This window comes from Carcharodon carcharias, chromosome 11 (genome assembly GCF_017639515.1).
Source record: "Carcharodon carcharias isolate sCarCar2 chromosome 11, sCarCar2.pri, whole genome shotgun sequence".
Classification (NCBI taxonomy): Eukaryota; Metazoa; Chordata; class Chondrichthyes; order Lamniformes; family Lamnidae; genus Carcharodon; species Carcharodon carcharias.
This window is the reverse complement of record NC_054477.1, coordinates 49,630,079-49,918,436: the sequence shown is the minus strand read 5'-3', so window position 1 is coordinate 49,918,436 and position 288,358 is coordinate 49,630,079.

Here is a 288,358-nt window from a genome sequence, read left to right as displayed (position 1 = left end):
GAGAGATTGGGAATCACTGTGAGATTTACAATCACTGCAGGCAGGTACAGACAGAGATTGGGAATCATTGAGAGAACTACAGTGGCTGCAACAGATACTGAGAGAGATTGGGAATCACACTGCGATATAGAATCACTGTGACAGATACTGAGAGAAATGCAGAATCATTGAGAGATAGAGAGATATATACAATCATTGTGACAGATACATAGAGAGATTGGGAATCACTGAGATATATACAATCACTGAGAAAGATACTGAGAGATATTGGGAATCGCTGAGAAATACACTATCAATATGACAGATACTGAGAGAGACTGGGAAACACTTAGTGATATACAAACACTGTGACAGATATTGAGAGAGATTGCTAATCACTGAGGGATGTAGAATCACTGTGACAGATACTGCGAGAGATTGGGAATCACTGAGAAATATACAAAAACTCTGACAGATACTGAGAGAGATTGGGAATCACTGAGAGATGTACAATCACTGTGACAGATCCTGAGAGAGATTAGGAATCACTGAGAGTTAGACAATTACTCTGACAGATACTGAGAGAGATTGGGAATCACTAAGAGATTTATAATCACTGCAGGCAGATACAGACAGAGATTTGGAATCATTGAGAGATGTACAAAGGCTGCAACAGATAATGAGAGAGATTGGGAATCACACTGGGATATAGAATCACTGTGACAGATACTGAGTGAAATGCGGAATCATTGAGAGATAGAGAGATATATACAATCATTGTGACAGATACATAGAGAGATTGGGAATCACTGAGAGATATACAATCACTATGACAGATACTGAGAGAGACTGGGAAGCATTTAGTGATATACAAACGCTGTGACAGATACTGAGAAGAATTGGGTATCACTGAGGGATGTAGAATCACTGTGACAGATACTGCAAGACACTGGGTATCACTGAGATATATGCGATCACTGTGACAGGTATTGACAGAGATTGGGAATTGCTGAGAGATATACAATTACTTTGACAGATACTGAGAGAGATTGTGAATCAATGAGAGATGTGCAACCACTTTGAGATATACTGAGAGAAATTGGGAATCACTGAGAGATATACAATCACTGTGACAGATACTGAGAGAGATTGGGAATCAGTGAGAGATATACAATCACTTTGAGATATACTGAGAGAAATTGGGAATCGCTGAGAGATATACAATCACTGTGACAGATACTGAGAGAAATTGGGAATGACTGAGAGATATACAATTGCTGTGACAGATACTGAGAGAGATTTGGAATCACTGAGAGATATACAATTACTCTGACAGATGCTGAGAGAGATTGTGAATCGGGAGAGATATACAATCACTGCAGGCAGATACAGACAGAGATTGGGAATCACTGAGATATATACAATAACTGAGAAAGATACTGAGAGAGATTAGGAATCGCTGAGAAATACACTATCAATATGAAAGATACTGAGAGAGACTGGGAAGCACTTAGTGATATACAAACACTGTGACAGATATTGAGAGAGATTGGCAATCACTGAGGGATGTAGAATCACTGTGACAGATACTGCGAGTGATTGGGTATCACTGAGGAATATACAATTCCTGTGACAGATACTGAGAGAGATTAGGAATCACTGAGAGATGTATAATCACTGTGACAGATCCTGAGAGAGATTAGGAATCACTGAGAGATAGACAATTTCTCTGACACATACTGAGAGAGATTGGGAATCACTGTGAGATTTACAATCACTGCAGGCAGATACAGACAGAGATTGGGAATCATTGAGAGAAATACAATGGCTGCAATAGATACTGAGAGAGATTGGGAATCACACTGGGATATAGAATCACTGTGACAGATACTGAGAGAAATGCGGAATCATTGAGAGATAGAGAGATATATACAATCATTGTGACAGATACATAGAGAGATTGGGAATCACTGAGATATATACAATCACTGAGACAGATACCGATAGAGATTAGGAATCACTGAGAAATATACAATCAAAATGACAGATACTGAGAGAGACTGGGAAACACTTAGTGATATACAAACACTGTGACAGATACTGAGAGAGATTGGGAATCACTGAGGGATGTAGAATCACTGTGACAGATATTGCGAGAGATTGGGAATCACTGAGAAATATACAGAAACTCTGACAGATACTGAGAGAGATTGGGAATCACTGAGAGATGTACAATCACTGTGACAGATCCTGAGAGAGATTAGGAATCACTGAGAGTTAGACAATTACTCTGACAGATACTGAGAGAGATTGGGAATCACTAAGAGATTTATAATCACTGCAGGCAGATACAGACAGAGATTTGGAATCATTGAGAGATGTACAAAGGCTGCAACAGATACTGAGAGAGATTGGGAATCACACTGGGATATAGAATCACTGTGACAGATACTGAGTGAAATGCGTAATCATTGAGAGATAGAGAGATATATACAATCATTGTGACAGATACATAGAGAGATTGGGAATCACTGAGAGATATACAATCACTATAACAGATACTGAGAGAGACTGGGAAGCATTTAGTGATATACAAACGCTGTGACAGATACTGAGAAGAATTGGGTATCACTGAGGGATGTAGAATCACTGTGACAGATACTGCAAGAGACTGGGTATCACTGAGATATATGCGATCACTGTGACAGGTATTGAGAGAGATTGGGAATTGCTGAGAGATATACAATTACTTTGACAGATACTGAGAGAGATTGGGAATCAATGAGAGATGTGCAACCACTTTGAGATATACTGAGAGAAATTGGGAATCACTGAGAGATATACAATCACTGTGACAGATACTGAGAGAGATTGGGAATCAGTGAGAGATATACAATCACTTTGAGATATACTGAGAGAAATTGGGAATCGCTGAGAGATATACAATCACTGTGACAGATACTGAGAGAAATTGGGAATGACTGAGAGATATACAATTGCTGTGACAGATACTGAGAGAGATTTGGAATCACTGAGAGATATACAATTACTCTGACAGATGCTGAGAGAGATTGTGAATTGGGAGAGATATACAATCACTGCAGGCAGATACAGACAGAGATTGGGAATCATTGAGAGATGTACAATGGCTGCGACAGATACTGAGAGAGATTGGGAATCACACTGCGATATAGAATCACTGTGACAGATACTGAGAGAGATTGGGAATCACTGAGAGATGTACAATCACTGTGACAGATCCTGAGAGAGATTAGGAATCACTGAGAGTTAGACAATTACTCTGACGGATACTGAGAGAGATTGGGAAACACTGAGAGATTTATAATCACTGCCAGCAGATACAGACAGAGATTGGGAATCATTGAGAGATGTACAATGGCTGCAACAGATAATGAGAGAGATTGGGAATCACACTGGGATATAGAATCAATGTGGCAGATAATGAGAGAAATGCGGAATCATTGAGAGATAGAGAGATATATACAATCATTGTGACAGATACATAGAGAGATTGGGAATCACTGAGAGATATACAATCACTGTGACAGATACTGAGAGAGACTGGGAAGCATTTAGTGATATACAAACACTGTGACAGATACTAAGAGAGATTGGGAATCACTGAGGGATGTAGAATCACTGTGACAGATACTGCGAGAGTTTCGGTATCATTGAGATATATGCGATCACTGTGACAGGTACTGAGAGAGATTGGGAATTGCTGAGAGATATACAATTACTTCGACAGATACTGAGAGAGATTGGGAATCAATGAGAGATACACAATCATTGTGACAGATACTGGGAGAGATTGGGTATCCCTGCGAATTATGGAATCACCGAGACTGATACTGCCAGAGATTGGGAATCACTGAGAAATGTACTATCTGTGTGACAGATACTGAGAGAGTTTGGGAATCACTGAGGGATGTCGAATCACTTTGACAGATAATGAGATAGATAGGGTGTCACTGAGACATGTACAATAACTGTGACTGATGCAGAGAGAAATTGGGAGCCACTGAGACTTTTACAATCACTGTGATAGATACTGAGAGAGATTGGGTATCCCTGAGAAATATGCAATCACCGTGACTGATACTGCCAGAGATTGGGAATCACTGAGAAATATTCTATCTGTGTTACAGGCAGTGAGAGAGATTGGGAATCAATGAGAGATATACAACCACTTTGAGATATACTGAGAGAAATTGGGAATCACTGAGAGATACACAATCACTGTGACAGATACTGAGAGAAATTGGGAATGACCGAGAGATATACAATCGCTGTGACAGATTTTGAGAGAGATTTGGAATCACTGAGAGATATACAATTACTCTGACAGATACTGAGAGAGATTGTGAATCAGGGAGAGATATACAATCACTGCAGGCTGATAGAGACAGAGATTGGGAATCATTGAGAGATGTACAATGGCTGCGACAGATACTGAGAGAGATTGGGAATCACACTGCGATATACAATCACTGTGACAGATACTGAGAGAAATGCGGAATCATTGAGACATAGAGAGATATATGCAATCATTGTGACAGATACATACAGAGATTGGGAAGCACTGAGATATATAGAATCACTGAGACAGATACTGAGAGAGTTTAGGTATCACTGAGAAATATACAATCACTAGGACAGATACTGAGAGAGACTGGGAAACACTTAGTGATATGCAAACACTATGACAGATACTGAGAGAGAGTTTGGGAATCACTGAGGGATGTAGAATCACTGTGACAGATACTGCGAGAGATTGGGAATCACTGAGAAATATACAAAAACTCTGACAGATACTGAGAGAGATTGGGAATCACTGAGAGATGTACAATCACTGTGAAAGATCCTGAGAGAGATTAGGAATCACTGAGAGATAGACAATTACTCTGACAGATACTGAGAGAGATTGGGAATCACTGCAAGATTTACAATCACTGCAGGCAGATACAGACAGAGATTTGGAATCATTGAGAGATGTACAAAGGCTGCAACAGATACTGAGAGAGATTGGGAATCACACTGGGATATAGAATCACTGTGACAGATACCGAGAGAAATGCAGAATCATTGAGGGATAGAGAGATATATACAATCATTGTGACAGATACATTGAGAGATTGGGAATCACTGAGAGATATACAATCACTATGACAGATACGGAGAGAGACTGGGAAGTATTTCGTGATATACAAACACTGTGACAGATACTGAGAGAGATTGGGTATCACTGAGGGATGTAGAATCACTGTGACAGATACTGCGAGAGATTGGGAATCATTGAGATATATGCGATCACTGTGAAGGTACTGAGAGATATTGGGAATTGCTGAGAGATATACAATTACATTGACAGATACTGAGAGAGATTGTGAATCAATGAGAGATGTGCAACCACTTTGAGATATACTGAGAGAAATTGGGAATCACTGAAAGATATACAATCACTGTGACAGATACTGAGAGAGATTGGGAATCAGTGAGAGATATACAACCACTTTGAGATATACTGAGAGAAATTGGGAATCACTGAGAGATATACAATCACTGTGACAGATACTGAGAGAAATTGGGAATGACCGAGAGATATACAATTGCTGTGACAGATACTGAGAGAGATTTGGAATCACTGAGAGATATACAATTACTATGACAGATACTGAGAGAGATTGTGAATCAGGGAGAGATATACAATCACTGCAGGCAGATACAGACAGAGTTTGGGAATCATTGAGAGATGTACAATGGCTGCGACAGATACTGAGAGAGATTGGGAATCAAACTGCGATATACAATCACTGTGACAGATGCTGAGAGAAATGCGGAATCATTGAGAGATAGAGAGATATATACAATAATTGTGAGAGATACATAGAGAGATTAGGAATCACTGAGAAATATACAATCACTAGGACAGATACTGAGAGAGACTGGGAAACACTTAGTGATATAAAACAACTGTGACAGATATTGAGAGAGATTGGGAATCACTGAGGGATGTAGAATCACTGTGACAGATACTGCGATAGATTGGGAATCACTGAGAAATATACAAAAACTCTGACAGATACTGAGAGAGATTGGGAATCACTGAGAGATGTACAATCACTGTGACAGATCCTGAGAGAGATTAGGAATCACTGAGAGATAGACAATTTCTCTGACACATACTGAGAGAGATTGGGAATCACTGTGAGATTTACAATCACTGCAGGCAGGTACAGACAGAGATTGGGAATCATTGAGAGATGTACAAGGGCTGCGACAGATACTGAGAGAGATTGGGAATCACACTGGGGTATAGAATCACTGTGACAGATACTGAGAGAAATGCAGAATCATTGAGAGATAGAGAGATATATACAATCATTGTGACAGATACATAGAGAGATTGGGAATCACTGAGATATATACAATCACTGAGAAAGATACTGAGAGAGATTAGGAATCGCTGAGAAATACACTATCAATATGAAAGATACTGAGAGAGACTGGGAAGCACTTAGTGATATACAAACACTGTGACAGATATTGAGAGAGATTGGCAATCACTGAGGGATGTAGAATCACTGTGACAGATACTGCGAGTGATTGGGTATCACTGAGGAATATACAATTCCTGTGACAGATACTGAGAGAGATTAGGAATCACTGAGAGATGTATAATCACTGTGACAGATCCTGAGAGAGATTAGGAATCACTGAGAGATAGACAATTTCTCTGACACATACTGAGAGAGATTGGGAATCACTGTGAGATTTACAATCACTGCAGGCAGATACAGACAGAGATTGGGAATCATTGAGAGAAATACAATGGCTGCAATAGATACTGAGAGAGATTGGGAATCACACTGGGATATAGAATCACTGTGACAGATACTGAGAGAAATGCGGAATCATTGAGAGATAGAGAGATATATACAATCATTGTGACAGATACATAGAGAGATTGGGAATCACTGAGATATATACAATCACTGAGACAGATACCGATAGAGATTAGGAATCACTGAGAAATATACAATCAAAATGACAGATACTGAGAGAGACTGGGAAACACTTAGTGATATACAAACACTGTGACAGATACTGAGAGAGATTGGGAATCACTGAGGGATGTAGAATCACTGTGACAGATATTGCGAGAGATTGGGAATCACTGAGAAATATACAGAAACTCTGACAGATACTGAGAGAGATTGGGAATCACTGAGAGATGTACAATCACTGTGACAGATCCTGAGAGAGATTAGGAATCACTGAGAGTTAGACAATTACTCTGACAGATACTGAGAGAGATTGGGAATCACTAAGAGATTTATAATCACTGCAGGCAGATACAGACAGAGATTTGGAATCATTGAGAGATGTACAAAGGCTGCAACAGATACTGAGAGAGATTGGGAATCACACTGGGATATAGAATCACTGTGACAGATACTGAGTGAAATGCGTAATCATTGAGAGATAGAGAGATATATACAATCATTGTGACAGATACATAGAGAGATTGGGAATCACTGAGAGATATACAATCACTATAACAGATACTGAGAGAGACTGGGAAGCATTTAGTGATATACAAACGCTGTGACAGATACTGAGAAGAATTGGGTATCACTGAGGGATGTAGAATCACTGTGACAGATACTGCAAGAGACTGGGTATCACTGAGATATATGCGATCACTGTGACAGGTATTGAGAGAGATTGGGAATTGCTGAGAGATATACAATTACTTTGACAGATACTGAGAGAGATTGGGAATCAATGAGAGATGTGCAACCACTTTGAGATATACTGAGAGAAATTGGGAATCACTGAGAGATATACAATCACTGTGACAGATACTGAGAGAGATTGGGAATCAGTGAGAGATATACAATCACTTTGAGATATACTGAGAGAAATTGGGAATCGCTGAGAGATATACAATCACTGTGACAGATACTGAGAGAAATTGGGAATGACCGAGAGATATACAATTGCTGTGACAGATACTGAGAGAGATTTGGAATCACTGAGAGATATACAATTACTATGACAGATACTGAGAGAGATTGTGAATCAGGGAGAGATATACAATCACTGCAGGCAGATACAGACAGAGTTTGGGAATCATTGAGAGATGTACAATGGCTGCGACAGATACTGAGAGAGATTGGGAATCAAACTGCGATATACAATCACTGTGACAGATGCTGAGAGAAATGCGGAATCATTGAGAGATAGAGAGATATATACAATCATTGTGACAGATACATAGAGAGATTGGGAATCACTGAGATATATACAATCACTGAGACAGATACTGAGAGTGATTAGGAATCGCTGAGAAATATACAATCACTATGACAGATACTGAGAGAGACTGGGAAGCACTTAGTGATATACAAACACTGTGACAGATATTGAGAGAGATTGGCAATCACTGAGGGATGTAGAATCAATGTGACAGATACTGCGAGAGATTGGGAATCACTGAGGAATATACAATTAATGTGACAGATACTGAGAGAGATTGGGAATCACTGAGAGATGTATAATCACTGTGACAGATCCTGAGAGAGATTAGGAATCACTGAGAGATAGACAATTTCTCTGACACATACTGAGAGAGATTGGGAATAACTGTGAAATTTACAATCACTGCAGGCAGATACAGACAGAGATTGGGAATCATTGAGAGAAGTACAGTGGCTGCAACAGATACTGAGAAAGATTGGGAATCACACTGGGATATAGAATCACTGTGACAGATACTGAGAGAAATGCGGAATCATTGAGAGATAGAGAGATATATACAATCATTGTGACAGATACATAGAGAGATTGGGAATCACTGAGATATATACAATCACTGTGACAGATACTGAGAGAGACTGGGAAGCATTTAGTGATATACAAACACTGTGATAAATACTAAGAGAGATTGGGAATCACTGAGGGATGTAGAATCACTGTGACAGATACTGCGAGAGTTTGGGAATCATTGAGATATATGCGATCAATGTGACAGGTACTGAGAGAGATTGGGAATTGCTGAGAGATATACAATTACTTTGACAGATACTGAGAGAGTTTGGGAATCAATGAGAGATGTACAACCACTTTGAGATATACTGAGAGAAATTTGGAATCACTGAGAGATATACAATCACTGTGACAGATACTGAGAGAGATTTGGAATCACTGAGATATATCCAATTACTCTGACAGATACTGAGAGAGATTGTGAATCTGGGAGAGATATACAATCACTGCAGGCAGATACAGACATAGATGGGGAATCATTGAGAGATGTACAATGGCTGCGACAGATACTGAGAGAGATTGGGAATCACACTGCGATATACAATCACTGTGACAGTTGCTGAGAGAAATGCGGAATCATTGAGAGATAGAGAGATATATACAATCATTGTGAGAGATACATAGAGAGATTAGGAATCACTGAGAAATATACAATCACTAGGACAGATACTGAGAGAGACTGGGAAACACTTAGTGATATAAAAACACTGTGACAGATATTGAGAGAGATTGGGAATCACTGAGGAATGTAGAATCACTGTGACAGATACTGCGAGAGATTGGGAATCACTGAGAAATATACAAAAACTCTGACAGATACTGAGAGAGATTGGGAATCACTGAGAGATGTACAATCACTGTGACAGATCCTGAGAGAGATTAGGAATCACTGAGAGATAGACAATTTCTCTGACACATACTGAGAGAGATTGGGAATCACTCTGAGATTTACAATCACTGCAGGCAGGTACAGACAGAGATTGGGAATCATTGAGAGAACTACAGTGGCTGCAACAGATACTGAGAGAGATTGGGAATCACACTGCGATATAGAATCACTGTGACAGATACTGAGAGAAATGCAGAATCATTGAGAGATAGAGAGATATATACAATCATTGTGACAGATACATAGAGAGATTGGGAATCACTGAGATATATACAATCACTGAGAAAGATACTGAGAGATATTGGGAATCGCTGAGAAATACACTATCAATATGACAGATACTGAGAGAGACTGGGAAACACTTAGTGATATACAAACACTGTGACAGATATTGAGAGAGATTGCTAATCACTGAGGGATGTAGAATCACTGTGACAGATACTGCGAGAGATTGGGAATCACTGAGAAATATACAAAAACTCTGACAGATACTGAGAGAGATTGGGAATCACTGAGAGATGTACAATCACTGTGACAGATCCTGAGAGAGATTAGGAATCACTGAGAGTTAGACAATTACTCTGACAGATACTGAGAGAGATTGGGAATCACTAAGAGATTTATAATCACTGCAGGCAGATACAGACAGAGATTTGGAATCATTGAGAGATGTACAAAGGCTGCAACAGATAATGAGAGAGATTGGGAATCACACTGGGATATAGAATCACTGTGACAGATACTGAGTGAAATGCGGAATCATTGAGAGATAGAGAGATATATACAATCATTGTGACAGATACATAGAGAGATTGGGAATCACTGAGAGATATACAATCACTATGACAGATACTGAGAGAGACTGGGAAGCATTTAGTGATATACAAACGCTGTGACAGATACTGAGAAGAATTGGGTATCACTGAGGGATGTAGAATCACTGTGACAGATACTGCAAGACACTGGGTATCACTGAGATATATGCGATCACTGTGACAGGTATTGACAGAGATTGGGAATTGCTGAGAGATATACAATTACTTTGACAGATACTGAGAGAGATTGGGAATCAATGAGAGATGTGCAACCACTTTGAGATATACTGAGAGAAATTGGGAATCACTGAGAGATATGCAATCACTGTGACAGATACTGAGAGAGATTGGGAATCAGTGAGAGATATACAATCACTTTGAGATATACTGAGAGAAATTGGGAATCGCTGAGAGATATACAATCACTGTGACAGATACTGAGAGAAATTGGGAATGACTGAGAGATATACAATTGCTGTGACAGATACTGAGAGAGATTTGGAATCACTGAGAGATATACAATTACTCTGACAGATGCTGAGAGAGATTGTGAATCGGGAGAGATATACAATCACTGCAGGCAGATACAGACAGAGATTGGGAATCACTGAGATATATACAATAACTGAGAAAGATACTGAGAGAGATTAGGAATCGCTGAGAAATACACTATCAATATGAAAGATACTGAGAGAGACTGGGAAGCACTTAGTGATATACAAACACTGTGACAGATATTGAGAGAGATTGGCAATCACTGAGGGATGTAGAATCACTGTGACAGATACTGCGAGTGATTGGGTATCACTGAGGAATATACAATTCCTGTGACAGATACTGAGAGAGATTAGGAATCACTGAGAGATGTATAATCACTGTGACAGATCCTGAGAGAGATTAGGAATCACTGAGAGATAGACAATTTCTCTGACACATACTGAGAGAGATTGGGAATCACTGTGAGATTTACAATCACTGCAGGCAGATACAGACAGAGATTGGGAATCATTGAGAGAAATACAATGGCTGCAATAGATACTGAGAGAGATTGGGAATCACACTGGGATATAGAATCACTGTGACAGATACTGAGAGAAATGCGGAATCATTGAGAGATAGAGAGATATATACAATCATTGTGACAGATACATAGAGAGATTGGGAATCACTGAGATATATACAATCACTGAGACAGATACCGATAGAGATTAGGAATCACTGAGAAATATACAATCAAAATGACAGATACTGAGAGAGACTGGGAAACACTTAGTGATATACAAACACTGTGACAGATACTGAGAGAGATTGGGAATCACTGAGGGATGTAGAATCACTGTGACAGATATTGCGAGAGATTGGGAATCACTGAGAAATATACAGAAACTCTGACAGATACTGAGAGAGATTGGGAATCACTGAGAGATGTACAATCACTGTGACAGATCCTGAGAGAGATTAGGAATCACTGAGAGTTAGACAATTACTCTGACAGATACTGAGAGAGATTGGGAATCACTAAGAGATTTATAATCACTGCAGGCAGATACAGACAGAGATTTGGAATCATTGAGAGATGTACAAAGGCTGCAACAGATACTGAGAGAGATTGGGAATCACACTGGGATATAGAATCACTGTGACAGATACTGAGTGAAATGCGTAATCATTGAGAGATAGAGAGATATATACAATCATTGTGACAGATACATAGAGAGATTGGGAATCACTGAGAGATATACAATCACTATAACAGATACTGAGAGAGACTGGGAAGCATTTAGTGATATACAAACGCTGTGACAGATACTGAGAAGAATTGGGTATCACTGAGGGATGTAGAATCACTGTGACAGATACTGCAAGAGACTGGGTATCACTGAGATATATGCGATCACTGTGACAGGTATTGAGAGAGATTGGGAATTGCTGAGAGATATACAATTACTTTGACAGATACTGAGAGAGATTGGGAATCAATGAGAGATGTGCAACCACTTTGAGATATACTGAGAGAAATTGGGAATCACTGAGAGATATACAATCACTGTGACAGATACTGAGAGAGATTGGGAATCAGTGAGAGATATACAATCACTTTGAGATATACTGAGAGAAATTGGGAATCGCTGAGAGATATACAATCACTGTGACAGATACTGAGAGAAATTGGGAATGACTGAGAGATATACAATTGCTGTGACAGATACTGAGAGAGATTTGGAATCACTGAGAGATATACAATTACTCTGACAGATGCTGAGAGAGATTGTGAATTGGGAGAGATATACAATCACTGCAGGCAGATACAGACAGAGATTGGGAATCATTGAGAGATGTACAATGGCTGCGACAGATACTGAGAGAGATTGGGAATCACACTGCGATATAGAATCACTGTGACAGATACTGAGAGAGATTGGGAATCACTGAGAGATGTACAATCACTGTGACAGATCCTGAGAGAGATTAGGAATCACTGAGAGTTAGACAATTACTCTGACGGATACTGAGAGAGATTGGGAAACACTGAGAGATTTATAATCACTGCCAGCAGATACAGACAGAGATTGGGAATCATTGAGAGATGTACAATGGCTGCAACAGATAATGAGAGAGATTGGGAATCACACTGGGATATAGAATCAATGTGGCAGATAATGAGAGAAATGCGGAATCATTGAGAGATAGAGAGATATATACAATCATTGTGACAGATACATAGAGAGATTGGGAATCACTGAGAGATATACAATCACTGTGACAGATACTGAGAGAGACTGGGAAGCATTTAGTGATATACAAACACTGTGACAGATACTAAGAGAGATTGGGAATCACTGAGGGATGTAGAATCACTGTGACAGATACTGCGAGAGTTTCGGTATCATTGAGATATATGCGATCACTGTGACAGGTACTGAGAGAGATTGGGAATTGCTGAGAGATATACAATTACTTTTACAGATACTGAGAGAGATTGGGAATCAATGAGAGATGTGCAACCACTTTGAGATACACTGAGAGAAATTGGGAATCACTGAGAGATATACAATCACTGTGACAGATACTGAGAGAGATTGGGAATCAATGAGAGATACACAATCATTGTGACAGATACTGGGAGAGATTGGGTATCCCTGCGAATTATGGAATCACCGAGACTGATACTGCCAGAGATTGGGAATCACTGAGAAATGTACTATCTGTGTGACAGATACTGAGAGAGTTTGGGAATCACTGAGGGATGTCGAATCACTTTGACAGATAATGAGATAGATAGGGTGTCACTGAGACATGTACAATAACTGTGACTGATGCAGAGAGAAATTGGGAGCCACTGAGACTTTTACAATCACTGTGATAGATACTGAGAGAGATTGGGTATCCCTGAGAAATATGCAATCACCGTGACTGATACTGCCAGAGATTGGGAATCACTGAGAAATATTCTATCTGTGTTACAGGCAGTGAGAGAGATTGGGAATCAATGAGAGATATACAACCACTTTGAGATATACTGAGAGAAATTGGGAATCACTGAGAGATACACAATCACTGTGACAGATACTGAGAGAAATTGGGAATGACCGAGAGATATACAATCGCTGTGACAGATTTTGAGAGAGATTTGGAATCACTGAGAGATATACAATTACTCTGACAGATACTGAGAGAGATTGTGAATCAGGGAGAGATATACAATCACTGCAGGCTGATAGAGACAGAGATTGGGAATCATTGAGAGATGTACAATGGCTGCGACAGATACTGAGAGAGATTGGGAATCACACTGCGATATACAATCACTGTGACAGATACTGAGAGAAATGCGGAATCATTGAGACATAGAGAGATATATGCAATCATTGTGACAGATACATACAGAGATTGGGAAACACTGAGATATATAGAATCACTGAGACAGATACTGAGAGAGTTTAGGTATCACTGAGAAATATACAATCACTAGGACAGATACTGAGAGAGACTGGGAAGCACTTAGTGATATGCAAACACTATGACAGATACTGAGAGAGAGTTTGGGAATCACTGAGGGATGTAGAATCACTGTGACAGATACTGCGAGAGATTGGGAATCACTGAGAAATATACAAAAACTCTGACAGATACTGAGAGAGATTGGGAATCACTGAGAGATGTACAATCACTGTGAAAGATCCTGAGAGAGATTAGGAATCACTGAGAGATAGACAATTACTCTGACAGATACTGAGAGAGATTGGGAATCACTGCAAGATTTACAATCACTGCAGGCAGATACAGACAGAGATTTGGAATCATTGAGAGATGTACAAAGGCTGCAACAGATACTGAGAGAGATTGGGAATCACACTGGGATATAGAATCACTGTGACAGATACCGAGAGAAATGCAGAATCATTGAGGGATAGAGAGATATATACAATCATTGTGACAGATACATTGAGAGATTGGGAATCACTGAGAGATATACAATCACTATGACAGATACGGAGAGAGACTGGGAAGTATTTCGTGATATACAAACACTGTGACAGATACTGAAAGAGATTGGGTATCACTGAGGGATGTAGAATCACTGTGACAGATACTGCGAGAGATTGGGAATCATTGAGATATATGCGATCACTGTGAAGGTACTGAGAGATATTGGGAATTGCTGAGAGATATACAATTACATTGACAGATACTGAGAGAGATTGGGAATCACTGAGCGATGTACAATCACTGTGACAGATCCTGAGAGAGATTAGGAATCACTGAGAGATAGACAATTTCTCTGACACATACTGAGAGAGATTGGGAATCACTGTGAGATTTACAATCACTGCAGGCAGGTACAGACAGAGATTGGGAATCATTGAGAGATGTACAAGGGCTGCGACAGATACTGAGAGAGATTGGGAATCACACTGGGGTATAGAATCACTGTGACAGATACTGAGAGAAATGCGGAATCATTGAGAGATAGAGAGATATATACAATCATTGTGACAGATACATAGAGAGATTGGGAATCACTGAGATATATACAATCACTGAGACAGATACTGAGAGAGATTAGGAATCACTGAGAAATATACAATCACTAGGACAGATACTGAGAGAGACTGGGAAACACCTAGTGATATACAAACACTGTGACAGATACTGAGAGAGATTGGGAATCACTGAGGGATGTAGAATCACTGTGACAGATATTGCGAGAGATTGGGAATCACTGAGAAATATACAAAAACTCTGACAGATACTGAGAGAGATTGGGAATCACTGAGAGATGTACAATCACTGTGACAGATCCTGAGAGAGATTAGGAATCACTGAGAGTTAGACAATTACTCTGACAGATACTGAGAGAGATTGGGAATCACTAAGAGATTTATAATCACTGCAGGCAGATACAGACAGAGATTTGGAATCATTGAGAGATGTACAAAGGCTGCAACAGATACTGAGAGAGATTGGGAATCACACTGGGATATAGAATCACTGTGACAGATACTGAGTGAAATGCGTAATCATTGAGAGATAGAGAGATATATACAATCATTGTGACAGATACATAGAGAGATTGGGAATCACTGAGAGATATACAATCACTATAACAGATACTGAGAGAGACTGGGAAGCATTTAGTGATATACAAACGCTGTGACAGATACTGAGAAGAATTGGGTATCACTGAGGGATGTAGAATCACTGTGACAGATACTGCAAGAGACTGGGTATCACTGAGATATATGCGATCACTGTGACAGGTATTGAGAGAGATTGGGAATTGCTGAGAGATATACAATTACTTTGACAGATACTGAGAGAGATTGGGAATCAATGAGAGATGTGCAACCACTTTGAGATATACTGAGAGAAATTGGGAATCACTGAGAGATATACAATCACTGTGACAGATACTGAGAGAGATTGGGAATCAGTGAGAGATATACAATCACTTTGAGATATACTGAGAGAAATTGGGAATCGCTGAGAGATATACAATCACTGTGACAGATACTGAGAGGAATTGGGAATGACTGAGAGATATACAATTGCTGTGACAGATACTGAGAGATATTTGGAATCACTGAGATATATACAATTACTCTGACAGATGCTGAGAGAGATTGTGAATCGGGAGAGATATACAATCACTGCAGGCAGATACAGACAGAGATTGGGAATCATTGAGAGATGTACAATGGCTGCGACAGATACTGAGAGAGATTGGGAATCAAACTGCGATATAGAATCACTGTGACAGATAATGAGAGAGATTGGGAATCACTGAGAGATGTACAATCACTGTGACAGATACTGAGAGAGATTGGGAATCACTGAGGGATGTAGAATCACTGTGACAGATATTGCGAGAGATTGGGAATCACTGAGAAATATACAAAAACTCTGACAGATACTGAGAGAGATTGGGAATCACTGAGAGATGTACAATCACTGTGACAGATCCTGAGAGAGATTAGGAATCACTGAGAGTTAGACAATTACTCTGACAGATACTGAGAGAGATTGGGAATCACTAAGAGATTTATAATCACTGCAGGCAGATACAGACAGAGATTTGTAATCATTGAGAGATGTACAAATGCTGCAACAGATACTGAGAGAGATTGGGAATCACACTGGGATATAGAATCACTGTGACAGATACTGAGTGAAATGCGTAATCATTGAGAGATAGAGAGATATATACAATCATTGTGACAGATACATAGAGAGATTGGGAATCACTGAGAGATATACAATCACTATAACAGATACTGAGAGAGACTGGGAAGCATTTAGTGATATACAAACGCTGTGACAGATACTGAGAAGAATTGGGTATCACTGAGGGATGTAGAATCACTGTGACAGATACTGCAAGAGACTGGGTATCACTGAGATATATGCGATCACTGTGACAGGTATTGAGAGAGATTGGGAATTGCTGAGAGATATACAATTACTTTGACAGATACTGAGAGAGATTGGGAATCAATGAGAGATGTGCAACCACTTTGAGATATACTGAGAGAAATTGGGAATCACTGAGAGATATACAATCACTGTGACAGATACTGAGAGAGATTGGGAATCAGTGAGAGATATACAATCACTTTGAGATATACTGAGAGAAATTGGGAATCGCTGAGAGATATACAATCACTGTGACAGATACTGAGAGGAATTGGGAATGACTGAGAGATATACAATTGCTGTGACAGATACTGAGAGATATTTGGAATCACTGAGATATATACAATTACTCTGACAGATGCTGAGAGAGATTGTGAATCGGGAGAGATATACAATCACTGCAGGCAGATACAGACAGAGATTGGGAATCATTGAGAGATGTACAATGGCTGCGACAGATACTGAGAGAGATTGGGAATCAAACTGCGATATAGAATCACTGTGACAGATAATGAGAGAGATTGGGAATCACTGAGAGATGTACAATCACTGTGACAGATTCTGAGAGAGATTAGGAATCACTGAGAGTTAGACAATTACTCTGACAGATACTGAGAGAGATTGGGAAACACTGAGAGATTTATAATCACTGCCAGCAGATACAGACAGAGATTGGGAATCATTGAGAAATGTACAATGGCTGCAACAGATAATGAGAGAGATTGGGAATCACACTGGGATATAGAATCAATGTGGCAGATAATGAGAGAAATGCGGAATCATTGAGAGATAGAGAGATATATACAATCATTGTGACAGATACATAGAGAGATTGGGAATCACTGAGAGATATACAATCACTGTGACAGATACTGAGAGAGACTGGGAAGCATTTAGTGATATACAAACACTGTGACAGATACTAAGAGAGATTGGGAATCACTGAGGGATGTAGAATCACTGTGACAGATACTGCGAGAGTTTCGGTATCATTGAGATATATGCGATCACTGTGACAGGTACTGAGAGAGATTGGGAATTGCTGAGAGATATACAATTACTTCGACAGATACTGAGAGAGATTGGGAATCAATGAGAGATACACAATCATTGTGACAGATACTGGGAGAGATTGGGTATCCCTGCGAATTATGGAATCACCGAGACTGATACTGCCAGAGATTGGGAATCACTGAGAAATGTACTATCTGTGTGACAGATACTGAGAGAGTTTGGGAATCACTGAGGGATGTCGAATCACTTTGACAGATAATGAGATAGATAGGGTGTCACTGAGACATGTACAATAACTGTGACTGATGCAGAGAGAAATTGGGAGCCACTGAGACTTTTACAATCACTGTGATAGATACTGAGAGAGATTGGGTATCCCTGAGAAATATGCAATCACCGTGACTGATACTGCCAGAGATTGGGAATCACTGAGAAATATTCTATCTGTGTTACAGGCAGTGAGAGAGATTGGGAATCAATGTAGATATACAACCACTTTGAGATATACTGAGAGAAATTGGGAATCACTGAGAGATACACAATCACTGTGACAGATACTGAGAGAAATTGGGAATGACCGAGAGATATACAATCGCTGTGACAGATTTTGAGAGAGATTTGGAATCACTGAGAGATATACAATTACTCTGACAGATACTGAGAGAGATTGTGAATCAGGGAGAGATATACAATCACTGCAGGCTGATAGAGACAGAGATTGGGAATCATTGAGAGATGTACAATGGCTGCGACAGATACTGAGAGAGATTGGGAATCACACTGCGATATACAATCACTGTGACAGATACTGAGAGAAATGCGGAATCATTGAGACATAGAGAGATATATGCAATCATTGTGACAGATACATACAGAGATTGGGAAGCACTGAGATATATAGAATCACTGAGACAGATACTGAGAGAGTTTAGGTATCACTGAGAAATATACAATCACTAGGACAGATACTGAGAGAGACTGGGAAACACTTAGTGATATGCAAACACTATGACAGATACTGAGAGAGAGTTTGGGAATCACTGAGGGATGTAGAATCACTGTGACAGATACTGCGAGAGATTGGGAATCACTGAGAAATATACAAAAACTCTGACAGATACTGAGAGAGATTGGGAATCACTGAGAGATGTACAATCACTGTGAAAGATCCTGAGAGAGATTAGGAATCACTGAGAGATAGACAATTACTCTGACAGATACTGAGAGAGATTGGGAATCACTGCAAGATTTACAATCACTGCAGGCAGATACAGACAGAGATTTGGAATCATTGAGAGATGTACAAAGGCTGCAACAGATACTGAGAGAGATTGGGAATCACACTGGGATATAGAATCACTGTGACAGATACCGAGAGAAATGCAGAATCATTGAGGGATAGAGAGATATATACAATCATTGTGACAGATACATAGAGAGATTGGGAATCACTGAGAGATATACAATCACTATGACAGATACGGAGAGAGACTGGGAAGTATTTCGTGATATACAAACACTGTGACAGATACTGAGAGAGATTGGGTATCACTGAGGGATGTAGAATCACTGTGACAGATACTGCGAGAGATTGGGAATCATTGAGATATATGCGATCACTGTGAAGGTACTGAGAGATATTGGGAATTGCTGAGAGATATACAATTACATTGACAGATACTGAGAGAGATTGTGAATCAATGAGAGATGTGCAACCACTTTGAGATATACTGAGAGAAATTGGGAATCACTGAGAGATATACAATCACTGTGACAGATACTGAGAGAGATTGGGAATCAGTGAGAGGTATACAACCACTTTGAGATATACTGAGAGAAATTGGGAATCACTGAGAGATATACAATCACTGTGACAGATACTGAGAGAAATTGGGAATGACCGAGAGATATACAATTGCTGTGACAGATACTGAGAGAGATTTGGAATCACTGAGAGATATACAATTACTATGACAGATACTGAGAGAGATTGTGAATCAGGGAGAGATATACAATCACTGCAGGCAGATACAGACAGAGTTTGGGAATCATTGAGAGATGTACAATGGCTGCGACAGATACTGAGAGAGATTGGGAATCAAACTGCGATATACAATCACTGTGACAGATGCTGAGAGAAATGCGGAATCATTGAGAGATAGAGAGATATATACAATAATTGTGAGAGATACATAGAGAGATTAGGAATCACTGAGAAATATACAATCACTAGGACAGATACTGAGAGAGACTGGGAAACACTTAGTGATATAAAACAACTGTGACAGATATTGAGAGAGATTGGGAATCACTGAGGGATGTAGAATCACTGTGACAGATACTGCGATAGATTGGGAATCACTGAGAAATATACAAAAACTCTGACAGATACTGAGAGAGATTGGGAATCACTGAGAGATGTACAATCACTGTGACAGATCCTGAGAGAGATTAGGAATCACTGAGAGATAGACAATTTCTCTGACACATACTGAGAGAGATTGGGAATCACTGTGAGATTTACAATCACTGCAGGCAGGTACAGACAGAGATTGGGAATCATTGAGAGATGTACAAGGGCTGCGACAGATACTGAGAGAGATTGGGAATCACACTGGGGTATAGAATCACTGTGACAGATACTGAGAGAAATGCGGAATCATTGAGAGATAGAGAGATATATACAATCATTGTGACAGATACATAGAGAGATTGGGAATCACTGAGATATATACAATCACTGAGAAAGATACTGAGAGAGATTAGGAATCGCTGAGAAATACACTATCAATATGAAAGATACTGAGAGAGACTGGGAAGCACTTAGTGATATACAAACACTGTGACAGATATTGAGAGAGATTGGCAATCACTGAGGGATGTAGAATCACTGTGACAGATACTGCGAGTGATTGGGTATCACTGAGGAATATACAATTCCTGTGACAGATACTGAGAGAGATTAGGAATCACTGAGAGATGTATAATCACTGTGACAGATCCTGAGAGAGATTAGGAATCACTGAGAGATAGACAATTTCTCTGACACATACTGAGAGAGATTGGGAATCACTGTGAGATTTACAATCACTGCAGGCAGATACAGACAGAGATTGGGAATCATTGAGAGAAATACAATGGCTGCAATAGATACTGAGAGAGATTGGGAATCACACTGGGATATAGAATCACTGTGACAGATACTGAGAGAAATGCGGAATCATTGAGAGATAGAGAGATATATACAATCATTGTGACAGATACATAGAGAGATTGGGAATCACTGAGATATATACAATCACTGTGACAGATACCGATAGAGATTAGGAATCACTGAGAAATATACAATCAAAATGACAGATACTGAGAGAGACTGGGAAACACTTAGTGATATACAAACACTGTGACAGATACTGAGAGAGATTGGGAATCACTGAGGGATGTAGAATCACTGTGACAGATATTGCGAGAGATTGGGAATCACTGAGAAATATACAGAAACTCTGACAGATACTGAGAGAGATTGGGAATCACTGAGAGATGTACAATCACTGTGACAGATCCTGAGAGAGATTAGGAATCACTGAGAGTTAGACAATTACTCTGACAGATACTGAGAGAGATTGGGAATCACTAAGAGATTTATAATCACTGCAGGCAGATACAGACAGAGATTTGGAATCATTGAGAGATGTACAAAGGCTGCAACAGATACTGAGAGAGATTGGGAATCACACTGGGATATAGAATCACTGTGACAGATACTGAGTGAAATGCGTAATCATTGAGAGATAGAGAGATATATACAATCATTGTGACAGATACATAGAGAGATTGGGAATCACTGAGAGATATACAATCACTATAACAGATACTGAGAGAGACTGGGAAGCATTTAGTGATATACAAACGCTGTGACAGATACTGAGAAGAATTGGGTATCACTGAGGGATGTAGAATCACTGTGACAGATACTGCAAGAGACTGGGTATCACTGAGATATATGCGATCACTGTGACAGGTATTGAGAGATATTGGGAATTGCTGAGAGATATACAATTACATTGACAGATACTGAGAGAGATTGTGAATCAATGAGAGATGTGCAACCACTTTGAGATATACTGAGAGAAATTGGGAATCACTGAGAGATATACAATCACTGTGACAGATACTGAGAGAGATTGGGAATCAGTGAGAGATATACAACCACTTTGAGATATACTGAGAGAAATTGGGAATCACTGAGAGATATACAATCACTGTGACAGATACTGAGAGAAATTGGGAATGACCGAGAGATATACAATTGCTGTGACAGATACTGAGAGAGATTTGGAATCACTGAGAGATATACAATTACTATGACAGATACTGAGAGAGATTGTGAATCAGGGAGAGATATACAATCACTGCAGGCAGATACAGACAGAGTTTGGGAATCATTGAGAGATGTACAATGGCTGCGACAGATACTGAGAGAGATTGGGAATCAAACTGCGATATACAATCACTGTGACAGATGCTGAGAGAAATGTGGAATCATTGAGAGATAGAGAGATATATACAATAATTGTGAGAGATACATAGAGAGATTAGGAATCACTGAGAAATATACAATCACTAGGACAGATACTGAGAGAGACTGGGAAACACTTAGTGATATAAAACAACTGTGACAGATATTGAGAGAGATTGGGAATCACTGAGGGATGTAGAATCACTGTGACAGATACTGCGATAGATTGGGAATCACTGAGAAATATACAAAAACTCTGACAGATACTGAGAGAGATTGGGAATCACTGAGAGATGTACAATCACTGTGACAATCCTGAGAGAGATTAGGAATCACTGAGAGATAGACAATTTCTCTGACACATACTGAGAGAGATTGGGAATCACTGTGAGATTTACAATCACTGCAGGCAGGTACAGACAGAGATTGGGAATCATTGAGAGATGTACAAGGGCTGTGACAGATACTGAGAGAGATTGGGAATCACACTGGGGTATAGAATCACTGTGACAGATACTGAGAGAAATGCGGAATCATTGAGAGATAGAGAGATATATACAATCATTGTGACAGATACATAGAGAGATTGGGAATCACTGAGATATATACAATCACTGAGAAAGATACTGAGAGAGATTAGGAATCGCTGAGAAATACACTATCAATATGAAAGATACTGAGAGAGACTGGGAAGCACTTAGTGATATACAAACACTGTGACAGATATTGAGAGAGATTGGCAATCACTGAGGGATGTAGAATCACTGTGACAGATACTGCGAGTGATTGGGTATCACTGAGGAATATACAATTCCTGTGACAGATACTGAGAGAGATTAGGAATCACTGAGAGATGTATAATCACTGTGACAGATCCTGAGAGAGATTAGGAATCACTGAGAGATAGACAATTTCTCTGACACATACTGAGAGAGATTGGGAATCACTGTGAGATTTACAATCACTGCAGGCAGATACAGACAGAGATTGGGAATCATTGAGAGAAATACAATGGCTGCAATAGATACTGAGAGAGATTGGGAATCACACTGGGATATAGAATCACTGTGACAGATACTGAGAGAAATGCGGAATCATTGAGAGATAGAGAGATATATACAATCATTGTGACAGATACATAGAGAGATTGGGAATCACTGAGATATATACAATCACTGAGACAGATACCGATAGAGATTAGGAATCACTGAGAAATATACAATCAAAATGACAGATACTGAGAGAGACTGGGAAACACTTAGTGATATACAAACACTGTGACAGATACTGAGAGAGATTGGGAATCACTGAGGGATGTAGAATCACTGTGACAGATATTGCGAGAGATTGGGAATCACTGAGAAATATACAGAAACTCTGACAGATACTGAGAGAGATTGGGAATCACTGAGAGATGTACAATCACTGTGACAGATCCTGAGAGAGATTAGGAATCACTGAGAGTTAGACAATTACTCTGACAGATACTGAGAGAGATTGGGAATCACTAAGAGATTTATAATCACTGCAGGCAGATACAGACAGAGATTTGGAATCATTGAGAGATGTACAAAGGCTGCAACAGATACTGAGAGAGATTGGGAATCACACTGGGATATAGAATCACTGTGACAGATACTGAGTGAAATGCGTAATCATTGAGAGATAGAGAGATATATACAATCATTGTGACAGATACATAGAGAGATTGGGAATCACTGAGAGATATACAATCACTATAACAGATACTGAGAGAGACTGGGAAGCATTTAGTGATATACAAACGCTGTGACAGATACTGAGAAGAATTGGGTATCACTGAGGGATGTAGAATCACTGTGACAGATACTGCAAGAGACTGGGTATCACTGAGATATATGCGATCACTGTGACAGGTATTGAGAGAGATTGGGAATTGCTGAGAGATATACAATTACTTTGACAGATACTGAGAGAGATTGGGAATCAATGAGAGATGTGCAACCACTTTGAGATATACTGAGAGAAATTGGGAATCACTGAGAGATATACAATCACTGTGACAGATACTGAGAGAGATTGGGAATCAGTGAGAGATATACAATCACTTTGAGATATACTGAGAGAAATTGGGAATCGCTGAGAGATATACAATCACTGTGACAGATACTGAGAGAAATTGGGAATGACCGAGAGATATACAATTGCTGTGACAGATACTGAGAGAGATTTGGAATCACTGAGAGATATACAATTACTATGACAGATACTGAGAGAGATTGTGAATCAGGGAGAGATATACAATCACTGCAGGCAGATACAGACAGAGTTTGGGAATCATTGAGAGATGTACAATGGCTGCGACAGATACTGAGAGAGATTGGGAATCAAACTGCGATATACAATCACTGTGACAGATGCTGAGAGAAATGCGGAATCATTGAGAGATAGAGAGATATATACAATCATTGTGACAGATACATAGAGAGATTGGGAATCACTGAGATATATACAATCACTGAGACAGATACTGAGAGTGATTAGGAATCGCTGAGAAATATACAATCACTATGACAGATACTGAGAGAGACTGGGAAGCACTTAGTGATATACAAACACTGTGACAGATATTGAGAGAGATTGGCAATCACTGAGGGATGTAGAATCACTGTGACAGATACTGCGAGAGATTGGGAATCACTGAGGAATATACAATTAATGTGACAGATACTGAGAGAGATTGGGAATCACTGAGAGATGTATAATCACTGTGACAGATCCTGAGAGAGATTAGGAATCACTGAGAGATAGACAATTTCTCTGACACATACTGAGAGAGATTGGGAATAACTGTGAAATTTACAATCACTGCAGGCAGATACAGACAGAGATTGGGAATCATTGAGAGAAGTACAGTGGCTGCAACAGATACTGAGAAAGATTGGGAATCACACTGGGATATAGAATCACTGTGACAGATACTGAGAGAAATGCGGAATCATTGAGAGATAGAGAGATATATACAATCATTGTGACAGATACATAGAGAGATTGGGAATCACTGAGATATATACAATCACTGTGACAGATACTGAGAGAGACTGGGAAGCATTTAGTGATATACAAACACTGTGATAAATACTAAGAGAGATTGGGAATCACTGAGGGATGTAGAATCACTGTGACAGATACTGCGAGAGTTTGGGAATCATTGAGATATATGCGATCAATGTGACAGGTACTGAGAGAGATTGGGAATTGCTGAGAGATATACAATTACTTTGACAGATACTGAGAGAGTTTGGGAATCAATGAGAGATGTACAACCACTTTGAGATATACTGAGAGAAATTTGGAATCACTGAGAGATATACAATCACTGTGACAGATACTGAGAGAGATTTGGAATCACTGAGATATATCCAATTACTCTGACAGATACTGAGAGAGATTGTGAATCTGGGAGAGATATACAATCACTGCAGGCAGATACAGACATAGATGGGGAATCATTGAGAGATGTACAATGGCTGCGACAGATACTGAGAGAGATTGGGAATCACACTGCGATATACAATCACTGTGACAGTTGCTGAGAGAAATGCGGAATCATTGAGAGATAGAGAGATATATACAATCATTGTGAGAGATACATAGAGAGATTAGGAATCACTGAGAAATATACAATCACTAGGACAGATACTGAGAGAGACTGGGAAACACTTAGTGATATAAAAACACTGTGACAGATATTGAGAGAGATTGGGAATCACTGAGGAATGTAGAATCACTGTGACAGATACTGCGAGAGATTGGGAATCACTGAGAAATATACAAAAACTCTGACAGATACTGAGAGAGATTGGGAATCACTGAGAGATGTACAATCACTGTGACAGATCCTGAGAGAGATTAGGAATCACTGAGAGATAGACAATTTCTCTGACACATACTGAGAGAGATTGGGAATCACTGTGAGATTTACAATCACTGCAGGCAGGTACAGACAGAGATTGGGAATCATTGAGAGAACTACAGTGGCTGCAACAGATACTGAGAGAGATTGGGAATCACACTGCGATATAGAATCACTGTGACAGATACTGAGAGAAATGCAGAATCATTGAGAGATAGAGAGATATATACAATCATTGTGACAGATACATAGAGAGATTGGGAATCACTGAGATATATACAATCACTGAGAAAGATACTGAGAGATATTGGGAATCGCTGAGAAATACACTATCAATATGACAGATACTGAGAGAGACTGGGAAACACTTAGTGATATACAAACACTGTGACAGATATTGAGAGAGATTGGGAATCACTGAGGGATGAAGAATCACTGTGACAGATACTGCGAGAGATTGGGAATCACTGAGAAATATACAAAAACTCTGACAGATACTGAGAGAGATTGGGAATCACTGAGAGATGTACAATCACTGTGACAGATCCTGAGAGAGATTAGGAATCACTGAGAGTTAGACAATTACTCTGACAGATACTGAGAGAGATTGGGAATCACTAAGAGATTTATAATCACTGCAGGCAGATACAGACAGAGATTTGGAATCATTGAGAGATGTACAAAGGCTGCAACAGATAATGAGAGAGATTGGGAATCACACTGGGATATAGAATCACTGTGACAGATACTGAGTGAAATGCGGAATCATTGAGAGATAGAGAGATATATACAATCATTGTGACAGATACATAGAGAGATTGGGAATCACTGAGAGATATACAATCACTATGACAGATACTGAGAGAGACTGGGAAGCATTTAGTGATATACAAACGCTGTGACAGATACTGAGAAGAATTGGGTATCACTGAGGGATGTAGAATCACTGTGACAGATACTGCAAGACACTGGGTATCACTGAGATATATGCGATCACTGTGACAGGTATTGACAGAGATTGGGAATTGCTGAGAGATATACAATTACTTTGACAGATACTGAGAGAGATTGGGAATCAATGAGAGATGTGCAACCACTTTGAGATATACTGAGAGAAATTGGGAATCACTGAGAGATATACAATCACTGTGACAGATACTGAGAGAGATTGGGAATCAGTGAGAGATATACAATCACTTTGAGATATACTGAGAGAAATTGGGAATCGCTGAGAGATATACAATCACTGTGACAGATACTGAGAGAAATTGGGAATGACTGAGAGATATACAATTGCTGTGACAGATACTGAGAGAGATTTGGAATCACTGAGAGATATACAATTACTCTGACAGATGCTGAGAGAGATTGTGAATCGGGAGAGATATACAATCACTGCAGGCAGATACAGACAGAGATTGGGAATCATTGAGAGATGTACAATAGCTGCGACAGATCCTGAGAGAGATTGGGAATCACACTGCGATATACAATCACTGTGACAGATACTGAGAGAGATTGGGAATCACTGAGAGATGTACAATCACTGTGACAGATCCTGAGAGAGATTAGGAATCACTGAGAGTTAGACAATTAATCTGACAGATACTGAGAGAGATTGGGAAACACTGAGAGATTTATAATCACTGCCAGCAGATACAGACAGAGATTGGGAATCATTGAGAGATGTACAATGGCTGCAACAGATAATGAGAGAGATTGGGAATCACACTGGGATATAGAATCAATGTGGCAGATAATGAGAGAAATGCGGAATCATTGAGAGATAGAGAGATATATACAATCATTGTGACAGATACATAGAGAGATTGGGAATCACTGAGAGATATACAATCACTGTGACAGATACTGAGAGAGACTGGGAAGCATTTAGTGATATACAAACACTGTGACACATACTAAGAGAGATTGGGAATCACTGAGGGATGTCGAATCACTTTGACAGATAATGAGAGAGATAGGGTGTCACTGAGACATGTACAATAACTGTGACAGATGCAGAGAGAAATTGGGAGCCACTGAGACTTTTACAATCACTGTGATAGATACTGAGAGAGATTGGGTATCCCTGAGAAATATGCAATCACCGTGACTGATACTGCCAGAGATTGGGAATCACTGAGAAATATTCTATCTGTGTTACAGGCACTGAGAGAGATTGGGAATCAATGAGAGATATACAACCACTTTGTGATATACTGATAGAAATTGGGAATCACTGAGAGATACACAATCACTGTGACAGATACTGAGAGAAATTGGGAATGACCGAGAGATATACAATCGCTGTGACAGATTTTGAGAGAGATTTGGAATCACTGAGAGATATACAATTACTCTGACAGATACTGAGAGAGATTGTGAATCAGGGAGAGATATACAATCACTGCAGGCTGATAGAGACAGAGATTGGGAATCATTGAGAGATGTACAATGGCTGCGACAGATACTGAGAGAGATTGGGAATCACACTGTGATATACAATCACTGTGACAGATACTGAGAGAAATGCGGAATCATTGAGACATAGAGAGATATATGCAATCATTGTGACAGATACATACAGAGATTGGGAAGCACTGAGATATATACAATCACTGAGACAGATACTGAGAGAGTTTAGATATCACTGAGAAATATACAATCACTAGGACAGATACTGAGAGAGACTGGGCAACACTTAGTGATATGCAAACACTATGACAGATACTGAGAGAGATTGGGAATCACTGAGGGATGTAGAATCACTGTGACAGATACTGCGAGAGATTGGGAATCACTGAGAAATATACAAAAACTCTGATAGATACTGAGAGAGATTGGGAATCACTGAGAGATGTACAATCACTGTGAAAGATCCTGAGAGAGATTAGGAATCACTGAGAGATAGACAATTACTCTGACAGATACTGAGATAGATTGGGAATCACTGAAAGATTCACAATCACTGCAGGCAGATACAGACAGAGATTTGCAATCATTGAGAGATGTACAAAGGCTGCAACAGATACTGAGAGAGATTGGGAATCACACAGGGATATAGAATCACTGTGACAGATACTGAGAGAAATGCAGAATCATTGAGGGATAGAGAGATATATACAATCATTGTGACAGATACATAGAGAGATTGGGAATCACTGAGAGATATACAATCAATATGACAGATACTGAGAGAGACTGGGAAGCATTTAGTGATATGCAAACTCTGTGACAGATACTGAGAGAGATTGGGTATCACTGAGGGATGTAGAATCACTGTGACAGATACTGCGAGAGATTGGGAATCATTGAGATATATGCGATCACTGTGACAGGTACTGAGAGAGATTGGGAATTGCTGAGAGATATACAATTACTTTGACAGATACTGAGAGAGATTGGGAATCAATGAGAGATGTGCAACCACTTTGAGATATACTGAGAGAAATTGGGAATCACTGAGAGATATACAATCACTGTGACAGATACTGAGAGAGATTGGGAATCACTGAGAGATATACAATTACTATGACAGATACTGAGAGAGATTGTGAATCAGGGAGAGATATACAATCACTGCAGGCAGATACAGACAGATGTTGGGAATCATTGAGAGATGTACAATGGCTGCGACAGATACTGAGAGAGATTGGGAATGAAACTGCGATATACAATCACTGTGACAGATGCTGAGAGAAATGCGGAATCATTGAGAGATAGAGAGATATATACAATCATTGTGACAGATACATAGAGAGATTGGGAATCGCTGAGAAATATACAATCACTATGACAGATACTGAGATAGACTGGGAAGCACTTAGTGATATACAAACACTGTGACAGATATTGAGAGAGATTGGCAATCACTGAGGGATGCAGAATCACTGTGACAGATACTGCGATAGATTGGGAATCACTGAGGAATATACAATTAATGTGACAGATACTGAGTGAGATTGGGAATCACTGAGAGATGTACAATCACTGTGAAAGATCCTGAGAGAGATTAGGAATCACTGAGAGATAGACAATTTCTTTGACACATACTGAGAGAGATTGGGAATCACTGTGAGATTTACAATCACTGCAGGCAGATACAGACAGAGATTGGGAATCATTGGGAGAAGTACAGTGGCTGCAACAGATACTGAGAGAGATTGGGAATCACTCTGGGATATAGAATCACTGTGACAGATACTGAGAGAAATTCGGAATCATTGAGAGATAGAGAGATATATACAATCATTGTGACAGATACATCGAGAGATTGGGAATCACTGAGATATATACAATCACTGAGACAGATACTGAGAGAGATTTGGAATCACTGAGAAATATACAATCACTAGGACAGATACTGAGAGAGACTGGGAAACACTTAGTGATATACAAACACTGTGACAGATATTGAGAGAGAATGGGAATCACTGAGGGATGTAGAATCACTGTGACAGATGCTGCAAGAGATTGGGAATCACTGAGAAATATACAAAAACTCTGACAGATACGGAGAGTGATTGGGAATCACTGAGAGATGTACAATCACCGTGACAGATCCTGAGAGAGATTAGGAATCACTGAGAGTTAGACAATTACTCTGACAGATACTGAGAGAGATTGGGAATCACTGAGAGATTTATAATCACTGCTGGCAGATACAGACAGAGAATGGAATCATTGAGAGACGTCCAATGGCTGCAACAGATAATGAGAGAGATTGGGAATCACACTGGGATATAGAATCAATGTGACAGATACTGAGAGAAATGCGGAATCATTGAGAGATAGAGAGATATGTACAATCATTGTGACAGATACAAAGAGAGATTGGGAATCACTGAGAGATATACAATCACTGTGACAGATACTGAGAGAGACTGGGAAGCATTTAGTGATATACAAACACTGTGACAGCTACTAAGAGAGATTGGGAATCACTGAGGGATGTAGAATCACTGTGACAGATACTGCGAGAGTTTGGGAATCATTGAGATATATGCGATCACTGTAACAGGTACTGAGAGAGATTGGGAATTGCTGAGAGATATACAATTACTTTGACAGATACTGAGAGAGATTGGGAATCAATGAGAGATGTACAACCACTTTGAGATATACTGAGAGAAATTGGGAATCACTGAGAGATATACAATCACTGTGACAGATACTGAGAGAGATTGGGAATCAGTGAGAGATACACAATCATTGTGACAGATACTGGGAGAGATTGGGTATCCCTGAGAATTATGGAATCACCGAGACTGATACTGCCAGAGATTGGGAATCACTGAGAAATGTACTATCTGTGTGACAGATACTGAGAGAGTTTGGGAATCACTGAGGGATGTCGAATCACTGTGACAGATAATGAGAGAGATAGGTATTCACTGAGACTTGTACAATAACTGTGACAGATGCAGAGAGATTGGGAGCCACTGAGACTTTTACAATCACTGTGATAGATACTGAGAGAGATTGGGTATCTCTGAGAAATATGCAATCACCGTGACTGATACTGCCAGAGATTGGGAATCACTGAGAAATATTCTATCTTTGTTACAGGTACTGAGAGAGATTGGGAATCAATGAGAGATATACAACCAGTTTGAGATATACTGAGAGAAATTGGGAATCACTGAGAGATACACAATCACTGTGACAGATACTGAGAGAAATTGGGAATGACCGAGAGATATACAATCGCTGTGACAGATTTTGAGAGAGATTTGGAATCACTGAGAGATATACAATTACTCTGACAGATACTGAGAGAGATTGTGAATCAGGGAGAGATATACAATCACTGCAGGCAGATACAGACAGAGATTGGGAATCATTGAGAGATGTACAATGGCTGCGACAGATACTGAGAGAGATTGGGAATCACGCTGCGATATACAATCACTGTGACAGATACTGAGAGAAATGCGGAATCATTGAGACATAGAGAGATATATGCAATCATTGTGACAGATACATACAGAGATTGGGAAGCACTGAGATATATACAATCACTGTGACAGATACTGAGAGAAATGCAGAATCATTGAGAGATAGAGAGATATATACAATCATTGTGACAGATACATAGAGAGATTGGGAATCACTGAGAGATATACAATCAATATGACAGATACTGAGAGAGACTGGGAAGCATTTAGTGATATGCAAACTCTGTGACAGATACTGAGAGAGATTGGGTATCACTGAGGGATGTAGAATCACTGTGACAGATACTGCGAGAGATTGGGAATCATTGAGATATATGCGATCACTGTGACAGGTACTGAGAGAGATTGGGAATTGCTGAGAGATATACAATTACTTTGACAGATACTGAGAGAGATTGGGAATCAATGAGAGATGTGCAACCACTTTGAGATATACTGAGAGAAATTGGGAATCACTGAGAGATATACAATCACTGTGACAGATACTGAGAGAGATTGGGAATCACTGAGAGATATACAACCACTTTGAGATATACTGAGAGAAATTGGGAATCACTGAGAGATATACAATCACTGTGACAGATACTGAGAGAAATTGGGAATGACCGAGAGATATACAATTGCTGTGACAGATACTGAGAGAGATTTGGAATCACTGAGAGATATACAATTACTATGACAGATACTGAGAGAGATTGTGAATCAGGGAGAGATATACAATCACTGCAGGCAGATACAGACAGAGTTTGGGAATCATTGAGAGATGTACAATGGCTGCGACAGATACTGAGAGAGATTGGGAATCAAACTGCGATATACAATCACTGTGACAGATGCTGAGAGAAATGCGGAATCATTGAGAGATAGAGAGATATATACAATAATTGTGAGAGATACATAGAGAGATTAGGAATCACTGAGAAATATACAATCACTAGGACAGATACTGAGAGAGACTGGGAAACACTTAGTGATATAAAACAACTGTGACAGATATTGAGAGAGATTGGGAAACACTGAGGGATGTAGAATCACTGTGACAGATACTGCGATAGATTGGGAATCACTGAGAAATATACAAAAACTCTGACAGATACTGAGAGAGATTGGGAATCACTGAGAGATGTACAATCACTGTGACAATCCTGAGAGAGATTAGGAATCACTGAGAGATAGACAATTTCTCTGACACATACTGAGAGAGATTGGGAATCACTGTGAGATTTACAATCACTGCAGGCAGGTACAGACAGAGATTGGGAATCATTGAGAGATGTACAAGGGCTGTGACAGATACTGAGAGAGATTGGGAATCACACTGGGGTATAGAATCACTGTGACAGATACTGAGAGAAATGCGGAATCATTGAGAGATAGAGAGATATATACAATCATTGTGACAGATACATAGAGAGATTGGGAATCACTGAGATATATACAATCACTGAGAAAGATACTGAGAGAGATTAGGAATCGCTGAGAAATACACTATCAATATGAAAGATACTGAGAGAGACTGGGAAGCACTTAGTGATATACAAACACTGTGACAGATATTGAGAGAGATTGGCAATCACTGAGGGATGTAGAATCACTGTGACAGATACTGCGAGTGATTGGGTATCACTGAGGAATATACAATTCCTGTGACAGATACTGAGAGAGATTAGGAATCACTGAGAGATGTATAATCACTGTGACAGATCCTGAGAGAGATTAGGAATCACTGAGAGATAGACAATTTCTCTGACACATACTGAGAGAGATTGGGAATCACTGTGAGATTTACAATCACTGCAGGCAGATACAGACAGAGATTGGGAATCATTGAGAGAAATACAATGGCTGCAATAGATACTGAGAGAGATTGGGAATCACACTGGGATATAGAATCACTGTGACAGATACTGAGAGAAATGCGGAATCATTGAGAGATAGAGAGATATATACAATCATTGTGACAGATACATAGAGAGATTGGGAATCACTGAGATATATACAATCACTGAGACAGATACCGATAGAGATTAGGAATCACTGAGAAATATACAATCAAAATGACAGATACTGAGAGAGACTGGGAAACACTTAGTGATATACAAACACTGTGACAGATACTGAGAGAGATTGGGAATCACTGAGGGATGTAGAATCACTGTGACAGATATTGCGAGAGATTGGGAATCACTGAGAAATATACAGAAACTCTGACAGATACTGAGAGAGATTGGGAATCACTGAGAGATGTACAATCACTGTGACAGATCCTGAGAGAGATTAGGAATCACTGAGAGTTAGACAATTACTCTGACAGATACTGAGAGAGATTGGGAATCACTAAGAGATTTATAATCACTGCAGGCAGATACAGACAGAGATTTGGAATCATTGAGAGATGTACAAAGGCTGCAACAGATACTGAGAGAGATTGGGAATCACACTGGGATATAGAATCACTGTGACAGATACTGAGTGAAATGCGTAATCATTGAGAGATAGAGAGATATATACAATCATTGTGACAGATACATAGAGAGATTGGGAATCACTGAGAGATATACAATCACTATAACAGATACTGAGAGAGACTGGGAAGCATTTAGTGATATACAAACGCTGTGACAGATACTGAGAAGAATTGGGTATCACTGAGGGATGTAGAATCACTGTGACAGATACTGCAAGAGACTGGGTATCACTGAGATATATGCGATCACTGTGACAGGTATTGAGAGAGATTGGGAATTGCTGAGAGATATACAATTACTTTGACAGATACTGAGAGAGATTGGGAATCAATGAGAGATGTGCAACCACTTTGAGATATACTGAGAGAAATTGGGAATCACTGAGAGATATACAATCACTGTGACAGATACTGAGAGAGATTGGGAATCAGTGAGAGATATACAATCACTTTGAGATATACTGAGAGAAATTGGGAATCGCTGAGAGATATACAATCACTGTGACAGATACTGAGAGAAATTGGGAATGACCGAGAGATATACAATTGCTGTGACAGATACTGAGAGAGATTTGGAATCACTGAGAGATATACAATTACTATGACAGATACTGAGAGAGATTGTGAATCAGGGAGAGATATACAATCACTGCAGGCAGATACAGACAGAGTTTGGGAATCATTGAGAGATGTACAATGGCTGCGACAGATACTGAGAGAGATTGGGAATCAAACTGCGATATACAATCACTGTGACAGATGCTGAGAGAAATGCGGAATCATTGAGAGATAGAGAGATATATACAATCATTGTGACAGATACATAGAGAGATTGGGAATCACTGAGATATATACAATCACTGAGACAGATACTGAGAGTGATTAGGAATCGCTGAGAAATATACAATCACTATGACAGATACTGAGAGAGACTGGGAAGCACTTAGTGATATACAAACACTGTGACAGATATTGAGAGAGATTGGCAATCACTGAGGGATGTAGAATCACTGTAACAGATACTGCGAGAGATTGGGAATCACTGAGGAATATACAATTAATGTGACAGATACTGAGAGAGATTGGGAATCACTGAGAGATGTATAATCACTGTGACAGATCCTGAGAGAGATTAGGAATCACTGAGAGATAGACAATTTCTCTGACACATACTGAGAGAGATTGGGAATAACTGTGAAATTTACAATCACTGCAGGCAGATACAGACAGAGATTGGGAATCATTGAGAGAAGTACAGTGGCTGCAACAGATACTGAGAAAGATTGGGAATCACACTGGGATATAGAATCACTGTGACAGATACTGAGAGAAATGCGGAATCATTGAGAGATAGAGAGATATATACAATCATTGTGACAGATACATAGAGAGATTGGGAATCACTGAGATATATACAATCACTGTGACAGATACTGAGAGAGACTGGGAAGCATTTAGTGATATACAAACACTGTGATAAATACTAAGAGAGATTGGGAATCACTGAGGGATGTAGAATCACTGTGACAGATACTGCGAGAGTTTGGGAATCATTGAGATATATGCGATCAATGTGACAGGTACTGAGAGAGATTGGGAATTGCTGAGAGATATACAATTACTTTGACAGATACTGAGAGAGTTTGGGAATCAATGAGAGATGTACAACCACTTTGAGATATACTGAGAGAAATTTGGAATCACTGAGAGATATACAATCACTGTGACAGATACTGAGAGAGATTTGGAATCACTGAGATATATCCAATTACTCTGACAGATACTGAGAGAGATTGTGAATCTGGGAGAGATATACAATCACTGCAGGCAGATACAGACATAGATGGGGAATCATTGAGAGATGTACAATGGCTGCGACAGATACTGAGAGAGATTGGGAATCACACTGCGATATACAATCACTGTGACAGTTGCTGAGAGAAATGCGGAATCATTGAGAGATAGAGAGATATATACAATCATTGTGAGAGATACATAGAGAGATTAGGAATCACTGAGAAATATACAATCACTAGGACAGATACTGAGAGAGACTGGGAAACACTTAGTGATATAAAAACACTGTGACAGATATTGAGAGAGATTGGGAATCACTGAGGAATGTAGAATCACTGTGACAGATACTGCGAGAGATTGGGAATCACTGAGAAATATACAAAAACTCTGACAGATACTGAGAGAGATTGGGAATCACTGAGAGATGTACAATCACTGTGACAGATCCTGAGAGAGATTAGGAATCACTGAGAGATAGACAATTTCTCTGACACATACTGAGAGAGATTGGGAATCACTGTGAGATTTACAATCACTGCAGGCAGGTACAGACAGAGATTGGGAATCATTGAGAGAACTACAGTGGCTGCAACAGATACTGAGAGAGATTGGGAATCACACTGCGATATAGAATCACTGTGACAGATACTGAGAGAAATGCAGAATCATTGAGAGATAGAGAGATATATACAATCATTGTGACAGATACATAGAGAGATTGGGAATCACTGAGATATATACAATCACTGAGAAAGATACTGAGAGATATTGGGAATCGCTGAGAAATACACTATCAATATGACAGATACTGAGAGAGACTGGGAAACACTTAGTGATATACAAACACTGTGACAGATATTGAGAGAGATTGGGAATCACTGAGGGATGAAGAATCACTGTGACAGATACTGCGAGAGATTGGGAATCACTGAGAAATATACAAAAACTCTGACAGATACTGAGAGAGATTGGGAATCACTGAGAGATGTACAATCACTGTGACAGATCCTGAGAGAGATTAGGAATCACTGAGAGTTAGACAATTACTCTGACAGATACTGAGAGAGATTGGGAATCACTAAGAGATTTATAATCACTGCAGGCAGATACAGACAGAGATTTGGAATCATTGAGAGATGTACAAAGGCTGCAACAGATAATGAGAGAGATTGGGAATCACACTGGGATATAGAATCACTGTGACAGATACTGAGTGAAATGCGGAATCATTGAGAGATAGAGAGATATATACAATCATTGTGACAGATACATAGAGAGATTGGGAATCACTGAGAGATATACAATCACTATGACAGATACTGAGAGAGACTGGGAAGCATTTAGTGATATACAAACGCTGTGACAGATACTGAGAAGAATTGGGTATCACTGAGGGATGTAGAATCACTGTGACAGATACTGCAAGACACTGGGTATCACTGAGATATATGCGATCACTGTGACAGGTATTGACAGAGATTGGGAATTGCTGAGAGATATACAATTACTTTGACAGATACTGAGAGAGATTGGGAATCAATGAGAGATGTGCAACCACTTTGAGATATACTGAGAGAAATTGGGAATCACTGAGAGATATACAATCACTGTGACAGATACTGAGAGAGATTGGGAATCAGTGAGAGATATACAATCACTTTGAGATATACTGAGAGAAATTGGGAATCGCTGAGAGATATACAATCACTGTGACAGATACTGAGAGAAATTGGGAATGACTGAGAGATATACAATTGCTGTGACAGATACTGAGAGAGATTTGGAATCACTGAGAGATATACAATTACTCTGACAGATGCTGAGAGAGATTGTGAATCGGGAGAGATATACAATCACTGCAGGCAGATACAGACAGAGATTGGGAATCATTGAGAGATGTACAATAGCTGCGACAGATCCTGAGAGAGATTGGGAATCACACTGCGATATACAATCACTGTGACAGATACTGAGAGAGATTGGGAATCACTGAGAGATGTACAATCACTGTGACAGATCCTGAGAGAGATTAGGAATCACTGAGAGTTAGACAATTAATCTGACAGATACTGAGAGAGATTGGGAAACACTGAGAGATTTATAATCACTGCCAGCAGATACAGACAGAGATTGGGAATCATTGAGAGATGTACAATGGCTGCAACAGATAATGAGAGAGATTGGGAATCACACTGGGATATAGAATCAATGTGGCAGATAATGAGAGAAATGCGGAATCATTGAGAGATAGAGAGATATATACAATCATTGTGACAGATACATAGAGAGATTGGGAATCACTGAGAGATATACAATCACTGTGACAGATACTGAGAGAGACTGGGAAGCATTTAGTGATATACAAACACTGTGACACATACTAAGAGAGATTGGGAATCACTGAGGGATGTCGAATCACTTTGACAGATAATGAGAGAGATAGGGTGTCACTGAGACATGTACAATAACTGTGACAGATGCAGAGAGAAATTGGGAGCCACTGAGACTTTTACAATCACTGTGATAGATACTGAGAGAGATTGGGTATCCCTGAGAAATATGCAATCACCGTGACTGATACTGCCAGAGATTGGGAATCACTGAGAAATATTCTATCTGTGTTACAGGCACTGAGAGAGATTGGGAATCAATGAGAGATATACAACCACTTTGTGATATACTGATAGAAATTGGGAATCACTGAGAGATACACAATCACTGTGACAGATACTGAGAGAAATTGGGAATGACCGAGAGATATACAATCGCTGTGACAGATTTTGAGAGAGATTTGGAATCACTGAGAGATATACAATTACTCTGACAGATACTGAGAGAGATTGTGAATCAGGGAGAGATATACAATCACTGCAGGCTGATAGAGACAGAGATTGGGAATCATTGAGAGATGTACAATGGCTGCGACAGATACTGAGAGAGATTGGGAATCACACTGTGATATACAATCACTGTGACAGATACTGAGAGAAATGCGGAATCATTGAGACATAGAGAGATATATGCAATCATTGTGACAGATACATACAGAGATTGGGAAGCACTGAGATATATACAATCACTGAGACAGATACTGAGAGAGTTTAGATATCACTGAGAAATATACAATCACTAGGACAGATACTGAGAGAGACTGGGCAACACTTAGTGATATGCAAACACTATGACAGATACTGAGAGAGATTGGGAATCACTGAGGGATGTAGAATCACTGTGACAGATACTGCGAGAGATTGGGAATCACTGAGAAATATACAAAAACTCTGATAGATACTGAGAGAGATTGGGAATCACTGAGAGATGTACAATCACTGTGAAAGATCCTGAGAGAGATTAGGAATCACTGAGAGATAGACAATTACTCTGACAGATACTGAGATAGATTGGGAATCACTGAAAGATTCACAATCACTGCAGGCAGATACAGACAGAGATTTGCAATCATTGAGAGATGTACAAAGGCTGCAACAGATACTGAGAGAGATTGGGAATCACACTGGGATATAGAATCACTGTGACAGATACTGAGAGAAATGCAGAATCATTGAGGGATAGAGAGATATATACAATCATTGTGACAGATACATAGAGAGATTGGGAATCACTGAGAGATATACAATCAATATGACAGATACTGAGAGAGACTGGGAAGCATTTAGTGATATGCAAACTCTGTGACAGATACTGAGAGAGATTGGGTATCACTGAGGGATGTAGAATCACTGTGACAGATACTGCGAGAGATTGGGAATCATTGAGATATATGCGATCACTGTGACAGGTACTGAGAGAGATTGGGAATTGCTGAGAGATATACAATTACTTTGACAGATACTGAGAGAGATTGGGAATCAATGAGAGATGTGCAACCACTTTGAGATATACTGAGAGAAATTGGGAATCACTGAGAGATATACAATCACTGTGACAGATACTGAGAGAGATTGGGAATCACTGAGAGATATACAATTACTATGACAGATACTGAGAGAGATTGTGAATCAGGGAGAGATATACAATCACTGCAGGCAGATACAGACAGATGTTGGGAATCATTGAGAGATGTACAATGGCTGCGACAGATACTGAGAGAGATTGGGAATGAAACTGCGATATACAATCACTGTGACAGATGCTGAGAGAAATGCGGAATCATTGAGAGATAGAGAGATATATACAATCATTGTGACAGATACATAGAGAGATTGGGAATCGCTGAGAAATATACAATCACTATGACAGATACTGAGATAGACTGGGAAGCACTTAGTGATATACAAACACTGTGACAGATATTGAGAGAGATTGGCAATCACTGAGGGATGCAGAATCACTGTGACAGATACTGCGATAGATTGGGAATCACTGAGGAATATACAATTAATGTGACAGATACTGAGTGAGATTGGGAATCACTGAGAGATGTACAATCACTGTGAAAGATCCTGAGAGAGATTAGGAATCACTGAGAGATAGACAATTTCTTTGACACATACTGAGAGAGATTGGGAATCACTGTGAGATTTACAATCACTGCAGGCAGATACAGACAGAGATTGGGAATCATTGGGAGAAGTACAGTGGCTGCAACAGATACTGAGAGAGATTGGGAATCACTCTGGGATATAGAATCACTGTGACAGATACTGAGAGAAATTCGGAATCATTGAGAGATAGAGAGATATATACAATCATTGTGACAGATACATCGAGAGATTGGGAATCACTGAGATATATACAATCACTGAGACAGATACTGAGAGAGATTTGGAATCACTGAGAAATATACAATCACTAGGACAGATACTGAGAGAGACTGGGAAACACTTAGTGATATACAAACACTGTGACAGATATTGAGAGAGAATGGGAATCACTGAGGGATGTAGAATCACTGTGACAGATGCTGCAAGAGATTGGGAATCACTGAGAAATATACAAAAACTCTGACAGATACGGAGAGTGATTGGGAATCACTGAGAGATGTACAATCACCGTGACAGATCCTGAGAGAGATTAGGAATCACTGAGAGTTAGACAATTACTCTGACAGATACTGAGAGAGATTGGGAATCACTGAGAGATTTATAATCACTGCTGGCAGATACAGACAGAGAATGGAATCATTGAGAGACGTCCAATGGCTGCAACAGATAATGAGAGAGATTGGGAATCACACTGGGATATAGAATCAATGTGACAGATACTGAGAGAAATGCGGAATCATTGAGAGATAGAGAGATATGTACAATCATTGTGACAGATACAAAGAGAGATTGGGAATCACTGAGAGATATACAATCACTGTGACAGATACTGAGAGAGACTGGGAAGCATTTAGTGATATACAAACACTGTGACAGCTACTAAGAGAGATTGGGAATCACTGAGGGATGTAGAATCACTGTGACAGATACTGCGAGAGTTTGGGAATCATTGAGATATATGCGATCACTGTAACAGGTACTGAGAGAGATTGGGAATTGCTGAGAGATATACAATTACTTTGACAGATACTGAGAGAGATTGGGAATCAATGAGAGATGTACAACCACTTTGAGATATACTGAGAGAAATTGGGAATCACTGAGAGATATACAATCACTGTGACAGATACTGAGAGAGATTGGGAATCAGTGAGAGATACACAATCATTGTGACAGATACTGGGAGAGATTGGGTATCCCTGAGAATTATGGAATCACCGAGACTGATACTGCCAGAGATTGGGAATCACTGAGAAATGTACTATCTGTGTGACAGATACTGAGAGAGTTTGGGAATCACTGAGGGATGTCGAATCACTGTGACAGATAATGAGAGAGATAGGTATTCACTGAGACTTGTACAATAACTGTGACAGATGCAGAGAGATTGGGAGCCACTGAGACTTTTACAATCACTGTGATAGATACTGAGAGAGATTGGGTATCTCTGAGAAATATGCAATCACCGTGACTGATACTGCCAGAGATTGGGAATCACTGAGAAATATTCTATCTTTGTTACAGGTACTGAGAGAGATTGGGAATCAATGAGAGATATACAACCAGTTTGAGATATACTGAGAGAAATTGGGAATCACTGAGAGATACACAATCACTGTGACAGATACTGAGAGAAATTGGGAATGACCGAGAGATATACAATCGCTGTGACAGATTTTGAGAGAGATTTGGAATCACTGAGAGATATACAATTACTCTGACAGATACTGAGAGAGATTGTGAATCAGGGAGAGATATACAATCACTGCAGGCAGATACAGACAGAGATTGGGAATCATTGAGAGATGTACAATGGCTGCGACAGATACTGAGAGAGATTGGGAATCACGCTGCGATATACAATCACTGTGACAGATACTGAGAGAAATGCGGAATCATTGAGACATAGAGAGATATATGCAATCATTGTGACAGATACATACAGAGATTGGGAAGCACTGAGATATATACAATCACTGTGACAGATACTGAGAGAAATGCAGAATCATTGAGAGATAGAGAGATATATACAATCATTGTGACAGATACATAGAGAGATTGGGAATCACTGAGAGATATACAATCAATATGACAGATACTGAGAGAGACTGGGAAGCATTTAGTGATATGCAAACTCTGTGACAGATACTGAGAGAGATTGGGTATCACTGAGGGATGTAGAATCACTGTGACAGATACTGCGAGAGATTGGGAATCATTGAGATATATGCGATCACTGTGACAGGTACTGAGAGAGATTGGGAATTGCTGAGAGATATACAATTACTTTGACAGATACTGAGAGAGATTGGGAATCAATGAGAGATGTGCAACCACTTTGAGATATACTGAGAGAAATTGGGAATCACTGAGAGATATACAATCACTGTGACAGATACTGAGAGAGATTGGGAATCACTGAGAGATATACAATTACTATGACAGATACTGAGAGAGATTGTGAATCAGGGAGAGATATACAATCACTGCAGGCAGATACAGACAGATGTTGGGAATCATTGAGAGATGTACAATGGCTGCGACAGATACTGAGAGAGATTGGGAATGAAACTGCGATATACAATCACTGTGACAGATGCTGAGAGAAATGCGGAATCATTGAGAGATAGAGAGATATATACAATCATTGTGACAGATACATAGAGAGATTGGGAATCGCTGAGAAATATACAATCACTATGACAGATACTGAGATAGACTGGGAAGCACTTAGTGATATACAAACACTGTGACAGATATTGAGAGAGATTGGCAATCACTGAGGGATGCAGAATCACTGTGACAGATACTGCGATAGATTGGGAATCACTGAGGAATATACAATTAATGTGACAGATACTGAGTGAGATTGGGAATCACTGAGAGATGTACAATCACTGTGAAAGATCCTGAGAGAGATTAGGAATCACTGAGAGATAGACAATTTCTTTGACACATACTGAGAGAGATTGGGAATCACTGTGAGATTTACAATCACTGCAGGCAGATACAGACAGAGATTGGGAATCATTGGGAGAAGTACAGTGGCTGCAACAGATACTGAGAGAGATTGGGAATCACACTGGGATATAGAATCACTGTGACAGATACTGAGAGAAATTCGGAATCATTGAGAGATAGAGAGATATATACAATCATTGTGACAGATACATCGAGAGATTGGGAATCACTGAGATATATACAATCACTGAGACAGATACTGAGAGAGATTTGGAATCACTGAGAAATATACAATCACTAGGACAGATACTGAGAGAGACTGGGAAACACTTAGTGATATACAAACACTGTGACAGATATTGAGAGAGATTGGGAATCACTGTGGGATGTAGAATCACTGTGACAGATGCTGCAAGAGATTGGGAATCACTGAGAAATATACAAAAACTCTGACAGATACGGAGAGTGATTGGGAATCACTGAGAGATGTACAATCACTGTGACAGATCCTGAGAGAGATTAGGAATCACTGAGAGTTAGACAATTACTCTGACAGATACTGAGAGAGATTGGGAATCACTGAGAGATTTATAATCACTGCTGGCAGATACAGACAGAGAATGGAATCATTGAGAGACGTGCAATGGCTGCAACAGATAATGAGAGATATTGGGAATCACACTGGAATATAGAATCAATGTGACAGATACTGAGAGAAATGCGGAATCATTGAGAGATAGAGAGATATGTACAATCATTGTGACAGATACAAAGAGAGATTGGGAATCACTGAGAGATATACAATCACTGTGACAGATACTGAGAGAGACTGGGAAGCATTTAGTGATATACAAACACTGTGACAGCTACTAAGAGAGATTGGGAATCACTGAGGGATGTAGAATCACTGTGACAGATACTGCGAGAGTTTGGGAATCATTGAGATATATGCGATCACTGTAACAGGTACTGAGAGAGATTGTGAATTGCTGAGAGATATACAATTACTTTGACAGATACTGAGAGAGATTGGGAATCAATGAGAGATGTACAACCACTTTGAGATATACTGAGAGAAATTGGGAATCACAGAGATATACAATCACTGTGACAGATACTGAGAGAGATTGGGAATCAGTGAGAGATACACAATCATTGTGACAGATACTGGGAGAGATTGGGTATCCCTGAGAATTATGGAATCACCGAGACTGATACTGCCAGAGATTGGGAATCACTGAGAAATGTACTATCTGTGTGACAGATACTGAGAGAGTTTGGGAATCACTGAGGGATGTCGAATCACTGTGGCAGATAATGAGAGAGATAGGTATTCACTGAGACTTGTACAATAACTGTGACAGATGCAGAGAGATTGGGAGCCACTGAGACTTTTACAATCACTGTGATAGATACTGAGAGAGATTGGGTATCTCTGAGAAATATGCAATCACCGTGACTGATACTGCCAGAGATTGGGAATCACTGAGAAATATTCTATCTTTGTTACAGGTACTGAGAGAGATTGGGAATCAATGAGAGATATACAACCAGTTTGAGATATACTGAGAGAAATTGGGAATCACTGAGAGATACACAATCACTGTGACAGATACTGAGAGAAATTGGGAATGACCGAGAGATATACAATCGCTGTGACAGATTTTGAGAGAGATTTGGAATCACTGAGAGATATACAATTACTCTGACAGATACTGAGAGAGATTGTGAATCAGGGAGAGATATACAATCACTGCAGGCAGATACAGACAGAGATTGGGAATCATTGAGAGATGTACAATGGCTGCGACAGATACTGAGAGAGATTGGGAATCACGCTGCGATATACAATCACTGTGACAGATACTGAGAGAAATGCGGAATCATTGAGACATAGAGAGATATATGCAATCATTGTGACAGATACATACAGAGATTGGGAAGCACTGAGATATGTACAATCACTGAGACAGATACTGAGAGAGTTTAGGTATCACTGAGAAATATACAATCACTAGGACAGATACTGAGAGAGACTGGGAAGCACTTAGTGATATGCAAACACTATGACAGATACTGAGAGAGATTGGGAATCACTGAGAGATGTACAATCACTGTGAAAGATCCTGGGAGAGATTAGGAATCACTGAGAGGTAGACAATTACTCTGACAGATACTGAGAGAGATTGGGAATCACTGCAAGATTTACAATCACTGCAGGCAGATACAGACAGAGATTTGGAATCATTGAGAGATGTACAAAGGCTGCAACAGATACTGAGAGAGAGTGGGAAACACACTGGGATATAGAATCACTGTGACAGATACCGAGAGAAATGCAGAATCATTGAGGGATAGAGAGATATATACAATCATTGTGACAGATACATAGAGAGATTGGGAATCACTGAGAGATATACAATCACTATGACAGATACTGAGAGAGACTGGGAAGTATTTCGTGATATACAAACACTGTGACAGATACTGAGAGAGATTGGGTATCACTGAGGGATGTAGAATCACTGTGACAGATACTGCGAGAGATTGGGAATCATTGAGATATATGCGATCACTGTGACAGGTACTGAGAGAGATTGGGAATTGGTGAGAGATATACAATTACTTTGGCAGATACTGAGAGAGATTGGGAATCAATGAGAGATGTGCAACCACTTTGAGATATACTGAGAGAAATTGGGAATCACTGAGAGATATACAATCACTGTGACAGATACTGAGAGAGATTGGGAATCAGGGAGAGATATACAATCACTGCAGGCAGATACAGACAGAGGTTGGGAATCATTGAGAGATGTACAATGGCTGCGACAGATACTGAGAGACATTGGGAATGAAACTGCGATATACAATCACTGTGACAGATGCTGAGAGAAATGCGGAATCATTGAGAGATAGAGAGATATATACAATCATTGTGACAGATACATAGAGAGATTGGGAATCGCTGAGAAATATACAATCACTATGACAGATACTGAGATAGACTGGGAAGCACTTAGTGATATACAAACACTGTGACAGATATTGAGAGAGATTGGCAATCACTGAGGGATGCAGAATCACTGTGACAGATACTGCGAGAGATTGGGAATCACTGAGGAATATACAATTAATGTGACAGATACTGAGTGAGATTGGGAATCACTGAGAGATGTACAATCACTGTGAAAGATCCTGAGAGAGATTAGGAATCACTGAGAGATAGACAATTTCTTTGACACATACTGAGAGAGATTGGGAATCACTGTGAGATTTACAATCACTGCAGGCAGATACAGACAGAGATTGGGAATCATTGGGAGAAGTACAGTGGCTGCAACAGATACTGAGAGAGATTGGGAATCACACTGGGATATAGAATCACTGTGACAGATACTGAGAGAAATGCGGAATCATTGAGAGATAGAGAGATATATACAATCATTGTGACAGATACATCGAGAGATTGGGAATCACTGAGATATATACAATCACTGAGACAGATACTGAGAGAGATTTGGAATCACTGAGAAATATACAATCACTAGGACAGATACTGAGAGAGACTGGGAAACACTTAGTGATATACAAACACTGTGACAGATATTGAGAGAGATTGGGAATCAATGAGGGATGTAGAATCACTATGACAGATGCTGCAAGAGATTGGGAATCACTGAGAAATATACAAAAACTCTGACAGATACGGAGAGTGATTGGGAATCACTGAGAGATGTACAATCACTGTGACAGATCCTGAGAGAGATTAGGAATCACTGAGAGTTAGACAATTACTCTGACAGATACTGAGAGAGATTGGGAATCACTGAGAGATTTATAATCACTGCTGGCAGATACAGACAGAGAATGGAATCATTGAGAGACGTCCAATGGCTGCAACAGATAATGAGAGAGATTGGGAATCACACTGGGATATAGAATCAATGTGACAGATACTGAGAGAAATGCGGAATCATTGAGAGATAGAGAGATATGTACAATCATTGTGACAGATACAAAGAGAGATTGGGAATCACTGAGAGATATACAATCACTGTGACAGATACTGAGAGAGACTGGGAAGCATTTAGTGATATACAAACACTGTGACAGCTACTAAGAGAGATTGGGAATCACTGAGGGATGTAGAATCACTGTGACAGATACTGCGAGAGTTTGGGAATCATTGAGATATATGCGATCACTGTAACAGGTACTGAGAGAGATTGGGAATTGCTGAGAGATATACAATTACTTTGACAGATACTGAGAGAGATTGGGAATCAATGAGAGATGTACAACCACTTTGAGATATACTGAGAGAAATTGGGAATCACTGAGAGATATACAATCACTGTGACAGATACTGAGAGAGATTGGGAATCAGTGAGAGATACACAATCATTGTGACAGATACTGGGAGAGATTGGGTATCCCTGAGAATTATGGAATCACCGAGACTGATACTGCCAGAGATTGGGATTAACTGAGAAATGTACTATCTGTGTGACAGATACTGAGAGAGTTTGGGAATCACTGAGGGATGTCGAATCACTGTGACAGATAATGAGAGAGATAGGTATTCACTGAGACTTGTACAATAACTGTGACAGATGCAGAGAGATTGGGAGCCACTGAGACTTTTACAATCACTGTGATAGATACTGAGAGAGATTGGGTATCCCTGAGAAATATGCAATCACCGTGACTGATACTGCCAGAGATTGGGAATCACTGAGAAATATTCTATCTTTGTTACAGGTACTGAGAGAGATTGGGAATCAATGAGAGATATACAACCAGTTTGAGATATACTGAGAGAAATTGGGAATCACTGAGAGATACACAATCACTGTGACAGATACTGAGAGAAATTGGGAATGACCGAGAGATATACAATCGCTGTGACAGATTTTGAGAGAGATTTGGAATCACTGAGAGATATACAATTACTCTGACAGATACTGAGAGAGATTGTGAATCAGGGAGAGATATACAATCACTGCAGGCAGATACAGACAGAGATTGGGAATCATTGAGAGATGTACAATGGCTGCGACAGATACTGAGAGAGATTGGGAATCACGCTGCGATATACAATCACTGTGACAGATACTGAGAGAAATGCGGAATCATTGAGACATAGAGAGATATATGCAATCATTGTGACAGATACATACAGAGATTGGGAAGCATTGAGATATATACAATCACTGAGACAGATACTGAGAGAGTTTAGGTATCACTGAGAAATATACAATCACTAGGACAGATACTGAGAGAGACTGGGAAGCACTTAGTGATATGCAAACACTATGACAGATACTGAGAGAGATTGGGAATCACTGAGAGATGTACAATCACTGTGAAAGATCCTGAGAGAGATTAGGAATCACTGAGAGGTAGACAATTACTCTGACAGATACTGAGAGAGTTTGGGAATCACTGCAAGGTTTACAATCACTGCAGGCAGATACAGACAGAGATTTGGAATCATTGAGAGATGTACAAAGGCTGCAACAGATACTGAGAGAGATTGGGAATCACACTGGGATATAGAATCACTGTGACAGATACCGAGAGAAATGCAGAATCATTGAGGGATAGAGAGATATATACAATCATTGTGACAGATACATAGAGAGATTGGGAATAACTGAGAGATATACAATCACTATGACAGATACTGAGAGAGACTGGGAAGTATTTCGTGATATACAAACACTGTGACAGATACTGAGAGAGATTGGGTATCACTGAGGGATGTAGAATCACTGTGACAGATACTGCGAGAGATTGGGAATCATTGAGATATATGCGATCACTGTGACAGGTACTGAGAGATATTGGGAATTGCTGAGAGATATACAATTACATTGACAGATACTGAGAGAGATTGGGAATCAATGAGAGATGTGCAACCACTTTGAGATATACTGAGAGAAATTGGGAATCACTGAGAGATATACAATCACTGTGACAGATACTGAGAGAGATTGGGAATCAGTGAGAGAATTACAACCACTTTGAGATATACTGAGAAAAATTGGGAATCACTGAGAGATATGCAATCACTGTGACAGATACTGAGAGAAATTTGGAATGACCGAGAGATATACAATTGCTGTGACAGATACTGAGAGAGATTTGGAATCACTGAGAGATATACAATTACTATGACAGATACTGAGAGAGATTGTGAATCAGGGAGAGATATACAATCACTGCAGGCAGATACAGACAGAGTTTGGGAATCATTGAGAGATGTACAATGGCTGCGACAGATACTGAGAGAGATTGGGAATCAAACTGCGATATACAATCACTGTGACAGATGCTGAGAGAAATGCGGAATCATTGAGAGATAGAGAGATATATACAATCATTGTGACAGATACATAGAGAGATTGGGAATCACTGAGATATATAGAATCACTGAGACAGATACTGAGAGTGATTAGGAATCGCTGAGAAATATACAATGACTATGACAGATACTGAGAGAGACTGGGAAGCACTTAGTGATATACAAACACTGTGACAGATATTGAGAGAGATTGGCAATCACTGAGGGATGTAGAATCACTGTGACAGATACTGCGAGAGATTGGGAATCACTGACGAATATACAATTAATGTGACAGATACTGAGAGAGATTGGGAATCACTGAGAGATGTATAATCACTGTGACAGATCCTGAGAGAGATTAGGAATCACTGAGATATAGACAATTTCTCTGACACATATTGAGAGAGATTGGGAATCACTGTGAAATTTACAATCACTGCAGGCAGATACAGACAGAGATTGGGAATCATTGAGAGAAGTACAGTGGCTGCAACAGATACTGAGAGAGATTGGGAATCACAGTGGGATATAGAATCATTGTGACAGATACTGAGAGAAATGCGGAATCATTGAGAGATAGAGAGATATATACAATCATTGTGACAGATACATAGAGAGATTGGGAATCACTGAGATATATACAATCACTGTGACAGATACTGAGAGAGACTGGGAAGCATTTAGTGATATACAAACACTGTGATAGATACTAAGAGAGATTGGGAATCACTGAGGGATGTAGAATCACTGTGACAGATACTGCGAGAGTTTGGGAATCATTGAGATATATGCGATCACTGTGACAGGTACTGAGAGAGATTGGGAATTGCTGAGAGATATACAATTACTTTGACAGATACTGAGAGAGATTGGGAATCAATGAGAGATGTACAACCACTTTGAGATATACTGAGAGAAATTGGGAATCACTGAGAGATATACAATCACTGTGACAGATACTGAGAGAGATTGGGAATCAGTGAGAGATACACAATCATTGTGACAGATACTGGGAGAGATTGGGTATCCCTGAGAATTATGGAATCACCGAGACTGATACTGACAGAGATTGGGAATCACTGAGAAATGTACTATCTGTGTGACAGATACTGAGAGAGTTTGGGAATCACTGAGGGATGTCGAATCACTGTGACAGATAATGGGAGAGATAGGGTGCCACTGAGACATGTACAATAACTGTGACAGATGCAGAGAGAGATTGGGAGCCACTGAGACTTTTACAATCACTGTGATAGATACTGATAGAGATTGGGTATCCCTGAGAAATATGCAATCACCGTGACTGATACTGCCAGAGATTGGGAATCACTGAGAAATATTCTATCTGTGTTACAGGTACTGAGAGAGATTGGGAATCAATGAGAGATATACAACCAGTTTGAGATATACTGAGAGAAATTGGGAATCACTGAGAGATATACAATCACTGTGACAGATACTGAGAGAAATTGGGAATGACCGAGAGATATACAATCACTGTGACAGATACTGAGAGAGATTTGGAATCACTGAGAGATATACAATTACTCTGACAGATACTGAGGGAGATTGTGAATCAGGGAGAGATATACAATCACTGCAGGCAGATACAGGCAGAGATTGGGAATCATTGAGAAATGTACAATGGCTGCGACAAATAGTGAGAGAGATTGGGAATCCCACTGCGATATACAATCACTGTGACAGATACTGAGAGAAATGCGGAATCATTGAGACATAGAGAGATATATGCAATCATTGTGACAGCTACATAGAGAGATTGGGAAGCACTGAGATATATAGAATCACTGAGACAGATACTGAGAGAGTTTAGGTATCACTGAGAAATATACAATCACTAGGACAGATACTGAGAGAGACTGGGAAGCACTTAGTGATATGCAAACACGATGACAGATACTGAGAGAGATTGGGAATCACTGAGAGATGTAGAATCACTGTGACAGATACTGCGAGAGATTGGGAATCACTGAGAAATATACAAAAACTCTGATAGATACTGAGAGAGATTGGGAATCACTGAGAGATGTACAATCACTGTGAAAGATCCTGAGAGAGATTAGGAATCACTGAGAGATAGACAATTACTCTGACAGATACTGAGATATTTTGGGAATCACTGAAAGATTCACAATCACTGCAGGCAGATACAGACAGAGATTTGGAATCATTGAGAGATGTACAAAGGCTGCAACAGATACTGAGAGAGATTGGGAATCACACTGGGATATAGAATCACTGTGACAGATACTGAGAGAAATGCAGAATCATTGAGAGATAGAGAGATATATACAATCATTGTGACAGATACATAGAGAGATTGGGAATCACTGAGAGATATACAATCAATATGACAGATACTGAGAGAGACTGGGAAGCATTTAGTGATATGCAAACTCTGTGACAGATACTGAGAGAGATTGGGTATCACTGAGGGATGTAGAATCACTGTGACAGATACTGCGAGAGATTGGGAATCATTGAGATATATGCGATCACTGTGACAGGTACTGAGAGAGATTGGGAATTGCTGAGAGATATACAATTACTTTGACAGATACTGAGAGAGATTGGGAATCAATGAGAGATGTGCAACCACTTTGAGATATACTGAGAGAAATTGGGAATCACTGAGAGATATACAATCACTGTGACAGATACTGAGAGAGATTGGGAATCAGGGAGAGATAGACAATCACTGCAGGCAGATACAGACAGAGGTTGGGAATCATTGAGAGATGTACAATGGCTGCGACAGATACTGAGAGAGATTGGGAATGAAACTGTGATATACAATCACTGTGACAGATGCTGAGAGAAATGCGGAATCATTGAGAGATAGAGAGATATATACAATCATTGTGACAGATACATAGAGAGATTGAGAATCTCTGAGAAATATACAATCACTATGACAGATACTGAGATAGACTGGGAATCACTTAGTGATATACAAACACTGTGACAGATATTGAGAGAGATTGGCAATCACTGAGGGATGCAGAATCACTGTGACAGATACTGCGAGAGATTGGGAATCACTGAGATATATACAATCACTGAGACAGATACTGAGAGAGTTTTGGAATCACTGAGAAATATACAATCACTAGGACAGATACTGAGAGAGACTGGGAAACACTTAGTGATATACAAACACTGTGACAGATATTGAGAGAGATTGGGAATCACTGAGGGATGTAGAATCACTGTGACAGATGCTGCAAGAGATTGGGAATCACTGAGAAATATACAAAAACTCTGACAGATACTGAGAGTGATTGGCAATCACTGAGGGATGTAGAATCACTGTGACAGATACTGAGAGAAATTGGGAATGACCGAGAGATATACAATTGCTGTGACAGATACTGAGAGAGATTTGGAATCACTGAGAGATATAAAATTACTATGACAGATACTGAGAGAGATTGTGAATCAGGGAGAGATATACAATCACTGCAGGCAGATACAGACAGAGTTTGGGAATCATTGAGAGATGTACAATGGCTGCGACAGATACTGAGAGAGATTGGGAATCAAACTGCGATATACAATCACTGTGACAGATGCTGAGAGAAATGCGGAATCATTGAGAGATAGAGAGATATATACAATCATTGTGACAGATACATAGAGAGATTGGGAATCACTGAGATATATAGAATCACTGAGACAGATACTGAGAGTGATGAGGAATCGCTGAGAAATATACAATGACTATGACAGATACTGAGAGAGACTGGGAAGCACTTAGTGATATACAAACACTGTGACAGATATTGAGAGAGATTGGCAATCACTGAGGGATGTAGAATCACTGTGACAGATACTGCGAGAGATTGGGAATCACTGAGGAATATACAATTAATGTGACAGATACTGAGAGAGATTGGGAATCACTGAGAGATGGCCAATTTCTCTGACACATACTGAGAGAGATTGGGAATCACTGTGAAATTTACAATCACTGCAGGCAGATACAGACAGAGATTGGGAATCATTGAGAGAAGTACAGTGGCTGCAACAGATACTGAGAGAGATTGGGAATCACACTGGGATATAGAATCACTATGACAGATACTGAGAGAAATGCGGAATCATTGAGAGCTAGAGAGATTTATACAATCATTGTGACAGATACATAGAGAGATTGGGAATCACTGAGATATATACAATCACTGTGACAGATACTGAGAGAGACTGGGAAGCATTTAGTGATATACAAACACTGTGATAGATACTAAGAGAGATTGGGAATCACTGTGGGATGTAGAATCACTGTGACAGATACTGCGAGAGTTTGGGAATCATTGAGATATATGCGATCACTGTGACAGGTACTGAGAGAGATTGGGAATTGCTGAGAGATATACAATTACTTTGACAGATACTGAGAGAGATTGGGAATCAATGAGAGATGTACAACCACTTTGAGATATACTGAGAGAAATTGGGAATCACTGAGAGATATACAATCACTGTGACAGATACTGAGAGAGATTGGGAATCAGTGAGAGATACACAATCATTGTGACAGATACTGGGAGAGATTGGGTATCCCTGAGAATTATGGATTCACCGAGATTGATACTGACAGAGATTGGGAATCACTGAGAAATGTACTATCTGTGTGACAGATACTGAGAGAGTTTGGGAATCACTGAGGGATGTCGAATCACTGTGACAGATAATGAGAGAGATAGGGTGCCACTGAGACATTTACAATAACTGTGACAGATGCAGAGAGAGATTGGGAGCCACTGAGACTTTTACAATCACTGTGATAGATACTGAGAGAGATTGGGTATCCCTGAGAAATATGCAATCACCGTGACTGATACTGCCAGAGATTGGGAATCACTGAGAAATATTCTATCGGTGTTACAGGTACTGAGAGAGATTGGGAATCAATGAGAGATATACAACCACTTTGAGATATACTGAGAGAAATTGGGAATCACTGAGAGATATACAATCACTGTGACAGATACTGAGAGAAATTGGGAATGACCGAGAGATATACAATCGCTGTGACAGATACTGAGAGAGATTTGGAATCACAGAGAGATATACAATTACTCTGACAGATACTGTGAGAGATTGTGAATCAGGGAGAGATATACAATCACTGCAGGCAGATACAGGCAGAGATTGGGAAACATTGAGAAATGTACAATGGCTGCGACAAATAGTGAGAGAGATTGGGAATCACCCTGCGATATACAATCACTGTGACAGATACTGAGAGAAATGCGGAATCATTGAGACATAGAGAGATATATGCAATCATTGTGACAGATACATAGAGAGATTGGGAAGCACTGAGATATATACAATCACTGAGACAGATACTGAGAGAGTTTAAGTATCACTGAGAAATATACAATCACTAGGACAGATACTGAGAGAGACTGGGAAACACTTAGTGATATGCAAACACTATGACAGATACTGAGAGAGATTGGGAATCACTGAGGGATGTAGAATCACTGTGACAGATACTGCGAGAGATTGGGAATCACTGAGAAATATACAAAAACTCTGACAGATACTGAGAGAGATTGGGAATCACTGAGAGATGTACAATCACTGTGATAGATCCTGAGAGAGATTAGGAATCACTGAGAGATAGACAATTACTCTGACAGATACTGAGAGAGATTGGGAATCACTCAAAGATTCACAATCACTGCAGGAAGATACAGACAGAGATTTGGAATCATTGAGAGATGTACAAAGGCTGCAACAGATACTGAGAGAGATTGGGAATCACACTGGGATATAGAATCACTGTGACAGATACTGAGAGAAATGCAGAATCATTGAGAGATAGAGAGATATATACAATCATTGTGACAGATACATAGAGAGATTGGGAATCACTGAGAGATATACAATCAATATGACAGATACTGAGAGAGACTGGGAAGCATTTAGTGATATGCAAACACTGTGACAGATACTGAGAGAGATTGGGTATCACTGAGGGATGTAGAATCACTGTGACAGATACTGCGAGAGATTGGGAATCATTGAGATATATGCGATCACTGTGACAGGTACTGAGAGAAATTGGGAATTGCTGAGAGATATACAATTACTTTGACAGATACTGAGAGAGATTGTGAATCAGGGAGAGATATACAATCACTGCAGGCAGATACAGACAGAGATTGGGAATCATTGAGAGATGTACAATGGCTGCGACAGATACTGAGAGAGATTGGGAATCAAACTGCGATATACAATCACTGTGACAGATGCTGAGAGAAATGCGGAATCATTGAGAGATAGAGAGATATATACAATCATTGTGACAGATACATAGAGAGATTGGGAATCACTGAGATATATACAATCACTGAGACAGATACTGAGAGTGAGTAGGAATCGCTGAGAAATATACAATCACTATGACAGATACTGAGATAGACTGGGAAGCACTTAGTGATATACAAACACTGTGACAGATATTGAGAGAGATTGGCAATCACTGAGGGCTGTAGAATCACTGTGACAGATACTGCGAGAGATTGGGAATCACTGAGGAATATACAATTAATGTGACAGATACTGAGAGAAATTGGGAATCACTGAGAGATGTACAATCACTGTGAAAGATCCCGAGAGAGATTCGGAATCACTGAGAGATAGACAATTTCTCTGACACATACTGAGAGAGATTGGGAATCACTTGAGATTTACAATCTCTGCAGGCAGATACAGACAGAGATTGGGAATCATTGAGAGATGTACAATGGCTGCAACAGATACTGAGAGAGATTGGGAATCACACTGCGATATACAATCACTGTGACAGATGCTGAGAGAAATGCAGAATCATTGAGATTTAGAGAGATATATACAATCATTGTGACAGATACATAGAGAGATTGGGAATCACTGAGATATATACAATCACTGAGACAGATACTGAGAGAGATTAGGAATCACTGAGAAATATACAATCACTAGGACAGATACTGAGAGAGACTGGGAAACACTTAGTGATATACAAACACTGTGACAGATACTGAGAGAGTTTGGGAATCACTGAGGGATGTAGAATTACTGTGACAGATACTGCGAGAGATTGGGAATCACTGAGAAATATACAAAAACTCTGACAGATACTGAGAGAGATTGGGAATCACTGAGAGATGTACAATCACTGTGACAGATCCTGAGAGAGATTAGGAATCACTGAGAGTTAGACAATTAATCTGACAGATACTGAGAGAGATTGGGAATCACTGAGAGATTTATAATCACTGCCGGCAGATACAGACAGAGATTGGGAATCATTGAGAGATGTCCAATGGCTGCAACAGATAATGAGAGAGATTGGGATTCACACTGGGATATTGAATCAATGTGACAGATACTGAGAGAAATGCAGAATCATTGAGAGATAGAGAGATATATACAATCACTGTGACAGATACTGAGAGAGACTGGGAAGCATTTAGTGATATACAAACACTGTGACAGATACTAAGAGAGATTGGGAATCACTGAGGGATGTAGAATCACTGTGACAGATACTGAGAGAGATTGGGAATCATTGAGATTTATGCGATCACTGTGACAGGTACTGAGAGAGATTGGGAATTGCTGAGAGATATACAATTACTTTGACAGATACTGAGAGAGATTGGGAATCAATGAGAGATGTACAACCACTTTGAGATATACTGAGAGAAATTGGAATCACTGAGAGATATACAATCACTGTGACAGATACTGAGAGAGATTGGGAATCAGTGAGAGATACACAATCATTGTGACAGATACTGGGAGAGATTGGGTATCCCTGAGAATTATGGAATCACCGAGACTGATACTGCCAGAGATTGGGAATCACTGAGAAATGTACTATCTGTGTGACAGATACTGAGAGAGTTTGGGAATCACTGAGGGATGTCGAATCACTGTGACAGATAATGAGAGAGATAGGGTGTCACTGAGACATGTACAATCACTGTGATAGATACTGAGAGAGATTGGGTATCCCTGAGAAATATGCAATCACCGTGACTGATACTGTCAGAGATTGGGAATCACTGAGAAATATTCTATCTGTGTTACAGGTACGGAGAGAGATTGGGAATCAATGAGAGATATACAACCACTTTGAGATATACTGAGAGAAATTGGGAATCACTGAGAGATACACAATCAGTGTGACAGATACTGAGAGAAATTGGGAATGACCGAGAGATATACAATCGCTTTGACAGATACTGAGAGAGATTTGGAATCACTGAGAGATATACAATTACTCTGACAGATTCTGAGAGACATTGTGAATCAGGGAGAGATATACAATCACTGCAGGCAGATACACACAGAGATTGGGAATCATTGAGAGATGTACAATGGCTGTGACAGATACTGAGAGAGATTGGGAATCACACTGCGATATACAATCACTGTGACAGATACTGAGAGAAATGCGGAATCATTGAGACATAGAGAGATATATGCAATCATTGTGACAGATACATACAGAGATTGGGAAGCACTGAGATATATACAATCACTGAGACAGATACTGAGAGAGTTTAGGTATCACTGAGAAATATACAATCATTAGGACTGATACTGAGAGAGACTGGGAAACACTTAGTGATATGCAAACACTATGACAGATACTGAGAGAGATTGGGAATCACTGAGGGATGTAGAATCACTGTGACAGATACTGCGAGAGATTGGGAATCACTGAGAAATATACAAAAACTCTGACAGATACTGAGAGAGATTGGGAATCACTGAGAGATGTACAATCACTGTGAAAGATCCTGAGAGAGATTAGGAATTACTGAGAGATACACGATTACTCTGACAGATACTGAGAGTGATTGGGAATCACTGAAAGATTTACAATCACTGCAGGCAGATACAGACAGAGATTTGGAATCATTGAGAGATGTACAAAGGCTGCAACAGATACTGAGAGAGATTGGCAATCACACTGGGATATAGAATCACTGTGACAGATACTGAGAGAAATGCAGAATCATTGAGAGATAGAGAGATATATACAATCATTGTGACAGATACATAGAGAGATTGGGAATCACTGAGATATATACATTCACTGAGACAGATACTGAGAGAGATTAGGAATCACTGAGAAATATACAATCACTAGGACAGATACTGAGAGAGACTGGGAAACACTTAGTTGTATACAAACACTGTGACAGATACTGAGAGAGATGGATAATTACTGAGACATGTAAATCACTGTGACAGATAGTGAGAGAGATTGTGAACCACTGAGTGATATGCAATCAATTTGACAGATACTGAGAGAGATTGTGAAACACCGTGTGATAAACAATCAGTGTGAGACGTACTGAGAGAAATTGGGAATTACTTAGTGAAATACAATCTCTGTGACAAATAGGGAGAGAGATTGGGAATGACTGAAAGCGAGTCAATCACTGTGACAGATACTGGGAGAGATTGAGAATCACTGAGAGATATACAATCGCTGTGAAAGATACTGAGAGAGATTGGGAATCACTGAGAGATATAGAAACACTGTGACGGATGATGAGAGCGATTGGGAATTACTGAGAGATATACAATCACTGTGAGAGTAACTGAGAGAGAATGGGAAATACTAAGAGATATACAATCACTGTGACAGATATTGAGAGAGAATAATAATTATTGGGACATGTAAAATCACTGTGAAAGATACTGAGAGAGATTGGGAATCACTTAGAAATATGCTATCTCTGTGAACGCTACTGAGAGAAATTGTGAATCAGTGAGAGATATACATTCACTGTGAGTGTAACTGAGAGAGAATGGGAATCACTAAGAGATATACAATCACTGTGGCAGATATTGAGAGAGATTGAGAATCAGTGAGTGATAGACATCAATATGACAGAAACTGAGAGAGATTGGGAATCACTGAGAAATATACTATCTCTGTGAGAGATACTGAGAGAGATGGATAATTACTGAGTCATGTAAAATCACAGTGACAGATACTGAGAGAGATTGGGAACCACTGAGAGAAATGCTATCGCTGTGACAGATACTGAGAGAGATTGGGAAACACAGTGTGATACACAATCACTTTGAGACATACTGAGAGAATTTGGGAATTACTTAGTGAAATACAATCACTGTGACAAATAGGGAGAGTGATTGGGAATGACTGAAAGTGATACAATCAGTTTGACAGATGCTGCGTGAGATTGGGAATCACTGACAGGTATACAATCACTGTGAGAGATACTGAGAGAGAAATGGGAATCAATGAGAGATATACAGTCACTGCGACAGATAATGAGAGTGATTGGGAATCACTGATATATATACAATCACTGTGACAGATACTGACAGAGATTGGGAATCAATGAGGGATATACAATCACTGTGATAGATACTGAGAGAGATTGGGAATCACTGAAAAATATACAATCACTGTGACTGATACTGAGAGAGATTGGGAATCAATGAGAGATATACAATCACTGTGACAGATACTGAGAGAAATTGGGAATGACCGAGAGATATACAATTGCTGTGACAGATACTGAGAGAGATTTGGAATCACTGAGAGATATACAATTACTTTGAGATATACTGAGAGAAATTGGGAATCGCTGAGAGATATACAATCACTTTGATAGATACTGAGAGAGATTGGGAATCACTGTGAGATTTACAATCACTGCAGGCAGATACAGACAGAGATTGGGAATCATTGAGAGATGTACAATGGCTGCAAGAGATACTGAGAGAGATTGGGAATCACACTGCGATATACAATCACTGTGACAGATGCTGAGAGAAATGCGGAATCATTGAGATTTAGAGAGATATATACAATCATTGTGACAGATACATAGAGAGATTGGGAATCACTGAGATATATACAATCACTGAGACAGATACTGAGAGTGAGTAGGAATCGCTGAGAAATATACAATCACTATGACAGATACTGAGATAGACTGGGAAGCACTTAGTGATATACAAACACTGTGACAGATATTGAGAGAGATTGACAATCACTGAGGGATGTAGAATCACTGTGACAGATACTGCGAGAGATTGGGAATCACTGAGGAATATACAATTACTATGACAGATACTGAGAGATATTGGGAATCACTGAGAGCTGTATAATCACTGTGACAGATCCTGAGAGAGATTAGGAATCACTGAGAGATAGACAATTTCTCTGACACATACTGAGAGAGATTGGGAATCACTGTGAGATTTACAATCACTGCAGGCAGATACAGACAGAGATTGGGAATCATTGAGAGATTTACAATGGCTGCAACAGATACTGAGAGAGATTGGGAATCACACTGCGATATACAATCACTGTGACAGATGCTGAGAGAAATGCGGAATCATTGAGATTTAGAGAGATATATACAATCATTGTGACAGATACATAGAGAGATTGGGAATCACTGAGATATATACAATCACTGAGACAGATACTGAGAGAGATTAGGAATCACTGAGAAATATACAATCACTAGGACAGATACTGAGAGAGACTGGGAAACACTTAGTTGTATACAAACACTGTGACAGATACTGAGAGAGATGGATAATTACTGAGACATGTAAAATCACTGTGACAGATAGTGAGAGAGATTGTGAACCACTGAGTGATATGCAATCAATTTGACAGATACTGAGAGAGATTGTGAAACACCGTGTGATAAACAATCACTGTGAGACGTACTGAGAGAAATTGGGAATTACTTAGTGAAATACAATCACTGTGACAAATCGGGAGAGAGATTGGGAATGACTGAAAGCGAGTCAATCACTGTGACAGATACTGGGAGAGATTGAGAATCACTGAGAGATATACAATCGCTGTGAAAGATACTGAGAGAGATTGGGAATCACTGAGAGATATAGAAACACTGTGACAGATGATGAGAGCGATTGGGAATTACTGAGAGATATACAATCACTGTGAGAGTAACTGAGAGAGAATGGGAAATACTAAGAGATATACAATCACTGTGACAGATATTGAGAGAGAATAATAATTATTGGGACATGTAAAATCACTGTGAAAGATACTGAGAGAGATTGGGAATCACTTAGAAATATGCTATCTCTGTGACCGCTACTGAGAGAAATTGTGAATCATTGAGAGATATACATTCACTGTGAGTGTAACTGAGAGAGAATGGGAATCACTAAGAGATATACAATCACTGTGGCAGATATTGAGAGAGATTGAGAATCAGTGAGTGATAGACATCAATGTGACAGAAACTGAGAGAGATTGGGAATCACTGAGAAATATACTATCTCTGTGAGAGATACTGAGAGAGATGGATAATTACTGAGTCATGTAAAATCACAGTGACAGATTCTGAGAGAGATTGGGAACCACTGAGAGAAATGCTATCGCTGTGACAGATACTGAGAGAGATTGGGAAACACAGTGTGATACACAATCACTTTGAGACATACTGAGAGAATTTGGGAATTACTTAGTGAAATACAATCACTGTGACAAATAGGGAGAGTGATAGGGAATGACTGAAAGTGATACAATCAGTTTGACAGATGCGGCGTGAGATTGGGAATCACTGACAGGTATACAATCACTGTGAGAGATACTGAGAGAGAAATGGGAATCAATGAGAGATATACAATCACTGTGATAGATACTGAGAGAGATTGGGAATCACTGAAAAATATACAATCACTGTGACTGATACTGAGAGAGATTGGGAATCAATGAGAGATATACAATCACTGTGACAGATACTGAGAGAAATTGGGAATGACCGAGAGATATACAAATGCTGTGACAGATACTGAGAGAGATTTGGAATCACTGAGAGATATACAATTACTCTGACAGATACTGAGAGAGATTGTGAATCAGGGAGAGATATACAATCACTGCAGGCAGATACAGACAGAGATTGGGAATCATTGAGAGATGTACAATGGCTGCGACAGATACTGAGAGAGATTGGGAATCACACTGGGATATAGAATCACTGTGACAGATACTGAGAGAAATGCGGAATCATTGAGAGATAGAGAGATATATACAATCATTGTGACAGATACATAGAGAGATTGGGAATCACTGAGATATATACATTCACTGAGACAGATACTGAGAGATATTAGGAATCACTGAGAAATATACAATCACTAGGACAGATACTGAGAGAGACTGGGAAACACTTAGTGATATACAAACACTGTGACAGATATATAGAGAGATTGGGAATCACTGAGGGATGTAGAATCACTGTGACAGATACTGCGAGAGATTGGGAATCACTGAGAAATATACAAAAACTCTGACAGATACTGAGAGAGATTGGGAATCACTGAGAGATGTACAATCACTGTGACAGATCCTGAGAGAGATTAGGAATCACTGAGAGTTAGACAATTACTCTGACAGATACTGAGAGAGATTGGGAATCACTAAGAGATTTATAATCACTGCCGGCAGATACAGACAGAGATTGGGAATCATTGAGAGATGTCCAATGGCTGCAACAGATAATGAGAGAGATTGGGAATCGCACTGGGATATAGAATCAATGTGACAGATCCTGAGAGAAATGCGGAATCATTGAGAGATAGAGAGATATATACAATCATTGTGACAGATACATAGAGAGGTTAGGAATCACTGAGAGATATACAATCACTGTGACAGATACTGAGAGAGACTGGGAAGCATTTAGTGATATACAAACTCTGTGACAGATACTAAGAGAGATTGGGAATCACTGAGGGATGTAGAATCACTCTGACAGATACTGCGAGAGTTTGGGAATCATTGAGATATATGCGATCACTGTGACAGGTACTGAGAGAGATTGGGAATTGCTGAGAGATATACAATTACTTTGACAGATACTGAGAGAGATTGGGAATCAATGAGAGATGTACAACCACTTTGAGATATACTGAGAGAAATTGGGAATCACTGAGAGATATACAATCACTGTGACAGATACTGAGAGAGATTGGGAATCAGTGAGAGATACACAATCATTGTGACGGATACTGGGAGAGATTGGGTATCCCTGAGAATTATGGAATCACTGAGACTGATACTGCCAGAGATTGGGAATCACTGAGAAATGTACTATCTGTGTGACAGATACTGAGAGAGTTTGGGAATCACTGAGGAATGTCGAATCACTGTGACAGATAATGAGAGAGATAGGGTGTCACTGAGACATGTACAATAACTCTGACAGATGCAGAGAGAGATTGGGAGCCACTGAGACTTTTACAATCACTGTGATAGATACTGAGAGAGATTGTGTATCCCTGAGATATATGCAATCACCGTAACTGATTCTGCCAGAGATTGGGAATCACTGAGAAATATTCTATCTGTGTTACAGGTACTGAGAGAGATTGGGAATCAATGAGAGATATACAACCAGTTTGAGATATACTGAGAGAAATTGGAAATCACTGAGAGATATACAATCACTGTGACAGATACTGAGAGAAATTGGGAATGACCGAGAGATATACAATCGCTGTGACAGATACTGAGAGAGATTTGGAATCACTGAGAGATATACAATTACTCTGACAGATACTGAGAGAGATTGTGAATCAGGGAGAGATATACCATCACAGCAGGCAGATACAGGCAGAGATTGGGAATCATTGAGAAATGTACAATGGCTGCGACAGATACTGAGAGAGATTGGGAATCACACTGCGATATACAATCACTGTGACAGATACTGAGAGAAATGCAGAATCATTGAGACATAGAGAGATATATGCAATCATTGTGACAGATACATACAGAGATTGGGAAGCACTGAGATATATACAATCACTGAGACAGATACTGAGAGAGTTTAGGTATCACTGAGAAATATACAATCACTAGGACAGATACTGAGAGAGACTGGGAAACACTTAGTGATATGCAAACACTATGACAGATACTGAGAGAGATTGGGAATCACTGAGGGATGTAGAATCACTGTGACAGATACTGCGAGAGATTGGGAATCACTGAGAAATATACAAAAACTCTGACAGATACTGAGAGAGATTGGGAATCACTGAGAGATGTACAATCACTGTGAAAGATCCTGAGAGAGATTAGGAATCACTGAGAGATAGACAATTACTCTGACAGATACTGAGAGAGATTGGGAATCACTGAAAGATTAACAATCACTGCAGGCAGATACAGACAGAGATTTGGACTCATTGAGAGATGTACAAAGGCTGCAACAGATACTGAGAGAGATTGGGAATCACACTGGGATATAGAATCACTTTGACAGATACTGAGAGAAATGCGGAATCATTGAGATATAGAGAGATATATACAATCATTGTGACAGATACATAGAGAGATTGGGAATCACTGAGAGATATACAATCACTATGACAGATACTGAGAGAGACTGGGAAGCATTTAGTGTTATGCAAACACTGTGACAGATACTGAGAGAGATTGGGTATCACTGAGGGATGTAGAATCACTGTGACAGATGCTGCGAGAGATTGGGAATCATTGAGATATATGCGATCACTGTGACAGGTACTGAGAGAGATTGGGAATTGGTGAGAGATATACAATTACTTTGACAGATACTGAGAGAGATTGGGAATCAATGAGAGATGTGCAACCACTTTGAGATATACTGAGAGAAATTGGGAATCACTGAGAGATATACAATCACTGTGACAGATACTGAGAGAGATTGGGAATCAGTGAGAGATATACAACCACTTTGAGATATACTGAGAGAAATTGGGAATCACTGAGAGATATACAATCACTGTGACAGATACTGAGAGAAATTGGGAATGACCGAGAGATATACAATTGCTGTGACAGATACTGAGAGAGATTTGGAATCACTGAGAGATATACAATTACTCTGACAGATACTGAGAGAGATTGTGAATCAGGGAGAGATATACAATCACTGCAGGCAGATACAGACAGAGACTGGGATTCATTGAGAGTTGTACAATGGCTGCAACAGATACTGAGAGAAATTGGGAATCACACTGCGATATACAATCACTGTGACAGATGCTGAGAGAAATGCGGAATCATTGAGAGTTAGAGAGATATATACAAACACTGTGACAGATATTGAGAGAGATTGGCATTCACTGAGGGATGTAGAATCACTGTGACAGATACTGCGAGAGATTGGGAATCACTGAGGAATATAAAATTACTGTGACAGATACTGAGAGAGATTGGGAATCACTGAGAGATGTATAAGCACTGTGAGAGATCCTGAGAGAGATTAGGAATCACTGAGAGATAGACAATTTCTCTGACACATACTGAGAGAGATTGGGAATCACTGTGAGATTTACAATCACTGCAGGCAGATACAGACAGAGATTGGGAATCATTGAGAGAAGTACAGTGGCTGCCACAGATACTGAGAGAGATCGGGAATCACACTGGGATATAGAATCACTGTGACAGATACTGAGAGAAATGCGGAATCATTGAGAGATAGAGAGATATATACAATCATTGTGACAGATACATAGAGAGATTGGGAATCACTGAGATATATACAATCACTGAGACAGATACTGAGAGAGATTAGGAATCACTGAGGAATATACAATCACTAGGACAGATACTGAGAGAGACTGGGAAACACTTAGTGATATACAAACACTGTGACAGATATATAGAGAGATTGGGAATCACTGAGGGATGTAGAATCATTGTGACAGATACTGCAAGAGATTGGGAATCACTGAGAAATATACAAAAACTCTGACAGATACTGAGAGAGATTGGGAATCACTGAGAGATGTACAATCACTGTGACAGATCCTGAGAGAGATTAGGAATCACTGAGAGTTAGACAATTACTCTGACAGATACTGAGAGAGATTGGGAATCACTAAGAGATTTATAATCACTGCCGGCAGATACAGACAGAGATTGGGAATCATTGAGAGATGTCCAATGGCTGCAACAGATAATGAGAGAGATTGGGAATCGCACTGGGATATAGAATCAATGTGACAGATCCTGAGAGAAATGCGGAATCATTGAGAGATAGAGAGATATATACAATCATTGTGACAGATACATAGAGAGATTGGGATTCACTGAGAGATATACAATCACTGTGACAGATACTGAGAGAGTCTGGGAAGCATTTAGTGATATACAAACACTGTGACAGATACTAAGAGAGATTGGGAATCACTGAGGGATGTAGAATCACTGTGACAGATACTGCGAGAGATTGGGAATCATTGAGATATATGCGATCACTGTGACAGGTACTTAGAGAGGTTGGGAATTGCTGAGAGATATACAATTACATTGACAGATACTGAGAGAGTTTGGGAATCAATGAGAGATGTACAACCACTTTGAGATATACTGAGAGAAATTGGGAATCACTGAGAGATATACAATCACTGTGACAGATACTGAGAGAGATTGGGTATCCCTGAGAAATATGCAATCACCGTGACTGATACTGCCAGAGATTGGGAATCACTGAGAAATATTCTATCTGTGTTACAGGTACTGAGAGAGATTGGGAATCAATGAGAGATATACAACCAGTTTGAGATATACTGAGAGAAATTGGGAATCACTGAGAGATACACAATCACTGTGACAGATACTGAGAGAAATTGGGAATGACCGAGAGATATACAATCGTTGTGACAGATACTGAGAGAGATTTGGAATCACTGAGAGATATACAATTACTCTGACAGATACTGAGAGAGATTGTGAATCAGGGAGAGATATACAATCACTGCAGGCAGATACAGACAGAGATTGGGAATCATTGAGAGATGTACAATGGCTGCGACAGATACTGAGAGAGATTGGGAATCACACTGCGATATACAATCACTGTGACAGATACTGAGAGAAATGCGGAATCATTGAGACATAGAGAGATATATGCAATCATTGTGACAGATACATACAGAGATTGGGAAGCACTGAGATATATACAATCACTGAGACAGATACTGAGAGAGTTTAGGTATCACTGAGAAGTATACAATCATTAGGACCGATACTGAGAGAGACTGGGAAACACTTAGTGATATGCAAACACTATGACAGATACTGAGAGAGATTGGGAATCACTGAGGGATGTAGAATCACTGTGACAGATACTGCGAGAGATTGGGAATCACTGAGAAATATACAAAAACTCTGACAGATACTGAGAGAGATTGGGAATCACTGAGAGATGTACAATCACTGTGAAAGATCCTGAGAGAGATTAGGAATTACTGAGAGATAGACAATTACTCTGACAGATACTGAGAGAGATTGGGAATCACTGAAAGATTTACAATCACTGCAGGCAGATACAGACAGAGATTTGGAATCATTGAGAGATGTACAAAGGCTGCAACAGATACTGAGAGAGATTGGCAATCACACTGGGATATAGAATCACTGTGACAGATACTGAGAGAAATGCAGAATCATTGAGAGATAGAGAGATATATACAATCATTGTGACAGATACATAGAGAGATTGGGAATCACTGAGATATATACAATCACTGAGACAGATACTGAGAGAGATTAGGAATCACTGAGAAATATACAATCACTAGGACAGATACTGAGAGAGACTGGGAAACACTTTGTTGTATACAAACACTGTGACAGATACTGAGAGAGATGGATAATTACTGAGACATGTAAAATCACTATGACAGATAGTGAGAGAGATTGTGAACCACTGAGTGATATGCAATCAATTTGACAGATACTGAGAGAGATTGTGAAACACCGTGTGATAAACAATCACTGTGAGACGTACTGAGAGAAATTGGGAATTACTTAGTGAAATACAATCACTGTGACAAATCGGGAGAGAGATTGGGAATGACTGAAAGCGAATCAATCACTGTGACAGATACTGGGAGAGATTGAGAATCACTGAGAGATATACAATCGCTGTGAAAGATACTGAGAGAGATTGGGAATCACTGAGAGATATAGAAACACTGTGACGGATGATGAGAGCGATTGGGAATTACTGAGAGATATACTATCTCTGTGAGCGTAACTGAGAGAGAATGGGAAATACTAAGAGATATACAATCACTGTGACAGATATTGAGAGAGAATAATAATTATTGGGACATGTAAAATCACTGTGAAAGATACTGAGAGAGATTGGGAATCACTTAGAAATATGCTATCTCTGTGACCTCTACTGAGAGAAATTGTGAATCAGTGAGAGATATACATTCACTGTGAGTGTAACTGAGAGAGAATGGGAATCACTAAGAGATATACAATCACTGTGGCAGATATTGAGAGAGATTGAGAATTAGTGAGTGATAGACATCAATATGACAGAAACTGAGAGAGATTGGGAATCACTGAGAAATATACTATCTCTGTGAGAGATACTGAGAGAGATGGATAATTACTGAGTCATGTAAAATCACTGTGACAGATACTGAGAGAGATTGGGAACCACTGAGAGAAATGCTATCGCTGTGCCAGATACTGAGAGAGATTGGGAAACACAGTGTGATACACAATCACTTTGAGACATACTGAGAGAATTTGGGAATTACTTAGTGAAATACAATCACTGTGACAAATAGGGAGAGTGATAGGGAATGACTGAAAGTGATACAATCAGTTTGACAGATGCTGCGTGAGATTGGGAATCACTGACAGGTATACAATCACTGTGAGAGATACTGAGAGAGAAATGGGAATCAATGAGAGATATACAATCACTGTGACAGATAATGAGAAAGAATGGGAATTACTGAGAGATACATAAACACTATGAAAGATACTGAGAGAGATTGAGAATCACAGAGAGTTAAACAATCATTGTTACAGATAGTGAGAAAGATTGGTAATCACTGAGAGATATGCAATCACCATGACAGCCACTGAGAGTGATTGGTAATCACTGAGAAATATTCTATCCTTGTGACAGATACTGAGAGAGATGGGGAATTACTGAGACATGTACAATCACTGTGACAAATGCTGTGAGAGATTGGGAATCAGTGAGAGATATACAATCATTGTGACATGTACTGATAGAGATTGGGTATCACTGAGAGTTATGCAATCACCCTGACTGATACTGCCAGAGAATAGGAATCTCTGAGAAATATGCTATCTCTGTGACAGATACTGCGAGAGTTTGGGAATCACAGACAAATATAATCACTGTGACAGATAATGAGAGAGATTGGGAGTCACCGAGACATGTACAATAACTGTTACAGATGTTGAGAGAGATTGGGAACCACTGAGAGATATACAATCACTGTGATAGATATTGAGATTGATTGGGAATCACTGAGAAATATGCTACCTCTGTGACCATTACTGAGAGAGATTGGGAATTACAGAGAGATATACAATCACTGTGAGAGTAACTGAGAAAGAATGGGAATCACTAAGAGATATACAATCACTGTGACAGATATTGAGAGAGATTGGGAATTAGTGAGTGATAGACAATCAATGTGACAGATACTGAGAGAGATTGGGAATCACAGAGAGTTATACAATCATTGTTACAGACACTGAGAAATATTGGGAATCACTGAGAGATATGCAATCACCGTGACAGATACTGAGAGAGATTGGAATCACGGAGAAATATACTATCTCTGTGACAGATACTGAGAGAAATGGATAATTACTGAGACATGTAAAATCTCTGTGACAGATACTGATGAGATTGGTAAACACTGAGAGATATGCCCTCACTGTGACAGATTCTGAGAGAGATTGGGAAACACAGTGTGATACACAATCACTGTGAGACATACTGACAGAAATTGGGGATTACTTAGTGAAATACAATCAGTGTGACAAAGAGGGAGAGAGATTGGGAATGACTGAAAGTGATGCAATCACTGTGACAGATACTTAGAGATATTGGGAATCAGTGAGAGATATACAATCTCTTTGACTGATACTGAGAGAGATTAGGAATCAATGAGAGAAATAAAATCACTGTGACAGATACTGAGAGAGATTGGGAATCACTGAGAAATATACAATCACTTTGAGCGATATTGAGAGAGATTGGGAATCACTGTGAGTTATTCAAACACTGTGACAGATAAGGAGCGAAATTGGGAACCACTGAGAGATATACATTCATTGTCACGTGTACTGAGAGAGATTGGGAATCACTGAGAAATATGCTATCTCTGTGATCGTTACTTAAAGAGATTGGGAATCACTAAGAGATATACATTCACTGTGAGAGTAACTGAGAGAGAATGGGAATCACGAAGAGATATCCAATCAATGTGACAGATATTGGGAGAGATTGGGAATCACTGAGAGTTATAAAATGATTGCTACAGATACGGGGAAAGATTGGGATTCTCTAAGAGATATGCAATCACCATGACAGATACTGAGAGATTGGGAATCACTGAGAGATATACAATCACTTTGACTGATACTGAGAGAGATTGGGAATCAGTGAGGGGTATACAATCACTGTGACAGATACTGAGAGGGATTGGGAATCACTGAGAAATATACAATCACTGTGAGAGATACTGAGAGAGATTGGGAATCACTAAGAGATATACAAACACTGTGACAGTTAAGGAGAGAGATTGGGGACCACTGATAGATATAGAATCTTTGTTATGGGTACTGAGAGAGATTGGGAATCACTGAGAAATAAGCTATATCTGTGTTCGTTACTGACAGAGATTGGGAATCACTGAGAGATATACATTCACTGTGAGAGAAACTGAGAGTGAATGGGAATCACAAAGAGATATACAATCACTGTGGCAGATATTGAGAGAGATTGGGAATCACAGAGAGTTATACAATCATTTCTACAGATACTGGGAAAGATTGGGATTCTCTGAGAGATATGCATTCACCATGACAGATACTGAGAGAGATTGGGAATCACTAAGAGATAAATAATGACTGTGATTACTTAGTGAAATACAATCACTGTGACAAATAGGGAGAGAGATTGGGAATGACTGAAAGCGATACAATCACTGTGACAGATATTGAGAGAGACGGGGTATCACTGAGAAATTTGCAATCACCCTGACTTATACTGCCAGAGATTGGGAATCACTGAGAAATATACGAACTCTGTGACAGATACTGAGAGACATTGGGAATCACTGAGACAAATATAATCACTGGGACAGATAAAGAGAGAGATTGGGAGTCACTGAGACATGTACAATAACTGTGACAGATGCTGAGAGAGATTGGGAACCACTGAGAGATATACAATCACTGTGACATATATTGAGAGAAAATTGGGAATCACTGAGAAATATGATATCTCTGTGACCGTTACTGAGAGAGTTGCGAATCACTGAGAGATATACAATCACTGTGAGAGTAACTAAGAGAGAATGGGAATCAGTAAGAGATATACAATCACTGTGACAGATATTGGGAGAGATTGGGTATCAGTGAATGATAGACAATCAATGTGACAAATACTGAGAGCGATTGGGAATCACAGAGAGTTATACAATCATTGTTACAGATACTGAGAAAGATTGAGAATCACTGAGAGATATGCAATCACCGTGACAGATACTGAGAGAGATTGGGAATCACTGAGAAATATATTATATCTGTGACAGATACTGAGAGAGATGGATAATTACTGAGACATGTAAAATCACAGTGACAGCTACTGAGAGGGTCTGGGAGTCATGGTGATATAAAATCACTTTGATAGATACTGAGAGAGATGGTGAATTACTGACAGATGTACAATCACTATGACAGATACTGAGAGAGATTGGGAATCACTGAGAGATATACAAACACTGTGACAGATAACGAGAAATATTGGGAAGCACTGAGAGATATCCAATTGCTCTGACAGATACTGAGAGAGATTGGGAAACACAGTGTGATATACAATCACTGTGACAGATGCAGAGAGTGATTGGGAATTACTTTTTGAAATACAATCACTGTGACAAATAGAGAGAGAGATTGGGAATGACTGAAAGCGATACAATCACTGTGACAGATACTGAGAGAGATTGGGAATCACTGAGAGATATATAATCACTTTGGCTGATACTGAGAGAGATTGGGATTCAATCAGGGATATACAATCACTGTGACAGATACTGAGAGAGATTGGGAAATTCTGAGAAATATAAAATCACTGTGACAGATACTGAGAGTGATAGGGAATAAATGAGAGTTATATACTGACTGTGAACGTTACTGAGAGTGAATGGGAATTACTGAGATAGACATAAACATTGTGAAAAATACTGGGAGAGATTGGGAAACACAGTGTGATACAAAATCACTGTGAGACATACTGAGAGAAATTGGGAATTACTTAGTGAAATAGAATCACTGTGACAAATAGGGAGAGAGATTGGGAATCACTGAAAGCAATACAATCACTGTGACTGATTCTGAGAGAGATTGGGAATCATTGAGAGATATACAATCATTGTGACAGATACTGAGAGAGATTGGGAATTAGCGCGAGATATACAATGACTGACAGACAGTGAGAGAGATTGGGAATCGCTGAGATGTATACAATCACTGTGACAGATGCTGAGATAGACTGGGAATCATTGAGAGATATTCAAACCCTTTGAGATATACTGTGAGAAATTGGGAATCACTGAGATATATACTATCACTGTGATAGATACTGAGAGAGATTGGGAATCACTGAGAAATATACAATCACTGTGGCAGATACTGAGAGAGATGGATAATTACTGAGACATGTAAAACCACTGTGACAGCTATTGAGAGGGTTTGGGTATCACAGAGATATAAAATCACTGTGATATATACTGAGAAAGATTGGGAATCAGTGAGATATATATAATCACAGTGACAGATATTGATAGACATGGTGAATTACGGACAGATGTACAATCACTATGACAGATACTGAGAGAGATTGGGAATCATTGAGAGATATACAAACACTGTGACAGATACTGAAAAAGATTGGGAAACACAGTGTGTTATACAATTATTGTGAGACATACTGAGAGAAATTGGGAGTTACTTAGTGAAATACAATCATTGTGACAAATAGGGAGAGAGATTGGGAATGACTGAAAGCGACACAATCACTGTGTCAGATACAGAGAGAGATTGGCAATCACTGAGAAATATACAATCACTTTGACAGATACTGAAAGAGATTGGGAAACACTGAGCGATATGCTATCTCTGTGACAGATACTGAGAGAGTTTGGGAAACACAGTGTGATACACAATCACTGTGAGACATGCTGAGACAAATTTAGAATTACTTAGTGAAATACAATCACTGTGACAAATAGGGAGAGAGATTGGGAATGACTGAAAGCACTACAATCACTGTGCCAGAAACTGAGAGAGATTGGAAATCACTGAGAAATATATTATCTCTGTGACAGATACTGAGAGAGATGGATAATTACTGAGACATGTAAAATCACTGTGACAGGTACTGCGAGGGTTTGGGAATCACGGAGATATAAAATCACTGTGATAGATACTGAGAGAGATTGGGATCAGTGAGATATATATAATCACAGTGACAGATACTGAGAGAGATGGTGAAATACTGACAGATGTACAATCACTATGACAGATACTGAGAGAGATTGGGAATCATTGAGAGATATACAAACACTCTGACAGATACTGAGAAATATTGGGAACCACTGAGAGATAGCCAATTGCTGTGACAGATACTGAGGGAGATTGGGAAACACAGTGTGATGTACAATCACTGTGACAGATGCAGAGAGAGATTGGGAATGACTGAAAACGACACAATCACTGTGACATATACAGAGAGAGATTGGTAATCACTGAGAGATTTACAATCACAATGAGTGTAACTGAGAGAGAATGGGAATCACTAAGAGATAAATAATGACTGTGACAGATATTGAGAGAGATTGGGAATCAGTGAGTGATAGACAATCAATGTGACAGATACTGAGAGGGATTGGGAATCACAGAGAGATATGCAATCACCGTGACAGATACTGAGAGAGATTGTGAATCACTGAGAAATATATCATCTCTGTGAAAGATACTGAGAGAGATGGATAATTACTGAGACATGTAAAATCACTGTGACAGATACTGAGAGAGATTGGTAATCACTGAGAGATATACAATCACTTTGACTGATACTGAGAGAGATTGGGAATCATTGAGGGATATAGAAAAACGTGACAAATACTGAGAGAGATTGGGATACTCTGAAAAATATAAAATCACTGTGACAGATACTGAGAGAAATAGGGAATCAATGAGAGATATACAATGACTGCGACAGTTACTGAGAGAGAATGGGAATTACTGAGAGATACATAAACACTGTGAAAAATACTGAGAGAGTTTGGGAATCACAGAGAATTATGCAATCATCGTTAGACATACTGTGAAAGATTGGGAATCAATGAGAGATATGCATTCACCATGAGAGATAATGAGAGAGATTGGGAATCACTGAGAAATATACTATCCTTGTGACAGATACTGAGAGAGATGGGGAATTACTGAGACATGTACAATCACTGTGACAGATACTGAGAGAGATTGGGTATCACTGAGAGATATGCAATCACCCTGACTGATACTGCCAGAGACTTGGAATCACTAAGAACTATCCTATCTCTGTGACAGATACTGAGAGAGACTGGGAAACACTGAGACAAATATAATCACTTTGACAGGTAATGAGAGAGATTGGGAGTCAGCGAGACATGTACAATAACTGTAACAGATGCTGAGAGAGATTGGGAACCACTGAGAGATGTAAAATCACTCTGACAGATATTGAGAGATTTTGGGAATCACTGAGAACTATGTTATCTCTGTGACCATTACTTAGAGAGATTGGGAATCACTGAAGATATACAATCACTGTGAGAGTAACTGAGAGAGAATGGGAATCACTGAGAGATATGCAATCACCGTGACAGATACTGAGAGAGATTGTGAATCACTGAGAAATATATTTTCTCTGTGAAAGATACTGAGAGAGATGGATAATTACTGAGACAGAGAATAGGAATCACTGAGAAATATACTATCTCTGTGACAGATACTGCGAGAGATTGGGAATCACTGAGACAAATATAATCACTGTGACAGATAATGAGAGAGATTGGGAGTCACCGAGACATGTACAATAACTGTGACAGATGTTGAGAGAGATTTGGAACCACTGAGAGATATAAAATCACTGTGATAGATATTGAGAGAGATTAGGAATCACTGAGAAATATGCTACCTCTGTGACCATTACTGAGAGAGATTGGGAATTACAGAGAGATATACAATCACTGTGAGTAACTGAGAGAGAATCGGAATCACTAAGAGATATACAATCACTGTGATAGATATTGAGAGAGATTGGGAATTAGTGAGTGATAGACAATCAATGTGACAGATAATGAGAGAGATTGGGAATCACAGAGAGTAATAGTATCATTGTTACAGATACTGAGAAATATTGGGAATCACTGAGAGATATGCAATCACCGTGACAGATACTGAGAGAGATTGGGAATCACTGAGAAATATACTATCTCTGTGAGAGATACTGAGGGAGATTGGGAACAACGGAGCGATATGCTTTCTCTGTGACAGATACTGAGAGAGATTGGGAATTATTGATACATATACAAACAATCTGACAGATACTGAGAAATATTGGGAACCACTGAGAGATATCCAATTGCTGTGACAGATACTGTGGAAGATTGGGAAACACAGTGTGATATACAATCACTGTGACAGATGCAGAGAGAGACTGGGAAAGAGTGAAAACGACACAATCACTGTGACATATACAGAGAGAGATTGGGAATCACTGAGAGATATACAATCACTTTGACTGATACTGAGAGAGATTGGGAATCAATGAGGGATATAGAAAAACGTGACAAATACTGAGAGAGATTGGGATACTCTGAAAAATATAAAATCACTGTGACAGATACTGAGAGAAATAGGGAATCAATGAGAGATATACAATGACTGCGACAGTTACTGAGAGAGAATGGGAATTACTGAGAGATACATAAACACTGTGAAAAATACTGAGAGAGTTTGGGAATCACAGAGAATTATGCAATCATTGTTAGACATACTGTGAAGGATTGGGAATCAATGAGAGATATGCATTCACCATGAGAGATAATGAGAGAGATTGGGAATCACTGAGAAATATACTATCCTTGTGACAGATACTGAGAGAGATGGGGAATTACTGAGACATGTACAATCACTGTGACAGATACTGAGAGAGATTGGGTATCACTGAGAGATATGCAATCACCCTGACTGATACTGCCAGAGACTTGGAATCGCTAAGAACTATCCTATCTCTGTGACAGATACTGAGAGAGACTGGGAAACACTGAGACAAATATAATCACTTTGACAGGTAATGAGAGAGATTGGGAGTCAGCGAGACATGTACAATAACTGTGACAGATGCTGAGAGAGATTGGGAACCACTGAGAGATGTAAAATCACTCTGACAGATATTGAGAGATTTTGGGAATCACTGAGAACTATGTTATCTCTGTGACCATTACTGAGAGAGATTGGGAATCACTGAGAGATATACAATCACAATGAGTGTAACTGAGAGAGAATGGGAATCACTAAGAGATAAATAATGACTGTGACAGATATTGAGAGAGATTGGGAATCAGTGAGTGATAGACAATCAATGTGACAGATACTGAGAGAGATTGGGAATCACAGAGAGATATGCAATCACCGTGACAGATACTGAGAGAGATTGTGAATCTCTGAGACATATATCATCTCTGTGAAAGATACTGAGAGTGATGGATAATTACTGAGACATGTAAAATCACTGTGACAGATACTGAGAGAGAAAGGGAACCACTGAGAGATATACAATCACTTTGACAGATACTGAGAGAGATTGGGAAACACAGTGTGATACACAATCACTGTGAGACATACTGAGAGAAATTGGGAATGACTTAGTTAAATACAATCACTCTGACAAATAGGGAGAGAGATTGGGAATGACTGAAAGCGATACGATCACTCTGACAGATACTGAGAGAGGTTGGGAATCACTGAGAGATATACAATCACTTTGACTGATACTGAGAGATATTGGGAATCAGTGAGCAATATACAATCACTGTGACAGATACTAAGATAGATTGGGAATCACTGAGAAATATACAGTCACTGTGCGCAGTAATGAGAGAGATTGCGATTCAATGAGAGATATACAATTACTGCGACAGATACTGAGAAAGAATGTGAATTACTGAGAGATACATAAACACTATGACATATACTGAGAGATATTGTGAATCAGAGAGAGTTATACAATCATTGTTACAGATACTGAGATAGATTGGGAATCACTGAGAGATATGCAATCACCATGACAGTTACTGAGAGAGATTGGGAATCACTGAGAAATATACTATCCTTGTGACAGATATTGAGAGAGATGGGGAATTAATGGGACATGGTCAATCACTGTGAGAGATGCTGAGAGAGATTGGGAATCACTGAGAGATATACAATCACTTTGATAGATACTGAGAGAGATTGGGAATTAGTGAGGGATATACAATTACCTTGACAGATACTGAGAGTGATTGGGAATCACTGAGAAATATACAATCACTGTGAGAGATACTGAGGGAGATAGGGAATCAATGAGAGATATACAATTACTGCGACAGATACTGAGAAAGAATGGGTATTAATGAGAGATACATAAACACTATGAAAGATACTGAGAGAGATTGGGAATCACAAAGAGTTATACAATCATTGTTACAGATACTGCTAAAGATTGGTAATCACTGAGAGATATGCAATTACCATGACGGAAACTGAGAGTGATTGGGAATCAGTGAGAAATATTCTATCTTTGTGACAGATACTGGGAGAGATGGAGAATTAATGAGACATGTACAAACACTGCGACAGATGCTGAGAGAGATTGCGATTCAGTGAGAAATATAAAATCATTGTGACAGATACTGAGAGAGATTGGGTATCACTGAGAGATATGCAATCACCCTGTCTGATACTGCCAGCGATTGGGAATCACTGAGAAATACACTATCACTGTGACAGATCCTGCGAGAGCTGGGGAATCACTGAGACAAATATAATCACTGTGACAGATAATGAGAGAGATTGGGAGTTAGCGAGACAAGTACAATAACTGTGACAGATGCTGAGAGAGATTGGGAACCACTGAGAGATATACAATCACTGTGACATATATTGAGAGAGATTGGGAATCACTGAGAAATATGGTATCTCTGTGACTGTTACTGAGAGAGATTGGGAATCACTGAGAGATATACATTCACTGTGACAGATTCTGAGAGAGATTGGGAATCAGTGAGAGATATACAATCATTGTGACAGATACTGAGAGAGATTGGGAATTAGCGCGAGATATACAATGACTGACAGATAGTGAGAGAGATTGGGAATCGCTGAGATGTATACAATCAATGTGACAGATGCTGAGATAGACTTGGAATCATTGAGAGATATTCAAACACTTTGAGATATACTGAGAGAAATTGGGAATCACTGAGATATATACAATCACTGTGACAGATACTGAGAGAGATTGAGAATCACTGAGAAATATACAATCACTGTGGCAGATACTGAGAGGGTTTGGGTATCACGGAGATATAAAATCACTGTGATAGATACTGAGAGAGATAGGGAATCAGTGAGATACATATAATCACGGTGACAGATACTGATAGAGATGGTGAATTACTGACAGATGTACAATCACTATGACAGATACTGAGAGAGATGAGGAATCATTGAGAGATATACAAACACTGTGACAGATACTGAAAAAGATTGGGAAACACAGTGTGTTATACAGTAATTGTGAGACATACTGAGAGAAATTGGGAGTTACTTAGTGAAATACAATCATTGTGACAAATAGGGAGCGTGATTGGGAATGACTGAAAGCGATACAATCACTGTTTCAGATACAGAGAAGATTGGCAATCACTGAGAGATATACAATCACTTTGACTGATACTGAGAGAGATTGGGAATCAATGAGGGATATACAATCAACGTGACAGATACTTAGAGAGTTTGGGAAGCTCTGTGAAATATAAAATCACTATGACAGATACTGAGAGAAATAGGGAATCAATGAGAGATATACAATGACTGCCACAGTTACTGAGAGAGAATGGGAATAACTCACAGATACATAAACACTGCTAATAATACTGAGAGAGATTGGGAATCACAGAGATCTATACAATCAGTGTTACAGATACTGAGAAAGATTGGGAACCACTGAGAGATATGCAATCACCGTGACAGATACTGAGAGAGATTGGGAATCACTGAGAAATATACTAACTCTGTGACAGATACTGAAAGAAATGGTTAATTACTGAGACATGTAAAATCACTGTGACAGATACTGAGAGAGATTGGGAACCACTGAGAGATATGCAATCACTGTGACAGATTCTGAGAGATATTGGGAAACACAGTGTGATACACAATCACTGTGAGACATACTGAGAGAAATTGGGAATTACTTAGTGAAAAACAATCAGTGTGACAAAGGGAGAGAGATTGGGAATGACTGAAAGTGATACAATCTCTGTGACAGATATTGAGAGAGATTGGGAATCACTGAGTGATATACAATCACTTTGACTGATACTGAGAGAGATTGGGAATCAATGAGGGATATACAAACACTGTGACAGATACTGAGAAAGATTGGGAACCACTGAGAGATATCCAATCACTTTGACAGATACTCAGAGAGACTGGGAAACAAAGTGTGATATACAATCACTTTGAGTCATACTGAGAGAAATTGGGAATTACTTAGTGAAATACAATCACTGTGACAAATAGGGAGAGAGATTGGGAATGACTGAAAGCGATACAATCACTGTGACAGATATTGAGAGAGACGGGGTATCACTGAGAAATTTGCAATCACCCTGACTTATACTGCCAGAGATTGGGAATCACTGAGAAATATACGAACTCTGTGACAGATACTGAGAGACATTGGGAATCACTGAGACAAATATAATCACTGGGACAGATAAAGAGAGAGATTGGGAGTCACTGAGACATGTACAATAACTGTGACAGATGCTGAGAGAGATTGGGAACCACTGAGAGATATACAATCACTGTGACATATATTGAGAGAAAATTGGGAATCACTGAGAAATATGATATCTCTGTGACCGTTACTGAGAGAGTTGCGAATCACTGAGAGATATACAATCACTGTGAGAGTAACTAAGAGAGAATGGGAATCAGTAAGAGATATACAATCACTGTGACAGATATTGGGAGAGATTGGGTATCAGTGAATGATAGACAATCAATGTGACAAATACTGAGAGCGATTGGGAATCACAGAGAGTTATACAATCATTGTTACAGATACTGAGAAAGATTGAGAATCACTGAGAGATATGCAATCACCGTGACAGATACTGAGAGAGATTGGGAATCACTGAGAAATATATTATATCTGTGACAGATACTGAGAGAGATGGATAATTACTGAGACATGTAAAATCACAGTGACAGCTACTGAGAGGGTCCGGGAGTCATGGTGATATAAAATCACTTTGATAGATACTGAGAGAGATGGTGAATTACTGACAGATGTACAATCACTATGACAGATACTGAGAGAGATTGGGAATCACTGAGAGATATACAAACACTGTGACAGATAACGAGAAATATTGGGAAGCACTGAGAGATATCCAATTGCTCTGACAGATACTGAGAGAGATTGGGAAACACAGTGTGATATACAATCACTGTGACAGATGCAGAGAGTGATTGGGAATTACTTTTTGAAATACAATCACTGTGACAAATAGAGAGAGAGATTGGGAATGACTGAAAGCGATACAATCACTGTGACAGATACTGAGAGAGATTGGGAATCACTGAGAGATATATAATCACTTTGGCTGATACTGAGAGAGATTGGGATTCAATCAGGGATATACAATCACTGTGACAGATACTGAGAGAGATTGGGAAATTCTGAGAAATATAAAATCACTGTGACAGATACTGAGAGTGATAGGGAATAAATGAGAGTTATATACTGACTGTGAACGTTACTGAGAGTGAATGGGAATTACTGAGATTGACATAAACATTGTGAAAAATACTGGGAGAGATTGGGAAACACAGTGTGATACAAAATCACTGTGAGACATACTGAGAGAAATTGGGAATTACTTAGTGAAATAGAATCACTGTGACAAATAGGGAGAGAGATTGGGAATCACTGAAAGCAATACAATCACTGTGACTGATTCTGAGAGAGATTGGGAATCATTGAGAGATATACAATCATTGTGACAGATACTGAGAGAGATTGGGAATTAGCGCGAGATATACAATGACTGACAGACAGTGAGAGAGATTGGGAATCGCTGAGATGTATACAATCACTGTGACAGATGCTGAGATAGACTGGGAATCATTGAGAGATATTCAAACCCTTTGAGATATACTGTGAGAAATTTGGAATCACTGAGATATATACTATCACTGTGATAGATACTGAGAGAGATTGGGAATCACTGAGAAATATACAATCACTGTGGCAGATACTGAGAGAGATGGATAATTACTGAGACATGTAAAACCACTGTGACAGCTATTGAGAGGGTTTGGGTATCACAGAGATATAAAATCACTGTGATATATACTGAGAAAGATTGGGAATCAGTGAGATATATATAATCACAGTGACAGATATTGATAGACATGGTGAATTACGGACAGATGTACAATCACTATGACAGATACTGAGAGAGATTGGGAATCATTGAGAGATATACAAACACTGTGACAGATACTGAAAAAGATTGGGAAACACAGTGTGTTATACAATTATTGTGAGACATACTGAGAGAAATTGGGAGTTACTTAGTGAAATACAATCATTGTGACAAATAGGGAGAGAGATTGGGAATGACTGAAAGCGACACAATCACTGTGTCAGATACAGAGAGAGATTGGCAATCACTGAGAAATATACAATCACTTTGACAGATACTGAAAGAGATTGGGAAACACTGAGCGATATGCTATCTCTGTGACAGATACTGAGAGAGTTTGGGAAACACAGTGTGATACACAATCACTGTGAGACATGCTGAGACAAATTTAGAATTACTTAGTGAAATACAATCACTGTGACAAATAGGGAGAGAGATTGGGAATGACTGAAAGCACTACAATCACTGTGCCAGAAACTGAGAGAGATTGGAAATCACTGAGAAATATATTATCTCTGTGACAGATACTGAGAGAGATGGATAATTACTGAGACATGTAAAATCACTGTGACAGGTACTGCGAGGGTTTGGGAATCACGGAGATATAAAATCACTGTGATAGATACTGAGAGAGATTGGGATCAGTGAGATATATATAATCACAGTGACAGATACTGAGAGAGATGGTGAAATACTGACAGATGTACAATCACTATGACAGATACTGAGAGAGATTGGGAATCATTGAGAGATATACAAACACTCTGACAGATACTGAGAAATATTGGGAACCACTGAGAGATAGCCAATTGCTGTGACAGATACTGAGGGAGATTGGGAAACACAGTGTGATGTACAATCACTGTGACAGATGCAGAGAGAGATTGGGAATGACTGAAAACGACACAATCACTGTGACATATACAGAGAGAGATTGGTAATCACTGAGAGATTTACAATCACAATGAGTGTAACTGAGAGAGAATGGGAATCACTAAGAGATAAATAATGACTGTGACAGATATTGAGAGAGATTGGGAATCAGTGAGTGATAGACAATCAATGTGACAGATACTGAGAGGGATTGGGAATCACAGAGAGATATGCAATCACCGTGACAGATACTGAGAGAGATTGTGAATCACTGAGAAATATATCATCTCTGTGAAAGATACTGAGAGAGATGGATAATTACTGAGACATGTAAAATCACTGTGACAGATACTGAGAGAGATTGGTAATCACTGAGAGATATACAATCACTTTGACTGATACTGAGAGAGATTGGGAATCATTGAGGGATATAGAAAAACGTGACAAATACTGAGAGAGATTGGGATACTCTGAAAAATATAAAATCACTGTGACAGATACTGAGAGAAATAGGGAATCAATGAGAGATATACAATGACTGCGACAGTTACTGAGAGAGAATGGGAATTACTGAGAGATACATAAACACTGTGAAAAATACTGAGAGAGTTTGGGAATCACAGAGAATTATGCAATCATCGTTAGACATACTGTGAAAGATTGGGAATCAATGAGAGATATGCATTCACCATGAGAGATAATGAGAGAGATTGGGAATCACTGAGAAATATACTATCCTTGTGACAGATACTGAGAGAGATGGGGAATTACTGAGACATGTACAATCACTGTGACAGATACTGAGAGAGATTGGGTATCACTGAGAGATATGCAATCACCCTGACTGATACTGCCAGAGACTTGGAATCACTAAGAACTATCCTATCTCTGTGACAGATACTGAGAGAGACTGGGAAACACTGAGACAAATATAATCACTTTGACAGGTAATGAGAGAGATTGGGAGTCAGCGAGACATGTACAATAACTGTAACAGATGCTGAGAGAGATTGGGAACCACTGAGAGATGTAAAATCACTCTGACAGATATTGAGAGATTTTGGGAATCACTGAGAACTATGTTATCTCTGTGACCATTACTTAGAGAGATTGGGAATCACTGAAGATATACAATCACTGTGAGAGTAACTGAGAGAGAATGGGAATCACTGAGAGATATGCAATCACCGTGACAGATACTGAGAGAGATTGTGAATCACTGAGAAATATATTTTCTCTGTGAAAGATACTGAGAGAGATGGATAATTACTGAGACAGAGAATAGGAATCACTGAGAAATATACTATCTCTGTGACAGATACTGCGAGAGATTGGGAATCACTGAGACAAATATAATCACTGTGACAGATAATGAGAGAGATTGGGAGTCACCGAGACATGTACAATAACTGTGACAGATGTTGAGAGAGATTTGGAACCACTGAGAGATATAAAATCACTGTGATAGATATTGAGAGAGATTAGGAATCACTGAGAAATATGCTACCTCTGTGACCATTACTGAGAGAGATTGGGAATTACAGAGAGATATACAATCACTGTGAGTAACTGAGAGAGAATCGGAATCACTAAGAGATATACAATCACTGTGATAGATATTGAGAGAGATTGGGAATTAGTGAGTGATAGACAATCAATGTGACAGATAATGAGAGAGATTGGGAATCACAGAGAGTAATAGTATCATTGTTACAGATACTGAGAAATATTGGGAATCACTGAGAGATATGCAATCACCGTGACAGATACTGAGAGAGATTGGGAATCACTGAGAAATATACTATCTCTGTGAGAGATACTGAGGGAGATTGGGAACAACGGAGCGATATGCTTTCTCTGTGACAGATACTGAGAGAGATTGGGAATTATTGATACATATACAAACAATCTGACAGATACTGAGAAATATTGGGAACCACTGAGAGATATCCAATTGCTGTGACAGATACTGTGGGAGATTGGGAAACACAGTGTGATATACAATCACTGTGACAGATGCAGAGAGAGATTGGGAAAGAGTGAAAACGACACAATCACTGTGACATATACAGAGAGAGATTGGGAATCACTGAGAGATATACAATCACTTTGACTGATACTGAGAGAGATTGGGAATCAATGAGGGATATAGAAAAACGTGACAAATACTGAGAGAGATTGGGATACTCTGAAAAATATAAAATCACTGTGACAGATACTGAGAGAAATAGGGAATCAATGAGAGATATACAATGACTGCGACAGTTACTGAGAGAGAATGGGAATTACTGAGAGATACATAAACACTGTGAAAAATACTGAGAGAGTTTGGGAATCACAGAGAATTATGCAATCATTGTTAGACATACTGTGAAAGATTGGGAATCAATGAGAGATATGCATTCACCATGAGAGATAATGAGAGAGATTGGGAATCACTGAGAAATATACTATCCTTGTGACAGATACTGAGAGAGATGGGGAATTACTGAGACATGTACAATCACTGTGACAGATACTGAGAGAGATTGGGTATCACTGAGAGATATGCAATCACCCTGACTGATACTGCCAGAGACTTGGAATCGCTAAGAACTATCCTATCTCTGTGACAGATACTGAGAGAGACTGGGAAACACTGAGACAAATATAATCACTTTGACAGGTAATGAGAGAGATTGGGAGTCAGCGAGACATGTACAATAACTGTGACAGATGCTGAGAGAGATTGGGAACCACTGAGAGATGTAAAATCACTCTGACAGATATTGAGAGATTTTGGGAATCACTGAGAACTATGTTATCTCTGTGACCATTACTGAGAGAGATTGGGAATCACTAAGAGATAAATAATGACTGTGACAGATATTGAGAGAGATTGGGAATCAGTGAGTGATAGACAATCAATGTGACAGATACTGAGAGCGATTGGGAATCACAGAGAGTTTTACAATCATTGTTACAGATACTGAGAAAGTTTGAGAATCACTGAGAGATATGCAATCACCTTGACAGATACTGAGAGAGATTGGGAACCACTGAGAAATATATTATATCTGTGACAGATACTGAGAGAGATGGATAATTACTGAGACATGTAAAATCACTGTGACAGCTACTGAGAGGGACCGGGAATCATGGTGATATAAAATCACTTTGATAGATACTGAGAGAGATGGTGAATTACTGACAGATGTACAATCACTATGACAGATACTGAGAGAGATTGGGAATCACTGAGGGATATACAAACACTGTGACAGATAATGAGAAATATTGGGAAGCACTGAGAGATATCCAATTGCTGTGACAGATACTGAGGGAGATTGGGAAACACAGTGTGATATACAATCACTGTGACAGATGCAGAGAGTGATTGGGAATTGCTTAATGGAATACAATCACTGTGAAAATAGAGAGAGAGATGGGGAATGACTGAAAGCGATGCAATCACTGTGACAGATACTGAGAGAGATTGGGAATCACTGAGAGATATATAATCACTTTGGCTGATACTGAGAGAGATTGGGATTCAATCAGGGACATACAATCACTGTGACAGATACTGAGGGAGATTGGGAAATTCTGAGAAATATAAAATCACTGTGACAGATACTGAGAGTGATAGGGAATAAATGAGAGTTATACACTCACTGTGACCATTACTGAGAGTGAATGGGAATTAATGAGATAGACATAAACACTGTGAAAAATACTGCGAGAGATTGGGAAAGATAGTGTGATACACAATCACTGTGAGACATACTGAGTGAAATTGGGAATTACTTAGTGAAATGCAATCACTGTGACAAATAGGGAGAGAGATTGGGAATAACTGAAAGCAATACAATCACTGTGACAGATTCTGAGAGAGATTGGGAAGCAGTGAGAGATATACAATCATTGTGACAGATACTGAGAGAGATTGGGAATTAGCGTGAGATATACAATGACTGACGGATAGTGAGAGAGATTGGGAATCGCTGAGATGTATAAAATCAATGTGACAGATGCTGAGATAGACTGGGAAACATTGAGAGATATTCAAACCATTTGAAATATACTGAGAGAAATTGGGAATAACTGAGATATATACTATCACTGTGACAGAAACTGAGAGAGATTGAAAATCACTGAGAAATATAGAATCACTGTGGCAGATACTGAGAGAGATGGATAATTACTGAGACATGTAAAACCACTGTGACAGCTACTGAGAGGGTTTGGGTATCACAGAGATATAAAATCACTGTGATAGATACTGAGAGAGATTGGGAATCACTGAGATATATATAATCACAGTGACAGATACTGATAGAGATGGTGAATTACTGACAGAAGTACAATCACTGTGACAGATACAGAGAGAGATTGGGAATCATTGAGAAATATACACACACTCTGACAGATACTGAGAAATATTGGAACCACTGAGAGATATCCAATTGCTGTGACAGATACTGAGGGAGATTGGGAAACACAGTGTGATATACAATCACTGTGACAGATGCAGAGAGAGATTGAGAATGACTGAAAGCGACACAATCACTGTGACAGATAGAGAGATTGGGAATCACTGAGAGATATACAATCACTTTGACTGAGACTGAGGGAGATTGGGAATCAATGAGGGATATACAATCAATGTGACAGATACTGAGAGAGATTGGGATCCTCTGAGAAATATAAAATCACTGTGACAGATACTGAGAGAAATAGGGAACCAATTAGAGATATACCATGACTGCGACAGTTACTGAGAGAGAATGGGAATTACTGAGAGATACATAAATGCTGTGAAAAATACTGAGAGAGATTGGGAATCACAGAGAATTATGCAATCATTGTTAGACATAATGTGAAAGATTGGGAATCAATGAGAGATATGCAATCACCATGAGAGATAATGAGAGAGATTGGGAATCACTGATAAATATACTATCCTTGTGACAGATAATGAGAGAGATGGGGAATTACTGAGACAAATATAATCACTGTGACAGGTAATGAAGGAGATTGGGAGTCACCGAGACATGTACAATAACTTTGACAAATGCTGAGAGAGACTGGGAGCCACAGAGAGATATACAATCTCTGTGACACATATTGAGAGATTTTGGGAATCACTGAGAAATATACTATCATTGTCACATATACTGAGAGAGATTAGAATCACTGAGAAATATACAATTACTGTCACAGATACTGAGGGAGATTGGGAACCACTGAGAGGTATGCAATGAATGTGAAAGATAGTGAGAGGTATTATGAATCACTGAAAGAGATAAACAATCACTGCGACAGATTCTGAAAGAGACTGGGAATCACTGAGAGATACATAATCATTGACAGATAGTGAGAGAGATTGGGAATCACTGAGAGATATTCAATCACTAAGACAGATAATGAGAGAGATTGGGAATCAATGAGAAATATACTATGACTGTGAGAGATACTGAGAGAGATGGATGATTACTGAGACATGTAAAATCACTGTGACAGATACTGAGAGAGATTGGGAATTACTGGGACATATACAAACAATGTGACAGATGCTGAGAGAGATTGGGAATCTGTGAGAGATATACAATCCATGTGACAGATATTGAGAGAGATTGGGTATCACTGAGAAATATCCAATCACCCTGACTTATACTGCCAGAGATTAAGAATCACTGAAAAATATACAATCTCTGTGACAGATACTGAGAGAGATTGGGAATCACTGAGACAAATATAATCAAATTGACAGATAAAGAGGGAGATTGGGAGGCACTGAGATATGTACAATAACTGTGACAGATGCTGAGAGAGATTGGGAACCACTGAGAGATATACAATCACTGTGACATATATTGAGAGAGATTGGGAATCACTGAGAAATATGTTGTCTCTGTGACTGTTACTGAGAGAGATTGGGAATCAGTAAGAGATATACAATCACTGCGACAGATATTGGGAGAGATTGGGTATCAGTGAATGATAGACAATCAATGTGACATATACTGAGAGAGTTTGGGAATTACAGAGAGTTATACAATCATTGTTACAGATACTGAGAAAGATTGAGATTTACTGATAGATATGCAATCACCGTGACAGATACTGAGAGAGACTGGGAATCACTGTGAAATATATTATCTCTGTGACAGATACTGAGAGAGATGGATAATTACTGAGACATGTAAAATCACTGTGACAGCTACTGAGAGGGACCGGGAATCACGGAGATATAAAATCACTGTGATAGATTCTGAGAGAGATTGGGAATCAGTGAGATATATATAATCACAGTAACAGATACTGATAGAGATGGTGAATTACTGACAGATGTACAATCACTATGACAGAGACTGAGAGAGATTGGGAATCATTGAGAGATATACAAACACTGTGACAGATAATGAGAAATATTGGGAACCACTGAGAGATATCCAATTGCTCTGACAGATACTGAGGAAGATTGGGAAACACAGTGTGATATACAATCACTGTGACAGATGCAGAGAGTGATTGGGAATTGCTTAATGAAATACAATCACTGTGACAAATAGAGAGAGAGATGGGGAATGACTGAAAGCGATACAATCACTGTGACAGATACTGAGAGAGATTGGGAATCACTGAGAGATATATAATCACTTTGGCTGATACTGAGGGAGATTGGGATTCAGTCAGGGATAAACAATCACTGTGACAGATACTGAGAGAGATTGGGAAATCTGAGATTTATAAAATCACTGTGACAGATACTGAGAGTGATAGGGAATAAATGAGAATTATACAATAACTGTGACCGTTACTGATAGTGAATGGGAATTACTGAGATAGACATAAACAAAGTGAAAAATACTGAGAGAGATTGGGAAACACAGTGTGATACACAATCACTTTGAGACATACTGAAAGAAATTGGGAATTACTTAGTGAAATACAATCATTGTGACAAATAGGGAGAGAGATTGGGATAACTGAAAGTAATACAATCACTGTGACAGATTCTGAGAGAGATTGGGAATCAGTGAGAGATATACAATCATTGTGACAGATACTGAGAGAGATTGGGAATTAGCGTGAGATATACAATGACTGACAGATAGTGAGAGAGATTGGGAATCGCTGAGATGTATACAATCAATGTGACAGATGCTGAGATAGACTGGTAATCATTGAGAGATATTCAAACCCTTTGAGTTATACTGAGAGAAATTGGGAATCACAGATATATACTATCACTGTGACAGATACTGAGAGAGATTGGGAATCACTGAGAAATATAGAATCACTGTGGCAGATACTGAGAGAGATGGATAATTACTGAGACATGTAAAACCACTGTGACAGCTACTGAGAGGGTTTGGGTATCACAGAGATATAAAATCACTGTGATAGATACTGAGAGAGATTGGGAATCAGTGAGATATATATAATCACGCTGACAGATACTGAGAGGGATGTTGAATTACTGTGAGATGTAAAATCACTATGACAGATAATGAGAGAAATTGGGAATGACTGAGAAATATACAATCACTGTGACATATATTGAGAGAGATTGGGAATCACTGAGAAATACGGTATCTCTGTGACTGTTACTGAGAGAGATTGGGAATCACTGAGAGACATACAATCACTGTGAGAGTAACTGAGAGAGAATGGGAATCAGTAAGAGATATACAATCACTGTGACAGATATTGGGAGAGATTGGGTATCAGTGAATGATAGACAATCAATGTGACATATACTGAGAGAGATTGGGAATTGCAGAGAGTTATACAATCATTGTTACAGATACTGAGAAAGATTGAGAATTACTGAGAAATATGCAATCACCATGACAGATACTGAGAGAGTTTTGTAATCACTGAGAAATATACTATATCTGTGACAGATACTGAGAGAGATGGATAATTACTGGGACATTTAAAATCACTGTGACAGCTACTGAGAGAGATTGGGAGTCACAGAGATATAAAATAACTGTGACAGATACTGAGAGAGATTGGGAACCACTGAGAGATATGCAATCACTGTGACAGATTCTGAGAGATATTGGGAAACACAGTGTGATACACAATCACTGTGAGACATACTGAGAGAAATTGTGAATTACTTAGTGAAAAACAATCAGTGTGACAAAGAGGGAGAGAGATTGGGAATGATTGAAAGTGATATAATCACTGTGACAGATATTGAGAGAGATTGGGAATCACTGAGTGATATACAATCACTTTGACAGATACTGAGAGAGATTGGGAATCACTGAGAGATATACAAACACTGTGACAGATACTGAGAAAGATTGGGAACCACTGAGAGATATCCAGTCGCTGTGACAGATACTGAGAGAGATTGGGAAACAAAGTGTGACATACAATCACTTTGAGACATACTGAGAGAAATTGGGAATTACTTAGTGAAATACAATCACTGTGACAAATAGGGAGAGAGATTGGGAATGAATGAAAGCGATACAATCACTGTGAAAGATATTGAGAGAGATTGGGGATCACTGAGAAATATGTAATCTCCCTGACTTATACTGCCAGAGATTGGGAATCACTGAGAAATATGCTAACACTGTGACAGATACTGAGAGAGATGGATAATTACTGAGACATGTAAAATCACTGTGAAAAATAATGAGAGAGATTGGGAAACACAATGTGATACACAATCACTGTGAGACATACTGAGAGAAATTTGGAAATACTTAGGGAAATACAGTAACTGTGACAAATAGGGAGAGAGATTGGGAATCACTGAGAAATATGCAATCACTGTGACAGATACTGAGAGAGATTGGGAATCACTGAGAGATATACCATCACATTGACTGTTACTGAGAGAGATTGGGAATCAATGAGGGATATGCAGTCACTGTGACAGATACTGAGAGAGATTGGGAAATTCTGAGAAATATAAAATCACTGTGACAGATACTGAGATTGATAGGGAATAAATGAGAGTTATACAATGACTGTGACCGTTACTGATAGTGAATGGGAAATACTGAGATAGACATAAACAAAGTGAAAAATACTGAGAGAGATTGGGAAACACAGTGTGATACACAATCACTGTGAGACATACTGAGAGAAATTGTGAATTACTTAGTGAAAAACAATCAGTGTGACAAAGAGGAAGAGAGATTGGGAATGATTGAAAGCGATATAATCACTGTGACAGATATTGAGAGAGATTGGGAATCACTGAGTGATATACAATCACTTTGACAGATACTGAGAGAGATTGGGAATCACTGAGAGATATACAAACACTGTGACAGATACTGAGAAAGATTGGGAACCACTGAGAGATATCCAGTCGCTGTGACAGATACTGAGAGAGATTGGGAAACAAAGTGTGACATACAATCACTTTGAGACATACTGAGAGAAATTGGGAATTACTTAGTGAAATACAATCACTGTGACAAATAGGGAGAGAGATTGGGAATGAATGAAAGCGATACAATCACTGTGAAAGGTATTGAGAGAGATTGGGGATCACTGAGAAATATGTAATCTCCCTGACTTATACTGCCAGAGATTGGGAATCACTGAGAAATATACTAACACTGTGACAGATACTGAGAGAGATGGATAATTACTGAGACATGTAAAATCACTGTGAAAAATAATGAGAGAGATTGGGAAACACAATGTGATACACAATCACTGTGAGACATACTGAGAGAAATTTGGAAATACTTAGGGAAATACAGTAACTGTGACAAATAGGGAGAGAGATTGGGAATCACTGAGAAATATGCAATCACTGTGACAGATACTGAGAGAGATTGGGAATCACTGAGAGATATACCATCACATTGACTGTTACTGAGAGAGATTGGGAATCAATGAGGGATATACAGTCACTGTGACAGATACTGAGAGAGATTGGGAAATTCTGAGAAATATAAAATCACTGTGACAGATACTGAGATTGATAGGGAATAAATGAGAGTTATACAATGACTGTGACCGTTACTGATAGTGAATGGGAAATACTGAGATAGACATAAACAATGTGAAAAATACTGAGAGAGATTGGGAAACACAGTGTGATACACAATCACTTTGTGACATACTGAGAGAAATTGGGAATTACTTAGTGAACTACAATCACTGTGACAAATAGGGAGAGAGATTGAGAATATAAAATCACTGTGACAGATACTGAGAGTGATAGGGAATAAATGAGAATTATACAATGACTGTGACCGTTACTGAGAGTGAATGGGAATTACTGAGAGAAACATAAACAAAGTGAAAAATACTGAGAGAGATTGGGAAACACAGTGTGATACACAATCACTTTGAGACATACTGAGACAAATTGGGAATTACTTAGTGAAATACAATCACTGTGACAAATAGGGAGAGAGATTGGGAATAACTGAAAGTAATACAATCACTGTGACAGATTCTGAGAGAGATTGGGAATCAGTGAGAGATATACAATCATTGTGACAGATACTGAGAGAGATTGGGAATTAGCGTGAGATATACAATGACTGACAGATAGTGAGAGAGATTGGGAATCGCTGAGATGTATACAATCAGTGTGACAGATGCTGAGATAGACTGGTAATCATTGAGAGATATTCAAACCCTTTGAGATATACTGAGAGAAATTGGGAATTACTGAGATATATACTATCACTGTGACAGATACTGAGAGAGATTGGGAATCACTGAGAAATATAGAATCACTGTGGCAGATACTGAGAGAGATGGATAATTACTGAGACATGTAAAACCACTGTGACAGCTACTGAGAGGGTTTGGGTATCACTGAGATATAAAATCACTGTGATAGATACTGAGAGAGATTGGGAATCAGTGAGATATATATAATCACAGTGACAGATCCTGAAAGAGTTTGGGAATCAATGACGGATATACAATCAACGTGACAGATACTGAGAGAGATTGGGATCCTCTGAGAACTATAAAATCACTGTGACAGATACTGAGAGAAATAGGGAATCAATGAGAGATATACAATGACAGCGAAAGTTACTGAGAGCGAGTGGGAATTACTGAGAGATACATAAATGCTGTGAAAAATGCTGAGAGAGATTGGGAATCACAGAGAATTATGCAATCATTGTTGACATAATGTGAAAGATTGGGAATCAATGAGAGATATGCAATCACCATGAGAGATAATGAGAGAGATTGGGAATCACTGATAAATATACTATCCTTGTGACAGATAATGAGAGAGATGGGGAATTACTGAGACAAATATAATCACTGTGACAGGTAACGTGAGGGATTGGGAGTCACCGAGACATGTACAATAACTGTGACAAATGCTGAGAGAGATTGGGAGCCACTGAGAGATATACAATCACTGTGACAGATATTGAGAGATTTTGGGAATCACTGAGATATATACAATCACTGTCACAGATACTGAGAGAGATTGGGAATCACTGAGAAATACACAATCACTGTGGCAGATACTGGGAAGGATTGGGAACCACTGAGAGATATACAATGAATGTGAAAGATAGTGAGAGGTATTATGAATCACTGAAAGAGATAAACAATCACTGCGACAGATTCTGAGAGAGACTGGGAATCACTGAGAGATACATAATCATTGACAGATATTGAGAGAGATTGGGAATCACTGAGAGATATGCAATCACTGTGACAGATACTGAGAGAGATTGGGAATCAATGAGAAATATACTATGACTGTGAGAGATACTGAGAGAGATGGATGATTACTGAGACGTGTAAAATCACTGTGACAGATACTGAGAGAGATTGGGTGTTACTGGGACATATACAAACAATGTGACAGATGCTGAGAGAGATTGGGAATCAGTGAGAGATATACAATCATTGTGACAGATATTGAGAGAGATTGGGTATCACTGAGAAATATGCAATCACCCTGACTTATAGTGCCAGAGATTAAGAATCACTGAGAAATATACAATCTCTGTGACAGATAGTGAGAGAGATTGGGAATCACTGAGACAAATATAATCAAATTGACAGATAAAGAGGGTGATTGGGTGTCACTGAGATATGTACATTAACTGTGACAGATGCTGAGAGAGATTGGGAACCACTGAGAGATATACAATCACTGTGACAGATATTGGGAGATTTTGGGAATCACTGAGAAATATGCTATCTCTGTGACCATTACTGAGAGAGATTGCGAATCACTGAGAGATATACAATTACTGTGAATGTAACTGAGAGAGAATGGGAATCAGTAAGAGATATACAATCACTGTGACAGATACTGAAAAAGAGTGGGAAAAACAGTGTGATATAGAGTCATTGTGAGTCATACTGAGAGAAGTTGTGAGTTACTTAGTGAAATACAATCATTGTGACAAATAGGGAGAGAGATTGGGAATGATGAAAGCGACACAATCACTGTGACAGATACAGAGAGAGATTTGGAATCACGGAGAGATACGCAATCACTGTGAGAGTAACTGAGGGAGAATGGGAATCAGTAAGAGATATACAATCACTGAGACAGATATTGGGAGAGATTGGGTATCAGTGAATGATAGACGTTCACTGTGACAGATACTGAGAGAGATTGGGAATCAATGTGATATATACAATCATTGTGACAGATACTGAGAGACATTGGGAATTAGCGTGAGATAAACAATGACTGACAGAGAGTGAGGGAGATTGGGAATCGCTGAGATGTATGCAATAAATTTGACAGATGCTGAGATAGACTGGGAATCATTGAGAGATATACAACCCCTTTGAGATATACTGAGAGAAATTGGGAATCACTTAGATGTATACTATCACTGTGACACAAACTGAGAGAGATTGGGAATCACTGAGAAATATACAGTCACTGTGGCAGATACTGAGAGAGATTGGGAACCCCTGAGAGATATACAATGACTGTGAAAGATAGTGAGAGATATTATGAATCACTGAAAGAGATAAACAATCACTGTGACAGATTCTGAGAGAGACTGGGAATCACCGAGAGATATACAATCAGTGAATGATATTGAGAGAGATTGGGAATCACCGAGAAATATGCTATCTCTGTGACCATTACTGAGAGAGATTGGGAATCACTGAGAAATATAAAATCACTGTGAGAGATACTGAGAGAGATAGTGAATCAATGATAGATATCCAATCACTGAGACAGATACTGAGAGAGAATGGGAATTACTGAGAGATACATAAAAACACTATGACAGATAGTGAGAGAGACTGGGAATCACAGAGAGTTATACAATCATTGTTACAGATACTGAAAAAGATTGGGATTCACTGAGAGGTATGCAATCACCATGGCAGATAGTTAGAGAGATTGGGAATCACTGAGAAATATACTATCTTTTTGACAGATACTGAGAGAGATTGGGAATCACTGAGACAAAAATAATCACTGTGACAGATAAAGACGGAGATTGGGAGTCACTGAGACATGTACAATAGCTGTGACAGAGCTGAGAGAGATTGGGAATCAGTGAGAGATATACAATCAATGTGACAGATACTGAGAGAGATTGGGTATCACTGAGAGATATGCAATCACCCTGACTAATACAGCCAGAGATTGGGAATCACTGAGAAATATACTATCTCTGTGACAGATACTGAGAGAAATTGGGAATCACTGAGACAAAAATGATCACTGTGACAGATAATGAGATAGATTGTGAGTCACCGAGACATGTACAATAATTGTGATAGATGCTGAGAGAGATTGGGAACAGCTGAGAGATATACAAACACTGTGACAGATACTGAGAGTGATTGGGAATGACTGAGAAGTATACAATCACTGTGTCAGATAGTGAGAGAGAATGGGAATTACCGAGAGATGTACATTCACTTTGACAGATACTGAGAGAAATTGGGAATGACTGGGAGATATACAATCGGTGTGACAGATGCTGGGAGAGTCTGGGAATCACTGTGAAATGTAGTATCACTGTGACAGATACTGAGAGAGATGGTGAATCACTGAGACAAAAAAAATCACTGTGACAGATAGTGAGATAGATTGGGAGTCACCGAGACATGTACAATAATTGTGAGAGATGCTGAGAGAGATTGGGAAACCCAGCGCGATACAAAATCACTGTGACACATCCTGAGAGAAATTGGGAATTACTTAGTGAAATACAATCACTGTGACAACTAGGGAGAGAGTCTGGAAATGACTGAAAGCGATACAATCACTGTGACAGATATTGAGAGAGATTGGGAATGACTGAGAAGTATACAATCACTGTGTCAGATACTGAGAGAGAATGGGAATTACCAAGAGAAGTACAATCACTATGACAGATACTGAGAGATTGGGAATGACTGAGAGATATACAATCGCTGTGACAGATGCTGAGAGAGATTGGGAATCACTGAGAGATATACAATCATTTTTATGGATACTGAGAAAGATTTTGAATCACTCAGAGATATGCATTCACCGTGACAGATACTGAGAGAGATAGGGAATCACTGAGAAATATACAATCTCTGTGACAGATACTGAGAGAGATGGATAATTACTGAGACATGTAAAATCACTGTGAAAAATACTGAGAGAGATTGGGAAACACAATGTGATACACAATCACTGTGAGACATACTGAGAGAAATTTGGAAATACTTAGTGAAATACAATAACTGTGGCAAATAGGGAGAGAGATTGGGAATCACTGAGAAATATGCAATCACTGTGACAGATACTGAGAGAGATTGGGAATCACTGAGAGATATACCATTACATTGACTGTTACTGAGAGAGATTGGGAATCAATGAGGGATATACAGTCACTGTGACAGATACTGAGAGAGATTGGGAAATTCTGAGAAATATAAAATCACTGTGACAGATACTGAGAGAGATAGGGAATCAATGATAGATATCCAATCACTGCGACAGATACTGAGAGAGATTGGGAATCACTGAGAAATATACTTTCCTTGTGACAGATACTGAGAGTGATGGCGAAATATTGAGACATGTACAATCACTGTGACAAATGCTGAGAGAGATTGGGAATCAGTCAGAGATATACACCCATTGTGAGAGATACTGAGAGAGATTGGGCATCACTGAGAGATATGCAATCACCCTGACTGATAATGCCAGAGATTGGGAATTACTGAGAAATATTCTATCTCTGTGACAGATACTGAGAGAGATTGGGAATCACTGAGAAAAAAATAATCACTGTGACAGATAATGAGAGAGATTGGGAGTCACCGAGACATGTACAATAATTAAGACAGATGCTGAGAGAGATCGGGAATCTCTGAGAGATATAGAATCACTGTGACAGATATTGAGGGAGATTGGGAGTCAGTGAGTGATAGACGATCAATGTTACAGATACTGAGAGATACTGGGAATCACAGAGTGTTATACAATCATTTTTAAAGATACTGAGAAAGATTGGAAATCACTGTGAGATAAGCAATTGTCGTGACAGATGCTGAGAGAGATTGGGTATCACTGAGAGATATGCAATCACCCTGACTGATAGTGCCAGAGATTGAGAATCACTGAGAAATATAATATCTCTGTGACAGATATTGAGAGAGATTGGGAATCACTGAGACAAAAATAATCACTCTGAAAAATAATGAGAAAGATTGGGAGTCACCGAGAAATGCATAATAATTGTGAAAGATGCTGAGAGAGATTGGGAACATCTGAGAGATATACAATCACCATGACAGATACTGAGAGAGATTTTGAATGACTGAGAAGTATACAATCTGTGTGTCAGATACTGAGAGAGACTGGGAATTACCAAGAGATATACAATCACTATGAAAGATATTGAGAGAGACTGGGAATCAGAGAGTTATACAATCATTGTTACAGATACTGAGAAAGATTGGGAATCACTGAGAGATATGCAATCACCATGACAAATACTGAGAGAGATTGGGAATCACTGAGAAATATACTATCCTTTTGACAGATACTGAGAGTGATGGGGAATTACTGAGACATGTACAATCAAAGTGACAGATGCTGAGAGAGATTGGGAATCACTGAGAAATAGGCAATCACTGTGACAGATACTGAGAGAGATAGGGAATCAATGTTAGATATCCAATCATTGTGACAGATACTGAGAGAAATTGGGTATCACTGAGAGATATGCAATCACCCTGACTGATACTGCCAGAGATTGGGAATCACTGAGAAATATACTATCTCTGTGACAGATATTGAGAGAGATTGGGAATCACTGAGACAAAAATAATCACTGTGACAGATAATGAGAAAGATTGGGAGTCACCGAGACATGTACAATAATTGTGACAGATGCTGAGAGAGATTGGGAACATCTGAGAGATATACAATCACCGTGAAAGATACTGAGAGAGATTGGGAATGACTGAGAAGTGTACAATCATTGTGTCTGATACTGAGAGAGAATGGGAATTACCGAGAGATGTACATTCACTATGACAGATACTGAGAGAAATTAGGAATGACTGGGAGATATACAATCGCTGTGACAGATGCTGGGAGAGATTGGGAATCACTGAGAGATATACAATCACTGCGACAGATGCTGAGAGTTAATGTGAATTACTGAGAGATACATAAATACTGTGAAAGTTACTGAGAGAGAATGGGAATCACTGAGAATTCTACAATCATTGTTACAGATACTGAGAAAGATTGGGAATCACTGAGAGATATGCAATCACCATGACAGATGCTGAGAGAGATTGGGAATCACTGAGAAATATAGAATCTCTGTGACAGATACTGAGAGAAATGGATAATTACTGAGACATTTAAAATCACTGTGATAAATACTGAGAGAGATTGGGAAACACAGTGTGATACACAATCACTGTGAGATATACTGAGAGAAATTGGGAATTACTTAGTGAAATACAATCACTGTAACAAATAGGGAGAGAGATTGGGAATCACTGAGAAATATACAATCACTATGACAGTTACTGAGAGAGATTGTGAATCACTAAGAGATATAGTATCCTTGTGACAGATACTGAGAGTGATGGGGACTTAATGAGACATTTACAATCACTGTAATAAGGGAGGGATTGGAATCACGGAGAAATATAAAATCACTGTGACAGATACTGATAGATTTAGGGAATCAAACATAGATATCCAATCAATGCGACAGATACTGAGAGAGGATGGGAATTACTGAGAGATAGATGAAATCTGTGAAAGTAACTGAGAGAGACTGGGAATCACCGAGAGTTATACAATCATTGTTACAGATACTGATAAAGATTGGGAATCACTGTGAGATATGCAATCACCATGACAGATACTGAGAGAGATTGGGAATCACTGAGAAATATACTATCATTGTGACAGATATTGAGAGTGATGGGGAATTATTGAGACATGTACAATCACTGTGTCAGATGCTGAGAGAGATTGGGAATCAGTGAGAGATATACAACCTTTGTGAGAGATTCTGAGAGAGATTGGGCATCACTGAGAGATATACAATCACCCTGACTGATAATGCCAGAGATTGGGAATCACTGAGAAATATTCTATCTCTGTGACAAATACTGAGAGAGATTGAGAATCACTGAGACAAAAATAATCACTGTGACAGATAATAAGAGAGATTGGGAGTCACCGAGACATGTACAATAATTGTGACAGATTCTGAGAGAGATTGGGAACCTCTGAGAGATATACAATCACTGTGACAGATAATGAGTGAGATTGGGAATCAGTGAGTGATAGACAATCAATGTGACAGATACTGAGAGAGATTGGGAATCACAGAGAGTTATACAATCATTTTTAAAGATACTGAGAAAGATTGGGAATCACTGTGAGATATGCAATCGTCGTGACAGATGCTGAGAGAGATTGGGAATCAGTGAGAGATATACAATCATTGTGATAGATACTGAGAGAGATTGCTTATCACTGGGATATATACTATCACTGTGACAGATACTGAGAGAGATTGGGAATCACTGAGAAATATACAATCACTGTGGCAGATACTGAGAGAGATTGGGAACCACTGAGAGATATACAATGACTGTGAAAGATAGTGAGAGACATTATGAACCACTGAAAGAGATAAACAATCACTGTGTCAGATTCTGAGAGAGATTGGAAATCACTGCGAGATATACAATAACTGACAGATACTGAGAAATTTTGGGAATCGCTGAGAGACATGCAATCACTGTGACAGATACTGAGAGAGATTGGGAATCAATGAGAAATATAATATCTCTGTGACAGATACTGAGAGAGATGGATAATTACTGAGACATGAAAAAACACTGTGATAGATGCTGAGAGAGATTGGGAATCAGTCAGGGATATACAATCACTGTGACAGATACTGAGAGAGATTGGGAATCACTGAGAAATATATAATCACTTTGAGAGATACTGAGGGAGATAGGGAATCAATGAGAGATATACATTCACTGCGACAGATACTGAGAAAGAATGGGAATTAATGAGAGATACATAAACACTATGAAAGATACTGAGAGAGATTGGGAATCACAGATATTTATTTAATCATTGTTACAGATACTGCTAAAGATTGGGAATCACTGAGAGATATGCAATCACCATGACAGATACTGAGAGAGATTGGGAATCACTGAGAAATATACTATCCTTGTGAAAGATACTGAGCATGATCGAGAATTATTGAGACATGCACAACAACTGTGACAGATGCTGAGAGAGTTTGGGAATCAGTGAGAGATATACAATCATCGTGACAGATACTGAGAGAGAGTGGGGATCAATGAGAAAAATAATATCTCTGTGACAGATACTGAGAGAGATGGATAATTACTGAGACATGTAAAATCACTGTGACAGATACTGAGAGAGATTGGGAATCACAACGTGTTACAAAATCACTGTGACACATCCTGAGAGAAATTGGGAATTACGTAGTGAAATACAATCACTGTGACAAATAGGGAGAGAGTCTGGAAATGACTGAAAGCGATACAATCACCGTGACAGATACTGAGAGAGATTTGGAATGACTGAGAAATATACAATCAGTGTGTCAGATACTGAGAGAGAATGGGAATTACCAAGAGATGTACAATCACTATGACAGATACTGAGAGAAATTGGGAATGACTGAGAAATATACAATCTCTGTGACAGTTACTGAGAGAATGAATAATTACTGAGACATGTAAAATCACTTTTTCTCAATCTCTCTCAGTATTTTTCACACAGTGTGATACACAATCACTGTGAGACATACTGAGAGAAAATGGGAAATACTTAGTGAAATACAATAACTGTGAAAAATAGGGAGAGAGATTGGGAATCACTTTGAAATATACAATCACTGTGACAGATACTGAGAAAGATTGGGAATAACTGAGAGATATACCATCATTTTGACTGTTTCTGAGAGAGATTGGGAATCACTGAGGGATATACAATCACTGTGACAGATACTGAGAGAGATTGGGAATCACTGAGAAATATAAAAGCACTGTGACAGATACTGAGAGAGATAGGGAATCACTGAGAAATATACTATCCTTGTGACATATACTGAGAGTGATGGGGAATTACTGAGACATGTACAATCAAAGTGACAGATGCTGAGAGAGATTGGGAACCACTGAGAGATATACAATCACTGTGACAGATATTGGGAGATTTTGGGAATCACTGAGAAATATGCTATCTCTGTGACCATTACTGAGAGAGATTGCGAATCACTGAGAGATATACAATTACTGTGAATGTAACTGAGAGAGAATGGGAATCAGTAAGAGATATACAATCACTGTGACAGATACTGAAAAAGAGTGGGAAAAACAGTGTGATATAGAGTCATTGTGAGTCATACTGAGAGAAGTTGTGAGTTACTTAGTGAAATACAATCATTGTGACAAATAGGGAGAGAGATTGGGAATGATGAAAGCGACACAATCACTGTGACAGATACAGAGAGAGATTTGGAATCACGGAGAGATACGCAATCACTGTGAGAGTAACTGAGGGAGAATGGGAATCAGTAAGAGATATACAATCACTGAGACAGATATTGGGAGAGATTGGGTATCAGTGAATGATAGACGTTCACTGTGACAGATACTGAGAGAGATTGGGAATCAATGTGATATATACAATCATTGTGACAGATACTGAGAGACATTGGGAATTAGCGTGAGATAAACAATGACTGACAGAGAGTGAGGGAGATTGGGAATCGCTGAGATGTATGCAATAAATTTGACAGATGCTGAGATAGACTGGGAATCATTGAGAGATATACAACCCCTTTGAGATATACTGAGAGAAATTGGGAATCACTTAGATGTATACTATCACTGTGACACAAACTGAGAGAGATTGGGAATCACTGAGAAATATACAGTCACTGTGGCAGATACTGAGAGAGATTGGGAACCCCTGAGAGATATACAATGACTGTGAAAGATAGTGAGAGATATTATGAATCACTGAAAGAGATAAACAATCACTGTGACAGATTCTGAGAGAGACTGGGAATCACCGAGAGATATACAATCAGTGAATGATATTGAGAGAGATTGGGAATCACCGAGAAATATGCTATCTCTGTGACCATTACTGAGAGAGATTGGGAATCACTGAGAAATATAAAATCACTGTGAGAGATACTGAGAGAGATAGTGAATCAATGATAGATATCCAATCACTGAGACAGATACTGAGAGAGAATGGGAATTACTGAGAGATACATAAAAACACTATGACAGATAGTGAGAGAGACTGGGAATCACAGAGAGTTATACAATCATTGTTACAGATACTGAAAAAGATTGGGATTCACTGAGAGGTATGCAATCACCATGGCAGATAGTTAGAGAGATTGGGAATCACTGAGAAATATACTATCTTTTTGACAGATACTGAGAGAGATTGGGAATCACTGAGACAAAAATAATCACTGTGACAGATAAAGACGGAGATTGGGAGTCACTGAGACATGTACAATAGCTGTGACAGATGCTGAGAGAGATTGGGAATCAGTGAGAGATATACAATCAATGTGACAGATACTGAGAGAGATTGGGTATCACTGAGAGATATGCAATCACCCTGACTAATACAGCCAGAGATTGGGAATCACTGAGAAATATACTATCTCTGTGACAGATACTGAGAGAAATTGGGAATCACTGAGACAAAAATGATCACTGTGACAGATAATGAGATAGATTGTGAGTCACCGAGACATGTACAATAATTGTGATAGATGCTGAGAGAGATTGGGAACAGCTGAGAGATATACAAACACTGTGACAGATACTGAGAGTGATTGGGAATGACTGAGAAGTATACAATCACTGTGTCAGATAGTGAGAGAGAATGGGAATTACCGAGAGATGTACATTCACTTTGACAGATACTGAGAGAAATTGGGAATGACTGGGAGATATACAATCGGTGTGACAGATGCTGGGAGAGTCTGGGAATCACTGTGAAATGTAGTATCACTGTGACAGATACTGAGAGAGATGGTGAATCACTGAGACAAAAAAAATCACTGTGACAGATAGTGAGATAGATTGGGAGTCACCGAGACATGTACAATAATTGTGAGAGATGCTGAGAGAGATTGGGAAACCCAGCGCGATACAAAATCACTGTGACACATCCTGAGAGAAATTGGGAATTACTTAGTGAAATACAATCACTGTGACAACTAGGGAGAGAGTCTGGAAATGACTGAAAGCGATACAATCACTGTGACAGATATTGAGAGAGATTGGGAATGACTGAGAAGTATACAATCACTGTGTCAGATACTGAGAGAGAATGGGAATTACCAAGAGAAGTACAATCACTATGACAGATACTGAGAGATTGGGAATGACTGAGAGATATACAATCGCTGTGACAGATGCTGAGAGAGATTGGGAATCACTGAGAGATATACAATCATTTTTATGGATACTGAGAAAGATTTTGAATCACTCAGAGATATGCATTCACCGTGACAGATACTGAGAGAGATAGGGAATCACTGAGAAATATACAATCTCTGTGACAGATACTGAGAGAGATGGATAATTACTGAGACATGTAAAATCACTGTGAAAAATACTGAGAGAGATTGGGAAACACAATGTGATACACAATCACTGTGAGACATACTGAGAGAAATTTGGAAATACTTAGTGAAATACAATAACTGTGGCAAATAGGGAGAGAGATTGGGAATCACTGAGAAATATGCAATCACTGTGACAGATACTGAGAGAGATTGGGAATCACTGAGAGATATACCATTACATTGACTGTTACTGAGAGAGATTGGGAATCAATGAGGGATATACAGTCACTGTGACAGATACTGAGAGAGATTGGGAAATTCTGAGAAATATAAAATCACTGTGACAGATACTGAGAGAGATAGGGAATCAATGATAGATATCCAATCACTGCGACAGATACTGAGAGAGATTGGGAATCACTGAGAAATATACTTTCCTTGTGACAGATACTGAGAGTGATGGCGAAATATTGAGACATGTACAATCACTGTGACAAATGCTGAGAGAGATTGGGAATCAGTCAGAGATATACACCCATTGTGAGAGATACTGAGAGAGATTGGGCATCACTGAGAGATATGCAATCACCCTGACTGATAATGCCAGAGATTGGGAATTACTGAGAAATATTCTATCTCTGTGACAGATACTGAGAGAGATTGGGAATCACTGAGAAAAAAATAATCACTGTGACAGATAATGAGAGAGATTGGGAGTCACCGAGACATGTACAATAATTAAGACAGATGCTGAGAGAGATCGGGAATCTCTGAGAGATATAGAATCACTGTGACAGATATTGAGGGAGATTGGGAGTCAGTGAGTGATAGACGATCAATGTTACAGATACTGAGAGATACTGGGAATCACAGAGTGTTATACAATCATTTTTAAAGATACTGAGAAAGATTGGAAATCACTGTGAGATAAGCAATTGTCGTGACAGATGCTGAGAGAGATTGGGTATCACTGAGAGATATGCAATCACCCTGACTGATAGTGCCAGAGATTGAGAATCACTGAGAAATATAATATCTCTGTGACAGATATTGAGAGAGATTGGGAATCACTGAGACAAAAATAATCACTCTGAAAAATAATGAGAAAGATTGGGAGTCACCGAGAAATGCATAATAATTGTGAAAGATGCTGAGAGAGATTGGGAACATCTGAGAGATATACAATCACCATGACAGATACTGAGAGAGATTTTGAATGACTGAGAAGTATACAATCTGTGTGTCAGATACTGAGAGAGACTGGGAATTACCAAGAGATATACAATCACTATGAAAGATATTGAGAGAGACTGGGAATCAGAGAGTTATACAATCATTGTTACAGATACTGAGAAAGATTGGGAATCACTGAGAGATATGCAATCACCATGACAAATACTGAGAGAGATTGGGAATCACTGAGAAATATACTATCCTTTTGACAGATACTGAGAGTGATGGGGAATTACTGAGACATGTACAATCAAAGTGACAGATGCTGAGAGAGATTGGGAATCACTGAGAAATAGGCAATCACTGTGACAGATACTGAGAGAGATAGGGAATCAATGTTAGATATCCAATCATTGTGACAGATACTGAGAGAAATTGGGTATCACTGAGAGATATGCAATCACCCTGACTGATACTGCCAGAGATTGGGAATCACTGAGAAATATACTATCTCTGTGACAGATATTGAGAGAGATTGGGAATCACTGAGACAAAAATAATCACTGTGACAGATAATGAGAAAGATTGGGAGTCACCGAGACATGTACAATAATTGTGACAGATGCTGAGAGAGATTGGGAACATCTGAGAGATATACAATCACCGTGAAAGATACTGAGAGAGATTGGGAATGACTGAGAAGTGTACAATCATTGTGTCTGATACTGAGAGAGAATGGGAATTACCGAGAGATGTACATTCACTATGACAGATACTGAGAGAAATTAGGAATGACTGGGAGATATACAATCGCTGTGACAGATGCTGGGAGAGATTGGGAATCACTGAGAGATATACAATCACTGCGACAGATGCTGAGAGTTAATGTGAATTACTGAGAGATACATAAATACTGTGAAAGTTACTGAGAGAGAATGGGAATCACTGAGAATTCTACAATCATTGTTACAGATACTGAGAAAGATTGGGAATCACTGAGAGATATGCAATCACCATGACAGATGCTGAGAGAGATTGGGAATCACTGAGAAATATAGAATCTCTGTGACAGATACTGAGAGAAATGGATAATTACTGAGACATTTAAAATCACTGTGATAAATACTGAGAGAGATTGGGAAACACAGTGTGATACACAATCACTGTGAGATATACTGAGAGAAATTGGGAATTACTTAGTGAAATACAATCACTGTAACAAATAGGGAGAGAGATTGGGAATCACTGAGAAATATACAATCACTATGACAGTTACTGAGAGAGATTGTGAATCACTAAGAGATATAGTATCCTTGTGACAGATACTGAGAGTGATGGGGACTTAATGAGACATTTACAATCACTGTAATAAGGGAGGGATTGGAATCACGGAGAAATATAAAATCACTGTGACAGATACTGATAGATTTAGGGAATCAAACATAGATATCCAATCAATGCGACAGATACTGAGAGAGGATGGGAATTACTGAGAGATAGATGAAATCTGTGAAAGTAACTGAGAGAGACTGGGAATCACCGAGAGTTATACAATCATTGTTACAGATACTGATAAAGATTGGGAATCACTGTGAGATATGCAATCACCATGACAGATACTGAGAGAGATTGGGAATCACTGAGAAATATACTATCATTGTGACAGATATTGAGAGTGATGGGGAATTATTGAGACATGTACAATCACTGTGTCAGATGCTGAGAGAGATTGGGAATCAGTGAGAGATATACAACCTTTGTGAGAGATTCTGAGAGAGATTGGGCATCACTGAGAGATATACAATCACCCTGACTGATAATGCCAGAGATTGGGAATCACTGAGAAATATTCTATCTCTGTGACAAATACTGAGAGAGATTGAGAATCACTGAGACAAAAATAATCACTGTGACAGATAATAAGAGAGATTGGGAGTCACCGAGACATGTACAATAATTGTGACAGATTCTGAGAGAGATTGGGAACCTCTGAGAGATATACAATCACTGTGACAGATAATGAGTGAGATTGGGAATCAGTGAGTGATAGACAATCAATGTGACAGATACTGAGAGAGATTGGGAATCACAGAGAGTTATACAATCATTTTTAAAGATACTGAGAAAGATTGGGAATCACTGTGAGATATGCAATCGTCGTGACAGATGCTGAGAGAGATTGGGAATCAGTGAGAGATATACAATCATTGTGATAGATACTGAGAGAGATTGCTTATCACTGGGATATATACTATCACTGTGACAGATACTGAGAGAGATTGGGAATCACTGAGAAATATACAATCACTGTGGCAGATACTGAGAGAGATTGGGAACCACTGAGAGATATACAATGACTGTGAAAGATAGTGAGAGACATTATGAACCACTGAAAGAGATAAACAATCACTGTGTCAGATTCTGAGAGAGATTGGAAATCACTGCGAGATATACAATAACTGACAGATACTGAGAAATTTTGGGAATCGCTGAGAGACATGCAATCACTGTGACAGATACTGAGAGAGATTGGGAATCAATGAGAAATATAATATCTCTGTGACAGATACTGAGAGAGATGGATAATTACTGAGACATGTAAAAACACTGTGATAGATGCTGAGAGAGATTGGGAATCAGTCAGGGATATACAATCACTGTGACAGATACTGAGAGAGATTGGGAATCACTGAGAAATATATAATCACTTTGAGAGATACTGAGGGAGATAGGGAATCAATGAGAGATATACATTCACTGCGACAGATACTGAGAAAGAATGGGAATTAATGAGAGATACATAAACACTATGAAAGATACTGAGAGAGATTGGGAATCACAGATATTTATTTAATCATTGTTACAGATACTGCTAAAGATTGGGAATCACTGAGAGATATGCAATCACCATGACAGATACTGAGAGAGATTGGGAATCACTGAGAAATATACTATCCTTGTGAAAGATACTGAGCATGATTGAGAATTATTGAGACATGCACAACAACTGTGACAGATGCTGAGAGAGTTTGGGAATCAGTGAGAGATATACAATCATCGTGACAGATACTGAGAGAGAGTGGGGATCAATGAGAAAAATAATATCTCTGTGACAGATACTGAGAGAGATGGATAATTACTGAGACATGTAAAATCACTGCGACAGATACTGAGAGAGATTGGGAATCACAACGTGATACAAAATCACTGTGACACATCCTGAGAGAAATTGGGAATTACGTAGTGAAATACAATCACTGTGACAAATAGGGAGAGAGTCTGGAAATGACTGAAAGCGATACAATCACCGTGACAGATACTGAGAGAGATTTGGAATGACTGAGAAATATACAATCAGTGTGTCAGATACTGAGAGAGAATGGGAATTACCAAGAGATGTACAATCACTATGACAGATACTGAGAGAAATTGGGAATGACTGAGAAATATACAATCTCTGTGACAGTTACTGAGAGAATGGATAATTACTGAGACATGTAAAATCACTTTTTCTCAATCTCTCTCAGTATTTTTCACACAGTGTGATACACAATCACTGTGAGACATACTGAGAGAAAATGGGAAATACTTAGTGAAATACAATAACTGTGAAAAATAGGGAGAGAGATTGGGAATCACTTTGAAATATACAATCACTGTGACAGATACTGAGAAAGATTGGGAATAACTGAGAGATATACCATCATTTTGACTGTTTCTGAGAGAGATTGGGAATCACTGAGGGATATACAATCACTGTGACAGATACTGAGAGAGATTGGGAATCACTGAGAAATATAAAAGCACTGTGACAGATACTGAGAGAGATAGGGAATCACTGAGAAATATACTATCCTTGTGACATATACTGAGAGTGATGGGGAATTACTGAGACATGTACAATCAAAGTGACAGATGCTGAGAGAGATTGGGAATCACTGAGAAATATAAAATCGCTATGACAGAAACTGAGAGAGATTGGGAATCAATGATAGATATCCAATCAATGCGACAGATACTGAGAGAGAATGGGAATTACTGAGAGATACATAAAAACTGTGAAAGATAGTGAGAGAGGCTGGGAATCACAGAGAGTTATACAATCATTGTTACAGATACTGAGAAAGATTGGGATTCACTGAGAGATATGCAATCACCATGACAGATACAGAGGGATTGGGAATCACTGGGAAATATACTATCCTTGTGAAAGATACTGAGCATGATCGAGAATTATTGAGAAATGCACAACAACTGTGACAGATGCTGAGAGAGATTGGGAATCAGTGAGAGATATACAATCATCATGACAGATACTGAGAGAGAGTGGGGATCAATGAGAAATATAATATCTCTGTGACAGATACTGAGAGAGATGGATAATTACTGAGACATGTAAAATCACTGTGACAGATACTGAGAGAGATTGGGAAACACAACGTGATTCAAAATCACTGTGACACATCCTGAGAGAAATTGGGAATTACGTAGTGAAATACAATCACTGTGACAAATAGGGAGAGAGTCTGGAAATGACTGAAAGCGATACAATCACCGTGACAGATATTGAGAGAGATTTGGAATGACTGAGAAATATACAATCAGTGTGTTAGATACTGAGAGAGAATGGGAATTACCAAGAGAAGTACAATCACTATGACAGATACTGAGAGATTGGGAATGACTGAGAGATATACAATCGCTGTGACAGATGCTGAGAGAGATTGGGAATCACTGAGAGATATACAATCATTTTTATGGATACTGAGAAAGATTTTGAATCACTCAGAGATATGCATTCACCGTGACAGATACTGAGAGAGATAGGGAATCACTGAGAAATATACAATCTCTGTGACAGATACTGAGAGAGATGGATAATTACTGAGACATGTAAAATCACTGTGAAAAATACTGAGAGAGATTGGGAAACACAATGTGATACACAATCACTGTGAGACATACTGAGAGAAATTTGGAAATACTTAGTGAAATACAATAACTGTGGCAAATAGGGAGAGAGATTGGGAATCACTGAGAAATATGCAATCACTGTGACAGATACTGAGAGAGATTGGGAATCACTGAGAGATATACCATCACATTGACAGTTACTGAGAGAGATTGGGAATCAATGAGGGATATACAGTCACTGTGACAGATACTGAGAGAGATTGGGAAATTCTGAGAAATATAAAATCACTGTGACAGATACTGAGAGAGATAGGGAATCAATGATAGATATCCAATCACTGCGACAGATACTGAGAGAGATTGGGAATCACTGAGAAATATACTTTCCTTGTGACAGATACTGAGAGTGATGGCGAAATATTGAGACATGTACAATCACTGTGTCAGATGCTGAGAGAGATTGGGAATCAGTGAGAGATATACAACCTTTGTGAGAGATTCTGAGAGAGATTGGGCATCACTGAGAGATATACAATCACCCTGACTGATAATGCCAGAGATTGGGAATCACTGAGAAATATTCTATCTCTGTGACAAATACTGAGAGAGATTGAGAATCACTGAGACAAAAATAATCACTGTGACAGATAATAAGAGAGATTGGGAGTCACCGAGACATGTACAATAATTGTGACAGATTCTGAGAGAGATTGGGAACCTCTGAGAGATATACAATCACTGTGACAGATAATGAGTGAGATTGGGAATCAGTGAGTGATAGACAATCAATGTGACAGATACTGAGAGAGATTGGGAATCACAGAGAGTTATACAATCATTTTTAAAGATACTGAGAAAGATTGGGAATCACTGTGAGATATGCAATCGTCGTGACAGATGCTGAGAGAGATTGGGAATCAGTGAGAGATATACAATCATTGTGATAGATACTGAGAGAGATTGCTTATCACTGGGATATATACTTTCACTGTGACAGATACTGAGAGAGATTGGGAATCACTGAGAAATATACAATCACTGTGGCAGATACTGAGAGAGATTGGGAACCACTGAGAGATATACAATGACTGTGAAAGATAGTGAGAGACATTATGAACCACTGAAAGAGATAAACAATCACTGTGTCAGATTCTGAGAGAGATTGGAAATCACTGCGAGATATACAATAACTGACAGATACTGAGAAAATTTGGGAATCGCTGAGAGACATGCAATCACTGTGACAGATACTGAGAGAGATTGGGAATCAATGAGAAATATAATATCTCTGTGACAGATACTGAGAGAGATGGATAATTACTGAGACATGTAAAAACACTGTGATAGATGCTGAGAGAGATTGGGAATCAGTCAGGGATATACAAACACTGTGACAGATACTGAGAGAGATTGGGAATCACTGAGAAATATATAATCACTTTGAGAGATACTGAGGGAGATAGGGAATCAATGAGAGATATACATTCACTGCGACAGATACTGAGAAAGAATGGGAATTAATGAGAGATACATAAACACTATGAAAGATACTGAGAGAGATTGGGAATCACAGATATTTATTTAATCATTGTTACAGATACTGCTAAAGATTGGGAATCACTGAGAGATATGCAATCACCATGACAGATACTGAGAGAGATTGGGAATCACTGAGAAATATACTATCCTTGTGAAAGATACTGAGCATGATTGAGAATTATTGAGACATGCACAACAACTGTGACAGATGCTGAGAGAGTTTGGGAATCAGTGAGAGATATACAATCATCGTGACAGATACTGAGAGAGAGTGGGGATCAATGAGAAAAATAATATCTCTGTGACAGATACTGAGAGAGATGGATAATTACTGAGACATGTAAAATCACTGCGACAGATACTGAGAGAGATTGGGAATCACAACGTGATACAAAATCACTGTGACACATCCTGAGAGAAATTGGGAATTACGTAGTGAAATACAATCACTGTGACAAATAGGGAGAGAGTCTGGAAATGACTGAAAGCGATACAATCACCGTGACAGATACTGAGAGAGATTTGGAATGACTGAGAAATATACAATCAGTGTGTCAGATACTGAGAGAGAATGGGAATTACCAAGAGATGTACAATCACTATGACAGATACTGAGAGAAATTGGGAATGACTGAGAAATATACAATCTCTGTGACAGTTACTGAGAGAATGGATAATTACTGAGACATGTAAAATCACTTTTTCTCAATCTCTCTCAGTATTTTTCACACAGTGTGATACACAATCACTGTGAGACATACTGAGAGAAAATGGGAAATACTTAGTGAAATACAATAACTGTGAAAAATAGGGAGAGAGATTGGGAATCACTTTGAAATATACAATCACTGTGACAGATACTGAGAAAGATTGGGAATAACTGAGAGATATACCATCATTTTGACTGTTTCTGAGAGAGATTGGGAATCACTGAGGGATATACAATCACTGTGACAGATACTGAGAGAGATTGGGAATCACTGAGAAATATAAAAGCACTGTGACAGATACTGAGAGAGATAGGGAATCACTGAGAAATATACTATCCTTGTGACATATACTGAGAGTGATGGGGAATTACTGAGACATGTACAATCAAAGTGACAGATGCTGAGAGAGATTGGGAATCACTGAGAAATATAAAATCGCTATGACAGAAACTGAGAGAGATTGGGAATCAATGATAGATATCCAATCAATGCGACAGATACTGAGAGAGAATGGGAATTACTGAGAGATACATAAAAACTGTGAAAGATAGTGAGAGAGGCTGGGAATCACAGAGAGTTATACAATCATTGTTACAGATACTGAGAAAGATTGGGATTCACTGAGAGATATGCAATCACCATGACAGATACTGAGAGAGATTGGGAATCACTGAGAAATATACTATCCTTGTGAAGATATTGGGCATGATGGAGAATTATTGAGACATGCACAACAACTGTGACAGATGCTGAGAGAGTTTGGGAATCAGTGAGAGATATACAATCATCGTGACAGATACTGAGAGAGATTGGGAACATCTGGGAGATATACAATCACCGTGACAGATAATGAGAGAGATTGGGAATGACTGAGAAGTATATAATCACTGTGTCAGATACTGAGAGAGAATGGGAATTACCAAGCGATTTACAATCACTATGACAGATACTGAGAGAAATTGGGAATGACTGGGAGATATACAATAGCTGTGACAGATGCTGAGAGAGATTGGGAAACACTGAGAGATATACAATCATTTTTATGGATACTGAGAAAGATTGGGAATCACTCAGAGATATGCATTCACCGTGACAGATACTGAGAGAGATTGGGAATCACTGAGAAATATACAATCTCTGTGACAGATACAGAGAGAGATGGATAATTACTGAGACATGTAAAATCACTGTGACAAATACTGAGAGAGATTGGGAAACACAATGTGATACACAATCACTGTGAGACATACTGAGAGAAATTGGGAATTACTTAGTGAAATACAATAACTGTGACAAATAGGGAGAGAGATTGGGAATCACTGCAAAATATACAATCACTGTGACAGACACTGGGAGAGATTGGAAATCACTGAGAGATATACCATCACTTTGACTGTTACGGAAAGAGATTGGGAATCAATGAGGGATATACAATCACTGTGACAGATACCGAGAGAGATTGGGAATCACTGAGAAATATAAAATCACTGTGACAGATACTGAGAGAGATATGGAATCAATGATAGATATCCAATCACTGCGACAGATACTGAGAGAGAGTGGGAATTGCTGAGAGATATATAAAAACTGTGAAAGATATTGAGAGTGACTTGGAATCACTGAGAGTTACACAATTATTGTTACAGATACTGAGAAAGAATGGGATTCACTGAGAGATATGCAATCATCATGACAGATACTGAGAGAGATTGGGAATCACTGAGAAATATACTATCCTTTTGACAGATACTGAGAGAGATTGGGAATCACTGAGACAAATATAATCACTGTGCCAGATCATGAGATAGATTGTGAGTCACCGAGACATGTACAATAATTGTGACAGATGTTGAGAGAGATTGGGAACATCTGAGAGATATGCAATCACCGTGACAGATACTGAGAGAGATTGGGTATGACTGAGAAGTATACAATCACTGTGGCAGATAGTGAGAGAGAATGGGTATTACCGAGAGATGTACTTTCACTTTGTCAGATACTGAGAGAAATTCTGAATGACAGGGAGGTATACAATCGCTGTGACAGATGCTGGGAGAGATTGGGAATCACTGAGAGATATAGAATCACTGCGACAGATATTGAGAGTTAATGTGAATTACTGAGAGATATATAAATACTGTGAAAGACACGGAGAGAGACAGGGAATCACAGAGAGTTATACAATCATTGTTACAGATACTGAGGAGGATTGGGAATCACTGAGAGATATGCAATCACCATGACAGATACTGAGAGAGATTGGGAATCACTGAGAAATATAGAATCTCTGTGACAGATACTGAGAGAGATGGATAATTACTGAGACATTAAAAATCACTGTGACAAATACTGAGAGAGATTGGGAAACACAGTGTGATACACCATCACTTTGAGACATACTGAGAGAAATTGGGAATTACTTAGTGAAATACAATCAATGTGACAAATAGGGAGAGAGATTGGGAATCATTGAGAAATATACATTCACTGTGACAGATACTGAGAGAGATTGTGAATCACTTAGAGATATACCATCACTTTGACAGTTGCCGAGAGAGATTGGGAATCAATGAGGGATATACAATCACTGTGACAGATACTGAGAGAGATTGGGAATCACTGAGAAATATACTATCCTTGTGACAGATACTGAGAGTGACAGGGACTTACTGAGACATGTACAATCACTGTGACAGATGCTGAGAGAGATTGGGAATCACTGAGAAATATACATTCACTGTGACAGATACCGAGAGAGATTGTGAATCACTTAGAGATATACCATCACTTTGACAGTTACCGAGAGAGATTGGGAATCAATGAGGGATATACAATCACTGTGACAGATAGTGAGAGAGATTGGGAATCACTGAGAAATATACTATCCTTGTGACAGATACTGAGAGTGATGGGGACTTACTGAGACATGTACAATCACTGTGACAGATGCTGAGAGAGATTGGGAATCACTGAGAAATACAAAATCACTGTGACAGATACCGAGAGAGATAGGGAATCAAGATAGATATCCAATCAATGCGACAGATACCGAGAGAGGATGGGAATTACTGAGAGATACATAAAATCTGTGAATGATACTGATAGAGACTGGGAATCACAGAGAGTTATACAATCATTGTTACAGATACTGAGAAAAATTGGGAATCACTGAGAGATATGCAATCACCATGACAGATAGTGAGAGAGATTGGGAATCACTGAGAAATATACTATCCTTGTGACAGATACTGAGAGTGATGGGGAATTATTGAGACATGTACAATCACAGTGACAGATGCTGAGAGAGATTGGGAATCAGTGAGAGATATACAACCATTGTGAGAGCTACTGAGAGAGATTGGGCATCACTGAGAGATATACAATCACCCTGACTGATAATGCCAGAGATTGGGAATCACTGAGAAATATTTTATCTCTATGACAGATACTGAAAGAGATTGGGAATCACTGAGACAAAAATAATCACTGTGACAGATAATGAGAGAGATTGGGAGTGACCGAGACATGTAAAATAATTGTGACAGATGCTGAGAGAGATTGGGAACCTCTGAGAGATATACAATCACTGTGACAGATATTGAGAGAGATTGGGAATCAGTGAGATGTATACTATCACTGTGACACAAACTGAGAGAGATTGGGAATCACTGAGAAATATACAGTCACTGTGGCAGATACTGAGATTGGGAACCCCTGAGAGATATACAATGACTGTGAAAGATAGTGAGAGATATTATGAATCACTGAAAGAGATAAACAATTACTGTGACAGATTCTGAGAGAGACTGGGAATCACTGAGAGATATACAATAACTGACAGATACTGAGAAAGTTTGGGAATCGCTGAGAGACATGCAATCACTGTGACAGATACTGAGAGAGAGTGGGAATCAATGAGAAATATAATATCTCTGTGACAGATACTGAGAGTGATGGATAATTACTGAGACATGTAAAATCACTGTGACAGATACTGAGAGAGATTGGGAAACACAGCGTGATACAAAATCACTGTGACACATCCTGAGAGAAATTGGGAATTACGTAGTGAAATACAATCACTGTGACAAATAGGGAGAGAGTCTGGAAATGACTGAAAGCGATACAATCACCATGACAGATATTGAGAGAGATTGGGAATGACTGAGAAATATACAATCAGTGTGTTAGATACTGAGAGAGAATGGGAATTACCAAGAGATGTACAATCACTATGACAGATACTGAGAGAAATTGGGAATGACTGAGAGATATACAATTGCTGTGACAGATACTGTGAGAGATAGGGAATCAATGATAGATATCCAATCTCTGCGACAGACACTGAGAGAGAATGGGAATTACTGAGAGATACATAAAAACTGTGAAAGATACTGAGAGAGACTGGGAATCACAGAGAGTTATACAATCATTGTTACAGGAAATGAGAAAGTTTGGGAATCACTGAGAGATATGCATTCACCATGACAGATACTGAGAGAGATTGAGAATCACTGAGAAATATACTATCCTTGTGACAAATACTGAGAGTGATGGGGAATTACTGAGACATGTACAATCAAAGTGACAGATGCCGAGAGAGACTGGCAATCACTGAGAAATATAAAATCACTGTGACAGATACTGAGAGAGATAGGGAATCAATGATAGATATCCAATCAATGCAACAGATACTGAGAGAGAATGGGAATTACTGAGAGATACAAAAAATCTGTGAAAGATACTGAGAGAGACTGGCAATCACAGAGAATTATACAATCATTGTTAGAGATACTGAGAAAGATTGGGATTCACTGAGACAAAAATAATCACTGTGACAGATAATGAGAGAGATTTGGAGTCACCGAGACATGTACGATAATTGTGACAGATGCTGAGAGAGATTGGGAACATCTGGGAGATATAAAATCACCGTGACAGATACTGAGAGTGATTGTGAATGACTGAGAAGTATACAATCACTTTGTCAGATACTGAGAGAGAATGGGAATTACCAAGCGATTTACAATCACTATGACAGATACTGAGAGAAATTGGGAATGACAGGGAGATATACAATAGCTGTGACAGATGCTGAGAGAGATTGGGAATCACTGAGAGATATACAATCATTTTTATGGATACTGAGAAAGATTGGGAATCACTCAGAGATATGCATTCACCGTGACAGATACTGAGAGAGATTGGGAATCACTGAGAAATATACAATCTCTGTGACAGATACAGAGAGAGATGGATAATTACTGAGACATGTAAAATCACTGTGACAAATACTGAGAGAGATTGGGAAACACAATGTGATACACAATCACTGTGAGACATACTGAGAGAAATTGGGAATTACTTAGTGAAATACAATAACTGTGACGAATAGGGAGAGAGATTGGGAATCACTGCGAAATATACAATCACTGTGACAGACACTGAGAGAGATTGGGAATCACTGAGAGATACATCATCACTTTGACCGTTACTGAGAGAGATAGGGAATCAATGATAGATATCCAATCACTGCGACAGATACTGAGAGAGAATGGGAATTACTGAGAGATACATAAAAACTGTGAAAGATAGTGAGAGAGGCTGGGAATCACAGAGAGTTATACAATCATTGTTACAGATACTGAGAAAGATTGGGATTCACTGAGAGATATGCAATCACCATGACAGATACTGAGAGAGATTGGGAATCACTGAGAAATATACTATCCTTGTGAAAGATATTGAGCATGATGGAGAAGTATTGAGACATGCACAACAACTGTGACAGATGCTGAGAGAGTTTGGGAATCAGTGAGAGATATACAATCATCGTGACAGATACTGAGAGAGATTGGGAACATCTGGGAGATATACAATCACCGTGACAGATAATGAGAGAGATTGGGAATGACTGAGAAGTATACAATCACTGTGTCAGATAGTGAGAGAGAATGGGAATTACCAAGCGATTTACAATCACTATGACAGATACTGAGAGAAATTGGGAATGACTGGGAGATATACAATAGCTGTGACAGATGCTGAGAGAGATTGGGAAACACTGAGAGATATACAATCATTTTTATGGATACTGAGAAAGATTGGGAATCACTGAGAAATATACAATCTCTGTGACAGATACAGAGAGAGATGGATAATTACTGAGACATGTAAAATCACTGTGACAAATACTGAGAGAGATTGGGAAACACAATGTGATACAAAATCACAGTGAGACATACTGAGAGAAATTGGGAATTACTTAGTGAAATACAATAACTGTGACAAATAGGGAGAGAGATTGGGAATCACTGCGAAATATACAATCACTGTGACAGACACTGAGAGAGATTGGAAATCACTGAGAGATATACCATCACTTTGACTGTTACGGAAAGAGATTGGGAATCAATGAGGGATATACAATCACTGTGACAGATACCGAGAGAGATTGGGAATCACTGAGAAATATAAAATCACTGTGACAGATACTGAGAGAGATAGGGAATCAATGATAGATATCCAATCACTGCGACAGATACTGAGAGAGAGTGGGAATTGCTGAGAGATATATAAAAACTGTGAAAGATATTGAGAGTGACCTGGAATCACTGAGAGTTATACAATCATTGTTACAGATACTGAGAAAGAATGGGATTCACTGAGAGATATGCAATCATCATGACAGATACTGAGAGAGATTGGGAATCACTGAGAAATATACTATCCTTTTGACAGATACTGAGAGAGATTGGGAATCACTGAGACAAATATAATCACTGTGACAGATAAAGAGAGAGATTGGGTATCACTGAGAGATACACCATCACTTTGACCGTTACTGAGAGAGATAGGGAATCAATGATAGATATCCAATCACTGCGACAGAAACTGATAGAGAATGGGAATTACTGAGAGATACATAAAAACTGTGAAAGATAGTGAGAGAGGCTGGGAATCACAGAGAGTTATACAATCATTGTTACAGATACTGAGAAAGATTGGGATTCACTGATAGATATGCAATCACCATGACAGATACTGAGAGAGATTGGGAATCACTGAGAAATATACTATCCTTGTGAAAGATATTGAGCATGATGGAGAAGTATTGAGACATGTACAACAACTGTGACAGATGCTGAGAGAGTTTGGGAATCAGTGAGAGATATACAATCATCGTGACAGATACTGAGAGAGATTGGGAACATCTGGGAGATATACAATCACCGTGACAGATAATGAGAGAGATTGGGAATGACTGAGAAGTATACAATCACTGTGTCAGATAGTGAGAGAGAATGGGAATTACCAAGCGATTTACAATCACTATGACAGATACTGAGAGAAATTGGGAATGACTGGGAGATATACAATAGCTGTGACAGATGCTGAGAGAGATTGGGAAACACTGAGAGATATACAATCATTTTTATGGATACTGAGAAAGATTGGGAATCACTCAGAGATATGCATTCACCGTGACAGATACTGAGAGAGATTGGGAATCACTGAGAAATATACAATCTCTGTGACAGATACAGAGAGAGATGGATAATTACTGAGACATGTAAAATCACTGTGACAAATACTGAGAGAGATTGGGAAACACAATGTGATACACAATCACTGTGAGACATACTGAGAGAAATTGGGAATTACTTAGTGAAATACAATAACTGTGACAAATAGGGAGAGAGATTGGGAATCACTGCGAAATATACAATCACTGTGACAGACACTGAGAGAGATTGGAAATCACTGAGAGATATACCATCACTTTGACTGTTACGGAAAGAGATTGGGAATCAATGAGGGATATAAAATCACTGTGACAGATACTGAGAGAGATAGGGAATCAATGATAGATATCCAATCACTGCGACAGATACTGAGAGAGAGTGGGAATTGCTGAGAGATATATAAAAACTGTGAAAGATATTGAGAGTGACCTGGAATCACTGAGAGTTATACAATCATTGTTACAGATACTGAGAAAGAATGGGATTCACTGAGAGACATGCAATCATCATGACAGATACTGAGAGAGATTGGGAATCACTGAGAAATATACTATCCTTTTGACAGATACTGAGAGAGATTGGGAATCACTGAGACAAATATAATCACTGTGACAGATAAACAGAGAGATTGGGAATCACTGGGACATGTACAATATCTGTGACAGACGCTGAGAGAGATTGGGAATCAGTGAGAGATATACAATAATTGTGACAGATATTGAGAGAGATTGGGTATCACTGAGAGATATGCAATCACCCTGACTGATACTGCCAGAGAATGGGAATCACTGAGAAATATACTTTCCTTGTGACAGATACTGAGAGTGATGGGGAATTATTGAGACATGTACAATAACTGTGACAGATGTTTAGAGAGATTGTGAATCACTGAGAGAAAAATAATCACTGTGACAGATAATGAGATAGATTGGGAGTCACCGAGACATGTACAATAATTGTGACAGATGTTGAGAGAGATTGGGAACATCTGAAGATATACAATCAGTGTGACAGATACTGAGAGAGATTGGGAATGACTGAGAAGTATACAATCACTGTGTCAGATACTGAGAGAGAATGGGAATTACCGAGAGATATACATTCTCTATGTCAGATACTGATAGAAATTGTGAATGACAGGGAGATATACAATCGCTGTGACAGATGCTGGGCGAGATTGGGAATCACTGAAAGATATAGAATCACTGCGACAGATATTGAGAGTTAATGTGAATTACTGAGAGATACATAAATACTGTGAAAGACACGGAGAGAGACAGGGAATCACAGAGAGTTATACAATCATTGTTACAGATACTGAGAGAGATTGGGAATCACTGAGAAATATAGAATCTCTGTGACAGATACTGAGAGAGATGGATAATTACTGAGACATTAAAAATCACTGTGACAAATACTGAGAGAGATTAGGAAACACAGTGTAATACACAAATACTTTGAGACATACTGAGTGAAATTGGGAATTACTTAGTGAAATACAATCACTGTGACAAATAGGGAGAGAGATTGGGAATCACTGAGAAATATACATTCACTGTGACAGATACCGAGAGAGATTGTGAATCACTTAGAGATATACCATCACTTTGACAGTTACCAAGAGAGATTGGGAATCAATGAGGGATATACAATCACTGTGACAGATACTGAGAGAGATTGGGAATCACTGAGAAATATAAAATCACTGTGACAGATACTGAGAGAGATAGGGAATCAAGATAGATATCCAATCAATGCGACAGATACTGAGAGAGGATGGGAATTACTGAGAGATACATAAAATCTGTGAATGATACTGAGAGAGACTGGGAATCACAGAGAGTTATACAATCATTGTTACAGATACTGAGAAAGATTGGGAATCACTGAGAGATATGCAATCACCGTGACAGATAGTGAGAGAGATTGGGAATCACTGAGAAATATACTATCCTTGTGACAGATACTGAGAGTGATGGGGAATTATTGAGACATGTACAATCACTGTGACAGATGCTGAGAGAGATTGGGAATCAGTGAGAGATATACAACCATTTTGAGAGATACTGAGAGAGATTGAGTATCACTGAGAGATATGCAATCACCCTGACTGATAATGCCAGAGATTGGGAATCACTGAGAAATATTCTATCTCTGTGACAGATACTGAGAGAGATTGGGAATCACTGAGACAAAAATAATCACTGTGACAGATAATGAGAGAGTTTGGGAGTGACCGAGACATGTACAATAATTGTGACAGACGCTGAGAGAGATTGGGAACCTCTGAGAAATATACAAAAACTGTGACAGATATTGAGAGAGATTGGGAATCAGTGAGTGATAGACAATCAATGTGACAGATACTGAGAGATATTGGGAATCACAGAGAGTTATACAATCATTTTTAAAGATACTGAGAAAGATTTGGAATCACTGTGAGGTATGCAATCGCCGTGACAGATGCTGAGATAGATTGGGATTCAGTGAGAGATATACAATCATTGTGCCAGATACTGAGAGAGATTGCTAATCTCTGGGATATATACTATCACTGTGACAGATACTGAGAGAGATTTGGAATCACTGAGAAAAAAACAATCACTGTGGCAGATATTGAGAGAGATTGGGAACCACTGAGAGATATACAATGACTTTGAAAGATAGTGAGAGATATTATGAATCACTGAAAGAGATAACAATCACTGTGACAGATTCTGAGAGAGACCGGGAATCACTCAGAGATATACAATAACTGACAGATACAGAGAAAGTTTGGGAATCGCTGAGACACATGCAATCACTGTGACAGATACTGAGAGAGAGTGGGAATCAAAGAGAAATATAATATCTCTGTGACAGATACTGAGAGAGATGGATAATTACTGAGACATGTAAAATCACTGTGACAGATACTGAGAGAGATTGGGAAATACAGCGTGATACAAAATCTCTGTGACACATCCTGAGAGAAATTGGGAATTACTTAGTGAAATACAATCACTGTGACAAATAGGGAGAGAGTCTGGAAATGACTGAAAGTGATACAATCACCATGACAGATATTGAGAGAGATTGGGAATGACTGAGAAGTATACAATCATTGTGTCAGATACTGAGAGAGAATTGGAATTACCAAGAGAAATACAATCACTATGACAGATACTGAGAGAAATTGGGAATGACTGAGAGAAAAACAATCCCTGTGACAGATGCTTAGAGAGATTGGGAATCACTGAGAGATGTACAATCATTTTCATTGATACTGAGAAAGATTGGGAATCACTCAGAGATATGCATTCACCGTGACAGATACTGAGAGAGATTGGGAATCACTGAGACAAAAATAATCACTGTGACAGATAATGAGAGACATTGGGCTTCACTGAGACAAGTATAATAATTGCGGCAGGTGCTGAGAGAAATTGGGAATCTCTGAGAGATGTAGAATCAATGTGACAGACACTGAGAGAGATTTGGGAATCACAAAGAGTTATACAATCATTTTTAAAGATCCTGGGAAAGATTGGGAATCACTGTGAGATATTCAATCGTCATGAGAAATGCTGAGAGAGATTGAGAATCAGTGAGAGATATAAAATCATTGTGACAGATACTGAGAGTGATTGCTTATCACTGGGATATATACTATCACTGTGACAGATACTGAGAGAGATTGGGAATCACTGAGAAATATACAATCACTGTGGCAGATACTGAGAGAGATTGGGAACCACTGAGAGATATACAATGACTGTGAAAGATAGTGAGAGATATTATGAATCACTGAAAGAGATAAACAATCACTGAGAAAGATTCTGAAAGAGACTGGGAATCACTGAGAGATATAGAATAACTGACAGATACTGAGAAAGTTTGGGAATCGCTGAGAGACATGCAATCACTGTGACAGATCCTGAGAGAGAGTGGGAATCAATGAGAAATATAATATCTCTGTGACAGATACTGAGAGAGATGGATAATTACTGAGACATGTAAAATCACTGTGACAGATACTGAGAGAGATTGGGAAACACAGCGTGATACAAAATCACTGTGACACATCCTGAGAGAAATTGGGAATTACATAGTGAAATACAATCACTGTGACAAATAGGGAGAGAGTCTGGAAATGACTGAAAGCGATACAATCACCGTGACAGATATTGAGAGAGATTGGGAATGACTGAGAAATATACAATCAGTGTGTCAGATACTGAGAGAGAATGGGAATTACCAAGAGATGTACAATCACTATGACAGATACTGAGAGAAATTGGGAATGACTGAGAGATATACAATTGCTGTGACAGATGCTGAGAGAGATTGGGAATCACTGAGAATAATACAATCTCTGTGACAGTTACTGAGAGAATGGATAATTACTGAGACATGTAAAATCACTGTGAAAAATACTGAGAGAGATTGAGAAACACAGTGTGATACACAATCACTGTGAGACATACTGAGAGAAAATGGGCAATACTTAGTGAAATACAATCACTGTGACAAATAGGGAGAGAGATTGGGAATCACTGAGAAATGTAAAATCACTGTGACAGATACTGAGTGAGATAGGGAATCAATGATAGATATCCAATCTCTGCGACAGACACTGAGAGAGAATGGGAATTACTGAGAGATACATAAAAACTATGAAAGGAACTGAGAGAGACTGGGAATCACAGATAGTTATACAATCATTTTACAGGTAATGAGAAAGTTTGGGAATCACTGAGAGATATGCAATCACCATGACAGATACTGAGAGATATTGAGAATCACTGAGAAATATACTATCCTTGTGACAGATACTGAGAGAGATGGATAATTACGGTGACATGTAAAATCACTGTGACAGATACTGAGAGAGATTGGGAAACGCAGTGTGATACACACTCACTGTGAGACATACTGAGAGAAAATGGGCAATACTTAGTGAAATACAATCACTGTGACAAATAGGGAGAGAGATTGGGAATCACTGAGAAATGTAAAATCACTGTGACAGATACTGAGAGAGATAGGGAATCAATGATAGATATCCAATCTCTGCGGCAGACACTGAGAGAGAATGGGAATTACTGAGAGATACATAAAAACTATGAAAGGAACTGAGAGAGACTGGGAATCACAGATAGTTATACAATCATTTTACAGATAATGAGAAAGTTTGGGAATCACTGAGAGATATGCAATCACCATGACAGATACTGAGAGATATTGAGAATCACTGAGAAATATACTATCCTTGTGACAGATACTGAGAGAGATGGATAATTACGGTGACATGTAAAATCACTGTGACAGATACTGAGAGAGTTTGGGAAACGCAGTGTGATACACAATCACTGTGAGACATACTGAGAGAAATTGGGAATTACTTCGCGAAAACAATCAGTGTGACAAAGAGGGAGAGAGATTGGTAATGACTGAAAGCGATACAATCACTGTGACAGATATTGAGAGAGATTGGGAATCACTGAGAGATATACAAATAAATTGACTGATACTGAGAGAAATTGGGAATCAATGATGGATATACAAACACTATGGCAGATACGGAGAGAGATTGGGAATTACTGAGAAATATACATTCATGTTGACAGATACTGAGAGACATTGGGTATCACTGAGAGATATACAAACACTGTGACAGATACTGAGAAAGATTGGGAACCACTGAGAGATATCCAATCGCTGTGACAGATATTGAGCGAGATTGGGAAACAAAGTTTGATATACAATTACTTTGAGACATACTGAGACAAATTGGGAATTACTTAGTGAAATACAATCACTGTTACAAATAGGGAGAGAGATTGTGAATGACTGAAAGCGTTACAATCACTGTGACAGATATTGTGAGAGATTGGGAATCAATGAGAAATATACTATCTCTGTGAAAGATACTGAGAGAGATGGATAATTACTGAGACATGTAAAATCACTGTGACAGATACTGAGAGAGATTGTGAATTACTGGGATACGTACAATCACTGTGCCAGATGCTGAGAGAGATTGGGAATCAGTGAGAAATATACAATCACTGTGACAGATAATGAGAGAGATTGGGTATCACTGAGAAATATGCAATCACCCTGACTTATAATGCCAGAGATTGGGAATCACTGAGAAATATAATAACTCTGTGACAGATACTGAGAGAGATTGGGAATCACTGAGACAAATATAATCACTGGGACAGATAAAGAGAGAGATTGGGAGTCACTGAGACATGTACAAAAACTGTGACAGATGCTGAGAGAGATATGGGAACCACTGAGAGATATACAATCACTGTGACATATATTGAGAGAGATTGGGAATCACTGAGAAATATGCTATCTCTGTGAGCGTTACTGAGAGAGATTGGGAATTACTGAGAGATATACATTCACTGTGAGAGTAACTGAGAGAGAATGGGAATCAGTAAGAGATATACAATCACTGTGACAGATATTGGGAGAGATTGGGTATCAGTGAATGAGAGACAATCAATGTGACAGATACAGAGAGAGATTGGGAATCACAGAGATTTATACAATCATTGTTACAGATACTAAGAAAGATTGAGAATCACTGAGAGATATGCAATCACCGTGACAGTTACTGAGAGAGATTGGGAATCACTGAGAAATATATTATCTCTGCTACAGATACATATAGAGATGGATAATTACTGAAACATGTAAAATCACTGTGACAGCTACTGAGAGGGATCGGGAATCATGATGATATCAAATCATTGTGATAGATACTGAGAGAGATGGTGAATTACTGACAGATGTACAATCACTATGACAGACACTGAGAGAGACTGGGAATCACTGAGAGATATTCAAACACTCTGACAGATATTGAATAATATTGGGAACCACTGAGATATATACAATTGCTGTGACAGATACTGATGGAGATTGGGAAACACAGTGTGATATACAATCACTGTGACAGATGCAGAGAGTGTTTGGGAATTACTTAATGAAATACAATCACTGTGACAAATAGAGAGAGAGATTGGGAATGACTGAAAGTGATATAATCACTGTGACAGATACTGAGAGAGATTGGGATTCAATGAGGGTTATACAATCACTGTGACAGATACTGAGAGAGATTGGGAAATTCTGAGAAATATAAAATCTCGGTGACAGATACTGAGAGTGATAGGGAATAAATGAGAGTTATACAATGACTGTGACCTTTACTGAGAGAGAATGGGAATTACTGAGATATACATAAACACTGTGAAAAATACTGACAGAGATTGGGAAACACAGTGTGATACACAATCACTGTGACAAATACTGAGAGAAATTGGGAATTATTTAGTGAAATACAATCACTATGACAAATAGGGAGAGAGATTGGGAATAACTGAAAGCAATACAATCACTGTGACAGATTCCGAGAGAGATTGGGAATCTGTGAGAGTTATACATTTATTGTGACAGATACTGAGAGAGATTGGGAATTAGCGCGAGATGGGAATTAGCACTCTCTCAGTGTCTGTCATGGTGATTGTACATCTGTCAGTAATTCACCATCTCTCTCAGTATCTATCACAATGATTTGATATCATCATGATTCCCGATCCCTCTCAGTAGCTGTCACAGTGATTTTACATGTTTCAGTAATTATCCATCTCTCTATGTATCTGTAGCAGTATCTGTCACAATGACTGACAGATAGTGAGAGAGACTGGGAATTGCTGAGATGTATACAATAAATGCGACAGATGCTGAGATAGACTGGGAATCATTGAGAGATATTCAAACCCTTTGAGATATACTGAGAGAAATTGGGAATCACTGAGATTTTTACAATCACTGTGGCAGATACTGAGAGAGATGGATAATTACTGAGATGTAAAATCATTGTGACAGCTACTGAGAGGGTTTGGGAATCATGGAGATATAAATTCACTGTGATAGATACTGAGAGAGATTGGGAATCAGTGAGATATATATAATCACATTGACAGATACTGAGAGAGATGGTGAAATACTGACAGATGTACAATCACTATGACAGATACTGAGAGAAATTGCGAATAACTGAAAGATATAGAATCGCTGTGACAGATACTGAGAGAGATTGAGAATCACTGAGAGATATACAATCACTTTGACTGATACTGAGAGAGATTGTGAATCAATGAGGGATATACAATCACCGTGACAGATAATGTGAGAGATTGGGAATCACTGAGAAATATAAAATCACTGTGACAGATACTGAGAGAGATAGGGAATCAATGACACATATACAATCACTGCGACAGATACTGATAGAGAATGTGAATTACTGAGAGATACATAAATACTGTGAAAGATAAAGAGAGAGATTGGGAGTCACTGAGGCATGTACATTACCTGTGACAGATGCTGAGAGAGTTTGGGAACCACTGAGAGATATCCAATTGCTGTGACAGATACTAAGGGAGATTGGGAAACACAGTGTGATATACAATCACTGTGACAGATGCAGAGATAGATTGGGAATGACTGAAAGCGACACAATCACTGTGACAGATACTGAGAGAGATTGGGAATCACTGAGAGATATACAATCACTTTGACTGATACTGAGAGAGATTGGGTATCAATGAGGGATATACAATCAATGTGACAGATACTGAGAGAGATTGGGATCCTCTGCGAATTATAAAACCACTTTGACAGATACTGAGAGAAATAGGGAATCAATGAGAGGTATACAATGACTGTGACAGTTACTGAGAGCGAATGGGAATTACTGAGAGATACATAAACACAGTGAAAAATACTGAGAGAGATTGGGAATCACAGAGAATTATGCAATCATTGTTAGACATACTGTGAAAGATTGGGAATCAATGAGAGATATGCATTCAACATGACAGATAATGAGAGTGATTGGGAATCAGTGACAAATATTCTATCTTTGTGACAGATACTGAGAGAGATGGGGAATTAATGAGACATGTACAATCGCTGTGACAGATGCTGAGAGAGATTGGGAATCAGTGAGAGATATACAATCATTGTGACAGATACTGAGAGAGATTGGGTATCACTGAGACTTATGCAATCACTGAGACATATATTGAAAAAGATTGGGAATCACTGAGAGATATACAATCACCATGACAGATACTGTGAGAGATTGGGAATCACTGAGAAATATAAAACACTGTGACAGATACTGAGAGAGATAGGGAATCAATGACACATATACAATCACTGCGACAGATACTGATAGAGAATGTGAATTACTGAGAGATACATAAATATTGTGAAAGATAAAGAGAGAGATTGGGAGTCACTGAGGCATGTACAATACCTGTGACAGATGCTGAGAGAGTTTGGGAACCACTGAGAGATATGCAATCACTGTGACAGACAATGAGAGAGATTGGGAAATACAGAGTGATACACAATCACTGCGAGACATAGTGAGAGAAATTGGGAATTACTTAGTGAAATACAATCACTTTGACAAATAGGGAGAGAGATTTGGATTCATTGAGAAATATACAAACACTTTGACAGATACTGAGAGAGAATGAGAATCACTGAGAGATATACAATCACTTTGACTGATACTGAGAGAGATTGAGAATCACTGAGAGATATACAATCACTTTGAATGATACTGAGAGAGACTGGGTATCACAGAGAGTTATATGATCATTGTGACATATACTGAGAAAGATTGGGAATCACTGAGAGATATACAATCACTGTGGCAGATACTGAGAGAGATTGGGAAGCCCTGAGAGATATACAATGACTGTGAAAGATAGTGAGAGATATTATGAATCACTTAAAGAGATAAACAATCACTGCGACAGATTCTGAGAGAGACTGGGAATCACCGAGAGAAATACAATCATTGACAGATACTGAGAGAGATTGTGAATTGCTGATAGATATGCAATCACTGTGACAGATACTGAGAGAGATTGGGAATCTCGGAGAAATATACCATCATTGTGACAGATACTGAGAGAGATTGGGAATCACTGAGACAAATATAATCACTGTGACAGATAAAGAGAGAGATTGGGAGTCACTGAGACATGTACAATACCTGTGACAGATGCTGAGAGAGTTTGGGAAGCACTGAGAAGTATACAATCATTGTGACATATATTGAGAGAGATTGGGAATCACTGAGATATATCCTATCTCTATGACCATTACTGAGAGAGTTTGGGAATCACTGAGAGATATACAATCACTGTGAGAGTAACTGAGAGAGAATGGGAATCAGTAAGAGATATACAATCACTGTGACAGATATTGGGAGAGATTGGGTATGAGAGAATGATAGACAATCAATGTGACAGATACTGAGAGCGATTCGGAATCACAGAGAGTTATACAATCATTGTTACAGATACTGAGAAAGATTGAGAATCACTGAGAGATATGCAATCACCGTGACAGATACTGAGAGAGATTGGGAATCACTGAGAAATATATTATCTCTGTGAGAAATAATGAGAGAGATGGATAATGACTGAGACAGGTAAAATCACTGTGACAGATACTGAGAGGGATTGGGAATCACGGACATATAAAATCAGTGTGGTAGATACTGAGTGAGATTGGGAATCAGTGAGATAATTATAATCACAGTGACAGATACTGCTAGAGATGATGAATTACTGACAGATGTACAATCACTATAACAGATACTGAGAGAAATATTGGGAACCACTGAGAGATATCCAATCGCTGTGACAGATACTGAGAGAGATTGGGAAACACAGTGTGATATACAATCACTGTGACAGATACAGAGAGAGATTGGGAATTATTTAGTGTAATACAATCACTGTGACAAATAGAGAGAGAGATTGGGAATGACTTAAAGTGATACATCACTGTGACAGATACTGAGAGAGATTGGGACTCACTGAGAGATATACAATCACTTTGGCTGATACTGAGAGAGATTGGGAATCAATGAGGGATATACAATCACTGTCACAGATACTGAGAGCGATTGGGAATATCTGAGAATTATAAAATCACTGTGACAGATACTGAGAGAGATAGGGAATCAATGAGAGTTATACAATGAGTGCGACTGTTAGTGAGAGAGAATGGGAATTACTGAGATATACATAAACACTGTGAAAGACGTTGAGAGAGATTGGGAAATACAATGTGATACACAATCACTGTGAGACATACTGAGAGAAATTGGTAATAACTGAGAGATATACAATCACTGTGACAGACAATGAGAGAGATTGGGAAACACAGAGTGATACACAATCACTGTGAGTCATAGTGAGAGAAATTGGGAATTACTTAGTGAAATACAATCACTGTGACAAATAGGGAGAGAGATTTGGATTCATTGAGAAATATACAAACACCTTGACAGGTACTGAGAGAGATTGAGAATCACTGAGAGATATACAATCACATTGCCTGATACTGAGAGAGATTGAGAATCACTGAGAGATATACAATCACTTTGACTGATACTGAGAGAGACTGGGAATCACAGAGAGTTATACAATCATTGTGACAGATACTGAGAAAGATTGGGAATCACTGAGAGATATGCATTCACCATGACAAATACTGAGAGAGATTGGGAATCACTGAGAAATATACTATCCTTGTGACAGATACTGAGAGAGATTGGGAATCAATGAGACAAATATAATCACTGTGACAGATAAAGAGAGAGAATGGGAGTCACTGAGACATGTACAATACCTGTGACAGATGCTGAGATAGTTTGGGAAACACTGAGAAGTATACAATCACTGTGACATATATTGAGAGAGATTGGGAATCACTGAGAAATATGCTATCTCTGTGACTGTTACTGAGAGAGTTTGGGAATCACTGAGAGATATACAATCACTGTGAGATTTACTGAGGGAGAATGGGAATCAGTAAGAGATATACAATCACTGTGACAGATATTGGGAGAGATTGGGTATCAGTGAATAATAGACAATCAATGTGACATATACTGAGAGAGATTGGGAATCACAGAGAGTTATACAATCATTGATACAGATACTGAGAAAGATTGAGAATCACTGAGAGATATGCAATCACCATGACAGATACTGAGAGATATGGGGAATCACTGAGAAATATATTATCTCTGTGACAGATACTGAGAGAGATGGATAATTACTGAGACATGTAAAATCACTGTGACAGATAATGAGAGGGATTGGGAATCACAGACATATAAAATCACTGTGATAGATACTGAGTGAGATTGGGAATCAGTGAGGGATAAACAATCATTGTGACAGATACTGAGAGAGATTGGAAATTAGCGTGAGATAAACAATGACTGACAGATAGTGAGGGAGATTGGGAATCACTGAGATGTATACAATCAATGTGACAGATGCTGAGATCGACTGGGAATCCCTGTGATATATACTGAGTGAATTTGGGAATCACTGAGATATATTCTATCACTGTTACAGATACTGAGAGAGATTGGGAATCAATGAGAAATATACAATCACTGTGGCAGATACTGAGAGAGATTGGGTACCCCTGAGAGATATACAATGACTGTGAAAGATAGTGAGAGATATTATGAATCACTTAAAGAAATAAACAATCACTGCGACAGATTCTGAGAGGGACTGGGATTCACCGAGAGAAATACAATCATTGACAGATACTGAGAGAGATTGTGAATCACTGAGAGATTTGCAATCACTGTGGCAGATACTGAGAGTGATTGGGAATCAATGAGAAATATACTATCTCTGTGAAAGATACTGAGAGAGATGGATAATTACTTGACATGTAAAATTACTGTGACAGATACTGAGAGAGATTGGGAATTACTGGGACATGTACAATCACTGTGCCAGATGTTGAGAGAGATTGGGAATCAGTGATAGATATACAATCATTGTGACAGATATTGAGAGAGATTGGGTATCACTGAGAAATATGCAATCACCCTGACTTATACTGCCAGAGATTGGAAATCACTGAGAAATATACGATCACTGTGACAGATACTGAGAGAGATTGGGAATCACTGAGACAAATATAATCACTGTGACAGATAAAGAGAGAGATTTGGAGTCACCGAGACATGTACAATAACTTTGACGGCTGCTAAGAGAGATTGGGAACCACTGAGAGATGTACAATCACTGTGACAAATATTGAGAGAGATTGAGAATTACTGTGACATGTACAATCACTGTGCCAGAGGCTGAGAGAGATTGGGAATCAGTGAGAGATATACAATCATTGTGACAGATATTGAGAGAGATTGGGTGTCACTGTGAATTATGCAATCACCCTGACTTATACTGCCAGAGATTGGGAATCACTGAGAAATATACTATCTCTGTGACAGATACTGAGAGAGATTGGGAATCACTGAGACAAATATAATCACTGTGACAGATAAAGAGAGAGATTGGGTGTCACCGAGACATGTACAATAACATTGACAGATGCTGAGAGAGATTGGGAACCACAGAGATACATAATCACTGTGACAGATATTGAGAGAGATTGGGTATCACTGAGAAATATGCAATCACCCTGACTTATACTGCCAGAGATTGGGAATCACTGACAAATGTACTAACTCTGTGACAGATACTGAGAGAGATTGGGAATCAATGAGACAAATATAATCACTGTGACAGATAAAGAGAGAGATTGGGAGTCACTGAGAGATATACAATCACTGTGACATATATTGAGAGAGATTGGGAATGACTGAGAAATATGCTATCTCTGTGACCGTTACTGAGAGAGATTGGGAATCACTGAGAGATATACATTCACTTTGAGAGTAACTGAGAGAGAATGGGAATCAGTAAGAGATATACAATCACTGTGACAGATATTGGGAGAGATTATGTATGAGTGAATGATAGACAATCAATGTGACAGATACTGAGAGCGATTCGGAATCACAGAGAGTTATACAATCATTGTTACAGATACTGAGAAAGATTGAGAATCACTGAGAGATATGCAATCACCGTGACAGATACTGAGAGAGATTGGGAATCACTGAGAAATATATTTTCTCTGTGACAGATACTGAGAGAGATGGATAATTACTGAGACATGTAAAATCACTGTGACAGCTACTGAGAGGGACCGGGAATCACGGAGATATAAAATCTCTGTGATAGATACTGAGAGAGATTGGGAATCAGTGAGATATATATAATCACAGTAACAGATACTGACAGAGATGGTGAATTACTGACAGATGTACAATCACTATGACAGAGACTGAGAGAGATTGGGAATCACTGAGATATATACCAACACTGTGACAGATATTGGGAGAGATTGGGTATCAGTGAATGATAGACAATCAATGTGACAGATACTGAGAGAGATTGGGAATCACTGAGAAATATATTATCTCTGTGACAGATACTGAGAGAGAGGAATAATTACAGAGACATGTAAAATCACTATGACAGCTACTGAGAGGGATCGGGTAACATGGTGATATAAAATCACTGTGATAGATACTGAGAGAGATGGTGAATTACTGACAGATGTACAATCACTATGACAGATACTGAGAGAGATTGGGAATCATTGAGAGATATACAAACACTGTGACAGATAATGAGAAATATTGGGAACCACTGAGAGATATCCAATTGCTGTGACAGATACTGAGGGAGATTTGGAAACACAGTGTGATATACAATCACTGTGACAGAGGCAGTGAGTGATTGGGAATTACTTAATGAAATACAATCACTGTGACAAATAGAGAGAGAGATTGGGAATGACTGAAAGCGATACAATCACTGTGACAGATACTGAGAGAGATTGGGAATCACTGAGAGATATATAATCACTTTGGCTGATACTGAGAGAGATTGGGATTCAATGTGGGATATACAATCACTGTGAATGATACTGAGATTGGGAAATTCTGAGAAATATAAAATCACTGTGACAGATACTGAGAGTGATGGGGAATAAATGAGAGTTATACAATGACTGTGACCGTTACTGGGAGAGAATGGGAATTATTGAGCTATACATCAACACTTTGAAAAATACTGAGAGAGATTGGGAAACACAGTGTGATACACAATCACTGTGAGACATACTGAGAGAAATTAGGAATTATTTAGCTAAATACAATCACTGTGACAAATAGGGAGAGAGATTGGGAATAACAAAGCAATACAATCACTGTGACAGATTCTGAGAGAGATTGGGAATCAGTGAGAGATATACAATCATTGTGACAGATACTGAGAGAGATTGGGAATTAGCATGAGATATACAATGAATGACAGATTGTGAGAGAGATAGGGAATCGCTGAGATGTATACAATCAATGTGACAGATGCTGAGATAGATTGGGAATCATTGAGAGATATTCAAACCCTTTGAGATATACTGAGAGAAATTGGGAATCATAGAGATATATACTATCACTGTGACAGATAGTGAGAGAGATTGGGAATCACTGAGAAATATACACACACTGTCGCAGATACTGAGAGAGATGGATAATTACTGAGACATGTAAAATCAATGTGACAGCTACTGAGAGGGTTTGGGAATCACGGAGATATACATTCACTGTGATAGATACTGAGAGAGATAGGGAATCAGTGAGATATATATAATCACAGTGACAGATACTGAGAGAGATGGTGAATTACTGCCAGATGTACAATCACTATGACAGATACTGAGAGAGATTGGGAATCATTGAGAGATATACAAACAGTGTGACAGATACTGAGAAATATTGGGAACCACTGAGAAATATCGAATAGCTGTGACAGATACTGAGGGAGATTGGGAAACAGTTTGATATACATTCACTGTGACAGACGCAGAGATAGATTGGGAATGACTGAAAGCGACACAATCACTTTGACAGATACAGAGAGAGATTGGGAATCACTGAGAGATATACAATCACTTTGACTGATACTGAGAGAGACTGGGAATCAATGAGGGATATACAATCACTGTGACAGATACTGAGAGAGATTGGGATCCTCTGAGAAATATAAAATCACTGTGACAGATACTGAGAGAAATAGGGAATCAATGAGAGATATACAATGACTGTGACAGTTACTGAGAGAGAATGGGAATTACTGAGAGATACATAAACAGTGTGAATAATACTGAGAGAGATTGGGATTCACAGAGAATTATGCAATCATTGTTAGACATACTGTGAAAGATAGGGAATCATTGAGAGATATGCATTCACCATGACAGATGAGAGTGAATGGGAATCAGAGAGAAATATTCTGTCTTTGTGACAGATACTGAGAGAGATGGGGAATTAATGAGACATGTACAATCACTGTGACAGATGCTGAGAGAGATTGGGAATCCGTGAGAGATATACAATCATTGTGACAGATACTGAGAGAGGTTGGGTATCACTGAGAGTTATGCAATCACCCTGACTGATACTGCCAGAGATTGGGAATCACTGAGAAATATACTATCTCTGTGACAGATCCTGCGAGAGATGGGGAATCACTGAGACAAATATAATCACTGTGACAGATAATCAGAGAGATTGGGAGTTAGCGAGAAATGTACAATAACTGTGACAGATGCTGAGAGAGATTGGGATCCATTGAGAGATATACTATCACTGTGACAGATATTGAGAGAGTTTGGGAATCACTGAGAAATATGCTATTTCTGTGACCATTACTGAGAGAGATTGGGAATTATTGAGAGATATACAATCACTTTGAGAGTAACTGAGAGTGAATGGGAATCACTAAGAGATATACAATCACTGTGACAGATATTGAGAGAGATTGGGAATCATTGAGTGATAGACAATCAATGTGACAGATACTGAGAGAGATTGGGAATCACAGAGAGTTATACAATCATTGTTACAGCTACTGAGAAAGATTAGGAATCACTGAGAGATATGCAATCACCGTGACAGATACTGAGAGAGATTGGGAATCACTGAGAAATATACTAACTCAGTGGCAGATACTGAGAGAGATGGATAATTACTGAGACGTGTAAAATCACTGTGACAGATACTGAGAGAGATTGGGAACCACTGAGAGATAGGCAATCTCTGTGACTGATTCTGAGAGATATTGGGAAGCACAGTGTGATACACAATCACTGTGAGACATCCTGAGAGAAATTGGGAATTACTTAGTGAAAACAATCAGTGTGACAAAGAGGGAGAGAGATTGGTAATGACTGAAAGCGATACAATCACTGTGACAGATATTGAGAGAGATTGGGAATCACTGAGAGATATACAATCACTTTGACTGATACTGAGAGAGATTGGGAATCAATGAGGGATATAGAATCAACGTGAGAAATACTGAGAGAGATTGGAAATTAATGAGATATACCTAAACACTGTGAAAGATACTGAGAGAGATTGGGAAATACAGTGTGATACACAATCACTGTGAGACATACTGAGAGACATTGGGAATTACTTAGTGAAACACAATAACTTTGACAAATAGGGAGAGAGATTGGGAATAACTGAAAGTAATTTAACACCGTGACAGAATCTGAGAGAGATTGGGAATCTGTGAGAGAAATACAATCATTGTGACAGATACTGAGAGAGATTGGGAATTAGCATGAGATAAACAATGACTGACAGATAGAGAGGGAGATTGCGAATCGGTGAGATGTATACAATCAATGTGACAGATGCTGAGATCGACTGGGAATCATAGAGAGATATTCAAACCCTTTGAGATATACTGAGAGAAATTGGGAATCACTGAGATATATACTATCACTGAGACAAATACTGAGAGAGATTGGGAATCACTGAGAAATATACAATCACTGTGGCAGATACTGAGAGAGCTGGATAATTACTGAGACATGTAAAATCACTGAGACAGCTACTGAGAGGGATTGGGAATCACGGAGATATAAAATCACAATGATATTTACTGAGAGAGATTGTGAATCAGTGAGATATATATAATCACCATGACAGATACTGAGAGAGATGGTGAATTACTGACAGATGTACAACCACTATGACAGATACAGAGAGAGATTGGGAATCACTGAGAGATATACAAACACTATGACAGATGCTGAGAAATATTGGGAACCACTGAGAGATATCCAATTGCTGTGACAGATAATGAGGGAGATTGGGAAACACAGTGTGATATACAATCACTGTGACAGATGCAGAGAGAGATTGGGAATGACTGAAAGCGACACAATCACTGTGAAAGATACAGAGAGAGACTGGGAATCACTGAGAAATATACAATCATTTTGACTGGTACTGAGAGAGATTGGGAATCAATGAGGGATTTACAATCAACGTGACAGATACTGAGAGAGATTGGGATCCTCTGAGAAATATAAAATCACTGTGACAGATACTGAGAGAAATAGGGAATCAATGAGAGATATACAATGACTGCGACAGTTACTGAGAGAGAATGGGAATTACTGAGAGATACATAAACACTGTGAAAAATACTGAGAGAGATTGGGAATCACAGAGAATTATGCAATCATTGTTAGACATACTGTGAAAGATTGGGAATCAATGAGAGGTATGCATTCACCATGACAGATAATGAGAGTGATTGGGAATCAGTGAGAAATATTCTATCTTTGTGACAGATACTGAGAGAGATGGGGAATTAATGAGACATGTACAATCACTGTGACAGATACTGAGAGTGATAAGGAATAAATGAGAGTTATTCAATGACTGTGACCATTACTGAGAGCTAATGGGAATAACTGAGATATACATAAACACTTTGAAAAATACTGAGAGAGATTGGGAAACATAGTGTGATACACAATCACTGTGAGACATACTGAGAGAAATTGGGAATTACTTAGTGAAATACAATCACTGTGACAAATAGGGAGAGAGATTGGGAATAACTGAAAGCAATACAATCACTGTGACAGATTCTCAGAGAGATTGGGTATCAGTGAGAGATATACAATCATTGTGACAGATACTGAGAGAGATTGGGAATTAGCGCGAGATATACAATGACTGACAGATAATGAGAGAGATTGGGACTCGCTGAGATGTATACAATCAATGTGACAGATGCTGAGATAGAATGGTAATCAATGAGAGATATTCAAACCCTTTGAGATATACTGAGAGAAATTGGGATTCACTGAGCTATATACTATCACTGAGACAGATACTGAGAGAGATTGGGAATCACTGAGAAATATGCAATCACTGTGGAGGATACTGAGAGAGCTGGATAATTACTGAGACATGTAAAATCACTGAGACAGCTACTGAGAGGGTTTGGGAATCACGGAGATATAAAATCTCTATGATAGATACTGAGAGAGATTGTGAATCAGTGAGATATATGTAATCACCGTGACAGATACTGAGAGAGATGGTGAATTACTGACAGATGTACAATCACTATGACAGATACTGAGAGAGATTGGGAATCACTGAGAGATATACAAACACTATGACAGATGTTGAGAATTATTGGGATCCACTGAGAGATATCCAATTGCTGTGACAGATAATGAGGGAGATTGGGAAACACAGTGTGATATACAAACACTGTGACAGATGCAGAGAGAGATTGGGAATGACTGAAAGCGACACAATCACTGTGAAAGATACAGAGAGAGACTGTGAATCACTGAGAAATATACAATCATTTTGACTGATACTGAGAGAGATTGGGAATCAATGAGGGATTTACAATCAACGTAACAGATACTGAGAGAGATTGGGATCCTCTGAGAAATATAAAATCACTGTGACAGATACTGAGAGAAATAGGGAATCAATGAGAGATATACAATGACTGCGACAGTTACTGAGAGAGAATGGGAATTACTGAGAGATACATAAACACTGTGAAAAATACTGAGAGAGATTGGGAATCACAGAGAATTATGCAATCATTGTTAGACATACTGTGAAAGATTGGGAATCAATGAGAGATATGCATTCACCATGACAGATAATGAGAGTGACTGGGAATCAGTGAGAAATATTCTACCTTTGTGACTGATACTGAGAGAGATGGGGAATTAATGAGACATGTACAATCACTGTGACAGATGCTGAGAGAGATTGGGAATGAGTGAGAGATATACAATCATTGTGACAGATACTGAGAGAGACTGGGTATCACTGAGAGTTATGCAATCATCCTGACTGATAATGCCAGAGATTGGGAATCACTGAGAAATATACTATCACTGTGACAGATCCTGCGAGAGATGGGGAATCATTGAGACAAATATAATCACTGTGACAGATAATGAGAGAGATTGGGAGTCACCGAGACATGTACAATAACTGTGACAGATGCTGAGAGAGATTGGGAACCAGTGAGAGATATACAATCACTGTGACAGATATTGAGAGAGATTGCGAATCACTGGGAAATATTCTATTACTGGGAGAGATTGGGAATTACTGAGAGATATACAATCACTGTGAGAGTAACTGAGAGAGAATGGGAATCACTAAGAGATATACAATCACTGTGACAGATATTGAGAGAGATTGGGAATCACTGAGTGATAGAGAATCAATGTGACAGATACTGAGAGAGATTGGGAATCACAAAGAGTTATACAATCATTGTTACAGATACTGAGAAAGATTGGGAATCACTGAGAGATATGCAATCACCGTGACAGATACCGAGAGAGATTGGGAATCACTGAGAAATATACTAACTCTGTGATAGATACTGAGAGAGATGCATAATTACTGAGACATGTAAAATCACTGTGACAGATACAGAGAGAGTTTGGGAACCACAGGGAGATATGCAATCACTGTGACAGATTCTGAGAGTTATTGGGAAACACAGTGTGAAACACAATCACTTTGAGACATCCTGAGAGAAATTGGGAATTACTTAGTGAAAACAATCAGTGTGACAAAGATGGAGAGAGATTGGGAATATCTGAAAGCGATACAATCACTGTGACAGATATTGAGAGAGATTGGGAATCAATGAGGGATATACAAACACTGTGGCAGATACGGTGAGAGATTGGGAATTACTGAGAAATATAGAATCACTTTGACAGATACTGACAGAGATTGGGAATCACTAAGAAATAACCTATCTCTGTGAAGTTACTGGGAATTACTTAATGAAATACAATCACTGTGACAAATAAGGAGAGAGATTGGGAATAACTGAAAGCAATACAATCATTGTGACAGATACTGAGAGAGATTGGGAATTAGCACGAGATATACAATGACTGACAGATAGTGAGAGAGATTGGGAATCGCTGAGATGTATACAATCAAGTTGACAGATGCTGATATAGACTGGGAATCATTGAGAGATATTCAAACCCTTTGAGATATACTGAGAGAAATTGGGAATCACTGAGATATATACTATCACTGTGACACATTCTGAGAGAGATTGGGAACCACTGAGAGATATACAATGTCTGTGAAAGATAGTGAGAGATATTATGAATCACTGAAATAGATAAACAATCACTGTAACAGATTCTGAGAGAGACTGGGAATCACTGAGAGATATACAATCATTGACAGATACTGAGAGAGATTGGGAATCGCTGAGAGATATGCAATTACTGTGACAGATACTGAGAGAGATTGGGAATCAGTGAGAAATATAATATCTCTGTGAGATATACTGAGAAAGATGGATAATTACTGAGACATGTAAAATCACTGTGACAGATACTGAGAGAGATTGGGAATTACTGGGACATGTACAATCACTGTGACGGATGCTGAGAGAGATTGGGAATGAGTGAGAGATATACAATCATTGTGACAGATACTGAGAGAGATTGGGTATCACTGAGAGATATGCAATCACCCTGACTGATAATGCCAGAGTTTGGGAATCACTAAGAAATAACCTATCTCTTTGAAGTTACTGAGAGAGACTGGGAAACAGTGAGACAAATATAATCACTGTGACAGGTAAAGAGAGAGATTGAGTGTCACCGAGACATGTAGAATAACTGTGACAGATGCTGAGAGAGAATGGGAATGACTGAGAGATATACAATGACTGTGAAAGATAATGAGAGATATTATGAATCACTGAAAGAGATAAACAATCACTGCGACAGATTCTGAGAGAGACTGGGAATCACTGAGAGATATACAATCATTGACAGATTCTGAGAGAGTTTGTGAATAGCTGAGAGATATGCAATCACTGTGACATGTACTGAGAGAGATTGGGAATCAATGAGAAATATAATATCTCTGTAAGAGATACTGAGAAAGATGGATAATTACTGAGACATGTAAAATCACTGTGACAGATACTGAGAGGGATTGGGAATTACTGGGACATGTGCAATCACTGAGACGGATGCTGAGAGAGTTTGGGAATGAGTGAGAGATATGCAATCATTGTGACAGATACTGAGAGAGGTTGGGTATCACTGAGAGATATGCAATCACCCGGACTGATACTGCCAGAGATTGGGAATCACAAAGAAATACCCTATCTCTGTGACAGATACTGAGAGAGACTGGGAAACACTGAGAGTAATATAATCACTGTGACAGGTAATGAGAGAGATTGGGAGTCACCGAGACATGTACAATAACTGTGACAGATGCTGAGAGAGATTGGGAACCAGTGAGAGATATACAATCACTGTGACAGATATTGAGAGAGAGTGCGAATCACTGAGAAATATGCTATTTCTGTGACCATAACTGAGAGAGATTGTGAATTACTGAGAGATATACAATCACTGTGAGAGTAACTGAGAGAGAATGGGAATCACTAAGAGATATACAATCACTGTGACAGATATTGAGAGAGATTGGGAATCATTGAGTGATAGACAATCAATGTGACAGATACTGAGAGAGATTGGGAATCACAGAGAGTTATACAATCATTGTTACAGATACTGAGAAAGATTGGGAATCACTGAGAGATATGCAGTCACTGTGACAGATACTGAGAGAGAGTGGGAATCACTGAGAAATATACTAACTCTGTGAGAGATACTGAGAGAGATGGATAATTACTGAGACATGTAAAATCACTGTGACAGATTCTGAGAGAGATTGGGAACCACTGAGAGATATGCAATCACTGTGACAGATTCTGAGAGATATTGGGAAACAGAGTGTGATAAACTATCACTGGGAGACATCCTGAGAGAAATTGGGAAATACTTGGTTAACAACAATCAGTGTGGCAAAGAGGGAGAGAGATTGGGAATGACTGAAAGCGATACAATCACTGTCACAGTTATTGAGAGAGATTGGGAATCACTGAGAGATATACAATCACGTTGACTGATACTGAGAGAGATTGGGAATCAATGAGGGATATACAAACACTGTGACAGATACTGAGAGTGATTGGGAATCACTGAGATATATACAATCTCTGTGACTGTTACTGAGAGAGATAGGGAACCACTGAGTGATATGCAATCACTTTGAAAGATACTAGAGAGATTGGGAAACACTGAGAAATATATTATCTCTTTGACAGATACTGAGAGAGATGGTTAATTACTGAGACATGTAAATTCACTGTGACAGATACTGAGAGAGATAAGGAACCACTGAGTGATATGCAATCAGTTTGACAGATACTGAGAGAGATTGGGAAACTCAGTGTGATACGCAATCACTGTGAGACATACTGAGAGAAATAGGGAATGACTTAGTGAAATACAATCACTGTGACAAATAGGGAGAGAGAATGGGAATGACTGAAAGATATACAATCACTCTGACAGATACTGAGAGAGATTGGAAATCACAGAGAGATATATAATCACTTTGGCTGATACTGAGAGAGATTGGGAATCAATGAGAGATATACAATCACTGCGAAAGATACTGAGAAAGAATGGGAATTAACGAGAGATACATAAAAACTATGAAAGATACTGAGAGAGATTGGGAATCACAGAGAGTTATGCAATCATTGTTACAGATACTGCTAAAGATTGGGAATCACTGAGAGATATGCAATCACCATGACAGAAACTGAGAGTGATTGGGAATCACTGAGAAATATTCTATCTTTGTGACAGATACTGAGAGAGATGGGGAATTAATGAGACATGTACAATCACTGTGACAGATGCTGAGAGAGATTGGGAATCAGTGAGAGATATTTATTCATTGTGACAGATACTGAGAGAGATTGGGTATCACTGAGAGATATACTATCACTGTGACACATCCTACGAGAAATGGTGAATCACTGAGACAAATGTAATCACTTGACAGATAATGAGAGAGATTGGGAGTTAGCGAGAAATGTACAATAACTCTGACAGATGCTGAGAGAGATTGGGAATCAGTGAGAGATATACAATCACTGTGACAGATATTGAGAGAGATTGGGAATCACTGAGAGATATACAGTCACTGTGAGAGTAACTGAGAGAGAAAGAGAATCACTAAGAGATATACAATCACTGTGACAGATATTGAGAGAGAATGGGAATCATTGAGTGATAGACAATCAATGTGACAGAAACTGAGAGAGATGGATAATTACTGAGACATGTAAAATCAGTGTGACAGATAAAGAGAGAGATTGGGAATCACTGGGATATATACAATCATTTTGACTGATACTGAGAGAGTTTGGGAATCAATGTGGGATGTACAATCAACGAGACAGATACTGAGAGGGGTTTGGAACCTCTGAGAAATATAAAATCACTGTGACAGTTACTGAGAGAATTAGGGAATCAATGAGAGGTATACAATGACTGCGACTGTTACTGAGAGAGAATGGGAATTACTAAGAGAAACATAAATGCTGTGTAAAATACTGAGAGAGATTGGGAATCACAGAGAATTATGCAATCATTGTTACACATACTGTGAAAGATTGGGAATCAATTAGAGATATGCAATCACCATGACAGATAATGAGAGTGTTCGGGAATCACTGAGAAATATCCTATCTCTGTGACAGATACTGAGAGAGACTGGGAAACACTGAGACTAATATAACCACTGTGAAAGGTAATGAGAGAGATTGGGAGTCACTGAGACATGGACAATAACTGTGACAGATGCTGAGAGAGATTGGGAACCAGTGAGAGATATACAATCACTGTGACAGATATTGAGAGAGATTGCGAATCACTGAGAAATATGATATTTCTGTGACCATTACTGAGAGAGATTGGGAATTACTGAGAGATATACAATCAATGTGAGAGTAACTGAGAGAGAATGGGAATCACTAAGAGATATACAATCACTGTGACAGATATTGAGAGAGATTGGGAATCATTGAGTGATAGACAATCAAAGTGAAAGATACTGAGAGAGATTGGGAAACACAGGGAATTAATACAATCATTGTTACAGATAATGAGAATGATTGGGAATCACTGAGAGATATGCAATCACTGTGACAGATACTGAGAGAGAGTGGGAATCACTGAGAAATATACAATCACTGTGAGAGATACTGAGAGAGGTTGCGAATCAATGAGAGATATAGAATTACTGTGACAAATACTGAGAAAGTATGGGAATTACTGAGAGATACATAAACGCTATGAAATATACTGAGAGATATTGGGAATCACAGAGAGTTATACAATCATTGTTACAGATAGTGAGAAAGATTGGGAATCACTGAGAGATATGCAATCACCATGACAGATATTGAGAGAAATTGGGAAAAACTGAGAAATATACTATCCTTTTGACAGATATTGAGAGAGATGGGGAATTACTGAGACATGGTCAATCACTGTGACAGATGCTGAGAGAGATTGGGAATCACTGAGATTTATACAATCATTGTTACAGATACTGCTAAAGATAGGGAATCACTGAGAGATATGCAATCACCATGACAGAAACTGCGAGTGATTGGGAATCAGTGACAAATATTCTATCTTTGTGACAGATACTGAGAGAGATGGGGAATTAATGAGAAATGTACTATCACTGTGACAGAGGCTGAGAGAGATTGGGAATCAGTGAGAGATATACAATCATTGTGACAGATACTGAGAGAGATTGGGTATTACTGAGAAATATGAAATCACCCATGATTGATTCTGGAAGAGATTGGGAATCACTGAGAAATTTACTATCACTGTGACAGATCCTGCGAGAGATGGGGAATCAATGAGTCAAATATAAACACTGTGACAGTTAATGAGAGAGATTGGGAGTTAGCAAGACATGTGCAATAACTGTGACAGATGCTGAGTGAGATTGGGAACCAGTGAGAGGTATACAATCACTTTGACTGATACTGAGAGTGATTGGGAATCAGTGGGCGATATACAATCACTGTGACAGATACTGAGAGAGATTGGGAATCACTGAGAAATACACAATCACTTTGAGAGATACTGCGAGAGATTGCGTATCAATGAGAGACATACAATTACTGCGACAGATACTGAGAAAGAATGTGAATTACTGAGAGATACATAAACACTATGACATATACTGAGAGATATTGGGAATCAAACAGAGTTATACAATCATTGTTACAGATACTGAGAATGACTGGGAATCACTGAGAGATATGCATTCACCATGACAGATACTGAGAGAGATTGGGAATCACTGAGAAATATAATATCCTTGTGACAGATAGTGAGAGAGATGGGGAATTACTGGGACATGGTCAATAACTGTGACAGATATTGAGAGAGATTGGGAATCATGAGAGATATACAATTACTATGACAGATACTGAGAGAGATTGGGAATCAGTGAGGGATATACAATCTCTGTGACTGTTACTGAGAGAGATAGGGAACCACTGAGTGATATGCAATCACTTTGACAGATCCTGAAAGAGATGGGGAAACACTGAGAAATATATTATCTCTTTGACAGATACTGAGAGAGATGGATAATTACTGAGACATGTAAATTCACTGTGACAGATACTGAGAGAGATAAGGAACCACTGAGTGATATGCAATCAGTTTGACAGATACTGAGAGAGATTGGGTAACTCAGTGTGATACGCATTCACTGTGAGGCATACTGAGAGAAATAGGGAATGACTTAGTTAAATACAATCACTGTGACAAAAAGGGAGAGAGAATGGGAATGATTGAAAGATATACAATCACTCTGACAGTTACTGAGAGAGATTGGAAATCACTGAGAGATATATAATCACTTTGACTGATACAGAGAGAGATTGGGAAATTGTGAGCGATATACAATCACTGTGACAGATACTGAGAAAGATTGGGAAACACTGAGAAATATACAATCACTGTGAGAGATACTGAGAAAGAATGGGAATTACTGAGAGATACATAAACACTATGAATTATACTGAGAGATATTGGGAATCACAGAGAGTTATACAATCATTGTTACAGATACTGAGAAAGATTGGGAATCACTGAGAGATATGCAATCAACATGACAGATACTGAGAGAAATTGGGAAACACTGAGAAATATACTATCCTTTTGACAGATATTGAGAGAGATGGGGAATTACTGGGACAGGGTCAATCACTGTGACAGATGCTGTGAGAGATTGGGAATCACTGTGAGATATACAATCACTTTGACAGATGCTGAGAGAGATTGGGAATCAGTGAGGGATATACAATCACTGTGACAGATACTGAGAGAGATTGGGAATTAATGAGAAATATACAAACACTGTGAGAGATACTGAGGGACATAGGGAATCAATTAGAGATATAAAATAACTGTGACAGATACTGAGAAAGAATGGGAATTAATGAGAGATACATAAAGACTATGAAATATACTGAGAGAGATTGGGAATCACCGAGAGTTATACAATCATTGTTTCAGATACTGCTAAAGATTGGGAATCACTGAGAGATGTGCAATCACCATGACAGAAACTGAGAGTGATTGGGAATCAGTGAGAAATATTCTATCTTTGTGACAGATACTGAGAGAGATGGGGAATTAATGAGACATGTACTATCACTGTGACAGAGGCTGAGAGAGATTGGGAATCATTGAGAGATATACAATCATTGTGACAGATACTGAGAGAGATTGGGTATCACTGAGAAATATGAAATCACACATGACTGATTCTGGAAGAGATTGGGAATCACTGAGAAATTTCCTATCACTGTGACAGATCCTGCGAGAGCTGGGGAATCAATGAGACAAATAAAAACACTGTGACAGTTAATGAGAGAGATTGGGATTTAGCAAGACATGTGTAATAACTGTGACAGATGCTGAGTGTGATTGGGAACCAGTGAGAGTTATACAATCTCTTTGACTGATACTGAGAGTGATTGGGAATCAGTGGGCGATATACAATCACTGTGACAGATACTGAGAGAGATTGGGAATCACTGGGATATATACAATCACTGTGACAGATACTGAGAGAGATAGGGAACCACTGAGTGATATGCAATCAGTTTGACAGATACTGAGAGACAATGGGAAACACAGTGTGTTAAACAATCACTGTGAGACATACTGAGAGAAATTGGGAATGACTTAGTGAAATACAATCATTGTGACAAATAGGGAGAGAGATTGGGAATGACTGAAAGTGATACAATCACTCTGACAGATACTGAGAGAGATTGGGAATCACTGAGAGATATATAATCATTTCGAGAGATACTGAGAGAGATTGGGAATCAGTGAGCGATATACAATCACTGTGACAGATACTGAGAGAGGTTGGGAATGACTGAGAAATATACAATCACTGTGAGAGATACTCGAGAGATGACGAATCAATGAGAGATATACAATTACTGCAACAGATACTGAGAAAGAATGGGAATTACTGAGAGATACATAAACACAATGAAATATACTGAGATATATTTGGAATCACAGAGAGTTGTACAATCATTGTTACAGATACTGAGAAAGTTTGGGAATCACTGAGAGATATGCAATCACATGACAGATACTGAGAGAAATTGGGAAACACTGAGAAATATACTATCCTTTTGACAGATATTGAGAGAGATGGGGAATTACAGGGACATGGTCAATCACTGTGACAGATGCTGAGAGAGATTGGGAATCTTTGCGAGATATGCAATCACTTTGACAAATGCTGAGAGAGATTGGGAATCAGTGAGGGATATACAATCACTGTGACAGATACTGAGAGAGATTGGGAATTAATGAGAAATATATAAACACTGTGAGAGATACTGAGGGAGATAGGGAATCAATGAGAGATATACAATAAATGCGACAGATACTGAGAAAGAATGGGAATTAATGAGAGATACATAAAGACTACGAAATATACTGAGAGAGATTGGGAATCACAGAGAGTTATACAATCATTGTTACAGATACTGCTAAAGATTGGGAATCACTGAGAGATATGCTATCACCATGACAGAAACTGAGAGTGATGGGGAATCAGTGACAAATATTCTATCTTTGTGACAGATACTGAGAGAGATGGGGAATTAAAGAGACATGTACTATCACTGTGACAGAGGCTGAGAGAGATTGGGAATCAGTGAGAGATATATAATCTTTGTGACAGATACTGAGAGAGATTGGGAATCACTGAGATATATACAATTTCTGTGACTGTTACTGAGAGATAAAGGTAATCACTGAGTGATATGCAATCACTTTGACAGATACAGAGAGAGATTGGGAAACACTGAGAAATATATTATCTCTTTGACAGATACTGAGAGAGATGGATAATTACTGAGACATGTAAATTCACTGTGACAGATACTGAGAGAGATAAGGAACCACTGAGTGATATGCACTCAGTTTGACAGATACTGAGAGAGATTGGGAAACTCAGTGTGATACGCAATCTCTGTGAGACATACTGAGAGAAATTGGAAATTTCTCAGTGAAAAACAATCAGTGTGACAAAGAGGGAGAGAGATTGGGAATGACTGAAAGTGATACAATCACTGTGACAGATATTGAGAGAGATTGGGAATCACTGAGAGATATACAATCACTTTGACTGATACTGAGAGAGATTGGGATTCAATGCGGGATATACAAACTCTGTGATAGATACTGAGAGAGATTGGGAATCACTGAGATATATACAATCACTGTGACAGATACTGAGAGAGATAGGGAACAACTGAGTGTTATGCAATCAGTTTGACAGATACTGAGGGAGATTGGGAAACACAGTGTGATAAACAATCACAGTGAGACATACTGAGAGAAATTGGGAATGACTTAGTGAAATACAATCACTTGACAAATAGAGAGAGAGATTGGGAATGACTGAAAGCGATACAATCACTCTGACAGATACTGAGAGAGATTGGGAATCACGGAGAGATATATAATCATTTCGAGTGATACTGAGAGAGATTGGGAATCAGTGAGCGATATACAATCACTGTGACAGATACTGAGAGAGATTGGGAATGACTGAGAAATATACAATTACTGCAACAGATACTGAGAAAGAATGGGAATTACAGAGAGATACATAAACACAATGAAATATTCTGAGAGATATTGGGAATCACAGAGAGTTATACAATCATTGTTACAGATACTGAGAAAGATTGGGAATGACTGAGAGCTATGCAATCAACATGACAGATACTGAGAGAAATTTGGAAACACAGAGAAATTTGATATCCTTTTGACAGATATTGAGAGAGATGGGGAATTACTGGGACATGGTGAATCACTGTGACAGATGCTCAGAGAGATTGGGAATCAGTGAGGGATATACAATCACTGTGACAGATACTGAAAGAGATTGGGAATTAATGAGAAATATACAAACACTGTGAGAGATACTGAGGGAGATAGGGAATCAATGAGAGATATACAATAACTGCAACAGATACTGAGAAAGAATGGTAATTAATGAGAGATACATAAACGCTATGAAATATACTGAGGGAGATTGGGAATCACAGAGAGTTATACAATCATTGTTACAGATACTGCTAAAGACTGGGAATCACTGAGAGATGTGCAATCACCATGACAGAAAATGAGAGTGATTGGGAATCAGTGACAAATATTCTATCTTTGTGACAGATACTGAGAGAGATGGGGAATTAATGAGACATGTACTATCACTGTGACAGAGGCTGAGAGAGATTGGGAATCACTGAGATATATATAATCTCTGTGACTGTTACTGATCGAGATAGGGAACCACTGAGTGATATGCAATCACTTTGACAGATACTAAGAGAGATTGGGAAATACTGAGAAATATATTATCTCTTTGACAGATACTGAGAGAAATGGATAATTACTGAGACATGAAAATTCACTGTGACAGATACTGAGAGAGACAAGGAACCACTGAGTGATATGCAATCAGTTTGACAGATACTGAGAGAGATTGGGAAAGTCGGTGTGATACACAATCACTGTGAGACATACTGAGAGAAATTGGGAAAGACTTAGTGAAATACAATCACTGTGACATATAGGGAGAGAGAATTGGAATGACTGAAAGATATACAATCGCTCTGACAGATACTGAGAGAGATTGGAAATCACTGAGAGATATATAATCACTTTGACTGATACAGAGAGTGATTGGGAAATTGTGAGCGATATACAATCACTGTGACAGATACTGAGAGAGATTGGGAATGACTGAGAAATATACAATCACTGTGAGAGATACTGAGAGAGATGGCGAAACAATGAGAGATATACAATTACTGCAACAGATACTGAGAAAGAATGGGAATTACAGGGAGATACGTAAACACAATGAAATATTCTGAGAGATACTGGGAATCTCAGAGAGTTATACAATCATTGTTACAGATACTGAGAAAGATTGGGAATGACTGAGAGCTATGCAATCAACATGACAGATACTGAGAGAAATTTGGAAACACTGAGAAATGTGCTATCCTTTTGACAGATATTGAGAGAGATGGGGAGTTACTGGGACATGGTGAATCACTGTGACAGATGCTGAGAGAGATTGGGAATCAGTGAGGGATATACAATCACTGTGACAGATACTGAAAGAGATTGGGAATTAATGAGAAATATACAAACACTGTGAGAGATACTGAGGGAGATAGGGAATCAATGAGAGATATACAATAACTGCGACAGATACTGAGAAAGAATGGTAATTAATGAGAGATACATAAACGCTATGAAATATACTGAGAGAGATTGGGAATCACAGAGAGTTATACAATCATTGTTACAGATACTGCTAAAGACTGGGAATCACTGAGAGATGTGCAATCACCATGACAGAAAATGAGCGTGATTGGGAATCAGTGACAAATATTCTATCTTTGTGACAGATATTGAGAGAGATGGGGAATTAATGAGACGTGTACTATCACTGTGACAGAGGCTGAGAGAGATTGGGAATCACTGAGATATATATAATCTCTGTGACTGTTACTGATCGAGATAGGGAACCACTGAGTGATATGCAATCACTTTGACAGATACTAAGAGAGATTGGGAAATACTGAGAAATATATGATCTCTTTGACAGATACTGAGAGAAATGGATAATTACTGAGACATGAAAATTCACTGTGACAGATACTGAGAGAGACAAGGAACCACTGAGTGATATGCAATCAGTTTGACAGATACTGAGAGAGATTGGGAAAGTCGGTGTGATACACAATCACTGTGAGACATACTGAGAGAAATTGGGAATGACTTAGTGAAATACAATCACTGTGACATATAGGGAGAGATAATGGGAATGACTGAAAGATATACAATCGCTCTGACAGATACTGAGAGAGATTGGAAATCACTGAGAGATATATAATCACTTTGACTGATACAGAGAGAGATTGGGAAATTGTGAGCGATATACAATCACTGTGACAGATACTGAGAGAGATTGGGAATCACTGAGAAATATACAATTACTGCGACAGATACGGAGAAAGAATGGGAATTACTGAGAGATACATAAACACTATGAATTATACTGAGAGATATTGGGAATCACAGAGATTTATACAATCATTGTTACGGATACTGAGAAAGATTGGGAATCACTGAGAGATATGCAATCACCATGACAGATACTGAGAGAAATTGGGAAACACTGAGAAATATACTATCCTTTTGACAGATATTGAGAGAGATGGGGAATTACTGGGACATGGTCAATCACTGTGACAGATGCTGAGAGAGATTGGGAATCACTGCGAGATATACAATCACTTTGACAGATGCTGAGAGAGATTGGGAATCAGTGAGGGATCTCCAATCACTGTGACAGATCATGGGGGAGATTGGGAATTAATGAGAAATATACAAACACTGTGAGAGATACTGAGGGAGATAGGGAATCAATGAGGGATATACATTAACTGTGACAGATACTGAGAAAGAATGGGAATTAATGAGAGATACATAAACACTATGAAATATATTGAGAGAGATTGGGAATCACAGAGAGTTATACAATCATTGTTACAGATACTGCTAAAGATTGGGAATCACTGAGAGATATGCAATCACCATGACAGAAATTGAGAGTGATTGGGAATCAATGACAAATATTCTATCTTTGTGACAGATACTGAGAGAGATGGGGAATTAATGATACGTGTACTATCACTGTGACAGAGGCTGAGAGAGATTGGGAATCAGTGAGAGATATATAATCATTGTGACAGATACTGAGAGTGATTGGGAATCACTGAGCTATATTCAATCTCTGTGACTGTTACTGATAGAGATAGGGAACCACTGAGTGATATGCAATCACTTTGACAGATACTGAGATAGATTGGGAAATACTGAGAAATATATTATCTCTTTGACAGATACTGAGAGAAATGGATAATTACTGAGACATGAAAATTCACTGTGACAGATACTGAGAGAGATAAGGAACCACTGAGTGATATGCAATCAGTTTGACAGATACTGAGAGAGATTGGGAAAATCGGTGTGATACACAATCACTGTGAGACATACTGAGAGAAATTGGGAATGACTTAGTGAAATATAATCACTGTGACATATAGGGAGAGAGAATGGGAATGACTGGAAGATATACAATCACTCTGACAGATACTGAGAGAGATTGGAAATCACTGAGAGATATATAATCACTTCGACTGATACAGAGAGAGATTGGGAAATTGTGAGCGATAAACAATCACTGTGAGAGATAGTGAGAGAGGTTGCGAATCACTGAGAAATATACAATTACTGCGACAGATACTGAGAAAGGATGGGAATTACTGAGAGATACATAAACACTATGAATTATACTGAGAGATATTGGGATTCACAGAGAGTTATACAATCATTGTTACCGATACTGAGAAAGATTGGGAATCACTGAGAGATATGCAATCACCATGACAGATACAGAGAGAAATTGGGAAACACTGAGAAATATACTATCCTTTTGACAGATATTGAGAGAGATGGGGAATTACTGGGACATGGTCAATCACTGTGACAGATGCTGAGAGAGATTGGGAATCACTGCGAGATATACAATCACTTTGACAGATGCTGAGAGAGATTGGGAATCAGTGAGGGATATACAATCACTGTGACAGATACTGAGAGACATTGGGAATTAATGAGAAATTTACCAACACTGTGAGAGATACTGAGGGAGATAGGGAATCAATGAGATATATACAATAACTGCGACAGATACTGAGAAAGAATGGGAATTAATGAGAAATACACAAACACTATGAAATATACTGAGAGAGATTGGGAATCACAGAGAGTTATACAATCATTGTTACAGATACTGCTAAAGATTGGGAATCACTGAGAGATATGCAATCACCATGACAGAAACTGAGAGTGATGGGGAATCAGTGACAAATATTCTATCTTTGTGACAGATACTGAGAGAGATGGGGAATTAATGAGACGTGTACTATCACTGTGACAGAGGCTGAGAGAGATTGGGAATCAGTGAGAGATATATAATCTTTGTGACAGATACTGAGAGAGATTGGGAATCAGTGAGATATATACAATCTCTGTGACTGTTACTGAGAGAGATAGGTAAACACCGAGTGATATGCAAACACTTTGACAGATACAGAGAGAGATTGGGAAACACTCAGAAATATATTATCTCTTTGACAGATACTGAGAGAGATGGATAATTACTGAGACATGTAAATTTACTGTGACAGATACTGAGAGAGATAAGGAACCACTGAGTGATATGCAATCAGTTTGACAGATACTGAGAGAGATTGGGAAACTCAGTGTGATATGCAATCATTGTGAGACATACTGAGAGAAATTGGGAATTTCTCAGTGAAAAACAATCAGTGTGACAAAGAGGGAGAGAGATTGGGAATGACTGAAAGTGATACAATCACTGTGACAGATATTGAGAGAGATTGGGAATCACTGAGAGATATACAATCACTTTGACTGATACTGAGAGAGATTGGGATTCAATGAGGGATGTGCAATCACTGTGATAGATACTGAGAGAGATTGGGAATCACTGAGATATATACAATCACTGTGACAGATACTGAGAGAGATAGGGAGCAACTGAGTGATATGCAATCAGTTTGACAGATACTGAGAGAGATTGGGAAACTCATTGTGTTATGCAATCATTGTGAGACATACTGAGACAAATTTGGAATTTCTCAGTGAAAAACAATCAGTGTGACAAAGAGGGAGAGAGATTGGGAATGACTGAAAGTGATACAATCACTGTGACAGATATTGAGAGAGATTGGGAATCACTGACAGATATACAATCACTTTGACTGATACTGAGAGAGATTGGGATTCAATGAGGGATGTGCAATCACTGTGATAGATACTGAGAGAGATTGGGAATCACTGAGATATATACAATCACTGTGACAGATACTGAGATAGATAGGGAGCAACTGTGTGATATGCAATCAGTTTGACAGATACTGAGAGAGATTGGGAAACACAGTGTGATAAACAATCACAGTGAGACATACTGAGAGAAATTGGGAATGACTAAGTGAAATACAATCACTTGACAAATAGGGAGAGAGATTGGGAATGACTGAAAGCGATACAATCACTCTGACAGATACTGAGAGAGATGGGGAATCATGGAGAGATATACAATCACTTCGAGTGATACTGAGTGAGACTGGGAATCAGTGAGCGATATACAATCACTGTGACAGATACTGAGAGAGATTGGGAATGACTGAGAAATATACAATCACTGTGAGAGATACTGAGAGAGATGGCGAAACAGTGAGAGATATACAATTACTGCAACAGATACTGAGAAAGAATGGGAATTACTGAGAGATACATAAACACAATGAAATATACTGAGAGATATTGGGAAACACAGAGAGTTATACAATCATTGTTACAGATACTGAGAAAGATTGGGAATGACTGAGAGCTATGCAATCAACATGAAGATACTGAGAGAAATTGGGAAACACTGAGAAATTTGCTATCATTTTGACAGATATTGAGAGAGATGGGGAATTACTGGGACATGGTCAATCACTGTGATAGATGCTGAGAGAGATTGGGAATCACTGCGAGATATACAATCACTTTGACAGATGCTGAGAGAGATTGCGAATCAGTGAGGGATATACAATCACTGTGACAGTTACTGAGAGAGATTGGGAATTAATGAGAAATATACAAACACTGTGAGAGATACTGAGGAAGATAGGGAATCAATGAGATATATACAATAACTGCGACAGATACTGAGAAAGAATGGGAATTAATGAGAGATACATAAACACTATGAAATATACTGAGAGAGATTGGGAATCACAGAGAGTTATACAATCATTGTTACAGATACTGCTAAAGATTGGGAATCACTGAGAGATATGCAATCACCATGACAGAAACTGAGAGTGATGGGGAATCAGTGACAAATATTCTATCTTTGTGACAGATACTGAGAGAGATGGGGATTTAATGAGACATGTACTATCACTGTGACAGAGGCTGAGAGAGATTGGGAATCAGTGTGAGATATATAATCTTTGTGACAGATACTGAGAGAGATTGGGAATCAGTGAGATATATACAATCTCTGTGACTGTTACTGAGAGAGATAGGTAACCACTGAGTGATATGCCATCACTTTGACAGATACTGAGAGAGATTGGGAAACACCGAGAAATATATTATCTCTTTGACAGATACTAAGAGAGATGGATAATTACTGAGACATGTAAATTCACTGTGACAGATACTGAGAGAGATAAGGAACCACTGAGTTATATGCACTCAGTTTGACAGATACTGAGAGAGTTTGGGAAACTCAGTGTGATACGCAATCACTGTGAGACATACTGAGAGAAATTGGGAATTTCTCAGTGAAAAACAATCAGTGTGACAAAGAGGGAGAGAGATTGGGAAAAACTGAAAGTGATACAATCACTGTGACAGATATTGAGAGAGATTGGGAATCACTGAGAGATATACAATCACTTTGACTGATACTGAGAGAGATTGGGATTCAATGCGGGATATACAAACACTGTGATAGACACAGAGTGAGATTGGGAATCACTGAGATATATACAATCACTGTGACAGATACGGAGAGAGATAGGGAACAACTGAGTGATATGCAATCAGTTTGACAGATACGGAGAGAGATTGGAAAACAATGTGTGATAAACAATCACAGTGAGACATACTGAGAGAAATTGGGAATGACTTAGTGAAATACAATCACTGTGACAAATAGGGAGAGAGATTGGGAATGACTGAAAGCGATACAATCACTCTGACAGATACTGAGAGAGATTGGGAATCACGGAGAGATACATAATCACTTCGAGTGATACTGAGAGAGTTTGGGAATCAGTGAGCGATATACAATCACTGTGACAGATACTGAGAGAGATTGGGAATGACTGAGAAATATACAATCACTGTGAGAGATACTGAGAGAGATGGCGAAACAATGAGAGATATACAATTACTGCAACAGATACTGAGAAAGAATGGGAATTACTGAGAGATACATAAACAAAATGAAATATACTGAGAGATATTGGGAATCACAGAGAGTTATACAATCATTGTTAGGGATACTCAGAAAGATTGGAAATCACTGAGAGATATGCAATCACCATGACAGATACTGAGAGAAATTGGGAAACACTGAGAATTATACTATCCTTTTGACAGATATTAAGAGAGATGGGGAATTACTGGGACATGGTCAATCACTGTGACAGATGCTGAGAGAGATTAAGAATCACTGCGAGATATACAATCACTTTGACAGATGCTGAGAGATATTGGGAATTAATGAGAAATATACAAACACTGTGAGAGATACTGAGGGAGATAGGGAATCAATGAGAGATATACAAAAACTGCGACAGATACTGAGAAAGAATGGTAATTATTGAGAGATACATAAACACTATGAAATATAATGAGAGAGATTGGTAATCACAGAGAGTTATACAATCATTATTACAGATAGTGCAAAAGATTGGGAATCACTGAGAGATATGCAATCACCATGACAGAAACTGAGAGTGATGGGGAATCAGTGACAAATATTCTATCTTTGTGACTGATACTGAGAGAGACGGGGAATCAATGAGACATGTACTATCACTGTGACAGAGGCTGAGAGAGATTGGGAATCAGTGAGAGATATATAATCATTGTGAAAGGTACTGCGAGAGATTGGGTATCACTGAGATATATACAATCTCTGTGACTGTTACTGAGAGAGATAGGGAACCACTGAGTGATATGCCATCACTTTGACAGATACTGAGAGAGATTGGGAAACACTGAGAAATATAATATCTCTTTGACAGATACTGAGAGAGATGGATAATTACTGAGATATGTAAATTTACTGTGACAGATACTGAGAGCGATAAGGAACCACTGAGTGATATGCAATCAGTTTGACAGATACTGAGAGAGATTGGGTAACTCAGTATGATACACAATCACTGTGAGACATACTGAGTGAAATTGGGAATGACTTAGTGAAATAGAATCACTGTGACAAATAGGGAGAGGGAATCGGAATGACTGAAAGATATACAATCACTCTGACAGATACTGAGTGAGATTGGAAATCACTGAGAGATATACAATCACTTTGACTGATACAGAGAGATATTGGGAAATTGTGAGCAATATACAATCACTGTGACAGATACTGAGAGAGATTGGGAATCACTGAGAAGTATACAATCACTGTGAGAGATACTGAGAGAGGTTGCGAATCACTGAGAGATAGACAATCAATTTGACTGATACTGAGAGAGATTGGGAATCAATGAGGGATACACAAACACTGTGACAGATACTGAGAGTGATTGGGAATCACTGAGATATGTACAATCTCTGTGACTCTTACTGAGAGAGATAGGGTGCCACTTAGTGATATGGAATCACTTTGACAGATACTGAGAGAGAATGGGAGATACTGCGAAATATATTATTTCTTTGACAGATACTGAGAGAAATGGATAATTACTGAGACATGTAAATTCACTGTGACAGATACTGAGAGAGATAAGGAACCACTGAGTGATATGCAATCAGTTTGACAGATACTGAGAGAGATTGGGAAACTCAGTGTGATACGCAATCACTGTGAGACATACAGAGAGAAATTGGGAATGACTTAGTGAAATACAATCACTGTGACATATAGGGAGAGAGAATGGGAATGACTGGAAGATATACAATCACTCTGACAGATACTGAGAGAGATTGGAAATCACTGAGAGATATATAATCACTTTGACTGATACAGAGAGAGATTGGGAAATTGTGAGCGATATACAATCACTGTGACAGATACTGAGAGAGATTGGGAATCACTGAGAAATATAGAATCACTGTGAGAGATACTGAGAGAGGTTGCGAATCACTGAGAGATATACAATTACAGCGACAGATACTGAGAAAGAATAGGAATGACTGAGAGATACATAAACACTATGAATTATACTGAGAGATATTGGGAATCACAGAGAGTTATACAATCATTGTTACAGATACTGAGAAAGATTGGGAATCACTGAGAGATATGCAATCACCATGACAGATACTGAGAAAAATTGGGAAACATTGAGAAATATACTATCCTTCTGACAGATATTGAGAGAGATGGGGAATTACTGGGACATGGTCAATCACTGTGACAGATGCTGAGAGAGATTGGGAATCACTGCGATATATACAATCACTTTGACAGATGCTGAGAGAGATTGGGAATCAGTGAGGGATATACAAGCACTGTGACAGATACTGAGAGAGTTTGGTAATTATTGAGAGATACATAAACACTATGAAATATAATGAGATAGATTGGTAATCACAGATAGTTATAAAATCATTGTTACAGATACTGCTAAAGATTGGGAATCACTGAGAGATATGCAATCACCATGACAGAAACTGAGAGTGATGGGGAATCAGTCACAAATATTCTACCTTTGTGATAGATAATAAGAGAGAGATGGGGAATTAATGAGACATGTACTATCACTGTGACAGAGGCTGAGAGAGATTGGGAATCAGTGAGAGATATACAATCATTGTGACAGATACTGAGAGAGATTGGGTATCACTGAGAAATATGAAATCACCCATGACTGATTCTGGAAGAGATTGGGAATCACTCAGTAATTTACTATCAATGTGACGGATCCTGCGAGAGATGGGGAAACAATGAAACAAATATAAACACTGTGACAGTTAATGAGAGAGATTGGGAGTTAGCAAGACATGTGCAATAACTGTGACAAATGCTGAGAGTGATTGGGAACCAGTGAGAGGTATACAATCACTGTGACAGATACTGAGAGAGAATGGGAATCACTCAGAGATACATAATCACTTCGAGTGATACTGAGAGAGATTGGGAATCAGTGAGCGATATACAAACACTGTGACAGATACTGAGAGAGATTGGGAATGACTGAGAAATATACAATCACTGTGAGAGATACTGAGAGAGAAGGCGAAACCATGAGAGATATACAATTACTACAACAGATACTGAGAAAGAATGGGAATTACTGAGAGATACATAAACACAATGAAATATACTGAGAGATATTGGGAATCACAGAGAGTTATAAAATCATTGTTACAGATACTGAGAAAGATTGGGAAGCTCTGAGAGATATGCAATCACCATGACAGATGCTGAGAGAAATGGGAAACACTGAGAAATATACTATCCTTTTGACAGATATTCAGAGAGATGCGGAATTACTGGGACATGGTCAATCACTTTGACAGATGCTGAGAGAGATTGGGAATCACTGCGAGATATACAATCACTTTGACAGATGCTGGGAGAGATTGGGAATCAGTGAGGGATATACAATCACTGTGACAGATACTGAGGGAGATTGGGAATTAATGAGTAATATACAAACACTGTGAGAGATACTGAGGGAGATAGGGAATCACTGAGAGATATACAAGAACTGCGACAGATACTGAGAAAGAATTGGATTTAATGAGAGATACATAAACACTATGAAATATACTGAGAGAGATTGGGAATCACAGAGAGTTATACAATCATTGTTACAGATACTGCTAAAGATTGGGAATCACTGAGAGATATGCAATCACCATGACAGAAACTGAGAGTGATTGGGAATCAGTGACAAATATTCTATCTTTGTGACAGATACTGAGAGAGATGGGGAATTAATGAGACATGTACGATCACTGTGACAGGGGCTGAGAGAGATTGGGAATCAGTGAGAGATATACAATCATTGTGACAGATACTGAGAGAGATTGGGTATCACTGAGAATTATGAAATCACCCATGATTGATTCTGGAAGAGATTGGGAATCACTCAGTAATTTACTATCACTGTGACAGATCCTGCGAGAGATGGGGAATCAATGAGACAAATATAAACACTGTGACAGTTAATGAGAGAGATTGGGATTTAGCAAGACATGTGCAATAACTGTGACAGATGCTGAGTGAGATTGGGAACCAGTGAGAGGTATACAATCACTTTGACTGATACTGAGATTGATTGGGAATCAGTGGGTGATATACAATCATTGTGACAGATACTGAGAGAGATTAGGAATCACTGAGAAAGATACAATCACTTTGAGAGATACTGAGAGAGATTGCGTATCAATGACAGCTATCCAATTATTGCGACAGATACTGAGAAAGAATGTGAATTACTGAGAGATACATAAACACTATGACATATACTGAGAGATATTGGGAATCACAGAGAGTTATACAATCATTGTTACAGATACTGAGAATGACTGGGAATCACTGAGTGATATGCAATCACCATGACAGATACTGAGAGAGATTGGGAATCACTGAGAAATATCATATCCTTGTGACAGATAGTGAGAGAGATGGGGAATTACTGGGACATGGTCAATAACTGTGACAGATGCTGAGAGAGATTGGGAATCACTGAGAGATATACAATCACTCTGACAGATACTGAGAGAGATTGGGAATCAGTGAGGGATATACAATCACTGTGACAGATACTGAGAAAGATTGGGAATCACTGAGAGATATACAATCACTTTGACTGATACTGATAGAGATTGGGAATCAATGAGGGATATACAAACACCGTGACAGATACTGAGACTGATTGGGAATCACTGAGATATATACAATCTCTGTGACTGTTACTGAGAGAGATAGGGAACCACTGAGTTATATGCAATCACTTTGACAGATACTGAGAGAGAATGGGAAACACTGAGAAATGTATTATCTCTTTGACAGATACTGAGAGAAATGGATAATTACTGAGACATGTAAATTCACTGTGACAGATACTGAGAGAGATAAGGAACCACTGAGTGATATGCAATCAGTTTGACAGATACTGAGAGAGATTGGGAAACACAGTGTGATACGCAATCAGTGTGAGCCTTACTGAGAGAAATTGGGAATGACTTAGTGAAATACAATCACTGTGACAAATAGGGAGAGAGAATGGGAATGACGGAAAGATATACAATCACTCTGACAGATACTGAGAGAGATTGGAAATCACTGAGAGATATATAATCACTTTGACTGATACTGATAGAGATTGGGAATCAATGAGGGATATACAAACACCGTGACAGATACTGAGACTGATTGGGAATCACTGAGATATATACAATCTCTGTGACTGTTACTGAGAGAGATAGGGAACCACTGAGTTATATGCAATCACTTTGACAGATACTGAGAGAGAATGGGAAACACTGAGAAATGTATTATCTCTTTGACAGATACTGAGAGAAATGGATAATTACTGAGACATGTAAATTCACTGTGACAGATACTGAGAGAGATAAGGAACCACTGAGTGATATGCAATCAGTTTGACAGATACTGAGAGAGATTGGGAAACACAGTGTGATACGCAATCAGTGTGAGCCTTACTGAGAGAAATTGGGAATGACTTAGTGAAATACAATCACTGTGACAAATAGGGAGAGAGAATGGGAATGACGGAAAGATATACAATCACTCTGACAGATACTGAGAGAGATTGGAAATCACTGAGAGATATATAATCACTTTGATACAGAGACAGATTGGGAAATTGTGAGCGATATACAATCACTGTGACAGATACTGAGAGAGATTGGGAATCACTGAGAAATATACAATCACTGTGAGAGATACTGAGAGAGGTTGCGAATCAATGAGAGATATACAATTACTGCGACAGATACAGAGAAAGAATGGGAATTACTGAGAGATTCATAAACACTATGAATTATACTGAGAGATATTGGGAATCACAGAGATTTATACAATCATTGTTACAAATACTGAGAAAGATTGGGAATCACTGAGAGATATGCAATCACCATGACAGATACTGTGTGAAATTGGGAAACACTGAGAAATATACTATCCTTTTGACAGATATTGAGAGAGATGCGGAATTACTGGGACATGGTCAATAACTGTGACAGATGCTGAGAGAGATTGGGAATCACTGAGAGATATACAATCACTCTGACAGATACTGAGAGAGATTGGGAATCAGTGAGGGGTATACAATCACTGTGACAGATACTGAGAGAGATTGAGAATTAATGAGAAATATACAAACGCTGTGAGAGATACTGAGGGAGAGAGGGAATCAATGAGAGATAGACAATAACTGCAACAGATATTGCGAAAGAAAGGGAATTAATGAGAGATACATAAACACAATGAAATATACTGATAGATATTGGGAATCACAGAGAGTTATAAAATCATTGTTACAGATACTGCTAAAGATAGGGAATCACTGAGAGATATGCAAACACCATGACAGAAACGGAGAGTGATTGGGAATCAGTGACAAATATTCTATCTTTGTGACAGATACTGAGAGAGATGGGGAATTAATGAGACATGTACTATCACTGTGACAGAGGCTGAGAGAGATTGGGAATCAGTGAGAGATATACAATCATTGTGACAGATACTGAGAGAGATTGGGTATCGCTGAGAAATATGAAATCACCCATGACTGATTCTGGAAGAGATTGGGAATCACACAGTAATTTACTATCACTGTGACGGATCCTGCGAGAGATGGGGAATCAATGAGACAAATATAAACACTGTGACAGTTAATGAGAGTGATTGGGAGTTAGCAAGACATGTGCAATAACTGTGACAAATGCTGAGAGTGATTGGGAACCAGTGAGAGGTTACAATCACTGTGACAGATACTGAGAGAGATTGGGAATCACTGAGAGATATATAATCACTTCGAGTGATACTGAGAGACATTGAGAATCAGTGAGCGATATACAATCTCTGTGACAGATTCTGAGAGAGATTGGGAATGACTGAGAAATATACAATCACTGTGAGATTAACTGATAGAGAAGGCGAAACCATGAGAGATATACAATTACTACAACAGATACTGAGAACGAATGGGAATTACTGAGAGATACATAAACACAATGAAATATACTGAGAGATATTGGGAATCACAGAGAGTTATACAATCATTGTTACAGATACTGAGAAAGATTGGGAATCACTGAGAGATATGCAATCACCATGACAGATACTGAGAGAAATTGGGAAACACTGAGATATATACTATCCTTTTGACAGATATTGAGAGAGATGGGGAATTACTGGGACATGGTCAATCACTGTGACAGATGCTGAGAGAGATTGGGAATCACTGTGAGATATACAATCACTGTGACAGATACTGAGAGAGATTGGGAATTAATGAGAAATATACAAACACTGTGAGAGATACTGAGGGAGATAGGGAATCAATGAGAGATATACAATAAATTCAACAGATACTGAGAAAGAATGGGAATTAATGAGAGATACATATACACTATGAAATATACTGAGAGAGATTGGGAATCACAGAGAGGTATACAATCATTGTTACAGTTACTGCTAAAGATAGGGAATCACTGAGAGATATGCAATCACCATGACAGAAACTGAGAGTGATTGGGAATCAGTGACAAATATTCTATCTTTGTGACAGATACTGAGAGAGATGGGGAATTAATGAGACATGTACTGTCACTGTGACAGAGGCTGAGAGAGATTGGGAATCAGTGAGAGATATACAATCATTGTGACAGATACTGAGAGAGATTGGGTATCACTGAGAATTATGAAATCATCCATGATTAATTCTGGAAGAGATTGGGAGTCACTGAGAAATTTACTATCACTGTGACACATCCTGTGAGAGAAGGGGAATCAATGAGACAAATATAAACGCTGTGACAGTTAATGAGAGAGATTGGGATTTACCAAGACATGTGCAATAACTGTGACAGATGCTGAGTGAGTTTGGGAACCAGTGAGAGGTATACAATCACTTTGACTGATACTGAGAGTGATTGGGAATCAGTGGGCGATATACAATCATTTTGACAGATACTGAGAGAGAATAGGAATCACTGGGAAATATACAATCGCTTTGAGAGATACTGAGAGAGCTTGCGTATCAATGAGAGATATACAATTACTGCGACAGATACTGAGAAAGAATGTGAATTACTGAGAGATACATAAACACTATGACATATACTGAGAGATATTGGGAATCACAGAGAGTTATACAATCATTGTTACAGATACTGAGAATGACTGGGAATCACTGAGAGATATGCAATCACCATGACAGATACTGAGAGAGATTGGGAATCACTGAGAAATATAATATCCTTGTGACAGATAGTGAGAGAGATGGGGAATTACTGGGACATGGTCAATAACTGTGACAGATGCTGAGAGAGATTGGGAATCACTGAGAGATATACAATCACTCTGACAGATACTGAGAGAGATTGGGAATCAGTGAGGGGTATACAATCACGGTGACAGATACTGAGAAAGATATGGAATCACTGAGAGATATACTATCGCTTTGACTGATACTGATAGAGATTGGGAATCAATGAGGGATATACAAACACCGTGACAGATACTGAGACTGATTGGGAATCACTGAGATATATACAATCTCTGTGACTGTTACTGAGAGTGATAGGGAATCACTGAGTGATATGCAATCACTTTGACAGATACTGAGAGAGATTGGGAAACATTGAGAAATGTATTATCTCTTTGACAGATACTGAGAGAAATGGATAATTACTGAGACATGTAAATTCACTGTGACAGATACTGAGAGAGATAAGGAACCACTGAGTGATATGTAATCAGTTTGAAGATACTGAGAGAGATTGGGAAACTCAGTGTGATACTCAATCACTGTGAGCCATACTGAGAGAAATTGGGAATGACTTAGTGAAATACAATCACTGTGACAAATAGGGAGAGAGAATAGGAATGACGGAAAGATATACAATCAATCTGACAGATACTGAGAGAGATTGGAAATCACTGAGAGATATATAATCACTTTGACTGATACAGAGAGATATTGGGAAATTGTGAGCGATATACAATCACTGTGACAGATACTGAGAGGGATTGGCAATCACTGAGAAATATACAATCACTGTGAGAGATACTGAGAGAGGTTGCGAATCAAAGAGAGATATACAATTACTGCGACAGATACAGAGAAAGAATGGGAATTACTGAGAGATTCATAAAAACTACGAATTATACTGAGAGATATTTGGAATCACAGAGAGTTATACAATCATTGTTACAGATACTGCTGAAGATTGGGAAGCACTGAGAGATATGCAATCACCATCACAGATACTGTGTGAAATTGGGAAACACTGAGAAATATACTATCCTTTTGACAGATATTGAGAGAGATGGGGAATTACTGGGACATGGTCAATCAAAGTGACAGATGCTGCGAGAGATTGGGAATCACTGCGATATATACAATCACTTTGACAGATGCTGAGAGAGATTGCGAATCAGTGAGGGATATACAATCACTGTGACAGATACTGAGAGAGATTGGGAATTACTGAGAAATATACAAACACTGTGAGAGATACTGAGGGAATAGGGAATCAATGAGAGATATACAATAACTTCAACAGATACTGTGAAAGAATGGGAATTAATGAGAGATACATAAACACTATGAAATATACTGAGAGAGATTGGGAACCACAAAGAGTTATACAATCATTGTTACAGATACTGCTAAAGATAGGGAATCACTGAAGATATGCAATCACCATGACAGAAACTGAGAGTGATTGGAAATCATGGACAAATATTCTATCTTTGTGACTGATACTGAGAGAGATGGGGAATTAATGAGACATGTACTATCACTGTGACAGAGGCTGAGAGAGATTGGGAATCAGTGAGAGATATACAATCATTGTGACAGATAAAGAGAGAGATTGGGTAACACTGAGAATTATGAAATCACCCATGACTGATTCTGGAAGAGATTGGGAATCATTCAGTAATTTACTATCACTGTGACGGATCCTGCGAGAGATGGGGAATCAATGAGACAAATATAAGCACTGTGACTGTTAATGAGAGAGATTGGGAGTTAGCAAGACATGTGCAATAAATGTGACAGATACTGAGAGATATTGGGAAACAGTGAGAGGTATACAATCACTTTGACTGATACTGAGAGTGATTGGGAATCAGTGGGCGATATACAATCACTGTGACAGATACTGAGAGAGATTGGGAATCACTGAGAAATATACAATCACTTTGAGAGATACTGAGAGATTTTGCGTATCAATGAGAGATATACAATTACTGCGACAGGTACTGAGAAAGAATGTGAATTACTGAGAGATACATAAACACTATGACATATACTGAGAGATATTGGGAATCACAGAGAGTTATACAATCATTGTTACAGATCCTGAGAATGACTGGGAATCACTGAGAGATATGCAATCACCATGACAGATACTGAGAGAGATTGGGTATCAGTGGGCGATATACAATCACTGTGACAGATACTGAGAGAGATTGGGAAACACTGAAATATATACAATCTCTGTGACAGATACTGAGAGAGATATGGAACCACTGAGTGATATGCAATCAGTTTGACAGATACTGAGAGAGATTGGGAAACATTGAGAAATGTATTATCTCTTTGACAGATACTGAGAGAAATGGATAATTACTGAGACATGTAAATTCACTGTGACAGATACTGAGAGAGATAAGGAACCACTGAGTGATATGTAATCAGTTTGAAGATACTGAGAGAGATTGGGAAACTCAGTGTGATACTCAATCACTGTGAGCCATACTGAGAGAAATTGGGAATGACTTAGTGAAATACAATCACTGTGACAAATAGGGAGAGAGAATGGGAATGACGGAAAGATATACAATCAATCTGACAGATACTGAGAGAGATTGGAAATCACTGAGAGATATATAATCACTTTGACTGATACAGAGAGATATTGGGAAATTGTGAGCGATATACAATCACTGTGACAGATACTGAGAGGGATTGGCAATCACTGAGAAATATACAATCACTGTGAGAGATACTGAGAGAGGTTGCGAATCAAAGAGAGATATACAATTACTGCGACAGATACAGAGAAAGAATGGGAATTACTGAGAGATTCATAAAAACTACGAATTATACTGAGAGATATTTGGAATCACAGAGAGTTATACAATCATTGTTACAGATACTGCTGAAGATTGGGAAGCACTGAGAGATATGCAATCACCATCACAGATACTGTGTGAAATTGGGAAACACTGAGAAATATACTATCCTTTTGACAGATATTGAGAGAGATGGGGAATTACTGGGACATGGTCAATCACTGTGACAGATGCTGCGAGAGATTGGGAATCACTGCGATATATACAATCACTTTGACAGATGCTGAGAGAGATTGCGAATCAGTGAGGGATATACAATCACTGTGACAGATACTGAGAGAGACTGGGAATTACTGAGAAATATACAAACACTGTGAGAGATACTGAGGGAATAGGGAATCAATGAGAGATATACAATAACTTCAACAGATACTGTGAAAGAATGGGAATTAATGAGAGATACATAAACACTATGAAATATACTGAGAGAGATTGGGAACCACAAAGAGTTATACAATCATTGTTACAGATACTGCTAAAGATAGGGAATCACTGAAGATATGCAATCACCATGACAGAAACTGAGAGTGATTGGAAATCATGGACAAATATTCTATCTTTGTGACTGATACTGAGAGAGATGGGGAATTAATGAGACATGTACTATCACTGTGACAGAGGCTGAGAGAGATTGGGAATCAGTGAGAGATATACAATCATTGTGACAGATAAAGAGAGAGATTGGGTAACACTGAGAATTATGAAATCACCCATGACTGATTCTGGAAGAGATTGGGAATCATTCAGTAATTTACTATCACTGTGACGGATCCTGCGAGAGATGGGGAATCAATGAGACAAATATAAGCACTGTGACTGTTAATGAGAGAGATTGGGAGTTAGCAAGACATGTGCAATAAATGTGACAGATACTGAGAGATATTGGGAAACAGTGAGAGGTATACAATCACTTTGACTGATACTGAGAGTGATTGGGAATCAGTGGGCGATATACAATCACTGTGACAGATACTGAGAGAGATTGGGAATCACTGAGAAATATACAATCACTTTGAGAGATACTGAGAGATTTTGCGTATCAATGAGAGATATACAATTACTGCGACAGGTACTGAGAAAGAATGTGAATTACTGAGAGATACATAAACACTATGACATATACTGAGAGATATTGGGAATCACAGAGAGTTATACAATCATTGTTACAGATACTGAGAATGACTGGGAATCACTGAGAGATATGCAATCACCATGACAGATACTGAGAGAGATTGGGTATCAGTGGGCGATATACAATCACTGTGACAGATACTGAGAGAGATTGGGAAACACTGAAATATATACAATCTCTGTGACAGATACTGAGAGAGATATGGAACCACTGAGTGATATGCAATCAGTTTGACAGATACTGAGAGAGATTGGGAAACACAGTGTGATAAACAATCACTGTGAGACATACTGAGAGAAATTGGGAATGACTTAGTGAAATACAATCACTGTGACAAATAGGGAGAGAGATTGGGAACGACTGAAAGCGACACAATCACTCCGACAGATACTGAGTGAGATTGGGAATCACTCAGAGATATATAATCACTTCGAGTGATACTGAGAGAGATTGGGAATCAGTGAGCGATATACAATCACTGTGACAGATACTGAGAGAGATTGTGAATGACTGAGAAATATACAATCACTGTGAGAGATACTGAGAGAGGTTGCGAATCAATGAGAGATATACAATTACTGCGACAGGTACTGAGAAAGAATGGGAATTACTGAGAGATACATAAACACTATGAATTATACCTAGAGATATTGGGAATCACATAGAGTTATACAATCATTGTTACAGATACTGAGAAAGATTGGGAATCCCTGAGAGACATGCAATCACCATGACAGATACTGAGAGAAATTGGGAAACACTGAGAAATATATTATCCTTTTGACAGATATTGAGAGAGATGGGGAATTCTTGGAACATGGTCAATCACTGTGACAGATGCTGAGAGAGATTGGGAAACAGTGCGAGATATACAATCACTTTGACAGATGCTGAGAGAGATTGGGAATAGGTGAGGGATATACAATCACTGTGACAGATACTGAGAGAGATTGGGAATTACTGAGAAATATACAAACGCTGTGAGAGATACTGAGGGAATAGGGAATCAAGGAGAGATATACAATAACTGCAACAGATACTGTGAAAGAAAGGGAATTAATGAGAGATACATAAACACTATGAAATATACTGAGAGAGATTGGGAATCACAAAGAGTTATACAATCATTGTTACAGATACTGCTAAAGATAGGGAATCACTGAGAGATATGCAATCACCATGACCGATACTGAGAGAGATTGGGAATCAGTGACAAATATTCCATCTTTGTGACAGATACTGAGAGAGATGGGGAATTAGTGAGACATGTACTATCAATGTGACAGAGGATGAGAGAGATTGGGAATCAGTGAGAGATATACAATCATTGTGACAGATACTGAGAGAGATTGGGTATCACTGAGAAATATGAAATCACCCATGACTGATTCAGGAAGAGATTGGGAATCACTGAGAAATTTACTATCACTGTGACAGTTCCTGCGAGAGATGGGGAATCAATGAGACAAATATTAACACTCTGACAGTTAATGAGAGCGATTGGGAGTTAGCAAGACATGTGCAATAACTGTGACAGATGCTGAGAGTGATTGGGAACCAGTGAGAGGTAGACAATCACTTTGACTGATACTGACAGTGATTGGGAATCAGTGGGCGATATATAATCACTGTGACAGATACTGAGAGAGATTGGGAATCACTGAAATATATACAATCACTGTGACAGATACTGAGAGAGCTAGGGAACCACTGAGTGATATGCAATCAGTTTGACAGATACTGAGAGAAATTGGGAATTAATGAGAAATATACAAACACTGTGAGAGATACTGAGGGAGATAGGGAATCAATGAGAGATATAAAATAACTGCCACAGATACTGAGAAAGAATGGCAATTAATGAGAGATACATAAACACTATGAAATATACTGAGAGAGATTGGGAATCAGAGAGAGTTATACAATCATTGTTACAGATACTGCTAAAGATAGGGAATCACGGAGAGATATGCAATCACCATGACAGAAACTGAGAGTGATTGGGAATCATTGACAAATATTCTATCTTTGTGTCAGATACTGAGAGAGATGGGGAATTAATGAGACATGTACGATCACTGTGACAGAGGCTGAGAGAGATTGGGAATCAGTCAGGGATATACAATCATTGTGACAGATACTGAGAGAGAATGGGAATCACTGAGAAATATGAAATCACCCATGACTGATTCTGGAAGAGTTTGGGAATCACTGAGAAATTTACTATCACTGTGACAGATCCTGTGAGAGATGGGGAATCAATGAGAGAAATAAAAACACTGTGACAGTTAATGAGAGAGATTGGGAGTTAGCAAGACATGTGCAATAACTGTGACAAATGCTGAGTGAGATTGGGAACCAGTGAGAGGTGTACAATCACTTTGAATGAAACTGAGAGTGATTGGGAATCAATGGGCGATATATAATCACTGTGACAGATACTGAGAGAGATAGGGAATCACTGAGAAATATACAATCACTTTGAGAAATACTGACAGAGCTTGCGTATCAATGAGAGATATACAATTTCTGCGACAGATACTGAGAAAGAACGTGAATTACTGAGAGATACACAAACACTATGACATACACTGAGAGATTTTGGGAATCACAGAGTGTTATACAATCATTGTTACAGATACTGAGAATGACTGGGAATCACTGAGAGATATGCAATCACCATGACAGATACTGAGAGAGATTGGGAATCACTGAGAAATATAATATCCTTGTGTCAAATTGTGAGAGTGATGGGGAATTACTGGGACATGGTCAATAACTGTGACAGATGCTGAGAGAGATTGGGAATCACTGAGAGATATACAATCACTTTGACAGATACTGAGAGAGATTGGGAATCAGTGAGGGATATACAATCACTGTGACAGATACTGAGAAAGATTGGGAATCACTGAGACATATACAATCACTTTGACTGATACTGAGAGTGATTGGGAATCAATGAGATATATACAATCTCTGTGACTGTTACTGAGAGAGATAGGGAACCACTGAGTGATATGCAATCACTTTACCAGATACTGAGAGAAATTGTGAAACACTGAGAAATACATTATCTCTTTGACAGATACTGAGAGAGATGGATAATTACTGAGACATGTAAATTCACTGTGACAGATACTGAGAGAGATCAGGAACCACTGAGTGATATGCAATCAGTTTGACAGATACTGAGAGAGATTGGGAAACTCATTGTGAGACGCAATCACTGTGAGCCATACTGAGAGAAATTGGGAAAGAATTAGTGAAATACAATCATTGTGACAAATAGGGAGAGAGAATGGGAATGACTGAAAGATACACAATCAATCTGACAGATACTGAGAGAGATTAGAAATCACTGAGAGATATATAATCACTTTGACTGATACAGAGAGAGATTGGGAAATTGTGCGCGATATACAATCACTGTGACAGACACTGAGAGAGATTGGGAATCACTGAGAAATATACAATCACTGTGAGAGATACTGAGAGAGGTTGCGAATCAATGAGAGATATACAATTACTGCGACAGATACTGAGAAAGAATGGGAATTACTGAGAGATACATAAACACTATGAATTATACTGAGAGATATTGGTAATCACAGAGAGCTATACAATCATTTTTACAGATACTGAGAAAAATTGGGAATCACTGAGAGATATGCAATCACCATGACAGATACTGTGAGAAATTGGGAAACACTGAGAAATATACTATCCTTTTGACAGATATTGAGAGAGATGGGGAATTACAGGGACATGGTCAATCACTGTGACAGATGCTGAGAGAGATTGGGAATCACTGAGATATAAGCAATCACTGTGACAGATACTGAGAGAGATAGGGAACAACTGAGTGATATGCAATCAGTTTGACAGATACTGAGAGCGATTGGGAAACACAGTGTGATAAACAATCACAGTGAGACATACTGAGAGAAATGGGAATGACTTAGTGAAATACAATCACTGTGACAAAGAGGGAGTGAGATTGGGAATGACTGAAAGCGATAAAATCACTCTGACAGATACTGAGAGAGATTGGGTATTACTGAGAAATATACAAACACTGTGAGAGATACTGAGGGAGATTGGGAATCAATGAGAGATATACAATAACTGCAACAGATACTGAGAAAGAATGGGAATTATTGTGGGATACATAAACACTATGAAATATACTGAGAGAGATTGGGAATCATAGAGAGTTATACAAACATTATTACAGATACTGCTAAAGATTGGGAATCACTGAGAGATATGCAATCACCATGACAGAAACTGAGAGTGATTGGGGATCAGTGACAAATATTCTATCTTTGTGACAGATACTGAGAGAGATGGGGAATTAATGAGACACATACTATCACTGTGACAGAGGATGAGAGAGATTGGGAATCAGTGAGAGATATACAATCATTGTGACAGATACTGAGAGAGATTGCGTATCACTGAGAAATATGAAATCACCCATGACTGATTCTGGAAGAGATTGGGAATCACTGAGAAATTTACTATCACTGTGACAGATCCTGCGAGAGATGGGGAATCAATGAAAGAAATAAAAACACTGTGACAGTTAATGAGAGAGATTGGGCGTTAGCAAGACATGTGCAATAACTGTGACAAATTCTGAGTGAGATTGGGAACCAGTGAGAGGTGTACAATCACTTTGAATGAAACTGAGAGTGATTGGGAATCAATGGGCGATATATAATCACTGTGACAGATACTGAGAGAGATAGGGAATCACTGAGAAATATACAATCACTTTGAGAAATACTGACAGAGCTTGCGTATCAATGAGAGATATACAATTTCTGCGACAGATACTGAGAAAGAACGTGAATTACTGAGAGATACACAAACACTATGACATACACTGAGAGATTTTGGGAATCACAGAGTGTTATACAATCATTGTTACAGATACTGAGAATGACTGGGAATCACTGAGAGATATGCAATCACCATGACAGATACTGAGAGAGATTGGGAATCACTGAGAAATATAATATCCTTGTGTCAAATTGTGAGAGTGATGGGGAATTACTGGGACATGGTCAATAACTGTGACAGATGCTGAGAGAGATTGGGAATCACTGAGAGATATACAATCACTTTGACAGATACTGAGAGAGATTGGGAATCAGTGAGGGATATACAATCACTGTGACAGATACTGAGAAAGATTGGGAATCACTGAGACATATACAATCACTTTGACTGATACTGAGAGAGATTGGGAATCAATGAGATATATACAATCTCTGTGACTGTTACTGAGAGAGATAGGGAACCACTGAGTGATATGCAATCACTTTACCAGATACTGAGAGAAATTGCGAAACACTGAGAAATACATTATCTCTTTGACAGATACTGAGAGAGATGGATAATTACTGAGACATGTAAATTCACTGTGACAGATACTGAGAGAGATCAGGAACCACTGAGTGATATGCAATCAGTTTGACAGATACTGAGAGAGATTGGGAAACTCATTGTGAGACGCAATCACTGTTAGCCATACTGAGAGAAATTGGGAAAGAATTAGTGAAATACAATCATTGTGACAAATAGGGAGAGAGAATGGGAATGACTGAAAGATACACAATCAATCTGACAGATACTGAGAGAGATTAGAAATCACTGAGAGATATATAATCACTTTGACTGATACAGAGAGAGATTGGGAAATTGTGAGCGATATACAATCACTGTGACAGACACTGAGAGAGATTGGGAATCACTGAGAAATATACAATCACTGTGAGAGATACTGAGAGAGGTTGCGAATCAATGAGAGATATACAATTACTGCGACAGATACTGAGAAAGAATGGGAATTACTGAGAGATACATAAACACTATGAATTATACTGAGAGATATTGGTAATCACAGAGAGCTATACAATCATTTTTACAGATACTGAGAAAAATTGGGAATCACTGAGAGATATGCAATCACCATGACAGATACTGTGAGAAATTGGGAAACACTGAGAAATATACTATCCTTTTGACAGATATTGAGAGAGATGGGGAATTACAGGGACATGGTCAATCACTGTGACAGATGCTGAGAGAGATTGGGAATCACTGAGATATAAGCAATCACTGTGACAGATACTGAGAGAGATAGGGAACAACTGAGTGATATGCAATCAGTTTGACAGATACTGAGAGCGATTGGGAAACACAGTGTGATAAACAATCACAGTGAGACATACTGAGAGAAATGGGAATGACTTAGTGAAATACAATCACTGTGACAAAGAGGGAGTGAGATTGGGAATGACTGAAAGCGATAAAATCACTCTGACAGATACTGAGAGAGATTGGGAATTACTGAGAAATATACAAACACTGTGAGAGATACTGAGGGAGATTGGGAATCAATGAGAGATATACAATAACTGCAACAGATACTGAGAAAGAATGGGAATTATTGTGGGATACATAAACACTATGAAATATACTGAGAGAGATTGGGAATCATAGAGAGTTATACAAACATTATTACAGATACTGCTAAAGATTGGGAATCACTGAGAGATATGCAATCACCATGACAGAAACTGAGAGTGATTGGGGATCAGTGACAAATATTCTATCTTTGTGACAGATACTGAGAGAGATGGGGAATTAATGAGACACATACTATCACTGTGACAGAGGATGAGAGAGATTGGGAATCAGTGAGAGATATACAATCATTGTGACAGATACTGAGAGAGATTGCGTATCACTGAGAAATATGAAATCACCCATGACTGATTCTGGAAGAGATTGGGAATCACTGAGAAATTTACTATCACTGTGACAGATCCTGCGAGAGATGGGGAATCAATGAGACAAATCAAAACACTGTGACAGTTAATGAGAGAGATTGGGTGTTAGCAAGACATGTGCAATAACTGTGACAGATGCTGAGTGAGATTGGGAACCAGTGAGAGGTATACAATCACATTGAATGAAACTGAGAGTGATTGGGAATCAATGGGCGATATATAATCACTGTGACAGATACTGAGAGAGATTGGGAATCACTGAGAAATATACAATCACTGTGAGTGATACTGAGAGAGGTTGCGAATCAATGAGAGTTATACAATTACTGCGACAGATACTGAGAAAGAATGTGAATTACTGAGAGATACATAAACGCTATGAATTATACTGAGAGATATTGGGAATCACAGAGAGCTATACAATCATTGTTACAGATACTGAGAAAAATTGGGAATCACTGAGAGATATGCAATCACCATGACAGATACTGTGAGAAATTGGGAAACACTGAGAAATATAATATCCTTTTGACAGATATTGAGAGAGATGGGGAATTACAGGGACATGGTCAATCACTGTGACAGATGCTGAGAGAGATTGGGAATCACTGAGATATATGCAATCACTGTGACAGATACTGAGAGAGATAGGGAACCACTGAGTGATATGCAATCAGTTTGACAGATACTGAGAGCGATTGGGAAACACAGTGTGATAAACAATCACAGTGAGACATACTGAGAGAAATTGGGAATGACTTAGTGAAATACAATCACTGTGACAAAGAGGGAGAGAGATTGGGAATGACTGAAAGCGATACAATCACTCTGACAGATACTGAGAGACATTGGGAATCACTGAGAGATATATAATCACTGTGAGTGATACTGAGAGAGATTGGGAATCAGTGAGCGATTTACAATCACTGTGACAGATACTGAGAGAGATTGGGAATTAATGAGAAATATACAAACACTGTGAGAGATACTGAGGGAGATAGGGAATCAATGAGAGATATACAATAACTGCGACTGTTACTGAGAAAGAATGGGAATTAATGAGAGATACGTAAACACCATGAAATATACTGAGAGAGATTGGGAATCACAGAGGTTTATACAATCATTATTACAGATACTGCTAAAGATTGGGAATCACTGAGAGATATGCAATCACCATGACAGAAACTGAGAGTGATTGGGAATCATTGACAAATATTCTATCTTTGTGACAGATACTGAGAGAGATTGGGAATTACTGAGAGATATACAATCACTTTGATTGATACTGAGAGAGATTGGGAATCAATGAGGGATATACAAACACTGTGACAGATACTGAGAGTGATTGGGAATCAATGAGATATATACAATGTCTGTGAGTGTTACTGAGAGAGATAGGGAACCACTGAGTGATATGCAAAAACTTTTGACAGATACTGATAGAAATTGGGAAACACTGAAAAATATATTATCTCTTTGACAGATACTGAGAGAGATGGATAATTACTGAGACAAGTAAATTCACTGTGACAGATACTGAGAGAGATAAGGAACCACTGAGTGATATGCAATCAGTTTGACAGATACTGAGAGAGATTGGGAAACTCAGTGTGATACGCAATCACTGTGAGCAATACTAAGAGAAATTGGGAAAGACTTAGTGAAATACAAACATTGTGACAAATAGGGAGAGAGATTGGGAATGACTGAAAGATATACAATCACTCTGACAGATACTGAGAGAGATTGGGAATCACCGAGAGATATATAATCACTTCGACTGATACTGAGAGAGATTGGTAATCAGTGAGCGATTTACAATCACTGTGACAGATACTGAGCGAGATTGGGAATGAATGAGAAATATACAATCACTTTGAGAGATACTGAGAGAGATGGCGAAACAATGAGAGATATACAATTACTGCGACAGATACAGAGAAAGTTTGGGAATCACTGAGAGATATGCAATCACCATGTCAGATACTGAGAGAAATTGGGAAACACTGAGAAATATACTATCCTTTTGAAAGATATTGAGAGAGATGGGGAATTACTGGGACATTTTCAATCACTGTGACAGATGCTGAGAGAGATTGGGAATCACTACCAGATGTACAATCACTTTGACAGATGCTGAGAGAGATTGGGAATCAGTGAGGGATATACAATCAATGTGACAGATACTGAGAAAGATTGGGAATTACTGAGAAATATACAAACACTGTGAGAGATACTGAGGGAGATAGGGAATCAATGAGAGATATACAATAACTGCGACAGATACTGAGAAAGAATGGGAATTAATGAGAGATACATAAACACTATGAAATATACCGAGAGAGATTGGGAATCACAGTGAGTTATACAATCATTATTACAGATACTGCAAAAGATTGGGAATCACTGAGAGATATGCCATCACCATGACATAAACTGAGAGTGATTGGGAATCAGTGACAAATATTCTATCTTTGTGACAGATACTGAGAGAGATGGGGAATTAATGAGACATATACTATCACTGTGACAGAGACTGAGAGAGGTTGGGAATCAGTGAGAGATAGACAATCATTGTGACAGATACTGAGAGAGATTGGGTATCACTGAGAAATATGAAATCACCCATGACTGATTCTGGAAGAGATTGGGAATCACTGAGAAATTTACTATCTTTGTGACAGTTCCTGTGAGAGATGGGGAATCAATGAGAGAAATAAAAACACTGTGACAGTTAATGAGAGCGATTGGAAGTTAGCAAGACATGTGCAATAACTGTGACAGATGCTGAGTGAGATTGAGAACCAGTGAGAGGTAGACAATCACTTTGACTGATACTGAGAGTGATTGGGAATCAGTGGGCGATATACAATCACTGTGACAGATACTGAGAGAGATTGGGAATCACTGAGAAATATACAATCACTTTGTGGTATACTGAGAGAGATTGCGTATCAATGAGAGATATACAAGTAGTGCGACAGATACTGAGAAAGAATGTGAATTATTGAGAGATACATAAACACTATGACATATACTGAGAGATATTGGGAATCACAGAGAGTTATACAATCATTGTTACAGATACTGAAGAATGACTGGGAATCACTGAGAGATAGGCAATCACCATGACAGATACTGAGAGAGATTGGGAATCACTGAGAAATATAATAGCCTTGTGACAGATAGTGAGAGAGATGGGGAATTACTGGGACATGGTCAATAACTGTGACAGATGCTGAGAGAGATTGGGAATCACTGAGAGATATACAATCACTTTGACAGATAATGAGAGAGATTGGGAATCATTGAGCGATTTACAATCACTGTGTTAGATACTGAGCGAGATTGGGAATGAATGAGAAATATACAATCACTTTGAGAGATACTGAGAGAGATGGCGAAACAATGAGAGATATACAATTACTGCAACAGATACTGAGAAAGATTGGGAATTACTGAGAGATACATAAACACAATGAAATATACTGAGAGATATTGGGAATCACAGAGAGTTATACAATCATTGCTACAGATGCAGAGAAAGTTTGGGAATCACTGAGAGATATGCAATCACCATGTCAGATACTGAGAAAAATTGGGAAACACTGTGAAATATACTATCCTTTTGAAAGATATTGAGAGAGATGGGGAATTACTGGGACATTTTCAATCACTGTGACAGATGCTGAGAGAGATTGGGAATCACTACGAGATGTACAATCACTTTGACAGATGCTGAGAGAGATTGGGAATCTGTGAGGGATATACAATCACTGTGAGAGATACTGAGAGAGATTGGGAATTACTGAGAAATATACAAACACTGTGAGAGATACTGAGGGAGATAGGGAATCAATGAGAGATATACAATAACTGCGACAGATACTGAGAAAGAATGGGAATTAATGAGAGATACATAAACACTATGAAATATACTGAGAGAGATTGGGAATCACAGAGAGTTTTACAATCATTATTACAGTTACTGCTAAAGATTGGGAACCACTGAGAGATATGCAATCACCATGACAGAAACTGAGAGTGATTGGGAATCAGTGAGAAATATTCTATCTTTGTGACAGATACTGAGAGAGATGGGGAATTAATGAGACATGTACTATCACTGTGACAGAGGCTGAGAGAGATTGGGAATCAGTGAGAGATATACAATCATTGTGACAGATACTGAACGAGATTGGGTATCACTGAGAAATATGAAATCACCCATGACTGTTTCTGGAAGAGATTGGGAATCACTGAAAAATTTACTATCACTGTGATAGATCCTGTGAGAGATGGGGAATCAATGAGAGAAATAAAAACACTGTGACAGTTAATGAGAGAGATTGGGAGTTAGCAAGACATGTGCAATAACTGTGACAAATGCTGAGAGTGATTGGGAACCAGTGAGAGGTAGACAATCACTTTGACTGATACTGAGAGTGATTGGGAATCAGTGGGCGATATACAATCACTGTGACAGATACTGAGAGAGACTGGGAATCACTGAGAAATATACAATCACTTTGTGGGATACTGAGAGAGATTGCGTATCAATGAGAGATATACAATTACTGCGACAGATACTGAGAAAGAATGTGAATTACTGAGAGATACATAAACACTATGACATATACTGAGAGATATTTGGAATCACTGAGGGATATACAATCACTGTGACAGATAATGAGAAAGATTGGGAATCACTTAGACATATACAATCACTTTGACAGATACTGAGAGAGATTGGGTATCAATGAGGGATGTACAAACACTGTGACAGATTCTGAGAGTGATTGGGAATCAATGAGATATATACAATCTCTGTGTCTGTTACTGAGAGAGATAGGGAAACACTGAGTGATATGCAATCACTTTGACAGATACTGAGAGATATTGGGAATCAGTGAGGGATATACAATCACTGTGACAGATACTGAGAAAGATTGGGAATCACTGAGAGATACATAAACGCTATGACATATACTGAGAGATATTGGGAATCACAGAGAGTTATACAATCATTGTTACAGATACTATGAATGATTGGTTTCACTGAGAGATATGCAATCACCATGACATACACTGAGAGAAATTGGGAAACACTGAGAAATATACTATCGTTTTGACAGATATTGAGAGAGATGGGGAATTACTGGGACAGGGTCAAACACTGTGACAGATGCTGAGCGAGATTGGGAATCACTGAGATATATGCAATCACTGTGACAGATACTGAGAGAGATAGGGAACCACTGAGTGATATGCAATCAGTTTGACAGATACTGAGAAAGATTGGGAAACACAGTGTGATAAACAATCACTGTGAGATATACTGAGAAAAATTGGGAATGACTTAGTGAAATACAATCACTGTGACAAATAGGGAGAGAGATTGGGAATGACTGAAAGCGATACAATCACTCTGACAGATACTGAGAGAGATTGGGAATCACTGAGAGATATATAATCACTTCGACTGATACTGAGAGAGATTGGTAATCAGTGAGCGATTTACAATCACAGTGACAGATACTGAGCGAGATTGGGAATGAATGAGAAATATACAATCACTTTGAGAGATACTGAGAGAGATGGTGAAACAATGAGAGATATACAATTACTGCAACAGATAATGAGAAAGAATGGGAATTACTGAGAGATACATAAACACAATGAAATATACTGAGAGATATTGGGAATCAGAGAGAGTTATACAATCATTGTTACAGATACAGAGAAAGTTTGGGAATCACTGAGAGATATGCAATCACCATGACAGATACTGAGAGAAATTGGGAAACACTGAGAAATATACTATCCTTTTGACAGATATTGAGAGGGATGGGGAATTACTGGGACATGGTCAATCACTGTGACAGAAACTGAGAGAGATTGGGAATCACTGCGAGATATACAATCACTTTGACAGTTGCTGAGAGAGATTGGGAAGAGTGAGGGATATACAATCACTGTGACAGATACTGAGAGAAATTTGGAATTACTGAGAAATATACAAACACTGTGAGAGATACTGAGGGAGATAGGGAATCAATGAGAGATATTCAATAACTGCGATAGATACTTAGAAAGAATGGGAATTAATGAGTGATACATAAACACTATGAAATATACTGAGAGAGATTGGGAATCACAGAGAGTTATACAATCATTATTACAGATACTGCAAAAGATTGGGAATCACTGAGATATATGCAATCACCATGACAGAAACTGAGAGTGATTGGGAATCAGTGACAAATATTCCATCTTTGTGACAGATACTGAGAGAGATGGGGAATTAATGAGACATGTACTATCACTGTGACAGAGGCTGAGAGAGATTGGGAATCAGTGAGAGATATACAATCATTGTGACAGATACTGAGAGAGATTGGGTATCACTGAGAAATATGAAATCACCCATGACTGATTCTGGAAGAGATTGGGAATCACTGAGAAATTTACTATCACTGTGACAGATCCTGTGAGAGATGGGGAATCAATGAGACAAATAAAAACACTTTGCCAGTTAATGAGAGAAATTGGGAGTTAGCAAGACATGTGCAATAACTGTGACAGATGCTGAGTGAGATTGGGAACCAGTGAGAGGTATACAATCACTTTGACTGATACTGAGAGTGATTGGGAATCAGTGGGCGATATACAATCACTGTGACAGATACTGAGAGAGATTGGGAATCAGTGAGAAATATACAATCACTTTGAGAGATACTGAGAGATATTGCGTATCAATGAGAGATATACAAGTACTGCGACAGATGCTGAGAAAGAATGTGAATTACTGAGAGATACATAAACACTATGACATATACTGAGAGATATTGGGAATCAGTGAGGGATATACAATCACTGTGACAGATACTGAGAAAGATTGAGAATCACCATGACATATACAAACACTGTGACAGATGCTGAGCGAGATTGGAAATCACTGAGATATATGCAATCAGTTTGACAGATACTGAGAGAGATAGGGAACCACTGAGTGATATGCAATCAGTTTGACAGATACTGAGAGTGATTGGGAAACACAGTGTGATAAACAATCACTGTGAGATATACTGAGAAAAATTGGGAATGACTTAGTGAAATACAATCACTGTGACAAATAGGGAGAGAGATTGGGAATGACTGAAAGCGATACAATAACTCTGACAGATACTGAGGGAGATTGGGAATCACTGAGAGATATATAATCACTTCGACTGATACTGAGAGAGATTGGTAATCAGTGGGCGATATACAATCACTGTGACAGATACTGAGAGAGATTGGGAATCACTGAGAAATATACAGTCACTTTGAGAGATACTGAGAGAGATTGCGTATCAATGAGAGATATACAATCACTGTGACAGATACTGAGAAAGATAGGGAATCACTTAGACATATACAATCACTTTGACAGATACTGAGAGAGTTTGGGTATCAATGAGGGATGTACAAACACTGTGACAGATTCTGAGAGTGATTGGGAATCAATGAGATATATACAATCTCTATGACTGTTACTGAGATAGGGAACCACTGAGTGATATGCAATCACTTTGACAGATACTGAGAGAGATTGGGAATCAGTGAGGGATATACAATCACTGTGACAGATACTGAGAAAGATTGGGAATCACTGAGAGATACATAAACACTATGACATATACTGAGAGATATTGGGAATCACAGAGAGTTATACAATCATTGTTACAGATACTGAGAATGACTGGGAATCACTGAGAGATATGCAATCACCATGACATACACTGAGAGAAATTGGGAAGCACTGAGAAATATACTATCCTTTTGACAGATATTGAGAGAGATGGGGAATTACTGGGACAGGGTCAAACACTGTGACAGATGCTGAGCGAGATTGGGAATCACGGAGATATATGCAATCAGTTTGAAGATACTGAGAGAGATTGGGAAACACAGTGTGATAAACAATCACAGTGAGATATACTGAGAAAAATTGGGAATGACTTAGTGAAATACAATCACTGTGACAAATAAGGAGAGAGATTGGGAATGACTGAAAGCGATACAATCACTCTGACAGATACTGAGAGAGATTGGGAATCACTGAGAGATATATAATCACTTCGACTGATACTGAGAGAGATTGGTAATCAGTGAGCGATTTACAATCACTGTGACAGATACTGAGCGAGATTGGGAATGAATGAGAAATATATAATCACTTTGAGAGATACTGAGAGAGATGGCGAAACAATGAGAGATATACAATTACTGCAACAGATACTGAGAAAGAATGGGAATTACTAAGAGATACATAAACAGAATGAAATAAACTGAGAGATATTGGGAATGACAGAGAGTTATACAATCATTGTTACAGATGCAGAGAAAGTTTGGGAATCACTGAGAGATATGCAATCACCATGACAGATACTGAGGGAAATTGGGAAACACTGAGAAATATACTATCCTTTTGAAGATATTGAGAGAGATGGGGAATTACTGGGACATGGTCAATCACTGTGACAGATGCTGAGTGAGATTGGGAATCACTGCGATATATACAATCACTTTGACAGATGCTGAGAGAGATTGGGAATTAATGAGAAATATACAAACACTGTGAGAGATACTGAGAGAGATTGTGTATCAATGAGAGATATACAATTACTGCGACAGATACTGAGAAAGAATGTGAATTACTGAGAGATACATAAACACTATGACATATACTGAGAGATATTGTGAATCACAGAGAGTTATACAATCATTGTTACAGATACTGAGAATGACTGGGAATCACTGAGAGATATGCAATCACCATGTCAGATACTGAGAGAGATTGGGAATCAGTGAGAAATATATATCCATGTGACAGATACTGAGAGAGATGGGGAATTACTGGGACATGGTCAATAACTGTGACAGATGCTGAGAGAGATTGGGAATCACTGAGAGATATACAATCACTTTGACAGATACTGAGAGAGATTGGGAATCAGTGAGGGATATACAATCACTGTGACAGATACTGAGAAAGATTGGGAATCACTGAGAGATATACAATCACTTTGACTGATACTGAGAGAGATTGGGAATCAATGTGGGATATACAAACAATGTGACAGATGCTGAGAGTGTTTGGGAATCAATGAGATAAAAACAATCTATGTTACTGTTACTGAGAGAGATAGGGAACCAATGAGTGATATGCAATCACTTTGACAGATACTGCGAGAAATTGGGAAACACTGAGAAATATATTATCTCTTTGACAGATACTGAGAGAGATGGATAATTACTGAGACTTGTAAATTCACTGTGACAGATACTGAGAGAGATAAGGAACCACTGAGTGATATGCAATCAGTTTGACAGATACTGAGAGAGATTGGGAAACTCAGTGTGATACGCAATCACTGTGAGCAATACTGAGAGAAATTGGGAAAGACTTAGTGAAATACAAACATTGTGACAAATAGGGAGAGAGATTGGGAATGACTGAAAGATATACAATCACTCTGACAGATACTGAGAGAGATTGGAAATCACTGAGAGATATATAATCACTTTGACTGATACAGAGAGAGATTGGGAAATTGTGAACGATATACAATCACTGTGACAGATACTGAGAGAGATTGGGAATCACTGAGAAATATACAAAGACTGTGCGAGATACTGAGAGAGGTTGCGAATCAGTGAGAGATATAGAATTACTGCGACAGACACTGAGAAAGAATGGGAATTACTGAGAGATACATAAACACTATGAATTATACTGAGAGATATTGGGAATCACAGAGAGTTATACAATCATTGTTACAGATACTGAGAATGACTGGGAATCACTGAGAGATATGCAATCACCATCACAGATACTGAGAGAGATTGGGAAACAATGAGAAATATACTATCATTTTGACAGATATTGAGAGAGATGGGGAATTACTGAGATATATGCAATCACTGTGTCCAGTACTGAGAGAGATAGGGAACCACTGAGTGATATGCAATCAGTTTGACAGATACTGAGAGCGATTGGGAAACACAGTGTGATAAACAATCACTGTGAGACATACTGAGAGAAATTGGGAATGACGTAGTGAAATACAATCACTGTGACAAAGAGGGAGCGAGATTGGGAATGACTGAAAGCGATACAATCACTCTGACAGATACTGAGAGAGATTGGGAATCACTGAGAGATATATAATCACTTTGAGTGATACTGAGAGAGATTGGGAATCAGTGAGCGATTTACAATCACTGTGACAGATACTGAGTGAGATTGGGAATGAATGAGAAATATAAAATCACTTTGAGAGATACTGAGAGAGATGGTGAAACAATGAGAGATATACAATTACTGCAACAGATACTGAGAAAGAATGTGAATTACTGAGAGATACATAAACACAATGAAATATACTGAGAGATATTGGGAATCAAAGAGAGTTATACAATCATTGTTACAGATACAGAGAAAGTTTGGGAATCACTGAGAGATATGCAATCACCATGACAGATACTGAGAGAAATTGGGAAACACTGAAAAATATACTATCCTTTTGACAGATATTGAGAGAGATGGGGAATTACTGGGACATGGTCAAGCAGTGTGACAGATGCTGAGAGAGATTGGGAATCTCTGCGAGATATACAATCACTGTGACAGATACTGAGAGAGATTGGGAATTACTGAGAAATTTACCAACACTGTGAGAGATACTGAGGGAGATAGGGAATCAATGAGAGATATACAATAACTGTGACAGTTACGGAGAAAGAATGGGAATTAATGAGAGATACATAAACACTATGAAATATACTGAGAGAGATTGGGAATCACAGAGAGTTATACAATCATTATTACAGATACTGCTAAAGATTGGGAATCACTGAGAGATATGCAATCACCATGACAGAAACTGAGAGTGATGGGGAATCAGTGACAAATATTCTATCTTTGTGACAGATACTGAGAGAGATGGGGAATTAATGAGACGTGTACTATCACTGTGACAGAGGCTGAGAGAGATTGGGAATCAGTGAGAGATATATAATCTTTGTGACAGATACTGAGAGAGATTGGGAATCAGTGAGATATATACAATCTCTGTGACTGTTACTGAGAGAGATAGGTAAACACCGAGTGATATGCAAACACTTTGACAGATACAGAGAGAGATTGGGAAACACTCAGAAATATATTATCTCTTTGACAGATACTGAGAGAGATGGATAATTACTGAGACATGTAAATTTACTGTGACAGATACTGAGAGAGATAAGGAACCACTGAGTGATATGCAATCAGTTTGACAGATACTGAGAGAGATTGGGAAACTCAGTGTGATATGCAATCATTGTGAGACATACTGAGAGAAATTGGGAATTTCTCAGTGAAAAACAATCAGTGTGACAAAGAGGGAGAGAGATTGGGAATGACTGAAAGTGATACAATCACTGTGACAGATATTGAGAGAGATTGGGAATCACTGAGAGATATACAATCACTTTGACTGATACTGAGAGAGATTGGGATTCAATGAGGGATGTGCAATCACTGTGATAGATACTGAGAGAGATTGGGAATCACTGAGATATATACAATCACTGTGACAGATACTGAGAGAGATAGGGAGCAACTGAGTGATATGCAATCAGTTTGACAGATACTGAGAGAGATTGGGAAACTCATTGTGTTATGCAATCATTGTGAGACATACTGAGACAAATTTGGAATTTCTCAGTGAAAAACAATCAGTGTGACAAAGAGGGAGAGAGATTGGGAATGACTGAAAGTGATACAATCACTGTGACAGATATTGAGAGAGATTGGGAATCACTGACAGATATACAATCACTTTGACTGATACTGAGAGAGATTGGGATTCAATGAGGGATGTGCAATCACTGTGATAGATACTGAGAGAGATTGGGAATCACTGAGATATATACAATCACTGTGACAGATACTGAGATAGATAGGGAGCAACTGTGTGATATGCAATCAGTTTGACAGATACTGAGAGAGATTGGGAAACACAGTGTGATAAACAATCACAGTGAGACATACTGAGAGAAATTGGGAATGACTAAGTGAAATACAATCACTTGACAAATAGGGAGAGAGATTGGGAATGACTGAAAGCGATACAATCACTCTGACAGATACTGAGAGAGATGGGGAATCATGGAGAGATATACAATCACTTCGAGTGATACTGAGTGAGACTGGGAATCAGTGAGCGATATACAATCACTGTGACAGATACTGAGAGAGATTGGGAATGACTGAGAAATATACAATCACTGTGAGAGATACTGAGAGAGATGGCGAAACAGTGAGAGATATACAATTACTGCAACAGATACTGAGAAAGAATGGGAATTACTGAGAGATACATAAACACAATGAAATATACTGAGAGATATTGGGAAACACAGAGAGTTATACAATCATTGTTACAGATACTGAGAAAGATTGGGAATGACTGAGAGCTATGCAATCAACATGAAGATACTGAGAGAAATTGGGAAACACTGAGAAATTTGCTATCATTTTGACAGATATTGAGAGAGATGGGGAATTACTGGGACATGGTCAATCACTGTGATAGATGCTGAGAGAGATTGGGAATCACTGCGAGATATACAATCACTTTGACAGATGCTGAGAGAGATTGCGAATCAGTGAGGGATATACAATCACTGTGACAGTTACTGAGAGAGATTGGGAATTAATGAGAAATATACAAACACTGTGAGAGATACTGAGGAAGATAGGGAATCAATGAGATATATACAATAACTGCGACAGATACTGAGAAAGAATGGGAATTAATGAGAGATACATAAACACTATGAAATATACTGAGAGAGATTGGGAATCACAGAGAGTTATACAATCATTGTTACAGATACTGCTAAAGATTGGGAATCACTGAGAGATATGCAATCACCATGACAGAAACTGAGAGTGATGGGGAATCAGTGACAAATATTCTATCTTTGTGACAGATACTGAGAGAGATGGGGATTTAATGAGACATGTACTATCACTGTGACAGAGGCTGAGAGAGATTGGGAATCAGTGTGAGATATATAATCTTTGTGACAGATACTGAGAGAGATTGGGAATCAGTGAGATATATACAATCTCTGTGACTGTTACTGAGAGAGATAGGTAACCACTGAGTGATATGCCATCACTTTGACAGATACTGAGAGAGATTGGGAAACACCGAGAAATATATTATCTCTTTGACAGATACTAAGAGAGATGGATAATTACTGAGACATGTAAATTCACTGTGACAGATACTGAGAGAGATAAGGAACCACTGAGTTATATGCACTCAGTTTGACAGATACTGAGAGAGTTTGGGAAACTCAGTGTGATACGCAATCACTGTGAGACATACTGAGAGAAATTGGGAATTTCTCAGTGAAAAACAATCAGTGTGACAAAGAGGGAGAGAGATTGGGAAAAACTGAAAGTGATACAATCACTGTGACAGATATTGAGAGAGATTGGGAATCACTGAGAGATATACAATCACTTTGACTGATACTGAGAGAGATTGGGATTCAATGCGGGATATACAAACACTGTGATAGACACAGAGTGAGATTGGGAATCACTGAGATATATACAATCACTGTGACAGATACGGAGAGAGATAGGGAACAACTGAGTGATATGCAATCAGTTTGACAGATACGGAGAGAGATTGGAAAACAATGTGTGATAAACAATCACAGTGAGACATACTGAGAGAAATTGGGAATGACTTAGTGAAATACAATCACTGTGACAAATAGGGAGAGAGATTGGGAATGACTGAAAGCGATACAATCACTCTGACAGATACTGAGAGAGATTGGGAATCACGGAGAGATACATAATCACTTCGAGTGATACTGAGAGAGTTTGGGAATCAGTGAGCGATATACAATCACTGTGACAGATACTGAGAGAGATTGGGAATGACTGAGAAATATACAATCACTGTGAGAGATACTGAGAGAGATGGCGAAACAATGAGAGATATACAATTACTGCAACAGATACTGAGAAAGAATGGGAATTACTGAGAGATACATAAACAAAATGAAATATACTGAGAGATATTGGGAATCACAGAGAGTTATACAATCATTGTTAGGGATACTCAGAAAGATTGGAAATCACTGAGAGATATGCAATCACCATGACAGATACTGAGAGAAATTGGGAAACACTGAGAATTATACTATCCTTTTGACAGATATTAAGAGAGATGGGGAATTACTGGGACATGGTCAATCACTGTGACAGATGCTGAGAGAGATTAAGAATCACTGCGAGATATACAATCACTTTGACAGATGCTGAGAGATATTGGGAATTAATGAGAAATATACAAACACTGTGAGAGATACTGAGGGAGATAGGGAATCAATGAGAGATATACAAAAACTGCGACAGATACTGAGAAAGAATGGTAATTATTGAGAGATACATAAACACTATGAAATATAATGAGAGAGATTGGTAATCACAGAGAGTTATACAATCATTATTACAGATAGTGCAAAAGATTGGGAATCACTGAGAGATATGCAATCACCATGACAGAAACTGAGAGTGATGGGGAATCAGTGACAAATATTCTATCTTTGTGACTGATACTGAGAGAGACGGGGAATCAATGAGACATGTACTATCACTGTGACAGAGGCTGAGAGAGATTGGGAATCAGTGAGAGATATATAATCATTGTGAAAGGTACTGCGAGAGATTGGGTATCACTGAGATATATACAATCTCTGTGACTGTTACTGAGAGAGATAGGGAACCACTGAGTGATATGCCATCACTTTGACAGATACTGAGAGAGATTGGGAAACACTGAGAAATATAATATCTCTTTGACAGATACTGAGAGAGATGGATAATTACTGAGATATGTAAATTTACTGTGACAGATACTGAGAGCGATAAGGAACCACTGAGTGATATGCAATCAGTTTGACAGATACTGAGAGAGATTGGGTAACTCAGTATGATACACAATCACTGTGAGACATACTGAGTGAAATTGGGAATGACTTAGTGAAATAGAATCACTGTGACAAATAGGGAGAGGGAATCGGAATGACTGAAAGATATACAATCACTCTGACAGATACTGAGTGAGATTGGAAATCACTGAGAGATATACAATCACTTTGACTGATACAGAGAGATATTGGGAAATTGTGAGCAATATACAATCACTGTGACAGATACTGAGAGAGATTGGGAATCACTGAGAAGTATACAATCACTGTGAGAGATACTGAGAGAGGTTGCGAATCACTGAGAGATAGACAATCAATTTGACTGATACTGAGAGAGATTGGGAATCAATGAGGGATACACAAACACTGTGACAGATACTGAGAGTGATTGGGAATCACTGAGATATGTACAATCTCTGTGACTCTTACTGAGAGAGATAGGGTGCCACTTAGTGATATGGAATCACTTTGACAGATACTGAGAGAGAATGGGAGATACTGCGAAATATATTATTTCTTTGACAGATACTGAGAGAAATGGATAATTACTGAGACATGTAAATTCACTGTGACAGATACTGAGAGAGATAAGGAACCACTGAGTGATATGCAATCAGTTTGACAGATACTGAGAGAGATTGGGAAACTCAGTGTGATACGCAATCACTGTGAGACATACAGAGAGAAATTGGGAATGACTTAGTGAAATACAATCACTGTGACATATAGGGAGAGAGAATGGGAATGACTGGAAGATATACAATCACTCTGACAGATACTGAGAGAGATTGGAAATCACTGAGAGATATATAATCACTTTGACTGATACAGAGAGAGATTGGGAAATTGTGAGCGATATACAATCACTGTGACAGATACTGAGAGAGATTGGGAATCACTGAGAAATATAGAATCACTGTGAGAGATACTGAGAGAGGTTGCGAATCACTGAGAGATATACAATTACAGCGACAGATACTGAGAAAGAATAGGAATGACTGAGAGATACATAAACACTATGAATTATACTGAGAGATATTGGGAATCACAGAGAGTTATACAATCATTGTTACAGATACTGAGAAAGATTGGGAATCACTGAGAGATATGCAATCACCATGACAGATACTGAGAAAAATTGGGAAACATTGAGAAATATACTATCCTTCTGACAGATATTGAGAGAGATGGGGAATTACTGGGACATGGTCAATCACTGTGACAGATGCTGAGAGAGATTGGGAATCACTGCGATATATACAATCACTTTGACAGATGCTGAGAGAGATTGGGAATCAGTGAGGGATATACAAGCACTGTGACAGATACTGAGAGAGTTTGGTAATTATTGAGAGATACATAAACACTATGAAATATAATGAGATAGATTGGTAATCACAGATAGTTATAAAATCATTGTTACAGATACTGCTAAAGATTGGGAATCACTGAGAGATATGCAATCACCATGACAGAAACTGAGAGTGATGGGGAATCAGTCACAAATATTCTACCTTTGTGATAGATAATAAGAGAGAGATGGGGAATTAATGAGACATGTACTATCACTGTGACAGAGGCTGAGAGAGATTGGGAATCAGTGAGAGATATACAATCATTGTGACAGATACTGAGAGAGATTGGGTATCACTGAGAAATATGAAATCACCCATGACTGATTCTGGAAGAGATTGGGAATCACTCAGTAATTTACTATCAATGTGACGGATCCTGCGAGAGATGGGGAAACAATGAAACAAATATAAACACTGTGACAGTTAATGAGAGAGATTGGGAGTTAGCAAGACATGTGCAATAACTGTGACAAATGCTGAGAGTGATTGGGAACCAGTGAGAGGTATACAATCACTGTGACAGATACTGAGAGAGAATGGGAATCACTCAGAGATACATAATCACTTCGAGTGATACTGAGAGAGATTGGGAATCAGTGAGCGATATACAAACACTGTGACAGATACTGAGAGAGATTGGGAATGACTGAGAAATATACAATCACTGTGAGAGATACTGAGAGAGAAGGCGAAACCATGAGAGATATACAATTACTACAACAGATACTGAGAAAGAATGGGAATTACTGAGAGATACATAAACACAATGAAATATACTGAGAGATATTGGGAATCACAGAGAGTTATAAAATCATTGTTACAGATACTGAGAAAGATTGGGAAGCTCTGAGAGATATGCAATCACCATGACAGATGCTGAGAGAAATGGGAAACACTGAGAAATATACTATCCTTTTGACAGATATTCAGAGAGATGCGGAATTACTGGGACATGGTCAATCACTTTGACAGATGCTGAGAGAGATTGGGAATCACTGCGAGATATACAATCACTTTGACAGATGCTGGGAGAGATTGGGAATCAGTGAGGGATATACAATCACTGTGACAGATACTGAGGGAGATTGGGAATTAATGAGTAATATACAAACACTGTGAGAGATACTGAGGGAGATAGGGAATCACTGAGAGATATACAAGAACTGCGACAGATACTGAGAAAGAATTGGATTTAATGAGAGATACATAAACACTATGAAATATACTGAGAGAGATTGGGAATCACAGAGAGTTATACAATCATTGTTACAGATACTGCTAAAGATTGGGAATCACTGAGAGATATGCAATCACCATGACAGAAACTGAGAGTGATTGGGAATCAGTGACAAATATTCTATCTTTGTGACAGATACTGAGAGAGATGGGGAATTAATGAGACATGTACGATCACTGTGACAGGGGCTGAGAGAGATTGGGAATCAGTGAGAGATATACAATCATTGTGACAGATACTGAGAGAGATTGGGTATCACTGAGAATTATGAAATCACCCATGATTGATTCTGGAAGAGATTGGGAATCACTCAGTAATTTACTATCACTGTGACAGATCCTGCGAGAGATGGGGAATCAATGAGACAAATATAAACACTGTGACAGTTAATGAGAGAGATTGGGATTTAGCAAGACATGTGCAATAACTGTGACAGATGCTGAGTGAGATTGGGAACCAGTGAGAGGTATACAATCACTTTGACTGATACTGAGATTGATTGGGAATCAGTGGGTGATATACAATCATTGTGACAGATACTGAGAGAGATTAGGAATCACTGAGAAAGATACAATCACTTTGAGAGATACTGAGAGAGATTGCGTATCAATGACAGCTATCCAATTATTGCGACAGATACTGAGAAAGAATGTGAATTACTGAGAGATACATAAACACTATGACATATACTGAGAGATATTGGGAATCACAGAGAGTTATACAATCATTGTTACAGATACTGAGAATGACTGGGAATCACTGAGTGATATGCAATCACCATGACAGATACTGAGAGAGATTGGGAATCACTGAGAAATATCATATCCTTGTGACAGATAGTGAGAGAGATGGGGAATTACTGGGACATGGTCAATAACTGTGACAGATGCTGAGAGAGATTGGGAATCACTGAGAGATATACAATCACTCTGACAGATACTGAGAGAGATTGGGAATCAGTGAGGGATATACAATCACTGTGACAGATACTGAGAAAGATTGGGAATCACTGAGAGATATACAATCACTTTGACTGATACTGATAGAGATTGGGAATCAATGAGGGATATACAAACACCGTGACAGATACTGAGACTGATTGGGAATCACTGAGATATATACAATCTCTGTGACTGTTACTGAGAGAGATAGGGAACCACTGAGTTATATGCAATCACTTTGACAGATACTGAGAGAGAATGGGAAACACTGAGAAATGTATTATCTCTTTGACAGATACTGAGAGAAATGGATAATTACTGAGACATGTAAATTCACTGTGACAGATACTGAGAGAGATAAGGAACCACTGAGTGATATGCAATCAGTTTGACAGATACTGAGAGAGATTGGGAAACACAGTGTGATACGCAATCAGTGTGAGCCTTACTGAGAGAAATTGGGAATGACTTAGTGAAATACAATCACTGTGACAAATAGGGAGAGAGAATGGGAATGACGGAAAGATATACAATCACTCTGACAGATACTGAGAGAGATTGGAAATCACTGAGAGATATATAATCACTTTGACTGATACTGATAGAGATTGGGAATCAATGAGGGATATACAAACACCGTGACAGATACTGAGACTGATTGGGAATCACTGAGATATATACAATCTCTGTGACTGTTACTGAGAGAGATAGGGAACCACTGAGTTATATGCAATCACTTTGACAGATACTGAGAGAGAATGGGAAACACTGAGAAATGTATTATCTCTTTGACAGATACTGAGAGAAATGGATAATTACTGAGACATGTAAATTCACTGTGACAGATACTGAGAGAGATAAGGAACCACTGAGTGATATGCAATCAGTTTGACAGATACTGAGAGAGATTGGGAAACACAGTGTGATACGCAATCAGTGTGAGCCTTACTGAGAGAAATTGGGAATGACTTAGTGAAATACAATCACTGTGACAAATAGGGAGAGAGAATGGGAATGACGGAAAGATATACAATCACTCTGACAGATACTGAGAGAGATTGGAAATCACTGAGAGATATATAATCACTTTGATACAGAGACAGATTGGGAAATTGTGAGCGATATACAATCACTGTGACAGATACTGAGAGAGATTGGGAATCACTGAGAAATATACAATCACTGTGAGAGATACTGAGAGAGGTTGCGAATCAATGAGAGATATACAATTACTGCGACAGATACAGAGAAAGAATGGGAATTACTGAGAGATTCATAAACACTATGAATTATACTGAGAGATATTGGGAATCACAGAGATTTATACAATCATTGTTACAAATACTGAGAAAGATTGGGAATCACTGAGAGATATGCAATCACCATGACAGATACTGTGTGAAATTGGGAAACACTGAGAAATATACTATCCTTTTGACAGATATTGAGAGAGATGCGGAATTACTGGGACATGGTCAATAACTGTGACAGATGCTGAGAGAGATTGGGAATCACTGAGAGATATACAATCACTCTGACAGATACTGAGAGAGATTGGGAATCAGTGAGGGGTATACAATCACTGTGACAGATACTGAGAGAGATTGAGAATTAATGAGAAATATACAAACGCTGTGAGAGATACTGAGGGAGAGAGGGAATCAATGAGAGATAGACAATAACTGCAACAGATATTGCGAAAGAAAGGGAATTAATGAGAGATACATAAACACAATGAAATATACTGATAGATATTGGGAATCACAGAGAGTTATAAAATCATTGTTACAGATACTGCTAAAGATAGGGAATCACTGAGAGATATGCAAACACCATGACAGAAACGGAGAGTGATTGGGAATCAGTGACAAATATTCTATCTTTGTGACAGATACTGAGAGAGATGGGGAATTAATGAGACATGTACTATCACTGTGACAGAGGCTGAGAGAGATTGGGAATCAGTGAGAGATATACAATCATTGTGACAGATACTGAGAGAGATTGGGTATCGCTGAGAAATATGAAATCACCCATGACTGATTCTGGAAGAGATTGGGAATCACACAGTAATTTACTATCACTGTGACGGATCCTGCGAGAGATGGGGAATCAATGAGACAAATATAAACACTGTGACAGTTAATGAGAGTGATTGGGAGTTAGCAAGACATGTGCAATAACTGTGACAAATGCTGAGAGTGATTGGGAACCAGTGAGAGGTTACAATCACTGTGACAGATACTGAGAGAGATTGGGAATCACTGAGAGATATATAATCACTTCGAGTGATACTGAGAGACATTGAGAATCAGTGAGCGATATACAATCTCTGTGACAGATTCTGAGAGAGATTGGGAATGACTGAGAAATATACAATCACTGTGAGATTAACTGATAGAGAAGGCGAAACCATGAGAGATATACAATTACTACAACAGATACTGAGAACGAATGGGAATTACTGAGAGATACATAAACACAATGAAATATACTGAGAGATATTGGGAATCACAGAGAGTTATACAATCATTGTTACAGATACTGAGAAAGATTGGGAATCACTGAGAGATATGCAATCACCATGACAGATACTGAGAGAAATTGGGAAACACTGAGATATATACTATCCTTTTGACAGATATTGAGAGAGATGGGGAATTACTGGGACATGGTCAATCACTGTGACAGATGCTGAGAGAGATTGGGAATCACTGTGAGATATACAATCACTGTGACAGATACTGAGAGAGATTGGGAATTAATGAGAAATATACAAACACTGTGAGAGATACTGAGGGAGATAGGGAATCAATGAGAGATATACAATAAATTCAACAGATACTGAGAAAGAATGGGAATTAATGAGAGATACATATACACTATGAAATATACTGAGAGAGATTGGGAATCACAGAGAGGTATACAATCATTGTTACAGTTACTGCTAAAGATAGGGAATCACTGAGAGATATGCAATCACCATGACAGAAACTGAGAGTGATTGGGAATCAGTGACAAATATTCTATCTTTGTGACAGATACTGAGAGAGATGGGGAATTAATGAGACATGTACTGTCACTGTGACAGAGGCTGAGAGAGATTGGGAATCAGTGAGAGATATACAATCATTGTGACAGATACTGAGAGAGATTGGGTATCACTGAGAATTATGAAATCATCCATGATTAATTCTGGAAGAGATTGGGAGTCACTGAGAAATTTACTATCACTGTGACACATCCTGTGAGAGAAGGGGAATCAATGAGACAAATATAAACGCTGTGACAGTTAATGAGAGAGATTGGGATTTACCAAGACATGTGCAATAACTGTGACAGATGCTGAGTGAGTTTGGGAACCAGTGAGAGGTATACAATCACTTTGACTGATACTGAGAGTGATTGGGAATCAGTGGGCGATATACAATCATTTTGACAGATACTGAGAGAGAATAGGAATCACTGGGAAATATACAATCGCTTTGAGAGATACTGAGAGAGCTTGCGTATCAATGAGAGATATACAATTACTGCGACAGATACTGAGAAAGAATGTGAATTACTGAGAGATACATAAACACTATGACATATACTGAGAGATATTGGGAATCACAGAGAGTTATACAATCATTGTTACAGATACTGAGAATGACTGGGAATCACTGAGAGATATGCAATCACCATGACAGATACTGAGAGAGATTGGGAATCACTGAGAAATATAATATCCTTGTGACAGATAGTGAGAGAGATGGGGAATTACTGGGACATGGTCAATAACTGTGACAGATGCTGAGAGAGATTGGGAATCACTGAGAGATATACAATCACTCTGACAGATACTGAGAGAGATTGGGAATCAGTGAGGGGTATACAATCACGGTGACAGATACTGAGAAAGATATGGAATCACTGAGAGATATACTATCGCTTTGACTGATACTGATAGAGATTGGGAATCAATGAGGGATATACAAACACCGTGACAGATACTGAGACTGATTGGGAATCACTGAGATATATACAATCTCTGTGACTGTTACTGAGAGTGATAGGGAATCACTGAGTGATATGCAATCACTTTGACAGATACTGAGAGAGATTGGGAAACATTGAGAAATGTATTATCTCTTTGACAGATACTGAGAGAAATGGATAATTACTGAGACATGTAAATTCACTGTGACAGATACTGAGAGAGATAAGGAACCACTGAGTGATATGTAATCAGTTTGAAGATACTGAGAGAGATTGGGAAACTCAGTGTGATACTCAATCACTGTGAGCCATACTGAGAGAAATTGGGAATGACTTAGTGAAATACAATCACTGTGACAAATAGGGAGAGAGAATAGGAATGACGGAAAGATATACAATCAATCTGACAGATACTGAGAGAGATTGGAAATCACTGAGAGATATATAATCACTTTGACTGATACAGAGAGATATTGGGAAATTGTGAGCGATATACAATCACTGTGACAGATACTGAGAGGGATTGGCAATCACTGAGAAATATACAATCACTGTGAGAGATACTGAGAGAGGTTGCGAATCAAAGAGAGATATACAATTACTGCGACAGATACAGAGAAAGAATGGGAATTACTGAGAGATTCATAAAAACTACGAATTATACTGAGAGATATTTGGAATCACAGAGAGTTATACAATCATTGTTACAGATACTGCTGAAGATTGGGAAGCACTGAGAGATATGCAATCACCATCACAGATACTGTGTGAAATTGGGAAACACTGAGAAATATACTATCCTTTTGACAGATATTGAGAGAGATGGGGAATTACTGGGACATGGTCAATCAAAGTGACAGATGCTGCGAGAGATTGGGAATCACTGCGATATATACAATCACTTTGACAGATGCTGAGAGAGATTGCGAATCAGTGAGGGATATACAATCACTGTGACAGATACTGAGAGAGATTGGGAATTACTGAGAAATATACAAACACTGTGAGAGATACTGAGGGAATAGGGAATCAATGAGAGATATACAATAACTTCAACAGATACTGTGAAAGAATGGGAATTAATGAGAGATACATAAACACTATGAAATATACTGAGAGAGATTGGGAATCACAGAGAGTTATACAATCATTATTACAGATACTGCTAAAGATTGGGAATCACTGAGAGATATGCAATCACCATGACAGAAACTGAGAGTGATTGGGAATCAGTGACAAATATTCTATCTTTGTGACAGATACTGAGAGAGATGGGGAATTAATGAGACATATACTATCACTGTGACAGAGGCTGAGAGAGATTGGGAATCAGTGAGAGATATACAATCATTGTGACAGATACTGAGAAGACTGGGTATCACTGAGCAATATGAAATCCCCCATGACTGATTCTGGAAGAGATTGGGAATCACTGAGAAATTTACTATCACTGTGACAGATCCTGCGAGAGATGGGGAATCAATGAGAGAAAAAAAAAACACTGTGACAGTTAATGAGAGAGATTGGGAGTTAGCAAGACATGTGCAATAACTGTGACAGATGCTGATTGAGATTGGGAACCAGTGAGAGGTATACAATCACTTTGACTGATACTGAGAGTGATTGGGAATTAGTGGGCGATATACAATCACTGTGACAGATACTGAGAGAGATTGGGAATCACTGAGAAATATGCAATCACTTTGAGAGATACTGAGAGATATTGTGTATCAATGAGAGATATACAATTACTGTGACAGATACTGAGAGAGATGGGGAATTACTGGGACATGGTCAATAACTGTGACAGATGCTGAGAGAGATTGGGAATCACTGAGAGATATACAATCACTTTGACAGATACTGAGAGAGATTGGGAATCAGTGAGCGATATACAATCACTGTGACAGATACTGAGAAAGATTGGGAATCACTGAGAGATATACAATCACTTTGACTGATACTGAGAGAGATTGGGAATCAATGAGGAATATACAAACACTGTGACAGATACTGAGAGTGATTGGGAATCAATGAGATAAAAACAATCTCTGTGACTGTTACTGAGAGAGATAGGGAACCACTGAGTGATATGCAATCACTTTGACAGATACTGCGAGAAATTGGGAAACACTAAGAAATATATTATCTCTTTGACAGATACTGAGAGAGATGGATAATTACTGAGACATGTAAATTCACTGTGACAGATACTGAGAGAGATAAGGAACCACTGAGTGATATGCAATCAGTTTGACAGATACTGAGAGAGATTGGGAAACTCAGTGTGATAAGCAATCACTGTGAGCCATACTGAGAGAAATTGGGAAAGGCTTAGTGAAATACAATCATTGTGAAAATTAGGGAGAGAGAATGGGAATGACTGAAACATATACAATCACTCTGACAGATACTGAGAGAGATTGGAAATCACTGAGAGATATATAATCACTTTGACTGATACAGAGAGAGATTGGTAAATTGTGAGCGATATACAATCACTGTGACAGATACTGAGAGAGATTAGGAATCACTGAGAAATAAACAATCACTGTGAGAGATACTGAGAGAGGTTGCGAATCAATGAGAGATATACAATTACTGCGACAGATACTGAGAAAGAATGGGAATTACTGAGAGATACATAAACACTATGAATTATACTGAGAGATATTGGGAATCACAGAGAGTTATACAATCACTGTGACAGATTCTGAGAGAGATTGGGAATCACTGAGATATACACAATCACTGTGACCAATACTGAGAGAGAGAGGGTTCCACTGAGTGATATGCAATCAGTTTGACAGATACTGAGAGAGATTGGGAAACACTGTGTGATAAACAATCACTTTGAGACATACTGAGAGAAATTGGGAATGACTTAGTGAAATACAATCACTGTGACATATAGGGAGAGAGATTGGGAATGACTGAAAGCGATACAATCACTCTGACAGATACTGAGAGAGATTGGGATCACTGAGAGATATATAATCACTTTGAGTGATACTGAGAGAGATTGGGAATCAGTGAGCGATTTACAATCACTGTGACAGATACTGAGCGAGATTGGGAATGAATGAGAAATATACAATCACTTTGAGAGATACTGAGAGAGATGGCAAAACAATGAGAGATATACAATTACTGCAACAGATACTGAGAAAGAATGGGAATTACTGAGAGATTCATAAACACAATGAAATATACTGAGAGATATTGGGAATCATAGAGAGTTATACAATCATTATTACAGATACAGAGAAAGTTTGGGAATCACTGAGAGATATGCAATCACCATGAAAGATACTGAGAGAAATTGGGAAACTCTGAGAAATATACTATCCTTTTGACAGATATTGAGAGAGATGGGGAATTACTGGGACATGGTCAATCACTGTGACAGATGCTGAGAGAGATTGGGAATCACTGCGATATATACAATCACTTTGACAGATGCTGAGAGAGATTGGGAATCAGTGAGGGATATACAATCACTGTGAAGAAACTGAGAGAGATTGGGAATTACTGAGAAATATACAAACACTGTGAGAGATACTGAGGGAGATAGGGAATCAATGAGAGATATACAATAACTGCGACAGATACTGAGAAAGAATGGGAATTAATGAGAGATACATAAACACTATGAAATATATTGAGAGAGATTGGGAATCACAGAGAGTTATAGAATCATTATTACAGATACTGCTAAAGATTGGGAATCACTGAGAGATATGCAATCACCATGACAGAAACTGAGAGTGATTGGGAATCAGTGACAAATATTCTATCTTTGTGACAGATACTGAGAGAGATGGGGAATTAATGAGACATGTACTATCACTGTGACAGAGGCTGAGAGAGATTGGGAATCAGTGAGAGATATACAATCATTGTGACAGATACTGAGATAGATTGGGTATCACTGAGCAATATGAAATCACCCATGACTGATTCTGGAAGAGATTGGGAATCACTGAGAAATTTACTATCACTGTGACAGATCCTGCGAGAGATGGGGAATCAATGAGACAAATCAAAACACTGTGACAGTTATGAGAGAGATTGGGAGTTAGCAAGACATGTGCAATAACTGTGACAGATGCTGAGTGAGATTGGGAATCAATGAGATAAAAACAATCTCTGTGACTGTCACTGAGAGAGATAGGGAACCACTGAGTGATATGCAATCACTTTGACAGATACTGCGAGAAATTGGGAAACACTGAGAAATATATTATCTCTTTGACAGATACTGAGAGAGATGGATAATTACTGAGACATGTAAATTCACTGTGACAGATACTGAGAGAGATAAGGAACCACTGAGTGATATGCAATCAGTTTGACAGATACTGAGAGAGATTGGGAAACTCAGTGTGATAAGCAATCACTGTGAGCCATACTGAGAGAAATTGGGAAAGACTTAGTGAAATACAATCATTGTGAAAATTAGGGAGAGAGAATGGGAATGACTGAAAGATATACAATCACTCTGACAGATACTGAGAGAGATTGGAAATCACTAAGAGATATATAATCACTTTGACTGATACAGAGAGAGATTGGGAAATTGTGAGCGATATACAATCACTGTGACAGATACTGAGAGAGATTGTGAATCACTGAGAAATATACAATCACTGTGAGAGATAGAGAAAGGTTGCGAATCAATGAGAGATATAAAATTACTGCGACAGATACTGAGAAAGAATGGGAATTACTGAGAGATACATAAACACTATGAATTATACTGAGAGATATTGGGAATCACAGAGAGTTATACAATCATTGTTACAGATACTGAGAAAGATTGGGAATCACTGAGAGATATGCAATCACCATGACAAATACTGAGAGAAATTGGGAAACACTGAGACATATACTATCCTTTTGACAGATATTGAGAGAGATGGGGAATTACTGGGACATGGTCAATCACTGTGACAGATGCTGAGAGATATTGGGAATCACTGAGATATATGCAATCACTGTGACAGATACTGAGAGAGATAGGGAACCACTGAGTGATATGCAATCAGTTTGACAGATACTGAGAGAGATTGGGAATGACTTAGTGAAATGCAATCACTGTGACAAATAAGGAGAGATATTGGGAATGACTGAAAGCGATACAATCACTCTGACAGATACTGAGAGAGATTGGAAATCACTGAGAGATATATAATCACTTTGAGTGATACTGAGAGAGATTGGGAATCAGTGAGCGATTTACAATCACTGTGACAGATACTGAGTGAGATTGGGAATGAATGAGAAATATACAATCACTTTGAGAGATACTGAGAGAGATGGTGAAACAATGAGAGATATACAATTACTGCAACAGATTCTGAGAAAGAATGGGAATAACTGAGAGATACATAAACACAATGAAATATACTGAGAGATATTGGGAATCACAGAGAGTTATACAATCATTGTTACAGATACAGAGAAAGTTTGGGAATCACTGAGAGATATCCAATCACCATGACAGATACTGAGAGAAATTGGGAAACACTGTGAAATATACTATCCTTTGACAGATATTGAGAGAGATGGGGAATTACGGGGACATGGTCAATCACTGTGACAGTTGCTGAGAGAGATTGGGAATCACTGTGAGATATACAATCACTTTGACAGATGGTGAGAGAGATTGGGAATCAGTGAGGGATATACAATCACTGTGACAGATACTGAGAGAGATTGGGAATTAATGAGAAATATACAAACACTGTGAGAGATACTGAGGGAGATAGGGAATCAATGAGAGATATCCAATAACTGTGACAGATACTGAGAAAGAATGGGAATTAATGAGAGATACATAAAATCTATGAAATATACTGAGAGAGATTGGGAATCACAGAGAGTTATACAATCATTATTACAGATACTGCTAAAGATTGGGAATCACTGAGAGATATGCAATCACCATGACAGAAACTGAGAGTGATTGGGAATCAGTGACAAATATTCTATCTTTGTGACAGATACTGAGAGAGATGGGGAATTAATGAGACATGTACTATCACTGTGACAGAGGCTGAGAGAGATTGGGAATCAGTGAGAGATATACAATCATTGTGACAGATACTGAGAGAGATTGGGTATCACTGAGAAATATGAAATCACCCATGACTGATTCTGGAAGAGATTGGGAATCACTGAGAAATTTACTATCACTTTGACAGATCCTGCTAGAGATGGGGAATCAATGAGACAAATAAAAACACTGTGACAGTTAATGAGAGAGATTGGGTGTTAGCAAGACATGTGCAATAACTGTGGCAGATGCTGAGTGAGATTGGGAACCAGTGAGAGGTATACAATCACTTTGACTGATACTGAGAGTGATTGGGAATCAATGGGCGATATACAATCACTGTGACAGATACTGAGAGAGATTGGGAATCACTGAGAAATATACAATCACTTTGAGAGATACTGAGAGAGATTGTGTATCAATGAGAGATATACAATTACTGTGACAGATACTGAGAAAGAATGTGAATTACTGAGAGATACATAAACACTATGACATATACTGAGAGATATTGTGAATCACAGAGAGTTATACAATCATTGTTGCAGATACTGAGAATGACTGGGAATCACTGAGAGATATGCAATCACCATGACAGATACTGAGAGAGATTGGGAATCACTGAGAAATTTAATATCCTTGTGACAGATAGTGAGAGAGATATCGAATTACTGGGACGCGGTCAATAACTGTGACAGATGCTGAGAGAGATTGGGAATCACTGAGAGATATACAATCACTTTGACAGATACTGAGAGAGATTGGGAATCAGTGAGGGATATACAAACACTGTGACAGATACTGAGAGTGATTTGGAATCAATGAGATATATACAATCTCTGTGACTGTTACTGAGAGAGATAGGGAACCACCTAGTGATATACAATCACTGTGACAGATACTGAGAGAGATTGGCAATCACTGAGAAATATACAATCACTGTGAGAGATACTGAGAGAGATGGTGAATCAATGAGAGATATACAATCACTGTGACAGATACTGAGTAAGATTGGGAATCACTGAGAGATATACAATCACTTTGACTGATACTGAGAGAGATTGGGAATCAATGAGGGATATACAAACACTGTGACAGATACTGAGAGTGATTGGGAATCAATGAGATATATACAATCTCTGTGACTGTTACTGAGAGAGATAGGGAACCACCTAGTGATATACAATCACTGTGACAGATACTGAGAGAGATTGACAATCACTGAGAAATATACAATCACTGTGAGAGATACTGAGATAGATGGTGAATCAATGAGAGATATACAATTACTGCGACAGATACTGAGAAAAATGGGAATTACTGAGAGATACATAAAGAATATGAAATATACTGAGAGATATTGGGAATCACAGAGAGTTATACAATCATTGTTACAGATACTGAGTAAGATTGGGAATCACTGAGAGATATGCAAACACCGTGACAGATATTTATAGAGATTGGGAATCACTGAGAATTATACTATCCCTGTGACAGATGTTGAGAGAGATGCGGAATTACTGGGACATGGTCAATCACTGTGACAGATGCTGAGAGTAATTGGGAATCACTGAGCGATATACAATCACTTTGACAGTTGCTGAGAGAGATTGGGAATCAGTGAGGGATATACAATCACTGTGACAGATACTGAGAGAGATTGGGAATTAATGAGAAATATACAAACACTGTGAGAGATACTGAGGGAGATAGGGAATCCATGAGAGATATCCAATAACTGTGACAGATACTGAGAAAGAATGGGAATTAATGAGAGATACATAAACACTATGAAATATACTGAGAGAGATTGGGAATCACAGAGAGTTATACAATCATTATTACAGATACTGCTAAAGATTGGGAATCACTGAGAGATATGCAATCACCATGACAGAAACTGAGAGTGATTGGGAATCAGTGACAAATATTCTATCTTTGTGACAGATACTGAGAGAGATGGGGAATTAATGAGACATGTACTATCACTGTGACAGAGGCTGAGAGAGATTGGGAATCAGTGAGGGATATACAATCACTGTGACAGATACTGAGAGAGATTGGGAATTAATGAGAAATATACAAACACTGTGAGAGATACTGAGGGAGATAGGGAATCAATGAGAGATATACAATAACTGCGACAGATACTGAGAAAGAATGGGAATTAATGAGAGATACATAAAATCTATGAAATATACTGAGAGAGATTGGGAATCACAGAGAGTTATAGAATCATTATTACAGATACTGCTAAAGATTGGGAATCACTGAGAGATATGCAATCACCATGACAGAAACTGAGAGTGATTGGGAATCAGTGACAAATATTCTATCTTTGTGACAGATACTGAGAGAGATGGGGAATTAATGAGACATGTACTATCACTGTGACAGAGGCTGAGAGAGATTGGGAATCAGTGAGAGATATACAATCATTGTGACAGATACTGAGAGAGATTGGGTATCACTGAGAAATATGAAATCACCCATGACTGATTCTGGAAGAGATTGGGAATCACTGAGAAATTTACTATCACTTTGACAGATCCTGCTAGAGATGGGGAATCAATGAGACAAATAAAAACACTGTGACAGTTAATGAGAGAGATTGGGTGTTAGCAAGACATGTGCAATAACTGTGGCAGATGCTGAGTGAGATTGGGAACCAGTGAGAGGTATACAATCACTTTGACTGATACTGAGAGTGATTGGGAATCAGTGGGCGATATACAATCACTGTGACAGATACTGAGAGAGATTGGGAATCACTGAGAAATATACAATCACTTTGAGAGATACTGAGAGAGATTGTGTATCAATGAGAGATATACAATTACTGTGACAGATACTGAGAAAGAATGTGAATTACTGAGAGATACATAAACACTATGACATATACTGAGAGATATTGTGAATCACAGAGAGTTATACAATCATTGTTGCAGATACTGAGAATGACTGGGAATCACTGAGAGATATGCAATCACCATGACAGATACTGAGAGAGATTGGGAATCACTGAGAAATTTAATATCCTTGTGACAGATAGTGAGAGAGATATCGAATTACTGGGACGTGGTCAATAACTGTGACAGATGCTGAGAGAGATTGGGAATCACTGAGAGATATACAATCACTTTGAAGATACTGAGAGAGATTGGGAATCAGTGAGGGATATACAAACACTGTGACAGATACTGAGAGTGAATTGGAATCAATGAGATATATACAATCTCTGTGACTGTTACTGAGAGAGATAGGGAACCACCTAGTGATATACAATCACTGTGACAGATACTGAGAGAGATTGGCAATCACTGAGAAATATACAATCACTGTGAGAGATACTGAGAGAGATGGTGAATCAATGAGAGATATACAATCACTGTGACAGATACTGAGTAAGATTGGGAATCACTGAGAGATATACAATCACTTTGACTGATACTGAGAGAGATTGGGAATCAATGAGGGATATACAAACACTGTGACAGATACTGAGAGTGATTGGGAATCAATGAGATATATACAATCTCTGTGACTGTTACTGAGAGAGATAGGGAACCACCTAGTGATATACAATCACTGTGACAGATACTGAGAGAGATTGGCAATCACTGAGAAATATACAATCACTGTGAGAGATACTGAGATAGATGGTGAATCAATGAGAGATATACAATTACTGCGACAGATACTGAGAAAAATGGGAATTACTGAGAGATACATAAAGAATATGAAATATACTGAGAGATATTGGGAATCACAGAGAGTTATACAATCATTGTTACAGATACTGAGTAAGATTGGGAATCACTGAGAGATATGCAAACACCGTGACAGATATTTATAGAGATTGGGAATCACTGAGAATTATACTATCCCTGTGACAGATGTTGAGAGAGATGCGGAATTACTGGGACATGGTCAATCACTGTGACAGATGCTGAGAGTAATTGGGAATCACTGAGCGATATACAATCACTTTGACAGATGCTGAGAGAGATTGGGAATCAGTGAGGGATATACAATCCCTGTGACAGATACTGAGTGAGATTGCGGAACACTGAGAAATATAAAATCACAGTGAGAGATACTGAGAGAGTTAGGGAATCAATGAGAGATATACAATCACTCTGACAGATACTGAGAAAGAATGGGAATTAATGAGAGATACATAAACACTATGAATGATACTGAGAGAGATAGGGAATCACAGAGAGTTATGCAATCGCTGTTACAGATACTGCTAAAGATTGGGAATCACTGAGCGATATGCAATCACCATGACAGAAACTGAGAGTGATTGGGAATCAGTGACAAATATTCTATCTTTGTGACAGATACTGAGAGAGATGGGGTATTAATGAGACATGTACAATCACTGTGACAGATACTGAGAGAGATTGGTTATCACTGAGAGTTATGCAATCACCCTTACTGATACTGCCAGAGATTGGGAATCACTGAGAAATATACTATCACTGTGACAGATGCTGCGAGAGATGGGGAAACACTGAGACAAATGTAATCACTGTGACAGATAATGAGAGAGATTGGGAATTAGCAAGACATGAACAATAACTCTGACAGAAGCTGAGAGAGATTGGGAACCAGAGAGAGATATGCAATCACTGTGACAGATATTGAGAGAGATTGAGAATCACTGACAAATATGCTATTTCTGTGACCATTCCTGAGAGAGTTTGGGAATTACTGAGAGATATAGAATCACTGTGAGAGTAACTGATAACGAATGGGAATTAATGAGATATACATAAACACTATGAAAGATACTGAGAGAGATTGGGAATCACAGAGAGTTATACAATCATTGTTACGGATACTGCTAAAGATTGGGAATCACTGAGAGATATACAATCACCATGAGAGAAACTGAAAGTGATTGGGAATCACTGAGAATTATTCTCACTTTGTGACAGATACTGAGAGAGATGGGGAATTAATGAGACATGAACAATCACTGTGAAAAATGCTGAGAGAGATTGGGAATCAGTGAGAGATATACAATCATTGTGACAGATACTGAGAGAGATTGGGAATCACTGAGAGAATTGCAATCACCCTGACTGATACTGCCAGAGATTGGGAATCACTGAGAAATATACTATCACTGTGACAGATCCTGTGAGAGATGGGAATCAATGAGACAAATATAAACACTGTGACAGATAATAAGAGAGATTGGGAATCAGTGATGGATATACAATCCCTGTGACAGATACTGAGTGAGATTGGGAATCACTGAGAAATATAAAGTCACTGTGAGAGATACTGAGGGAGTTAGGGAATCAATGAGAGATATACAATCACTCCGACAGATACTGAGAAAGAATGGGAATTAATGAGAGATACATAAACACTATGAAAGATACTGAGAGAGATTGAGAATCACAGAGAGTTATACAATCATTGTTACAAATACTGCTAAAGATTGGGAATCACTGAGAGATATGCAATCACCATGACAGAAACTGAGAGTGATTGGGAATCAGTGACAAATATTCTATCTTTGTGACAGATACTGAGAGAGATGGGGAATTAATGAGAAATGTAGAATCGCTGTGACAGATGCTGAGAGAGATTGGGAATCAGTGAGAGATATACAATCATTGTGACAGATACTGAGAGAGATTGGGTATCACTGAGAGATATGCAATCACCCTTACTGATACTGCCAGAGATTGGGAATCACTGAGAAATATACTATCACTGTGACAGATCCTGCGAGAGATTGGCAAACACTGAGACAAATATAATCACTGTGACAGATAATGAGAGATATTGGGAATTAGCAAGACATGAACAATAACTCTGACAGAAGCTGAGAGAGATTGGGAACCAGAGAGAGATATGCAATCACTGTGACAGATATTGAGAGAGATTGGGAATCACTGACAAATATGCTATTTCTGTGACCATTCCTGAGAGAGTTTGGGAATTACTGAGAGATATAGAATCACTGTGAGAGTAACTGATAAAGAATGGGAATTAATGAGATATACATAAACACTTTGAAAAATACTGAGAGAGATGGGGAATCACAGAGAGTTATACAATCATCGTTACGGATACTGCTAAAGATTGGGAATCACTGAGAGATATACAATCACCATGAGAGAAACTGAGAGTGATTGGGAATCACAGAATTATTCTCACTTTGTGACAGATACTGAGAGAGATGGGGAATTAATGAGACATGTACAATCACTGTGACAGATGCTGAGAGAGATTGGGAATCAGTGAGAGATATACAATCATGGTGACAGATACTTAGAGAGATTGGGAATCACCGAGAGAAATGCAATCACGCTGACTGATACTGCCAGAGATTGGGAATCACTGAGAAATATACTATCACTGTGACAGATCCTGCGAGAGATGGGGAATCAATGAGACAAATATAAACACTGTGACAGATAATGAGAGAGATTGGGAGTTAGCGAGACATGTACAATAACTGTGACAGATGCTGAGAGAGATTGGGAACCAGTGAGAGATATACAATCACTGTGACAGATATTGAGAGAGATTGGGAATCACTGAGAGATATGCTATTTCTGTGACCATTACTGAGAGAGATTGGGAATTACTGAGAGATATACAATTACTGTGAGAGTAAGTTAGAGAGAATGGGAATCACTAAGAGATATACAATCACTGTGACAGATATTGAGAGAGATTGGAAATAATTTAGTGATAGACAATCAATGTGACAGATACTGAGAGAGATTGGGAATCACAGAGAGTTATACAATAATTGTTACAGATGATGAGAAAGATTGGGAATCACTGAGAGATATGCAATCACCATGACAGATACTGAGAGAGATTGGGAATCATTGAGAAATATACTAACTCTGTGACAGATACTGAGAGAGATGGAAAATTACGGAGACATGTAAAATCACTGTGACAGATTCTGAGAGATATTGGGAAACAGCGTGTGATACACAATCGCCGTGAGACATACTGAGAGAAATTGGGAATTACTAAGTGAAAAACAATCAGTGTGACAAAGAGGGAGAGAGATTGGGAATCACTGAATGCGATACAATCACTGTGACAGATATTGAGAGAGATTGGGAATCACTGAGAAATATAAAATCACTTTGACTGATAGTGAGAGAGATTGGGAACCAATGAGGGATATACAAACACTGTGACAGATACTGAGAGAGATTGGGAATTACTGAGATATATACAATCACTTTGACAGATACTGATAGAGATTGGGAATCACTGAGAGATACACAAACACTGTGAAAGATACTGAGAGAAATTGGGTATCACTGAGAGATATGCAATCACCCTGACTGATACTGCCAGAGATTGGGAATCACTGAGAAATATACTATCTTTGTGACAGATAGTGAGAGAGATTGGGAATCACTGAGACAAAAATAATAACTGTGATAGATAATGAGAAAGATTGGGAGTCACCGAGACATGTAAAATAATTATGACAAATGCTGAGCGAGATTGGGAAACACTGAGAGATATACAATCACCGTGACAGATACTGAGAGAGATTAGGAATTACCAAGAGATGTATATTCACTATGACAGATACTGAGAGAAATTGGGAATGACTGGGAGATATACAATCGCTGTGTCAGATGCTGTGAGAGATTGGGAATCACTGTGAGAAATACAATCACTGCGACAGATACTGAGAGTGAATGTGAATTACTGAGAGATACATAAATACTGTGAAATATAATGAGTGAGACTGGGAATCACAGTGAGTTATACAATCATTGTTATACATACTGAGAAAGATTGGGAATGACTGAGAAATATGCAATCACCATGAAAGATACTGAGAGAGATTGGGAATCACTGGGAAATATACAATCACTGTGACAGATACTGAGAGAGATTGTGAATCACTTAGAGATATACCATCACTTTGACAGTTACTGAGAGAGATTGGGAATCAATGAGGGATATACAATCACTGTGACAGATACTGAGAGAGATTGGGAATCACTGAGAAATATACTATCCTTGTGACAGATGCTGAGAGAGATTGGGAATTACTGAGAGATATACAATTACTGTGAGAGTAAGTTAGAGAGAATGGGAATCACTAAGAGATATACAATCACTGTGACAGATATTGAGAGAGATTGGGAATAATTTAGTGATAGACAATCAATGCGACAGATACTGAGAGAGAATGGGAATTACTGAGAGATACATAAAATCTGTGAAAGATACTGAGAGAGACTGGGAATCACAGAGAGTTATACAATCATTGTTACGGATACTGAGAAAGATTGGGAATCACTGAGAGATAAGCAATCACCATGACAGATACTGAGAGAGATTGGGAATCAGTGAGAGATATACTACCATTGTGACAGATACTGAGAGAGATTGGGCATCACTGAGAGATATGCAATCACCCTGACTGATACTGCCAGACATTGGGAATCACTGTGAAATATACTATCTCTGTGACAGATTCTGAGAGAGATTGGGAATCATTGAGAGATATACAATCACTGTGACAAATTCTGACAGAGATTGGCAATCACTTAGATATATACAATCACTTTGACAGATACTGAGAGAGATTGGGAATCACTGAGAGATATACAATCACTGTGACTGATAGTGAGAGAGATTGGGATCCACTGAGAGATATACAATCAATGTAACAAATACAGTGATAGATTGAGAATCACTGAGAGTTATGCTATCACTGTGACAAATACTGAGAGAGATTGGCAATCACTTAGATATGTACAATCACTGTGACAGATAATGAGAGAGATTGGGAATCATTGAGAGATATAAAATCACTGTGACAGTCACTGAGAGAGATTGGGAATCACTGAGAGATATACAATCACTGTGACAGATACTGAGAGATATTGGGAATCACTGAAATATATATAATCACTGTGACATATACTGAGAGAGATTGGGAATCAATGAGAGAGACAGATTCACTGTGACAGTAACTGGGAAAGATTGGCAATCAATGAGAGATATACAATCACTGTGACAGATAATGAGAGCGATTGGGAACCACTGAGAGATACACAATCACTGTGACAGATAATGAGAGAGATTGGGAAACACAGTGGGACATGCAATCACTGTGTGTCATTCTGAGAGAAATTGGGAATCACTTAATGATATACAATCACTGTGACAGATACTGAGAGAGATTCGGAATCACAGAGAGAAATACAATCACTGTGACATATACGGTGAGAGATTTGGAATCACTGAGATATATACAATCACTGTGTTTGATACTGAGAGAGATTAGGAACACTGAGGGATATACAATCAATGTGACAGACATTGGGAGAGATTGGGGATTATTGAGAGATATACAATCACTGTGACAGATACTGAGAGAGATTGCGAATCAAAGAAATATATACAATCACTGGAACATATACAGAGAGAGATTGGGAATCACTGAGAGATACACAATCACTGTGACAGATAATGAGAGAGATTGGGAATCACTGAGAGAGACACATTCACTGTGACAGTTACTGGGAGAGATTGGGAATCACTGAGAGATATAGAATCACTGTGACCGATACTGAGAGAGATTGGCAATCACTGAGATATATACAATCACTGTGACAGATAATGAGAGAGATTGGGAACTACTGAGAGATACACAATCACTGTGACAGAAACTGAGAGAGATTGGGAAACACTGTGGGACACACAATCACTGTGAGACATACTGAGAGAAATTGGGATTCACTTAATGATATACAATCACAGTGACAGATGCTGAGAGTGAATGGTAATCACTGAGAGAGATACAATCACTGTGACAGATAAAGGGATAGATTGGGAATCACTGAGATATAAAATCACTGTGAAAGATACTGAGAGAGATTGGGAATCAGTGAGATATATACAATCATTGTGGCAGATACAGACCGAGATTGGGAATCACTGAGAGATATACAGTCACTGTGACAGGTACTGAGAGAGATTGGGAAACACAATGGGATATAGAATTTATTTGAGACATACTGAGAGAAATTGGGATTCACTTAATGATATACAATCACAGTGACAGATGCTGAGATTGAATGGGAATCACTGAGAGAGATACAATCACTGTGACAGATACAGGGATAGATTGGGAATCACTGAGATATAAAATCACTGTGAAAGATACTGAGAGAGATTGGGAATCAGTGAGATATTTACAATCATTGTGGCAGATACAGACCGAGATCGGGAATCACTGAGAGATATACAGTCACTGTGACAGGTACTGAGAGAGATTGGGAAAAACAGTGGGATATAGAATTTATTTGAGACATACTGATAGAAATTGGGACTCAAGTACTGATGTAGAATCACTGTGACAGATACTGAGAGAGACTGGGAATCACCGAGAGGGATACAATCACTGTGAGAGATATTGGGTGAGATTGGGTATCATTGAGATATTAACTCACTGTGACAGATACTGATAGAGATTGGGAATCAATGAGTGATATACAACCACTTTGAGATATACTGAGAAAGGTTGTGAATCACTGAGAGAGATACAATCACTGTGACAGTAACTGAGAAAGTATGGGAATCACTGAGATAAATACAATCACTGTGACAGACACTGAGAGAGATTGGGAATCACAGAGAGTTATACAATCATTTTTAAAGATACTGAGAAAGATTGGGAATCACTGTGACTTATGCAATGGCCGTGACAGATGCTGAGAGAGATTGGGAATCAGTGAGAGATATACAATCATTGTGACAGATACTGAGAGAGATTGGTTATCACTGGGATATATACTATCACTGTGACAGATACTGAGAGAGATTGGGAATCACTGAGATATATACAATCACTGTGGCAGATACTGAGAGAGATTGGGAAACACTGAGAGATATACAATGACTGTGAAAGATAGTGAAAGATATTATGAATCACTGAAAGAGATAAACAATCACTGTGGCAGATTCTGAGAGAGACTGGGATTCACTGAGAGATATACAATAACTGACAGATACTGAGAAAATTTGGGAATCGCTGAGACACATGCAATCACTGTGACAGATACTGAGAGAGATTGGGAATCAATGAGAAATATAATATCTCTGTCACAGATACTGAGAGAGATGGATAATTACTGAGACATGCAAAATCACTGTGACAGATACTGAGAGAGATTGGGAACCACTGAGAGATATTCAATCACTGTGACAGACAATGAGAGAGATTGGGAAACACAGTGTGATACACAATCACTGTGAGACATACTGAGAGAAAATAGGAATTACTTAGTGAAATACAATGACTGTGAAAAATAGGGAGAGAGATTTGGAATCATTAAGAAATATACAATCACTGTGGCAGATACTGAGAGAGATTGAGAATCACTGAGAGATATACAATCACTTTGACTGATACTGAGAGAGATTGTTAATCAATGAGGGATATACAATCACTGTGACAGATATTGTGAGAGATTGAGAATCACTGAGAAATATAAAATCGCTGTGACAGATACTGAGAGAGATAGGGAATCAACGATAGATATCCAATCAATGCGACAGATACTGAGAGAGAATGGGAATTACTGAGAGATACATAAAATCTGTGAAAGATACTGAGAGAGACTGGGAATCACAGAGAGTTATACAATCATTGTTACAGATACTGAGAAAGATTGGGAATCACTGAGAGATAAGCAATCACCATGACAGATACTGAGAGAGATTGGGAATCACTGAGAAATATACTATCCTTGTGCCAGATACTGAGAGTGTTGGGGAATTATTGAGACATGTACACTCACTGTGACAGATGCTGAGAGAGATTGGGAATCAGTGAGAGATATACAACCATTGTGACAGATACTGAGAGAGATTGGGCATCACTGAGAGATATGCAATCACCCTGACTGATACTGCCAGAGATTGGGAGTCACTGAGAAATATACTATCTCTGTGACAGATACTGAGAGAGATTGGGAATCACTGAGAGATATACAATCACTGTGACAAATTCTGAGAGAGATTGGCAATCACTTAGATATATACAATCACTGTGACAGATAATGAGAGAGATTGGGATCCACTGAGAGATACACAATCACTGTGACAGATACTGAGAGAGATTGGGAATCACTGAGAGATATACAATCACTGTGACTGATAGTGAGAGAGATTGGGATCCACTGAGAGATATACAATCATTGTAACAAATACTGAGAAAGATTGGGAATCACTGAGAGTTATGCTATCACGGTGACAGATACTGAGAGAGTTTGGGAATCACTGAGGAATGTATTGTCTCTGTGCAGACACTGAAAGAGATTGATAATTACTAAGAGATATACAATCAATATGAGAGATAGTGAGACCGATTTGGATTGCCTGAGAGATATACAATCAATGTGACAGATACTGAGAGTTATTGGAAATCACTGAGGGATATTCAATCACTGTGACTGACACTGAGAGTGATAGGGAATCACTGAGAGATATAGATTTACTGTGACAGATACTGAGCGAGATTGGGAAACACAGTGGGATGAACATTCACTGTGGGACATACTGAGATATATTGGGAATCATTGAGAGATATACAATTACTCTGACAGATACTGAGAGAGTTTCGGAATCATTGAGAGATATACAATCACTGTGACAGATAGTAAGAGTGATTGGGATCCACTGAGAGATACACAATCATTGTTACAGGTACTGAGAATGATTGGGAATCAATGAGAGTTATGAAATCACCGTAAGCGATACTGAGAGAGATTGGGAATCACTGAGATATATGCAATCACTGTGACAGATATTGAGAGAGATTGGGAACCACTGAGATATATACAATCATTATTACAGATACTGAGGATGATTTGGAATCACTGAGAGTTATGCAATCACTGTGACAGATACTGAGAGAGATTGGGAATCAATGCAAAATATATTATCTCTGTGACAGATACTGGGAGAGATGGGGAATTATTGAGAGATATACAATCACTATGACAGATACTGAGAGAAATTGGGAATGACTGAGAGATATACAATCGGTGTGACAGATACTGTGATAGGTTTTGAATCACTGAGATATACGAACACTGTGACAGATAGTGAGAGAGATTGGGAACCACTGAGAGTTATACATCAATGTGACAGACACTGGGAGTGATTGGGAACCACTGAGAGATATACAATCATAGTTACAGGTACTGAGAAAGATTGGGAAACACTGAGAGTTATGCAATCACCGTGACCGATACTGAAAGAGATTGGGAATCACTGACAGATATACAATCACTGTGACAAATAATGAGAGAGATTGGCAATCACTTAGATATATACAATCACTTTGACAGATAATGAGAGAGATTGGGAATCACTGAGAGATATACAATCACTATGACAGATACTGAGAGAGATTGGGAATCACTGAGAGATATACAATCACTGTGACAGACACTGTGAGAAATTGGGAATCACTTAAATATATACAATCACTGGGACATATACTGAGAGAGATTGAGAATCACTGAGAGATACACAATCACTGTAACAGTTACTGAGAGAGATTGGGAAACACTGAGAGAGACAGATTCACTGTGACAGTAACTGGGAGAGACTGGCAATCACTGAGAGATATACAATAACTGTGACAGATAACGAGAGCGATTGGGAACCACTGAGAGATACACAATCACTGTGACAGATACTGAGAGAGATTGGGAAACATAGTGGGACATGCAATCACTGTGAGTCATTCTGAGAGAAATTGGGAATTACTTAATGATATACAATCACTGTGACAGATACTGAGAGAGATTCAGAAACATTGAGAGATATACAATCACTGTGACATATAAGGTGAGAGATTGGTAATCACTGTGATTGATACTGAGAGAGTTTAGGAACACTGAGGGATATACAATCAATGTGACAGGCACTGGGAGAGATTGGGAATTACTGAGAGATATACAATCACTGTGTCAGATACTGAGAGATATTGGGAAACACTGAAATAGATACAATCACTGGGACTTATACTGAGAGAGTTTGGGAATCACTGAGATACACAATCACTGTGACAGATACTGAGGGAGATTGGGAATCACTGAGAGAGACACATTCACTGTGACAGTTACTGGGAGAGATTGGGAATCACTGAGAGATATACAATCACTGTGACAGAAAATGAGAGAGATTGGCAATCACTTAGATATATACAATCACTGTGACGGATACTCAGAGAGATTGGGAACCACTGAGAGATACAAAATCACTGTGACAGATACTGAGAGAGATTGGGAAACACCGTGGGACACACAATCACTGTGAGACATACTGAGGGAAATTGGGAATCACTTAATGTTATACAATCACACTGATAGATGCTGAGAATGATTGGGAATCACTGAGAGAGATACAGTCACTGTGACAGATACAGGAAAAGATTGGGAATCACTGAGATATAAAATCACTGTGACAGATACTGAGAGAGATTGGGAATCATTGAGATATATACAATCATTGTGGCAGATACAGTGAGAGATTGGGAATCACTGAGAGTTATACAATCAAAGTGACATACACTGAGAGAGATTGGGGATCACTGAGAGATATACAATCAATGTGAAAGGTACTGAGAGAGATTGGGAAACACAGTGGGATATAGAATTTATTTGAGACATACTGAGAGAAATTGGGATTCACGTACTGATGTAGAATCACTGTAACAGATACTGAGAGAGATTGGGAATCACCGAGAGGGATACAATCACTGTGAGAGATACTGGGTGAGATTGGGTATCACTGAGATATTAAATCACTGTGACAGATACTGATAGAGATTGGGAATCAATGAGTGATATACAACCACTTTGAGATATACTGAGCAAAGTTGTGAATCACTGAGAGAGATACAATGACTGTGACAGTAACTGAGAAATAATGGGAATCACTGAGATATGTACAATCACTGTGACAGATACTGAGAGAGATTGGGAATCAGTGAGAGATATACAATCGCTATGCGAGATACTGAGAGAGAATGGGAATAACTGAGAGATATAAAATTTCTGTGACAGACATTGAGAAAGATTGGGAATCACTGAGATACATGCAGTCACCATGACAGTTACTGAGAGGGATTGGGAATTACTGAGAGATACACAATCCCTATGACATATACTGAGAGAAATTGGGAATGACTGAGAGATATACAATCGCTGTGACAGATACTGAGGGAGATTGGGAATCACTGAGAGATATACAATCACTGTGACTGATAGTAAGAGAGGTTGGGATCCACTGAGAGATAGACAATCATTTTAACAAATACTGAGAAAGATTGGGAATCACTGAGAGTTATGCTATCACCGTGACAGATACTGAGAGAGATTGGGAATCACTGAGAAATGTACTATCTCTGTGCAGACACTGAAAAAGATTGGGAATTATTGAGACATATACAATCACTATGACAGATAGTTGGAGCGATTGGGAATGCCTGAGAGATGTACAATCACTGTGACAGATGCTGAGAGATAATGGGAATCACTGAAAGATATTCAATCACTGTGACTGATACTGAGAGAGATAGGGAACCACTGAAAGATATACAATCAATGTCACAGACACTGGGAGAGATTGGGAATTACTGAGAGATATACAATAACTGTGTCCGATACTGAGAGAGATTGGGAATCACTGAGAGGTATAGATTCTCTGCGACAGATACTGAGAGAGTCTGGGAATCACTGAAATATATACAATCACTGTGACATATACTGAGAGAGATTGGGAATCACTGAGAGATTTACAATCAATGTGACAGATACTGAGAGAGATTGGGAATCATTGTGAGACATACAATCATTGTGATAGATGCTGAGAGAGATTGGGAATCACAGAGAGATATACAATGATTGTGACAGAAACTGAGAAAGTTTTCGAATCACTGGGAGTTATGCAATCACCGTGACAGATACTGAGAGAGATTGGGAATCACTGCAAAATATACTATATCTGTGACAGATATGAGAGAGATGGGGAATTACTGAGAGATATCAAATCACTATGACAGATACTGAGAGAAATTGGGAATGATTGAGAGATATTAAATTGGTGTGACAGATACTGTGATAGTTTGTGAATCGCTGAAAGATATACAATCACTGTCACAGACACTGAGAGAGATTAGGAATCACTGAAAGATATATATTCACTGTGACAGATACTGAGAGAGATTGGGAATCACTGAGATATATACAATCACTGTGACTTATACTGAGAGAGATTGGGAATCACTTTGAGATGCACAATCTCTGTGACAGATATTGAGAGTGATTGGGAACCACTGGGAAATATACAATCATTGTTACAGATACTAGAATGATTGGGAATCAATGAGAGTTATGCAATCACCGTGACCGATACTGAGAGAGATTGGGAATCACTGAGAAATGTACTATCTCTGTGACAGACACTGAGAGAAATGGGGAATTCCTGAGAGTTATACAATCAATAAGACAGCTAGTGAGAGATATTGGGCATGTCTGAGATATACACAATCACTGTGACAGATACGGTGAGGGATTGGGAATCACTGAGAGATATACAATCACTGTGACAGATAGTGAGAGAGATTGGGATCCACTGAGAGATATACAATCATTGTAACAAATACAGTGAAAGATTGGGAATCACTGAGGAATGTACTATCTCTGTGCAGACACTGAAAGAGATTGATAATTACTAAGAGATATACAATCACTATGACAAATAGTGAGAGCGATTGGGATTGCCTGAGAGAAAAACAATCACTGTGACAGATACTGAGAGATATTGGAAATTACTGAGGGATAATCAATCACTGTGACTGATACTGAGAGTGATTGGGAATCACTGATAGTTATAGTTTCTCTGTGACAGTTACTGATAGAGTCTGGGAATCCATGAAATATATACAATCACTGTAACATATACTGAGAGAGATTGGGAATCACTGAGATATACACAATCACTGTGACAGATACTGAGAGTGATTAGGAATCACTGATTGAGACACACAAACAGTAACAGTAACTGGGAGAGATTGGCAATCTCTGAGAGATATAAAATCACTGTGCCAAATACTGAGAGAGATTAACAATCACTGAGATATATACAATCACTGTGACAGCTAATGAGAGAGATTGGGAATCACTGAGATACGTACAATCACTGTGACAGATACCGAGAGCGATTGGGAATCACTGAGAGATACACAATCACTGTGACAAATACTGAGAGAAATTGGCAATGACTGAGATATATACAATCACTGTGACAAATACTGAGGGAGATTGGGAAACACAGTAGGACATACAATCAGTGTCAGACATACTAAGAGAAATTGGGATTCACTGAGATATATACAATCACTGCGGCAGATACAGAGAGAGATTGGGATTCAATGAGAGATATACAATAACTGTGACAGATAGTGAGAGAGATTGGGAATCACTGAGAGATAAATAATCACTGTGTCAAATTCAGACAGAAATTGTGAACCACTGAGAGATATACAAACATCGTTACAGATACTGAGAAAGACTGAGACTCACTGAGAGATATGCAATCACCGTGATAGTTACTGAGAGAGATTAGGAAACAATGAGAAATAAACTACTACTGAGACAGATGGGAATGACTGAGAGATATACAATCACTATGACAGATACTGAGAGAGATTGGGAATGACTGAGAGATAATCAATCACTGTGACATATACTGAGAGAGATTGTGAATCACTGAGAGATATAAAATCACTGAGACAGATAGTGAGAGAGCTTTGGAAGCACTGAGAGATATATATCAACGTGACAGACACTGGGAGAGATTGGGAATCACTGAGAGATATACAATCACTATGACAGATGCTGTGAGAGATTGTGTATTACTGAGAGATATACCATCACTATGAGAGATACTGAGAGATATTTGGAAAGACTGAGAGATATACAATCGCTGTGACAGAAAGTGAGAGAGATAGGGAATCACTGAGAGATATACAATCACTGTGCCAGATAGTAGGAGAGATTGGGAATTACTGAGAGATATACAATCATTGTAACAAATACTGAGAGAGATTGGGCATCACTGAGCGATATAAAATCAGTGTGACAGATAGTGAGAGAGCTTGGGAAGCACTGAGAGATATATACCAATGTGACAGACAGTGGGAGAGTTTGGCAATCAAAGAGATATACACAATCACTGTGACAGATACAGAGAGATTGGGAATTACTGAGAAATGTACTATCTCCGTGACAGACACTGAGAGAGATGGGGAATTGCTGAGAGATATACAATCACTTTGACAGATAGAGAGAGAGATTGGAATTGACTAAGAGATATGCAATCACTGTGACAGATAATGAGAGATATTGGGAATCACTGAGAGATTTACAATCACTGTGACAGAAACTGAGAGAGATTGGGAACCACTGAGAGATACATAATAACTGTGACAGATACTGAGAGAGATTGGGAAACACAGTAGGACATACAATCAGTGTCATACATACTGAGAGAAATTGGGAATCACTGAGAGAGATACAATCACTGTGACTGATACTGGGAGAGATTGGGAATCACTGAGATATAAAATCATTGTGATAGACACTGAGAGAGATTGGGAATCACTGAAATATATACAATCACTGTGGCAGATACTGAGAAAGATTGGGATTCAATGAGAGATATACAATAACTTTGACAGAGGGTGAGAGAGATTGGGAATCACTGAGAAATAAATAATCACTGTGTCAAATTCTGACAGAAATTGTGAACCACTGAGAGATATACAATCATCGTTACAGATACTGAGAAAGATTGAGACTCACTGAGAGATATGCAATCACCGTGACAGTTACTGAGAGAGATTAGGAAACAATGAGAAATAAACTACTACTGAGACAGATGGGAATGACTGAGAGATAATCAATTACTATGACAGACACTGACAGAGATGGGGAAGTACTGAGAGATAGACAATCATTATGACAGATAGTGAGAGAGATTGGGCATGTATGAGAGATATACAATCACTGTGACAGATAGTGAGAGAGATTGGGAATCACTGAGAGATACACAAAAACTGTGACAGATACTGAGAGAGATTTTGAATCACTGAGAGGGACACATTCACTGTGACCATAACTGGGAGAGATTGGAAATCACTGAGAGATACACAATCAGTGTGACAGATACTGAGATAGATTGGGAAATACAATGGGACATACAATCGCTCTGAGACATACTGAGAGAAAGTGGCAATCACTTAATGAAATACAATCACTGTGACAAATGCTGAGAGTGATTGGGAATCACTGAGAAATATATTATCTCTGTGGCAGATACTGAGAGAGATGGAGAATTACAGAGTGATATACAATCACTATGACTGATACTGAGACATTTTGGGAGTGACTGAGAGATATACAATCGCTCTGACAGATACTGAGAGTTATTGGGAAACAGTGAGAGATATATACCATCATTATGACAGATGCTGAGAGATATTGGGAATCACAGAGAGATATGCAATCACCATGACTGATACTGAGAGAGATTGGGTATCACTTAGATATATATCATCTCTGTGACAGATACTGAGAGAGATAGGAGAATACTGAGAGATATACAATAACTATGCCAGATACCGAGAGAAGTTGGGAATGACTGAGAGATATACAATAGCTTTGATGGATATTGAGAGAGATTTGGAATAACTGAGAGATATACAATCACTGTGACCGATAGTGAGTGAGATTGGGAACCAATGAGAGATATACAATCAATATCACAGACACTGGCATAGATTTGGAATTACTGAGAGATACACAATCACTGTGACAGATATTGAGAGATTGGGAATCACTGAGATATAAAAACACTGTGAAAGATACTGAGAGAGATTGGGAATCATTCAGATATATACAATCACGTTGGCAGATATAGACAGAGATTGGGAATTACTGAGATATATACAATCACTGTGGCAGATACTGAGAGAGATTGGGATTCACTGAGAGATATATAATCACTATGATAGATACTGAGAGAGACTCAGAATGACTGAGAGATATACAATCACTGTGACAGATAGTGAGAAAGTATGGGAATCACTGAGATATATGCTATCACCGTGACAGTTACTGAGAGATATTGGGAATTACTGAGAGATATACAATCACTATGACAGATACTGAGAGAGAATGGGAACCACTGAGAGATATACAATCATTGTAACAAATACTGAGAAAGATTGGGATTCACTGATATTTATGCTATCACCGTGACCGATACTGATAGAGATTGGGAATCACTGAGAAATGTACTATCTCTGTGCAGACACCTAAAGACATTGGTAATAACTGAGAGATATACAATCACTATGACAGATAGTGAGAGCGATTGGGAATGCCTGAGAGGTATACAAACACTGTGACAGATACTGAGAGATTTTGGGAATCAATGAGGTATATTCAATCACTGTGACTGATACTGAGAGAAATTGCGAACCACTGAGAGATAAACAATCAATGTCACAGACACTGGGAGAGATTGGGAATTACTGAGACATATACAATCACTGTGACAGATACTGAGAGAGATTGGGAATCACTGATAGATATAGTTTCTCTGTGACAGTTACTGAGAGAGCCTGGGAATAACTGAAATATATACAATCACCGTAAGATATACTGAGAGAGTTTGGGAATCACTGAGATGTATACAATCACTGTGACAGTTACAGAGAGAGATTGACAACCACTGAGATGTATACAATCACTGTGACAGATACCGAGAGCGATTGGGAATCACTGAGAGATACACAATCACTGTGACAGATACTGAGAGAGATTGGCAATCACTGAGATATATACAATCACTATGTCAAATAATGAGAGAGATTGGGAATGACTGAGATATGTACAATCACTGTGACAGATACCGAGAGCGATTGGGAACCAATGAGAGATACATAATCACCGTGACAGACACTGAGGGAGATTGGGAAACACAGTAGGACATACAATTAGTGTCAGACATACTGAGAGAAATTGGGATTCACTGAGAGAGATACAATCACTGTGACTGATACTGGGAGAGATTGGGAATCACTGAGATATAAAATCATTGTGATAGATACTGAGAGAAATTGGGAATCACTGAGATATATACAATCACTGCGGCAGATACTGAGAGAGATTGGGACTCAATGAGAGATATACAATAACTGTGACAGATAGTGAGAGAGATTGGGAATCACTGAGAGATAAATAATCACTGTGTCAAATTCTGACAGAAATTGTGAACCACTGAGAGATATATAATCATCGTTACAGATACTGAGAAAGATTGTGACTCACTGAGAGATATGAAATCACCATGACAGTTACTGAGAGTGATTAGGAAACAATGAGAAATAAACTACTACTGAGACAGATGGGAATGACTGAGAGATACACAATCACTATGACAGATACTGAGAAAGAATGGGAATGACTGAGTGATAATCAATCACTTTGATATGTACTGAGAGAGATTGTGAATCACTGAGAGATATAAAATCACTGAGACAGATAGTGAGAGAGCGTGGGAAGCACTGAGAGATATATATCAATGTGACAGACACTGGGAGAGATTGGGAATCACTGAGAGATATACAATCACTGTGACAGATACTGTGAGAGATTGTGTATTACTGAGAGATATACCATCACTATGACAGATACTGAGAGATATTTGGAATGACTGAGAGATATACAATCGCTGTGACAGATAGTGAGAGAGAAAGGGAAGCGCTGAGAGATATACAATCAGTGTAACAAATACTAAGAAAGATTGGGGATCACTGAGAGTTATGCTATCACTGTGACAGATACTGAGAGAGATTGGGAATCACTGAGCGATATAAAATCAGTGTGACAGATAGTGAGAGAGCTTGGGAAGCACTGCGAGATATAACCAATGTGACAGACAGGGGGAGAGTTTGGCAATCACTGAGAGATATACAATCACTGTGACAGATACTGAGAGAGATTGGGAATTACTGAGAGATGTACTATCTCTGTGACAGACACTGAGAGAGATGGGGAATTGCTGAGAGATATACAATCACTTTGAACGATAGTGAGAGAGATTGGAATTGACTGAGAGATATGCAATCACTGAGACAGATAATGAGAGAGATTGGGAATCACTGAGAGATTTACAATCACTGTGACAGAAACTGAAAGAGATTGGGAATCACTGAGAGATATACAATCACTTGACATATACTGAGAGAGATTGGGAATCACTGAGAAATACACAATCACTGTGACAGTAACTGAGAGAGATTAGGAATCACTGAGAGATATACAATGACTGTGACAGATACAGAGAGATATTGGCAATCACTGAGACATGTACATTCACTGTGACAGATCCTGAGAGAGATTGGGAACCTCTGAAAGATTCACAATCACTGTGACAAACACTGAGAGAGATTGGGAAAAATAGTGGGATATAGAATCACTGTGGGACATACTGAGAGAAATTAGTAATCACTTAATGGTATAAAATCAAAGTGAAAGATACTGAGAGAGATTTGGATTAACTGAGAGATAAACAATCACTGTGACCGATAGTGAGTGAGATTGGGAACCAATGAGAGATATACAATCAATATCACAGACACTGGGATAGATTTGGAATTAATGAGAGATACACAATCACTGTGACAGGTATTGAGAGATTAGGAATCACTGAGATATAAAAACACTGCGAAAGATACTGAGAGAGATTGGGAATCATTCAGATATATACAATCACGTTGGCAGATATAGACTGAGATTGGGAATCACTGAGATATATACAATCACTGTGGTAGATACTGAGAGAGATTGGGATTCACTGAGAGATATATAATCACTATGATAGATGCTGAGAGAGACTCAGAATGACTGAGAGATATACAATCACTGTGACAGATAGTGAGAAATTTTGGGAATCACTGAGATATATGCTATCACCGTGACAGTTACTGAGAGATATTGGGAATTACTGAGAGATATACAATCACTATGTCAGATACTGAGAGAAATTGGGAATGACTGAGAGATATACAATCGCTGTGACAGATAGTGAGAGAGAATGGGAACCACTGAGAGATATACAATCATTGTAACAAATACTGAGAAAGATTGGGATTCACTGATATTTATGCTATCACCGTGACCAATACTGATAGAGATTGGGAATCACTGAGAAATGTACTATCTCTGTGCAGACACTGAAAGACATTGGTAATTAATGAGAGATATACAATCACTATGACAGATAGTGAGAGCGATTGGGAATGCCTGAGAGGTATACAAACACTGTGACAGATACTGAGAGATTTTGGGAATCAATGAGATATATTCAATCACTGTGACTGATACTCAGAGAAATTGCGAACCACTGAGAGATAAACAATCAATGTCACAGACACTGGGAGAGATTGGGAATTACTGAGAGATATACAATCACTTGACATATACTGAGAGAGATTGGGAATCACTGAGAAATACACAATCACTGTGACAGTAACTGAGAGAGATTAGGAATCACTGAGAGATATACAATGACTGTGACAGATACAGAGAGATATTGGCAATCACTGAGACATGTACAATCACTGTGACAGATACTGAGAGAGATTGGGAATCACTGATAGATATAGTTTCTCTGTGACAGTTACTGAGAGAGCCTGGGAATAACTGAAATATATACAATCACTGTAAGATATACTGAGAGAGATTGGGAATCACTGAGATGTATACAATCACTGTGACAGATACTGAGAGAGATTGACAATCACTGAGATGTATACAATCACTGTGACAGATACTGAGAGAGATTTGGAATCACTGAAATATATACAATCACTTAAGATATACTGAGAGAGATTGGGAATCACTGAGGTAAACACAATCACTGTGACAGATACTGAGAGAGATTGACAATCACTGAGATGTATACAATCACTGTGACAGATAAAGAGAGAGATTGGGAATCACTGAGATATGTACAATCACTGTGACAGATACCGAGAGCGATTGGAAATCACTGAGAGATACACAATCACTGTGACAGATACTGAGAGAGATTGGCAATCACTGAGATATATACAATCACTATGACAAATAATGAGAGAGATTGGGAGTCACTGAGATATGTACAATAACTGTGACAGATACCGAGAGCGATTGGGAACCACTGAGAGATACATAATCACTGTGACAGACACTGAGGGAGATTGGGAAACACAGTAGGACATACAATTAGTGTCAGACATATTGAGAGAAATTGGGATTCAGTTAGAGAGATACAATCACTGTGACTGATACTGGGAGAGATTGGGAATCACTGAGATATAAAATCAGTGTGATAGATACTGAGAGAGATTGGGAATCACTGAGATATATACAATCACTGTGGCAGATACTGAGAGAGATTGGGACTCAATGAGAGATATACAATAACTGTGACAGATAGTGAGAGAGATTGGGAATCACTGAGAGATAAATAATCACTGTGTCAAATTCTGACAGAAATTGTGAACCACTGAGAGATATATAATCATCGTTACAGATACTGAGAAAGATTGTGACTCACTGAGAGATATGAAATCACCATGACAGTTACTGAGAGAGATTAAGAAACAATGAGAAATAAACTACTACTGAGACAGATGGGAATGACTGAGAGATATACTATCACTATGACAGATACTGAGAGAGATTGGGAATGACTGAGTGATAATCAATCACTGTGACATATACTGAGAGAGATTGTGAATCACTGAGAGATATAAAATCACTGAGACAGATAGTGAGAGGGCTTGGGTAGCACTGAGAGATATATATCAATGTGACAGACACTGGGAGAGATTGGGAATCACTGAGAGATATACAATCACTGTGACAGATACTGTGAGAGATTGTGTATTACTGAGACATATACTATCACTATGACAGATACTGAGAGATATTTGGAATGACTGAGAGATATACAATCGCTGTGACAGATACTGAGAGAAGTTGGGAATCACTGAGAGATATAGATTCTCTCTGACAGTTACTGAGAGATTCTGGGAATCACTGAAGTATATACAATCACTTTGACATATACTGAGAGAGATTGGGAATCACTGATAGATACACAATCACTGTGGCAGAAAATGAGAGTGATTAGGAATCACTGAGAGAGACACACTCACTGTGACTGTAAGTGGGAGGGATTAGGAATCACTGAGAGATATAAAATCACTGTGACAGGTACTGAGAGAGATTGCTAATCACTGAGAGATAAACAATTACTGCGACAGATACTGAGAGTGATTGGGAACCACTGAGAGATATACAATCATCGTTACAGATACTGAGAAAGATTGAGACTCACTGAGAGATATGCAATCACCGTGACAGAAACTGAGAGAGATTAGGAAACAAGGAGAAATAAACTAACTCTGTGACAGATACTGAGCCAGTTGGGAATTACTGAGAGATACACAATCACTATGACAGATACTGAGAGAGATTGGGAATGACTGAGAGATAAACAGTCACTGTGACATATACTGAGATAGATTGTAAATCACTGAGAGATATAAAATCACTGAGACAGATAGTGAGAGAGCTTGGGAATCACAGAGAGATATAAAATCACGGTGACAGATAGCGAGAGACATTGGGAATTACTGAGAGATATATAATCTTTGTAACAAATACTGAGAAAGATTGGGAATCACTGAGAGTTGTGCTATCACGGTGACAGATACCGAGAACGATTGGGAACCACTGAGAGATACTTAATCACTGTGACAGATACTGAGGGAGATTTGGAAATACAGTAGGACATCCAATCAGTGTCATACATACTGAGAGAAATTGGGAATCACTGAGAGAGATACAATCACTGTGACTGATACTGGGTGAGATTGGGAATCACTGAGATACAAAATCATTGTGATAGATACTGAGAGAGATTGGGAATCACTGAGATATATAGAATCACTGTGGCAGATACTGAAAGAGATTGGGACTCAATGAGAGATATACAATAACTGTGACAGATAGTGAGAGAGATTGGGAATCACTCAGAGATAAATAATCACTGTGTCAAATTCTGACAGAAATTGTGAACCACTGAGAGATATACAATCATCATTACAGATACTGAGAAAGATTGAGACTCACTGAGAGATATGCAATCACCGTGACAGTTACTGAGAGAGATTAGGAAACAATGAGAAATAAAATACTACTGAGACAGATGGGAATGACTGAGAGATATACAATCACTATGACAGATACTGAGAGAGATTGGGAATGACTGAGAGATATAACATCACTGAGACAGATAGTGAGAGGGCTTGGGAAGCACTGAGAGATATATATCAATGTGACAGACACTGGGAGAGATTGGGAATCACTGAGAGATATACAATCACTGCGACAGATACTGTGAGAGATTGTGTATTACTGAGAGATATACCATCACTATGACAGATACTGAGAGATATTTGGAATGACTGAGAGATATACAATCGCTGTGACAGATAGTGAGAGAGAAAGGGAAGCAATGAGAGATATACAATCACTGTGACAGATAGTGAGAGAGATTGGGAATTACTGTGAGATATACAATCATTGTAACAAATACTGAGAAAGATTGGGGATCACGGAGAGTTATGCTATCACCGTGACAGATACTGAGAGAGATTGGGAATCACTGAGCGATATAAAATCAGTGTGCCAGATACTGAGAGTGATTGGGAATTACTGAGAAATGTACTATCTCTGTGACAGACACTGAGAGATGGGGAATTGCTGAGAGATATACAATCACTTTGACAGATAGTGAGAGAGATTGGAATTGGCTGAGAGATATGCAATCACTGAGACAGATAATGAGAGATATTGGGAATCCCTGCGAGATATACTGTCACTTGACATATACTGAGAGAGATTGGGAATCACTGAGAAATACACAATCACTGTGACAGTAACTGAGAGAGATTAGGAATCACTGAGAGATATACAATGACTGTGACAAATACAGAGAGATATTGGCAATCACTGAGATATGTACAATCACTGTGACAGATCCTGAGAGAGATTGGGAACCTCTGAAAGATTCACAACTACTGTGACAAACACTGAGAGAGATTGGGAAAAACAGGGGTATATAGAATCACTGTGAGACATACTGAGAGAAAATGGTAATCACTTAATGGTATAAAATCAAAGTGAAAGATACTGAGAGAGATTGGGAATCAATGAGAGAGATACAATCTCTGTGACAGATACACGATGAGATTGGGAATCACTTTGAAATACACAATCTTTCTGACAGATATTGAGAGAGATTGGGAACCACTGAGAGATATACAATCATTATTACAGATACTGAGAAAGATTGGGAATCACTGAGAAATGTACTATCTCTGTGACAGATACTGAGAGAGATGGGGAATTACTGAGAGACAGACAATCACTATGACAGATAGTGAGAGAGTTTGGGCATGTCTGATAGATATACAATCACTGTGACAGATAGTGAGAGAGATTGGGAATCACTGAGAGATATACAATCACTGTCACAGATTGTTAGAGAGATTGGGAATCACTGAAGTATATACAATCACTGTGAAATATAGTGAGAGAGATTGTGAATCACTGAGAGATACACAATCACTGTGACAGATACTGAGAGAGATTGTGAATCACTGAGAGAGACACATTCACTGTGACTGTAACTGGGAGAGATTGGGAATCACTGAGAGATATACAATCACCGTGATAGATACTGAGAGAGATAGGCAATCACTGAGATATATACAAGCACTGTGGCAGATACTGTGAGAGATTGGGATGCACTGAGAGAAATACATTCACTATGATAAATACTGAGATAGATTCAGAATGAATGAGAGATGTACAATCACTGTGACAGATAGTGAGAAAGATGGGAATCACTGAGATATATGCTCTCACCTTGTCAGTTACTGAGAGAGATTGGGAATTACTGAGAGATATACAATCACTATGACAGTTACTGAGAGAGAGTGGGATTGACTGAGACATATACAATCGTTGTGACAGATACTGAGAGAGATTGGGAATCACTGAGAGCTATGCAATCACTGTGACAGATAGTGAGAGAGATTGGGAAACACTGAGAGATATACAATGATTTTAAAAAATACTGAGAAGATTTGGAATCACTGAGAGCTATGCTATTACTGTGACCGATACTGAGAGAGATTGGGAATCACTGAGAAATGCGCTATCTCTGTGCAGACACTGAAAGAGAGAGGGAATTACTGAGAGATATACAATCACTATGACATATAATGAGAGCGATTGGGAATGCCTCAGAGATATAGAAACACTGTGACAGATACTGAGAGAGATTGCGAATCACTGAGACATATTCAATCACTGTGACTGATACTTAGAGAATTGCGAACCACTGAGAGATATACAATCAATGTCACAGACACTGGGAGAGATTGGGAATTACTGAGAGATATAAAATCACTGTGACAGATACTGAGAGAGACTGGGAATCACTGAGAGGTATAGATTCTCTTTGACAGATACTGAGAGAGTCTGGGATGACTGAGATATATACAATCACTGTGACAGATACTGAGAAATATTGGGAATCACTGAGATATGTGCTATCACAGTGACAGTTACTGAGAGAGATTGGGAATCACTGAGATATATACAATCACTCTTACATATACTGAGAGAGATTGGGAATCACCCTGAGATACACTATCTCTGTGACAGATAGTGAGAGAGATTGGGAACCACTGAATGATATATAATCATTGTTACAGATACTGAGAAAGATTGGGAATCACTGTGAGTTCTGCAATCACCATGACCGATATTGAGAAAGATTGGGAATCACTGAGAAATGTACTATCTCTGTGAGAGACACTGAGAGAGATGGGGAAGTACTGAGAGATAGACAATCATTATGACAGATAGTGAGAGAGATTGGGCATGTCTGAGAGATATACAATCACTGCGACAGATAGTGAGAGAGATTGGGAATCACTGAGAGATACACAATCACTGTGACAGATACTGAGATAGATTGGGAAATACAATGGGACATACAATCGCTCTGAGACATACTGAGAGAAAGTGGCAATCACTTAATGAAATACAATCACTGTGACAAATGCTGAGAGTGATTGGGAATCACTGAGAAATATATTATCTCTTGGCAGATACTGAGAGAGATGGAGAATTACAGAGCGATATACAATCACTATGACCGATACTGAGAGATTTTGGGAATGACTCAGAGATATACCATCGCTCTGACAGATACTGAGAGAGATTGGGAATCAGTGAGAGATATATACCATCATTATGACAGATGCTGAGAGATATTGGGAATCACAGAGAGATATACAATCATTGTTACAGATACTGAGAAAGATTTGGAATCACTGAGAGATATGCAATCACCATGACTGATACTGAGAGAGATTGGGTATCACTGAGATATATATCATCTCTGTGACAGATACTGAGAGAGATGGGAAAATACTGAGAGATATACAATAACTATGCCAGATACCGAGAGAAATTGGGAATGACTGAGAGATATACAATTGCTTTGATGGATACTGAGAGAGATTTGGAATAACTGAGAGATATACAATCACTGTGACAGATAGTGAGTGAGATTGGGAACCAATGAGAGATATACAATCAATGTCACAGACACTGGGATAGATTTGGAATTACTGAGAGATACACAATCACTGTGACAGATATTGAGAGATTGGGAATCACTGAGATATAAAAACACTGCGAAAGATACTGAGAGAGATTGGGAATCATTCAGATATATACAATCACGTTGGCAGATATAGACTGAGATTGGGAATCACTGAGATATATACAATCACTGTGGCAGATACTGAGAGAGATTGGGATTCACTGAGAGATATATAATCACTATGATAGATACTGAGAGAGACTCAGAATGACTGAGAGATATACAATCACTGTGACAGGTAGTGAGAAAGTTTGGGAATCACTGAGATATATGCTTCACCGTGACAGTTACTGAGAGATATTGGGAATTACTGAGAGATATACAATCACTATGACAGATACTGAGAGAAATTGGGAATGACTGAGAGATATACAATCGCTGTGACAGATAGTGAGAGAGAATGGGAACCACTGAGAGATATACAATCATTGTAACAAATACTGAGAAAGATTGGGATTCACTGATATTTATGCTATCACCGTGACCGATACTGATAGAGATTGGGAATCACTGAGAAATGTACTATCTCTGTGCAGACACTGAAAAGACATTGGTAATTACTGAGAGATATACAATCACTATGACAGATAGTGAGAGTGATTGGGAATGCCTGAGAGATATACAAACACTGTGACAGATACTGAGAGATTTTGGGAATCAATGAGATATATTCAATCACTGTGACTGATACTGAGAGAAATTGCGAACCACTGAGAGATAAACAATCAGTGTCCCAGACACTGGGAGAGATTAAGAATTACTGAGAGATATACAATCACTGTGACAGATACTGAGAGAGATTGGGAATCACTGAAATATATACAATCACTGTAAGATATACTGAGAGAGATTGGGAATCACTGAGATAAACACAATCACTGTGACAGATACTGAGAGAGATTGACAATCACTGAGATGTATACAATCACTGTGACAGATAAAGAGAGAGATTGGGAATCACTGAGATATGTACAATCACTGTGACAGATACCGAGAGCGATTGGAAATCACTGAGAGATACACAATCACTGTGACAGATATGAGAGAGATTGGCAATCACTGAGATATATACAATCACTTTGACAAATAATGAGAGAGATTGGGAATCACTGAGATATGTACAATCACTGTGACAGATACCGAGAGCGATTGGGAACCACTGAGAGATACATAATCACTGTGACAGACACTGAGGGAGATTGGGAAACACAGTAGGACATACAATTAGTGTCAGACATATTGAGAGAAATTGGGATTCACTTAGAGAGATACAATCACTGTGACTGATACTGGGAGAGATTGGGAATCACTGAGATATAAAATCATTGTGATAGATACTGAGAGAGATTGGGAATCAATGAGAGAGATACAATCTCTGTGACAGATACACGATGAGATTGGGAATCACTAAGATATAAAATTACTGTGACAGATACTGAGAGAGATTGAGATTCAATGAAAGATATACAATTGCTTTGAGATATACTGAGGGAGATTGGGAATAGCTGAGAGAGATGCAATGACTCTGACAGTAACTGAGAAAGATTGGGAATCATTGAGAGATATAAAAACACTGTGACAGATACTGAGAGATACTGGGAATCAATGAGATATATTCAATCACTGTGACTGATACTGAGAGAGATTGGGAATCACTGAGAGATAAATAATCACTGTGTCAAATTCTGACAGAAATTGTGAACCACTGAGAGATATAAAATCATCGTTACAGATACTGAGAAAGATTGAGACTCACTGAGAAATATGCAATCACCGTGACAGTTACTGAGAGAGATTAGAAAACAATGAGAAATAAACTACTACTGAGACAGATGGGAATGACTGAGAGATATACTATCACTATGACAGATACTGAGAGAGATTGGGAATGACTGAGTGATAATCAATCACTGTGACATATACTGAGAGAGATTGTGAATCACTGAGAGATATAAAATCACTGAGACAGATAGTGAGAGGGCTTGGGAAGCACTGAGAGATATATATCAATGTGACAGACACTGGGAGAGATTGGGAATCACTGAGAGATATACAATCACTGTGACAGATACTGTGAGAGATTGTGTATTACTGAGACATATACTATCACTATGACAGATACTGAGAGATATTTGGAATGACTGAGAGATATACAATCGCTGTGACAGATACTGAGAGAAGTTGGGAATCACTGAGAGATATAGATTCTCTCTGACAGTTACTGAGAGAGTCTGGGAATCACTGAAGTATACACAATCACTTTGACATATACTGAGAGAGATTGGGAATCACTGATAGATACACAATCACTGTGGCAGAAAATGAGAGTGATTAGGAATCACTGAGAGAGACACACTCACTGTGACTGTAAGTGGGAGGGATTAGGAATCACTGAGAGATATAAAATCACTGTGACAGGTACTGAGAGAGATTGATAATCACTGAGAGATAAACAATCACTGCGACAGATACTGAGAGTGATTGGGAACCACTGAGAGATATACAATCATCGTTACAGATACTGAGAAAGATTGAGACTCACTGAGAGATATGCAATCACCGTGACAGAAACTGAGAGAGATTAGGAAACAAGGAGAAATAAACTAACTCTGTGACAGATACTGAGCCAGTTGGGAATTACTGAGAGATACACAATCACTATGACAGATACTGAGAGAGATTGGGAATGACTGAGAGATAAACAGTCACTGTGACATATACTGAGATAGATTGTAAATCACTGAGAGATATAAAATCACTGAGACAGATAGTGAGAGAGCTTGGGAATCACAGAGAGATATAAAATCACGGTGACAGATAGCGAGAGACATTGGGAATTACTGAGAGATATATAATCTTTGTAACAAATACTGAGAAAGATTGGGAATCACTGAGAGTTGTGCTATCACGGTCACAGATACCGAGAACGACTGGGAACTACTGAGAGATACTTAATCACTGTGACAGATACTGAGGGAGATTTGGAAATACAGTAGGACATCCAATCAGTGTCATACATACTGAGAGAAATTGGGAATCACTGAGAGAGATACAATCACTGTGACTGATACTGGGTGAGATTGGGAATCACTGAGATACAAAATCATTGTGATAGATACTGAGAGAGATTGGGAATCACTGAGATATATAGAATCACTGTGGCAGATACTGAAAGAGATTGGGACTCAATGAGAGATATACAATAACTGTGACAGATAGTGAGAGAGATTGGGAATCACTCAGAGATAAATAATCACTGTGTCAAATTCTGACAGAAATTGTGAACCACTGAGAGATATACAATCATCATTACAGATACTGAGAAAGATTGAGACTCACTGAGAGATATGCAATCACCGTGACAGTTACTGAGAGAGATTAGGAAACAATGAGAAATAAAATACTACTGAGACAGATGGGAATGACTGAGAGATATACAATCACTATGACAGATACTGAGAGAGATTGGGAATGACTGAGAGATATAACATCACTGAGACAGATAGTGAGAGGGCTTGGGAAGCACTGAGAGTTATATATCAATGTGACAGACACTGGGAGAGACTTGGAATCACTGAGAGATATACAATCACTGCGACAGATACTGTGAGAGATTGTGTATTACTGAGAGATATACCATCACTATGACAGATACTGAGAGATATTTGGAATGACTGAGAGATATACAATCGCTGTGACAGATAGTGAGAGAGAAAGGGAAGCAATGAGAGAAATACAATCACTGTGACAGATAGTGAGAGAGATTGGGAATTACTGTTAGATATACAATCATTGTAACAAATACTGAGAAAGATTGGGGATCACGGAGAGTTATGCTATCACCGTGACAGATACTGAGAGAGATTGGGAATCACTGAGCGATATAAAATCAGTGTGCCAGATACTGAGAGTGATTGGGAATTACTGAGAAATGTACTATCTCTGTGACAGACACTGAGAGATGGGGAATTGCTGAGAGATATACAATCACTTTGACAGATAGTGAGAGAGATTGGAATTGGCTGAGAGCTATGCAATCACTGAGACAGATAATGAGAGATATTGGGAATCCTTGCGAGATATACTGTCACTTGACATATACTGAGAGAGATTGGGAATCACTGAGAAATACACAATCACTGTGACAGTAACTGAGAGAGATTAGGAATCACTGAGAGATATACAATGACTGTGACAAATACAGAGAGATATTGGCAATCACTGAGATATGTACAATCACTGTGACAGATCCTGAGAGAGATTGGGAACCTCTGAAAGATTCACAACTACTGTGACAAACACTGAGAGAGATTGGGAAAAACAGGGGTATATAGAATCACTGTGAGACATACTGAGAGAAAATGGTAATCACTTAATGGTATAAAATCAAAGTGAAAGATACTGAGAGAGATTGGGAATCAATGAGAGAGATACAATCTCTGTGACAGATACACGATGAGATTGGGAATCACTTTGAAATACACAATCTCTCTGACAGATATTGAGAGAGATTGGGAACCACTGAGAGATATACAATCATTGTTACAGATACTGAGAAAGATTTGGAATCACTGAGAGATATGCAATCACCATGACTGATACTGAGAGAGATTGGGTATCACTGAGATATATATCATCTCTGTGACAGATACTGAGAGAGATGGGAAAATACTGAGAGATATACAATAACTATGCCAGATACCGAGAGAAATTGGGATTGACTGAGAGATATACAATTGCTTTGATGGATACTGAGAGAGATTTGGAATAACTGAGAGATATACAATCACTGTGACAGATAGTGAGTGAGATTGGGAACCAATGAGAGATATAGAATCAATGTCACAGACACTGGGATAGATTTGGAATTACTGAGAGATACACAATCACTGTGACAGATATTGAGAGATTGGGAATCACTGAGATATAAAAACACTGCAAAAGATACTGAGAGAGATTGGGAATCATTCAGATATATACAATCACGTTGGCAGATATAGACTGAGATTGGGAATCACTGAGATATATACAATCACTGTGGCAGATACTGAGAGAGATTGGGATTCACTGAGAGATAAATAACCACTATGATAGATACTGAGAGAGACTCAGAATGACTGAGAGATATACAATCACTGTGACAGGTAGTGAGAAAGTTTGGGAATCACTGAGATATATGCTATCACCGTGACAGTTACTGAGAGATATTGGGAATTACTGAGAGATATACAATCACTATGACAGATACTGAGAGAAATTGGGAATGACTGAGAGATATACAATCGCTGTGACAGATAGTGAGAGAGAATGGGAACCACTGAGAGATATACAATCATTGTAACAAATACTGAGAAAGATTGGGATTCACTGATATTTATGCTATCACCGTGACCGATACTGATAGAGATTGGGAATCACTGAGAAATGTACTATCTCTGTGCAGACACTGAAAAGACATTGGTAATTACTGAGAGATATACAATCACTATGACAGATAGTGAGAGTGATTGGGAATGCCTGAGAGATATACAAACACTGTGACAGATACTGAGAGATTTTGGGAATCAATGAGATATATTCAATCACTGTGACTGATACTGAGAGAAATTGCGAACCACTGAGAGATAAACAATCAATGTCCCCGACACTGGGAGAGTTTAAGAATTACTGAGAGATATACAATCACTGTGACAGATACTGAGAGAGATTGTGAATCACTGAAATATATACAATCACTGTAAGATATACTGAGAGAGATTGGGAATCACTGAGATAAACACAATCACTGTGACAGATACTGAGAGAGATTGACAATCACTGAGATGTATACAATCACTGTGACAGATAAAGAGAGAGATTGGGAATCACTGAGATATGTACAATCACTGAGACAGATACCGAGAGCGATTGGAAGTCACTGAGAGATACACAATCACTGTGACAGATATGAGAGAGATTGGCAATCACTGAGATATATACAATCACTTTGACAAATAATGAGAGAGATTGGGAATCACTGAGATATGTACAATCACTGTGACAGATACCGAGAGCGATTGGGAACCACTGAGAGATACATAATCACTGTGACAGACACTGAGGGAGATTAGGAAACACAGTAGGACATACAGTTAGTGTCAGAAATATTGAGAGAAATTGGGATTCACTTAGAGAGATACAATCAATGTGACTGATACTGGGAGAGATTGGGAATCACTGAGATATAAAATCATTGTGATAGATACTGAGAGAGATTGGGAATCACTGAGATATATACAATCACTGTGACAGATAGTGAGAGAGATTGGGAATCACTGAGAGATAAATAATCACTGTGTCAAATTCTGACAGAAATTGTGAACCACTGAGAGATATATAATCATCGTTACAGATACTGAGAAAGATTGTGACTCACTGAGAGATATGAAATCACCATGACAGTTACTGAGATAGATTAGGAAACAATGAGAAATAAACTACTACTGAGACAGATGGGAATGACTGAGAGATATACAATCACTATGACAGATACTGAGAAAGATTGGAAATGACTGAGTGATAATCAATCACTCTGACATATACTGAGAGAGATTGTGAATCACTGGGAGATATAAAATCACTGAGAAAGATAGTGAGAGAGCTTGGGAAGCACTGAGAGATATATATCAATGTGACAGACACTGGGAGAGATTGGGAATCACTGAGAGATATACAATCACTGTGACAGATACTGTGAGAGATTGTGTATTACTGAGAGATATACCATCACTATGACAGATACTGAGAGATATTTGGAATGACTGAGAGATATATAATCGCTGTGACAGATAGTGAGAGAGAAAGGAAAGCACTGAGAGATATACAATCACTGTGACAGATAGTGAGAGAGATTGGGAATTACTGAGAGATATACAATCATTGTAACAAATACTGAGAAAGATTGGGGATCACTGAGAGTTATGCTATCACTGTGACAGATACTGAGAGAGATTGGGAATCACTGAGCGATATAAAATCAGTGTGACAGATAGTGAGAGAGCTTGGGAAGCACTGAGAGATATACACCAATGTGACAGACAGGGGGAGAGCTTGGCAATCACTGAGAGATATACAATCACTGTGACAGATACTGAGAGAGATTGGGAATTACTGAGAAATGTACTATCTCTGTGACAGACACTGAGAGAGATGGGGAATTGCTGAGAGATATACAATCACTTTGAACGATAGTGAGAGAGATTGGAATTGACTGAGAGATATGCAATCACTGAGACAGATAATGAGAGAGATTGGGAATCACTGAGAGATTTACAATCACTGTGACAGAAACTGAAAGAGATTGGGAATCACTGAGAGATATACAATCACTTGACATATACTGAGAGAGATTGGGAATCACTGAGAAATACACAATCACTGTGACAGTAACTGAGAGAGATTAGGAATCACTGAGAGATATACAATGACTGTGACAGATACAGAGAGATATTGGCAATCACTGAAATATGTACAATCACTGTGACAGATCCTGAGAGAGATTGGGAACCTTTGAGAGATTCACAATCACTGTGAAAAACAGTGAGAGTGATTGGGAAAATTAGTGAGATATAGAATCACTGTGAGACATACTGAGAGAAATTGATAATCACTTAATGGTATAAAATCAAAGTGAAAGATACTGAGAGAGATTAGGAATCACTGAGAGATATACAATGACTGTGACAGATACAGAGAGATATTGGCAATCACTGAGATATGTACAATCACTGTGACAGATCCTGAGAGAGATTGGGAACCTTTGAGAGATTCACAATCACTGTGACAAACACTGAGAGAGATTGGGAAAAACAGTGGGATATAGAATCACTGTGAGACATACTGAGAGAAATTGGTAATCACTTAATGGTATAAAATCAAAGTGAAAGATACTGAGAGAGATTGGGAATCAATGAGAGAGATACAATCTCTGTGACAGATACACGATGAGATTGGGAATCACTAAGATATAAAATTACTGTGACAGATACTGAGAGAGATTGAGATTCAATGAAAGATATACAATTGCTTTGAGATATACTGAGGGAGATTGGGAATAGCTGAGAGAGATGCAATGACTCTGACAGTAACTGAGAAAGATTGGGAATCATTGAGAGATATAAAAACACTGTGACAGATACTGAGAGATACTGGGAATCAATGAGATATATTCAATCACTGTGCCTGATACTGAGAGAGATTGGGAATCACTGAGAGATAAGTAATCACTGTGTCAAATTCTGACAGAAATTGTGAACCACTGAGAGATATAAAATCATCGTTAGAGATACTGAGAAAGATTGAGACTCACTGAGAAATATGCAATCACCGTGACAGTTACTGAGAGAGATTAGAAAACAATGAGAAATAAACTACTACTGAGACAGATGGGATTGACTGAGAGATATACTATCACTATGACAGATACTGAGAGAGATTGGGAATGACTGAGTGATAATCAATCACTGTGACATATACTGAGAGAGATTGTGAATCACTGAGAGATATAAAATCACTGAGACAGATAGTGAGAGGGCTTGGGAAGCACTGAGAGATATATATCAATGTGACAGACACTGGGAGAGATTGGGAATCACTGAGAGATATACAATCACTGTGACAGATACTGTGAGAGATTGTGTATTACTGAGACATATACTATCACTATGACAGATACTGAGAGATATTTGGAATGACTGAGAGATATACAATCGCTGTGACAGATACTGAGAGATTTTGGGAATCACTGAGAGATATAGATTCTCTCTGACAGTTACTGAGAGAGTCTGGGAATCACTGAAGTATATACAATCACTTTGACATATACTGAGAGAGATTGGGAATCACTGATAGATACACAATCACTGTGGCAGAAACTGAGAGTGATTAGGAATCACTGAGAGAGACACACTCACTGTGACTGTAAGTGGGAGGGATTAGGAATTACTGAGAGATATAAAATCACTGTGACAGGTACTGAGAGAGATTGATAATCACTGAGAGATAAACAATCACTGCGACAGATACTGAGAGTGATTGGGAACCACTGAGAGATATACAATCATCGTTACAGATACTGAGAAAGATTGAGACTCACTGAGAGATATGCAATCACCGTGACAGAAACTGAGAGAGATTAGGAAACAAGGAGAAATAAACTATCTCTGTGACAGATACTGAGCCAGTTGGGAATTACTGAGAGATACACAATCACTATGACAGATACTGAGAGAGATTGGGAATGACTGAGAGATAAACAGTCACTGTGACATATACTGAGATAGATTGTAAATCACTGAGAGATATAAAATCACTGAGACAGATAGTGAGAGAGCTTGGGAATCACAGAGAGATATAAAATCTTTGTAACAAATACTGAGAAAGATTGGGAATCACTGAGAGTTGTGCTATCACGGTGACAGATACCGAGAACGATTGGGAAGAACTGAGAGATACTTAATCACTGTGACAGACACTGAGGGAGATTTGGAAATACAGTAGGACATCCAATCAGTGTCATACATACTGAGAGAAATTGGGAATCACTGAGAGAGCTACAATCACTGTGACTGATACTGGGTGAGATTGGGAATCACTGAGATACAAAATCATTGTGATAGATACTGAGAGAGATTGGGAATCACTGAGATATATACAATCACTGTGGCAGATACTGAGAGAGATTGGGACTCAATGAGAGATATACAATAACTGTGACAGATAGTGAGAGAGATTGGGAATCACTCAGAGATAAATAATCACTGTGTCAAATTCTGACAGAAATTGTGAACCACTGAGAGATATACAATCATCATTACAGATACTGAGAAAGATTGAGACTCACTGAGAGATATGCAATCACCGTGACAGAACTGAGAGAGATTAGGAAACAATGAGAAATAAAATACTACTGAGACAGATGGGAAAGACTGAGAGATATACAATCACTAAGACAGATACTGAGAGAGATTGGGAATGACTGAGAGATATAACATCACTGAGACAGATAGTGAGAGGGCTTGGGAAGCACTGAGAGATATATATCAATGTGACAGACACTGGGAGAGATTTGGAATCACTGAGAGATATACAATCACTGCGACAGATACTGTGAGAGATTGTGTATTACTGAGAGATATACCATCACTATGACAGATACTGAGAGATATTTGGAATGACTGAGAGATATACAATCGCTGTGACAGATAGTGAGAGAGAAAGGGAAGCACTGAGAGATATACAATCACCGTGACAGATAGTGAGAGAGATTGGGAATTACTGTGAGATATACAATCATTGTAACAAATACTGAGAAAGATTGGGGATCACGGAGAGTTATGCTATCACCGTGACAGATACTGAGAGAGATTGGGAATCACTGAGTGATATAAAATCAGTGTGACAGATACTGAGAGAGATTGGGAATTACTGAGAAATGTACTCTCTCTGTGACAGACACTGAGAGATGGGGAATTGCTGAGAGATATACAATCACTTTGACAGATAGTGAGAGAGATTGGAATTGGCTGAGAGCTATGCAATCACTGAGACAGATAATGAGAGATATTAGGAATCCCTGAGAGATATACAATCACTTGACATATACTGAGAGAGATTGGGAATCACTGAGAAATACACAATCACTGTGACAGTAACTGAGAGAGATTAGGAATCACTGAGAGATAAACAATGACTGTGACAAATACAGAGAGATATTGGCAATCACTGAGATATGTACAATCACTGTGACAGATCCTGAGAGAGATTGGGAACCTCTGAAAGATTCACAACTACTGTGACAAACACTGAGAGAGATTGGGAAAAACAGGGGGATATAGAATCAGTGTGAGACATACTGAGAGAAATTGGTAATCACTTAATGGTATAAAATCAAAGTGAAAGATACTGAGAGAGATTGGGAATCAATGAGGGAGATACAATCTCTGTGACAGATACACGATGAGATTGGGAATCACTTTGAAATACACAATCTCTGTGACAGATATTGAGAGAGATTGGGAACCACTGAGAGATATACAATCATTATTACAGATACTGAGAAAGATTGGGAATCACTGAGAGTTATGCAATCACTGTGACAGATACTGAGAGGGATTGAGAGTCACTGAGAAATGTACTATCTCTGTGACAGATACTGAGAGAGATGGGGAATTACTGAGAGACAGACAATCACTATGACAGATAGTGAGAGAGTTTGGGCATGTCTGATAGATATACAATCACTGTGACAGATAGGGAGAGAGATTGGGAATCACTGAGAGATATACAATCACTCTGAGTGAAACTGAGAGCGATTGGGATTCCTGAGCGATATACATTCAATGTGACTAACAGTGGGAGAGATTGGGAATTACTGAGAGTTATACAATCACTTTGACAGATAAGGAGAGATATTGGGAATCACGGAGAGATATACAATCACTGTCACAGATTGTTAGAGAGATTGGGAATCACTGAAGTATATACAATCACTGTGAAATATAGTGAGAGAGATTGTGAATCACTGAGAGATACACAATCACTGTGACAGATACTGAGAGAGATTGTGAATCACTGAGAAAGACACATTCACTGTGACTGTAACTGGGAGAGATTGGGAATCACTGAGAGATATACAATCACCGTGATAGATACTGAGAGAGATTGGCAATCACTGAGATATATACAAACACTGTGGCAGATACTGTGAGAGATTGGGATGCACTGAGAGAAATACATTCACTATGATAGATACTGAGAGAGATTCGGAATGAATGTGAGATGTACAATCTCTGTGACAGATAGTGAGAAAGATTGGGAATCACTGAGATATATGCTCTCACCGTGTCAGTTACTGAGGGAGATTGGGAATTACTGAGAGATATACAATCACTATGACAGTTACTGAGAGAGAGTGGGATTGACTGAGACATATACAATTGTTGTGACAGATACTGAGAGAGATTGGGAATCACTGAGTCATATTCAATCACTGTGCCTGATACTTAGAGAGATTGCGAACCACTGAGAGATATACAATCAATGTCACAGACACTGGGAGAGATTGGGAATTACTGAGAAATATAAAATCACTGTGACAGATACAGAGAGAGACTGGGAATCACTGAGAGGTATAGATTCTCTGTGACAGATACTGAGAGAGTCTGGGATGACTGAGAGATATACAATCACTTTGACAGATACTGAGAAATATTGGGAATCACTGAGATATGTGCTATCACAATGACAGTTACTGAGAGAGATTGGGAATCACTGAGATATATACAATCACTGTGACATATACTGAGAGAGATTGGGAATCACCCTGAGATACACTATCTCTGTGACAGATAGTGAGAGAGATTGGGAACCACTGAATGATATATAATCATTGTTACAGATACTGAGAAAGATTGGGAATCACTGTGAGTTCTGCAATCACCATGACCGATATTGAGAAAGATTGGGAATCACTGAGAAATGTACTATCTCTGTGACAGACACTGAGAGAGATGGGGAAGTACTGAGAGATAGACAATCATTATGACAGATAGTGAGAGAGATTGGGCATGTCTGAGAGATATACAATCACTGTGACAGATAGTGAGAGAGATTGGGAATCACTGAGAGATACACAATCACTGTGACAGATACTGAGATAGATTGGGAAATACAATGGGGCATACAATCGCTCTGAGACATACTGAGAGAAAGTGGCAATCACTTAATGAAATACAATCACTGTGACAAATGCTGAGAGTGATTGGGAATCACTGAGAAATATATTATCTCTGTGGCAGATACTGAGAGAGATGGAGAATTACAGAGTGATATACAATCACTATGACCGATACTGAGAGATTTTGGGAATGACTCAGAGATAAACAATCGCTCTGACAGATACTGAGAGAGATTGGGCATCAGCGAGGGATATATACCATCATTATGACAGATGCTGAGAGCTATTGGGAATCACAGAGAGATATACAATCATTGTTACAGATACTGAGAAAGATTTGGAAACACTGAGAGATATGCAATCACCATGACTGATACTGAGAGAGATTGGGTATCACTGAGATATATATCATCTCTGTGACAGATACTGAGAGAGATGGGAAAATGCTGAGAGATATACAATAACTATGCCAGATACCGAGAGAAATTGGGAATGACTGAGAGATATACAATTGCTTTGATGGATACTGAGAGAGATTTGGAATAACTGAGAGATATACAATCACTGTGACAGATAGTGAGTGAGATTGGGAACCAATGAGAGATATACAATCAATGTCACAGACACTGGGATAGATTTGGAATTACTGAGAGATACACAATTACTGTGACAGATATTGAGAGATTGAGAATCACTGAGATATAAAAACACTGCGAAAGATACTGAGAGAGATTGGGAATCATTCAGATATATACAATCACGTTGGCAGATATAGACTGAGATTGGGAATCACTGAGATATATACAATCACTGTGGCAGATACTGAGAGAGATTGGGATTCACTGAGAGATATATAATCACTATGATAGATACTGAGAGAGACTCAGAATGACTGAGAGATAACAATCACTGTGACAGGTAGTTAGAAAGTTTGGGAATCACTGAGATATATGCTATCACCGTGACAGTTACTGAGAGATATTGGGAATTACTGAGAGATATACAATCACTATGACAGATACTGAGAGAAATTGGGAATGACTGAGAGATATACAATCGCTGTGACAGATAGTGAGAGAGAATGGGAACCACTGAGAGATATACAATCATTGTAACAAATACTGAGAAAGATTGGGATTCACTGATATTTATGCAATCACCGTGACCGATACTGATAGAGATTGGGAATCACTGAGAAATGTACTATCTCTGTGCAGACACTGAAAGACGTTGGTAATTACTGAGAGATATACAATCACTATGACAGATAGTGAGAGTGATTGGGAATGCCTGAGAGATATACAAACACTGTGACAGATACTGAGAGATTTTGGGAATCAATGAGATATATTCAATCACTGTGACTGATACTGAGAGAAATTGCGAACCACTGAGAGATAAACAATCAATGTCCCAGACACTGGGAGAGATTAAGAATTACTGAGAGATATACAACCACTGTGACAGATACAGAGAGAGATTGGGAATCACTGAAATATATACAATCACTGTAAGATATACTGAGAGAGATTGGGAATCACTGAGATAAACACAATCACTGTGACAGATACTGAGAGAGATTGACAATTAGTGAGATGTATACAATCACTGTGACAGATAAAGAGAGAGATTGGGAATCACTGAGATATGTACAATCACTGTGACAGATACCGAGAGCGATTGGAAATCACTGAGAGATACACAATCACTGTGACAGATATGAGAGAGATTGCCAATCACTGAGATATATACAATCACTATGACAAATAATGAGAGAGATTGGGAATCACTGAGATATGTACAATCACTGTGACAGATACCGAGAGCAATTGGGAACCGCTGAGAGATACATAATCACTGTGACAGACAATGAGGGAGATTGGGAAAACAGTAGGACATACAATTAGTGTCAGACATATTGAGAGAAATTGGGATTCACTTAGAGAGATACAATCACTGTGACTGATACTGGGAGAGATTGGGAATCACTGAGATATAAAATCATTGTGATAGATACTGAGAGAGATTGGGAATCACTGAGATATATACAATCACTGTGGCAGATACTGAGAGAGATTGGGACTCAATGAGAGATATACAATAACTGTGACAGATAGTGAGAGAGATTGGGAATCACTGAGAGATAAATAATCACTGTGTCAAATTCTGACAGAAATTGTGAACCACTGAGAGATATATAATCATCGTTACAGATACTGAGAAAGATTGTGACTCACTGAGAGATATGAAATCACCATGACAGTTACTGAGAGAGATTAGGAAACAATGAGAAATAAACTACTACTGAGACAGATGAGAATGACTGAGAGATATACAATCACTATGACAGATACTGAGAAAGATTGGGAATGACTGAGTGATAATCAATCACTCTGACATATACTGAGAGAGATTGTGAATCACTGAGAGATAAAAAATCACTGAGAAAGATAGTGAGAGAGCTTGGGAAGCACTGAGAGATTTATATCAATGTGACAGACACTGGGAGAGATTGGGAATCACTGAGAGATATACAATCACTGTGACAGATACTGTGAGAGATTGTGTATTACTGAGAGATATACCATCACTATGACAGATACTGAGAGATATTTGGAATGACTGAGAGATATATAATCGCTGTGACAGATAGTGAGAGAGAAAGGGAAGCACTGAGAGATATACAATCACTGTGACAGATAGTGAGAGAGATTGGGAATTACTGAGAGATATACAATCATTGTAACAAATACTGAGAAAGATTGGGGATCACTGAGAGTTATGCCATCACTGTGACAGATACTGAGAGAGATTGGGAATCACTGAGCGATATAAAATCAGTGTGACAGATAGTGAGAGAGCTTGGGAAGCACTGAGAGATATACACCAATGTGACAGAAAGGGGGAGAGTTTGGCAATCACTGAGAGATATACAATCACTGTGACAGATACTGAGAGAGATTGGGAATTACTGAGAAATGTACTATCTCTGTGACAGACACTGAGAGAGATGGGGAATTGCTGAGAGATATACAATCACTTTGAACGATAGTGAGAGAGATTGGAATTGACTGAGAGATATGCAATCACTGAGACAGATAATGAGAGAGATTGGGAATCACTGAGAGATTTACAATCACTGTGACAGAAACTGAAAGAGATTGGGAATCACTGAGAGATATACAATCACTTGACATATACTGAGAGAGATTGGGAATCACTGAGAAATACACAATCACTGTGACAGTAACTGAGAGAGATTAGGAATCACTGAGAGATATACAATGACTGTGACAGATACAGAGAGATATTGGCAATCACTGAGACATGTACAAAAACTGTGACAGATCCTGAGAGAGATTGGGAACCTCTGAAAGATTCACAATCACTGTGACAAACACTGAGAGAGATTGGGAAAAACAGTGGGATATAGAATCACTGTGAGACATACTGAGAGAAATTGGTAATCACTTAATGGCATAAAATCAAAGTGAAAGATACTGAGAGAGATTAGGAATCACTGAGAGATATACAATGACTGTGACAGATACAGAGAGATATTGGCAATCACTGAGATATGTACAATCACTGTGACAGATCCTGAGAGAGATTGGGAACCTTTGAGAGATTCACAATCACTGTGACAAACACTGAGAGAGATTGGGAAAAACAGTGGGATATAGAATCACTGTGAGACATACTGAGAGAAAATGGTAATCACTTAATGGTATAAAATCAAAGTGAAAGATACTGAGAGAGATTGGGAATCAATGAGAGAGATACAATCTCTGTGACAGATACACGATGAGATTGGGAATCACTAAGATATAAAATTACTGTGACAGATACTGAGAGAGATTGAGATTCAATGGAAGATATACAATTGCTTTGAGATATACTGAGGGAGATTGGGAATAGCTGAGAGAGATGCAATGACTCTGACAGTAACTGAGAAAGATTGGGAATCATTGAGAGATATAAAAACACTGTGACAGATACTGAGAGATACTGGGAATCGATGAGAAAGATTCAATCACTGTGACTGATACTGAGAGAGATTGGGAATCACTGAGAGATAAATAATCACTGTGTCAAATTCTGACAAAAATTGTGAACCACTGAGAGATATAAAATCATCGTTACAGATACTGAGAAAGATTGAGACTCACTGAGAGCTATGCAATCACCGTGACAGTTAATGAGAGAGATTAGGAAACAATGAGAAATAAACTACTACTGAGACAGATGGGAATGACTGAGAGATATACTATCACTATGACAGATACTGAGAGAGATTGGGAATGACTGAGTGATAATCAATCACTGTGACATATACAGAGAGAGATTGTGAATCACTGAGAGATATAAAATCACTGAGACAGATAGTGAGAGGGCTTGGGAAGCACTGAGAGATATAAAATCACTGAGACAGACACTGGGAGAGATTGGGAATCACTGAGAGATATGCAATCACTGTGACAGATACTGTGAGAGATTGTTTATTACTGAGTCATATACCATCACTATGACAGATACTGAGAGATATTTGGAATGACTGAGAGATATACAATCGCTGTGACAGATACTGAGAGATTTTGGGAATCACTGAGAGATATAGATTCTCTCTGACAGTTACTGAGAGAGTCTGGGAATCACTGAAGTACATACAATCACTGTGACATATACTGAGAGAGATTGGGAATCACTGATAGATACACAATCACTGTGGCAGAAAATGAGAGTGATTAGGAATCACTGAGAGAGACACACTCACTGTGACTGTAAGTGGGAGGGATTAGGAATAACTGAGAGATATAAAATCACTGTGACAGGTACTGAGAGAGATTGATAATCACTGAGAGATAAACAATCACTGCGACAGAAACTGAGAGTGTTTGGGAACCACTGAGAGATATACAATCATCGTTACAGATACTGAGAAAGATTGAGACTCACTGAGAGATATGCAATCACCGTGACAGAAACTGAGAGAGATTAGGAAACAAGGAGAAATAAACTATCTCTGTGACAGATACTGAGCCAGTTGGGAATTACTGAGAGATATACAATCACTTTGACAGATACTGAGAGAGATTGGGAATGACTGAGAGATAAACAGTCACTGTGACATATACTGAGATAGATTGTAAATCACTGAGAGATATAAAATCACTGAGACAGATAGTGAGAGAGCTTGGGAATCACAGAGAGATATAAAATCATGGTGACAGATAGCGAGAGACATTGGGAATTACTGAGAGATATACAATCTTTGTAACAAATGCTGAGAAAGATTGGGAATCACTGAGAGTTGTGCTAGCACGGTGACAGATACCGAGAGCGATTGGGAACCACTGAGAGATACATAATCACTGTGACAGATACTGAGGGAGATATGGAAATACAGTAGGACATCCAATCAGTGTCATACATACTGAGAGAAATTGGGAATCACTGAGAGAGATACAATCACTGTGACTGATACTGGGAGAGATTGGGAATCACTGAGATATAAAATCATTGTGATAGATATTGAGAGAGATTGGGAATCACTGAGATATATACAATCACTGTGGCAGATACTGAGAGAGATTGGGACTCAATGAGAGATATACAATAACTGTGACAGATAGTGAGAGAGATTAGGAATCACTGAGAGATAAATAATCACTGTGTCAAATTCTGACAGAAATTGTGAACCACTGAGAGATATACAATCATCGTTACAGATACTGAGAAAGATTGAGACTCACTGAGAGATATGCAATCACCGTGGCAGTTACTGAGAGAGATTAGGAAACAATGAGAAATAAACTACTACTGAGACAGATGGGAATGACTGAGAGATATACAATCACTATGACATATACTGAGAGAGATTGGGAATGACTGAGAGATATAAAATCACTGTGACAGATAGTGAGAGGGCTTGGGAAGCACTGAGAGATATATATCAATGTGACAGACACTGGGAGAGATTTGGAATCACTGAGAGATATACAATCACTGCGACTGATACTGTGAGAGATTGTGTATTATTGAGAGATATACCATCACTATGACAGATACTGAGAGATATTTGGAATGACTGAGAGATATACAATCGCTGTGACAGATAGTGAGAGAGAAAGGGAAGCAATGAGAGATATACAATCACTGTGACAGATAGTGAGAGAGAATGGGAATTACTGAGAGATATACAATCATTTTAACAAATACTGAGAAAGATTGGGGACCACTGAGAGTCATGCTATCACCGTGACAGATACTGAGAGAGATTGGGAATCACTGAGCGATATAAAATCAGTGTGACAGATACTGAGAGAGATTGCAATTGGCTGAGAGATATGCAATCACTGAGACACATAATGAGAGACATTGGGAATCCCTGCGAGATAAACAATCAATGACATATACTGAGAGAGATTGGGAATCACTGAGAAATACACAATCACTGTGACAGTAAGTGAGAGAGATTAGGAATCACTGAGAGATATACAATGACTGTGACAAATACAGAGAGATATTGGCAATCACTGAGATATGTACAATCACTGTGACAGATCCTGAGAGAGATTGGGAACATCTGAAAGATTCAGAATCACTGTGACAAACACTGAGAGAGATTGGGAAAAACAGTGGGATATAGAATCAGTGTGAGACATACTGAGAGAAATTGGTAATCACCTAATGGTATAAAATCAAAGTGAAAGATACTGAGAGAGATTGGGAATCAATGAGAGAGATACAATCTCTGTGACAGATACACGATGAGATTGGGAATCACTTTGAAATACACAATCTCTCTGACAGATATTGAGAGAGATTGGGAACCAGTGAGAGATATACAATCATTATTACAGATACTGAGAAAGATTGGGAATCACTGAGAGTTATGCAATCACTGTGACAGATACTGAGAGAGATTGAGAATCACTGAGAAATGTAAGATCTCTGTGACAGATACTGAGAGAGATGGGGAATTACTGAGACACAGACAATCACTATGACAGATAGTGAGAGAGTTTGGGCATGTCTGAGAGATATACAATCACTGTGACAGATAGTGAGAGAGATTGGGAATCACTGAGAGATATACAATCACTCTGAGTGAAACTGAGAGCGATTGGGATTCCTGAGCGATATACATTCAATATGACTAACAGTGGGAGAGATTGGGAATTACTGAGAGATATACAATCACTGTGACAGATACGGAGAGATATTGGGAATCACTGAGAGATATACAATCACTGTCACAGATTGTTAGAGAGATTGGGAATCACTGAAGTATATACAATCACTGTGAAATATAGTGAGAGAGATTGTGAATCACTGAGAGATACACAATCACTGTGACAGATACTGAGAGAGATTGTGAATCACTGAGAGAGACACATTCACTGTGACTGTAACTGGGAGAGATTGGGAATCACTGAGAGATATACAATCACTGTGATAGATACTGAGAGAGATTGGCAATCACTGAGATATATACAATCACTGTGGCAGATACTGTGAGAAATTGGGATGCACTGAGAGATATACAATCACAATGACAGTTACTGAGAGAGAGTGGGATTGACTGAGACATATATAATCGTTGTGACAGATACTGAGAGAGATTGGGAATCACTGAGAGCTATGCAATCACTGTGACAGATAGTGAGAGAGATTGGGAAACACTGAGAGATATACAATGATTGTAAAAAATACTGAGAAGATTGGGAATCACTGAGAGCTATGCTATTACTGTGACCGATACTGAGAGAGATTGGGAATCACTGAGAAATGCGCTATCTCTGTGCAGACACTGAAAGAGAGAGGGAATTACTGAGAGATATACAATCACTATGACATATAATGAGAGCGATTGGGAATGCCTCAGAGATATACAGACACTGTGAAAGATACTGAGAGAGATTGGGAATCACTGAGACATATTGAATCACTGTGACTGATACTTAGAGAGATTGCGAACCACTGAGAGATATACAATCAATGTCACAGACACTGGGAGAGATTGGGAATTACTGAGAGATATAAAATCACTGTGACAGATACTGAGAGAGACTGGGAATCACTGAGAGGTATAGATTCTCTGTGACAGATACTGAGAGAGTCTGGGATGACTGAGAGATATACAATCACTGTGACAGATACTGAGAAATATTGGGAATCACTGAGATATGTACAATCACTCTTACATATACTGAGAGAGATTGGGAATCACCCTGAGATACACTATCTCTGTGACAGATAGTGAGAGAGATTGGGAACCACTGAATGATATATAATCATTGTTACAGATACTGAGAAAGATTGGGAATCACTGTGAGTTCTGCAATCTCCATGACCGATACTGAGAAAGATTGGGAATCACTGAGAAATGTACTATCTCTGTGACAGACACTGAGAGAGATGTTGAAGTACTGAGAGATAGACAATCATTATGACAGATAGTGAAAGAGATTGGGCATGTCTGAGAGATATACAATCACTGTGACAGATAGTGAGAGAGATTGGGAATCACTGAGAGATACACAAAAACTGTGACAGATACTGAGAGAGATTTTGAATCACTGAGAGGGACACATTCACTGTGACCATAACTGGGAGAGATTGGGAATCACTGAGAGATACACAATCAGTGTGACAGATACTGAGATAGATTGGGAAATACAATGGGACATACAATCGCTCTGAGACATACTGAGAGAAAGTGGCAATCACTTAATGAAATACAATCACTGTGACAAATACTGAGAGTGATTCGGAATCACTGAGAAATATATTATCTCTGTGGCAGATACTGAGAGAGATGGAGAATTACAGAGTGATATACCATCACTATGACTGTTACTGAGAGATTTTGGGAATGACTGAGAGATATTCAATCGCTCTGACAGATATTGAGAGAGATTGGGAATCAGTGAGAGATATATACCATCATTATGACAGATGCTGAGAGATATTGGGTATCACAGAGAGATATACAATCATTGTTACAGATTCTGAGGAAGATTTGGAATCACTGAGAGATATGCAATCACCATGACTGATACTAAGAGAGATTGGGTATCACTGAGATATATATCATCTCTGTGACAGATACTGAATGAGATGGGAAAATACTGAGAGATATACAATAACTATGCCAGGTACCGAAAGAAATTGGGAATGACTGAGAGATATACAATCGCTTTGATGGATACTGAGAGAGATTTGGAATAACTGAGAGATATACAATCACTGTGACAGATAGTGAGTGAGATTGGGAACCAATGAGAGATATACAATCAATGTCACAGACACTGGGATAGATTGGGAATTACTGAGAGATACACAATCACTGTGACAGATATTGAGAGAGATTGGGAATCACTGAGATATAAAAACACTGCGAAAGATACTGAGAGAGATTGGGAATCAGTCAGATATATACAATCACTGTGGCAGATACTGAGAGAGATTGGGATTAACTGAGATATATATAATCACTATGATAGATACTGAGAGAGACTCAGAATGACTGAGAGATATACAATCACTGTGACAGATAGTGAGAAAGTTTGGGAATCACTGAGATATATGCTATCACTGTGACAGTTACTGAGAGATATTGGGAATTACTGAGAGATATACAATCACTATGAAAGATACTGAGAGAAATTGGGAATGGCTGAGAGATACACAATCACTGTGACAGATAGTGAGAGAGAATGGGAACCACTGAGAGATATACAATCATTGAAACAAATACTGAGACAGATTGGGAATCACTGATATTTATGCTATCACCGTGACCGATACTGATAGAGATTGGGAATCACTGAGAAATGTGCTCTCTCTGTGCAGACACTGAAAGAGATTGGTAATTACTGAGAGATATACAATCACTTTGACAGATAGTGAGAGCGATTGGGAATGCCTGAGAGGTATACAAACACTGTGACAGATACTGAGAGATTTTGGGAACCAATGAGATATATTCAATCACTGTGACTGATACTGAGAGAAATTGCGAACCACTGAGAGATATACAATCAATGTCACAGTCACTGGGAGAGATTGGGAATTACTGAGAGATATACAATCACTGTGACAGATACTGAGAGAGATTGGGAATCACAGATAGATATAGTTTCTCTGTGACAGTTACTGAGAGAGTGTGGGAATCACTGAGATATACACAATCACTGTGACAGATACTGAGAGAGATTAGGAATCACTGATTGAGACACACACACTGTAACAGTAACTGGGAGAGATTGGGAATCACTGAGAGATATAAAATCACTGTGACAAATACTGAGAGAGATTGACAATCACTGAGATATATACAATCACTGTGACAGATAAAGAGAGAGATTGGGAATCACTGAGATATGTACAATCGCTGTGACAGATACCGAGAGCGATTGGGAATCACTGAGAGATACACAATCACTGTGACAGATACTGAGAGAGATTTTGAATCAGTGAGAGGGACACATTCACAGTGAAAATAACTGGGAGAGATTGGGAATCACTGAGAGATACACAATCATTGTGACAGATACTGAGATAGATTGGGAAATACAATGGGACATACAATCGCTCTGAGACATACTGAGAGAAAGTGGCAATCACTTAATGAAATACAATCACTGTGACAAATGCTGAGAGTTATTGGGAATCACTGAGAAATATATTATCTCTGTGGCAGATACTGAGAGAGATGGAGAATTTTAGAGTGATATACAATCACTATGACTGATACTGAGAGATTTTGTGAATGACAGAGAGATATACAATCGCTCTGACAGATACTGAGAGAGATTGGGAATCAGTGAGCGATATATACCATCATTATGACAGATGCTGAGAGATATTGGGAATCACAGAGAGATATACAATCATTGTTACAGATACTGAGAAAGATTTGGAATCACTGAGAGATATGCAATCACCATGACTGATACTGAGAGAGATTGGGTATCACTGAGATATATATCATCTCTGTGACAGATACTGAGAGAGATGGGAAAATACTGAGAGATATACAATAACTATGCCAGATATCGAGAGAAATTGTGAATGACTGAGAGATATACAATCGCTTTGATGCATACTGAGAGAGATTTGGAATAACTGAGAGATATACAATCACTGTGACAGATAGTGAGTGAGATTGGGAAAAAATGAAAGATATACAATCAATTTCACAGACACTGGGATAGATTGGGAATTATTGAGAGATACACAATCACTGTGACAGATATTGAGAGAGATTGGGAATCACTGAGATATAAAAACGCTGCGAAAGATACTGAGAGAGATTGGGAATCAGTCAGATATATACAATCACGTTGGCAGATAAAGACAGAGATTGGGAATCACTGAGATGTATACAATCACTGAGGCAGATACTGAGAGAGATTGGGATTCACTGAGAGATATATAATCACTATGATAGATACTGAGAGAGACTCAGAATGACTGAGAGATATAAAATCACTGTGACAGATAGTGAGAAAGTTTGGGAATCACTGAGATATATGCTATCACCGTGACAGTTACTGAGAGATAGTGGGAATTACTGAGAGATATACAATCACTATGAAAGATACTGAGAGAAATTGGGAATGACTGAGAGATACACAATCGCTGTGACAGATAGTGAGAGAGAATGGGAACCAGTGAGAGATATACAATCATTGTAACAAATACTGAGAAAGATTGGGAATCACTGATATTTATGCTATCACCGTGACCGATACTGATAGAGATTGGGAATCACTGAGAAATGTGTTCTCTCTGTGCAGACACTGAAAGAGATTGGTAATTACTGAGAGATATACAATCACTTTGACAGATAGTGAGAGCGATTGGGAATGCCTGAGAGATATACAAACACTGTGACAGATACTGAGAGATTTTGGGAATCAATGAGATATATTCAATCACTGTGACTGATACTGAGAGAAATTGCGAACCACTGAGAGATATACAATCAATGTCACAGACACTGGGAGAGATTGGGAATTACTGAGAGATATACAATCACTGTGACAGATACTAAGATAGATTGGGAATCACTGATAGATATAGTTTCTCTGTGACAGTTACTGAGAGAGTGTGGGAATCACTGAGATATACACAATCACTGTGACAGATACTGAGAGAGATTAGGAATCACTGATTGAGACACACACACTGTAACAGTAACTGGGAGAGATTGGGAATCACTGAGAGATATAAAATCACTGTGACAAATACTGAGAGAGATTGACAATCACTGAGATATATACAATCACTGTGACAGATAAAGAGAGAGATTGGGAATCACTGAGATATGTACAATCGCTGTGACAGATACCGAGAGCGATTGGGAATCACTGAGAGGTACACAATCACTGTGACAGATACTGAGAGAGATTTTGAATAACTGAGAGGGACACATTCACAGTGAAAATAACTGGGAGAGATTGGGAATCACTGAGAGATACACAATCTCTGTGACAGATACTGAGATAGATTGGGAAATACAATGGGACATACAATCGCTCTGAGACATACTGAGAGAAAGTGGCAATCACTTAATGAAATACAATCACTGTGACAAATGCTGAGAGTTATTGGGAATCACTGAGAAATATATTATCTCTGTGGCAGATACTGTGAGAGATGGAGAATTTTAGAGTGATATACAATCACTATGACTGATACTGAGAGATATTGGGAATGACTGAGAGATATACAATCGCTCTGACAGATACTGAGAGAGATTGGGAATCAGTGAGCGATATATACCATCATTATGACAGATGCTGAGAGATATTGGGAATCACAGAGAGATATACAATCATTGTTACAGATACTGAGAAAGATTTGGAATCACTGAGAGATATGCAATCACCATGACTGATACTGAGAGAGATTGGGTATCACTGAGATATATATCATCTCTGTGACAGATACTGAGAGAGATGGGAAAATACTGAGAGATATACAATAACTATGCCAGATACCGAGAGAAATTGGGAATGACTGAGAGATATACAATCGCTTTGATGCATACTGAGAGAGATTTGGAATAACTGAGAGATATACAATCACTGTGACAGATAGTGAGTGAGATTGGGAACCAATGAGAGATATACAATCAATTTCACAGACACTGGGATAGATTGGGAATTACTGAGAGATACACAATCACTATGACAGATATTGAGAGAGATTGGGAATCACTGAGATATAAAAACACTGCGAAAGATACTGAGAGAGATTGGGAATCAGTCAGATATATACAATCACGTTGGCAGATAAAGACAGAGATTGGGAATCACTGAGATATATACAATCACTGTGGCAGATACTGAGAGAGATTGGGATTCACTGAGAGATATATAATCACTATGATAGATACTGAGAGAGACTCAGAATGACTGAGAGATATACAATCACTGTGACAGATAGTGAGAAAGTTTGGGATTCACTGAGATATATGCTATCACTGTGACAGTTACTGAGAGATATTGGGAATTACTGAGAGATATACAATCACTATGAAAGATACTGAGAGAAATTGGGAATGACTGAGAGATACACAATCGCTGTGACAGATAGTGAGAGAGAATGGGAACCACTGAGAGATATACAATCATTGTAACAAATACTGAGAACGATTGGGAATCACTGATATTTATGCTATCACCATGACCGATACTGATAGATATTGGGTATTTCTGAGAAATGTGCTCTCTCTGTGCAGACACTGAAAGAGATTGGTAATTACTGAGAGATATACAATCACTTTGACAGATAGTGAGAGCGATTGGGAATGCCTGAGAGATATACAAACACTGTGACAGATACTGAGAGATTTTGGGAATCAATGAGATATATTCAATCACTGTGACTAATACTGAGAGAAATTGCGAACCACTAAGAGATATACATTCAATGTCACAGACACTGGGAGAGATTGGGAATAACTGAGAGATATACAATCATTGTGACAGATACTGAGAGAGATTGGGAATCACTGATAGATATAGTTTCTCTGTGACAGTTACTGGGAGAGTCTGGGAATCACTGAGATATACACAATCACTGTGACAGATACTGAGCGAGATTAGAAATCACTGATTGAGACACACACACTGTAATAGTAACTGGGAGAGATTGGGAATCACTGAGAGATATAAATTCACTGTGACAAATACTGAGAGAGATTGACAATCACTGAGATATATACAATCACTGTGACAGATAAAGAGAGAGATTGGGAATCACTGAGATATGTACAATCGCTGTGACAGATACCGAGAGCGATTGGGAATCACTGAGAGATACACAATCACTGTGACAGATACTGAGAGAGATTGGCAATCACTGAGATATATACAATCACTATGACAAATAATGAGAGTGATTGGGAATCACTGAGATATGTACAATAACTGTGACAGATACCGAGAGCGATTGGGAACCACTGAGAGATACATAATCGCTGTGACAGACACTGAGGGAGATTGGGAAACACAGTAGGGCATACATCAGTGTCATACATACTGAGAGAAATTGGGATTCACTGAGAGAGATACAATCACTCTGACTGATACGGGAGAGATTGGGAATCACTGAGATATAAAATCATTGTGAGAAATACTGAGAGAGATTGGGAATCTTTGAGATACATACAATCACTGTGGCAGATACTGAGAGAGATTGGGACTCAATGAGAGATATACAATAACTGTGACAGGTAGTGAGAGAGATTGGGAATCACTGAGAGATAAATAATCACTGTGTCAAATTCTGACAGAAAATGTGAACCACTGAGAGATATACAATCATCGTTACAGATACTGAGAAAGATTGAGACTCACTGAGAGATATGCAATCACCGTGACAGTTACTGAGAGAGATTAGGAAACAATGAGAAATAAACTACTACTGAGACAGGTGGGAATGACTGAGAGATATACAATCACTATGACAGATACTGAGAGAGATTGGAAATTTATGAGAGATAATCAATCACTGTGACATATACTGAGAGAGATTGTGAATCACTGAGAGATATAAAATCACTGAGAGAGCTTGGGAAGCACTGAGAGCTATATATCAATGTGACAGACACTGGGAGAGATTTGCAATCACTGAGAGATATACAATCACTGTGACAGATACTGTGAGAGATTGTTTATTACTGAGAGATATACCATCACTATGACAGATACTGAGAGATATTTGGAAAGACTGAGAGATAAACAGTCACTGTTACATATACTGAGATAGATTGTAAATCACTGAGAGATATAAAATCACTGAGACAGATAGTGAGAGGGCTTGGGAAGCACTGACAGATATATATCAATGTGACTGACACTGGGAGAGATTGGGAATCACTGAGAGATATACAATCACTGTGACAGATACTGTGAGAGATTGTGTATTACTGAGAGATATACCATCACTATGACAGATACTGAGAGATATTTGGAATGACTGAGAGATATACAATCGCTGTGACAGATAGTGAGAGAGAAAGGGAAGCACTGAGAGATATACAATCACTGTGACAGATAGTGAGAGAGATTGGGAATTACTGAGAGATATACAATAATTGTAACAAATACTGAGAAAGATTGGGGATCACTGAGAGTTATGCTATCACCGTGACAAATAATGAGAGAGATTGGGAATCACTGAGCGATATAAAATCATTGTGACAGATAGTGAGAGAGCTTGGGAAGCACTAAGAGATATACACCAATGTGACAGACAGTGAGAGAGTTTGGCAATTACTGAGAGATATACAATCAATGTGACAGATACCGAGAGAGATTGGGAATTACTGAGAAATGTACTATCTCTGTGACAGACACTGAGAGATGGGGAATTGCTGAGAGATATACAATCACTTTGACAGATAGTGAGAGAGATTGGAATTGACTGAGAGATATGCAATCACTGAGACAGATAATGAGAGATATTGGGAATCACTGAGAGATTTACAATCACTGTGACAGAAACTGAGAGAGATTGGGAATCACTGCGAGATATACAATCACTTGACATATACTGAGAGAGATTGGGAATCACTGAGAAAAACACAATCACTGTGACAGTAACTGAGAGAGATTAGGAATCACTGAGAGATATACAATGACTGTGACAAATACAGAGAGATATTCACAATCACTGAGATATGTACAATCACTGTGACCGATCCTGAGCGAGATTGGGAATTACTGAGAAATGTACTATCTCTGTGACAGACACTGAGAGATGGGGAATTGCTGAGAGATATACAATCACTTTGACAGATAGTGAGAGAGATTGGAATTGACTGAGAGATATGCAATCACTGAGACAGATAATGAGAGATATTGGGAATCACTGAGAGATTTACAATCACTGTTACAGAAACTGAGAGAGATTGGGAATCACTGCGAGATATACAATCACTTGACATATACTGAGAGAGATTGGGAATCACTGAGAAATACACAATCACTGTGACAGTAACTGAGAGAGATTAGGAATCACTGAGAGATATACAATGACTGTGACAAATACAGAGAGATATTGGCAATCACTGAGATATGTACAATCACTGTGACCGATCCTGAGAGAGATTGGGAAACTCTGAAAGATTCACAACTACTGTGACAAACACTGAGAGAGATTGGGAAAAACAATGGGATATAGAATCACTGTGAGACATACTGAGAGAAATTGGTAATCACTTAATGGTATAAAATCAAAGTGAAAGATACTGAGAGAGATTGGGAATCAATGAGAGAGATACAATCTCTGTGACAGAAACACGATGAGATTGGGAATCACTTTGAAATACACAATCTCTGTGACAGATATTGAGAGAGATTGGGAACCACTGAGAGATATACAATCATTATTACAGATACTGAGAAAGATTGGGAATCACTGAGAGTTATGCAATCACTGTGACAGATACTGAGAGAGATTGAGAATCACTGAGAAATGTACTATCTCTGTGACAGATACTGAGAGAGATGGGGAATTACTGAGACACAGACAATCACTATGACAGATAGTGAGAGAGTTTGGGCATGTCTGATAGATATACAATCACTGTGACAGATAGTGAGAGAGATTGGGAATCACTGAGAGATATACAATCACTCTGAGTGAAACTGAGAGCGATTGGGATTCCTGAGCGATATACATTCAATGTGACTAACAGTGGGAGAGATTGGGAATTACTGAGAGATATATAATCACTGTGACAGATATGGAGAGATATTGGGTAACACTGAGAGATATACAATGATTGCAAAAAATGCTGAGAAGATAAGGAATCACTGAGAGCTATGCTATTACTGTGACCTATACTGAGAGAGATTGGGAATCACAGAGAAATGATCTATCTCTGTGCAGACACTGAAAGAGAGAGGGAATTACTGAGAGATATACAATCACTATGACATATAATGAGAGCGATTGGGAATGCCTCAGAGATATACAAACACTGTGACAGATACTGAGAGAGATTGGGAATCACTGAGACATATTCAATCACTGTGACTGATACTTAGAGAGATTGCGAACCACTGAGAGATATACAATCAATGTCACAGACACTGGGAGAGATTGGGAATTACTGAGAGATATAAAATCACTGTGACAGATACTGAGAGAGACTGGGAATCACTGAGAGGTATAGATACTCTGTGACAGATACTGAGAGAGGCTGGGATGACTGAGAGATATACAATCACTGTGACAAATACTGAGAAATATTGGGAATCACTGAGATATGTGCTATCACAGTGACAGTTACTGAGAGAGATTGGGAATCACTGAGATATATACAATCACTCTTATTTATACTGAGAGAGATTGGGAATCACTGAGAGGTATAGATTCTCTGTGACAGATACTGAGAGAGTCTGGGATGACTGAGAGATATACAATCACTGTGACAGATACTGAGAAATATTGGGAATCACTGAGATATGTGCTATCACAGTGACACTTACTGAGAGAGATTGGGAATCACTGAGATATATACAATCACTCTTACATATACTGAGAGAGATTGGGAATCACCCTGAGATACACTATCTCTGTGACAGATAGTGAGAGAGATTGGGAACCACTGAATGATATATAATCATTGTTACAGATACTGAGAAAGATTGGGAATCACTGTGAATTCTGCAATCACCATGACGGATACTGAGAAAGATTGGGAATCACTGAGAAATTTAATATCTCTGTGACAGAAACTGAGAGAGATGGGGAAGTACTGAGAGATATACAATCATTATGACAGATAGTGAGAGAGATTGGGCATGTCTGAGAGATATACAATCACTGTGACAGATACTGAGAGAGATTGGGAATTACTGAGAAATGTACTATCTCTGTGACAGACACTGAGAGATGGGGAATTGCTGAGAGATATACAATCACTTTGACAGATAGTGAGAGAGATTGGAATTGACTGAGAGATATGCAATCACTGAGACAGATAATGAGAGATATTGGGAATCACTGAGAGATTTACAATCACTGTGACAGAAACTGAGAGAGATTGGGAATCACTGCGAGATATACAATCACTTGACATATACTGAGAGAGATTGGGAATCACTGAGAAATACACAATCACTGTGACAGTAACTGAGAGAGATTAGGAATGACTGAGAGAGATACAATGACTGTGACAAATACAGAGAGATATTGGCAATCACTGAGATATGTACAATGACTGTGACCGATCCTGAGAGAGATTGGGAACCTCTGAAAGATTCACAACTACTGTGACAAACACTGAGAGAGATTGGGAAAAACAATGGGATATAGAATCACTGTGAGACATACTGAGAGAAATTGGTAATCACTTAATGGTATAAAATCAAAGTGAAAGATACTGAGAGAGATTGGGAATCAATGAGAGAGATACAATCTCTGTGACAGATACACGATGAGATTGGGAATCACTTTGAAATACACAATCTCTGTGACAGATATTGAGAGAGATTGGGAACCACTGAGAGATATACAATCATTATTACAGATACTGAGAAAGATTGGGAATCACTGAGAGTTATGCAATCACTGTGACAGATACTGAGAGAGATTGAGAATCACTGGGAAATGTACTATCTCTGTGACAGATACTGAGAGAGATGGGGAATTACTGAGAGACAGACAATCACTATGAAGATAGTGAGAGAGTTTGGGCATGTCTGATAGATATACAATCACTGTGACAGATAGTGAGAGAGATTGGGAATCACTGAGAGATATATAATCAATCTTATTGAAACTGAGAGCGATTGGGATTCCTGAGCGATATACATTCAATGTGACTAACAGTGGGAGAGATTGGGAATTACTGAGAGATATACAATCACTGTGACAGATACGGAGAGATATTGGGAATCACTGAGAGATATACAATCACTGTCACAGATTGTTAGAGAGATTGGGAATCACTGAAATATATACAATCACTGTGAAATATAGTGAGAGAGATTGTGAATCACTGAGAGATACACAATCACTGTGACAGATACTGAGAGAGATTGTGAATCACTGAGAGAGACACATTCACTGTGACTGTAACTGGGAGAGATTGAGAATCACTGAGAGATATACAATCACCGTGACAGATACTGAGAGAGATTGGCAATCACTGAGATATATACAATCACGGTGGCAGATACAGACAGAGATTGGGAATCACTGAGATATATACAATCACTGCGGCAGATACTGTGAGAGATTGGGATGCACTGAGAGAAATACATTCACTATGAGAGATACTGAGAGAGAGTGGGATTGACTGAGACATATACCATCGTTGTGACATATATTGAGAGAGATGGGGAATTTCTGAGAGATATGCAATCACTATGACAGATAGTGAGAAAGATTGGGAATCACTGAGATATATGCTCTCACTGTGTCAGTTACTGAGACAGATTGGGAATTACTGAGAGGTATTCAATCACTATGACAGTTACTGAGAGAGAGTGGGATTGACTGAGACATATACAATCGTTGTGACAGATACTGAGAGAGATGGGGAATCACTGAGAGATATGCAATCACTGTGACAGATAGTGGGAAAGATTGGGAAACACTGAGAGATATACAATGATTGTAAAAAATGCTGAGAAGATAAGGAATCACTGAGAGCTATGCTATTACTGTGACCGATACTGAGAGAGATTGGGAATCACTGAGAAATGCTCTTTCTCTGTGCAGAAACTGAAAGAGAGAGGGAATTACTGAGAGATATACAATCACTATGACATATAATGAGAGCGATTGGGAATGCCTCAGAGATATACAAACACTGTGACAGATACTGAGAGAGATTGGGAATCACTGAGACATATTCAATCACTGTGACTGATACTTAGAGAGATTGCGAACCACTGAGAGATATACAATCAATGTCACAGACAATGGGAGAGATTGGGAATTACTGAGAGATATAAAATCACTGTGACAGATACTGAGAGAGACTGGGAATCACTGAGAGGTATAGATACTCTGTGACAGATACTGAGAGAGTCTGGGAATCACAGAGAATACACAATAACTGTGACAGATACTGAGAGACATTAGGAATCACTGATTGAGACAAACACACTGTAACAGTAACTGGGAGAGATTGGGAATCACTGAGAGATATAAATTCACTGTGACAAATGCTGAGAGAGATTGACAATCACTGAGATATATACAATCACTGTGACAGATAAAGAGAGAGATTGGGAATCACTGAGATATGTACAATCACTGTGACAGATACCGAGAGCGATTGGGAATCACTGAGAGATACACAATCACTGTGACAGATACTGAGAGAGATTGGCAATCACTGAGATATATACAATCACTATGACAAATAATGAGAGTGATTGGGAATCACTGAGATATGTACAATAACTGTGACAGATACCGAGAGCGATTGGGAACCACTGAGAGATACATAATCACTGTGACAGACACTGAGGGAGATTGGGAAACACAGTAGGGCATACATCAGTGTCATACATACTGAGAGAAATTGGGATTCACTGAGAGAGATACAATCACTCTGACTGATACGGGAGAGATTGGGAATCACTGAGATATAAAATCATTGTGAGAAATACTGAGAGAGATTGGGAATCTTTGAGAAACATACAATCACTGTGGCAGATACTGAGAGAGATTGAGTCTGAATGAGAGATATACAATAACTGTGACAGATAGTGAGATAGATTGGGAATCACTGAGAGATAAATAATCACTGTGTCAAATTCTGACAGAAAATGTGAACCACTGAGACATATACAATCATCGTTACAGATACTGAGAAAGATTGAGACTCACTGAGAGATATGCAATCACCGTGACAGTTACTGAGAGAGATTAGGAAACAATGAGAAATAAACTACAACTGAGACAGGTGGGAATGACTGAGAGATATACAATCACTATGACAGATACTGAGAGAGATTGGGAATGAATGAGAGATAATCAATCACTGTGACATACACTGAGAGAGATTGTGAATCACTGAGAGATATAAAATCACTGAGACCGATAATGAGAGAGCTTGGGAAGCACTGAGAGCTATATATCAATGTGACAGACACTGGGAGAGATTTGCAATCACTGAGAGATATACAATCACTGTGACAGATACTGTGAGAGATTGTTTATTACTGAGAGATATACCATCACTATGACAGATACTGAGAGATATTTGGAAAGACTGAGAGATAAACAGTCACTGTTACATATACTGAGATAGATTGTAAATCACTGAGAGATATAAAATCACTGAGACAGATAGTGAGAGGGCTTGGGAAGCACTGAGAGATATATATCAATGTGACTGACACTGGGAGAGATTGGGAATCACTGAGAGATATACAATCACTGTGACAGATACTGTGAGAGATTGTGTATTACTGAGAGATATACCATCACTATGACAGATACTGAGAGATATTTGGAATGACTGAGAGATATACAATCGCTGTGACAGATAGTGAGAGAGAAAGGGAAGCACTGAGAGATATACAATCACTGTGACAGATAGTGAGAGAGATTGGGAATTACTGAGAGATATACAATCATTGTAACAAATACTGAGAAAGATTGGGGATCACTGAGAGTTATGCTATCACCGTGACAAATAATGAGAGAGATTGGGAATCACTGAGCGATATAAAATCATTGTGACAGATAGTGAGAGAGCTTGGGAAGCACTGAGAGATATACACCAATGTGACAGACAGTGAGAGAGTTTGGCAATCACTGAGAGATATACAATCACTGTGACAGATACTGAGAGAGATTGGGAATTACTGAGAAATGTACTATCTCTGTGACAGACACTGAGAGATGGGGAATTGCTGAGAGATATACAATCACTTTGACAGATAGTGAGAGAGATTGGAATTGACTGAGAGATATGCAATCACTGAGACAGATAATGAGAGATATTGGGAATCACTGAGAGATTTACAATCACTGTGACAGAAACTGAGAGAAATTGGGAATCACTGCGAGATATACAATCACTTGACATATACTGAGAGAGATTGGGATTCACTGAGAAAAACACAATCACTGTGACAGTAACTGAGAGAGATTAGGAATCACTGAGAGATATACAATGACTGTGACATATACAGAGAGATATTGGCAATCACTGAGATATGTACAATCACTGTGACCGATCCTGAGTGAGATTGGGAATTACTGAGAAATGTACTATCTCTGTGACAGACACTGAGAGATGGGGAACTGCTGAGAGATATACAATCACTTTGACAGACAGTGAGAGAGATTGGAAGTGACTGAGAGATATGCAATCACTGAGACAGATAATGAGAGATATTGGGAATCACTGAGAGATTTACAATCACTGTGACAGAAACTAAGAGAGATTGGGAATCACTGCGAGATATACAATCACTTGACATATACTGAGAGAGATTGGGAAACACTTTGAAATACACAATCTCTGTGACAGATATTGAGAGAGATTGGGAACCACTGAGAGATATACAATCATTATTACAGATACTGAGAAAGATTGGGAATCACTGAGAGTTATGCAATCACTGTGACAGATACTGAGAGAGATTGAGAATCACTGAGAAATGTACTATCTCTGTGACAGATACTGAGAGAGATGGGGAATTACTGAGACACAGACCATCACTATGACATATAGTGAGAGAGTTTGGGCATGTCTGATAGATATACAATCACTGTGACAGATAGTGAGAGAGATTGGGAATCACTGAGAGATATACATTCACTCTGAGTGAAACTGAGAGCGATTGGGATTCCTGAGCGATATACATTCAATGTGACTAACAGTGGGAGAGATTGGGAATTACTGAGAGATATACAATCACTGTGACATATATGGAGAGATATTGGGAATCACTGAGAGATATACAATCACTGTCACAGATTGTTAGAGAGATTGGGAATCACTGAAATATATACAATCACTGTGAAATATAGTGAGAGAGATTGTGAATCACTGAGAGATACACAATCACTGTGACAGATACTGAGAGAGATTGTGAATCACTGAGAGAGACACATTCACTGTGACTGTAACTGGGAGAGATTGGGAATCACTGAGAGATATACAATCACCGTGACAGATACTGAGAGAGATTGGCAATCACTGAGATATATACAATCACTGTGGCAGATACTGTGAGAGATTGGGATGCACTGAGAGAAATACATTCACTATGATAGATAATGAGAGAAAGTGGGATTGACTGAGACATATACAATCGTTGTGACAGATATTGAGAGAGATGGGGAATCACTGAGAGATATGCAATCACTGTGACAGATAGTGAGAAAGATTGGGAATCACTGAGATATATGCTCTCACTGTGTCAGTAACTGAGAGAGATTGGGAATTACTGAGAGATATACAATCACTATGACAGTTACTGAGAGAGAGTGGGATTGACTGAGACATATACAATCGTTGTGACAGATACTGAGAGAGATGGGGAATCACTGAGAGATATGCAATCACTGTGACAGATAGTGGGAGAGATTGGGAAACACTGAGAGATATACAATGATTGTAAAAAATGCTGAGAAGATAAGGAATCACTGAGAGCTATGCTATTACTGTGACCGATACGGAGAGAGATTGGGAATCACTGAGAAATGCTCTATCTCTGTGCAGACACTGAAAGAGAGAGGGAATTACTGAGAGATATACAATCACTATGAGATATAATGAGAGCGATTGGGAATGCCTCAGAGATATACAAACACTTTGACAGATACTGAGAGAGATTGGGAATCACTGAGACATATTCAATCACTGTGACTGATACTTAGAGAGATTGCGAACCACTGAGAGATATACAATCAATGTCACAGACAATGGGAGAGATTGGGAATTACTGAGAGATATAAAATCACTGTGACAGATACTGAGAGAGACTGGGAATCACTGAGAGGTATAGATACTCTGTGACAGATACTGAGAGAGGCTGGGATGACTGAGAGATATACAATCACTGTGACAGATACTGAGAAATATTGGGAATCACTGAGATATGTGCTATCACAGTGACAGTTACTGAGAGCGATTGGGAACCACTGAGAGATACATAATCACTGTGACAGACACTGAGGGAGATTGGGAAACACAGTAGCGCATACATCAGTGTCATACATACTGAGAGAAATTGGGATTCACTGAGAGAGATACAATCACTCTGACTGATACGGGAGAGATTGGGAATCACTGAGATATAAAATCATTGTGAGAAATACTGAGAGAGATTGGGAATCTTTGAGATACATACAATCACTGTGGCAGATACTGAGAGAGATTGGGTCTGAATGAGAGATATACAATAACTGTGACAGATAGTGAGAGAGATTGGGAATCACTGAGAGATAAATAATCACTGTGTCAAATTCTGACAGAAAATGTGAACCACTGAGAGATATACAATCATCGTTACAGATACTGAGAAAGATTGAGACTCACTGAGAGATATGCAATCACCGTGACAGTTACTGAGAGAGATTAGGAAACAATGAGAAATAAACTACAACTGAGACAGGTGGGAATGACTGAGAGATATACAATCACTATGACAGATACTGAGAGAGATTGGGAATGAATGAGAGATAATCAATCACTGTGACATATACTGAGAGAGATTGTGAATCACTGAGAGATATAAAATCACTGAGACCGATAGTGAGAGAGCTTGGGAAGCACTGAGAGCTATATATCAATGTGACAGACACTGGGAGAGATTTGCAATCACTGAGAGATATACAATCACTGTGACAGATACTGTGAGAGATTGTTTATTACTGAGAGATTTACCATCACTATGACAGATACTGAGAGATATTTGGAAAGACTGAGAGATAAACAGTCACTGTTACATATACTGAGATAGATTGTAAATCACTGAGAGATATAAAATCACTGAGACAGATAGTGAGAGGGCTTGGGAAGCACTGAGAGATATATATCAATGTGACTGACACTGGGAGAGATTGGGAATCACTGAGAGATATACAATCACTGTGACAGATACTGTGAGATAGTGTATTACTGAGAGATATACCATCACTATGACAGATACTGAGAGATATTTGGAATGACTGAGAGATATACAATCGCTGTGACAGATAGTGAGAGAGAAAGGGAAGCACTGAGAGATATACAATCACTGTGACAGATAGTGAGAGAGATTGGGAATTACTGAGAGATATACAATCATTGTAACAAATACTGAGAAAGATTGGGGATCACTGAGAGTTATGCTATCACCGTGACAAATAATGAGAGAGATTGGGAATCACTGAGCGATATAAAATCATTGTGACAGATAGTGAGAGAGCTTGGGAAGCACTGAGAGATATACACCAATGTGACAGACAGTGAGAGAGTTTGGCAATCACTGAGAGATATACAATCACTGTGACAGATACTGAGAGAGATTGGGAATTACTGAGAAATGTACTATCTCTGTGACAGACACTGAGAGATGGGGAATTGCTGAGAGATATACAATCACTTTGACAGATAGTGAGAGAGATTGGAATTGACTGAGAGATATGCAATCACTGAGACAGATAATGAGAGAGATTGGGAATCACTGAGAGATTTACATTCACTGTGACAGAAACTGCGAGAGATTGGGAATCACTGCGAGATATACAATCACTTGACATATACTGAGAGAGATTGGGAATCACTGAGAAAAACACAATCACTGTGACAGTAACTGAGAGAGATTAGGAATCACTGAGAGATATACAATGACTGTGACATATACAGAGAGATATTGGCAATCACTGAGATATGTACAATCACTGTGACCGATCCTGAGTGAGATTGGGAATTACTGAGAAATGTACTATCTCTGTGACAGACACTGAGAGATGGGGAATTGCTGAGAGATATACAATCACTTTGACAGATAGTGAGAGAGATTGGAATTGACTGAGAGATATGCAATCACTGAGACAGATAATGAGAGAGATTGGGAATCACTTTGAAATACACAATCTCTGTGACAGATATTGAGAGAGATTGGGAACCACTGAGAGATATACAATCATTATTACAGATACTGAGAAAGATTGGGAATCACTGAGAGTTATGCAATCACTGTGAGAGATACTGAGAGAGATTGAGAATCACTGAGAAATGTACTATCTCTGTGACAGATACTGAGAGAGATGGGGAATTACTGAGACACAGACCATCACTATGACAGATAGTGAGAGAGTTTGGGCATGTCTGATAGATATACAATCACTGTGACAGATAGTGAGAGAGATTGGGAATCACTGGGAGATATACAATCACTCTGAGTGAAACTGAGAGCGATTGGGATTCCTGAGCGATATACATTCAATGTGACTAACAGTGGGAGAGATTGGGAATTACTGAGAGATATACAATCACTGTGACAGATACGGAGAGATATTGGGAAACACTGAGAGATATACAATCACTGTCACAGATTGTTAGAGAGATTGGGAATCACTGAAATATATACAATCACTGTGAAATATAGTGAGAGAGATTGTGAATCACTGAGAGATACACAATCACTGTGACAGATACTGAGAGAGATTGTGAATCACTGAGAGAGACACATTCACTGTGACTGTAACTGGGAGAGATTGGGAATCACTGAGAGATATACAATCACCGTGACAGATACTGAGAGAGATTGGCAATCACTGAGATATATACAATCACTGTGGCAGATACAGACAGAGATTGGGAATCACTGAGATATATACAATCACTGTGGCCCATACTGTGAGAGATTGGGATGCACTGAGAGAAATACATTCACTATGATAGATAATGAGAGAGAGTGGGATTGACTGAGACATATACAATCGTTGTGACAGATATTGAGAGAGATGGGGAATCACTGAGAGATATGCAATCACTGTGACAGATAGTGAGAAAGATTGGGAATCACTGAGATATATGCTCTCACTGTGTCAGTAACTGAGAGAGATTGGGAATTACTGAGAGATATACAATCACTATGACAGTTACTGAGAGAGAGTGGGATTGACTGAGACATATACAATCGTTGTGACAGATACTGAGAGAGATGGGGAATCACTGAGAGATATGCAATCACTGTGACAGATAGTGGGAGAGATTGGGAAACACTGAGAGATATACAATGATTGTAAAAAATGCTGAGAAGATAAGGAATCACTGAGAGCTATGCTATTACTGTGACCGATACTGAGAGAGATTGGGAATCACTGAGAAATGCTCTATCTCTGTGCAGACACTGAAAGAGAGAGGGAATTACTGAGAGATATACAATCACTATGACATATAATGAGAGCGATTGGGAATGCCTCAGAGATATACAAACACTGTGACAGATACTGAGAGAGATTGGGAATCACTGAGACATATTCAATCACTGTGACTGATACTTAGAGAGATTGCGAACCACTGAGAGATATACAATCAATGTCACAGTCACTGGGAGAGATTGGGAATTACTGAGAGATATAAAATCACTGTGACAGATACTGAGAGAGACTGGGAATGACTGAGAGGTATAGATACTCTGTGACAGATACTGAGAGAGGCTGGGATGACTGAGAGATATACAATCACTGTGACAGATACTGAGAAATATTGGGAATCACTGAGATATGTGCTATCACAGTGACAGTTACTGAGAGAGATTGGGAATCACTGAGATATATACAATCACTCTTATTTATACTGAGAGAGATTGGGAATCACTGAGAGGTATAGATTCTCTGTGACAGATACTGAGAGAGTCTGGGATGACTGAGAGATATACAATCACTGTGACAGATACTGAGAAATATTGGGAATCACTGAGATATGTGCTATCACAGTGACACTTACTGAGAGAGATTGGGAATCACTGAGATTTATACAATCACTCTTACATATACTGAGAGAGATTGGGAATCACCCTGAGATACACTATCTCTGTAACAGATAGTGAGAGAGATTGGGAACCACTGAATGATATATAATCATTGTTACAGATACTGAGAAAGATTGGGAATCACTGTGAGTTCTGCAATCACCATGACGGATACTGAGAAAGATTGGGAATCACTGAGAAATTTAATATCTCTGTGACAGAAACTGAGAGAGATGGGGAAGTACTGAGAGATATACAATCATTATGACAGATAGTGAGAGAGATTGGGCATGTCTGAGAGATATACAATCACTGTGACAGATACTGAGAGAGATTGGGAATTACTGAGAAATGTACTATCTCTGTGACAGACACTGAGAGATGGGGAATTGCTGAGAGACATACAATCACTTTGACAGATAGTGAGAGAGATTGGAATTGACTGAGAGATATGCACTCACTGAGACAGATAATGAGAGATATTGGGAATCACTGAGAGATTTACAATCACTGTGACAGAAACTGAGAGAGATTGGGAATCACTGTGAGATATACAATCACTTGACATATACTGAGAGAGATTGGGAATCACTGAGAAATACACAATCACTGTGACAGTAACTGAGAGAGATTAGGAATCACTGAGAGAGATACAATGACTGTGACAAATACAGAGAGATATTGGCAATCACTGAGATATGTACAATGACTGTGACCGATCCTGAGAGAGATTGGGAACCTCTGAAAGATTCACAACTACTGTGACAAACACTGAGAGAGATTGGGAAAAACAATGGGATATAGAATCACTGTGAGACATACTGAGAGAAATTGGTAATCACTTAATGGTATAAAATCAAAGTGAAAGATACTGAGAGAGATTGGGAATCAATGAGAGAGATACAATCTCTGTGACAGATACACGATGAGATTGGGAATCACTTTGAAATACACAATCTCTGTGACAGATATTGAGAGAGATTGGGAACCACTGAGAGATATACAATCATTATTACAGATACTGAGAAAGATTGGGAATCACTGAGAGTTATGCAATCACTGTGACAGATACTGAGAGAGATTGAGAATCACTGAGAAATGTACTATATCTGTGACAGATACTGAGAGAGATGGGGAATTACTGAGAGACAGACAATCACTATGACAGATAGTGAGAGAGTTTGGGCATGTCTGATAGATATACAATCACTGTGACAGATAGTGAGAGAGATTGGGAATCACTGAGATATATACAATCACTCTGAGTGAAACTGAGAGTGAATGGGATTCCTGAGCGATATACATTCAATGTGACTAACAGTGGGAGAGATTGGGAATTACTGAGAGATATACAATCACTGTGACCGATACGGAGAGATATTGGGAATCACTGAGAGATATACAATCACTGTGAAATATAGTGAGAGAGATTGTGAATCACTGAGAGATACACAATCACTGTGACAGATACTGAGAGAGATTGTGAATCACTGAGAGAGACACATTCACTGTGACTGTAACTGGGTTAGATTGGGAATCACTGAAATATATACAATCACCGTGACAGATACTGAGAGAGATTGGCAATCACTGAGATATATACAATCACGGTGGCAGATACAGACAGAGATTGGGAATCACTGAGATATATACAATCACTGTGGCAGATACTGTGAGTGATTGGGATGCACTGAGAGAAATACATTCACTAAGATAGATACTGAGAGAGATTGGGATTGACTGAGACATATACAATCGTTGTGACAGATATTGAGAGAGATGGGGAATCACTGTGAGATATGCAATCACTGTGACAGATACTGAGAAAGATTGGGAATCACTGAGATATATGCTCTCACTGTGTCAGTTACTGAGAGAGATTGGGAATTACTGAGAGATATACAATCACTATGACAGTTACTGAGAGAGAGTGGGATTGACTGAGACATATACAATCGTTGTGACAGATACTGAGAGAGATGGGGAATCACTGAGAGATATGCAATCACTGTGACAGATAGTGGGAGAGATTGGGAAACACTGAGAGATATACAATGATTGTAAAAAAATGCTGAGAAGATAGGGAATCACTGAGAGCTATGCTATTACTGTGACCGATACTGAGAGAGATTGGGAATCACTGAGAAATGCTCTATCTCTGTGCAGACACTGAAAGAGAAAGGGAATTACTGAGAGATATACAATCACTATGACATATAATGAGAGCGATTGGGAATGCCTCAGAGATATACAAACACTGTGACAGATACTGGGAGAGATTGGGAATCACTGAGACATATTGAATCACTGTGACTGATACTTAGAGAGATTGCGATCCACTGAGAGATATACAATCAATGTCACAGACACTGGGAGAGAATGGGAATTACTGAGAGATGTAAAATCACTGTGACAGATACTGAGAGAGACTGGGAATCACTGAGAGGTATAGATTCTCTGTGACAGATACTGAGAGAGTCTGGGATGACTGAGAGATATACAATCACTGTGACAGATACTGAGAAATATTGCGAATCACTGAGATATGTGCTATCTCAGTGACAGTTACTGAGAGAGATTGGGAATCACTGAGATATATACAATCACTCTTACATATACTGAGAGAGATTGGGAATCACCCTGAGATACACTATCTCTGTAACAGATAGTGAGAGAGATTGGGAACCACTGAATGATATATAATCATTGTTACAGATACTGAGAAAGATTGGGAATCACTGTGAGTTCTGCAATCACCATGACCGATACTGAGAAAGATTGGGAATCACTGAGATATGTGCTATCACAGTGACACTTACTGAGAGAGATTGGGAATCACTGAGATTTATACAATCACTCTTACATATACTGAGAGAGATTGGGAATCACCCTGAGATACACTATCTCTGTAACAGATAGTGAGAGAGATTGGGAACCAAAGAATGATATATAATCATTGTTACAGATACTGAGAAAGATTGGGAATCACTGAGAAATTTAATATCTCTGTGACAGAAACTGAGAGAGATGGGGAAGTACTGAGAGATATACAATCATTATGACAGATAGTGAGAGAGATTGGGCATGTCTGAGAGATATACAATCACTGTGACAGATACTGAGAGAGATTGGGAATTACTGAGAAATGTACTATCTCTGTGACAGACACTGAGAGATGGGGAATTGCTGAGAGATATACAATCACTTTGACAGATAGTGAGAGAGATTGGAATTGACTGAGAGATATGCAATCACTGGGACAGATAATGAGAGATATTGGGAATCACTGAGAGATTTACAATCACTGTGACAGAAACTGAGAGAGATTGAGAATCACTGCGAGATATACAATCACTTGACATATACTGAGAGAGATTGGGAATCACTGAGAAATACACAATCACTGTGACAGTAACTGAGAGAGATTAGGAATCACTGAGAGAGATACAATGACTGTGACAAATACAGAGAGATATTGGCAATCACTGAGATATGTACAATGTCTGTGACCGATCCTGAGAGATATTGGGAACCTCTGAAAGATTCACAACTACTGTGACAAACACTGAGAGAGATTGGGAAAAACAATGGTATATAGAATCACTGTGAGACATACTGAGAGAAATTGGTAATCACTTAATGGTATAAAATCAAAGTGAAAGATACTGAGAGAGATTGGGAATCAATGAGAGAGATACAATCTCTGTGACAGATACACGATGAGATTGGGAATCACTTTGAAATACACAATCTCTGTGACAGATATTGAGAGAGATTGGGAACCACTGAGAGATATACAATCATTATTACAGATACTGAGAAAGATTGGGAATCACTGAGAGTTATGCAATGACTTTGACAGATACTGAGAGAGATTGAGAATCACTGAGAAATGTACTATATCTGTGACAGATACTGAGAGAGATGGGGAATTACTGAGAGACAGACAATCAGTATGACAGATAGTGAGAGAGTTTGGGCATGTCTGATAGACATACAATCACTGTGACAGATAGTGAGAGAGATTGGGAATCACTGAGAGATATACAATCACTCTGAGTGAAACTGAGAGTGAATGGGATTCCTGAGCGATATACATTCAATGTGACTAACAGTGGGAGAGATTGGGAATTACTGAGAGATATACAATCACTGTGACAGATACGGAGAGATATTGGGAATCACTGAGAGATATACAATCACTGTCACAGATTGTTAGAGAGATTGGGAATCACTGAAATATATACAATCACTGTGAAATATAGTGAGAGACATTGTGAATCACTGAGAGATACAGAATCACTGTGACAGATACTGAGAGAGATTGTGAATCACTGAGAGAGACACATTCACTGTGACTGTAACTCGGTTAGATTGGGAATCACTGAAATATATACAATCACCGTGACAGATACTGAGAGAGATTGGCAATCACTGAGATATATACAATCCCGGTGGCAGATACAGACAGAGATTGGGAATCACTGAGATATATACAATCACTGTGGCAGATACTGTGAGAGATTGGGATGCACTGAGAGAAATACATTCACTAAGATAGATACTAAGAGAGATTGGGATTGACTGAGACATATACAATCGTTGTGACAGATATTGAGAGAGATGGGGAATCACTGTGAGATATGCAATCACTGTGACAGATAGTGAGAAAGATTGGGAATCATTGAGATATATGCTCTCACTGTGTCAGTTACTGAGAGAGATTGGGAATTACTGAGAGATATACAATCACTATGACAGTTACTGAGATGAGTGGGATTGACTGAGACATATACAATCGTTGAGACAGATACTGAGAGAGATGGGGAATCACTGAGAGATATGCAATCACTGTGACAGATAGTGGGAGAGATTGGGAAACACTGAGAGATATACAATGATTGTAAAAAATGCTGAGAAGATAGGGAATCACTGAGAGCTATGCTATTACTGTGACCGATACTGAGAGAGATTGGGAATCACTGAGAAATGCTCTATCTCTGTGCAGACACTGAAAGAGAAAGGGAATTACTGAGAGATATACAATCACTATGACATATAATGAGAGCCATTGGGAATGCCTCAGAGATATACAAACACTGTGACAGATACTGGGAGAGTTTGGGAATCACTGAGACATATTCAATCACTGTGACTGATACTTAGAGAGATTGCGAACCACTGAGAGATATACAATCAATGTCACAGACACTGGGAGAGAATGGGAATTACTGAGAGATGTAAAATCACTGTGACAGATACTGAGAGAGACTGGGAATCACTGAGAGGTATAGATTCTCTGTGACAGATACTGAGAGAGTCTGGGATGACTGAGAGATATACAATCACTGTGACAGATACTGAGAAATATTGGGAATCACTGAGATATGTGCTATCACAGTGACAGTTACTGAGAGAGATTGGGAATCACTGAGATATATACAATCACTCTTATTTATACTGGGAGAGATTGGGAATCACTGAGAGGTATAGATTCTCTGTGACAGATGCTGAGAGAGTCAAGGATGACTGAGAGATATACAATCACTGTGACAGATACTGAGAAATATTGGGAATCACTGAGATATGTGCTATCACAGTGACACTTAATGAGAAAGATTGGGAATAACTGAGATTAATACAATCACTCTTACATATACTGAGAGAGATTGGGATTCACCCTGAGATACACTATCTCTGTGACAGATAGTGAGAGAGATTGGGAATCACTGAATGATATATAATCATTGTTACAGATACTGAGAAAGATTGGGAATCACTGTGAGTTCTGCAATCACCATGCCGGATACTGAGAAAGATTGGGAATCACTGAGAAATGTAATATCTCTGTGACAGAAACTGAGAGAGATGGGGAAGTACTGAGAGATATACCATCATTATGACAGATAGTGAGAGAGATTGGGCATGTCTGAGAGATATACAATCACTGTGACAGATACTGAGAGAGATTGGGAATTACTGAGAAATGTACAATCTCAGTGACAGACACTGAGAGATGGGGAATTGCTGAGAGATATACAATCACTTTGACAGATAGTGAGAGAGATTGGAATTGACTGAGAGATATGCAATCACTGAGACAGATAATGAGAGATATTGGGAATCACTGAGAGATTTACAATCACTGTGACAGAAACTGAGAGAGATTGGGAATCACTGCGAGATATACAATCACTTGACATATACTGAGAGAGATTGGGAATCACTGAGAAATACACAATCACTGTGACAGTAACTGAGAGAGATTAGGAATCACTGAGAGAGATACAATGACTGTGACAAAAACAGAGAGATATTGGCAATCACTGAGATATGTACAATGACTGTGACCGATCCTGAGAGAGATTGGGAACCTCTGAAAGATTCACAACTACTGTGACAAACACTGAGAGAGATTGGGAAAAACAATGGGATATAGAATCACTGTGAGACATACTGAGAGAAATTGGTAATCACTTAATGGTATAAAATCAAAGTGAAAGATACTGAGAGAGATTGGGAATCAATGAGAGAGATACAATCTCTGTGACAGATACACGATGAGATTGGGAATCACTTTGAAATACACAATCTCTGTGACGGATATTGAGAGAGATTTGGAACCACTGAGAGATATACAATCATTATTACAGATACTGAGAAAGATTGGGAATCACTGGGAGTTATGCAATCACTGTGACAGATACTGAGAGAGATTGAGAATCACTGAGAAATGTACTATCTCTGTGACAGATACTGAGAGAGATGGGGAATTACTGAGAGACAGACAATCACTATGAAGATAGTGAGAGAGTTTGGGCATGTCTGATAGATATACAATCTCTGTGACAGATAGGGAGAGAGATTGGGAATCACTGAGAGATATACAATCACTCTGAGTGAAACTGAGAGCGATTGGGATTCCTGAGCGATATACATTCAATGTGACTAACAGTGGGAGAGATTGGGAATTACTGAGAGATATACAATCACTGTGACAGATATGGAGAGATATTGGGAATCACTGAGAGATATACAATCACTGTCACAGATTGTTAGAGAGATTGGGAATCACTGAAATATATACAATCACTGTGAAATATAGTGAGAGAGATTGTGAATCACTGAGAGATACACAATCACTGTGACAGATACTGAGAGAGATTGTGAATCACTGAGAGAGACACATTCACTGTGACTGTAGCTGGGAGAGATTGGGAATCACTGAGAGATATACAATCACCGTGACAGATACTGAGAGAGATTGGCAATCACTGAGATATATACAATCACGGTGGCAGATACAGACAGAGATTGGGAATCACTGAGATATATACAATCACTGTGGCAGATACTTTGAGAGATTGGGATGCACTGCGAGAAATACATTCACTATGAGAGATACTGAGAGAGACTGGGATTGACTGAGACATATACAATCGTTGTGACATATATTGAGAGAGATGGGGAATCACTGAGAGATATGCAATCACTGTGACAGATAGTGAGAAAGATTGGGAATCACTGAGATATATGCTCTCACTGTGTCAGTTACTGTGAGAGATTGGGAATTACTGAGAGATATACAATCACTATGACAGTTACTGAGAGAGATTGGGATTGACTGAGACATATACAATCGTTGTGACAGATACTGAGAGAGATGGGGAATCACTGAGAGATATGCAATCACTGTGACAGATAGTGGGAAAGATTGGGAAACACTGAGAGATATACAATGATTGTAAAAAATGCTGAGAAGATAAGGAATCACTGAGAGCTATGCTATTACTGTGACCGATACTGAGAGAGATTGGGAATCACTGAGAAATGCTCTATATCTGTGCAGACACTGAAAGAGAGAGGGAATTACTGAGAGATATACAATCACTATGACATATAATGAGTGCGATTGGGAATGCCTCAGAGATATACAAACACTGTGACAGATACTGAGAGAGATTGGGAATTACTGAGACATATTGAATCACTGTGACTGATACTTAGAGAGATTGCGAACCACTGAGAGATATACAATCAATGTCACAGACACTGGGAGAGACTGGGAATTACTGAGAGATATAAAATCACTGTGACAGATACTGAGAGAGACTGGGAATCACTGATAGATATAGTTTCTCTGTGACAGTTACTGAGAGAGTCTGGGAATCACTGAGATATACACAATCACTGTGACAGATATTGAGAGAGATTAGGAATCACTGATTGAGACACACACACTGTAACAGTAACTGGGAGAGATTGGGAATCACTGAGAGATATAAATTCACTGTGACAAATACTGAGAGAGATTGACAATCACTGAGATATATACAATCATTGTGACAGATAAAGAGAGAGATTGGGAATCACTGAGATATGTACAATCGCTGTGACAGATACCGAGAGCGATTGGGAATCACTGAGAGATACACAATCACTGTGAGAGATACTGAGAGAGATTGGCAATCACTGAGATATATACAATCACTATGACAAATAATGAGAGTGATTGGGAATCACTGAGATATGTACAATAACTGTGACAGATACCGAGAGCGATTGGGAACCACTGAGAGATACATAATCGCTGTGACAGACACTGAGGGAGATTGGGAAACACAGTAGGGCATACATCAGTGTCATACATACTGAGAGAAATTGGGATTCACTGAGAGAGATACAATCACTCTGACTCATACTGGGAGAAATTGGGAATCACTGAGATATAACATCATTGTGAGAAATACTGAGAGAGATTGGGAATCTTTGAGATACATACAATCACTGTGGCAGATACTGAGAGAGATTGGGACTCAATGAGAGATATACAATAACTGTGACAGATAGTGAGAGAGATTGGGAATCACTGAGAGATAAATAATCACTGTGTCAAATTCTGACAGAAAATGTGAACCACTGAGAGATATACAATCATCGTTACAGATACTGAGAAAGATTGAGACTCACTGAGAGATATGCAATCACCGTGACAGTTACTGAGAGAGATTAGGAAACAATGAGAAATAAACTACTACTGAGACAGGTGGGAAAGACTGAG